This window comes from Mustela putorius, unplaced genomic scaffold, assembly GCF_011764305.1.
Source record: "Mustela putorius furo isolate JIRA1106 unplaced genomic scaffold, ASM1176430v1.1 tig00003859_pilon_pilon_pilon, whole genome shotgun sequence".
Lineage (NCBI taxonomy): Eukaryota > Metazoa > Chordata > Mammalia > Carnivora > Mustelidae > Mustela > Mustela putorius.
This window is the reverse complement of record NW_025422011.1, coordinates 33,541,052-33,785,000: the sequence shown is the minus strand read 5'-3', so window position 1 is coordinate 33,785,000 and position 243,949 is coordinate 33,541,052. Positions and strand designations below refer to the sequence as shown.

The 243,949-nt window shown below is 42.4% G+C and overlaps 1 protein-coding gene and 1 long non-coding RNA gene across 10 annotated transcripts; both read right to left on the bottom strand.

Annotated features, from left to right (window-relative positions):
• Positions 1–26,294: 26,294 nt before the first annotated feature.
• LOC123387751 lies at positions 26,295–27,114 on the bottom strand. Its single transcript, XR_006602244.1, has 2 exons — positions 26,812–27,114; positions 26,295–26,742 (listed from the first exon to the last, which is right to left on the bottom strand). It is a non-coding gene; the product is annotated as an uncharacterized LOC123387751 (long non-coding RNA).
• A 59,986-nt stretch (positions 27,115–87,100) lies between these two features.
• STK33 (serine/threonine kinase 33) lies at positions 87,101–243,410 on the bottom strand. 9 transcript variants are annotated; one of them, XM_045065855.1, is made up of 15 exons: positions 243,281–243,367; positions 237,590–237,613; positions 204,156–204,193; positions 153,603–153,993; positions 152,347–152,460; positions 148,335–148,448; positions 145,990–146,094; positions 141,521–141,659; positions 139,061–139,149; positions 137,112–137,196; positions 130,419–130,494; positions 125,422–125,534; positions 124,898–124,983; positions 104,804–105,010; positions 87,101–87,933 (listed from the first exon to the last, which is right to left on the bottom strand). In XM_045065855.1, the coding sequence occupies exons 4-15, from the start codon at positions 153,825–153,827 to the stop codon at positions 87,721–87,723; spliced, it is 1,566 nt and encodes a 521-aa protein (XP_044921790.1). In that variant the 5' UTR covers positions 153,828–153,993; positions 204,156–204,193; positions 237,590–237,613; positions 243,281–243,367; the 3' UTR covers positions 87,101–87,720. The 9 variants fall into 9 exon arrangements, with proteins under 9 accessions (XP_044921790.1, XP_004751971.1, XP_012911242.1 ...); XM_004751914.3 differs by lacking the exon at positions 237,590–237,613 and having other exon boundaries at positions 243,281–243,410; XM_013055788.2 differs by lacking the exons at positions 237,590–237,613; positions 243,281–243,367 and adding an exon at positions 237,723–237,743.
• Between the last annotated feature and the right edge of the window lie 539 nt (positions 243,411–243,949).

Sequence of the window (243,949 nt, the reverse complement as noted above, 5' to 3'; positions counted from 1 at the left end):
ACCTCAGAGAGGCAAGACATACGTGGTTAAGAGCTTGGGCACTTGAGGTCGAATCCCAACTCTGATCTGTGTGTCTTTGAACAAATTACTTAACTTCTCTGGACTTCAGTTTCCTCATGTGTAGAATGGGGACAATAATGGTATTAGCCTTTTAGTGCTGTCTTGAGAATTAAGTGAGTTACTTTCGATAACATGCTTAGAGAAGTGCCTTACGTTCGTGTCCATTTAACTTCTGGGCCAGGCCCCGCACTGGGTGCTGAGAATCCCAAGAAGAAACTCAGTGACAGTACTTGGGGGAGCTCCCAGTCTGAGGCTGAGTGACTGGAAAGCTGTCAGGAGCTCTGTCGGGTCAGGGGAATGGAAACGTCCTCAGCCTTTGGTGGGCCCTGAGGCAGGCAGCTTCAAATTGTGGCTCAACTCTGCACCCTTGGGCATTACTGACTCCTCTGAGCCCCGGTCTCCTTCCCTGCAAAATGGGCCTCAGGGCTGGGACTCCAACTGAGGGCAGAGTGGTGTCTCAGGCCCGGGGAATGGATACCTGGTCCCAGCTGTCCCTCCTGCCTTAGGGGGATGTTGCTTCTCCAGAGGAAAGAGGCCAGATATGCTCCTCAGCTCTGGGAGGCCACTAGCCCTGCCTGGGAGCAGCCCTTCATCCTCTGTCTCCCTAAAAAGGAGGTCAAGACAGGACCCTGGAGGGAACAAGGGCAGAGGCTCACAGAATAGAACTGGCTGGGACCTTGGGAAGATGGGCTGACTCTAGCAAGCTTGGACTCAGGAGATTTGAGTTCGCATCCTAGTGAGGCTCTTAGTCTCTATCTGCCAAGGGTGAGTCAACAACATGGCCTTGCCATCCTTGGGTGGTGGAAGGCTGGAAGGGACCATGTCCAAGGGCCCATCTCACGGGCAACAGGCCAGGAGGAGCCTCTCTCTCTCTCCAAAGGGGACCTTCACCTTTGGGACCATAAGCTTTTCTTTCACCCTCTCGAGCATCACATCTGGTTCAGAAGCATCCCCTGTCATATCTTCAAATTATGTGCAGAATTCAGTTGGTTCTCACCATGGATGTTCTAATCTAAAACTCCATTGTCCCTTGCCTGGATCATTGCAGTAGTCTCCTGGCCATCTTCCTGCTTGTTTCTCTGTAGACCACTTCCTCCACAGCAGCCAGTAACCTTGAAAAAACAGACAGCAGATCATGCCATTCCTTAATGGCTTCTCATATCACATGATCTGCCCAATGCCTCCTCCCTCCTCTCCTTACCTCTCCAAACTCGTCTCCTTCCTACTCTCTTACTAGATAATTCCATCCCCATCCATGACCCTCCTTGCTGATCCCCAGGTATGCCAAGCATCCTATATGTCCGGCGATTGGGCTTTCCGTTCCCTCTGCCCAGAATGCTCTTCCCAGATCAGTGCATTCATTCCTTGATCTATCACTACATCTGGGTCTCTACCCACCTGCCACCTTGTCCATGAGCCCTCCCCCTGGTTACTATTGTCTTCCCCTGCTATATGTATTGATAGTACTTATTATCCAGATGTTATATAGTAGTACGAGTGTGTGTGTGTGTGTGTGTGTGTGTGTGTGTTTCTCCAATTATGCATAATAGCTGTGGGAGGAACTATGTTTTCTTCACTGATGCATCTCCAGCCCATAGGACAGGTACTCGGTAAACACTTGTTGGCTACTTTGAATATGGACACCAGAGTTCATTGGGGCCAACTCCCAGAGATGTCAGAGAAGGTGAAGGGAGAAAGGCCCTGAGCAGGGCTTACCTGCACTGGTTTTCTTCCTCACAAGATAAGACTGTGTTGATACAAAATCTGGGGAGTGGCAGCAGGCCACTTTCCAGAAGTCTCATAGCAGGACCCATGGGGCTCCCTGTCTGGAGATGCAGTCACTCAGCTATGGTCCCACCTGTTGTGAGGGAAGGAGAAGCATATGTGAGTTCTCAGCTCTTTCTCTGAGCCGCGGGATAAGGGCCAGGTACCAGTTAGACCCCCAGAGAAGCTGGGACTATTTGGGAGGCTGGCGGCAGAGAGGAGCGGGCAGTATCTGGCACCCCCACTGAAGAATAGGTTCTGCAATAGGGCACTAGTCCTGGCTTTGCCCCTAACTCATCCTGTGACCCTAGGTAAGGTTTTTCCCATGCTGGGCCTCAGTCTGTCTGTCTCTAAAATGGGACTCAAGTTGCCTTTGGCTGTGATCTGCCTCACAGATGAGGAAAGAGCCATGCAGAGAGGTTCGATGACTGGTCTGAGATCACAGAACAGCAGTAATAAGCGAACTGGGCCCAGGTCCTTCACTCCCACATTTTTATCCCCCTATGCCCCTGTGCTCAAGTCCTGACTGAGAGAGCTGATCTTTGCTCATATCTAGACTTGTTTCCCCAATTAGGCTTCAAGCCCCTCAGGGCAGAACCACATCTGGTTCCTGCTTCTCCCAGTTCTTCAAGATTGGGCAACCAGCAGGTGCTGAAGGAAGACTTGGTGAATGAGACAAAGTCGAGCTGCTCAAGGCCATGTAGGGAGATGGCAGCAAAGCCAGGATTCCCACCAGGTCCCCTGGCTCCCCCTGGAGCCTCCAGATGCTAGGATTTGAACCATCCACTCACTCATTCATTCATCCATCCATCCAGATGGTATTTGCCAAACAGCTACTATGTGCTGTTACCACTCAGCCATTGGGAATACAGCTGTGACCGGGCCAGAGCAGGTCCTTGCCTTCAGGTGCTTCCATTCTGGCAGAAAGCAGCAAATAGCAAGGAACAAACCCATACACAAGACCATTTCTAATCAGGACGAGACCTGTGACAGAAACCAAGAGGCAGACAGTGATGAGGTTGGAGTCGGTCTTGAGTGGGTGGGGGTGCGCCTTTCGGAGGAGCCGAGATGGGCTGGTCAGGAGGGAAAACCTGCAGGCACAGCAGGCAGAGGGAAAGGCAAGTACAAAGTCCTCCAGGCGGGGAGGGTCTCCGTTAGGCAGGGATCCGTGTTGGCCCTGTTAAGGAGTTTGCACTTCACTGGAAGCGGGGTGGGAAGTCACTGGGGTTTCAGCTGGTGACTGAAAGATGCACGTGGTGTTTCTAAAGGATCCCTCTGCCTCCGGAACTTCTTGCTGTTGCTCAGAGAGGAGCCATGGGGGGGGGGGTCCTATGGTCCCTTGCCCAAGGGGAAGGCAGCTTTGCTTTCAGGCAGGCAAAGGCTGTGGGTGGCGGGCAGCGTTCTGGGTGTCTGGGGAGAGCTACGCATGAGGTTCTGGTCCAGGGGAGCGCAGCCGCGTCCCACCCCGCCCCCTAGGATCCTACCAATCCCCCTCCAACATCCCAGGGGTGTTCCAGAAAACCGTGCCTGCAAGCTGTCTAGGCCCCCCCCTCCTTGATTATATTAATGCCAAAATGTATTAAAGAAGCGTGGTGGAGATGCCATTCTAATTGTTTCGTACACACGCCACTGGGAGGGAACTGATTGGACACAGCTCACAGGCAGTATGTTAATAAGGTATTTTCATATGATGATAGCTTTGCATAATCTTCCCTTCTCCCAGCTTTGCGGGGACCTGTTGTTAACCAAGCCCCAGGAGAGAGGGGGAAAGGCAATTTGACTTCAAGTCCACTCCCCGCCACATTAATTAGTCATGTGGCTGGGGAAAGGTGTGCTCACTCAGTACAAAGTAGACTTTATAATTTATACACCAGCTGTTTCCGTCCATTCTCCTCCCTGCCTGCCTCTAATGAAATCGTGTTACCAGAGAACTGACTGGCGTGAATTGAGCCTTTAATCCCATTGACCCTGGCCTGGCTGGTGGGGCCCAGGGGAGGGGGTGGGGCCTTTCAGCATGAAGCTGTGATGAGAAGACCCTGGCAGGCACGACCCTTCCACCTGCCCCCCCCAACCCCAAGCCCACACAATGGTGCGGCTTGGCATGGGAAGGGGGGTGCTGGGGGTGGGGGCCTGCCTGGCTGAGCAGCCCTCGTGGGGATCCCTGGAGGCTGGGATGGCTCACATTTATTGCTTCATCTTCTGAGATCCAGCGAAGCACAACATTCTCATCTAGGTTGTTCCTTTACTTAGAGAACAGGCCAGGCCAGACTGCACAACCAATGAGCTAACACTTGCTTTTTCTGGCCGTGGGGGTTGCCGGGAAAACAGACGTGATTCCCAGGGAGCAAAATGCTGCCCCAGCCCCCAGGACAGCAAACTGAAACTCTCCTGACCTAGGCCAACTGGGAGACCAGGGCCTCCGTGCTGGAGAGGAGGGGTGGAGGTGGACCAGGGGACAGGTCCTCGTATTGGTTCTCTCGCCTATGGTCCCAGAAAGGCAATGCTCACAAGGATGCTTCTCTTTCCCTCCCTGCAGAAAGAAAAACAAGCAAGACCAGGCATCCAGAGCCACTCAAGCAAATGCCTGCAAAACAGAGCGCATTTGGCGAGCAGGAATAAACACAGCAATTAGCACCATGGCAGCCTCTTAAACAAACACATGGGACCAAGTCATGGGTGGGGGAGGTTCAGATGCATCTGTCAGAGGGGCCAGAGGCTACAAACACAGGCTCAGGTTGAAGGATGCTGAAAACAAGGATGATCGGGCCAAAATGTCGGGGTGGGACAGATCTGAGGGTGGGAACAAAGAGATGGGGTAAGGGCTTGGGGGTGGGATTGGGTGCTGCAGGAACAGTAAATGGGGGTGGGCGGGAGCAGGACATGATGGGTCAGTGGGATGGGGTGTGGAGTGGACAGTGGCTTCCAGGCTGCCACCTTCAGTGTTTTGGGAATCTGATATCTTCAGGTGGATGTGACGGCCTTCTGTCTGGGAAATCACAGTGAGGTGAGAGGCAGTGTCCCCAGATCTCATTTCCCATCCTCCACCTATGTCCAGAGTGAGTCCTGAGTCTCCTGCCCATTGCCTGGCCTTGGCTGTTATCTTCTCCCCCACCTGGAATGGCAGCCTTCTCTTCTTCCCCCCAGTTAAGTCCTATCCTAGTACCTTCAGGACTCAGATGTCACCTCCACATTTTCTGACTCCCTAGGCTGGTCTGTCACAGCCCATGTCTCTATCTCCCCAACCCCTTGATAGCAGGGGCCATCTCTGCATGCCTGGCAACGCCTGGGGCACAGCAAGGTAATCTTGAGTGGGTCTTCTCTTTTCAGTTGTCCTCAGTTTACTCATCTATAAAATGGGTTTGGTGAACTCTTAGAGCCACTCTGGCTACTGGAGAGCCCCAGTTGGATTTTCTCAGGCCAAAACCCCTATGTTCTGTCCTGATAGGGAGCCTTTCAAAGCTGTTTGAACTCTGTATGGGCATCCAACTTGATTTATTAGCTCTGAAATAACCAAAGTACTGCTTTTGCTTATGGCATTAAAAAACAAAAACCTAAGACCAGTCCTCTTTTTAATGGAAGTGTGGGGACCATCAGGGGAACCTATCCACAGAAGGAAAATGAAGTTGTCATTTTTCAACATAATTAAACTTGGTTTTCAGAAATCTCCTGATCTGAAATGTGAATTACGCTAATTACTTCTGGTGGCTGCAACATTGATTTCAGTGTTAAAGTTAATGGACTTAATGGACGTTGCTTTTCCCTCAGACGTGGCTGGGAGCTCTTTGCTGAAGCACCATGAGGGGCTTCCACTGGACCCTGAAGCCCCAGCTAGGTTGGTGCCTCCCTGGCAGGCCCTGGATCTGAGCTTGGGGCTTCGGGGGGACTGTTGTGCATATGGGTAAGGTGACTACTTCCGGTTCCCTCTGGGTCAAGTCCCATTAGGGGACACAGAGAAGGCAAAGGCAGGTAGGCCCTATTCCTAGGGGGCTCATGGCCTGAAGGAAGCCTGCTAAGAATCAGTGGAAGGCCTTAGGCAAGCAAGGCTGAGGTTTGGAGCCCGAGGCTCTGATGGCTCTATGCGGCCCTCAGTGGTGGAGGTACTCAAACATGGCGGCTCCTGGAGCAAAGAGGGGAAGGAGATGGAGACGGGTGGAGGGCTCAGGGAGACTTGCTCCCTGGGAAGGGTGCAGGAGCTGGCTAGAAGATGGACAGGAGTGAGCAGGACAGGGAGGTGAACCTGCAGGCTGAGAGGCACCGTCAGGCTGGGCCAGGCCACAGAGTTCTCCATGGGCAATGGTGGGGATGTCAGGAGACTGGAGAGGCCAAGAGGAGACATTTGGATATAGTTTTATGTCTTAGACCGAAGGTGATGGAGCCTTGGAGTGACAGCACAGCCTGACAGCTGGAGGATACTTTCTCTCTGCGAGAAAGAAAGGCTTCTGAGGGCCCTGGAGGCTGACTGTTTCTGCTGGTTGGCCTGGCTGCCTCCAGAGGGCCTCAAGTTCCCTCCTGAGGAACTGGGAGTTTTAGGTCCTTTCCTGAACGTCTGTCTTCACAGGAGAAACCTTTGAGGGTCTTCCGGAGCAAGGAGTGATAAGGTATAAGACTCAATGACAGAGTCCTGAGCCCCCAACTGCCTTCTTTATGAATGGGTCCTGGCTGGGACAGCTGGAGGTGCCTGGAGGCAGGGCCATGCTCCCTCCAAGATGCAGCGGCTGATGGGACAACCAGCACATGTGGAGCAGTCACACAGGAAGCCACATTGGCCAGAGAGCCCTTTACTGAAGCAGAAATGTGCACAAGTCCCTGCCCTATTGAGGGGCTTGTGGCCGCCAGGAGGCAGACTTGCATCTCTGGTAAGGGATCTGGTTCCTGGGGAGCTGACCCTGGAGGGGCAGGGGGACCGCTGGACTGGAGGATCCGGTAGAACGATATGGGGCCACAGGTGTAGAGCACAAGGGGGCTTGGAGAGGCAGTAAGCAATGGAGCCCGCCTCAGAGTTAGAGTGGGAAGGGCCTTGGCAACCAGCCCTAGGAATCTGGATTGGATCCCATCAGGATAGGGGGATGGGAGACAGGGAGCTCTGGCAGGTGAGGGAGGAGTCTGCTGAGGAGACCCTGCTAGGGGCAGAGGGGAGTAAGCAATGGGACTTCAGGAGCGGGGGTGATGGGAAGACTGCTGCAGGCACCTCCACAGTGATGAGGAGGGCCTGAGTCCCTCAGCTTCTCCACTCTGACCATCACATTTCCCTCCTACATTTCTCTCAAACTCTCCCGGTTCTATCGGTCCCCCTTTCCTCACCCAGACCCCTCAGTCCAGGCCATCAGGATCTCTTTCCAGGGCTACAGCCAAAGCCACTCTCCCAGCCTACTAGCCTGTCCCCACCTCCCACCTCCTCACACCAGCCCACGTGAGCTTTAGGAGACGGAGATCTGACCCATCTGTCGTCTTTTTGAAACTGTGGCAGCTGACAGGCTGACAGCCATGCAGCACTTGCTACAAGCCTCGTACTGTTTTACCTGCTTTACACATTTTAGGTGAAGCAGCTCTTTTTGGCCTTATAGCAATCCTATGAAGTTGATACTGTTATCAATCCCTGGGTAACATTTGAGAAACTGAGGTCTAGGAAAGTGAAGCAATTTGCCTGATGTTACACAGCTAGTAGGTGGCCAAGCCAGATTTGAACCCAGACAGTGTCTGCTTCTGCCCTTGATCCCTTTCAGTCTGTTCTCAAGATGTAGTCAGGAAGACCTCGATCATGTTCAAGTTCTTATGATTCCCTCCAAGGCCCTATGTAGCCTGGTTCTCCTTACTTCTCTGGCCCCCTCTGGTTCCTCCCCCTCACTCTACAGTGCCATCATGGCCATTCCTTGAACATGCCAGACATCAGGGCCTTTGCACTGCCTCTTCCTTCTGCCTAGAACACTCCTCAATATGTTTGCTTGTCTTGTTCCTTCACCTCTTTCGTGTCTTGGCTCCAATATCACCTTCCCGGGGAGGTCCCTGAGCATTCTATTTAAAATTGCAAATCCTCCCCAACACTATTTCTCTTCCCTGTTTTTTAAATTAATTAATTAATTAGTTAAAAGATGTATTTACTTACTTTAGAGAAGGAGAGAGAGAGCAGGGAGGAGGGGAGAGGGAGAGAGAAACTAAGGCAGATGCCACACTGAGCACAGAGCCCAACGCTGGGCTCTATCTCACAACTCTGAGAGCATAAACCAAGCCAAAACCAAGAGCAGGTCGCTTACCTCACTGTGCCACCCAGGTGCCCCCTGCTTTATTTTCCTATGTAACACTTATGGCCTGCTAACCTATTACACCATGTGTTTATTATAGTTATTTATTCTTCTTCTCTTCTACTGGAATGGAAACTTCATGAAGGCAAGGATTTTTGTCTGTTTTATTCCTTGGCATACATCTAGTGCCCAGAATAGGACCTGCCATGTGGTAGATGAAGTAATATTTTGAGTGAATGAAAGTGTGTTCGCACCTCTGGGGCTTGGGGGGACTGTTGTGCATATGGGTAAGGTGACTGTGTGCTGTCTCCAGTGTGCTGTCTCTACGGCCATCTCCAGTGCCCTTCTGCAGGGAAGCTAGTTCTCACAGCTAGAGCCAGTCTCCCCGGAGGGTCACAACCCTGAAAGTCGGTCCTGTGTCACCAACCACACACACTGCCCCATGTGTGAATGATCCTGCATTTGACTCATTACAAGGAGGGATGAGAGTCTCTGCTGGAGGGCAGACTGGTGTCCGACTCAGCACTTTCTATCAGATGCCATGATCCCCTGCCACCCGGCAGATTGGGATGAGGCAAACCACATGGAGCAGAGGTACCCAGGGGAGAGGATTCATCAACCTGGCCTTCCCTGCAGACAGGACCCCGCAGTTCTCTTGGACTTTGGCTCTGGTTTTGGCTCCTCTGGTTTTGGCTCCCATTCTAGGACCTTCAGCTCTTCGCTCCATTTCAAGTCCTCATCTTCAAACTGCTCTGCACCTCTCTTTAATCTGACCCACATCTCCTGCCAATCTAACTCCATCTGAGAGCCCAGAGACTAGGGTCATCATGTTCAGATATAAAGGTTGTACACTGCACAAGTTGAAGAGGGAGCATTCATATTGTGGTCTAGGTAAAAAGCTTGTGCAAGGCAAAATCACACAACCAGCAGACCTGTGGGACCCCCATTCTCAATACCTCCTTGGGGGACATTTTCACGGTGACAGCAGTCATTGGGCCTTCTGGGGGGCCTTGCTCTGTTCTCCCACTGTTAGATTTCACGCACCCTGCTGCCCACAACCTAGCTCAATTTTCTGAAGAGAGAGAAAGACTTCAGAAAGAAGGATCTCCTGGTTCTGAATCTTCCTGTCCCTTCTGTGGGAGAAGCTAAGACTGAAGTAGGGCCTGGGGAATTCCAGCTAGGGGCAGCAGCCCTCATGGACCAGGACTTGAGCCAGCAGAGAACCAATTCCTGGGCCCTGTGAACTTACGGAGACTCAAGAAGATCCTGTGGGCAGGCTACTTTGGGGATCATCTCTGGGCCAGCAAAGACTTCTTGATGTGGTTTGATCAGTCCTCCTTACTATGTCGGGTAGCAACATAGTGCCCCTGGTCATTGCTCACCACCCCCACTTCCCATATCTACCACTAAGTGCCTTGGCTCAGCCCCATCTAGTTGGGCTGCCCGCATTAATCAAGATAATCCATCCATTTCCCCATCTTCCTCTTTGGCACAACACAGACTCAGGCCATAATGGCCCTTATAATCACTTGCATATTTGATTGTTAACCGTGTACCAGACAAGATGGAGACTATCACAATGCCCATTTTATAAAAGAGCAAACTGAGGCTAGAGAAGTTATGTGACTTAATCCAACTCATGGTAAGTAGCAGAATTGGGATTTGAAGCCAGGCTTGTCCTACATTTTCAGCCACTCTGCTTTCCCACCTCTCGTGCCTCAGGATGCTGGACATCTGGTTGAGTATGGAAACAAAGCCCCCAGTGCCCAGGCCGGAGATGGGATGTTGCCCCACACCCAGTCACAGGAGCAGCCTGGGAAAGTGGGACCCACAGGCGGGAGGGTGGTGTAGGGGCTGTTCCCAGGCAGGTCTAAGGGGGTGAGAAACAGAATGTGGCCGTCTGGGCCCCCCTTCTTCTGACAGAAGCGAGGCCCTGGATGGATTTCTCACAGAGCTAAAGTCCAGCCAAATTTGCTTCCTCACAGGTGTTGGGTGGCTCCCCTGTTGGCTGGAAATTCAACTGTGGTTGATTTAAAATCTGACACCTGTGTCCATCATGCCAGCCTCCGCCGTGATTACCATCCCTATAAAGTTCCTAATCCCTGTACTTACGCAGTGTCCTTACTCTCCGACGGGCCGGACCTGTGTGAGCAGGGAGATTGGGTTATTATGTAGAAGACTTATAATAAGAAATATGACTGCAAAAGCCAAGTCAGTTGAAATTGGACTATAATTAAATGCTTAGAAAATTCTATGCTTGGCTCATTTTAAAATCAAGTGCTTCTTTGTAGCAATTTCCTTTCTTTAATTACAATTTCCTGTCTAGTTTGACATTTACAATGCAATCTTGGGGGACATGTTTGTGATTTATTATTCCTGCTCCTATCAGGATATCACTGTGCAGAAATGAGTTTATAAAATAAGAGCTCAAATTATTATGGCCTTTGACCAATAAAGCAGGCTCATAATTTCAGGCCTGAGAGAAGATTACCATTTTTGACAATCCAAGGCAGAAATACTGGAGAGGGGGAGGGCACAGTTTAGGAATTTGCTCCATGTTCAAAAACATTGCATCATCTCCTCGGGGAAGGCCAGCTTGGGAGGCAGAAGAACATATTAATAACCCCTCAAATATATGTATACAGGGTTTCACAGCTTTAAAGGACTTTCGCTGTCATTGATTTGTATCACTCCTAGCAATAGACAGGCAGGTAACGTTATCCCTATCTTATAGATGAGGAAATTGATGCTCAGAGAAGTTAAGTGACTTGCCCAAGGTCACACAGCCTATAAGAGTGCTCTTAGAAACAACACCCAGGTCAGACCTAGTGAGTCCTCTTCCCACAATATAATTGCTGTCCCAGAAGCTGAGACGTGACCTGAGATGCAGAAGATACCCTCAGGGCACCTTCTTAACCTCCCATGGCAGGAGCTCTGAACTAACCTCAGAGGAGCATGTGCCCGTAATCCACATGGCAGTCAAGAGGCCACTTCATGGAAGAGGTGCCATCATTTCTTTCTCTCTTTTTCCTTCCAGCTCAGGGTTTCACCCAGAAATTTGGGGCCTATCATTTGCTTATTGGCCCACATCATGCCTTTTTATCCTGGGGTTGCCAAGTGGGACTCCCAAGCCCAGTATATGAGGGTTTAGCTTCATGTGCACACACGGAAACACAATCACTCAGCTCCATGGGTCCCCAGATGTCTACATGGGCGTTCTTTCAGGCTGCAGAACCACACACATACCCATGCGGACCCCTCCCTTTGGGGGTCCTGTAGTGCCTCCAACTCACTGTGTCCACTAGACTCATCACCGACTAGCCCCACCTCCTGTGCTCACCAGCATCAAGATGGCATTTCCTTCTTCCTGACCACGCACAGAGCTGACTGGCATTCTGGAAGAGAGTGGGATAGGGAATGCTCATTCCCCAGGGACTCTTCAGCCTCAGTGCCCATGCCGTGGCTTTCTGCCTCAGTGTCCCTCCCCGGCTTTGACTGTGGCCATGTAGCCAGGAGCAGGACTGATTGGGGCACATGGTATAGACCCCCGAGGCAGACCGATACAGTCTGTCTGTGGCCAAGGTCATACACTGTAGTTGGTTAAAGTGGGGTTTGTGGAGCTGCCGGCCTGGGTTTGCTCATAAGCAGGGCTTCTAGGCCCAGAGCAGGGGTTTCTGGGGCGCCCCTGCCTGCCTCTCTGTGGATACTCTTCACGAGTGGAAGTCAGGCTTCCGCTTTGTCTCACTTGAAAGGAGCCGTTATGGGAGGTAAATCCCCGTCTCTGGCTTTTGGCCTCAGATTAAGTCTGTCCAGAGACTCATTTGTTGCCGGTGAAAATCCCTTTATTACTTCAAAAAAATTTTAAAGCAGAATGCATTAAGATTTTTGAAGAAAGGGAAAGAATCATATCCCGACACCAGGATGCTGGTTATGAAATTCAAATGGATGGGACAAAGAAATCCTCTTAGAGGGCCTCCCTCACGTCAAAGTAGGAGAGCAGGAGGGGCTCAGGCCCACCCCTCAGAGTCTTGAGTCCTAAGCAAACCTGACCACTGAGCAAAGCGCCACTCTCCTGGAGGCCACTGCACTGGCCTCGCCTGGCTCACCTGCACTCGCTTCCCTCCCCACACACGCATACACATTCACATGTACACACACACACACATATACATGCACACACGCACACATCGGTCCTTTCCTGTTACAATTACTTCTTTGAATCATCATAATGTTGAGGGAGGAACGTGATGACTATTTGATCCCTACTGCTGAAAGAAGAAAATGGAAGCTTGGACAGGGGGGAGTGAAGGGACCTTTCCAAGGTCAACTAGGACCAGATCTTTCAAGGTCAGAACTCTCCCCCTTAGAACTTCCCAGACTTCTGGCATAGGTCTGAAGCTCCTGCCAGGTTCCTGACTCCATGAGAAGGTGATCCTGGCACCCCAGCTCCCGTCTTTTTGGGTCTGGGGGACTTCCCACCATGGGGAAGGAGGTTGGACTATGTGTGACTAAGTTCTTTCCAAGAACGTAGTGAGGGGTGGCCAGGGGAGAGAGTTGGGTGCTGGGGCCCAGGACTACCTCCGTTGAGCACCCACAGGGCCTCCGTGAAGCCTCTGCCCAGCCTCCCCTGGAACCCGTAGACTCCGATTCCACTGACATCCATTGCAACTTCTCCCTGGCGCCTTCACCGATGGGAGGCCCTTCTCTAAGCACTGTTTAAAATATGGCTAACCCTGCCACAAGTGCTGCAAATGTGTGTGCCACAGTTTACCCTCTCTTGGGGGTAATGAAGCAGGTACTGATCCCTCTAGGACACCCGGGATGCAAGTGACACACGGGATGCAAGTGATGCCCATTTTTGTACGTTTCTAACACAAATTAATCAGTTGCCAGCCCAAGCTCGCCAAGGCTGGCGAGACATCCAATGTCCATTATTTGTTATGGGCTCTCTCTTCCCCTCTTTATTTTATAAGAACCTCAGGGATCACACATCCCAGAGACTCGGAGGAGCCCTCAGCCTCAGATATGGCTGCCTTTGCTCCTGACCCTCAACCCATTCCCTCAGCTGGGATCTTCTCCCAAAGCTGTGATCATGCCTGCTCTTCAGCCTTCTATCTACTTCTCCAGGTGGACACAGAAGCTTTGTCTCCAACATCTTTCTGGGGTCTGAGGATATACCCTGTGGACTAGACCACTTGGAGGGCACACCTGAGGTTTGTGAGTTGACTCAGTGGCCTGGGATCTCCTTTGGCCACCCAAGGTCTTGGTTGTCAGCAAACCTGGCACTATGTCCTTCTCACTGGCCATAGGGAAGACTCTTGCAGCAGTCCCTTTACTGTCCTGCTAGAGGCACCCTGCCAGCCTCCCCATTCCCTGCAGGCTGACCCAGCTCTGCGACAACTCAGAAATTGAACATTCAGTGGGAAGATTAGTCCTGATTAAGAAATTTGTGCTAATGCACTGTGCTTAATTGGATTTGGAGAAGGACACAACATGGGCTGCTTGACATTCTGGGGTCCTCGACAAAGTCTTGGGACCTCCCTGGTTCCTCCCTACAAGGCCGGCCATCGCCCCAACCCCATCGCCCCCAGTGCCGCAGCCTTCGGCCTCTCAGCCTAGTAACGGGGAAGTTATCTGCCTAATCAGACTAATTAGCACTGGGGACACAAAGTCATAATCTACAAAGAATGCAAATGCCAGTTTTACAAAATGAAAACGCCATATGTGCAGTAATTAGCAAACCACGGGCACATTTTATAAATCATATTTATTAGTTTGTAAACAAATCAAGCTCTAAATGAAATGAAAGATGCCATTAACTGTGACTGCAGTAGTGGCAATGCTGAGCCAGCCTGGAAATGGGGGCCTGGGGGTGTGGGGTAGAAGCTGACCCAGCAGCCCTGACGCCATCTCCACCTAACGTCGCCGCCACCCCAGCTCAGGAGCTCTGATATGGGAGGCTGGGGTCTGCGCTCTGGCTAGCCAAGGCCCATGGTCCACTTGTCCTCCTGCCGGAACCCCTGGTGGGATGACCACCTGTCCAGCCTCCCATGCTTTCAGGCTGGTTACTCAGAGTAGGGCTCAAACAAACAATTGTTCCCCCCATGAGGGCAAGATGGCATCTGAGTGTCAGCTCAGCACCAGGCTCCTCTTCTTGTAATTTTGGAGCCATGGGCCTCTTTGCCCACTTATCTACTGCTGGGGGTTGAGGAAAAGTAAAGCAAAGGTCTCAATGGAAGGAACTCCCTACATGTACCAAGCCTGCTGCCCTGCTTCTCAGCCTCTGTGATCCATGGAGAAGAGCTTGGGGGAAAGCAGGTTGTCCCAGGTTGGTTCTCTCTTGTGCTGCACTCACATGTTCTGTCAGCCTAGCTGAGGTCCTGCCTTGCACTCTGCTGGGCACTTGGAGAGATGGGATGGAAATACAAAGTAGGTCTAAGCTTTTCAGGTGCTCCGGGCCCTGAGGAGGGCTCCCAATTTGGATTGCAGTAGCCATGACTGTGTTCTGCTCAGCACATGATCTCATTGCCCACCTTTGGAGAAGTGGGTTTTTTCCTTCCTTTTTGTTTTCTGTCCTGTATGGCCACGATGAGGCTCTCAGGACCACCTCCTCCACAAGGTAAACATGTAATACAAAGGGAATGGTCATTGCATTGCACATCCTGGACCCTGTGACACAAGCTGGACCCATTGCTCTCTATCCAGATTTTCTGAATTGAGATGGAGGAGTTGTCAACTTCATAATGAAATAGGTTCACCCATTGATTGCCTAATTTGGCCTCTACAAGGAGCGATGTCTATAAAGAAGCCCAGAAGTTCATCGGCAGTTTTAAAAATAAGATTAACATCTCCTAAGACCAGAAATGGAACAGAAATCTAAAACTGTAAATAGAACCAAAGCCATAAATTTGCTGGGTGCTAGGTCTGGCATCAAGCAATGCAGGTGACAACTCAATCCTTGTAAGTTAAAGGGGACACAAGTGGTCCTTTAGGGGTAGGATGCAGCTCTGTGGTCAGGAATGAAGGCCAGCTGACTGGCCCGCTCTGTGACTATGTTTCAGACCTGCCACTACACCCATGGGAAAGGAACAGCAAACTATTATAAGTGCTGGTTTTGGATAAGAATGGGTAAAAGCGGAGAGGGAGAAAGGAGGAGGAGGAGAAAGGAAAAGAAAGAAATCCCCACTTAAAATGAACCTACAGATCAATATTCCAAGATATATGAAGGGATTTCCTGCCAGAAAAGAAGATCCACAATCTGAACAGAAATTCACTCTAGATCAAATTCATATGACAGAAGTATCTGTCCAAGACCTTCAAGTAAGTACATTTAGAAGTTCAAATAGATAAAGTCCTAATAAAAGAAAACAAAAGTGTATATGTAAAATAAAAACAGGAACAACTGACAAGTGGATATGAAAATGAACCAATTAAAAATCTGGGAAGCAAAAAATTGAGTCATTGAAATTAAATGTTCAATAGATGAAATAAACCCCAGACTGGGCACAGTTAAAGAGAGAGCCAGAGAATTGAGCTGGAAGTTTGAATTGGAGAAATTCAACCAAAATGCATCATAGCATTTGATATATTTTTGTGATATATTTATATATATATATATATATATACACACATATATATGTTTGTGATATATATTTTATATATATGTATATACACATATAATATATGGCAATGGAGAAACAGAAAGTTAGATTGAAGAGCTCTGACATGTGTCTAATAAAAGTTACACAAGAAGAAAATGAAAATAATTGTAGAAAAGCAATATTTAAGAACAACTGTCAAGAATTTTCTAAAATTGAAGAAAGATGTGAGTTTTCAGATTTAAAAATCCACTCATTGCACTGAATTGGAAAAATAAAAATAGATCCACATCCAGATAATCGTAGTGCAACTTCAGAATGTCGAGGGTCAAGAGATCACTTAAAAGCTACCAGAAAGTAGAAACAGATCATGATAAAAATCAAACTAGACCAAAGCAGAAATCTCTTCTGCAACAGTACATGCCAAAGGAAAATGAAATAATATCTTCAAGGTGCTGAGGAAAAATGAAAATCAATCTAGAAATTTATGCCCCGCTAATCTACTACTCAAAAGTGCAGGCAAAATAAAACCCTTCTTTTTAGAGGGGGAGGGACAGAGAGACAAAGAGAGAGAGAGAATCTTAAGCAGGCTCCATGCCCAGTGCAGAGCCCAACATGGGACTTGATCTCACAACCCTGAGATCATGACCTGAGCTAAAATCAAGAATTGGACACTTAGCTGACTGAGCCACCCCAAGTGCCCCAGCAAAAATAAAACTTCTTATGAACATGCAAAGACTAAGCTAATAGTCCCTGTAGCTGCTCACTGAAATAAAGATGTCCCCTTGGTAAGGAGAAAAATGAACACAAAGCAAAAGCAAATGGGATGCAGGAAACCATTGATGAGCACAGGAAACAATAAATCTATAATGGTAAATTCAATTAAGTGTTGACTGTAAAAATTAATAATGTACCCATAACATGTTTATTTTAAAAAGTTTAAACTAAACTTCTAAACAAAGATTGCTAAATGGATAGGGATGCTCAATATGGCCTCACATGAAAAAGATAGAAAAAGAAAAGAAAAAAGGAAAGGAAAGGAAAAAGAAAAGAAAAGAAAGGAAAAAAGTTAGATCTCCAGGATGAGGAGGAATGTATTTATTGCTAGGATGGTAAGCAGGAAGTGATGCTGTAGTGTCCCATGGTGGTGGTCGTAGGGTTTTAATACCCAAGCAAGGACAGGAGATTTAGCCTCTTGCCCATGAAAAGCACAGAGCTGGAACTAAGTCCCTTGTAAATGGCTGGAAGCACTGAAATGCTGCCATCTGTATGAAAATGGAAGTAGAAAAACTGAACTCACAAGCAGAGGAAGCAACAAGAAAGCATATTGTGTGCCTGGGACAGTGGATGAGAGAGGGAAAGAGCCCAGGAGATAAAGAGTTGGGAATGAAACAGAAGCAGGTGTGAGGTCCCCAGGGCATACGACCTCTGGGACATAGGACCCACAAGCTAAGAGAATAAAACCGGTCTGGGGAACCAGCAACAGGAACCACAAAACTGCTTAGAAGGAATATTCTGACAAACTACAGCACAAGAGATTCCAATAGAAACAAAACCCCTGCTAAACACAGAAGTTACCAACTATGTGAGGAAATGAGGCACCATGAGGGAGAAGCAGGACAAATAAGATCATTAGAAGATTCCTGATAGTTCCCAAAGAAGAGAGAAGAAAGAACGGTGGAGGGCATACTAGAAGACAAAATGTCTAAGAATTTTTCATAGCTGAAGAAAGAGATGAGTCCTCAGGGCATCTGGGTGGCTCAGTCTGTTAAGCATCTGCCTTTGGCTCAGGTCATGATCCCAGGGTCCTGAAATGGAGTTGTGTATCAGGCTCCCTGCTCCACAGGAAGTCTGCTTCTGCCCTCTACTTGGGCTCTTTCTAATAACTAAAAATAAAAATAACTTTTTAAAAAGAAAGAGATGAATCCTTAAACTGATTAAACCCCTATGTCCCGAGAAGGACAAATAATGCACATCTATACCTGGGTGCATTATCAGGAAACTGTAAAACATTAATTAAATAAAAGAGAAAAGCAACTAGAGAACTGGAGACAGCAGAATCTCTGGACAAGAACAATGGTTGGATTCATAGCAGATTTCTCAGTGGCCAGATTGATTCCAGAAGACAATGGAATAACATCTTCAAAAGACAAAAAGAAAAATGTTCTTCCATGTAGAGTTCACTCTGAGTCAAGACAAAATCAAACACACCAGAAAAAGTCAGAGAGAGTTTGTACTCACCATCTTCTCTGAACTAACAAAGAGAGATTGTGCCTTAAAAGGAAATTGAGACCCAAAGGTAGAAATGATGAACGAATACATTAGAAAACATGTTTGCTTCACCTCAGACAGCATTGCCTACAAAAAATAAAGACTAAGCTTTGGGGGGAGTTAAAAACAGGGTAGAATTAAAGTCCTTTATAATGATAACAAGAAGATAGGAGCAGGAAGGAGTCTTAGAATGTTTAAAGATCTTTGAATTGGAGGAGGAAAATAAAGATATTAATTACATTTAGGCTTTTTAAAAGAAGTATAACATCTAAACCACTAAAGAGGAGGGGAAAAAAAAGTAAATGAACTCAGTAATTCGAACTGAAAGCTGGAAAGGAAAAGAAACAACAACAATAACAAAAAAAGTAAAATTTTTACAAGATGGTATAAAAAAGGATCAAGTTTACCAGTAATCACAATTCATTTAAATGGATTAAGCCCACTTATTCCGAGATGTTCTGAGATTTTTAAATTCCAGGTGTAAGTTATTTATAAGAGGTATAACAACTAAAACATAACCATGCAGAAAGTTTGATAGTAAAAGGATAGGAGAACATATAAATACTAACTAAAATAAAGGAGCTATAGTAATATTATAACATTATGCTGTAATTCTATATTATATATTAACATAATATATATTATAATAGCAAGAGGAAGAGATTTTAAGGCAAAAATTTGTTTGAGATTTTATTTTAATCTTTAAGCTTTTATTTATTTGAGAGAGAGGGGGAACAAGAGAGCACAAGCAGGAGGAGCAGCAGAAGGAGAGGGAGAAGCAGATCATGACCTGAGCCAAAGACAGATGCTTGACCAAATGAGCCACCCAGGCACCCCAAGACTTTAAAAAGGTGAATATTTGCTAACAAGAGAAACACTTCAATAGGAATCTAGAGTGATGCTAAACCTGTTTTTAATGACATAACTCTTAAAATGACAGAATTATGAGGAAAAAGTTAACAGTATATTAAGCAAAATTGTAAAGTAAAATGTGAGAGAAACCGATAAACCTACAATCATGATGGGAATTTTTTTTAAAAGATTTTATTTATTTATTTGGCAGAGAGAGAGAGAGAGAGAAAGATCACAAGTAGGCAGAGAGGCAGGCAGAGAGAGAGAGGCAAGCAGGCTCCCCGCTGAGCAGAGAGCCCAATTCCGGGCTTGATCCCAGGACCCTGAGATCATGACTTGAGCCAAAGGCAGAGGCTTAATTAACCCACTGAGCCACCTGGGCAGCCCTAGGATGGGAAATTTTAACACTGCTCTTTCAGAAACTGAAGGAACAGACAAAAGATTAGTAAGAACATACATAGTCGAAAACCTGTGATCAAACTGCACAATTAACCCTTGCTTATTGTACATATGTAAAACTCTCTATTCAATAAAGAGGACACTTTATTTTTAAGTATACATGGAACATTAACAAAATAAACTGTATAATAGGCCACAAAGGATGTCTTCACAGATACTAAAAATCTGATATAATTAATGGCACATGTTCTATGACTCCAGTTCAATAAAATCATAAAACAATAAAAAAGTTAAGTCCAAAAAATATCTCGCTCACTTTTTTTAATTGTAGTGAACTATACTATACATACCAAAAAGGATACATATGATACGCAGAATGTAATGAAATACAATAAAGTAAACATCTATGTACCATCGCTCAGATTTACAGTGTATTTCCAGAATCTCAGAAATCTTTGTGCCTCTGTCCATCTACATTCTTTCTGCTCCCCAGAGATAACTGCCATCCTGACTTTAGGAAAATAATTTTCTTGTTTTTTCTTACAATTTTGTTACTTATAGGTACATCCCTAAACAATATTGATTTTTGCCTCTTTATTTTATATTAATGAAATCTATATTCTGCCTGGTATCTACTTGCGTGTCTGCCTTGTATCTAATATACACTGGGCAAAGGGAATATAGAGGTGAATGGATCCGGTCATTGAAATAACCACATGTGTTGGGTGATAGGTCACCATGACCAGTGTGAACTATGGGAGCACAAAGAAGGGATATCATCAGAATCAAACTGGGAAAAGAGACTTCTTAGAGAAGTTGACATTTGAGATTAATCTTATTTTCCAGTATGATAAGAGAGGTGAGACTTGCTGACAGTTTAAACACAAGGTATGAAGCCAATCAGCCATTGTCTTAGTTGAGATTCAAACTAAGCATACACACAAGGTTTAAATTTACATAATTGAAAACCAGGTGAGTATGTTCAGGCATGGCTGCATCCAGGAGCTTAATAGATTTTCAGGTGCAACCTCTCTCTACATCTCTCAGATAGGCTTTCTCTATGTAGTGAATCAGATGGTTCTCAAGAGCCCTAGACTCACTTCCTTTCAGCTTAGGAAAATCATTAGGACGTGGTCTCTTGCATAAGTTCCAGCCAAGATTCCCAGAGAAGACTCTTAATGGACCCTGTTTGGGTGATATTCACATTCCTGCATTAACCACCGAGCCTAAAACGATGGGGTATTATTATCTCAGATCACAGACCTAGGTCACTAACCATCTTCATTCAAACCACAGAGAACTGTTACCTGAGAGGAGAGAAGGATTCTATTCTCAGAATGAGAAGAAATCCAAAGGGAAGAAAAAAAAAATCCACTCCAACCAGGAGTGACTAATTTGCATTTGAGAAACTGCGAGCTGTTGGGTAGGAGTGGAGGGTATGATGAAGGGGGCGGGACCAGAAAGAGGCTTGAGGGGAGCAGGGAGGTGCCAAACATACGGACTACCAAGTTTTATTTTATCCTGAACAGAATGGGGGCTTTACAGTACTTGAAGCAGAGGGTAAAAGGTTCAAAACTCATTCTAGGAGGCTCCCTCTGAGGCCTGAGGGAGGGGGGGACAGCAGAATGAGAATCACTAGAGGATTGATACTACAATTCCGGTGAGGAGCATGAAAGGTGGGGGGCGGGGCAGCTGTGTGGGGCAGGGCGCAGGACGGTCACGTGGGGGGCTGATGAACAAGTGGAGACAACAGAATGGGGTCATAAAGCCTGGGAAGGTAAGGAAGAAAGACGAGTCAAAGTGACAGCCGTGTTTCTCATCTGGGTATCAGGTGTGTGTTGGGGTGCTCATCACCAAGGTGGGGAGCCTGAGATGGATGGGCCTCTTATGCTAGGATGGTTGTTGGTCTGCCCATCTCCTTGGCTTCTGACAAACCTTTATGGGGAGACTAATTGGGAGTTGCTTTGAAATATGGATTTAAGCATGGCCTGTGTTTCCAGGTGTAGGTGTCCTTGGACCCTCCGACAAGTCCCTGACAGTCCCATTGAGAAGGGCTGGGGCTAAGCCGGCGTGTGTGTGTGTTCCTGTCATTTTGTCTGTCTGTGTGAGATGACTCTCCCACCCACTGCACTCACCCTCTGACCTCCCTGTCCCTAGACAGCCAGGTTCCCAAGCCCAGGCTTCCTGCTGGTCGGGACCACAGTGGGTTCCTCCACTCCTGATACCGTGCCTGGTGTTGGTCAGCCCAGCCAAACCTTCTAGAGGAAATCCTGGTGGGGGGACCTGGGGGATAGCGATTGAACCTGTGTCCTAATCCTAGCCAGAGAGAATGCTTCCAGGAAGGACCAGGCCCCAGAGAGTTGTGCTCCCCTTCCCAACCCTCCTCCTTCGGGTGCTGGGCAATGCCTTTTCTCTATTCACACTCACAACATTCTACAAGGCAGACATTAGCAATACCCCCAATCTACAGGCAAGAAAATTGAAGCCGGAGGCCTCTCATTGATAAGTGGGGGATCAAAGTGCAGGTCCGATCAGAATCTTAGGCCTCTGAGCCCTTTCTAGAACTTGTCAGGAGGCAGGCAGCCTAGAGGAGTGTGGCCACAAGGATCTCGGGGGAAGATGCTGAGCTCAGATTTTCCTGGGCTCCAGAGGGTCTAGAGGGAGTAGGCCTGAAGCCCAGCTTTAAGGAGCACACCCGCCCCTCCTCCTTGGGCCTGGGTTCCCCCAGTGGGGGGGGGGGGTGCGGGGGCAGGGGAAGTGGGGCAGTGCTTTCACAGCCCAGCTGATGGTATGGCAAGCAAGAGGCCTCGGTGGGGGGTAGGGGGGCTGGACGAGTGGGTGGCTGGGGGTGGGTTAAGCCTGCTACCTTATGAAGGACATTTTTCAATTGAGCCAGTAACTGGAGGCTCTGGGAGTGTGTTCTGTCTCCGCAGCTCTACAGTCAGAGAATATGAACTGGCTGGGAGAAAGCCAGCGGGGGCTGGCTATTCCCAAACTCTTGGAAGGCACAGCTAGATTTAATAAAAGGGGGAAATGAAACATTTTCATTAGCACCAAATTTTGCATTTAATTTGGACTTTTGCAAAATAAGTGGCTAATTATGCTGTGATTTGAACTTCTCAATAGGTTTTTTTCCCCTAAGAAGGGGCCGACCCCACACGGACTCCATTCTGCAGAGCCTGCCCCGCATCAGAGCCTCTCCCAGTCTTCCCTAGAAGCTGGAGGGCTTCTGAGGCTAGAGTGGGTGGCAGGGTTAGCCACAGAGGGGAGCACAGGCCAGCTGAACAGCCTCCTGCTCCGGCCCCACCCTGGAAGGCTCCAGTGGGGAAGCTGCCATGCTGGAGCCTAGGGGCCCTCAACACTGGCAGAGACTGTGTCTGAGGCAGGAGCCGAGTCTTACCTGAGTCCCAGCTCTGCGTCTGGGAGTTTGCTGAGCTGCAGTGAGTTGACTCTATCTCTTTCCCCATGGTCTGGCTTTTGCCTTTGGTGCCACGCACCCCAGGCCTCTGGTCTTCACTTATAAAAATGACCGTGGTCCGGGAGTCTCAGCCCGCAGGCCACGCACACCATCCCTGCCAGTCTGGAGAGGTCGAGGAAAAGGCAGCTTCTGCCCTGGCCTTGGGACCCTCAGGGGCCTTTGCTATTCCCACCCTGTCTGGAAACAGGATGCCTAGGGCTGAAGCCACTTCCTTGGGCTCTTTTCACCCCTCCCCCTACTTCCCCCACCATCAGGCCTTCAGCTTTTTCCTATTCCCTCTGCGCTTGAGAAGAATCAGGGATTAAAGAAACAGAGCAAGAAATTGCCAAGAACTAGCCTAGCAGACGATCAGATAGCTCAGATAGCGGGCTGGAGAGAAGGAACCCTTCCTCCAAAAAACATCTTGGAACATCCAGCCTGGTAGGAGCCCAGGGCAGATGAGGTAACCCAGTAGGCAGGGTCAGGGTCACTTCCCCACTATCCCTGACAGAGACTCCAGGTCCCCTTCTCTCCCAGAGAGCCAGTCGGAGTCAGGGCCTCATTGCTGGGCCTTCCCTCAGCAGAGCTTATCAACCCTCCCCTCATTGCCCAGGAGAGCAAACCCCATTCTCGCCCCTCTCCAAACCAAACCCAGGTGTCCAAACACCTCCAAGGACTCTCCTTCCTAATGTCCAGGGTACAGGCCCCCATCTTTGCCGCAGCACTCCAGTTCTAGTCCTTCTCTCCAGGGGAGAGTGAGGCAACCCCAAGCCCCTTATGGAAGAACAGCCAGAGGCATGTGGAGACTCACCAAAAGCCACATTATAACTGGGAAGCTGGAAAAACAAGGTAAGAAGCTATGGCTTCCCTCAGACCAACAGCTGTTGCCTATACCTGGGGAAGGGTCTTACTATATTGTCTGTTTCTTAAACCGGACCTTGAGTAGAGCCCAGGGAGGCAGAGAGTGGAGTCCCTGTTCTCTGGAGAACATTCTCTATAGCCCCTATTCTCATGGAGCTCAAAGGCCAGTGAGAATGAGGCAGGTGATTGTCTCTCTATCCACAGATCAACAGACTGACCCTCACACATAGCCCAATGTGCCCCCTTGGCCATCTGGCTGGGCAGTGGTAGAGCTGGGCTCCAAACTAAGGCCCTTATGTGGTGAGTCACGATACTTCAAAAAAAAAGTTTCAAAAACGAAGGCCCTTAAAGGGTGAGCCTATATCTGTTATCACTACAATTTTACATGTACATGCAGCAAAGGGTGTGACTCCGTGATTTTTGTACACATGTGTACACCCATGTAGCCATCATCCAGCTCAAGGTCTAGATGTCCCTTATTCCAGAAGGTTCCTTGGTGCCTCCTCCCAGTCAGTACAGACTCATAAAGGTAATCTCTTTTCTGCAATCTTGGTACTTGTTTGCAGGAGAATGGATTGGTTGGCCCGGTGGGGCTCCCCCAGGGTGCTTATGACTCAGCTCTTACTGGAAAGATGGCATGACCCAGCACCATGCTGACACATAGGAGGAAACCCTGGCAATTAGAGAGAGAGGAAAGTGAATAATGTGGGGACTACAGGTATCAACAGGGACTGTCCCTGTCTGCCTCTTCAATCTGTGTCAGAGCTCAGAGGCTCTGAGCCAAAGTTTTTGGTGGGAGCTGTCAGGGGCCTTCCCTGTGGCAGAACCAGCCCCGGCCCACCCAGCCCCATCAGTGTCTCTCACCCACAGCAGTGAAGACTGCCAGGAAGCAGGGTCCTACCCCAAGAGGCCCTCTGGGGCCTCAGAGCCCACCACACCTGACCCCCCACCCCATCATCCATAGGCCAGGAAGGGACCACACCAGCCGATCTTCCTTAACCCCATCCTGCCTCTTTGTCTCTGAGCCAGGCCAGCCTAGTCAGTGTTACTGTTGCTGGAGTGTCCAAGGAGACATAAAGAAAGTTTAGAGACTTTTAATTTGCCAGCTCAGCCTCTCCCCACTGGCCAGAGGGTTGAGCATTTATGGAGAAGGGCAGCCGCAATAAAGGCTTATTGTTCCTCCTCAGAGCCACAGCTTGGTGACTCCTTTCTTAAGTGAGACAAAGGGAATCCAAGGCCCACAGGCATTCCCCAGGCCTGGGGAGTTGGGTCCACAATTAGCAGGCATCCTCTGAGCTCCCCCAGAGCCAGGCCTTGGGGGAAGGGCCCAGTGCAGCTTCCTTCTGGACTGCACAGATGGGAGAGGACAAGCTGGGGGAACAGTTCACCAAGATACACGCTCCAACAGGAACTCTGGAGAAGAGCACCAGGAAGCAGGACTCCAATGGGGCGGGGCCCAGAAGTCCTGCTCTAGGGGTGCTACAAAGTCAGAAGAAGAGCAGGAGCAGGGCAGGCAGGGGGTGAGCCTCATTTTCAGAGTCCTCTGTGGAAGATGGGGGAGTGTCCCAGGAAAGCCAGAGAGGCTACTTCAGGAGGGACGGAACTCCCAACCATAGGAGGTGTGTAAGCAGGGGCTGGGAGCCTACCTGCCCAGAGGGCACCTAAAATGCAGGCTGAATTCTGGTTGAAGATGTCCTCTTCAGTACCCTAATGCTTAATGGGATCTCCAAGCTGGTTCTTTTGGCCAGACAGGAACAGAGGGAGCAGAGGGACTTGGTAACCCTTTCAGAGATACTCTGCCCTTGAGGCAGCTACCTGGTGCTGTATCCCTGGGAGGTATCCCATCTCCCTGGGGAATAGAGACTGAAAGGAGCCACTGTGTCCCAGAGCCGCTTGCTGGAAGCACCTTGTATCATATCCCATGGCAGCACTGCTCCAGAGCCTAGAAGGGAGGCTGAACAGTTTTTCTCTTCTGTCTGCCCTTACCTACTAGAAGGCCCAAGACCTGTGGGTATCCTGGAAGATATCCTTTCTTGCTGCCTGTTACCCCCTCTGCAGACTCTTCTTGCTTGACTTCCTAGGACACGAATGGCTTTGGAGACATTGTGCAGAGAGTGAGTTGCTAAATAATGGCATTTTAGGCCACAGGCTGCTGGCAGGGGGGTAGGTAGGGCCATTTGTACAATCGTGTAGGTTGTTCACTGCACAAAGATTAATGGAGCAAATGAGAGTTAGAATCCTGACTTTGCTTGCCTTACCAAACCGTAGGCTCTGTATGCCCAGCCCTGCCTGAAGGAAGGGGAACCTTTTCTCATTTTAATACACACAGAGGCACTATAAAGGCCAGCAGAGACCCTGAAAAGGCAGCTACTTGATCCATGAGGACTGTCCTTGCCACCGTTCAGCTCCTTCCTCTTCAGGTCACTCTGACCAAGGGTCACATTTCTGAAGCTTTTGTGACAGTCACAGCCCCCGCTCTAGTACGTACATGGGTCCATCCCCAGCATGTGGGGTCTTTCCTGGGATTGGCAGCGAGAACTGGTGCCTGTTACTTTACTTTTATGTCTGCACACCAGGCTTCAGCCTCAGATACATGGGGAGCTGCTACCTCGTTCCTCCCACCTCCCAGTGCCTCTCCTCCTTGGGTAATTGGATTGGGGAAAGGGAGTGTTATTTACTAGTCGCAGGGACTTGCTCCTCTCAGACCCTTCTACCCTCCCCTTTCTCTGTCTTGCCAAAGAACAAAGATTGGGGATGAAATAAATTTGATAATAACCAATAAGGACCCCCAGAGAAAATAAAGCACCTTTTATTAAACTTCTTCCAAGACCTTTTGTACTGAGCCTCTGCCCGACTGTCCCGGTGCAGCCTTGGCAGGTTTGGCTCTGTTCCAGCCAGCAAGGGGAGCCCTCCGCGTGGCCCCCTGTGGTCACTCCTGCAAGCGCACAGCCATCACTCTGGCCACTTTCCTTCCTGTGGCTGTCTTGACTTGACTTCTCTTCGAAAGGCAGTGAAAACCACAGAAAAGACTCTGGCTGTGTGTTGCCTGTCTTTAAGGTTTTGGTAAGAGTCCTCTTCCTCGGCCAGACCCAGGGCTGGGGCTCCAGTTGGCTGGTTCCTCTGGGTCCCAGCTCCAGAGACTTCTGAGCGGGGCCTCGGGGCCTGCTGCCATTCATCCCTGGAGTCATCTCTCCAGGTTGAGTATGGCACGATTTAATGCTCCCATTCCTCCGTTCCTGCTCTGCATGACAAATTGTTTTAATAAACATAAACCGGGTAATAATAAAGTCATAATAAGCCCGCAACTCACCTTATATCACTGCAGTTAAATCCTCCCATAAGCCGGCGCTGGTTACAATGACAATTACGGCCGGGCCAATCCGCAGGCAGGCCTGCGTGCGGACAGATTTAATATCGTTTGTAAATATGATTAGTGGGCTGTCATGTTATTGCAGGCTGCTATTTACATTTCTCTCCGGGGTTATACACTCCGCCAAATCAACATTAAGTAGTGGGCCTCTCTTTCCTCCTTAAATCATACATTCCCTCTGCCTGCGCCAATCCCGCTTAATGAAGAAAGGGAACCTGACGGCAGGCGCTGGGCAGAGTGGAGCCTCGCCTCGGCATTTTTCGGAAGACAGATGGGCACTGGGAGCCCCGAGAAAGCTCCGCCCGGAAACTCCAGTGGGTGTACGGGCCCTGCCTGCCGCAGCCCCCGCCCCTCCCACCCACAGCCCCTGCCCTCTCCCTGCCTGCTCGCTTATGAAAAATGTTCAAATAATGAATGGTTGTTGTTTACAGAAGTAATTTCATGCTACATTTCCATTATTGCCTGGATTTGTTTAGCTTCGCACACTACCCCATTGCCTACGATGAACTTTTAAGAAAATATTGCTTGCGCTTCCCGCTCTGCCGTTCCGCTTCTAATGGAAGCCGCTTGCATTTGAGACATATTGTGACACTTCATAACTGTGTGCAAATAAGCATTCTTAAACTGCTAAGGTCAATTAATCATTGTTGCAGAGGCTGATCTGCTCCAGGCTCCCTGGAATCCACCCTCCTGGGGAGCGAGGCAGGGTGGGAAAGAGCTAAATAAAGGGGGAAGGGCGCAGGGGACAGGGGAACACCCAAGCACCCGGCTGTGCTTTCCAGATCAACCCAGGGAGACGACACAAGGGCGTTCTGCTCTCATCTTTCAAAATAGTTGAGTGTGGGCCTGGAGAGCAAAATGAGGGATGGCTGGGGCGGGGGCTGCCCAGAAGAAAGGAATGAAATGTGAATACCATATGCCTCGCATGTCTTCTTAAAGAAACCCTAGATAGGATCTCATCTCGAGATGGCCCACATCGTGGTGATATTTGCCAGTGTGATTCAGGGATGCACTCTGAGGCTGTGGTGGCCGCGGGGCTGGGGCTTCGGAGCTGGTCAGTGGGCTGTGCCGGCGCCTCCAGCCTCCAGGGCCTCCATCCAGAGCTTCCCACTGCCTCCAGCCACTTGGAGCTGGTGAGCTTGGAGGCCAGGAAATCAACTTCTGAGCGGAGCACGAGGACTCAATGGCCAAACTTTATGAATTCTTCCTGAAAGATGAAATAGACTAGCTGAGAGTGTGGGACCTCTCTTCAAAGTAAGAGCCGGGATGCGCATTTTGCTCAGAGCTCTTTGTTTCCTCTCCTGAGTCTCTGCTGAATAGGAGCTAGAGAAGGGCCTGGAGGCTGGCCGGGAGGGGCTGTCTCCTTATGCAGAAGCACACTCGCAAGTTCACTCTACACGCCTCCTCCGCCCACTGTAGACTATGCACTTCTGAGCACCAGGGATCAGAGTCTCCTCCCTTCTCGGAGGAGATGAGGCTTGAGGGTGATAAACACACCCCCCTCTTGGTGCATACCCGCAAATCCAGACCCCATATGCTTGCACACCTGTCTGCATTTCCTTCTTCATTAATGACTCCTGCATGAAATAATTTTTCCTCATAATGGCCTATAGTTGCCAAACTTTGTATATAACAGATATTTATTATTTTAATAAAAAGAGAGAAAGATACAGGTTTGTTGTCGTTGTTGTTGTTTTTGTTTTTAATGTCAGGGGAGATCTGAGAACATTTGGGAGAGATTTTCATCCGTAAAGATTAACATAATAAAGTGTTAGGGCTGTGATGGTCATACACCCCACTATCTGAAAAATATAGGTGATGAGTTAGGGTTGGCTGTCATGTGCAGGGCAGGGGTGTAGCTAAAGGTGGCAGGCCTAGGGACAGCCCCCAGTTTCTGAGGCAGTAGAGAACGGACCATGGATCCCAGAGCCATGTGTTCACTAAGCTTGTCAGCCTGTACAGAGATTAGGGCTGGGACCATGGCCAGAGAACCATCTCAGTCCCCAGAAGCACAGAGGAAGCGGGAGACATAATGAAAATGAGTCGCCCAGCACAGAAAGTGGAAAACGATATTGATTTTCCAGTGCTTGGCTGCTCAGGGGAGCTCATCAGGTATAACCTCCCAAGCTCATCCACCGCCCCGGAGGGCACTGTGGCGCCCCCTGCCTGCCTTGCTTCTCTACTCACAGGAGCCAGTTCACCCATCCAGCCTTTGCAAGCCCCACCACGTACCCTGCCCTCTAGCCTAGCCTCGCAGCTCAGTGGGGAAGGGCAGGCATTGAGGGGCACAAGAGGCCGTGTAAGGCACAGCTCATGGCTCTGCTGTTGCCCCAGCTCTGGATCCCTACCCCCAAGTCCCCATGGCTACCCCCAGGCACTACAGGAATCCAGAGCCCCAGAGAGGAAAAGCAAGCACCACTCATGAGAATGAGGCAGTGAAAGGAAGCAGGAACTCCCAGGAGCAGCCCTGAATATGAGGCTAAGGTACCCCACAGAGCCTCACACCCCCAGGACGCAATAGAATACTGCTGTTACAAAAGGGGTCTTGGGGGTCAGCCAGGCCTGGCTCGGCATCCTGGATCCTCCATTGGCCACTATGTCAGTGTAAGCAAATCATTGAGCTTTCTCAAGCCTCAGTAGCCCCGTCTGCAGAATGGGGGGTAATAACCTCCTCAGGGGAGACGAGAACTGTGAGAATACCATCACATAAAGCAGGTAATCCTTTTGCACCTGCTTGGCTACAGTAGAGCTCATAATTGTTAACTCAAAGAACAACAATAACAATGATCAAAACCAAGGACCTAGGGGAGGGCCGGGGCCCACCTCTGTTCTCTCTGCTCTCTGTTTTCACTTCCTGGGTGGTGCCACCATCCCCTCTTTGCCGAGGCAGAAACCCTGAGGTGATTCTAGAGTCCTCTCTTGTACCACATAGCAAATGAGTTGTATAGTTCTGTCCGTTCCACTTTATGAACAACCCTCTATTCACACTGCCTCCTCTACCATCCAGGCACCGTGATTTCTCTCTTGGACCATCATAGTAGCTCCAGACCAGCTCCCGTAAATGCACGCTTGCACGCTCCTACTGCGTTCAACAGCCGGCATCTAGAGCATGTCAGGATGTCCTCACACACTGATGGAACACCTTTAGTCAGCCCTCTTCATTCTGTACTTGCCTGCCCCTCTGGGTCTCGGTCTTCCCCGGGGGACACCGAGCTCCTCCAGTGCACAGCCCTTGGACTCTCACCAGAAAAGGCTCCCTAAATGATTGCTGAGTGAAGGCATGGTGCATACCAGAGGCCCTTCTGCCCTCCCTCACCCCAAGTCTGCTGGTACTTAGAACATTCTGGACCTGCATCTGAGCACAATATGTTAGAGGCATGAAGTGGGGGCCTGTAGCAGGTTGCTGGCGTGATGGGGCAGAGCTGTAGGGGCAGAGGAGTCAGAGGAGGCAGAAGTAGAAGAAACAGGGGGCAGAAGCAAGATAGTGAAGAGCCTGGGACATCTGGTAAGGATGGCAGGCTTTCGGCAGTGGAGAAACCACTGAAGGTTTCAGGCAGTTAGAGGACATGATTTGATTTCTTAGCAAGGTTGCTCTGGAATGAAGGAATGTGAAGTAGATAGGAGAACCAGACAGGAAGAGCAAGTCTCAATCAAGGTCATTCACATAAGCATTGAGAGTGACTGGCCAGGTGATGGTGGTGGAGAAGGGGGACCAGATTCAAGAGGCATTAAAGAGGTAAAAGTAATGGCTTTGGTGAGTGTTGAGTTTGAGGGAAGAGAAAAAGAGAGAAGTGGAGGACCCAGCAGGTTGCCAGGTTTCTGGAGAATTCCCAGACAATTGAGGGATGGGAGTGGCATTCACCAGGATGCTAAATCTGGGAGGAAGGATGGTCTGGGCCAGCAGGGGTGGGTGGGAGGAAAGTGATGAGCTCCATTTTGAACATGGGACACCTGAGGGAAGACAGCTGGAATCTGCTGGCTACGGAGTTCAGGAGAGAGGTCAAGGCTGGAGGCTCCATGTAAAGTTCAACAGTGGAAGAAAGCCAAGCCCCGGCTGGACTAGAAGGACATATGTTCAGCGAGCGAGAGAGGACTGGCTCAAGGCCCTGGGGAGCACCAACATTCAGGAGGCCAGTGGAGGATGGGGAGGGAGGAGGAGCAGCTGGTGAGGTAGGAGGGAAATAGGGGAGGGTAGGATCAGAGAAGACGGGAGGAAAAGACTTTAGGGAAGTTTGGTCAGTCATGTGACCACAGAGACTTAGCAGGAAGGGGAGGAGGTCTGGATGCTTTGGAAGGGGAGTCGGGGGAAAGCAGACTTCAGCAAATTTTTTTATTGGTAACCACTGGGGAGACTTGAGTATATACACGTACCTAGATTTAAACGTATACTCTGCCTCCTTTCCCAAACAATTGAAGGCAGCTAAAGAAAAGGTGATCATATTTAGGGCTGGGGAAGCACATCTAAGGGGGGCCAGGCCTGCTTCTCACAGGGTTCCCAGCAGTGCAGTCCTCCTCAGAGAAAGTCCTGCGCTGAAGATGCCCCCTTTGCAGGGGCCATGCAGGGGTCTCAGCCATGACCTCAGAACAAAATCAAAATTGGATGAGGTCAAGCTGGGATTGCTGGGTGCGCAAGGTGAGGTCGGGATCAGATGAAGACAAGGGGTGGCACTGGAGGCTCAGGGCATGGAGGGATCAAGTGCGTGGAATCCCAGTGGGCACAGGGTGTCGTCAGGTGGGGTCAGGGTGGACAGGGGCTCAGCAGTCACTGTGGTGGTGACTGTGATGGGAGCTGTCCTATCCCTGGCCCCACCCCCACGTGTGTGCACGAGTGCATATTTGGGTGGCATGTATGTGCACAGGTGTGAAACACGAGCATGTATGGACAGGGCACATGTGTGCATATTCTGTATAATGTTATGTTTCCTAAAACCACAGAATGGACTGAGTATTATAACCAGAAACTAGGTACACACCCCTCAAGTCACAGCAAAACATCCATCCCATTGCCTGAGAATTTCTCAAGGACAAAGAACTTTGGGAGCAATGTGGACGAGAGGACCTCTGGTTCTTTGCTGGCCTTGAAGGACTCATTGGTGGGAATAGGGCAGGGGAGTAATTGGTAAAAAATGCTCCCTCCACCTGCATCTGGAATGTTCTTACTCTGCAGCTCTAGTGCTCTGGCAGTGAACCTTACTGACCTTACGGAGTCCACACTATTCTCCGCCCACCTATGTCAGCATTGGAGTGAATGCTACTGTCTTGCCCCTCTCCCCCGGACACGCCCAATCCATTCTACCTCTTCCCTTCCGTTCCCCTCCCTTCTCTTCCCTCCTCTTCCTTCCCCTCCCCTCTCCTTCCCTTCCCTTCTCTCCTTCCTTCTTTAACTCAACAAGTACTTACTAGTTGCTTCCAGGATCTGACTATACAAAGAGGAATCAAACTCAGACAGTGACCTCTGGGGGCTGGTTGTCCCTCCAGGGAGAGAGTCAGATTCATAGAGGATCAGCTAGGTTGTAACTGGATATAATAGGTGCTCAATACATAGATATTGATCAATGAGGGCACAAACACGGTAAGTGCAATAATAGATTATAACTGAATAAGGCACGGGGACAGGAGAGAAAAGAAACCTTTACTCTTGCTGGAGACCAGGAAAGACTTCAAGAGGCTGGTGACAACCAGATGAACTCGTAGGATTTGAATAGGAGCTTACAGGTGGCACCAGGGAAGGACACTGAGCAAATGTCAGAACAGGCAGATGATAGGCAAAAAGGAGCAGCCAGGTGGGTGTGTGATGGGCACAGCTGGGCCCTGGGCACACGGGACAGGAGGTGGCAGACAAGGTCGGGGAGGAAGCTGACTCTTGTCACAGAAGGCAGTAAGCAGTGCTTCCTCCTGAAGGTGAATGGGGGCTCTTCCAACCAGTCAGGGGGGAAATGACCAAGCAGGTCTTGGAGAAGAGAAGGCATTTGGGTGCAGATCTGTGGGACCCAGTTTTTGAACAGAGGGCTGTGGCCTGGATGCAGTGGCCAGTGCTTAGAAGGGCCCCTGGCTGAGGGTGTAATGCTCCATAATTGCTGTCTTAAATTTCTTAGAATCTCATCTTTGCAGTTGTGTTTTGTATGTGAAGGCCAAGAGGACAATGGAGCACGTGCCAAGGGCTTGGAGCACAGTGCTGTTTCCAAACCTCCTGGGATGACTTCTCAGTCTGCTCCTATACCTAGTGCCTCGGGGGTGACCCCCACACACACCAAACCCGGCAGCCCCGGCCAGCTCCCTCCACTCCAGGGACAGAGGGGGCCCTCATTCACATTGGCCCTCATGCAGCAAGGGTCTGGACACAGAGCTGGGCAAGGACAGGTAAGAATCCCACAGCTCCAGGCAAGGTGGCAGCCATCCCCGCCTGCCCTGTTCTGCCAGGCTCAAGAAGAGGCCCACAGTCAACTCCGTGGCGGGGGGGTGGGGGGGATCTCACCCATCCCCCACGGAGGGTCTCATCCTACCCCAAACACACCCTGCCTGAGTTGTCAGGTGGCAAACTGAGTTCCAGTTTGCCCAGGGATGACAGATGAGGCACATGGGGTACAAAACAAGGCAGGCCCTTTCCCGACCATCCCACTGTTTGGTCATCCGTCCTCTTCCTGGCGAGGCCACCATGGGGTGAGCAAAAGACAGATACATCATTGTTGCTTTCCGCCGATTTCAGGGACATTCTATATGGCTCAGTCTCTGTGGATTTGTTTGTCGACAAAGACGACTGCGCCTGTCCGTGGCTTAGGTTGTAATGTGGACCTTCACCAAGGTGCCCCTGGGAATTCAGAGATGGAGGTTTGGCTCAGGCAGCCTGGCCTCCCACCAGTGAGAACTAGGTTTCCTGGCTCCAGAAGGTGGGATAAAAACAAAACAAGCCTTCATTACTCTGTGGTGAGATTCAGGGCGAAAGGACTGCATATGGGCAGTAAGAAAAGGGGGTGGCCCAGTGGCCCTTTGTGTCCCGGCCGAGTGGTCCTCTGGCTCCGCTTCTTTCTCCGCTGGACACAGTGGGGACTCACGTGCTCTTGAGGTAGCTGTGCCCTCATGGGTCATGATAGCACGGCCACCCGCCTTCCTGTAGCCCTTCTCCTCTGAGCCTAAAGGGGGCCCTTCTGTCATACACTCCCAGCCCAGTGACTCGCTTGCCCTGAGATCCAGCCTGCTTCCAGCCAGGCCCCTTGCTTGTTGCGTCCAGTCCCTCATACAGCAACCCAGCCTGGGACAGAAGACACACGGCCCCGAGAGGATGGCGCATTTGTGTCAGCCAAGAGCTGATTTGTTAAATGTTCAGGAATTTTGTAAGTCAGTCGTTAAACCATCAGTAGCTTAAAATCTGCTACGGTGGGAAGTATTTATGTCAAGGAAATTGGCAGACACTACCAATTCGGGCCTGTTTTCTCCTGGAGAGCCAGTTCACCTACACACCTTGACACGGAGCCCTGATTCTCAGCGGACCTTGGACCGCTGGACCGTTTGGACCAGGACCAAGGCGGCCCTGGGAATTCAGAGATGGAGATTTGGCTCTGCGTACCCATTTTGGGAACTCGGGCAAGTTACTCACCCTCCCTGAACTTCACACTCCTCAGCTGTAAAAGGAGGATAGTAATACACCCACTTCACGGACTGTTGTTAGGAGGCAGTAAGCCTCCTTGGAGGATGCTGGGAGAGTGTGTGTCTGTGTGTGTGTGTGTGTGTACATATATGGCTGTGCTTGCACTAGTGGGTGCCTTTGTAGGGCGCAGTAAGAACATGCATGTGTAGGCCCGAGGTGTGTGTTTGTGTGTCTGTCTGTGCGTCTCAGCATGGGGACCATCCATGGGCTCTCTGACAACCAAAATCACCCATGCAGCAAGAGTTTCCCACTGTAGGAGAAATATCCCCTGGAGGTATCGCAAGAGGCTCAGACCTGTGACCGGGCAGGCTCGCCCACCCAGTTGCAGGGGCCTTAGGCCCACCATCAGTCAAGGACTGGGACTTCTGAGCTGATCAAGCCATCGGGCAGCCCACAACCTGTCAGGCGGGTCCGGCAGCCACTTGCCAGCTCACTTCACACGCGTGTGTGTTCTGATTTATTTGGTGCTTTGTTCTTGTTTTAGTACTCACAGAACACAGAAGTGGGTGACTTTGAAAACCCTGAAGTCCGAAACCCTTAGAACAGCAATAGCAATAACAAATTAGCTGAGGTGAGTAAAGCAATCATCTTTAGCTTTCACGGAAAATAATGTTGATACCCAACTGGGAGCAGACCAGCGAGAGGGCGCAGCCGGAGGTGGCAGGTTCCCACAGCAACTCCAACATGAGGAGAAAGGGGGTCTGTACACACAGGCTGTGGCCAGTGTCGTCTTCTCAGGGCTGGGACAGTCCGGGGCTCAGCTGGTCCAGGCACTTGTCGAAGATGTCAGGACTTTTTCTCTCAGTCCACAGAGGTCATCTGGCAGACCTGAGGACGCCCAAAATGAGAGGGCTGACAAATAAGTGACTCGGGGCGTTTCCCTGTGCTGGCCACGCACTCAGTGAGTAGTGTCTGGCCTTTTTTTCTTTTTATTTGGGGGTCGGTCCTTCCTTCCTTCTGTCTTCCTCCTATCCTTTTTTTTTCTAGATAAGGACTGGAGAGGTCTGCATACCCTGTACCCGGCACCCCCCTTGGTTTCTGGTTAGAGCACAGGATGTGAGAATAATGATCCAGAATCTTCCTCCAACCTTCCCTGAAGGACTTTGCTGCCATGTCCCTGAAGGGAGGAAGCCAGGGAAGAAGGCTTCTACCTGCACAAGAAGGGACAGAACTGATAAGGACCTCAGGCCAAGACCCAGTCACTGACTCTGGTTCTAACTGGCCCCTCCTTCTGGGGAACTCTCAGAGGAGTGGTTGGTAAACTTTCTGAGAAAGAGTGGGACCACAGCTGACTGCTGGCCAGACCAGCGCTCTCAGGGGCTGACGTCAGTAGCACCTGGAGGAACTTGTCTCGGACCCCAGTCCCTGACCTCCTCAAGCATAAAGGCCACACTCAGCCGGCTGCACCCACTGTTGGGGACTCCCCAAAGGAGCACCTGGGAACCACATACTAGAGGTTCAGCTTCCTGGTGCCTGGTTGGCTGCCCTCTGGTGGAATTCTAGGGGTTCCCTGGAGATGACTCAGAATGTGGGGGTTGGGGAGTGGCAAATGAAGATATTTAAGCCAAGCTCTGTTGTTATCTGCTTTGCATAATAGGCTTGTTGGTACAAAAGACTTGTTTGAAGAAAGGGTTCAGTTACTTTTTAAGAATTGCAAATCATTGCTTTAGGAGCAGCAATTTCATTGGGTAGGTTGGTGAAGAACCCTTAGGGGATGCCACATGGCTGGTGGGGCAGGGAGTTGACGGTATTTTGTGATTCTTGGGGGTTCTGGTTTGCCCTGAGGGCCGGTAGTGCCTGGTGGGTGGGTCAGAGAAGGCTGAGCCAGGCAGATCCCATAGAGGGGACGAATCACATCCTTTCTGTGTCCCTCTGACTGGTTATGGGTCCAGGGGCCTGCCTGCCTGCCTGTCCTGAGTTTATCTGGGATGCTGTCTTGGTGGTCTCTAAGACTACCTGTAAGAGGCTGAAGGAGAGAAAAGGGGGGGGTTCCTTCAACCCAAAAGGATAGGGAATCTTTTCAGCATGACTTGGGCCGCAGAGATTCTTCTGACAGAACAAAGGAAGGGGGAGCATCCGGAGAGGGTGACATGGCCCCTGGGGTTCCCCAGTTCCCTCCAACTATCCTCTCAGTGCTTTAGAATTTGGAATCTGATAGAAGGGGATCCCTGAGAGAAAGGGAAGAAAAGAGGGCTGCCCAGGAGACTGCGCCTCAGGTTGGTCCCACACCTAGAAATGGTATGCTGAGAGGCTAGGGCTTACGGGAACTAGCCAGGCCCTAGTCCCAAGACTTTCTTCCCCTCCCAGACCTACGTGGTTTACCTGCCCCTCCCCACATGCATACCCTTCTCCTTGGGCCCATTCTTCCAGTTCCCCCTGCTTGGCTGTCCCAGGATGGGCCCATGATCTTCTCCCCCTGTGCCCTTTCCACAGACTCAGCCAGATCACTCCTGGCCTGAGACAAGGGCTTCTTCTTTGTTCCCCCCCTATTCCTGCATAGCTTCTGCGCACCTGCCCAGGTGAGCCTGTGCCCAAAGCCCGGGTCCTCTAGGGGGCGGCAGAGAGAGAGAGAGAGAGATAGAGAGAGTGAGAGAGTCAGTCCAGACTAAACAGCCAAAGAGCCCTGTTCTCCAGGTGCTTCTGTCCCTGAAATGCTTGCTGGGCGCCTCAGGACAATTCATTGCCCTCTCTGGGCCTCGATTCCCACATTTACCTTTTGGGGAGATGACTTCCCGTCAGACATACAGCTGTGGGTGAGCTGCCGTGGAGAATCAGAGAAGGTAAAGTGAGTGTATGAGCTGCCAGGAAGGAGTGTCAGAGGATAAAGGGAGGGGCGGGGATGGGGGGAACACCAGCTGTGTGCTCAGGAACCCCCCTGCCCAGGACAGCAGACCAGGGACTATAGACAGGCCAGGGAAGCATGGTGATTGAGCCAGGTGGTCAGGGACCTAGCTCTAGGCCCTGGGACCTCAGAGCCTAGGGTGGCACCATGTGCCTGGAAGGGCCCTGCATGTCCTCAAGTTGCCTTCCCCTCTGCCGCTCCGGGGTTTTCTCAGCTCTGTCTGAATTTAGGACTAATAGATTTGGGATTTCTCTTGGTAAAGAAAAATATAAGCCCAGCATATGTGGCCGGGAGGTTCCTAGCCCACCCAGACACCCAGGATCCTGTGGCCCCCTTCCCTGGGGAGGGCTGGAGTCTGGGCTTAGGGGACGAGGTAGGCCCTGCCCAGGAGGGTTGGGAAGTCAAGGAGGCTGGAGAGGCCTGGGCCCAGCTCTGGCCTCTGCCAAACTGCACTGGGGAGGCCCAGAGGGGTTTATTTGGATTTTTTAATTATCATTTTTACTTTTTTTCTCCTCATGAAAAAGTTTTAATATACACAGTAAATTAAGCCCGGAAAAAGGGAGGGGGGCACATTTCATCTTTAATCTATTTACTTCTGAATATTTAACATACAATTCTGGCACCAATCACCAAATTTAACTGGAAAATTACTCACTAATCTGTTTGCTTATTTGGAATAATTGGGTCGGCTGCCAGCGCGAGGATTTCCCCCCCTGTTTAATATCTCAGTTAGTAGTCCAATTTCAGCTTGGCGGCATAATTACTCTGACAGAGCTGTAGCCACGGGGCCTGGGAGTGGGGCTGCTTTTAAACCGTAAATTATGAAGGATTAGCATTTATGAATTTTAAATCAGGGCTGGGGTAGGAGACACTAAAGCTGCTTAACGCTGGGGAACAGCAGCTTCCACTCAGCAGCAGAAGCCGTAACCCTTCCGCTCCCAGGATGGACGTGGGAACCCGGGATACAGGGACTGGTGACCCAGGAGGCGTGGAAACACAAAGGCCACAGGGGCAGGGGGAGCTGAGACAGTGCCCGAAGAGAGGGGGGATTATGGGTACTGGGGGGGTGTTAGGGGACCTGGGAGGGAGCAGAGCAAGGGGCTTCTGTCTGGTCTGTGGGGCACAGCCTCCCTCTGATCAGCACAAGTTCAGCTCCCATGGCTCCAGAGGCAGCTGGGAGCACGGACCAGGGAGCTGAGGTCTGTCCCTGCAGCCCTCTGCCTGCCTGCAGGCCAGCGCCCTCACACAGAAGAACTTGAGCAGGCTCAAGAATCCCCATGGGGCCCGAAGCCAGTCCTACCCCACAGCTGTGTGAATCTTAGTGTGCCTTCCTGGGGCGCCCAGGGCTGGTGAGCTGCAAAATGGCCCACAGCAAACCCACCCCCTGCCCCACAACCCGGCCCAGGGTCAGCACTCTGAGTTCTTGCCTTTCTTCCCTCTCTCCCTGCATCCCCACCCCAGTCCCCTCTCCCGTGCTGGGGGTCCATGGACCCAGCTTTGAAACCAGATGGACCTGGGTTGGAAACCCAGGTACGCTCTTTGTGAGCTGTGTGAGCACAGACAAGTTACTTAACCTTGCTGAGTATCTGAGCTAAATGAAGACAGCAATTCCCACCTGGTGGGGCTGACAGAGACATGCATCAGCTACCATGGGTGAAGCGCCAGGCTCGGTGCCTGGCGCACAGTAGGGTGAGCTCCATGCTCTTTGGGATCTCCCCAAACCCGAGTCCCTGCCCTCCATCCACTGCCCATTCCCTGTGCCTCCTCCCTCACCGCACAGGGAAGTCTCAGCCTCTAGCCATTCAGCCTGGCCTTATGGTGGGTGCCAAGGGTGAGTCTTAGGCTTCCGCTGGCTCAGGCAGTATCAGTGGCCACTGGAGCAGCGACTCTGGAGCTGGCTTGGCTGTGTCTGAACTCTCATGCCGTCATTCACTAGCCGGGTGAACTTGAACAAGTTCTTTAGCCTCTCTATGCTTCAGTATTCCAATCTGCAAAATAGGAATAACAGCAATTGTATCTCATCATTGTGCCATTAATAAGATTTAGTGTGTTAATTAACATACCATGTTAAGAATCACACCTACACACAGTGAGCATTAGTGGAGACTGTTATTTTTATTTATCATCTTTATGAGGAAGACCTACCCATGGCATCTACCATAAGGCCACTGCTGCCTGCTCTTGGGAACCAGCAGGTCGGTTTCTCCTGGGCTTGAGGGATCTCCAGGTTACCCCCGAAAATAGAAGGAAAAGACACAGGATGTGAATGGGCAGAAGGCCACCGAGAACCTCACTGAGGACCAGTCTGGACCCCACCACTCTGTTCAGGAGCAAGCAGTCCTAAGGGACAGTCTTCCCGTCCCAGCTGTGGCTGACAGGGCCTTCCTGTGACCGGCAGTTCTGGAAGGGCCTCCTGAGGGGGCAGATCCCTGGGGACCAGGCCAGTTGTGCAGGCAACAGGGACATGAGGGACAGGAGAGAAGGCACAGAGGCGTGTCAGCCCAGAGAACCCCTCTGCGTGGGCCAGCCCTCCTTCCCAAGCTGGCCAAGATCAGTGTCCTCCAGGATCCTTAGACTAAGCTAGACCAGGGGAACAGGTGGCCAGGGAGCGGGGTCACTCCAGGCATCCCAGGATGCAGGATGAGCCCAGATGCCTCACTCTACGCCTCCAGGACTGTGGCTCTGAGTCCACCTTTCCCACGGCCCCCAGCTAGACTCAATAACAGTCTTTGACCGTCATGTACACAGGTGACAAGCTGCCTAATGTGAGTCCTCTGACCCTTCATTTCCCCTCTCTGGACCTCATTTTGCACATCTAAAAGAAGAGCAGGAGGGTCTAGGGGTCTATGATTCAAGTTCATGGCTTGTTATTTCAGCAAAGGGACATAGCCTGTCACCTGTTCTCTGCAGTGGATATCCCACAGGCCACCCACAGGTGTAGGCTGGGCGCAGTTTGACTTCATATGACATCCTGGATGGACTGGCTGCCCGACACCATCCGTGACCTCAGGCTTAATGACAGCCCAAACAATGTTGCAGCCCACCCAGGGCTCCAGAGGCCCTAACGTGGTACTAATGCTCTTTTAAAAAATGGCCTGCATGATTATCTTGCTTTGGCAAATAAATCCTTGAGTCCCCCCCCCCCCGTGCCTTTTACCTCTTTATACCCCACACCATCACTCCCAGCCATCTGGCCTTTAGAGGCCACAATCTGGGGACTGAGAGAAGGGGAAGGGGGCTTCTGCAAGTCCAGGCAGACATCAGGCTTCATTCCCAGCCCCCGAGGCACCCTCCCCCCGCCCCCATCCCCCAACCCCATTCCTGGCCCCGCTGGTCTGCAAGCACGCTGGGATGCTTGATGGATGGAAGTGCCCAGTTTGTCGAGTCCTTGCTGAGCTTTGTGATAACTCATTATATTTCTTTCTTTACAAATTGCCCCATTAGCCCTCCCGAATTGAACAGAATCATAAAGCCGGGAGCATCCCAGCCTGAGCTGAGCTGGGGCCATGAATTACCTGTGGCTGGAAGGCCTGCATTTTGGGGAGGAAGCTGGGCACTGCCGGCTGGAGCAGGCCCTACAGCCTGCAAGGGAAGTGGGTTTGTTTTCTTTAAACTCAAGAGAATAAAAGAGTTCTAACCAAGTCCTGCCGGATTTTAATAGCAAGATCAGCCTCACTCTTCATTGGCTTTCAAGCTGGGGGCTCTGATCCCTGTTTGAGGGGTTAAACTCTAACCCCATTAAGCCATTTATGGAAAGCTGACCACCAGGGAGGGAGGCGGCCCCTCTTCCTGCAGCCTCCCTAAAGCCCACAGCTTCTGAAATTGCTTGTCACTCTCAGTCAGAGGATTCTAAACAAGTAGGCGCTAATCCCCTCTGTTAAGGAGATACTTATTTTGTCTGAAAAACTTCAAAGAGCCCATGACAGACACTCAAAATCAAAATTAGCATTCCAATGAGGATTTAAAAAAAATAATAATTCTTACAGTTCTGCTGAGGAGAGGAGAGGGGAAGGGACTGGCCAGGAGGCTGGGGGAGGAGGGGCAGCGCCTTTCATCTGCCCACCCTGAGGGGCTCTGGGGATCTGCCCCTGCTGGCGGAGACACCGAACCCCCCTCCACAAAGAGACGAAGGCTGGACCCTAGCCGGGCCCTCCAGGGTGGACAGGAAGTAGCAGCTGCCCCTGTGGATTGCACAGAGGAGGAGCCCAAGGCTTGTGGAGGGAGCCCAAGGCTTGTGGCCTTCAGCTCCTGAGCTGCTGCGGGAGACATCCTTTTGGTCCCAGGGACACCTGGGGACTGTCCGCCTGAGGGCCTGCTGGAGTGCACAGAGACTGACATCAGAGGGCAGAATGCGGAACCCCACATCAACATACCTGCCCATGAGGTGGCCGAGGTGGCCGCAGCCACTGCAGGATCCCAGCAGCCTCCCATCTGGAACTCAGCGAGCCTTATCCCACCTCCAGGCCTGACCTCCCGCTCCGCTGGACCATTTCCCCCAGCGCAGCCTTACCCTGGCCTGCCCACCAGTCCAGGAAGCCTCTCTAGTCCTGTCTCATCTGTCATTCAGGCATTTTCATCCCTCAAGGGACCTTCCTGATCCAGATTCCAAATTCCCAGGCCAAGAGGAGCCCTCATCTCCAGACATGGCACTCCTCTCTGCCGTCTCTGTAGCCTCTTCCCGTCTGAAGTCCCTCAGGGCCTCAGACCTCTCCGGGGGCCTCCCTTGGCTTCTGGGCCCCATCCCCCACTTGCTCTCTTGGCTCCAGCTTGGGCTTCCCAGGAAGCCAGGGGGCAGGACCTGTTCCTTCCTACTCCCCTTGGCGGGGCTGCCCCCAGCCTGTTTGGTGTGGCCCCCTGCAGCGAGGACCCTACATGTGAAGGCTGTTGGTGCAGGGCTCACTGAAGCCCCCAGCGGCCCTCAGTGTTCCTCTTTTCCCTAGGACACCCTGCTATTCTGTGCCCCCCTGCCAAGCTCTGGCTCATCTGCTCTGCTCTGGGCTGCTCAGGAACCAGATTCTGTCCACTCACTTGGTCTCTGCCAGTTTGTACACTGCCTCTGTACCCAGTTCTGCATGAGTACCAGCGCCCCGGGGCCAGACCCTGCTCTTGGGATGCTTCCAGCCTCATGGGAGAATAAGCAGCGGGGCTGGGCCGTCAAAGTGAAAAGGTGTGAGCATTTGATGGGAGGCGGTCAGAGAGGTCCATGGGGGGGGGCTCCCTCAGCAGCAAGGTGCCAGTGAACTTCCACAGGAAGTCTCCAGATGATGGGAAGAACAGAGGCTTTCAGTAGAGAGAAGGGTGTGCAAGGGCATGGAGGCCAGCGAAACCTAGGAATGAGAGAGAACCCCAACTCTCAGCTCAGACAACCCAGCACCCCTTCCTGGTCCCTAGCCCAGGTCCCCAGCCCACGATGAAGAGACAGAGGTAGCTTCTTCTCGGCTCTCTGTATCAGGAGGACACAGTGAGAAGTTGGCAGTCTGCCATCTGAAAGTAGGCTCTCCCCAGAACCCAAATATGCTGGCACCGCAATCCTGAACTTCCAACTTCCAGAACTGTGAGAAATGAATTCTGTTGTTTATAAGTCTCTGGTATCCTACGATAGCTGCCCAAACTAAGACAGACTTACTCGGGGTCAAATGTAAACCAGGCTTTGGGATGAAGTCTCCTGACTCCAGCTTCTGGCCCTCCCCCAGCCTTGCTGGACCCTGAGGGGGCCCAGGGCATGGGGGTGGAGGTCTACAGGCTGGAGCTAGAGAATAGCATCACGTGCTGGGTCTGCTGCTGGCCTCCCGTTGATGGCCTTAGGTGGCTCTGGACTGCACTCAGCTTGTGGCCCCTACTGGCCCTGACCTCTCATCTGGTCAGCTGTGCCAGGGGAAGTGCAGATACGGCAGGGCGGCAGATATGTCCAGTACTGGTTCTAGGCCAGGACCTGTTGTGCACAAGGGGAGTCTTTACCCAGAGGAGCTAGGCATCGGGATGCGATGACAACAGCACAGTGGGGCAAGGTCCTGAAGGGGAAAGTAGGTGGCACTGTGGAGGCCAGGGACAGGGTTTCATGAGGAGACTGGAAAGGTGATCCTTGAGCCAGGTCTGGGAAGAGGGGCAGAAAATCGGCCCAGAGACCTCTTTCTGGAGCTGGGACCCACCCAGCTTCTTCAAATCCCAGGACCCCAGCTATCCCTGACCAGTGAACAGCCCAGGTGGAGAAAGCCCTCTAAGGAAGCACGAAGTAGGGAGCCGGCCCTGCCCACAGTCCCACTACACAGGCAAAGCCCGGTCTCAGTGGTGGCTGCTGCTGTGTCCTGCTCAGCAGAACCCCAAGGAGGCTAGCCTCCGCTCTCCCCGCTTTCCTTCATGCATTCCAGACTTCTGTGGGATAAGCTGAGTCTGCCCATGGGCCAAGCTTGGGTGGAAGAGGCAGCCAGAGTCCCACCTCCCAGGAGCCCGGAAGCCTCAGCCTGTGGTAGGAGCAGCCCGCCTCCCGGGCCAAGGCTGAGCTGTAGCCCGGAGGCCTGTGGGGCCTGCACTCTGCAGTCAGGGTTTTCTGCCTCTTGCCCCCACCTGGCCACTAAGCCCGACGCTGGTAATGAGCATCTCTTGCACCACCGTGGCTCAGAGGAGGCCTCCTGGCAGCCCGGCCTTGTTCTCATTGTCCTGCTCCAGCCCAAATGCACCAGGCCCAGGCCTCAATCATGATCAATGGGCCGAGGATGTGCTGACAAGGCACTTTCATCTTTTCTCAAGGCCGGTGTTTGAACTTCTCCGAGCAAGCGGCCTTCCCAAACGGGCCTGTCTTCTAAGAAGGCGGCCAATCTCCTTTCCCTTGCTTCCTAAGCAGGCTGATCCTGAGAGTTATTGAGGCACAAAAAAGGAGACGTTCAAAGGCAAATCTAAATTACCGTCCTCTTCAAACTGGGGAAAAGTCTTATTAAGTCACCTGCGCGTGAATCCCGGCCTATTTCTGTCTGCAGACCTTTCTTCCTTTGTGCCACATAAATGGACACATCTTATTGATTTTCTTTCAACCTGGATCACCTCCATAGCTGTGAATATGGGCCGACAAATCCCATGTCTTCCTCGCCGGTGGGGCCATGGAAGAATGGGGGCGGCAGACAGGCGGGCCCAGCGTGCCTGGGGGCTGCCGCCCCCTCCTCACCACCCACTCTGTGCCTCCCTGCAGGACTCGCCAGAGCTCCTGAGAGCCACCCTTCCCTCGGGGGCACCAGGGGAGGCACCGGGCCTAGGGAGCTGGCACATGGGGTCTAGCCGGCCCTTCCTGGGTAATAGGACAGCTCCAGGGACCTTTGAAAGTGCCCACCTCTGCCCTCAGCCTGTTATCTCATTTTCTGTGCCTCCTGCAGCTCCTCCTCTGTGATTCTCCCACGCCCAAGTCCTTGCCATTCTGGACCCCATTTCCAGCCCTGGCTCAACAGGCCACACATGCTTCTGCCCCTGGGCCTCAGCGGTGCTGTTCTCCCGCCCAGAAATCTCTTTCCGCAGACATCCTCCGTCAAGTCTCCACTCAAATATCAACTTTTCAGTGAAACGTTCTTGGTCATCCCACTTAACATGGCACCCCCCCCCCCCCCATCCACTGCCTAGCCCCCTCCCACCTTTATTTTTCTGCATAGCTGTTAGTGCCACTGATGTATTCTACACCTTACTTGCTTGTGTGGCTGTTTCCCAACGACTAAAATCTGAACTCCACGTCAGCAGGAACGTTTGTGGGACAGGACCCTGAGTGAGGGTGTCTCACCCGTCAGATCCGGCTGGCCAGGACAGTTTCACAGCAGCGCTCTGGGCCCTCAGCTGCCCTCTCCCAGCCCCTCCCAGCGGACGGATCCCCTTGCAGGGACCCCGGGGCTGCCACCCACCTCCCCCAGTAGGTCTCTGGGCTTGGCAAAGGGGTAAAAATTCCTCTACACAATGGTCTGAATCTTTGTGTCTCCCTCCATCCCCCTGACACAAATTCATATATGGAAATCCTAATTCCCAAGGCAAAATGCGGCCTTTGAGGAGTGATTATAAGAGAGGCCCCACAGAGCTCCCTAGCCCCTTCTACCATGGGAGGGCACGGTGAGAATTTAGCAGTCTATAACATGGAAAAGGGCCTTCCCTGACCCCAACCATGCTGACACCCTCCTCCCGGCCTCCCAGCCTCCAGAATGGTGAGAAATAAATTCCTGTACTTTAGAAGCCGCCCTGTCTTTGGTGTTTTGTAGAGGAGCCCTAGTGGGGTACACCAATGGGCAAACCACCCTGGGGGCCCACGGGAGCCCTGTGGCTTGGCTCAGCTCTCCCCATGCATGTCCCCTAGGGACTATCCTTCCATCATCTCCTGACCTCAGTCTTCCCACATGCACCATGGACCCCGAGGACCCCTACAGAGGCCTGATCATCAGAGACCCTAACCCCTTCTGAGGAAAATCTGAAACACCAGCCGGAGGTGCTGGGGTTGTCGGCAGGGCAAGGTTCCACCCCCTGTGAGCTCGTGTCCCTTCTCATCTTCTGGCTGCCCTGGGCCAGGAGGGAAGGTGGAGAGCATGGGATAAGTGTAACCTTGGGGCCAGCCCCAGAAGGGACAGGTAAGAGGGTGGCATTAAGGGAGGTCTCCCAGGTCATTATGTCATTCCTCCCTGGTTCCTGCGCCCTGAGTGAGCCACAGGCCAGGCAGCCAGGCTGTGAGGATCAGAAGGCCACCAAACCCGACCTCAACCCTCAAGGAGGCTTTGCACTGATCCAGCTTCATATTTGAGATGGGTGTGAGGAGGGAGAGCTGGGAATCTCTGACTCAGGGCCCATGCCACTGTGATCTCTTCTCCCAGCTTTAGTGTGCCGAACAGAACCCCGGTCACCAGCTCAGCCCTGAGGCTGGCCCTGTCACTAACACTGATCTTGGCACCATGCCCACCCCAGACCTCCTGCCTCGGCAGGCAGGCCACCCGCAGGATGGCCAGTCTCTTTGCTGAGCTGAGCTGCAGGGAACATGGCGGCCAGCATCCGTTTCCCCCAGACCTCATCTGCGGGCCATGCAGGTGGCAGCTCCACTCACAGTGACCCCTCCCGTCCCCGAGAAACCCATTGTTCTATGGACTTTCCCAGTGAGATCAGTGAGTGACTCCTGCCCTTCCGCTCTGCCTAACGATGACACCAGAGGAGGAGCACCCCCTCCGTCCTCCCTGCTCTTCCCTTGAGTAAAGTGTGGTCCTTCTCTCCCTAGGATGCTCATAGTCACTTCGTGCCCCTGCCCCTAAACCTGGGGTTCTACTGGGCTGAGAGGACCGGTTCCAGCACACAGCTGCCAATGATCTTTCTTTAAAACTCTGGTCCTGTATCTCCCTCTTGGAAAGCTTGCATTGCCCCTGGGCCCAGATGAGGCTACAAAGTTTAAGAAGACGCTCCTTCCCCAAGTTGTGCAGGTGCAGAGTCCTTCTTTAAGAATTACTTTAAAAAAAAAAAAAAAAAAGACTTTTACGCTGTTTCTATAAATCTTGTGCCAGATCCTGTGTAAATCCGGGGCCCAGCTGGGCTTGCCCTAGTCCCCGCCCTGCATCACCCTCAAATCCAGATAAACTCCATATTCCTTCCCTCGGCTCAAGGTACCACCCCAGCCCCAGCCCTCTCCTGTCTTGTATCCTACCCGATCCCCAATGCCTCTGTGCCTCAAACCACAAAGCACGTGGGGTCATTCTCCTCCATGCTCCCCCACTTCTGGGTTTCTGCATCCTCTCCCCTCCTGGGCCTGTCTTCTCTTGGTCTTACAGGCTTCACTTGGCTGTCCCCTTTCCAGGTAAGCCTCTTTTGGCCAGGGTGGGTGAGGGGTCTTCTCTGCTCCCAGGGTCCCCATGGGAGGAGGATGCGGCACTAGCCACATTGCACTATGCCTGTCCATTTCCGGGTCCCTCTCTCTCAATGGGCTGAGTCATCTTTGAGGGCCAGAACAATGTCTGCTTCTTCTGCTTTTCCAGCTCTGGGCCGGGCCCAGAATGAGCTCTCAGGAGGTGTTAGACGGATGATAGAACAACCCACAAGTGCACAGGCTCATCAAAGAAGGGGCTGTTAGCCCCAGCCCCACCCAGCACATCAGCCCCGCTGAGAAACCCCATGCCTCTGCTTGCTGGGGAGAAGCAGACAGACAGATGGAAGCAAGCGAGGCCTAGGAATTCTTTGGGGGAAAGAAGCTCATTTCCAAACGGTAGGCATATAGGCCATGGGAAGACAAAAAAATTTCTCAAAATTAAACCAAAGGAGGGGTTTGGGGAGCGATGGGGCTCCGGGGGATTTATTAATGCACGCCTCCGAGTGATTCTTTCTCCTGCAATCCAGGCACTGGGTTAGCACTGACTTCCAAATTATATTTAATTGGACAATTATTCAAACTGAAAAACCTGCACAGAAAACGAAGGCGGTCCTTAATAAACACCTTGTCTCCTCAGCCCCAAACAGGCAAGTCGTTTACTGACCCAAGAGGCACAATTTTGTCTTTGGTAAATTTATTTTGAAGTAATTGCCGACTCCAGGAGTAACCATTTTTCAAAGGGAAACTTGGCTCTAGCCAGCAGAATAATAAATTGTTCCCTGACCCGTGTGAAGCCTAATCCCATTAGAAGGATGTGCGCTCAGAGGGTGCAGAGTGGAGGGTGGAGCGTGGCGCGCGCGGGGAGGGTTGGCTCTGTGTGCGGGCACCGTCACCCTGCCCAGGCTACCGGGAGCCTCCCGGGATGACTAGGGCATGACCACCCGCACTTACTCTACAGGAGCCCAGGCCAGGCTGGGCCAGGGGCGTGTCACCCAGCCACGCTCACTACCGCCACTGTCAAGGAGAGAAGGCTGAAACCTCCCTCCTGCCAGCTTTCAGTACCGCCCCGCTTGGGCGTGAGCGCAACCCAAGAGCCAGGCCTCTTCTCCCACGTGCCCCACGAGCCCCCCCGCCCCCCCCCCACCACCGCCGCAGGACGGACATCATCTCGGTTCTCCGGGGCCTGCGTGCCATCCCCCCCTCCCCGCCCCCCGCCTGACCGCCCCCTTCCGCCGCCCCACCGGGGCTCGCGCAGAGCGGTGCCTGGGCAAGCAGGACTCCCCTGGCAGAAGGCGCGCGGGCGCCACACCTTGTTGAGCAGCCGAAGGCCTTGGGGAACCGGCTTTAATGAATAGAAGTACGTTTATAAATAGCATATCCATATGCAAATGAACACCTCCAACAGCCTGGAAACTGGCTCGTCTCTGATCACTTCCTTTTAAGCAAACACAGTTTATAAAAACTGGGGTCTTTTTTTCCCCCCCGAGAGAAATGAAGGGACTTCCCTTGATTGATAAAGGGATTCCAACTTGCTTTCCTCCAAGAACAAGGGTCCTCCCTTCCATGTAGAGTACCTCAGTGCCCTCAAATCTATCTTTGGCCTATCTAAGAACTACCAGGGATCTTGGTTTTTATTACCCATGAATTCAAGTGCCTGCAACAGTGCCTGCCGGGAGATGGCGTCCAATATTCTTCATAGCTGTGGGCTGCTGGAGAGCTTGCCCTTGGCAGAAGCCTTCTCAGCTGCTGCTTCCAGCCTTTCTTCAAACCTTGAGCAAAGTAGAGCTTACAGGACATCAGTTGGAAAGACCCTTACGTGTGATCAACTAGCCTCTTCTCTCTTTTTCCAGTTGGGGGGAGACACACTGAGAGACTGTGTGCTCCAACTACAAAGCAGGTCCCAGGCTGAAGCAGAGGTGGAACCTGGGTCTCTCTGGAGTCCACGCCGCCTCCCAACATCAGCCTGGCTGTGGTACACATTCACAAGAGCCCTCGCCATGAGCGGATCATCATAGAGCACCCTCGGCTACGCATCTCTGTTTTACAGTGAAAGAAACTGAGGCTCCCAGATTTTCCAGGTCATACTTCAGGGGAGCTTTCCCTGGGCTCGTAGGCATTAACATGCATGTAGGTCTTAGGGCCAGGCACCCCATCACCGTCTTTGGTCCTCTTGGGAGCCTCAGGGCTTGGGCCGTTGTGTCTAGCAAGGCCATGTTGCCAGAGGACAGTGACCCCATTGAGCAGGGAGGCTGCCTCTCTCGGGTTCTGATTCCTCATTCCCATGCCCCACATAATTGCAATCATTGGCACTTTCTGGGCCCCCCAGGCGGGCCATTCCCACACCACTCCTGGTGCCTGTCTGAAATCTGCTTTGCTCCTGTGCCTGGGCTCCCAGAGCAACTCTCCACATGCCCAGTCACCTCCCCATCTTCTAACTTCCTTCCCGATTTGGTGACTGTGGCCTCATCTCACTTACTGCCTTCACAGGAGAAGAAATAACACCTCGTTGAGCAGTAACAACCTGAGGAGGCTTGTAGCCGGGGAAGCCCAGATACAAGGAGAATGTGTCCAGAGAGGGCCATGGGGAAGCAGTGGGATGTTTGGGGCTTTGGAGAGGGGTTAGGAGGGCGAGTCCTGAAGTCAGAGCTGACTGTAAGAAAACCCTGCCCCTCTTTTAACCAACTGTGTGGGTTCTGAAAGTCATACCACCTTCACAGACTGTGTCCTTGTCTGGAAAATGGAATGATAAATAGAGCCTCAATCATTAAGTGGTAGGATTATGAGATCTAAGACTTTTTGTACACTTGGAGATAACCATTCTCAAACACTTTATTTTCACACACTCATTTGATCTGCACTGCAAGCCTGTGAGATAGATATTATTTCCCCACTTTGCAGATCAGGAAAATGAGACACAGAGAGGTTAAGCTACTTGTCCAAGGCCACATAGCCAGTAGGCATTGTTCCAACAGATATAAGAGAACTGGCATATTGTGAGAACTCAATAAATACTACTATTTCTGATATTAAGACTTGATTTTCCCTGCACCAGTCCGAAAAGAAGAATGAGGCCCACTGAGGGCAATCAAGGGGGCAAGTTTTTTTTTTTTTTTTTTTTTTTTTTTTTCCCAGAGAGAATGATGCAGCAACAAGAGTGGCCTGTAATACTTCTTTTTTTTTAAAGATTTATTTATTTATTTATTTTAGAGAGTGAGTGGGGGGAGGGGCAGAGGGAATGGGAAGCAGGAGACAGACAGAATCTCAAGCAGACCCCATGCTGAGCAAGGAGCCCTAACATGAGCCTAATGCAGGGCTCCATCCCAGGACCCTGAGATCATCACCTGAGCCAAAATCAAGAGTCCGACCCTTAACTGACTGAGCCTCCAGGCGCCCCTGTGTTTGGTAATTTCTGATGAAGACATTAAGGCCCCTCACTATGCAAACATTTGTATCCAAGATTTACAAAAGAGCCTAGAAATATACATGGAAAAGACTTGAATTTATAATTCAAGATACAAATACAATTCAAAATACAATTTGTTTATATGGGCTCTGGGGCTGGACAGAAAACAGGCCCCAGGTGAGAGCTCCTCCAAAGGTGATACTGGACGTGGCAGACAAACCCATTCAGGTCAGAGCCCCCGCAGGAAAGTGGGGTACAGCCCTGCAGCTGGAGGGGCTGGCCAGCCTGGGGGCACATGTTTGCAGGGAGGCAATCATCACAGACAGGGTCACTACATGTGTACCCTGAAGCCACCCAGCTGTGGGACCTCTAATTAGGCATGACCTGGGGGACAAGGCACCCCCCACCGACTTTGAAAGGGAGATCCTGCAGACATGGGCTTCATGTGCCACGTGACGGGCATTAGAGGCAACAGCAAACACCTGGGACAATGAGCTCCGAGGTGCTGGCAGAAGTACCAGTGAAAGCTTGGCCAGGACTCTGGCTCAGTTAGTTGCCCCTCTGAGCACAAATCAAACAAGGTTCTTCAGTAATCACCCAAACACTTGGGAAAGGAGGGTCTACAGAGATCTGAACTGGGACTGGGGTGGTAGAGCTTTCAGTGTTTCCCTAAGGCCTGAGACATACAGGTCACATAAGAACAGACTCGCTGGGGTGCCTGGGTGGCTCAGTGGGTTGAGCTGCTGCCTTCAGCTCGGGTCATGATATCAGGGTCCTGGGATCAAGCCCCGCGTCGGGCTCTCTGCTTGGCGGGGAGCCTGCTTCCCTCTCTCTCTCTCTCTCTGCCTGCCTCTCTGCCTACTTGTGATCTCTGTCTGTCAAATAAATAAATAAAATCTTAAAAAAAAAAAAAAAAAGAACAGACTCGCTAACTTCAGAGGCTCTAACAACACACCAAGCAGACTAGGGTGGAAATGAGCTCCCCATCCTTGTGAGGATGCAAGTAGAGGCTAAACCATTGCCCTCGAGGGATGCTGCAGAAAGTCTCTGGGTCCTATCCTGAGACGGGTGAGATGAGCCTTTCTGATGTAGGCTTCCTTTTTCTCTTTGCTTCCCCCTTTCTTTTCCCTTACCTCCTCAGGCCCAATTTCCATGTAATGCTCTTCTGTTCCAAAGGTTCATTACTCACACATTGTCAGGCACACACAGGCCCATCGAGCACAAAAAGATGCCTGGAAAGATGAGCTAACACATGGGGATGGCATGTGCCACAACTTTGCAGGCACTAACTCACGCATAGCCTTGTGATAGGTTAACTGAGTATTGTTATCCCCATTTGACAGATGGGGAAGCAGAGGCCCAACAAGGCTATTTTGCTCAGCATCACACTGTCAGGAAGTGGTGGTAGCAGGTGGCCTAGCCCCCGGTTCACAAGCTGAGCCCCCCTCTATGCTGCCTCCATCCCCATAGGCCACTACACCGTGGTTTCCTTCATGGCTGGGTTGACACCTACAGACCTGGGTGAGGCCCAGGCCACAAGGGGGGCCATCAAGAATACCCTCCTGGGCACAAGAAGGTTCCTGCTGTCCTGACTGGGTGGCCGCCTCCTGTTGGACACAGGGTCTATGGCCCTCTGTAAAATGGGTCTGGGGCGACTGTGGGTGAGAGAGGAGCATCTAGTAAGATGGGTCCCTGAAGAGGGGAGCAGAAGCCAAAGCCCAGTGGGCTTTCAGCCACCACCCCAGAGGGTGTCGGTGCTGTAGCTGGACACCTGCCCTGTCAGGGCCCTCAGAACCTGTTTCTGCCTCTGCTGTGCTTTGTGTGGGGGAGCACTCAGAGTACACTGAGCTGGGGGTCTCACTGGGACCACTGATGGACTGGAAGTTGTGGAAACAAATGGTTTGCCAGTCTACAACCTGCGAAGGGATGAAAGCCCAGGCCCTTGAGGGAGACCCTCCAGAGCAGCAGCCGAGCCCTGGCATAGGCTCTGGATAAAGGGAGAAAGAAGTAGGAGAGGGGTCAGGCCTGGGCACTGAGGCACCCTCTGGATCCCAGCTAGAAGGCTGCGTTTATCGCTCGCTCCTGGCCCTGTCCCCACCGAGTCCTGGGACCGAGCTTCATAACTGGCCTCTCTGCTCCCCCCTCCTACCTGATTAACCCCCACCCAATGGCCCCATCCTCTCTGCTACCTCAGATTGTTGCCAGAATACAGGGGTGCCCACGCCTTACTCCTGGTAACAGCCTTCTGGTGGCTTGTCAGCACCAGAGGACGGAGTCCACCCCTTCCAACCTTGGGCAGGCCCACTCCCTGTCTGGGCCCCAGTTACCTCGCGCCCCCACCATCCCCAAAGGCACCCCAGGCTGTGCCCTCAGCTTTGGATACCCTTCCATGCTCTTCTCCTCCACAGGAGATTGTATTAACCCTTTAATGCTACAATCCCTGTTCCCTTCTTCCCTGCAGCCCATTCCAGTCCCCTTTCTTCTCTCTTGAGTTCCCAGGAAATACATATGAAAACAGCAGCAAACCCTCGGACAGCACTTACATGTGCCCACACTCTTGCAAGAGTGTTCCACTTTTCCCCCTTATAATGTGTAAGGTAAATACCATATCTGGTCCATTTCACAGGTTAGAAGACTGAGCACCCACAGTTACGTAACGTGCCTGGGATCACATAGCTAGTAAGGACTGGAGCGGTTGTTCAAACCTCCACAATCTGGTTCTAGAGGCTTGACCATTATTTTATTCTCACAGGTTTGGCTTAGTCTTAGGCTTTGTTTCCTTCCAGGCATGGAGAGGAGTGCTCAGGCCTAGGTCCAAGTTACTGCATACCCCTTTGGCTGGGAGTCAAATCCCACAGCTGGCTGAGGCCTGGGGGATGGGGTTCTTTGCTCCTTCTCTCCTAGCACCTGCCTGGTCACATCTCCCACGTGCCTCTGGGATACCTGGTTGGATATGACACCCCCCATCCCCACCCCAATGAGCTCAGGTTCCACAGGAAAAGGGCCCTCGGGCCCTCCTGGAGACTTCCCCCACCTCTCCCTTCCATCACTTTTGGCTTCAGAGATGTATGAGGTTGGAGCCACAGGACTCTCCAGAGTTTCCCTAAGAGGACTTGCAGCGTCCAAGTTAAATCTGTCCTGCTATCATCCAAATTCCAGCCGGTGACAATCCCAACCTTCTAATCTTAACATCACTTAGAAAGTTCTGGCTCATATTAGTCATAAGACCACTGTGTCTGTATTAGCAGGGTTAAAGGCTGGCAACTCTGATGCAAACAGCACATCATATGCCAAGGGCCTGGCACAGGCCCTTCCTTATCCCTTCCTTCCTTCCACAAATATGTTTTGAGCACTTACTGGAGCAAGACAGAATACCAATCCTCATGGAGTTAATAGTCTAGAGGGAGAGATGACCCAGAAATCCCATCCATAGCCTATGGTTTGAGAGCATGGGCAGAGGGAAGCCCAGGGAGTTGGGGACACAGTCCCCGCTGGAAGGGCTCATATGTGTGTGACAGGCAGAGGCAGTCAGGAAAGGCCTGTGGGCCAAGCTGAGAGGCCAGGGGGTGCAGGTTCTACACAAGGGGTGTCACAATGAGAGGGAGCTCCAGCAGAAGAGGGGAGGATGAGACTGGAGTAGGGAGACAAGGTGGACAACTCAGATGGTCAGGAGCAAGGTGGCAGTGAGCTGGCCTAGGAGAGTGGCAGGGGGGAAGGAGATAAATGAGGTTTCAACAGGACTTAGTAGGGTGTGTATGTCTTCCTGGGATGGAGCGACAGCTGTCCTAGGTGCTGGATCTCTGTGCTTTACATCCATTCTCTCCATCCTTACAGGCTCCTCCTGTCCTTATAGGACTTGTCAGCTGCATTTGGGCAGAAAGCAGGTGGCACACTCCAACTGAGCTGTGAGAAGGGCTTAACCAATGGGCTGTTTTCTCCGTGGGGAGCAGGGTTAAGAAAATCCCTAAAGAATGGTGTTGCACCTTAAGCTTGGAATGGTGGGAAGCCACTATGACCCCGGGCCAGAAAGGAAATGGGGAGGGAGAGGAGAGCAGTGACAGGCCACACAGGAGGTGCTGTGCTTCAGGTAAAGGACACAGTGAGCCTCTGGTGACCCTGCAGGGATGGGAGTAGAAGAAGGACAGTGAGGATATGAAGACAGTTCACACAACCAGTCACTGAGGCAAGGGGGTGGGTGGGTCTAATCCACAGTCACCAGAGCGCAGAGGAGGCAGAGTCACGGGTGACACAGGTCTCTGGCAGAGGGGTGCGGCGAAGCTGGTGGTGTGCTCTGAGATGGAGTCTGAGACAAACAAGGTCACGCTGCCAGTGAGGGAAGGCCCGTTTCCACCCCGAGGCTCCCACAGGGTCAGCCCTGGCTCTGTGTCCCAGAGGACATGCCTCATCTTGTCCTTTGTCCATTTCTCAAACAAAGGACTTACCAGCTCTATGAAATGGCCTCCTCATGTTCCTCCATCCCAGTGGTCAACCCTCTTGCTGCCACAACTCTAGGCCAGGCCCATGGCCCCTTGGAGAACCTTCCTCTGCGGGGGCAGCATTGACAGACAGAACTGAATCGGGCAAGTGCAAAACTGCAGGGTGTTCTACATTCAGATGTGCAAAACCACAGCTGTTTAGTTTCTGTTCTTCATCTCATCTTGCTGCTGAGCCCCAATCCCCACAGATGATGAGATGAGCGTGGGACATCCTTTGGCTTCCCAGTGAAAGACAGCTCAGCCTTGTCCAGCTTGAAAGTCTCTCTCAGGCTAACTCAACAACATTTTCATACTCAAGTCTTTCAGAATCAAGCTATCACAACTGTCTCTCTCTTTCCTCTATTTTTCCCTCTACTTCCTTTTTCCCAAGATGGCCACGGCTTTAGAGGCCTGCCAGCGCCCCCCATGGTGGCTGGGGAAAGGCATCAGCCCCTCGTGCTACAGAAGATGGATGTCACAGCTCAAGCAAGGGAGCAAATGCATCTGCCTCTGCCTTTTTGTTCCATTCAGGCCCTCAGTGCATTCGAAGATGCTGGCCTGCTCCGGTAGGATGGCGTTCTTTGTTCAGTCTACCAGGTCAAACACTTATTCTTTGCAAACATCTTCACAGACACACCCAGAAGTAATGTTTTACCTTCCTTCCAGACATCCACCAGCTCAGTCAAGTTGACCCATAAAATTAACCATCAGGTGGGCCTTTGCCAATGCCCAGTGGACCTGGACTATGAAAGGGGCCTGGTCAGGACAACCAGAAACAGGGCTTCACCCCTTAGCTTGTACTGCACGACTCCCTGCATGGCTCTCGCCTTTAGGAAGAAAGGGGTAGGCCCATGTAGGACACCAAGAGCAAGAATGATCTGCTCATAAAATGTTGCGTCAAGTTTGGAGACACAGCCCCAAGATGACAAGTTTTGATATCTATTCAAGGGCAGGATCGCCCTGATCGAGTGGCTGATAAGGGAGCTGGGGGAAGGCATGGGCCTCAGTTGGATGGGGTAGGGGTGGGGTGTTGGGGGTGTCGGCAGGGGAGGGCAAAGACAGGAGTCGCCGACATCTGGGATCTGTCACCGAGCTTTTGTCTAAGTCCCGAGAGGCGGCAGGAGCGGCTTTAAGGTCAAGTGCAGCCAACCAGAGTCCAAAGTTCTCTTTCCTAAGATCTGGAGCCAAGCTCCAGATTGAGCTGGGGACAGAGTTTGCAGCTAAATGGCAGGGATGGGTTGGCGGTCTCGGCTGTGTGCAGGGAGGGAGAGAGAAGAGGAAGTCCAAGAATCACTGTGCCTTGGAGATGGCACGGCGCAGCCCATACTGACCACAGGCTAAGTGACCAGGAGCCTTTAGGCTCAGGGCTTACAGGTCCCTGCCCCCCACACCCTTTGTCTCAAGAAATAGTTGGGACAGAAGGGGGCTCTGGGACAAGGCAGGAGAGACAGAGCACAGAACCCTAGGCTGGAAACAAGAGAAGGAAATCCCTGGGTGTTCCCCACAGGGAGCTGGAGTAGACTCTGGGTTGACATGTCTGGGTCCCCAGATTTGATGATAAGTTAAAAAGTATCTCTCAGATACGGGACCCCAATTGTACCCTCATCCAGGACAAAATACCTTCTCCCTGAAACCAAACTCCAATTCCATTCCCTGATCCGGGCCCCTCTCCTAAACTTGGCCCCTGACCTCAAACCTACCCTGACTGACTCCAAACTGCACTGTCAATCCCCCCTCACCCCTCTCTCATCCTTAAGAGCCACCATGACCCTGCGGCCTTAGCAGTAACTGGGCCACATGAGCACGTGTATCCACAGCCCCAGCTCTGTTCCTTCAGAAGGCCCGAGCTGGCCCCCTGGTGGCTGCTGCCCTCTGCTGGCCTTGCCCTGAGGGCCACAGGGGACCCCTTAGAGCAGCTGGGCTCTGCATGGCTCTGGCCATCCCTGCAGGGTGACAGATGAGCTCCTGCATTATCAGCACTGCAGGAGGGATTCATTGATTTCCCTGCCTGTCACTTTACCATGATTTCCAAGGCACAGTCAGCTGATTCCATCTCACACCACCGTTCCAGTCTATCCCTGTTTCCGAAAGCTTCCTAGGGGCCAGGACCCAGAGGAGATGGCCCATGGGTGTGATTATTTCCAGACTCAGGTAGGCACCATGCTTCAGCACTCACACATTCTGCTGGCCTCCTAGACAGACACCCTGCTGAGCCCTCTCTGCCTTGGGCTCAGCATCCACTTCCGGCTCACCTGAGGCCTGACGCCACCAGGAGTGCCTCCCAGGAGCCTGAAGGAGGCAGCCAAGGCAAATGCCACAACAGCTCCCCGCCAAGCCATGCCCTCCACCCCTCTGGTAGATGACAGAAATCCTAAGATCCCTAGCGGTGCCCAGGCAGGAAGGAGGTAAGCAGGGCCTGTGGCCTCTCTGCCACCCCCGGCCCAATTGCAACTGTCCCGACAGACTGAACACTAGCTGCAGCCCTGCTGTTGCTGCATGAGCCCCTGCGTGGCTGGGCCCTGGGGAGAAGCAGTTTAGGAAGAAGCCTGCAGGCGACAGGGAGGAGGGAGGCTGTGCTTGGAGCCAGGCAGGATTACCCCCAGGGAACAGAAGCCAAGGAAGGCACAGCCCACCCAGAAGGACTGACAGAGCGCTAGGGTCTGAGCCCTGCCAAGAGGAGACGGAGAAGGGTTTCCAAACCTGGGATCTCTGTCTGTGTGGGGTTGTCCAGTGGTGCAGCCCTGAGGTGCGGGGTGGGTCCACAGCCCCAAGAGGCCCCCCTGGACCCCAGGCCCGGGGAGGCCTGGTGTCACAACCGGGCACAAGGAGAGGACAGTAGGCTATTGGTCAGAAGATTTAATCTCAGTGCAAGAACAACTTTCTAACTATCGCATATCCAACTTAAAAGAAAATATCTCTTCTTCTAAAAAGAAGACATCACATCAACCCTCTGATCATTTGTGGGCTGAGAAGTCTGCCTGTAAACCTCCCCAGTAATTAAGTAGAATGACTCCATTTTGCCACATAAGTGTGGTTATTGCTCCTGGGTGGCAGCAATGAATAGAGAAGCAGCTTAAGGAAGCCATCATCAAGGCGTAATGAGTTTTTAAATATTAATTAATATGTTAATAATCACTCTAGGTGGAGGGTGAGATGGTGGCGCCATTGGAAGTGGTTTCTGCCAGGGACCCAGGAGGGCCGGCATCCTACCCTGCCCAGCCTTCTTCCCAGAGGGCATCCTGAGGGAGTAGTAGTGAATGGAAATCAGAGCCCTGCTCTGTCAGTAGCTCAGTAAGGCCTCCTGCCCCAGCGCAGGGCTCTGAGCAACTGGTCAGGAGCCCGGGACAAAGCGAGCTTCAGCGCCAGCAGGCCTGTCACTTTCCAAAATGTACATGTGGCATCAACACCTCAGAGGGCCTGTGGGGCAAGAGGCATGTCCCAGGAGAGGCCATGGGCCCACCTCCCTCCTGGGACATGGAACCAGAAGCGATGAGAGGAGAGGCAACCACTGGACACAGAGCTCATATCCTGCCTGGGTTAGCAAGATGCCAGGAACCAGACTGGGGTCCATGAAGGCCCATGGATGCCTTAGGTTCTGAACAAGCAGGTTGGCAAAACCCTCCCTTGTTTTTAAAGATTTTTTTTTTTTAAAGATTTTATTTACTTATTTGACAGACAGAGATCACAAGTAGGCAGAGAGGCAGACAGAGAGCGAGGGAGAAGCAGGCTCCTGCTGAGCAGAGAGCCCAATGTGGGGCTCGATCCCGGGACCCTGAGATCATGACCTGAGCTGAAGGCAGAGGCTTTAACCCACTGAGCCACCCAGGTGCCACATTTTTAAATATTTTATTTTATTTGAGAAAGAGAGAGAGAGCACAGCAGTGCGGAGGAGCAGAGGCAGAGGGAGAAGCAGACTCCCCACTGAGCAGGGAACCGGATGTGGGACTTGATCCCAGGACCCCGAGATCATGACATGAACTGAAGGCAGATGCTCAACTGAGCCATCCAGGTACCCCCAAAGCCCTGCTTTGGAAGGAGCTGGGAGGACAGTGGTCAGAGGAAGATCTCACAAGGGGAGTTAGAAGGAAGACTGAAGCCCCTCCTTCCCTCCAGTCACTTTGGTATTCTTCTCTTTTTGGTCTGCTTAGCAGGGGCTGGGCTGCCTCCCCTGAGGGGGGACAGTCTGCAGCCCAGGGATGCCGTCTGTTGCCAGCTAGCTCAGCCCATCCATCAATATCTGCTGGAAAGTGCCAGCCCCCAGGAGCCCCTGTATAAGTTAGAACAGGGCGGCAAGTGATTAACCCAAGGCTGTCCTACACTTAGGTCCAAAATACACCCTCCCTTCTATTTCCCCACCTTCAGTTATAACCAGGCTCACTGTACCAGCTAGTTCATCCCAGGGCTGCACGAGGAATGCCACAGACAGTGTATACATCAGCAGCAATAGAAAATTCTCCCGAGGGGCGCCTGGATGGCTCAGTGGGTTAAAGCCTCTGCCTTCGGCTCAGGTCATGGTCCCAGGGTCCTGGGATTGAGCCCCGCATTGGGCTCTCCGCTCAGCAGGGAGCCTGCTTCCCCCTCTCTCTCTGCCTGCCTCTCTGCCAACTGGTGATCTCTCTGTCTGTCAAATAAATAAATATATTTTTTAAAAAATTCCCCCAAATCTGAACCTTTTACCCTTCTCCCATCATTCAGTTCTTACAGAGAAGTTAATGTCCCAAATGAAACCCCTTTCCATCCGCTCATCCTTCTCCAGAATTCTCCCTTCCCTGTTGGTTTTTGGCTGTCTCGGACAGAGGGGCCTTCCTTAGAGGCCTGGGGGGTGCGGCGGTGGGGGAACATCTAGGGTACTTACTTCTTTACCCTTGCAGCCTGGACCCAATTCCCCTGGAGTGGTTTTCAAAGTTTAATGAGCTAATTTGAACTCTCCCATCTGTGCCATTTCCCTTAAAACTCCAAATAAAACAGCCACAGCTCTAAATCCAGGCCATGGGAAGCCCAGTGTGGCCACTTGAGCAATAAGAAATACTTCCCAAGCCCAGTGAAGGCCTGACGTTTCTTTGGGCAGCCCAGGACCACAGCCGGTTGTTGTAGCCCTGGGCGAGGGAGGGAAAGGACAAGGGTAGGGTTTCAACTCCGCCTGTGACCCTGTGTGACCTTAAGCAAGTCCCTTCCCCGCCTTGGGCCTCAGTTTCTCCTTTTTGCAGAATGGGAAAGACCATCCTGCCCTGCTTGCTTCCCCAAAGCTGTGAGGATAAAGGGAGAGGAAGCACTCAGACACTAGCTTGAGATCCAGACGAGAGTGCTCCGCAGCCGGGTCTGCTCCCTTCCCTGCCCTTCCTCCGTGTGGATCAGCTCCAAGGATGAGGAGGCATCGGCATCAGGGAGGAAAGACCCCTTCCAGGCAATTTTCCTACCCCTGCCCCCACTTCCACTCCCCCCTTTGTGCCCCGGCTCCCTTCTCAGTCTGACCCTTCCTTACTTCCCAGATCAAATATCCTAAGGCACAGGCCTCAGGGTGCCTCCGTGTCCACTCTGAACTCCAGCACGGAACATTCCACCCCCCCAACCCCGCTGCCACCCAGACACCACCTCTGGCTCCATCCCACCCAGCTCAGCACAGGTTGCAGGAACATTCCATCCCAGCAATCTGCCCCGGGTGGGTGAAGGAAGTCCAGAGTGCTGTGAACACGGGGCTGCCAACGTCTGTCCAGATGGTTTCAAACTTGATGGGACAAAAGGCTAAGCCGCTTCCTGAGGAGCAGCAGCTAGGCCTGGCGGAAGCAAGGGGAGCATTGCCTAGCGAGCCCCCCACCCTGCATCAGTTAGGCACTGATTAGTGAGGAGGGGGCCTGATGGGTGCTGGCTGGGTGCTGGCTGGGTGCTGCCCCGTGGCCTTGGCCTCGCTTCTCTAATTGGAAGCCATGCCTGGCAGGCCTGGGCGCAGACTTCACGCCGAGAGAGAGGCGAGAGCCAGCCACAGCCTGAATGGTTCTGTTTCTGATCTCTTCTCGAAGGCTTTTCCAGAGCTGCTGTGAGGGATAGTGGGTTTAAGCAGTGGCTCCCACCTGCTAATTGCAGCTTTTGATGCTTGAATGGGGCTATGCAGGCAGGTGTAAAGGTGGAGCACGTTCCCACACAGTCCCTGCCTGCCCTGCCCCCACCAGGTGTTCCTTCAATGCTCTGAGGCACTGAAGAGCAGGGGGGGGGGCGCGCTGGGGAGAAGATTCCTGAAGGTTTCCCACTCCAGCTCCTAACTAGGGATGGGAAGGCCACTGGCACTCAGCATGGGGCGGCGGAGAACAGTGAGGGCTAATATTCTACATCTGACTACTGAATGTGGAAATGGGGCTGGCATGACTGAGGAGCCCAACGTGTAGTTTTTTTTAAAAGATTTATTTCAAAGAGAGAGAGGAGAGAAAGCACACAGGCATGAGCAGGGGGAGGGACAGAGGGAGAAGCAGACTCCCTACTGAGCAGGGATCCTGACATGAGGCTGGATCCTAAGACCCTGAGATCATGACCTGAGCCAAAGGCAGATGCGTAATTGACTGAGCCACCCAGGTGCCCCCCCCAATGTAGTTCATTTAAATAGCCACACGGGGTTAGTGGCTACAGCACAGGACAGCAAGATTTAGACAGAAGCAAGGAAAATGTTACCCAGACTCCCCACACGTCTCTGAGAGGAACCTGAGGAATGACATGACCTTCTCCTGATCCTTTCCTCTCCACTCACCAAAACAGGGTTTTCCCTCCTCCCCAAGTCCATTTTAGGCCTCTGCCCTGGGAGCCCTGAGCCCTGAGCTCCACGGGCCTGGGCTTCCAGGAGTGATCAGGGTCTGAGGTGAAGAGTGTAGCCTTTGGGGCCACACAGACTGGAGTTCAAATCATTCCTGCTCCGCCGCTTACCAACAAGCCACAGCTTTTCTGAACCTCCACTTTTTCATCTGTAAAACCAGGGGAAAGAAATACTACCACTATCCACTGAAGACTTCTCTGAGGCCTGACCGTGAGGTGCTGAGACCAGCCCCTGGCACACAGAAGTGCTCCGGAAGAGGAAGATTTTGTAGCCACCCGTGTCATCACCACTGCCCTCACTAGTTAGCAGGCGGTTAGCAGCTGCTAGGTGCAGAACGAGGCCTGACAACTGTCTTCTAAAAGGGGGCCGCAGACCTTAAAACGCAGTCTGAGTTTCTTGAGTAACAGTAACTGTAAAGGCCACCAGGATAGAAACCAAACACTGCCTTGCCCAAATGAGGTGGGGGAGTGGGGGGGAGGCAGTACCTGTTGCTAACTGGGGAAGTGGGTCCTCTCAGAGTAGGGACTCAGACCTAACAATTTCTGCCAATTGTGTGGGGGTGGGGGTAGACATGCATGACGGCTGTCCTGTCTCACCCCAGTGGAAGCAGAGACAGGAAAATCCACCTCAAATCTCCCATGTCCACTGATGACCATGGGCCTGGCACTCTTCCTGTCCACAGCTGTCCTGGGGAACCTGGGTGGCAGTGGACCTTACGCGGGAAGGGGTTGGAGTGGGGACCCTCCCACCCCCTGGGCTGTATCAAAGTGAATGGCCGGTGTGAGCAGCTTGCTGTGGGGTGGAAGGACAGACACAGGGCCAGGCTTCCCCCAGGCTGGTCATGGAGGGGTTTCCTGAGCATGGTGGGGGCAGAGGGGAGGACGAATTTCAGACCAAGAGGTTTGCAGGAGATCCATGGTGGGGCTGTGGCCCTTGGAGCTGGGGAGGCCAATGAGGTGGGGGAGCACCCAGAAATCACCACCTGCTATGAGGGTCTGGGGCCTGGGGTGACTCAGAAGCTCCCTCTACCCCATCTCTGCTGGCTCCAGGAAAGAGTAACACAGACTATCAGATGCCTGGATGGTGACCCACCATTCTCATGGCTGTCAATGGAGACCCAACGCCCTTGGTGGAGCTGGAGTGCCCAACGAGGGGAGCACTCTGGGGAGAGAGGAGCCGGCTCCTAAACAGCACTCCCACCCCAGTGGAGGAAGCCGTCCCAAATGGGGAGGCACCCACCCAGCACAACAGCATTGGACAAAATACAGCGTGGAGGTCTAGAGTTGGGGTGCCCGGGCAGCTGCTCATCCCTCCCTCCCCAGCTGTCCCTGCCACCCAGCCCTCCTGCGAGCAGGGCTGTCATCAGACTCATTGGCTCCCAAGTTCTGAAATGAACTCTGCTCCAAGTAATTACAGCTCTTCAAGTTTCCCGTCCTCTGTTTAAAGAATTCGTCCTCTCGCCCTCAATGCCCCATCAGCTCCCTAATTAGCAGCGTGCGGCGCGATTACACATTCTCCGCAGCTCGCTGGGTCCGGCCCCCTAATGAGTGTTTGTGGACAGCTGGGAGCCAGGCCCGCCACCGCGGCCCCACCGAGCCAGGAGTCAGGGCCCAGGAGTGCGAGCTGTCAGCTCCGTGATGGGGCTGGAGCTGGTCGCAGCCCCGCGGGCCTCCAGGAGGAAAGGCCTTGAAATATAAATGAAGATGAATATTCATATTTGGTTCAATAAGTGCCAACTATTAATATACATGTCTGTCGGGAAGAGGAGGCAGCGCGGAGCCAATTCTGCTGGGCATAATTGGGCTCCTAATTCACAATTAGCCTTGAGCTCCAGGCCTTTGCACAGCCAGACCTGGGCTGCAGACCATGAGAGGGGTAGGGGACAGCCCCTAGGGAAGCCCCCCCACCCCCACCTCTCAGCGTGCTTCTGCCCTGAGTCCCTTCCCTACCAGGAGGAGGCCAGGGAGAGGAGGGGGCCTGCCATTCCCTCCAGGAACCCCACAGGAATTACAGGGATCCACATCCTTCAGGTGGACCCCAAAATCCCATCTGAACCACCCACACTGCATCCATATGGGGCTTCAGTTCAGAGGGCTCATGTCCAGCATGGAAACAAACTTCATGTCATGAAGTATCTAGAAACACAGGGGATTGAAGCCAGAAAAGCGAAGGGACTCAGCCCAGAGTTACGGCTCTCCACTCTGACGGCTGGCTTCCCGGGGCCCAGCCTATGTGTCCAGAAGGACTCCAGCCCCTGCCCCAGGGGTGTTACTCAGCCTCTCTTCTGAGCCCTCTCTCGCTTCCCCAGACTCTGTCCAGATGTCCTCCATGATGACATGGCTGCCACCAGACCTTCTCCATAGCCTAAAAATCCCAGACTGCCTTCCAGTGGCTACGGAGCCATGCTGAGCATTGCTCTCATCTCAGAGACACGGGAAAGACTTCGTGTTCAGAGCCCTGGAGGGGCTGTTGCCCAGGGGGAGCGGGGAGGCAGGGATGAGCCCTGGCAGTGAGCACATACCCCGGGCAGCTCTGTAGACTCCCTTGGAGCCAGGAGGGGGCCCTGGAGATCACTGGCTCTGTCCTAGGTCTGCCCCAGTCGGGGGCAGGAGCCAAGGTCTGTGTTCGGGCAGAGGGCCTGCCTCTGCCCTCCAGCCAAGGTCCACACCTGTCAGGACTTAGCTGGCTCCAGTGGCGATGGGAAGTGGTCTAAGAGGTGCTGAACAAGGCCTGGAAGATGAAAGGGTATACTGGAGGCTTGTCCAGGTCCACCTCTGCCAGAGCAGTGGCCAGGAACAGGAGGGAGAGGGAGGGGAAGGCAGGAGTTGTGACAAGACCATGTGCCAGGCTCCCCCAGAAGGCCTGGTGTGTTCTGGGCCTAGATCATTGCATCCTATTTTTTTTTTTTTTTTTTTAATGTGCATACATGTGTGCAAGCAGCGTGGGAGAGGGAGAAGAAGGCTCTCTGCTGAGCAGGGAACCCAATATGGGGCTCGATTCCAGGACCCTGAGCCAAAGGCAGACGCTTAACTGACTGGACCAAGCAGACACCCTCACTGCATCCTCTTAACAATGTGTGAGGTTCTCTCCATTTCACAGATGAGAAGGCTAAGGCCCAGAGGGGTTAAATAGAGGGTATAGAGAGGAAGAGGGAGCACAAAAAAACCCACTCCCCAATCTGATATCCCAGGGTGTGCAAAATGGCATTGCCACATGGGACACACAAGAAAGGGGGCGGCTTCCCGTCATAGGCAAATGAGAGGGACTGGAAGAGGGTTTCCACTCTTTTCTTCTTCTTCCCTGCTTCCTCCTTCTTCTTTTTATGAGCAGTTTTGTCCAAAAGCCACTAGATGAGGCCAAGCAAGGTCAGGGTCTGCACCAGCGGCCAGGGGAAGTCACAGTGGCCCAGAGCAGGACTCCCGGGAGGAAGGTGGCCTGCCACGTGGGTCAGAAGGCAGAGAGGGTGAGGCAGGCAGAGTGTGGGTGTGGGAGAGCGGGGTGGCAGGAGGGCCTGCCTGCAATCGGGGGGTTGGGTGGGCGCTGGCCAAATACAGAAACATGCTGAGGCGAATGGGAGCTGGGTTTTGCACTGTGGGGGAAGGGAGGTACAAACTAGGAAAAGGGGTGAACTAGAACAAACCCTGGATTAGGACTGGAGGGATCAGTGTGAACTTGGGAGGTTTTGTTTTTTTTTTTTTTTTAAGATTTTATTTATTTATTTGACAGACAGAGATCACAAGTAGGCAGAGAGGCAGGCAGAGAGAGAGAGAGGAGGAGGAGGAGTCCCGAAGCGGGACTCGATCCCAGGGCCCTGAGATCATGACCTGAGCTGTAGGCAGAGGCTTTAATCCACTGAGCCACCCAGGTGCCCTGAACTTGGGAGTTTTCAATAGACACAGAGACAGAACAGAAACGAAGCAGAGCTTCTTGGAGGAATGGCTGATCCAGGGTGGGAGCAGTTTCGAGGACGGGGCAGGGAAAGTACAGGTGAACCCAGGACACCTGATTGGGCCAAAAAGCAAGGGTGTGCTCAAACCGTGACAGGGATATAGCAACAGGAAAGAGAAACCAGCTTGGAGGGGCTCCCCCTGGCCAAATCTGGGGCAATCTGAACATCAAAATAAATGATGATAGTAGCAGTTTATAACCCATCGAATAAAATAGGAAACCATGAATCCATCCTGACGTAAATGAATAAATTGGAAGCATAATGAGGAATGGGATATTTACATAGTTTCCAAGTACCTTCCCACATGGTTATTAATTATAAAGGGAAAAAAGAGGAAGACACCATTTTCATCAAGGGATCCCAGTGCACATCAGTAATGGAACAAATCAGAACCATGCCCACTGGAGTAGACATGGGGAGAGGGACCCTACATCAATTCTGTCAGGTTTCTGCCCAAAGCGCACAGCCTGAACCGAACTTGGAGAAATATTGCCCAAACCCAGACTGAGGGACAGTCCCCCAAATACTTGGCCTGTCGTCTCAAAGGTGACCAGGTGAGGGGAGGCTGAGGAACTGCTATTAAAGGAGAGGAAATAAATGATGAAGTGAGACACACAATCAGAAAACCTGGATCTCTTTGCTGTAATGAGTGTGATTAGGACAGCTGGTAAACCCAAGTGTGCGCGCAGTACGAAAGGGTGGTTACCCGCCGGTGAAACTTTGCTGGCTACCTGGTGGATATGAAGGAGAGTTCCTTCTTCGCAGGAAATATACTCTAACACATGGAGACGTTTGATGGGGTTAGGAAGGCAACATATTTCCAAATGGTTCAGCGAAAAAGATAGTTATGTGTACCATGCTTGCTGCTTTTCTGTAAAGCTGAAGTTATTTCAAAATAAAACGTAAAAGGTTAGAGGGTGGTCCTGGTCTGGGCTGAGGCCTGAAGCTGGGAAAAACCAGAGCACAGTGGCCCATGTTCCATGGGAAGTGCTGGATGTTCCAGGCCAGGCTTGTACAAGGAAGGTTCGAGAAGGCCATTTACCCAGGTACTGGCTCCGCTGGTAGAAAAGAGAAAGGCCTCTGGGGAGATCAGAGTGCTGCCCACCTCATGTCCCTTCCCCAGCAGCAGGAAGGACGGCCAGGGCATCACAGAGTTCCTTAAGGGAACATGGTCCGTGGTCCCAGGGTCTGGAGGCGGCCGACGGGCATGTGCTTCTCACACCACCCAAGGCTAGAGACTGAGCAGAAGCAGAAACACAGATCCTCGACCCAGAACCACGCACTGTCCCTTCCACCACCCAGGCAAGTTACAGGGTGTGTTAGCCTTTTCCTGCTGCATAACAAAGTACCACAAACTTAGCAACTCAAAACCACACATGCAGACAGCTCACCATCCGGAGGCCAGAATTCAGGCTTGGTATGACAAAGTCTCCACTCAGGCTGAAGTCAGGGTGTCGGCCGTCAACATGCTCGGCTAGAGCTCAGGATCCTCCTCCGAGCTCATTGCTGCTGTTGCCCTGGTGGGATCATTTGTTCCTTGTGCCCATAGACCTGAGGGCCCTGCTTCTTTGCCGGCTCTCAGCCAGAGCTGCTCTTAGCTTCTAGAGGCTCACATTCCTCCTCATGAGGCCTCCTCCATCCCCAAGCCAGCAACGGTGCTACAAATCCCTCTTGTGCTTCTGCCATTTCTGACTTCTACTTCTGCTGCTGATCAGACCAATCGTTCTGCCTTTAAAGGACTCACCCTTTAAAAAGGCCCACCTAGATAATGGCGGCATTTTAAACCCAGCTGACTTGGGATTTTAATTACACCCGCAGAACCCCTTCACAGGGGTGCCTAGAGTAGTGCTCCTTGAATAACCAGGGGTCAGGAATCTTGAGGGGCCCTCTTTAGAATTCTACTTACTGCACATGGCCAAGCGCAACATGTATAGGGGGGAAGATATACACCTCCACAGAGAGAGAGAAGTGAAAAGTAACCAAACCATTACCCCGGCGTTTCTAAAAACCCTTTCTGAAATCCATTCATCTGTGCACCAGATAATGTTCAGCAGTACCTGGGCAGGGCCCAGGAGAAAGAACAACCCTGGGCCTGTTCCCAAGCTGCCCTCCCACTGTCCTTTTCCCACGATGGCTCTGGGCCTGGACTGGGTGTCTGAGCCCCACCCAGGCACCAGAGACCCCCCCGAACCCCTTCCTTTGAATCTCTTTCCTGTTTCACTATGGCTGGTCATCCAGTTGTCACTGCACTATACAGCTAGCCCCTCCTGGGCAGCCACCAGCCCAGTCCTGGCCAGGCTCTACCCTGCCCTCAGATCTCCCAAGACACTCCTCTAGCCCTGGGGCAGAGGCTGAGGTCCAGCCCCTTCTTCCTTGCCCCAGGCCATGTGCCCACTGTCCAGCCTTGGCTCTCTGCCTTGGTCTCCACTCTCTTACCCCTTTCTCTCCAGGCACCCACTCCCACTCCCACCAACCTCTGGGCCTTCCATCACACTGGCCCTCCTCCCCACTGAGCCTCAGGCTCTTCCCCTTTGATGCCTTTGTGCCCATCCTCCTCATGCTTCAAGGCATGCTTTGTCTGCTTGGCTCTTCTGGAAGCCCAACAAGCCTACCCATGGGGTGCTGTCCTCTCTCCGCTTAGGGGCTGGGTAGAACTCCCTCTAGAAGAGTCAGGATAAGATCGGGGAAACCCTAGCTTTCTATAGCACTGTTGTATGAGGGGAGTAGTCCCCAGGAGGGAAGGAGCACCCCAAAATACCAATGTTGCCCCATGTGGCTGTTGGCTACCCAGTCTTACATGAAGGGCATCCCGCAGGGGCAGCAGCCCCCAAGTCCACACAGCCCTGTAGCCCCCAGAGGGTCCCATGCTACCTCTTACACACCCACTCAGGCTACTTTGCCGCCCCCCCCCATGCAATGGGACTCCCTCCCAGAATGCTTCAGTGTCTGGGCTGCCTGTTTCTCCAGGTGGGACATTTTTGTGGAGCACATCTCTGTCTCCTAGGGCCCAGAAGCTGGATTCAGTCTGAACAGAGAGGGTCTGCTGGCTCCCTGGGCTCTGGCCCCAACCATCCTCTGGCTGGCAGAGGCTCAGGAAGGGAGGGCCCGAGCAGGCAGCCGAGGGGCTTTGAGAACAAGGTCACATCTCGGCAACCGAAAGCCAGTCAAGCTCCCTCCATCAAGTTTTTAACTAGAAAAATAGTGTGCCCATTTCTCTGTAATACACCTCTGGGCTTTTTTATTATGACTTCATTTCCCCTTGTAATATTGGAACGTCTCTATAATTGTAAAAGTGTAATAGAATCTAATAGAATTTCATTTGGTGCCTGGAATGCTCCATGCCATGGCCGCTCATTCAGAGTGAAATAATGATGTCTAATGCCCACACACGGCTCCCCGTGACCTTATTCAATCTTGGGGCTGATCGGGAAATATATTGATTCAATTATACACTGATGACAAATGAACTCAAAGAAAGAGGAAAAAAAGGTCAGCATATATTTGAAAATGTAAATCTTAGCAATGTCTTTGGGGTTTGCCCAAAAAAAAAAAAAAAAAAAAGGCCATTTCAAAATGCCATTTGTGGCTAATAGTGTGGAGTTCCAGGCTCCATCAGGGAGACATGTTGGTAGCCAGGAAGGCATTAATGGGGTGTCACTTCTTTAGAGCTGGGATCAGGCCCAAATCTGCCATGAGCAACTCCTGCACCTTATGCCTTCTCCCCACACTGCCTCTTCCCCAGCAGCCAGACTTGTCTTCCTTCCTTCCTTCTTTCCTCCCTCTCTCCCTCCCTCTTCTTTCCTTCCTTCCTAGGAGAGGGTAAGGAGACAGGCGTCAGGGTTAAAGCACTGACCACATTAGATAAAGCGAGGGCAAGGAGGGCTCTGGACCTACCGGAGCTCCAGGGCGAAAGGTGGTGCCCTTGGGTAGAACAGGCACACAGGTGACATGCAAGGTGGGGACTGGTGATGAGCAGCACTCAGAAGCCAGGGAGAGAGGACTAAGGAGTGGCCGGGAGACTAGGAGGGCTGGGTCACAGAAGTGAGATAGGAAAGAGCCCGAGGAAGGAGAAAAAGACCAGTCACATCAAATACTGCCAAATTCTAGAAGACGGAGCCCAGAAAAAACTCCAAGGCACTCATGGAATTTCTCCAATAAAAAAAGAAAATTATTTATTTAGAACTATCTTATACACGGTAAAGTACACAAATATTAAGTGTATAGCTTGATGAAATTTATACATACCTCTAATCACCACCTAAATCCAGATATTTCCAGCACCCCAGTGACCTTCCTCATGACCTCTGCAAGTTAACAGCCCACCCGCCCCTCGGTAATAGCCAGTCCAGCTTCTATCCTTGCAGATTAGTTTTGCCCGTTTTTGCGCTTAGAGACATGGAATTATAAAGTGTGCACTGTGCTACATCTGCCTCTGTCCCCCAGCTTCATGTCTGCAAGGTTCATCCATGCCATTGTGGGTACCAGCAGTGCCCTTGCTTTGCGTGGCAGTGAGTGGCAGTGAGTGAGCTCCTGCGTAGGCTGGAATCGTGCAAAGGGATCTTAATCATCAGTGGGGAAGTTACGATGTTTCTGTGACTTTTAAAATTTTGTAATCAAATCAGAAAAACTCTCTTACTGTTGACTTAAAATGTATAGAGAAACTTAAAAATAATAACACCAGGGGCACCCAGGTGGCTCAGTGGGTGAAGCCTCTGACCCTTGGTTTTGGCTCAGGGCTGTGACACTGAGCCCCACCTTGGGTTCCATGCTTAGCAAGCAGTCTGCTTGAGATTCTCTCCCTCTGGGACGCCTGAGTAGCTCAGTTGGTTAAGCTTTGGCTCAGGTCATGATCCCAGGGTCCTGGGATCAAGTTCCGCATTGGGCTCCTTGCTCGGCAGGGCGCCTGCTTCTCTCACTGCCTCTGCCTGCCTCTCTGCCTGCTTGTGTGTACTCTCTCTCTCTCTCTGACAAATAAATCAAATCTTTGGGGGGAAAAAAAGAGATTCTCCCCCTATGCCCCTTCCCCTGCTCACGCACGCTTTCTTAAATAAATCAATAAAATCTTTTAAATATAGTAATACTAATATTCACTTAGCATGCTGTAATTTAAAACATTAAGAATTCAAGTGCTTCATTTCTCTGTAAAAAACTTACCAAGAGCAGTTGGTATCGTGCTTGTCTCCTGCCTCTGGTCGTGTAACTTACAATATAGAGAGAACCTCTCTTCTGGTCTTTTCTGTGCCTCGGTGAATTGTCCTACTGTTTTCTATGTTTGGACCAGCTTCCAACACTTTCTCCTTTGTGCTACCAATGTTGTGAGATCTCTCTGAAAGTTCCTTTCATGGGAAGTTATTTTGTGAGCATCACTTTCTTGGAGACGTCTTCATCCTTTCTGTTGCAGCTGCATGCCTCATTTATGGCACTGAGTTCACGGTCACAAAGCACCAGTCAGTTCTTCCGTCTGTGGCTCCAGTGATCTTGGATTCACACAGCAATGTCATCATTATTAATTTTTATTTCTTTGTTGCACCTACATATTTGTGGACTATACATCTTTTTTTGCGTATCAATTTTGTAGAATGTCCCACGGGTTTATAACGTGGAGATGAAGACACAACATGACTGTGCCCTTTGCTGTCTGTGCGTGAACTAAAGAGCAGGTGCCTGGTGGCCCATCAGCGACAGACTTTGAAAGAAGTGAGATGACTGGTCTCACGTTGTGATGTGAATCTGCTATTTATGTAGTGACTTGTGGACTGAAAAGCTAGCAGTTTAGTTTGAATTTTATACAATTACGGTTAATATACCATGATAACTAAAATTTGAACTGTGTTGTTGGGAAACTACTATTTAACTCAACCGAGGTGACCAAAATCCATACATATCAGAACCATGTAAAAGAAAGACTGTATGAGGAATATGTTCTTTTTCATTGCTGTGTACTACTCCAGGGTAAGACTATATCACAGTTTATTTACCTCTTCCTATATTGATGGACATTTGGGTGGTTTCTAATTTGCCTCTCTTATGAATAAGGCCATTATGAACATTCTCGTACCTGTCTTCATCAACATATGGATTCATTTTAGCTGGGTAAAAATTTCTTTTTCTTATTTAAAAAAGATTATTTTAGAGAGAATGAGAGAGAGAGCATGAGTGGAAGGGGCAGAGGGAGAGGAAGAGAATCCTCAACCAGATTTCCCACTGAGCACAGAGCGCTACGTAGGGCTTGATCTCATGACCTGAGTCAAAACCAAGAGTCAGATGCTTAACCGACTGTGCCACCCAGGGGCCCCTGGTTAAAGATTTCCTTATTCACCTTCACTAATGATTTCACATGACCCAGACAACCCCCCTCCCACCCTCAAACAGCCACAGCTTTGAAGGAAAGAAACTGAGATGGGAGGAAGAGCCTGTAAGGATCACCACATTTGTCCCTTCTCCTCCTCCATACCCATTTTACAGAAAGATAGACACTAGGCCCAGCGGGCTTTGCTGGAGGTCACGCATAGCCCTGAGAGGGCTACCGTCCAGGCTACAGTCCCTCCCAGCTGTGAGGCTGGAACCAGCCTTATTCTGGGGTTGCTGGTGTTCTCCCTCTCTCTCCGTGGGCAAATACCTCCAGCCTCTCCACATGGGGGGTGAGGTCAAATCAGGCATGTGGGGCCAGAAGGCCGATGACAGGAACCTTCCCTCCTCCTGATACTCCTGAAGCTTTCAGTGAAAGCTCAGCCTGGCCTGGCTGCCCCATTTAATTCTCATAATTAGCTGACAGCTCATTAGCAGCTCATTAGAAACCCTGGAAATGCAGTGACAGTAACAAATTCAGTGCAACCAGGCAGTCTGGGGTGTCCCCTGAGGCCTGACCCAGGCTGGGTTTCCAGGGGGCTACTGGGAATGAGCTCAGACTCTCTGCCCGGCCTGAATCCCGAGTCTGAAACCCAGTCATTGGATCCCATTAAAATGTCCTCTGCCCCAACCTGCCTGCCCCCTGCTGCTTTCCAGATGCACCCCCAGCTGCAGGACCCGTGGCTACCCTCCTCTCCTTCAAGGTCCAGACAGAAGGAGGTAGCCTGGCTCCAAGATAACAAGGGGACCACAAAGCCTCTAGGGGGCCACAGAGAACCCAGGCTCTCCACCCAATCCTGGGCATGGGGCCAGCCTACGATGTCTGACGTCCAGAGTGTCTGCCTGTCTATCTGCTGCGTCCTGGACAGCATGCTCTCCAGTATCCCTCTCTGTCTCTCCAGCTCTGGTCTCAGCTGTTATGTCTGTCCATCTCAGTATACCTGCATTTATCCAACATTTGTCAGGCATCTGCTATTTGCTTATTCTGGACTAAGTCTGATGTAGTTACAAAGCTAGGTCAGTAAAAGGCTCATGCCACAGCAAGGAAGGAACTGAGTAGAGAGACATACTTCCATGAGTAAGGGATGGAATGGAGTGAAACCAAGGAAGCAGCAGAAGAGAGGCCCCAGGACTCAGAGGTGGGACATATTAGGAGAGGCTTCCCGGAGGAGGCAGCATCTTAAAGGAGGAACAGGAGTTTGCTTGTCTGTCTCTTCTTCCCTTGATAGCTCTTGTCATATTCCAGCCCTCCCCTCCGTACAGCTGAGCCCCTTCACCTATGGTCTCGGGCCCACCAAAGGCTCCAGGACAGAGAACAGACACTTGAAACAGGGCCAGCCCCATGGGAGAAAGCTAGGGTCTACAGCCTGCAAGGAGAGACAGAGCAGCCTCTCCCACAGAGAGGATGGAGAGGTAGAGAATAGGAAATGCAGTGGAAGGGGGCAGGAAGGGAGAGGAAAGTCAGATGGGAGGGACTGGAGTCCTGTTCTCCAGACCCCCCAACCTCCAGCAGGCCAGGAAACCTGGGCCAAGTGGCTAATCTCCCCTGGATTTCTAGTCCCCCGGGATTCCTCCTCCTGTGCAAGGGAGGCCTGGCCCCCAGTCCTGGGCTCCCAGCTCCACCTGGGGGTGACCATACGTCTGCCATTGGGATCGATGGGAAGTCATTATCATCGCCACATGTTAATGACACCAATTAATTCCCCATCTGTGGGTCCCTTGCAGCCTTCAGTGTTGAAGGTTAAAGGGAGGGGCACCAGCTCAGGGTGGTTTGTTCCCAGGCTGACAGGCACGGGCCTGTTTGAGTAGCTTCTGTGCACATATGTCCTTGCATTGCCTTGTGTATAAAGAGCATGTTCATCCTTGACTGGTATGTGCCTGGCCTGCCTGGAGGCACTCTGTGTATGTATGTGCTCTGGGTATGCACAAATTTGTGTGTACGAAGTGTAAATCTTGTGTATGTGTGAACAAAGTACTGTGAATCCTAATTATGTGCCTTACAGGTGTACAAAGTGTGCGTATAGATTATGCTTCTATATTCTGTTTGTGCACAGCGTAATGCATACATCTATGTACATTGTGTGTGTATGCAGAGATCATGTGTTTGAGTCTGTAAGAGCTGAGGACACTAAGGATTTGTAGTTCCTGTGTCCCTGTGGATTGCGTGTGGACAGGGAAGTGCACCATTCTTCGTCTACCTGCATCACTACCCAGGTGTGCGCAAAACACCGATACGTGACAGTGTGCTCCCATGTATGCTTTTGTGTGGAGCGTGAGGAGTCCAGATTAGCAGAGCCCTTTCTCTGCTGTGTGGGTGTTGGGAAGAGAGGGACTGGTGTTCTGCCCTTCAGCCCAGGGTTCTAAGAGTAGATCCTGCCCTTGCTGTGGACCTGATGTTGCCGGGCCTTCATCCATGAGTAAGAATTCACTGAGCAATTGGAGAAGTAGAGGCGAGAAGGGGGTTCTGGGCTAAACGTTCCAACTATGTCACACATGTTCATTGGGCTCTTCATAGCAAGCCTATGAAGTGAGCATTATCTTACTTTTATTTCATAGATGAGGAAAATGAGTCCAAGACGTCCAGCAGGCTGCCCAAAGACTCATAGCTTGAAAGTGGTACAATCAGGATTAAGCAGACATGTACACACAGTCACACGCACGTTTGCACAATGATAGACACAAGAGCACAGGTAGATAAGGCAACGGACACATAGTCCTGATCACACAAGCATGCCGAGCACACACTTATGCACATAAATGTGTATACACACACCAGGCTGTCTCCGGGGGCCCCAGCTGTCCAGACTGACCTGCCCCAAAGCTCTAGTTCAGCCCGGGGTTTGTTTGGATGGGGGATTGAAGGGGGCAGGGGTAGGGTGGTGAGTGTGGGAGATAGGAGAACCGGAAGCAGGAAGCTGGGAGTGGTTTCCACCATGTAACCAGAGCCCAGCAATCCCCAAACAGAGGGTAGGATCCTCCCCACCAGCCGCACCCAAGCAAACACAGCAGCTCCGCAGACCCAGCTCAGCCTCATCCTCCCCATCTCTGCCAGGGGTGAAAGCTGCCCACCTTGCCACTGCCCAAGCCTATGAAAAGGACTTTCTGGAAAGTGGGAGAGCCCAAGTCCCTACCCAAGCATTGTGTGTCCCCAGTCCTCCTCAGGGGGTTTAAAGAGAAACCTAAACACTACAGCCTGCCCAGGCACGGTGCTGCCTGTCGCCCAAGGACACTCCCTGAGACCAGGCTGTCCTGGGCCGGAGGCTGGTCTGCCTTGCTCTTGGGCCTCAAAGTTGAGCTGTGTCCTGGCCACCCCTCACCCTCAGAAGGACCCGGATAGGCAGCCTGCGTGGCCTGCCTCTGCCAGAATGTCTGGCTGGCCGCCCCTCCCCTGGGCTCTCTCTCTCTTCTTAATTAACAGAAAGTCATTGTGAATACCAAAGAAGAAATTAGCACCTGCCAGTCATTGCTGGGTGTTTATGGATTTCTCAAGCCCTCTTTAATTAACCCCTCCAGTTCTGAAGTCCTGTGTCCCCCATGGAAGCCTGGCCCCCGGCCTCAGGGGCCCTAGTCCAGCTCTTGCCAATTCCCTCCTGAGCAGAAGCTTCCCATTCATCTTAAGGTCAAACTCCCCCTGGCCCCAGGCAGGCCCCTACCGCCCCAAGATGGCCAGCAGTCAGATCAAGACAGGAAGCATCCATGCCCTTTCACCTTCCATTCTGCAACCCGGGGATTTAGGGACAGGCTTCCTCATAGGGGGCTCATCCCAGCCACCAGACCCCAGGGGCAGGAAGAGGGGCCTGGAGCCTCTGGAGGAGCACAATTCCAGTCCTGAGCTGGAGACACCCAAGCTGGTTCCTGCCTTCTGTTTCTCAGATGAGCTTTGGCCACCTCTCCTTGCCACCAGGCCCAGGGCCGGCACTTTCCCAGGTCTTCGCCCTTCCCATCTTTCCTGTCTTCCTTCATCCCGGGCCTCCCCACCAACACTTCCTACTGTATGCCTCCTGCTAACTAACGCCCACATTTATGTGTGCTCCCCCATCTCAGCTGAGACCTCTGCTGCTTCAAAATCAGTGACCCGCCTGTGGGGCTCCACAGTCCCACCAAGGGGTCTCCAGTTCTCTGGGCTTCTGGTGCTTCTCTGCCTCTCGGCTCCCACCACCTCTCACACTGCCCTGGGGTCCACCAGCATCTCCCACAAAGGGACAATCAGAGCCGGGAGTCCAGCCCTTCCCCAATCCTTGCACTCAGGTGCTTTGCAAGCTGGGAGGAGAGATTGGTAAAGGCAGGGACCTGAAGAGTCAGCCGCAGCTGCCCTAACCAACTATGGCAGATGGTGTGGCTCAAACAACAGATGCTATTTTCTCACAGTTCTGGAGGCTAGGAAGTCCAAAGTCAAGGTCCAACAGTACTGGCTGCCACTAAGGACCCTCTTCCCTGCTTGCAGCCAGCAGCCTACTACATCCCACATCCTCACTCTCTGGTGTCTCTCCTTAGAGGGACACTAATCCCATCATACCAGGACCCCACCCTGATGACCTCATTTAACCTAGAGACCTCCCTCAAGGCCCCCGCCTCCAAATACAATCACAGTAGGGATCAGGCACTTAAATATATGATTTGGGGAGGGCATGTACCATTCAGGCCTGTAACAGAGCTATCGTCACAGAGAGGTCACATTGAAAATGAAGGGCTTTGACCATCTTGACCATTCGGCTGCTCCTCCCTTGTCTCCTCTCCCAGGTGAACACTGTCCCCGAACCCCTCTTTCCCCGACACTTCAACCTGGATACAGGCTCATTGGCCAGCTCTTCTAAACCAAGGACCCATCAAGGGATGCTTTACAAAGCATGTTTTCCCATATAGGAAGAATTTGAACCAATACCATTTTCACTTCATGTAGCATAAACTCAGTTCATTAGCGAGCTTCCAGAACCTTCGGAAGATTCTGACATGGAGCCCTCGTGAGCAGTCTGGCAGAGCTCCCAAACCAACACATGCTTGCAGGGTTGGAAGAACACGGTCCCGAGTGTTAGTCTGGCCATAGACTTCGACCAGTTCAGCCTCATCATTGTCAGCTAAGCCCACCTTGTGTTGTGACATGTATTTGCAACACCAGGGTGTCCAGGGTGGGACTTCCCACCACCCAGCGAAGAGGGGCATTTCTAGTAGTTCAAACGTGGAACGTCTCTACCTGTGCCTGCCATGGAGTTTATCCACCACTCCCTCCCCACATGGCTGTTCACAGAGAGAGACCCTTCCTGGGGATAAAATCCTAGAATGTGTGTTCCTTGAAGAGCTGACCATGCACCATCAAGGCGAGAATGAGAGAACACAGAAGGGTTTTCAAGGACTCATAGAATCTTTTTGAATCTTTTTTACAATGTGTTTAAGCTTATATTCACTGATGGTAAAAACGCAGTTCATACATGTTGCCAACAGCGAGTTGTCTGAAACATATTTGTGAGTTCCTTCACCCTGGGAAGTGGAAGTGGATCACTGAGCCTTGGAGGGAAATTCAGCTTGCTGAACAGAGCCCATTGTCTCGGCACTCGGGCCACTGAGATTTCCAGACTTCCAACAGGACAGATGCCTCCCCTTGCTTCCTTTACTCTTTCCTTCCCGAGTCAGCCACCCATGGAATGTTCCAGAGAGGCCCCAGGGCTCTGGGGGAACTCCAGAGAGTTCCCCAGAGGCCCCAGTGAGGTGGGAGCTGTGGTTCCTGAGTGATACCCAGTCAAGGCAGGACTGTTGGGCACCTGGGGTCCTGGATAGGAAGGGTAGAAAGTAACTATGAGTTTTGTAGGTCTGACCATGTCATGAGAGTAAGCTCAAATCTGTCCCCTGCGGCAGTGAGGCATAGAAGTTGCACATGAGTGTGCTCAAATGTGTATGTTGGAGGGAGGGGTGTTATGTAGAACCTTCAGCCTGAGCCGGGAGAAAGGAAAACACTGGTGGTAGAGCTCCCCTTCCTCCTGTTTTTCCTGGTGATTTCTTCACCAGCTGGGATCTCTGGGAGCTGAGAAGCACCTAGGGAATAACACCTGTTCCCAGCAGGCTTTCATTTTTCATTTCTTTTAAATAAGCGTAATCACATCTTCCGCCGCTGCCCTGGGCTCCTGCCCTCCCGGAAGTTCCCCACAGGAACTTCCAGGAAAGGGTCCTCTGTGGCAGAATCTGAAGCTGTTTCTGCTAGCATCTGAGCTCTCCTTCTGGGTGGTCCTATATCCTGTATAATGGTCCATTCAGCAAAGCTAGGAACCTCACTGTGCCTCTGTGCACCTTGTAGAATTCTCCATTTTCCTTCAACTATGTCACAGCCAAAGCAAAAACAAGCAGCTAGAGACTATGCCCCCATTAACCAAGACTGACCAGTAAATATGCCTGCTGTCTTGGGTTGATGTGGCTCTTCCCATTGCTTACGTGGGGTAACAGTAGACCCCTCCACCTTCACCTTGGTCCTCAACAAATCCCCGTAAAAACTGTCTTATTAAAATACATCTCAATCTCCCTGATCCCCCAGAGGCAGGGAAGGGGGCCCCCACATGATTGATAAAGGGTGTTCCAAGACATCGGGCCAGTTGAGGGTCTCCTGCCAGGCCCTTCGCCCTCATGGTGTCTTAGGGTTAGGCTCTTTCTGCCCCTCGGAAAGAAGAGCAGGCTACTGGGTGAGGGACTACTAGAGCTGTGGGGGGTCAGGTCATGGCACAGCACCTACCTAGCCCCACATGGGATCCAGAAGGTTCATCCCACAGGGAACATCCTGGGCATAGGATCCCGAGAGCCCACTCAGCATCCATCTCCTGGCTTCTGGTCCAGTGGGCACCGAGCAGTCAGAACAACCCTTTCACTGAGCCCTTTCACCTGCTGTACAGTGAGGGGTCAGGCTACATCCCACTCTTTGCACTTCCAAAGATGCCTTTTAAAATTGCTTCTATGGGCTCTGTGTTTTGAAGGATTTCGTCAACCAAAACCTTTAGGTGTGAGTGTGGTCAGAGCCATTCATCGCAGGCTCATAGGCTCTTTCCATTACGTTCCTTGACATTCAAAAATTGCCTGCAAATCCCATACTTGCTTTGGACCTCAGAGAGGAAGCAGACCTATGTGTGTGTGTGTCAGGATTTCCAGAGGTGCTCCGAGACCCGGTAGCAGGGCCAAGAAATGCCTGAGCGATCCCGCAGGGGCCCTTGCAGCTGAGTCCCTCCATGCTTCCTTCAGTGTACGTGACCTTCCTTCCCACACACCCATCTACTCCCACCCCACACCCTGCAGCACAGGCTCCTCAGCACCCCCCAGCCACCCACATCAACCCACAGCACGAAGCTGAGCCCACACAGGGGCCAGGAGAGGGGGCGCCCTGCAGTGAGGGCTACACCAGTACCCGAGGCCTGGTTGCTCTGTCACACTGGGATGGAAACTGGGATTAGGGCCCAGCTCTCATCATTTTGGACACACAGCACCCCAGGAGCTGTACAGAAGCTGGGGAAGCAGAAGCTCTGGAGATGAAGGTGGGAAGCGAGGCCATCAGAAGTGATGCTTTGGTGTCAAGGGTTCTATCTGAGCCTCTGCTGGCAGGCCAAGGGCAGCATGTGAACAAGGACACATGCGAACATGCCTGGGAAGGCCGGAGGGGTCTGGGAAGGGAATCCTCGGACGAGACTCAGATGCCAGTCGGTAATGTCCGGGGAGGGCTCAGGGCCATTTACTTGAGGCAGAGATGTTGCTGTGTCCCCATGGTGGGGGAGGCCAGCAGACATGTGGGTACATAGATACAGAGGATGCCCCATGCCCATCCTGCTTGGAGGGTCCTCAGGGTCATCCCCACAGTAGCAAAGCCTCCCATGCCTTTGCTGGTGAGCAGGCCTGTGACTTGTGTGGTGCCTTCTCCCCTCCCCGTAGCTCAGCAGTGGTTAGAGAGACAGACACTAAAGGAAAATGCGTCTGTCTTCCTGGGTGATCCCAGGACTCGGAGCCCCAGATCCAACCCAGGCCTGTTCTGTGGCTCCCTGCTGGTATCCTGCAGGGCAAGGGCACTTTTGTGGTCACTGAGAGTCGGCCACAAGGCCATCGATAGGGAAGAAATGTGCTTCAGGGCTGCCTCATCATTACAGGCTCTGCTAGTAAACTCAAACCAGACTGTCCACAAACTCTGGCTAACAGGAACCTGATGAGCCCCCGGGATAGGGACCAGTGTCCAGGGGACTAGGGGTGGCAGGCCACACTTGGAGGCCTGGGTTCATTGTGGAAAAACAGCCAGATGCACTAGAACAAAGGCCCAAGAAACATGTCATCTGAGGAGGAGTCCAAGAGCAGCAGAAATGTTTAAACCTGAGAAGGCTCACGGGTCTGTGGGGTCACCTCCAACTCCCGAGGGGCCGCTAGGTGAGAGAAGGAGTTTCAGAGGGACCAGTGAAGAGCAGGTGTCAGTTAACAGGAAGACTTTTCTAGTGAGTCCCCATCCCAGGGAGCGTTTTCTCAGCAGCTGGAGCGGGGAGGTCCTGCTCTCGGGGAGCTGGACTGAAGAACCATGCAGACAGTCCAGGGGCCCTGCCTTGTGTTCAGAAGCCCTAGTGAACAACTCCCTATAACCCTGGCTCTCTCTTCATAGCCCTTCCCCTCCTCGCCAGCCACAGTGACCCACTCTGCCCTTTAAATCTACCTCAAGAAGCCATTTCCACTTCCAAGTCCGAAAGTATCTCAACTGAGGATGATCAACCCCTGACTAGGCCTTCCTCGGTGACTGAAACCACCATCAGTCTGGTTACTGAAGCTGAAACGCCTGCTTGGTCCCCTGCCCAGTTTTCTTCGCGCTCCACGTCTCATCCCTCACTAGAACTGATCAATCTATCTCCAAAGCGTATTTTACCACCACCCATTCCTCCCCATCTTCTCTGCTACCATCTTACTCAATGTCCCTTAACCAATCTCCCTGCTTCTCTTTTTGTTCTCCTTGGAGTCATTTGTTCCACAGGAGACAGGGTGAACCTTTAATCAGATGTCATTCCTCATCTGGAAACCTGTCAGGGGTTCCCTGTTGTGTTTAGAATAAATGGGTTCCTTCCTGTGACCCCCCACCCCCCAACAAGGCCCTGCAGGGCCTGGCCCCAACCCCTCCCCTCTTCCCCCACCATCCTGGCCTTTGGTCAAGGTGCTTGAGTCCACCCAGCTCTGCCTGGGTTCCCTCTGCCTAAAGCTTCCCTTCCTTTAGCCTTCAAGCCTCCTCGGAAAGGCTCCCAAGAAGGCTCCTAACTTGTCATGATCTATTTTGGCATTCTATTTACTTCCTTCCTTGTGCTAATCACAGTACATAATTATTTTACATATTTGCATAGCTCCCGATCATCTGTCCCACACCAAGACTGCAAGCTCCTCAAAGACAAAGACCTTGACTGTCTCTTACCTTCTCGTGTCCAGTGCCTATCATTGTGCCTGGCAATAGCCGAGGGTCAATCAACAAATATTTCTGGAACGGACAACGGAGTCTCTCAATCCAGTTCCATTTAGTGAACATTCTTTGTGAGACTCCTGGTCCTTGCTGCAGAGAGTGGTGCTGGTCACCCTGGAGACATCAGCACTGGCCGGCCTGCTGTCCTCCTCCAGGCAAGCAGAGTGTACCACAGGCAAGACATCCTGCCAAGCTTCCAGATGGGCGGGGTGGGGGGTAATGGGGCTCAGACAAGGTCCTGTGGCTGAAGCATCAAGGTTCCAAGACGAAGTTCCCACTGATGGGGCGAAGGGGGTTAAGCCAACCGAGTAACTCTTCCAGAGGGAAGACCCTCTTGTAAAAAGATCACCCGCGTCAGTGGGCTTTGGGAGGAAGCCTTTCTTCCAAAGTTCCAGGGCAGCGCCCAGGATAGGAACTGCCTCTCTCCTCCTGGGACCAAGTGGAGGACAGCCGACTGAGAGACTGCTGCCGGGGCAGGAGGCGCCAACCTTGGCTGCTGGGCTTCTTTCCAGAGCAGAGGTTTCCCTCATTTTGCACCAGAGCATGGGCCTGAGCCTCTGGAAACAGTCTGTGCTCCCCGAACCAGGTGCTGGCAGCGTGACGAAGGAAACAGAAGCTTAAAGTGGTCAGGATGGCAGAAGCTACAAGTTCACGCGAGAGGCAGGAGGAGCAGTGCGCCTGCGCGGACTTCGGCACCCGTTGCCACTGCGCAACTGCGCCGGCTACCTGGTGACGCCGTGTGAGAAACGGAACCGAGATCGTGAGCCCGAACCGCGCCGCTTTAAGGTGCTGTGGGAGCTACAGCTTCCCGCCCCGGAGAGCATCGGTTTTTCGCGTCTGTGCAGGCAGGGCTGTCCGGACGCCCACGAGGCCTCTTTTCTCTCTTCGGTCTCAAAACACTTCAGAGGTTTCCAAAGACTGTTCCTCACAATGACCAAAGCATTTAGAATTTATTTTTGTCACGCAGAGTCCTTCAGAATGTAGCCCTCTGTGGTATGGTGTGGTTGCACCTTACTCAAATTCACCAAGACGCAAAATAACCCTACTCCATTTCGAAACCTCGACCCCAAACTTGCCAAGACGACTACTCTAGGCTTTTGCGGGGAAGTGTTCATGAGCCGCTGGCTTTTTGCAGCTCCGAGATTGGACTTGACAGCAGCCTCTGCCTAAACTCCCAAGACCTTGAGAGGCATGTACTGCAACGGTGACATACTTGAGCCCATCGGCTGGGTTCAAAACTCTGTTCTGCTACTTCTGAGCTGTGTGACCTTGGACAAGTTTCTTAACCTCTCTGTGCCTTAATGTACTCCTCTGTAGAGACAACAGTACCAAAGTCACAGGTTGCTGTAAGGATTAAAAGAACACATGTAAAATACTTAGAAGAGTGTCTGGCATGTGCTAAGTGCTTTGTGAATGTTGCCGCTAGCTTATATCATTACCTGAAGATGGGCTTTTGTTAAAAGACAAGATCCCATCCACTAATATGGCTCAAAGTCCATCTTCTAAGAGGACTCTGATTTCTAGTATACTCAGTGTAAACCAATGCCTGGACCAGGAAATACTAGTTGCCACCTCCGTGTGAGGCTTTTTTCCTCAGGGTCTGGGGAAGGTGTTCTTTGGTTCATTTTCCACCAGCCTTGCCCCCAGGGTCGGACTGCAGATGCCAACACTCAGACCTTGCACTTGCCCTGGGGAGGGAGAGGACTTCCTGTGGCAATGGGAAAAATCTCTCCTAAAGGACATCGTGGTGTCAGGATCTTGTTGGCAGAGCCTGTTGTGGGTGAGAGGTCAAAGACTGTGTGTCTGACCCCCAAGGGCAGGGAGCTCAGTGCAATGTCTGCATTAGCACCAGGGGAATGAATGAGTTGAAGAGGTTGCAGAACCGTTAGGAGAGGGAAATGCGGGGGTAATGGTCCATGGCCCTGTCCTCTGGGCCAGGATGGAAACTGTTGCATGTTTTGGGGAGGAAGTCCTCTGAGGTCTTCACATTGGGTTCAGTGCATCCACCTAATATGCCTGACGGCTGCTCCACAGACTTGAGGGCAACACAAAGAACCAGCACAGAGGAAATAGTCGAGCTGATTATATGGAGGAAGGAAGCCACAAAAATTCAAGACAGACACTGAATATGACCTTCCTTTGAAGAACAAAGGCCAAGAAAATTGGCTCACCAATGAGAATTAAGTGATAACAATGTAATGCACAGAAATCAAAACCAATTCTAAGCCAGCTCCCTCAGAAAAATACAGGATCCTGGAGAGTAAAACTGAACGAGGGGAGACCTTTGAAGAGTGAACATTTTACTTTAAAATGCTTTGTAAAGTGACTTGAGCTCCGGCAGAGATGAAAGGCGTGGCCCTGGGGGAAGGCTTGTCCTCCAGTTGCATGTGCTTCCTGGCCATGCTGGTTCCCCTGGAAGCATCTGCCCGGGCCTCCAGTTCAGCTGGGAGACAGCGAGGATGGCTGCATCCCAGGCCAGAGGTCCCGTAGTTGTTGCAAGTGCTGCTTCCCTTAGGGTCCGCAAGCCACGATTGGAATTTAAACCTAAATGTGAACCTTAGGGGTGTAGACAATTTCGGATTCAGTGGGGTCATGCAAGATTTATCTTGCTCTGTCTAGGTTTAACCCTAGGAAATCTCCTCTGCCATCCCCTCCCTCGACCCCCAGGGACCACCCAGGTGCACCAGAGATTCAGGAAGAACTCAGCTAGGCTTCTCACTCTGCACTGCTATGCGGTAGAAGCCTGGCAGCCACAGACAGCAAGGCCCCAGGTCAAAGGACAAGGAAAGACAGAACTGGAAAGGAGAGGGTCTAGATCACTCTCGGTCCCAGGGAGAGACCTATGGTACACTCAAATGGGATCTTCCAGAGTTTCACAAAGAGACCATTTGTAAAGGTACTGGGAGAGTTAGGGGACCCACAAAGCAGGACACAGTACCGGGGACAATAACCCCTCCTCCCTGCCAGTAGGATCCCACAGCAAGAGAATACAGTGAATTTCCAGCAGCCCCGCACAGAAGGCCCCAGGGAATCAGCGACTGGCCCAGGGCTCTCCCACCTTCTGATGTCCTGTGGGGGCCTCCCACTGACAGAAGCCCAGGGAGACCACAAATGCAGTCCCTGGAGATGGGGCTCTCAGAGCGGAGAGGGCAGAGCAGGGCAGAGCTGCTCAGAGGGGCAGATGGAAAACAGCCAGCCCAGGGGCATTTCCCAGAGGCCACAGCTTCTTGGTCTCCAGCCAAGTGCAACCATTATAGGACACAACCTCCCCGGCCAATTTCAAAGCTCTGCTTACTGCTGGGAATGCATGTTTGAACAAAGCCTTTATTCTCTCTATTCCAACAGCAGGGCTGGAATTTAAAAAGCTTCATTTTCAAGACTGGCTGCTTTTGATGTGTCTAACCTGGAACTTACAATTTGGAGTCAAATAGAATTATTTAAACAAAGCAGTTCAGTGATAAGCGCAACGTATTTTGGTCTTTTTCTCCTTTCCCCTTGAATAGCATTGTGATTCAAAAAGTAAGGGCTGTCTTGTGGCCACCAGTGCATCCTCGCTGAGCACCCCACCCCCACCCGGTCTTCGTCTCTTTTTGGCTTGGGTCTTCATCGGGGTGTGTCTGGGCCTGGGCTGTGGAGAGCAGGCTCTCCCTCGGCTGGGCCTGGGGCCAGCGCTCTGCAGCCTAGCCCTCCTCTGATGCCTGTTCCCGGTTTGGCAGAACCATGTGGCTGGTGTTCAGTGTTCTTGAGTAATTATACTTTCTTTCTGCTCCTGTCCCCCCACCTGTCTCCCTTGCTCCTCTGATTTAAGCCCTTTTCTGATAGCATCTTTTGTTCTCCCCGGCTGAACTTCTACTCAGCCCCAAGCCTATGGTTATCAATTTTATCTCCTGTCTTGACTTAGCTGCTATTCAAGTTTCAGTGCGATCAGCGTTTGCATGCCTCGGCAAGGATGCCTGCTCTGTCTTGTCCTAGTGTCCCCCTGGGTCATGCAAAGCCCATCCCTCTATGCAATGCCCCAGAGGGCTCATGGTGATGGCTAGCAGTGCCTTGGATTTGGCCTGTTGGTCACCGAAAACCATTCTGTAACAGAAGAAGCTGTTTTTTTTCCACAGCCAGGAGAGCAAATGAAGAGAGTGAGGTCACAAAACCCTAGATTGTAAAGAGGTACAACAGTTGAGGGCGAAAGCTCAAACGTGGCCAGTCCTGGGTGTTCCATACAAATAAATAACAAATCAAAATTATGTTAAAATGTCCATTTGAAAGAGTGAGCTAAGCTTCTATCAAAATGATTCTACATAAATAAGATGAAGGTCTAGACAGATGAGAGCTGACAATGATTTTATGGCAGGAAGGATGGCTGGCCTGGCTTGGTGCTGGGAGAGAAAATATGCAGACACAATAACAAGTTATTAATTGACATCACCTTTCACTTGGTGCTTAGTTCTGGACCTTTGGCCAAGCTTATCGAGCAGAATCACTAACTCAAGACCAAAGAGAAATATGGACATAAATTTGGAGAATATTAAATTTAACATCAAACTTCTCTAGCACATGATACAAAAGACTACACTACAAAAGTAAGAGCATTTTAGATACAGGGAATATTCCATTTTCAGGTTTAGGGGATAAGAAGAATCAAAGCCACTGTCACAGTTGGCTTTTCGGCAAGGAGACCAGCAGGCAGTTCTTACCGCTGCCTTCGGGAGGACTACTACGGAAGGGAAATCTCCACTTAGCTAATGAGGCCGGGCTTCTCAGCAGGTAAGTAGAACATACTCCTCGAAGACTGGCTCACTAAACCCTGAGAGAAGGCATAAAGCTCAGGAGATGCCTTATGGGCTCCTGATAGGACTGGAGGTAATAACCAGTAAGGGTGAAAGACCTGGAAGGAACCATGCCAACTCCAGTTTTAAAATACAGTCTAGACCATTTAAAGCAGGTGCACTGTAGCACTTCCCCCATCCCAGGGAAGCACACAGAGAAGGCTCTGACCAAGCCACTCAGCCAGGGCCAATAACACAGGCAAGTGGGCCTTTGCCCTGTTCACCAGTACAACAGTGTTGTCCACATTAATCCCGAGAAGTACTTCTATTACTCCCCCCACCCCTGCCCCTGAGTAGATTTATATGCAACTAGTGTGAACTCAGCAGGCCTGCTGTGCATCATTTGGGAGGTCTAAAACAATCCCGTGGGGAAAACAATCCCGTGGGGTGAGGTGGGCTGCAACTAAGTTATTACTCACCTCAACTAAGTTATTACTTTATGGAGGGGAAAGTAAATGCAAATTGCTTCCTTAGAATTTGTTTGGAGGGCCCTCTTTACCCAATTTGACCTTGAATGGCTAAGGAAATACTCAGTAACACCCAGGGTAACGATGTATTTTCCCCCATACCCAGCTTCATGACCTCCCCGCAAAGCTATGTGCCTACTTTTGCAGAAGCAGGCCAAACTCTTAATTTGCATAAGGGCTTCAAGGACCTTATTCTATCCACCTCTTGTTAACATACAAACTAACGTGCATGGGTAACATCTGTTTTTTTATTGAGTCAATCAATATATTGGGAATTTAGCAGCAAGTTAATGGCAAGCAGTTACAAAATCTCCTATTTTTCTACATTTAAAATAAGTTATCTTAAATACTCTATAGCAACCTAAAATCACAAGAACACATGTGAATGGCTGAAGCGCTTCTGCTGGTATATGCCTATGGCAAGTTTATTAGTGATTTCCTAACAAAATCTTCTAGTGCCAAGTGCACATAATTATTCAGAACCTCCATTGCCATATTTGGCTCTCATTTTCTCCTACAAATAATTGTGCCTAAATATAAGAATCTGAAGTGAAACTGAGCAGGCATGCCCACCGCCTTGCTTTGAGGGTCTGTGCTCCTCTAAACTACTCTTGAAAACCTCTTGGGTTGATTTCAGCCGCAGCCCCCCATCAAGCCCAGGGCCGGTGGGCCTTTCACATCAGGCTGCCAGGGTCACCTGGCTTCGCATTTCAGCTGGCGCAGACCCATGGTAGGGCTCAGTGGGGCTAAAAGGCTCAAAGCTCAACATAGTCCTGTCTTCTCCACTCCCATCTCCTTGTCTTAGCGCCAGAAAGAGCAGCTCTGTGTTTGTACTACGCATTGGTGAAGAACACTTAGAGTTTCTTTTTGGTTCTGGGCAGGGCATTGGACTTAGCAATGTACTTGGTTGCCCTTGCTTGGCTTGAAGTCATGGGGGATTTCTCTGGTTCTCCCTTGAATCCTGCCGGAAGGTGTCTACTAGATATGGAACTTGTATACTTCGTGTCCAAGTTGTCCACCTTTTCCTTCTTATAGGTCACAGGAAATTTCTTTTCATAAACAGTAGACTGCAAATAAAAGAAAAGGCCCGGGTTACTTTTCAGACAGGAAGCAACAGACACCAGTTCAAAGAAGCAAGGGACAACAAAGTTGCCCAGCATCCGCAAGTTGGAGCTCTCTCCAGAGGGGACACGTAAACTAATCACACTGCAAAGCTGTTACTAAATGTCAGAGTAAGTTCCTTTAGCACCTTCAAGAAAAGAGGCTTGTTTAGTGTTTGGTGTAGCGCAGACTAGAGGCACAATTTCAGATCCTCTGCCACGTAAATTAAAAATAAACATCTGGCAACGTTTGCACAAGGAAGTCAGCCAGGACAGAATCATGCTCACTGCATCTTGACTAGCTTTCTAGGCCAGTTCTGCCATGCCAGTCCCCGGACTCCATGGACTGGCTTCTAATCCCAGTCCCTCCCCTTGGGCAGGTCCATGGAGCTCTCGGAGTCTCCATACCTCACCGGTCAATGGGGAAACTGCATTTGCACATTTACTACGTAGGTTTACTCGGAAATGCATGAAGATAGTGGCCTTCAAAGTGCTTCTTTAAAGGAGAAACCAGGTAGAAGGGATCTCAATAGGCAACTGTGTTTTTGCAGGTCACCTCACCCCCTGCCAGAGGAAATGGTCTTGGATTCTGCTGTCATGAGGGAAGCAGAGTCCATTTTGACTTTAGACCCATTTTAGAAGTGATCACTTCTCCTGAAATGAAGGCGAGCACAGAGTTCTGAGAGAGCAGAGAATGTCTTAGGAGAGAGGGACACAGCAGGGTGGGGGATGAGACATGGGAGAGTAGGTACAGTAGGCCTCACATAACACACAGCAGTCTGGAAAGTGTTCATACGTCTAACACTCTGGTGAATGCAAAGTTATTCTGCATAGGAGTTAATAATCAGGTTAGCAATTTTCAAAGAATGTGAAAAGATTACAGGTAACTCACTACAAATAAACCTAGTTTCTTTGATCACTCAGGCTCTTATGATACTAGTGGCCATGATTTATATACAGTAGTAGGCACTTAATATAGATTTGCCTGATGAACAAGTGACCTCCCAGGGCTCCAGCAGAACTTCAGGTCACTTATGGTTTTGGTAGCTATATTTAGAGAAGGAGAAAATTCACCTGATGTTGTGCTGTATTGCAGACAGACCATCACTCGTGTATGGCTTCATAATAGCGTATGCTTAATTCTTGAGCTTATATTATTTGTACTGGAAAAATTAATTTGTCTACATTTGGAAATGTAAAATAAGTCCTTTTCTCCATAGATTTTTTTTTTCCAACAAAATTTCTAGGTTGCTTTTCTGTGTATCCTTCCATGAAATAGAAAATACTGAAAATGCATTAGCATTCGGCAATCCAGCCTACCCTCTCGCTGAGAACGCCCACGTGCAACAATGGGGTGAGAGTCAACTCCCCCGATGTTCCCACGTCCAGTGGAGAGAAGCTGCTTTGTTGTGTGCAGCACTGATCTCTGAGACAGGACACCTATCTTGGAAATTTCAATTCATGAAAGTTTAATTCACTTGACATACAAATCCTATTAAAAGGTGAATCTCAGTGTAACCTTCTCCCTTTTGACATTTCCACCTTTGGAACTATCATCCAAGTAGTCGAGGAAATGTTTTTCAACATGTCTACTACAACTACTGCTCTCTAGAGTGTAGGAACAGAGACCCTGGCATTTTCTTTTTAATGTGTGCATATTCATATCTGGCTTAACACTTCCATTCTTCTCCATAGTTCCATTCGTTAATGGACTTGGGTTGCTAAATGAGACTAGGAGTTGCATCACCAGGAAGAAATACTCAGAAACAGTCTCTGTGGGTGAGGGTAGTGATGTAGATTAGTTTTTCCGAAATGACTAGAGGCTCTGGTATTTTCTTCTTGGATAAGATATCTTAAGATAATCCTCAGAATTTTCTGGCAAAGGGGAAGGGAAGAGGAAGCTAGACCAAAATGTTTGCTTGCTTTGGTGCAGAAATATTTCTCAATTTCATGCTAGAGCAAGATGAGAAAATGATATTCCTCAGCTACATTTCTTTATTTATTCATATCTAATTTTAGTGATGTATTTTTTTAAATAGGTGGCACACCCCCATGATTTAATATCCACAGTGTTAAAAATCTCCTCCCTGCCCCCCAGTTAACTCAGCTCTGACCCACATCAAAGACCACCAATATTATCAATTTACAGAGTACATTTCCAGAGAGAGGTCATGCATCTTCGAGCAAATATTAAGTGGAACCAAACTGAATCGGTAGGTATTTCTACAGGTCAAAACCAGCCCAATAATGGCAATTTCATATGGTTCAGTCTAATCGGTATATTGACATGCTTCCCCCCCCCCTTTTTTCTTTAACACAAAAGGTAGCCCACTGTAAGCCCTCTTTTACTGTCATGATTTTTTTCAACTAAATGATTATCTTAAGGATCCTTTCATGTCCATGTTCATTCTTCTTTTTGGCTATGCCGTCTTCTCTTGTTTGAAGGGACTACAATTTATTTAGCTGGTCCCTTCACAGTGGGCATTCAGGCTGTTTCCAATCTTTTCCTAGTATAAATAGTGCTGCTGTGAATAATCTTGTACTTGTGTCATTTTGTGGGTGTGTAAGTATGTCTACAAGATGGATAGTTTAGAAGTGAGACTCCTGGGTCAAAATGTATATGGATTTGTAATTTTGAAATCTACTGCCATCTTGCCTTCCACTGCAACTGTACCAACTTAGACTCTTACCAGCAACATATGAGTGTCTGTTTCCTTATTTCTGTCTCAATTTTAATACGTATTAAAAGTAATATAGTCAGCTATAGTTTAATGGAACTCCAAGTTGGCCTGAAACTGGTTGTACTGGAACAAATGTCCGTATTTGTTCCTTTACTCTCTGGTAACATCAGTGCAAATCTACTCACCTTTATGCAAATGTTTATTGCAAATGCTTAGAAGCTTCTGTGTATACTGTGTGTATCCTGTGTTTCGTGTGTGTGTGTGTGGGGGTGTGTGTGTGTGCGCACATTAACATTTCTCTTTGCTAATTTGTAATTGCATTAAGTTTAGGATGTCACTGTTTAGAAATCAGAATTGTAAGAGTTTTCCTGAAGACTCTGAGTCTTCTCTATTAAATATCACCCTAGTGAAACTGTGCTCCGATGTTAATAAAACACATATGTAGGCTGGCCCTCATGGTGTCCGCCGATTGAGCTGTAGCTTTTGTCACCAAAAGCCAAGCCTTTCCATTGGACATTCTTTCCTGCTTTGTCGAAGATGAGTTGACCATAGAGTTGAGGGTCTATTTCTGGGCTCTCTATTCTGTTCCATTGATCTATGTGTCTGTTTTTGTGCCAGTACCATGCTGTCTTGATGATGACAGCTTTGTAATAGAGCTTGAAGTCCGGAATTGTGATGCCACCAACGTTGGCTTTCTTTTTCAATATCCCTTTGGCTATTCGAGGTCTTTTCTGGTTCCATATAAATTTTAGAATTATTTGTTCCATTTCTTTGAAAAAGATGGATGGTACTTTGATAGGAATTGCATTAAATGTGTAGATTGCTTTAGGTAGCATAGACATTTTCACAATATTTATTCTTCCAATCCAGGAGCATGGAACATTTTTCCATTTCTTTGTGTCTTCCTCAATTTCTTTCATGAGTACTTTATAGTTTTCTGAGTATAGATTCTGTGTCTCTTTGGTTAGGTTTATTCCTAGGTATCTTATGGTTTTGGGTGCAATTGTAAATGGGATTGACTCCTTAATTTCCCTTTCTTCTGTCTTGTGTCCAGAATCTATAAAGAACTTAGCAAACTCAACACCCAAAGAACAAATAATACAATCAAGAAATGGGCAGAGGACATGAACAGACATTTCTGCAAAGAAGACATCCAGATGGCCAACAGACACATGAAAAAGTGCTCCATATTACTCGGCATCAGGGAAATACAAATCAAAACCACAATGCGATATCACCTCACACCAGTCAGAATGGCTAAAATCAACAAGTCAGGAAATGACAGATGCTGGCGAGGATGCGGAGAAAGGGGAACCCTCCTACACTGTTGGTGGGAATGCAAGCTGGTGCAACCTCTCTGGAAAACAGCATGGAGGTTCCTCAAAATGTTGAAAATAGAACTGCCCTATGACCCAGCAATTACACTATTGGGTATTTACCCTAAAGATACAAACGTAGTGATCCAAAGGGGCACGTGTACCCGAATGTTTATAGCAGCAATGTCCACAATAGCCAAACTATGGAAAGAACCTAGATGTCCATCAAGAGATGAATGGATCAAGAAGATGTGGTATATATACACAATGGAATACTATGCAGCCATCAAAAGAAATGAAATATTGCCATTTGTGACAACATGGATGGAACTAGAGCGTATCATGCTTAGCGAAATAAGTCAAGCAGAGAAAGACAACTATCATATGATCTCCCTGATATGAGGAAGTGGTGATGCAACATGGGGGCTTAAGTGGGTACGAGAAGAATCAATGAAACAAGATGGGATTGGGAGGGAGACAAACCATAAGTGACTCTTAATCTCACAAAACAAACTGAGGGTTGCTGGGGGGAGGGGGTTTGGGAGAAGGGGGTGGGATTATGGACATTGGGGAGGGTATGTGCTTTGGTGAATGCTGTGAAGTGTGTAAACCTGGTGATTCACAGACCTGTACCCCTGGGGATAAAAATATATGTTTATAAAAAATAAAAAATTATATAAAATGAAAAAAAAAAAAAGCCAAGCCTCTCATCTCCTTGAATGCAAATGGCCAAGGCACATTCCAGCTTCCAGGCTTTTCTCTAGGAATGTAAACAAATCTTAATGTTTCAGGGATTTCCTTCGGAGGTTACAGGTTATCTAAATTTTAGGTTTCTCTTTCTCCACTCTCCTACTTGAGGGGAATCCTCGGGGATCTATGCAGTCACTGATGCAATTTTACAGTTTTCTAAGTAACATGACAGAGAAATGAAAAGTGAAATTGCCAAGGCTATAAGAATTACTAAGATCTTCCAGGTCATAAAAGGCAAATAGAAGGTGAGGATCTCCCGTAAGATTGCACAAAGGGGGAGGAAGATGAGAGGGGAATTTCAATATTCAGTTCTGGGGGAAAAGAGTCCAAATGATCATTATGAGATTGTTGGCCATCATTATCAGTCTAAGAAAGGATCTACAAATCACTATAGATCGTTCTCTTTAGATGCTGGTGTAACATATTGTTGCACAGTGATCAAGAAAACCTGTCTATCAACAGAAAGCACCTTAGAAACAAAGAAAAAATCCTTCTATCCTTATATAAAATCATAAAGAATTCATATCTGAAACACTGCAATCAGCTTGAACAGAGATAAAGGAACCAGAGAAGGTTTACAGACAGGTTACTAATATGATTAATGGATGGAGGTTTCTTTACAAGAAAGCTCTTCAGTCTAGAAATACAAAGAATAGAGGACATACGTAATCACAGTAGAATGCAGAGGGGACAGAGCTCAGCTCTGTGGAGCTAGATGGTGTCTCTGAGCGCTGCAATCAGGATGGTTACACCAGGGGCTGGCGCAAGCAGCATCTCAATTGTTCTTCATCCTTGACAGACTCTTACCACTTGGGACAGTTGAAGAATATTCAGTCCTCTTAGAGGCGGGATGATGGAAAAGATGACCTTACAAGTTCCCTCCAGTTCCATCTCTTAGTAATTCAGCACCCTTGGCCTGATTTCTCCAGCTCATATTATTAATCTTGGAAAGGGGCTCCATGTGTGCAAGGGGAGATATGTAACAAGAAAATTGGGCTAAATATACGTATTTCATTATTCACTGGCATAACTTTAACCTGATGAACTCATCTGGTGATAATGGATGCAAAACCTGTAAGCTCTAGGCATATCCCTGCAAGTTAATACCAGTACATGATTACTAGAAACTGTTACCATTTCTCTGAATTTTGAGTAAAATACATGCTATTTAAGTAAAGTGGTTTATCACCATAGCAACCATTTCTAGAGTCACACATTCAAATTATAGGCCTGCACAAGGTCCAAGTGACAGAACATTCTGATACAAGTTTTCAGCTCCAGTTCTGCTCACAATGGTCACCCACTTTCTCTCACATTCCTGTGGTTTGCAGAAAGGAGAAGGAAGGAAAAGAAAAAACCAAAGGGACAAAGAGTAATAAACTTCCAAATATATAGATTTCTTTTATAAGTCTACCTACATAAATAGCTGGGCCTTGTAGGGAGTTAATGAAAATAAAATCTAACTTGCAAATTAGAGAGATATAAATTTCTCTTTTCTTTTTTAGTTAAAGTACAATTTACATATAGTAGATTATACAAATCTCAAGTGTATAGTTTGATGAGTTTTGATAAACAGACCTGTATAACCAACACCCCAATCAAGAAATAGAACAACTCCCCACAAATTTCCCGGGGGTCACATCCCACTCAACTCCCTCCCATCCTGAGGCTACCAGTGTTCTGATATTTGTCAACATAATTACTTCTCTAAAACTTTGTATAAACAAAACATACAGTGTGTACTCTTGTGTCTGACTTTCTTTGCTTAACATATTAAATTGAAATTTATATTAATATTCTAAAAAAGGAAATTTTTATTGAGATAATTATAGAGTCTCATGGTATTACCACATATGTCTTGAGATTCACCAATCAGTGAATCACCAATTGTAGTTTATTTCTTTTTACTATCAAGTAGTATTCCATTAAATGGATATACCACAATTTGTTTATCCATTCTTCTATTAATGGATATTTGGGCTCTTTCCAGTTTGGGGCTCTTTATATATAAAGCTGTTATCAATATATTCTACAAATCCTTTTTTGAACTCAAATTTGGTATTTCTGGATAAATGGTAAGTAAATGTTTAACTTTATAAGTAACTGCCCAACTATATTCCAAAGAATCTGTACCATTTTGCAATCCACAGGCAATACAGGAAAATTCCACTTGCTCTAATATTTGCTAAAATATGAACTTGTCTTTTTAAATTTTGGCCATTCTAGAAAGGATATAGTGATATATCATTGTAGCTTTTCCTATTATCATTTGCATTTTCCTGATAACTACTGATGTTGCATATTTTTTCATATGTTGAAAAATGTCTATCTGAAATGTCTGTTCAAATCTTATGCATATTTTAAAAGTGGAGTTGCCTTATTATTATTGAGTTGTAAGAACTGTCTCAATATTTTCTAAACAAGTCCTTTGTTAGGTCTATTGAAATTTTTTTCTCCCCTGTCTGTGGCTTGCCTATTCTGTTTCTTAAAATGCCTTAGATAAGAAAATGCATGTACTTTGAAGAACTTTTTAGCATGTTGCCTGGTGTTCTAAGAAATCTTCGACTACTCACTGGTTGGAAGATATTCTCCTAAGTTTTCTCCTATGAGCATTACAGTTTAGCTTTTAGATTTAGGTCTACTACCATTTCAAACTAATTTTTGTATACAGTGTAAGCTCGGGGGATCAAAGTTCCTTTTTCTGCATATAGATATCTTATTAGTTCAGCACTATTAATTAGGGAAAAAACCCTATCTTTCTCCCTTTTGAATGGCTTTGAAATCTCTGTCAAAAATCAACTGACTGGGGAGCCTGGGTGGCTCAGTGGGTTAAAGCCTCTGCCTTCTGCTCAGGTCATGATCCCAGAGTCCTGGGATCGAGCCCCACATCGGGCTCTCTGCTCAGCAGGGATCCTGCTTCTCCCCTCTCACTCTGCCTACTTGTGATCTCTCTCTGTCAAATAAATAAATAAAATCTTAAAAAAAAATCAACTGACTGCCTAAGTGGGGGCCAATTCTAGATTGTATTTTGTTTCCTCAATACAATACCACGTTGTATTAATTACCATAGCTATATTGTAAGTGCTGAAATCACACCATGTAAGTTCTCCAACTTTGTTCTCTTGAGTGATTTTTGGGTATTCTAGATCCTTATGTATTTCCAAACAAATTTTAGAAGCATCTTGTCAATTTCTAACAGAAAAGCAAAGCTCTCGATCTCAATTGGGATTGCTTTAAAGTTATAAGTCAGTTTGGGGAGAACTGACCTCTTAGCAGTATCAAAGCTTCCAGTCCATAAATATGGTATTTCTTTCAAAATATTTCAGTCTTCTTCAATTTCAATGTGTTGTCAGATTTGACATAAACATTTTACATATATTTTGTAAGAGTTAAGACTAAGAATTTTACATTTTGTGATGTTTTATTTTTTTTTAATGATTTTACTTATTTATTTAACAGAGAGAGATCACACAAGTAGGCAGAGAGGCAGGCAGAGAGAGGGGGGAAGCAAGCTCTTGCTGAACAGAGAGCCCGATGCGGGGCTCGATCTCAGGACCCTGAGATCATGACCTGAGCCAAAGGCAGAGGCCTAACCTGCTGAGCCACCCAGGTGCCCCACATTTTGTGTGTCTTAAATGGTATTTTAACATTCTGTTTTCTAATTATTCATTGCTAGTATATGAAAATATATTTTATTTTTGTATATAGATCTTACACACTGAAAGCTGTTTAGTTCACATTTTGTAGATTCCAGGGGATTTTTTTTGTGCACAGTCATGTCATCTGCAAATAGAGATAGCTTTATTCTTCTTTTCCAGCTATATAATTTTCTTTTGTGAGTCTTATTGCCTAGGCTAAGATCTCTAGTACAATATTAAAGAGAAATACAAAGGGGCATCTTTGCCTTTCACCTACCTTCAGTAGGAAAGTGTTCAATATGTCACCATTAGGAATGAAAATAGTTTTGGGGTGTCTGTGTGGTTCAGTTGATTGAGTATCTGAATCTTGATGTTGGCTCAGGTCATGATATCATGGGTCATGAGACTGAGCCCCACATCAGTCTCCTCACTCAGCAGGGAGTCTGCTTGAAAATTCTCTCTGTCCCCACCCCCACTTTCTCTTTCCCTCTCTCTCCCTCAGATAAATGAATAAATCTTTAAAAAAGAAGAATGATATTAGCTTTAGAGATTTTTAAAATAAAAAAATCCCTTAATATTTAAAAGAAGTTACCATATGTTCCTAGTTTACTACTCATGTTTGAGTGTTGAATTTCATCAAATTTTTTTTTCCATATGGTTTTTCTCCTTTACTTATTAATGGGGTGAATTATATTGGTTGATTTTTGTATGTTAATCCAAATAGACATCCCTGGAATATGTGTATACCTGTATACTTGATCAAGAATGTGCTGTCTCTTTTTGTATATTTCTGGATTCAGTTTGCTAATACTGAGTTTGGGATTTTTATATCTATTTATGAGAGAATCTATAAATCTATATCTATTTGACAAAATCTATATCTATTTTTATATCTATTTATGAGAGATATTGGCTAACAATTTTCTTTTCTTATAATATCCCTGTCATATTTTGGTGTTAAAGTTATACTTCCTTTATAGATGAGTTGGGAAATAGTCTCAGGAGTTTGTGTAACAAGCTTTTTCATCTGCAAATACTTAAAGGAATTAGCCAGTGAAGAAATTTGAGACTGAAATTTTCTTTACTGGAAGTTTTTAAATTAGAGATTCAATTTTTGAAGTAAATATAAAATTATTCAGATTTTGTATTTTTATATATCTGCTTTGATGTTTTTTTAAATAAATCTGACCATTTTGTATAAATATTCTAATTTATTGGGACTAAATCATTTACAATATCCTCTTGTGTGAAGGGTGCTTTAACTTGCTATTCTCTTCTTAGCTTTTTGAGATGAAAGCTTAGATTCATTATTATTGCTATTATTTCAAGAAGTCAATATTATTTTACATTTATTCACATATTTACCCTTGCTGTTGCCCTTCATACCTTCCTGTAGTCAGGATTTCCATCTGGGATCACTTTTTTTTTTAACCTGGAGAATTTTCTTTTAGTATTTCTTATAATTAAGACATGCTGGTAACATAGTCTCTCATCTTTTACATACTTGAAAATATTTTTTATTCTATCTTTATTTTTGAAGAAAATTATCACGAGATATAGAATTCCAATTTGGCAGGATTTTTTAGTTTTGTTTCATTTTCTACTTAGCACTTTAACAATGTAACTCCATTGTCTTCTGGCTTCCATTATTTCTGTTATATATCAAATGTTGCTTCTTCAATGGCAATGTGTTCCTCAGCACCACTCTCCAAACCTTGGACACTTACAATCTTCTCTCTCTAGTTTAAAGAATTAGAGGACTGAATTCAGAGCAACCACAGACACGAGAAAGTAATGAGGGAATCCCTTAAAGGAGATAGCCAGAGAAGGTGCACCCTAAATTCTGCCCAGCGAAAGAGAAATGAACTGACCTAAGATTTGAACTGCTGACTAAGAGACAATTTGCAATTTGTACCCAACCAGCTACTTCCCTGACAAAACAGAAACATCAATGCTCTTTGGAGGAACACAGTCAAATCCAGAGTCAGCACAACATAACATTTCCAGTGTCTGAGATACAATCCCAAACTACTCAACAGAAATAATAATTAATAGAGACAGATCCTGAGGTGACCCAAATGTTGGAATTAGCAAACAATTAGCAAACAATTAGCAGTCATCATAACTATTACCAGTAATATAAAGGAAAATATTCTTTTAGGAATACAAGAAATCTCTGAAGAGAACTAGAAATAATAAAACAGGATCAAATGGAAATTTTAGAATACCTAAAATTAAATATTCACCAGGTAGATTTAACAGAGAAATGGAGACTGAATCAAACTGAAGAGAAATGATACCAGATAGAAAACTGGATTCCAGAAAAGAAAAAAGAACATCAGAAATGGTAAATACCTTGGTATACATAACAGACAAAATGTCCTCTTAATTTCTTGGAAATATATATGGCTATTTAAAGCAAAAATTAAAACATTGTTTTGTGCGGTTTGTAATTATATAGCTATAATACATAATACATGTGACAGTTATAGCCTAAATGCAGGATAAGAGATGAATAGACCCAAATTAATATCGGTGGAATAAAAGCAATATTTGTTATAACCCAACCCAATGGGTTGGTTCTCCATAGGGAAAAGATACATAGCATAGCCTAACAGCTATAGTCCCTAAGGGGAGCTGAGCAAAAGCCAGGCTTGGGAGAGGAGGAAAATGATTTGAAAGGATTCACTAATACTTCCCTTCAGCTGTGGAAGCCTGGCTAAGCTTGTGGTGCAAACTAAGCCTACATAGAAGGTTCTAGTGGGAATAGTAGGGACAAAATCCTATGAATCCAAACTAGCAAATGGCATTATAAAAAGCATGGGTCAAAAATAACATGTCAGGATTCATGTTAATCCAATTATTTGTACCTGTATTATTCATCTATTGCTGCAGTTACCTTACAGTGCTTGGGAGGTCTCCCAAGTCACCCCCAGGTTCATGATTCACTAGGAGGATTCAAAGGACTCAGCACATAATTGTACTCACTGCTACAATTTATTACAGACTGGCAGTTAGCAAAGGTAAAAGGCACTTAAGGTGAAGTCCAGCAGAAACCAGGCTCAAGCTTCCAAGGGTCCTTTCTCAAGAGTCACATGGAATGTACTTAATTACCCCAGCAATGAGCTATGACCACACATGTCAAATGTTGCCAACCACAGAAGGTCTTAAGAGATGGAACCCTGGGTTTTTATTGGGAGCTGGTCTTGTTGGCAGTCTCTGCCCAGCACCTACCAAAATCCTGAACCCCCAGAAGAAAAGCAGGTTGCAGCATAAACCATATTGTCTGCGCAGTTTTGGAAGAATGGGCCATTCTTAATCAGAAAATGATAGCAACCAAATTCAAGTTCTCAGAAGCCACTCAAGGGCCAACCTTGTAAGCAGGCCTTTCCAAGGTGACCAGCTTAGGTCTGCTATGTTAATTCCTTTCTGTACAACTACATAACAAATGACTATAAAAGGCTCAGTAGCTGTAGGGGTTGGCTAGACCAGAGTTCAGTTCAAATCTTCATAATTTCAGGAACTGTGGCTCCCCACAGGCATATTCTTCTCAAAGCAGGTAGCAGAAATACAAGAGAGCAAACTAAATCACATGAATGCTACTCATATCTTACCTTTTAACATTCTATCAGCCAAAGTAAGTCATCTAGTTAAAACCAACATTAGTGGGATCAGAAAATGCCCTTTGTTTACTCTAGTAGGGAGAACTGCGATGTCACATGGCAAAGGTTGTGAATGTACAATCACTTACAGAGAGGGGTTAAATAATTGGGAAAAATTATCTTATCTATCACAGTATGCTAGGGACCTCAAAAAAGTCAGAGGGCAAATGAGGTTGAAAGCATTACCTCATCACCTTTGAAAATGATATTTCTTGGTTTGTTCATACCCAAAAGGAGATATACCCAAAGGAGTCTTGAATCTGGCAGGGGAAAAAACGTGCAATTTTTGTAATATTCTATGCAAGTTTGTTAGTAATATAATAATAGAAGCAATAAAGGCTAACATTACAAAGTGCTTACCATGTCAAGAGTGTCACATGCATTATTTCACTTAATCCCTGGTTGATACCATAATTATTCCCATTTTACAGATGAGGAACAGGAGGCCAAGAGGTTTGTACAAGGTCATAAAGTTTATAAGCAGTGAAGCCAGGATTTGAATACATGCAGCCTGGATCTGGAGCGTGTGCTTTTAACCATTATATTTTAAGTGCATGCCAGATTGCAAGGTTTCAATATTGGACTACAAAAGTATGCCAAAGTTGTGGAAGCACCACCAAATTTACACATGATTCACATGGGCTCAGAAAGCTAAGGTTTAATTTGTCAGGAGAAGAAAATTTTTATCCTACTCAACGAAAATACCAAGAAAACCTAACTCTTTCTCATAGAAATGTATCAACATACCACAGTTCAACTGTTTAATTTCAATGTTATTTAAATTCAAACGTTTCTTGTCTTTGAAGAACTGCTACATGAATACATTTCATTGATCAAAATAACTTTTCAAAGTTTCTAAGCAACCTTGAATTTCTACTTTCTATATGAAAGTATGTGCTTCATGTACCATTTCCTGTGACACTGTTAAGGCCATGTTTTCAGTGGAGAAAAATGATCACAAAAGGAAACGATCAGAAAATTTTCCATTTTCACTAAATAAGTACATTCAAGACTGTATTTGATAAATAATTTAACAATGATAAAGTATCTCCTTTATCAAGCAAGAATTCTATAATGTAAATATACATCTGGAATTTTTAGTCCTTCTCTCCATGGTTATGTGGAAGTGCATTTTAATTACCAGACATTTATTTCTCAGTTGTTTTCTGAGCTTAATAAATAATGAAGGTATTGTACTACTTATAAGAAATAACTAAGGACATAATGTTAAAAGGCATGTTCTTGAAATAAGCAATGGTCTGCCAAGCATCTCATTTGAAGATGAGTAAATGCTGTTTTAGGAGTTGAAGTCTTGGGTCTACTTGATAGAACAGATTAAGAACCCACTGTGGAGAATTTAGAGGGTTACTAAGGAAATAAAACACTACTTAGATGTACTCAGCCTATAAGACACAAGATATACACAAGAGAACATTTCTATCCTTAAAGATTCTATCCTTAAAGAACACACCTAAATTAGGCTAAAATTTCATAATAAAAAGAAAAAATAAAAAAGCACACAGCCAAATGCCAACTATTGGAAGACAAGTCTGGAAGAGTGTAGTGTGATATCTTAGTCCAAGCATGAACAGTGAGGAGAGGTAGACTCTATTTTTCCATCATGACCACAGCATTTGGAATTAAGAAAAGGTGTGACAGAGGAAAATGCGCAGTTCAAGTGTTTGATTTATAACAAATCCTCACTTTCTCTGCTAGTCTTCCAAGAGCTCTGCCACTTAGCTAAAAAGCATGATTACCCTGGCTTTAAAAAAAAAAAAAATCAGAGCTCTAAATGGGTTTATGAGATTCTTCAGAAGAGAGAACAATGATACAATGGAAAACAGGAATTGCTGGTAGATTTCCACTTAAGGCCAAATTTAAAAAATTTTAATGGAAAAAGAATTTCCTTAATTTAGTAGGTATAAATAATTTATATTATCACATTAAATCATTTATATAATTTAATTTTTACAAACAAAATTTTCCTCATGGGAAATATTTTAATATTCAAAGAATAATTTTAATAAAATTTAAATTTCACTCTTAAGAATATTCATTACAATATGAATCCTGCGTGGACTCAAGGGTAAATGGCAAGCTCTATTTTCATTTATCACTTAAGAACTTTATACTCCATATTTACTATTGTTAATGAAGATTTGAAAGAAAAGAAGTAATTTCTTAGCACAAGCTCAGCTTCAATATAATTAACAAAGTAACATACTTATAAAAACCCGTGAAAGAACTTAATATGTTAAATGTATAAGAAGTCTTTCTTTTAAGGGGTAACACTTTTTAGAAAAACTACCACACAAGGTAATGTATTTCTTCCAAGACATCACAGCCAAAGCCCAAGTGTGGGAAAGTTCCTTAGAGGACATCCAGGACAAACTCCTACCCATCTTGCAGGAATTCCTGCTATAGCAGTTATGACAAGTAGCTTTCTAGAGTCTGCATGGACACTTGCATGAACTAGTAGATGGGGTTCACTATCCATGGTCCAGCCCATTTTATTGCAAGTGAGCTCTGACTGTAGAAAAATTCTTCCTGCTGGTGAGTAGAAATCAATGTTCTTAAAATTTCAACCTACCTGGTATAAAATTTATACCACTGGTTATAGTTCTAGCACCCATAAGCACCTCAAATTCCAATGCTTCTGTTCCTTAGTTGGAAGTAGTAGCTGAGAATAGCATAGCAATTCGCATCACTCTGTGACTTGCAAGCACTGGGAAGGGAGGGGAGGTGTGTGACAGAGCCATGGAGAAGGTGATGGAAGACAACCAACCAAATATTTGGTTCACAAAGGTATTTTATGTCAGATTCAGTAACAAACAGAAAAAATCCAAGACTACAAAATACAAGATAATGTGGTCGTATGTGGTGTATGTGTAAGTATTTGTGTTTGTCTATACATATGTATATGTAAATGCACATGTGTATATATGTATAATACACACATCTGAGTGTGAGTATATGTACACTTGACCCTTGAACAACAGGGGTTTGAACTGTGTGGGTCCAGTCATACATGGATCTTTTTGGCTAAGCACAGCACAGTACTATAAATGTCTTTTCCTTACGGTTTTCTTAATAACATTTTCTTTTTTCTATTTTCTTTTTTCTTTGTTGTAGGAATACAGAACATAACACACATACAAAATATGTGTTAATCAGCTACTAATGTTACTGGAAAGGTTTCAGTCAACGGTAGGCTATTAGTAGTTAAGTTTGGGGGGGTGTCAAAAGTTATATGAAAATTTTCAACTGTATGGGGGTCAGTGCCCCAACCGCACCATGTTATTCAAGTATCAACTGCATATATGTATACGGTGCATGTGCATATGTGTAAGAAGGTGTGTGTGTGTGCGCGTGAGTGTGCGCATCTGAATATATATGCATAAAATGCCAAGTCTGCTAATAGAAAAATCTTCAAACAGTATTTAATAAGGAATGCGAACATGAGTTTTTAGGGTATTATTTTCAACAATATAAAATACACACGGCTGCCAAGCATTTCAGTAGTTGTTAACAGACCAGAGAAGATGAAGGGAATGCAACATACTCATGTTTATACTATGGTAAAGATATGATTATTTCAAAATATCAGAGTCATTAAATGTTAAACTTATTATCTAGACATTTGCGATTGAGTAGATGAAGAAGTTCTCAACCGGTGAGTAGAAACCAACCAGTAGATCACTCTACCAAGTCTCTTTCTGCAGGTTTCTGATGGCCTTGTTAGCATGGGAGGGACAGGCCAGCGATGCACCCTCCTGGGAGCAGCTCAGAACCAGCCTTCTGAGGCCTGAGCGGAACTCTGCCCACGCTACACCTCAGAATGCCAGAAAGTAACAGCTCCTCACGGGGTCGGGGCTGCCGTGAGGTAAAGATAGTCCCCACCAGAGGGACACTCAATTATTAAAAAAGAACTCAAATACATTCACTAGATTTCAAGATAAGAAAGAGAACAAGGTCACAGAAGCGTTTGCCATAAACACAGAAACAAAAGAAAAAAGGATTTGGGTAAATTGTTGGCATATCTAGTTAGTAGAATACTATCTGGAATTAATAAAAATATTACTAATACTTTATACATAAATATTTATATACATGTTTATATACATAAAATATTTTATACATAAAAATAAATTTATAAAGTATTACTAAATTTTATTCACCAGAAAGAATAAAGCTCTATTTGGATCTAATAAGGCAAAATGATAAACTCATGTGAACAGTTTTAGTTGTCATAAAATTGGAAACAAATAACTGCATAATGTAATAAATCTTTTTCTAGGTAATACATAAATCCATTCCAAATTGTAGAGCCTGGTAAAGCACAAATATTATTAATTTTGACCCATGGGCCAAATATCACACACCATCTGTTTTTGTAAATAAAGTTTTATTGGCACGTGGCCATGCTCATTCATTTGCTGTCTATGCCTATTTTCATCCTATGACATCCGAGTTGAGAAGTTGTGACACAGGGCTGAAAGAAGTTTAGCCACAAGGCTAAAATATCTCCTCTGTTCCTTTATGGAAAAAGTCTGCAGACCCCTGCCCTATATAATCACAGACCTTAAAATAAACACATGGGCTACTGTGCTAAATCATGATAGTCTGAAGGGAAGAGAGAACTTTGCTTTGTTCTATAAGTCCTTCCTCACAAACTAACAACAACAACAAAAGACAGCATTGCAAAAACTGCTCCAGTGTTGTGAGAGTATTTTAAAGTTTGGAGAAATGGAACAATTCTTCTTCCTACTTGTTTTCTTGGTTCCTCCTACCTGTTTCTCCTCCTCTTCATCTGAGGTGCTACTGATATCCTGGGCGTTTCCTCTGGGGCTGCGGCGTTGGTAACCTTTCAGCTTTTCTTGAACGGACCAGTTGTCCTTTTGATCTGTCGTGTCTTCCTCATCACTTTCTGGGTTATTTTTCCACTCCTTCATCATTTCTAACACATTGGTTGGTCTTGCTGAAGAAAGTGTATTGCCCTAACATTAACAATGAATTTTTGGCATTAGAAACAGTTTAGAAAACTGAAAAAATTTTTACATCTTCTAGTAATACATTATACAAACTATAATGCTGAATAAATAGTGAAACTTCTGCTGCCCTTTGGAGCATTCCCTTGCTGACACAGCTCATGCCTCTTGATTGAGATCACATGCAACAAGTTAGGGTTGGGGGAAATATTCAGGTTTGAAGGAACAATGTAACATGCTCGTGCAACGGACACTAGACATGGAAATTCCCTGGAATCCAATTCTTAGAAAACCAACAGGGAAGCAGAAAGAATGAAAAATGTTGCCCCCCGTCTAGTGGGCCCAACACTAAGGGCAAACTTAAAGAATATCAAAATCTCCAGGTAGGAAAGCTAAACTCATTAAGTACTTAAACACTGTGTCCAAGAACATAGGTGTTTGATTTGAAAGCTTTTTAGTGGACTGGAAGATTTAAATATAAAGTGGTCATGATTATAACTGATTCAGCACACCGCTTTAATCTTCAATGTGACCACACCATACCAAAATTGACTGTTTTATATTAATAGTATTTTTCTCAAATATAATATTCCACTTAATGCCAAGAAATACATGAACACAGTCTCAAATGGCTCCTGCTAGAGTTGGTAGGCTTTAAATATTTCTGCTCCTCACTCAGAATACTATAGTAGAGAAAATTTAGACACGTTTGGATCGCATTTAGATTAAAATGGGAAGTTCAGGTGTGGGCTGTGGGCACAGCTATTAAGTGTTATGTTAATCTGGTATGTGGGTGGATTGAAGCATTAAGCATCAGTGACCCAGAACACTATGAAACAGAGCACTTTAAGGGCAGACATGTGAGTACACAATCGAGGGTCTGTAGACTTTAATATATTTGTGGTTAAAGACATAGACACGCACTAAGTATAGAATGGTAATAACTGAGGATCATTATGCAATTAATTCCTCATGGTTTTTCTATTTCATCTTGTTATAAGAAATTCTATATTACCACTTTCATAGCATCCGACTTTTGGTTACATTCAACCCATAGCATCCTTGACCCGTTCGCTCCCAGAACACCCTCACTATGCCTTCTGCTAGCCCATAGCCTACATTTCCTCCAAGGCTCAATTTGAGAGTCAACTCTGTCAAGCATCCCGGAACTTTAAAAAATGTTGTCAACTTAAACTCAGAGGAAGTATAGATGGAGTCTCAGACCATTAAAGAGTTGGAATTGTCTAGAATGGTAGAGTCTTTGATCTTCCTTCTGAGAGTTCTAACCTCTAGGGCTCTGCCAATAGTCCTGCTTGATCCCTAGGATCCATCTGGACTCTATTACAACTTTCTGGTTTCATCCTGACCTTTGACCCTAATTTTCATGTACTCACAATATCTAGGCTCCTGGAATGCAAGTACACAAAACTCTGCCTCCACTTGATTCTTTCACTAGCAGACAGACAATCTGATATTGTCTATGCCTTTATTTTCAGTCCTCCGTTGCCTTTCCCCGATAAACCTTCTATAAGGTAACTCTTTGGATACCGTACTAGTCACTAATGATACTCACCTCACATTCCTTTCTGCTAGGCATGTTGTAGAATTCTGCTTCTCCATGTCTTTTAGGATATGACTACGTGACTTGTTTTGGCCAGTGAAATGTTATTGGAAATAGTATATATAATTTGGGGTGGAAACCGTAGGAGACAACATGCAATTTATCATGTTCCCTATTCCTACCTTAGTAACTATAGGAACATAGAGATGGAGCTTCCCTCAGCCTGGGTCCCTGAGTGAAGACAAAGTAAAATAAAGCCTCCTCCCCTCATCCTAGCTAACCTGCAAAGGGAGGCATCAAGACCACTGAGATTTGGGGGTCATTTGTTACCATAGCATAATTTAGCTCATCCTGGCATAAATAGCAAATTAAACATTCTATTCGGTAAGTCACTTCCAAAAAGCCCATAAAAAGAATGAACCCACTGTACAACCCACGTACCCAACAAAATTATAACTACTACAGAAATGCTATCCCATTAGTACCCTGTGATAGCCCATTTCTTTAGGTGGTCCTTGCTTTGCACAGTCCTGATATGCATGAATTTCAACCATCATGTATTAGTTAAATAATCTCAGTCCCCCAACAACACAGTGCGAATTTCAGTCACTGCAGTATACTAACAATAATTATATAAAGTTCAAACTTCACTGCCAGCTCTTCAAGCCACAGTCACCATATAAATTACAGATGTGCAATGTGATCAGTGACGAATCATGTCACTTCTTTCACAGTCAGTTGGTGACGGGCCACCTGGCATCTGCTACTCACTTCACACACAGGCAGCAAAGTATGCAGTTGTGTTGCCTCCTTGCCTCCCCAGAATCTGTCAGCTAACATGAAAGTGCAGCAAATAAATGAAAGTGGTCGTGCTGGAAGTGAAATCTGAATCAAAGGTCAAGGGAGTAACAGAAGAAGTAGCTGACCTTGGAAACTCTGCTGCTGCCTCTGTTTGAGAACCTAGATATGCAACCAAAGGAAGTTGTTGCAGGCAAACTCATGAACATAAATGAGAGGAAGAGTGGTGTGCAGAAAGGAGAGAGGCACCCTGGAGAAAGTGATGCCCTCAAAGAAGGTGATATTTTAAAAATTTTCAGAGATAATTCATGACATTGAAAGCACAAAGGATAAAATGTTGGAAGGTAGCTAAACTTGGAGAATAGTATTAGAACTCACTAAAGTTTAAAAAAAGATGCTCCTCTCTGTATAAGTTATAGGACAAGGAGAAGAAGGTAAGCACTGTTTAAACTAATTTTGTTAAGTTTTTATTAAAAAAAAAAGACACTTTAGTTCTTAATATTTCTAATGTTTAAAATTACAATGCACTAAGAAAAATCAGTTTTTCTTTTCTTTCATTTTCTAAGTATTATAACCAACAGTTAGTTTTTTCTATTTAACAAAAAATTTTAAAGGGATGGAACAATTGTAATTTCCCCCAATGATTATTAAGATCCTGTTGCTGTTTCAAACAGCATTGTTATTTTTATGGTCCTGTGCTACTATACAAAGGCAAGGATTCCCCATATTATCTTGAATCTGCATCTCTAGCAATCTTTTAAACGCTCGTAATACACATAAGAGCTTGATCCTCTATATGCCCATAGTTAGAGTGCCTTTGTACTCAAAGAAATGACCCTATTTCTCACTCCAAAGAGACAGTAAAGAAGAGAAAGCATTCAGAATAGGACATTATGCCCCCAGAAACACCCAACTACTTGGAAATCTTTAACTCTTTCTGTCCTACATTCATGTGGGATATCAAACAGCACAAATGGTGACCTCAATTCCAGACTTTCCCTGGCATCTAAAGTCTAGTCACTTCTTGCTTGCTAGCAGCTGGAGGAGGAATTGTATCGAACACTTGGACTGACCAATGAATAAGTAGGCCAGGGCTATGTGTCATGATCCTTCTAGGTTCAACAGAAATTCCAAACAAAAATGGGCATAATTCTTAGGGCAGACACTGTAAAGTGTATGTCATTTCACTATCAGGACACTAACCTATGAATTCCCTTTATTGGCTGTAATAAGGGGTCAGATACTGAACTCATCAACTGTGAAGAAGTAAATGGCAAGATGGCAACAGTAACAGGTCAATAATCTGAGGCTTTCAGAAGTAGAACACCAACCTTCTGGTTACTAAATTTCTACTTGGTTAACTAACAGAGATTTGAGACTGTTTTATTTTGAAAAATGGAAAAATGAACACTCATGGAGAAGCACTGGCAAAAAACGAAGATTTGACTTAATAGTAGAACACCAACCTTCTGGTTACTAAATTTCTACTTGGTTAACTAACAGAGATTTGAGACTGTTTTATTTTGAAAAATGGAAAAATGAACACTCATGGAGAAGCACTGGCAAAAAACGAAGATTTGACTTAATACCTTAGTATTAGGTGGAGACCAAAATTGGAGACCTAAACATATGTCCCTATCTAACATACTTTGCCTGTCAAGGACTGTGACTATCATAATTTTATAAACAATAAGTATTTAACGAGTATGAATGAATTATATTTATGAGCTGATGTGAGTAGTATGAAACATAAAGTTGGCAAAGCTAGGGACGCTGGGTGGTTCAGCTGGTTAAGTGTCTGTCAGGTCATGATCCCGGAGTCCTGGAAATGAGTCCCGTCTGGGCTCCCTGCTCAGTGGAGAGCCTGCTTCTCCCCCACCCTCTGCCTTTCCCCATGGCTTGTGCTCTCTCTCTCTTGCTCTCTCTCTTTTGTCAAATAAATAAATAAAATTGTTTTTTTTTTAAATGACAAAGCTAAAAGGAATCATCCTAGGTCTTTAGCTTCCGGCCATCATTTCTACTTTTTGTAAATAGCCAGAACTCTATTTTATAATGTTCCTAAGAATAAGCTTGTGGGTTTTTTGTTTGTTTGTTTTCTTGTTTTTTGTTTTTTTCTTACTTGAATAGAGCTGACACCTGGACATTCTAGATCTTTAGCTTCTGGCCATCATTTCTACTTTTTGTAAATAGCCAGAACTCTTTATTTTATAATGTTCCAAAGAACAAGTTCGTGGTTTTTTAACTTGGGTATAGTTGATACCTAGGAATAAAATTTTTTCAATAGGAAAATGGAATATCACCTTGTAAAATAAATAAATAAATAAATAAATAAATGTATGTCAAACTTCACAAAATTAACAAAACCCAAATCAAAACAATGAGATGCCAATCTTCACTTAACAGATGGACATTTATTTAAATTTGGTAATACTCTGTGTTGGTGAGGGTGTGGGCAAGCAGGTTTTCTCATTTGCTTGCTTTCTGTGGGAAGGTAAATTAGCAATAACCTATCAAAATATATAATACACACCCTCTCTGACCAGTAAGTCCACTGTTAGGAATTTGTCTGATAACACAGCATGCAAATGTATATTTATAAGAACATTGGTTGCACTACTGTAATAGAAACAATCTGAAACGATTTAAATGTTCCATATTCATAGGGGAGTACTTAGAAAATAATAGTATATCCATAATTTGGGATCCAATGCTGCTTTTTTTTTTTTAAGATTTTATTTATTTGACAGACAGAGATCACAAGTAGACAGAGAGGCAGGCAGCGAGAGAGAGAGAGGGAAGCAGGCTCCCTGCTGAGCAGAGAGCCAGATATGGGACTCGATCCCAGGACCCTGGGACCATGACCTGAGCCGAAGGCAGCGGCTTAACCCACTGAGCCACCCAGGTGCCCCAATGCTGCTTTTTAAAAAATAAAAAAACCTTTCCAAGATATTTTAGGTAGAAAAGAATAGCTTGCATAACATGAACCCTATTGTGTAAGGTATATACATCAAAATGCGTAGAATTTTTTTTTGAAAGAATGTGTAGAAACTTAACAAAGGCTATCTTTAGTAAGAGGGAATGAGGGAATGGAGGAAGAAAAGTTATTCTTCCTTTTTTGTTTACCATTAAAATCACTTACCACGCGTAATCTCAGCTATTACCTTTATATGACTAGTAATTAATGTACCTTACAGTAGGAAAAGAAACAATGTAAGTTGCAGATACCCACATGAACTAAAAGCACCCAGTAAAACCACCAAACTGATCCTAAGGGGCCTCAGTGAGTGCTAGGCAGCAGCATATCAAGATAATAATGATCACTGAAGTAAGCCACTGCATGCCACTTCAAAATTTTTCCTAAAAGTCATTTCAGTGATTTTCTTTGAGAAGTGTAGCAACTACACGAGTATACAAGGTTAGTGTTGATATTCCTATTATTCAGGGGGAAGCAGCCTGAGAAGTGTAGTCACTTACCTCGTTCCAGAAGTGTATTTCTAACTGCTTGCCAAGAATTTCTAGCTAGAGGTGTTGTGGAGCCTTCAGTACTATATTGTATATTCAAAAGTTGCTAAGACAGATCTTAAAAGTTCCCAACAAAAGAAAAAAATTATAACCATGTAAGATGATAGATGTTTTAACTAAACTAATTGTGGTAATCATTTCACAACACATACATATGTCAAACCATTATGTTGTACACCTGAAATTTATGCAGTGTTATACATCACTTATATCTCAATAAAGCTGGAAAAATAAAAACAAACTCAATATATCCCAAATGAACATTCTTCAAACTGCGTACACCTGATTGTACATGAAGGCTTTTGAAAGGATGCATGGGCAAGGATGGAGTCTGCAGAGAATCCATTTCAAGACCCTCAATTCCCAATGATCTATTCTTTTTCAAAAGTCATCTCCTTGAGCAAGGATTTGCAGTAATCCTTTCCATGTTCTTTTTCTTAAGTCAGCTTCTTCCAGTTCTTGTTACTGTATATATATTTATTTGTGTGCCACAGGACGCTCATTTATCTAAAATAATGAACTCCTACAAATCAATAAGTAAAAGACATAAAACCAAATAGAAAAATGGAGGGGCACGGGGAAGACCTGAACAGCCATTTCACAAAAGAAGATATCCAGAAGTCCAATAAGCATAAATAAAGATGACCAGCTTCATCTGTCATTCAGGGAATGCAGATTAAAGTCACAATGAGATGCTATTACATACCTACCAGAGTATCGAAATTAAAAATATTGACAGTGCAAGCATTGAAGAAGATGGGGAGCAAAACTAGAATTCACACATCACTGGTGAATGGTACAATCACTCTGGAAAATGGAACAATGGAACTTTCTGGTTGGGGATGGAAATGTTCCATATTTTGTTCTGGCTGGTAGTTATACAAATACATACATATATAAAGATTCATCAGGCTATATATTTAAAATAGGTATATTTTAGAGTGAGTAGATTATAATTAAACAAAACTATGATGATTTAAAGATACATCTCAATAGCCTCAGAGATATTACTACATGCAGTTTAATCACTTTCACTGCTATACAGTATTCCATTGTTAGACCATACCACAATTTACTCATTTTTAAGTCTTTTTCAATGTCTTCCAATAAAATTTCATAACGTTAGCCAAAGAGGTCTTAGGAATCTTATGTTAGATTTATTTCTGGATATCCAATATTCTTAGATACTGCTTTACAAGTCTTCATTTTTATTACATTTTCTATTGTTGGTTGCTTGTGAATAGAAATGTAATTGAACCTTGTATACCATTTTTTCTTCCCAGCTCTGTTGAAATATAATTGACATGTAACAACATGGTGTAAGTTTAAGGTGTACATGTGTTGATTTGATACACTTCTATACTGATATATGCTGACCCGGGAACAATATGGGTTTGAACTGTGCAGGTCCACTCATATGCAGATTTCTTTCAGTAAATACAGTAGGTTACTATAAATGTATTTTCTCTTATGATTTTCTCAATAACATTTTCTTTTCTCTCACTTTATTACAAAAATATAGCACATAGTACATATAACATAAAAATATTTGTTAATTGACTATTCATGTCATCAGCAAGGCTTTAGTCAACAGTCTGGTATTAGTAGTTAAATTTCTGGAGAGTCAACTGCACAGGGGGTCAGCACCCCTAACCTCCATGCTGTTCAAGGGTTAACTATATATCAATAATAAATCCAGCTATCTTACTCAGCTTTCCTATTATTCCAAATAATGTGTCTAATAATTTGTATATTATGATAAATAATGTGTTTTATTTCTGCTTTCCAATTCTCATGTCTTTAACATCTTTTCCTTATCTCAAGTTAACTAAAAACCACAATCTTGGAAAAAAAATATTGAAAGCTGACTTCCTTTAACTACTGCTTTACTTTAAAGGAAGTTCTCATATTTCCTATTTAGAATACTTGCTATAATCTTTTATATCAGGCTAGAGAAGTTTCCCTTTTAAATTGTGAACGTTTGTTGAGTCTTATTGTTTCCTTTGAAATGATCACGTGCTTTTTCTCTTTTAATATGTTAATGTGAAAATTTATATTTATAGACGTTTTTCCATCATTGTGTACTGAACAAAAATCCAACTTGGTCATGATGTATTACCTTTTTATATACACAGATCCAATTTGCTAATATTTTGTTTAAGGTTTTATATCAACATTAATAAGTAAAATGGGTCATTTTCCCTTTTCACAGGTTTTGCTTTTATTGGTCTAGTTTTGTTATACTATAGTATACAGTTATGTTAGACTTTTTGAATAAGTAAAGTTCCCTCTTGTTGGGGTTGGGAGGTGAGTTACAAATTTGAGATGAAAGTCTTATAGGACTTATCTGTAAAATCATTGAATTTTGAGCCTGGTGTTTTCCTTAGGGAAGATTTTATTATTATTTAACATATATATACATATATATGTGCATGTGTGTGTGTGTGTGTGTGTGTGTGTATATATATGTGTGTATATACACACACACATAGTTTTGAATTTTATTCCAGTGGAGTTAACATACAGTGTTATGCTATATTAGTGTCAGGTGTACAATACAGGGATTTAACATTTCCATACATTACCCGGAGCTCATCATGGTAAGTGTACTCTTAATCTTCATCATCTTCCTTATGGAAGATTTTAAACTACTACTTCATTTCTTTAATAATTATAGGACCATTCAAGTTTTCTGTTTATTCTTGAGACAGTTTTATGAAGCTGTAAAACTTTTCTGGAACAAGAAATTTTGTCCATTTGGCCAAGGTTTCAGATTTATTGGTATACAGTTGTTGGTAGGATTCCCTTGGCTTTTAAATTTATCTTTTAAATCATAATACTTTTTCTGTGCTTTACCTGTGATTGAATTCTCTTTTTCATATATAATCTCTTCCTGTTGTCTTTTCTTTTTCTTTCTTGATTACTTTTTTCCAAAGTTTTCTCTATTTCTCGGTCTTTCGGAAGACTCAAATGTTGGTCTTGTTATCTTTTCTCCTCTACCTTTGCTTTCTAGTTTATTTTTACTTAGTTTTTTTCCCCATTACTTTATTTGGGTATATTCTGCCGGACTTTTTCCCTGCAATTTTAAGTTGGATCAGTAGTTTATTAATTTTTAGCCTTCTTTCTTTTCTAATATAAATGTTTTGGGCTACAAACATCGCCAAAACACACTTTACAGCATCCTACAAGTTTTGACATGTTGTATTTTCATTGTCATTCAGTTCTAAGGATTTCATTTTTTTCCTCGTTAGTGTTTATTCTTTAACCCGGGACTTCTCTAGAAGCATGTGATGTGATTTCCAAACACAAGCAGATATTTACTCTCACTGCTATTGACTTCTGACATGACTGCATATTGTTAGAGAATATGTTCTGTGAGGAATTTACTGAAGCTTGCTTGCTTGCTTCATGGACTTGTGTAAGATCAATTTTGATAAATGCTCCACATGCGCTTAAGAAAACTATATGTTCTCTAATTGTTGGGTACAGAATTGTATATGTATTCAATAGGATATGCTTGTTGACTGTGTTGTTAAAAATCTCTGTACCTTTGTTTTTGTTTTCATTAGCTTTACATTATCTGTAATTGAGAAAAGTGCATTAAAGTCTCCCACAATGAAGAATTTGCCAATTTCTCCATGTAATTTTGTCAACTTCTGAAATACTATGTTTTTCAGGTTATTTTATTCATTGCATACATGTTTAAAATTATTATATAATCTGGTTCAGTTGAGTTTTTATCATAATAAAGTGATCTTCTTTATCTCTAGTGATGATTTGTTGTGTTAAGTTGTGTTAAAGTATTATCTGATACTTATCCAGTTAGACAGGCTTTAATTCAGTGACATAGGTTACTGTTTGCCTGGTATGTCCTTTTCCATTCTTCTTCTTCTTCTTTTTTTTCAATATTTCTCTGTCCTTATGCTTCAGATGTGTTTCTTGTAAATAGTACCTAGTTACATTCTACTAAAGATTCAACCTGACAATGTCTTTTAACAGGTCTTTCTAACTCATTTATTTGTAATTATTTTTATATTTGGACTTGTTTCTGTCATTTATGTCTACTACCTCAATTTGCCCCATTCTTTGTTTTTTAATTCTTTCCCACTTTAAAAATCTGATGTCTAGATGCCGGTGAGGATGCGGAGAAAGAGAGACCCTCCTACACTGTTGGTGGGAATGCAAGCTGGTGCAACCACTTGAAAACAGCATGGAGGTTCCTCAAAAAGTTGAAAATAGAGCTACCTTATGACCCAGCAATTGCACTACTGGGTATTTACCCTAAAGATACAAATGTAGTGATCCGAAGGGACACGTGCACCCAAATGTTTATAGCAGCAATGTCCACAATAGCCAAACTATGGCAAGAACCTAGATGTCCATCAACAGATGAATGGATAAAGAAGATGTGGTGTATGTATATGTATACACACACACACACACACACACACACACACACACACACACACAGGAATACTATGCAGCCATCAAAAGAAATGAAATCTGGGGTGCCTGGGTGGCTCACTGGGTTAAAGCCTCTGCCTTCGGCTCAGGTCATGATCACAGGGTCCTGAGATGGAGCCCCGCATCAGGCTCTCTGCTCAGCAGGGAGCCTGCTTCCTCCTCTCTCTCTGCCTGCTTCTCTGCCTACTTGTGACCTCTGTCAGATAAATAAATAAAATCTTAAAAAAAAAAAAGAAATGAAATCTTGCTATTTGTGATGACATGGATGGAACTAGAAGGTATTATGCTTTGTGAAATAAGTCAATCAGAGAAAGACAACTATTATATGATCTTCCTGATATGAGGAAGTGGAGATGCAATCTGGGGGGCTTGGGGGGTAGGAAAAGAATAAATGAAACAAGATGGGATCGGGAGGGAGACAAACCATAAGAGACTCTTACTGTCACAAAACAAACTGTGGGTGACTGGTGGGAGGGGGCTAGGGAGAAGGTGGTGGGGTTATGGGCATTGGGGAGGACATGTGCTATGGTGAGTGCTGTGAAGTGTGTAAACCTGGAAATTTACAGACCTGTACCCCTGAGGCTAATAATACATTATATGTTTATAAAAAAATTTAAAAATTGAAAAAAAAATCTGATGTCTACATCTTCCATTTAACACCCTCTCAGTGGATCAATGTTCTCTCTCCCTTCTCTATGCATTTTGATTCTTGTTATTGTGGAGATAATTTCTCCTCTTATTCTTTGGTTTTGCGATTTTTTAGTTTTGTTTTTTTGACACCAGCAAAATTTATCAAGGTATTTAAAGACTCTAACTGCACATAGCTCTGGTAGCAGCTCTAGATTTGGTTTTCCTATTTAATTATTTCAACCAAGTATTTTACGTGTCAATCCTTCTGAGGTCTTGTATATTTGAAAAAATTTTTTTAAGATTTTATTTATTTATTTGACAGAGAAAGATCACAATTAGGCAGAGAGGCAGGCAGAGAGAGAGAGAGAGAGAGAAGCAGCCTCCCCACTGGGCAGAGAGCCTGATGAGGGACTCGATCCCAGGACCCTGAGATCATGACCTGAGCCGAAGGCAGCAGCTTAACCCACTGAGCCACCCAGGTGCTCAGAAAATATTTTTATAATTCTTTTCATTTGAATGCTAATTTGGATGGATACAGAATTCCAAGTTTAAACTTCTTGGTCTTTGAATATATTTAGAGTATTACCCTATTTATGCTTATAACCAATGTTGCTCCCCAAAAGTAAGATGTCAATGTGATTCTTGTTCTTTTTTATATGTTCTGCTATTTCTTTCTGGGCGATTTTAGAGTTTTTTGCCTTGAATTTCCTTAAATTTCATCATGCCTCTTTTGTCAGTTTTGCTTATCTCTCCTATTTAGTATTCTATCATCTGTTGAAAGCTAAAGTCTTTCTTCTTTAATTCTGATTATTTTATTTCTGTTATTTCTTTAAAGATTTTCTCTTCCCCCTTTTTTACTTTTCTCTCTCAAATTGCTATTATAGGAATTTGGGCACTTTTAATTCCACATATCTTAACTTTATTTTCCTACTTTTAAAAATATTTTCAATTTGTTTATCTTCCTGTTTCCTTCTATAAAGTGCCATAATCTGACCTCCTAGTTTTTTTCATTCACTCTTCAGCTGCACCCATTTCACTTCTTTATCCTATATAGTTGCATTCTGTACAACTATTATACCTAAATTATTCTACTTGATTTTGTTGTATTATTTTATATTCTTGCTCCATATTATTAACATCTTCCCTTATCTCTTTTAGTATGTTCAGTTTGTTGACTTTTAAATTTTAGACTGTCTCTTCGAAACTCTCCTAATGGTGTCTGAAACTTGCCCTGTGATCTCATCTTCCGCAGGGAGTACTGGCTCCTTTGGAGAACAGGGCTTGGTTCTAAGGTCATATCCAGGCCCTCAGTCCAGAAGCTCAAGGAAGAGTAAGGAGTAAGAAACTTAGACACAAAACACCTGTCCGCTCAAAGCTACTCCTCAGTCTACAGTTTCATCCTCATCAACATTCTCCCTGGAGAAACAACCTTTGGATGAGGCACTTCTAAAAATACAATCCGCCAGTCCTAGCATTTGGAGTTCAACAGATAAGGAGTCAATGCTGAAAACCAGTCAATTCTCATCCATTTTTCTTAGCTTCTCACTCAAAACAGGGCTTCAGTGCTGCTTGGATTTTATTTCTTCAGACCCCTTGGGGACACAGGCATTGATGTCCCAAGGCAAAAGAAGATAAGCAAAAGGGAATCTTGGGGTTTTTTTGTCTTCCTATTTTAACATCCTGTCCTGGCTCCAGGCTGTTGCCTTACCCGTCATACACCCCAACTCAAAATGAATCCTCCATTTTCCCAAGGACTTCTCATGCTGTTCTCTGGATCCTGGTGTCCTGAAGTTTTTCTCCAAAGTTATTCTAGATTAATCTTCAGAGAATATGCAGTAATCTGTGCTAATTCAACATCTTAGTGGGAACCAGACCTTCTCTAGCAGGCCTTTCCCTGGGTGGTTTTGACAATTAACTCAGAGATTTAAAGAGCTGAGTGACTGCTATGTTGAAACTCCTTCCAGTCCTATCTACTTATTTACATAGGGTTCTTGGTGTCTATATCTTTAAAAAGCTAAAACAACAGTACAATTGAAGCTGAATGCTGTCTCTTCCTAACAATAAGTAATAGTAAATCATGGATGAATAAATTATTTGGGGTGGGGAAATGCAACTCTGTCCATCACTACAGAGAAGCATTTCCAATATAATGGTATTTGTGATGCTTATTAATTACAGCAAATTATAATTATGATCTCTTGATCAATTAGTACCAATCATAATGATAAGTCATTGTTAAGTAGTTTTTAAACATTTAGAAACCTAAAAATCCAGCAAAGAAAAACAAAGAATTAAATATATATTTGAACCTTTTTTTTTTTTTTCAAAATGAGACAAATGATTGAACTATTAACAAAAACCTTTAAAACAAGAATATATATTGGGATAAAATTCTGTGAAGTGGAATATAAACAGAAATTTGAAGAAAAGAATGAATAATCTATAGTTCCTGTTAAAGAAGAGACTGATCATAAACTTTTATAAATGGGTATGATGAATGTACTATGCATGTAAAAACAATATTAGTTTATTTTTAATTATCAATATTAAGGAAATTCTATCTTTTGCAAGTAATTAAAGTTAAGGTGAAAAATTTTTAGGCTCTACCTAAAAATATCTTAGGAGATTCACCATTTTTTCAATACTTTTTTCAGAGTTACTCAAGCACAAACGTTTGAATATACTGTTCCAAAAAACACCTCACTCTTTTTCTAATCTACAAAACCAGCAATTCTAGACTTTCTTTTTGTCTTTCCCAGTCATCGGAAAAACAGTTTTGGGTCCTTGTACTCTAAACTGTTGGTTCTCTTCCTAACGTCTGATTCTCCCTGACCTTTCTGTACCACTCTCTTTGCCCAAGTTCTTGTCTTCATCATCTCACCCAAGTCCTATTTCAGTGTTCCAACTTCTTTTTTAAAAAAAAAAATTTATTTATTTGAGAGAGAAACAGAGACAGAGAGAGTGTGTGTGTGGGTAGAGTGGGGGGGGGATAAGGGAAGAGGGAGGGAGGGAGAATCTCAAGCAGACTCCCTGCTGAATGTGGAGCCCAATGTGGGGCTTGATCCCACAACCCTGAGATCATGACCTGAGCCAAGATCAACAACAAGATACTCAACCAACAGACCCACCCAGGCACCTCAGTGCTCCAGCTTCTGCTTGCCACCAGGCAAGCTGTACCACACACACACTGTTGCCAGATTATTCTTCCTGAAGTTCTGTCTTGCCAGCAATAGATCTACCAGCCCACTAATTGATGGAGCTGATCTTTGAGGCATCTCAGACACTTGCTGCTTGTCCCCAACCTTCTCCAATGCCCATTCTATTTCCATTGAGACGCTGACTCTCAATTTACTATCTCTCCATCAAGATCCTTCTTCTGCCCTTAAGCCATAACCTGTGTGTAAGGCTCCCTCAAGACCTTCAACTTAAATGTACTCCTAGGGGTTTTCCAGCTTCTTATTCTTGCAGGAAGGACACTCCATTAGAATAGGTGTTCTCTCCTCAGAATCTAGCCCACAGACCTCATCCAAGTCCACCCAAAATCAGGGTCAGAGGGACAAAGGAGAAACTAGAGTAGGTTCAGCTGTGATCAGGGTCCTGCAGCGCCTTCCAGTAGCAACCTACTGTCAAACACGTCAAACACAAAGTCCCCTCCAGATAAGTCAAAGTCTAGAGTAAAACAGTTCTAACCCACCTTTACAGCTTAATTTCCGACTCTTTCCTTAAATGTATTCTATGGTTCTAGAAAAACAGAATTACTACTATACTTCATGTTCTCTGAATATCTTTTTTTTTTTTTTAATTTTTTATTTTTTATAAACATATATTTTTATCCCCAGGGGTACAGGTCTGTGAATCACCAGCTTTACACACTTCTGTAAAGTTCTTCCTATCTAAAATTCCCATCCTTCTTACCACAGCTATAACACTAATTTCTACTTTTACCCACTCTTTAAGAGCCAGGTCACATACTACCCTCACTTTAAATAGTTTTCGTAATCCCCTAAAGGGAATAATAGCTCTCTTCTTGAAAACCTAACTACTACTACTACATGATATTGTACCATGTTATATAACACTATATTGTACATTGTATCATACTGTATATTACAATATTAGATAGTACATTATATATACAATATATAAATATATATTTTATCTTTATAGAACACATGTCATTGTATATTTATACATAACATATACATTTATGTTATATATAAAATATATGTGTATTATATAATATACCGTATTATATTTATATGTGTGATATAAATATATAAATACATAATATTTTATGTAGTACTTATGTTTATATGCACACACACATTATTATATACTCATTCACTGCCTGTGTTTTTATTTTAAACCCTCTACTAAGCTGTGGGCAACCAGTGGGCAGGGGCTGTACCAGACTCATCCCTGTGTCCTCTACAGCATATAGTAGTTAAGTGATAACTATTTACTGAATTATTAACTATCTACCTATCATTGGATATTGAATAAATCTCCAAGGTTCTTGGTTCATGAACTTCTTTGTAACATAATTTTTATAAAAACCTTTATTAAATAAATTTAATTAAATTAAATAGGGTTTTGACATATTCATAAACATGAGATAATTCACAATTTAAGAATAACTAAATATAGTAAAATAAAGAAAAAAGTTTTGACATAGTTAGGTTGGAAACATACAGTTGGAAAAAATGCCCCACATTAGGCATCAGAAAAGTTCCATTTTCTTATGTAGAGTGTATATGTTAAGGCTAATGGTCAAAAGCTAATGACAAAAACCTGGATAATAACTTGTAAATTAATGAAGAAGGGCCTTGTTCACACAGTAGGAAAGACCTTGCTGAGATTAGACCCCCCACCTTGATGACAAGTGCCTTTGCAAAGTGTGACCATAAAAAAAAGTACATTGTACTTTGTGGTAAATTACTTAAGGGGAGAGACTGTTTTATTCATCTTTGAACTCCAATAGGGCCTTGGGATTAAAATCCAAAGGTACTTGTTGATATCAATAAAGACATTTAAATGACGGTTGCCCCATTTAAAATAAGCCATCTTGCAAGACTGATGCACTACAACAATAATCTCCCCCATTTCAAAGTGTGTACTTTGTTCTCTACCATCTATGACAGCAAGTTACAACTTTTTAGCCTGAGATTCAAGTCCTCTCACAACTCTTTTTCCTTTTTTAAAAGTTTGTTTTCCACTTCTTTCCTTCGAGTATTTTCTCTGCCAGTTAGATTGAACTTCCCGATTTTACACTTCCTTGCCTCTGTGTCTCTGGTCTTCTTATGCCATTTATCATTTTCTTCCTTGATTTTATCTTATACATAGCTTGTCTCTCTTACCAGGTTATAAATTCCTTATATCAGAGACCATATCCTATATATTCTTAATGATATTTTGTTACCTAGCACAACGTAGTAGCCCCCCCCCCCCCCACACACAATCTGCCAAAGGAATTACTGAATGTATGAATAAAACCGAAAGACCTCAGATCTGGAAACTACTTTATGACAAGCCATAGGGGAAAAAAATGTTCCTTTAATTTATAGCTGGGTTCTTAAATATAAGTAGGCTTTAAAAATACCTGGGAAACTTGTTGAACATGAAAATTCTTGTTAGTTGTCATAGGGGACTTGAAGGGATACCAAGAAGCAACTGTAATTGCCTTATAAGATGGAATAAACTCCCGAGCCACTGTTGAGAGGAAAGAGGACGGAAAGGAAGAAACAGACCCAAGAGGATCGCAGGCACACTCCTGGCCGTGGGAGTCATCATCAAACCCTTCCTTTGTAGGAAAGTCATTTCTTGGCTGGTTTTCCTTACATCTAATCTTTGACTTTTGAAATCAGGATGACAAATGTGTTTATTTTAAGTTCCATTCACTTAAATGTACCTAGAGAAACAAGGACTCTTTTTCTCAGAACACTTTGCAGATACAGACCATATTTCAAATTGCACAATACACAGGCTGAACTATAAAAACTTTTTATCCAATAAAGCTCTTTGAAAAAAATGTCACTACATGTTAGATATTGCAAAAGATAAGCTCTGGTTATAAAGCAGCCAGGTACTGAGAGAAGTAATGTATTCTTTTTAGATGATTTCAAACAGGGGATATGAATTACAGGAAGACTTCAAGTGGTTAAGTAGAAAAGAATTTTGCCTTTCAGAAGTTTATAAAATGCCAGTATTCTAAACTTCATACACTGAACTCCTTAGGGTAGTCTGATATAGTACACGCTATCTGTCACTTCTCTATCCATTTGGCAAAGACTACATAGAGACAAATGTTACAGAGGCTCAAAAATGGAGACTTCTGGAAAAATGACCAAAGCCAGAAATAAAGTTGTACTAATTAGAAAACAAATAATTAAATGGCCAAGCCCGAATGTTATGTGATGCTGAAAAGAGAGAGATTTCTAAGGCACACCATCTGTTTTACAGTTTTTGATTTTGCTGTACTACAAATCTCCTCAGAATGGTTTTGCAATGATCTAGTTGCTAACTCGTTTGCACAATTACTTCAAGCCAGAAATACTTATTGCACAAAATCATTTCAGAGATCAACACATTCACAGAAGAGGGCAGATATAACCCAGCTTCCAGTGCAGACTGGATTTTTAGCTCTTAAGGAAAAAAACATTATTCAAAAAAATGATTAGAAATTACCAAAGGAATACTAGAGAGTTGAAAAGAGGAGTGATATCACTGTAAGTTTCTGATATGTATCTAAAGTTACTTGGGCCCTCAAGGGTCTAATGGAAACTCTTCATCACTTCTTGACCTCTCTCCGCAGCGTTTACCTGGGAGCTGACTGCTCTCACTTTCTCAAACATTCTTCATCTAACTTTGCTGGCACCACTCTCCCGATTTTCTTCTCTCTGCATCAGCCATCCCTTCTCAGCACCCATAGCTGGCTTCTCCTCTTCTGGTTATCATAGTGTCCAATGGCAGGGTCCTGGGGATTCTTCTCCTTTCTCTCTATATTATCTTCCTAATTTATCTCTTAGCCTAATGACCTTACATGGTGTATATACACTCATGATTCCCAAATTTATATCTCCAGCTCAAACTTCCCCAGTTCCAGGCTCATATATTTGATTATCTATTTACTATCTCCACTTGGATACCACATAGGCATTTCAGACTTTGTGTATCAAGTTGGAACTCTTGATCCACCACCTTTCCCCGGGATAAAATGCTATTTTTCCTGCAGTGTTCCCCATCTCAGTAAATGGCACCAGCATGGTCCCAGCAGCTATTACAGCAAAATCTGGAAGTCATCCTTGATTCCTCCCTTATCCTCATTCCTCATCTAAGCCACCACCAAGTCCCATCAACTACACCTGAAAAATGTATTGCATTTATTTCTCTCTGACTCTGTTGCTACCACCCCATCCAAGCCGCCATCATTTTGCAACAATGTCACTGCAGTGTAAGTCTATCAGGTATCTCCAGTACCTAGCACAGCGTCTAGCAAATAATAGGTGTGCAATAATTTTTTCATAGACGAATACTGCTTAGCAATAATTCCCATGTGTCTTTAGAAATCTCCAATCTCAGTTCCCGGACATTTTCAGAGATACGTACAGACTTATTCACTTATTGAATCATTCACTCATTCAATAGTTATTGAGTATAGATTAATTGGTACTAGGCCCCATAACATATTTGATAGTGTCTTAAAGATGACAGAAGTTTGTATCCTGCTCCTATGAAAAAGTCTGGTGGTGGGCACGCAAGGGGCTGGCACAGCAGCTCTGGGAGCTAAGAGCTCTGCTTCCTTGAATCTAGTTGTTCTGCCATGCTGTTTATGGATTCCACTTTATGGTCTAATATGGCTAGTACCTCCAGCCATCACGTCTGTATTCCATTCACCAGGAAAGAAGATGTGCCTGAGGAATGCCATATGCCCCCCATTTAAGGGCACTTCCTGAAAATTGCTCCTATTTCCACCATCATGATAACTGACAAAAGCTGGGGATAACCAGCAACTAGATAGATAGATAACAGACTAGATAGATAACAATAGATAGATAAAGACTAGATAGATAACAATGTTTCCAGCTACAAGTGAGGATCCTTATCACCAGAGGACAAAAGAGGATAAATATTGAGAGTAAGGAGCAGGTTCTTCCAAAGTTCCTATTATGACCAGGTAATGTTCTGGTACTGGAATACAAAGCTTGGTAAGACATACAAACTAGGGCGCCTGGGTGGCTCAATGGGGTAAAGCCTCTGTCTTCAACTCAGGTCATGATCCCAGGGTCCTGGAATCGAGCCCTGCATCGGGCTCTCTGCTCAGCAGGGAATCTGCTTCCCACCATCACCTGCCTGCCTCTCTGTCTACTTGTGATCTCTGTCTGTCAAATAAATAAATAAAATCTTAAAAAAAAAAAAAAGATCTATGCTGAAGGCAGGTAGTCTGATGGGAGAAACAATATGTAAATGAATAACTACTCAAGATTTCGGGCCAGTCTTAGAAGATCTTGGTTTTTCAAAGTCCCCAAATATTCCTTGCATCCAAAGAGTTGAAAGAGAAGTGGACTGTTGTTCCAGGGATTTATATCACTTATCTATACAGACTGTTCCAATATTATGGTTTTCATCATGGGCATTTCTCAGCTCTCTTCTACCAGACTTGATATCGTCATGGTACAGAGCAAAGTAGAGTTCATTCAAACCTCTATAAACACGTCTAAACAACTCTGGTAATAGTTTTAATACTTTTAAAATGCCCAATTCAGAAATGTATTAAGACTCAATAATTTTTTTTAACTTGTCAGAAGATGAAACTTATTGACTGTTTTAAGACTACAAACTACAAGACCAAATTAAAAAAAAAAAAAAAAAAAAGCAATGGTAGCATGTCAAAAAGAAAAAAAAGAGGTCATCTTGTAACGTACCGTTATCCACTGGTTATCTAGTAGTTCCTTAGCTGTGATTCTGTGAGCAGGATCTACTTTCATAAGCTGTTTCAAAACACTTTTAGCTGCAAATAAGGGAAAATTCTGAAAATCTTAACTACAATTAATACCATACATTTTCTAGTCTATTTGGGATTAGGTCTATATAATGTGAGGGGAAGATTCCAATTATAAAATAAATATCATCAGAATAAATGGCTAATAAATAAAGTTTCAGGCCTAAAGTAAGGTTTTATTGCCTGGATTTGCTTGTAAATGGTCTACAGTAAAAATGGGCTAAATGATCAGCAATTTCCTCTTTAATTTTTATTATGTAATTTGTTTTTGTTGGAAGTTTTGACTGCAACAATCACAGTGAAGAGGTCACCATTTCCACAAGTAAATAGTGTTTATTTTTATGAGTAAATTTGATGACGAAATAGAGATTGAGAGTATTTGAATTATTGGCCAAGTTTCTTCTTACGTACATTTGCTTTAGGAAATAATGACAGATCTATACTTACCACAGTCACTTATGGACTCCCAGACTGGGTCTTCAAAACGTAGTTCTCCCTTTCTTATTAGCTCAAAAAGCTTCTCTTCTGAGCTTGCCAAAAAGGGTGGTTCTCCACATAATCTACAACAAGGGCAATTGTTTTGTTTAGATTTTTTTTAATAATCAAAATGAGGCTACCAAAAATTAAGTTTCCATAGAACTTCGAAGTAGTGGTGCTTCAAATTTAAGTAAAGCGTAGCTAGAGATGGTCATCTCTCTCTGGATGTAGAAATGGGAGCAAAGGAGGTTTTGCAAGATCAGTGATGGGACCTTATATACACTGAGATCTCCAGATCTCCACATTACCCAAAGGTCTTCCAGACAGGGAAAACTTAAATAGCTTAAATAGGACCAAAATACAGGCAGATGTGTAATTTTAAATGCACAAATAATAGTGGAGATACACTTCAATGTGAGCAAAGGTAAGGTGATGCTTAAGGTACATAATTCAAACTGGACTTAAGGGAAAATATACCGAGTTATCAGAGTCCTTTGGGCATTTTCAGAGTCTAATGACTATGTAAGGGCTTTATCCATGGTAAAACACTATGCCAACATTATTAAGAATAATCCTGTGGTCTATATGCTCTGAGTCAAAACCAAAAATCCACTGAAAAGGCCACAACTCTTCAAAAATGGTATACAAAATGAAGAGAGTCTGGATGAGGAAAGTCAGATGATGATACTGATTTGACCCTTTATTCTAGAATGAAAGCTGAGTATACATAATGACCAACATCAGTAAAACCACTGGCAGTATGTATAAAGCAAACATGGGCTTGAGGCACATTCTGTAGCACAGGGACTGTGTGTCTTCAAGATCTTGTAAAAGGAAGCATTGTATTAGTACGCCTGTGGCTCTGTTGGTTAAGCCTCTGGCTCTTGATTTCGGCTCAGGTCATGATCTCAGAGTCATGAGATTGAGCCCTAAGACCAGAGACAGCTCCACACTGCTTGTCCATCTCATCCCCCTTAGGCCCTCCCCACCTCATGCACACATGTACACACTCTCTCTCTAAAATCAATCAATCTTTTATTTTTTTTTAAAGGAAGCATTATACTATATTTCACAATGAGTCTGGTCAGTAAGTAATCCAGTCCAAAACTACAAGAACTTGCTTAAAAGCCAAGTTCAATTCTTCATTGTATATTCTCAACACATGTTAGTCATTATCTTTACTGTCAACCCCGAAAACTAAGTACAAAACTATAGCCAACAGATCTTCCCAATGATGACGAGACAGAAGCTGGACCGGGACTTGTCACAGAGGCAACACTGGATGTCTATTGTTCAACTCTCAGGATTATATTTTTCTAACTTTATGACTTAAAGAATAAAATGGCATAACCTCATTATACTTGCCAAATGCTAGCCCATCATGTACATAAGTCTAATGATCTCTAAGTCTCCAAGCAGTTAGATTTTTACTAATTTTTAAAGTTCTTTTAAAATATTTGCCATGAATATTTTTTAATTAATCTAAATTTGATAAATATTTAACATGATAATGAGGATGAGGATGATGATGATTTCCTAGGGAAAAAGTTGCTTTCATCCTTGTAGTTTATCAACCTAGGCTGGAAAACAGAGCTTTTCATTTGCAATAGCTTCTTGCTAGGAGATCAGTATTTATCAAGTTGTTCTACAATCTCTTATTTTAATACTTTTTATTTCTCCAGTTCATTCTGACCCTCCTGTCTCTGATTTTATTTGCCTCACTAGTGTTTAGTTTTAAAATGCAATAAAAAAAGGCCAGAAAAATGGTCTTATGGACAATTACTATCTATTATAACAAGTACAGGCCAGCAAAAGTCCAGCTCATTGAGTCTGTTAACAACCAGTGATATGCACATTCACCAATTTCTTAGCTGCTCCTGCACTGCCTGACTAGCACGCAGCTATAGCTCAAGGGCTGTGTTTAAAAAAAAGTCCCCCTTTTTTCTGTCCTTTGCAATTTTATTTACACAAAATGTATCTAATGGTTGGTCAATCAGCAGCATATGAAATTTTACAACAGCAATTTTCTGCACATCCAGTAAAAGGGAATCCAAGACATGAAAAATGCCTCTTAAAGCCTTTCTATTATTTTCAGTTGCCTATGTCCCAGGAATCACAACAGCAGAGGATAGTACCCGTGAAGAGTATTCATGTTAATTTCACCTTGAGAAAGTATGTTATCATTGTCCAATTAAGCAGAAATGAATCAGGAGTAACTGATAAACAAGAAAATAACCCCCCTGGAGAAGGTAATATGTTTGTGCCCTTGGTGAAAGAAATTATCTATAAGAACACCAGGCTCAGGCAAATTAATGAATAGGCACTGATTAGCTAAGTAAAAGTCTACTGTAAAGGAAAAAAGATGTCATTACAATGACATGCAGCCATGCTCTGAAGCAGAAAAATTAAAATTATATCTTTAAGAAGGAGAAAAAATTTTAGATGTGTACTACACTCTTTCTTTAACAACAAATTCAAACTAAGCAGGCAGCAAACATCACATGAATTGTGTAATAATAGATTACATATATTCTGTTTGACTTGTCTGGAAATTCTTACAAGTATAAAACACTAATTTAAAATACTGATACTTTTAATTAAAAACTGAGACTCAGAATTTTTATGGTACAATTCTAATTAGCACAAAACAATGATCAAAAACTTTGTGAATACATTTACACTTTATGAAATCTATGCAGTGATGTGTGTTGACCATCTGAGTTACAACTACAATCAGATCTTCCAGTTCTTACTGCCTGTGATTCCATTTCACAGCACTGCGAAAATGTAACTACTCTGATGTCAATATTTAGAAATGATCTGGAAGAGGGAGTGCACAGTGAAATCTCCAGTATGACTATAAAACTAATGTTGCATCAGCATAAAAATGTTCATACTCACCATGAGGCAGAACAATGGCCACTAACTTTTCAGAACGCCTCTTAGACAATTCGTTTTAATTCAATTTTACAAACATATATTGAGCATGTCTTCATGCCTACTATGGTACCAGATATGAGGGAGGCAAAGATGAATAATATAAACTCTCTGTCCTTCATGGACTTTGGAGCAAGGAGAACAAAAACAGAAAAAAATACACACACTCTAATAATTATATCACAATCCCAAAATTTGTATGGAACAAGAAGTGACCCCGAATTGCTAAGGAAATGTTGAAAAAGGAAAACAAAACTGGCGGCATCACATTGCCTGATTTCAAGCTTTACTACAAAGCTGTGATCACTGAGACAGCATGGTGCTGGCACAAAAACAGACACATAGACCAGTGGAACAGAGCAGAGAGCCCAGATATGGACCATCAATGCTATGGTCAAATAATCTTCGACAAACAGGAAATAATATCTGGTGGAAAAAAGACAGTCTTTTCAATAAATGGTGCTGGGAAAATTGGACAGCTATGTATAAAAGAATGAAACTCGACCATTCTCTTACACCATACACAAAGATAAACTCGAAATGGATAAAAGACCTCAACATGAGGCAGGAAATCTATCAAAATCCTAGAGAAGAACATAGGCAGTAACCTCTTCGACATGGGCCATGGCAACTTCTTTAAAGACATGTCTCCAAAGGCAAAGGAAACAAAAGTGAAAATGAACTTTTGGGACTTCATCAAGATCAAAAGTTTCTGCACAGCAAAGGAAACACTCAATAATAATTATATTACAATAATATAATCCAGTTTTTAAAAGTGCTATGAGAACATAGGAAAGTGAACAGTTCTATCAAATTCACACATGTGCCAATTCTCCTGATGAAATATTATTGTTTTTCTTTCAGTGCTATTGTTTCACATGCATTTTTGTCTGTTTCTTTAAACCCTCTGCAGAGTGTGGGAATGTATGTACATAATGAATGCAAGAACTCTGCTGGGGTAGATAGGAATTAGGGAAACAGAAGGCATTAATGTTTGAGCTGGAGGGCCCAGGAGAAAGGTTAGTAGAGAAGTGAAAAAACATTGTAAGCAGAGGGAACTGCATGAGCAAAGACTCAGACATGTGATACAGGGTATGTGACCCATAAAGAATGGCCTAGAGTGCCTAAAGCATACAGCAGGTGCATGGAAACACAGTTAGCCCGAGACTGGAAAGGTATGCTGGAGCTAGGTTGTGAGAGGCTTGCCGCTCGCTGTGCCATGCAGGGAGGCTCTGCCATTCTTCTATAACAAGGGAGAATTATCAGAGGTTGTGAATCAGAAAAACAGTACAATCAGATCTGTGATTTAGAAAGACAATCCTGACAGCGATGGGAAAGATGAATTGGGGACGGAGACTGGAAGCAGGGAGAACAGTCAGACAGACATTATAATATTCTAGAAGATGGATCATAAGGAGAAATGATACAAGTGAAGAGAAATGAAGGAAGACATGAGGACACTGCAAAGAAAAAATGAACAGGACGTGGGGTTTGATGGAATCTTGAGGGTGAGCCCAAAACAGCGATATTTTCGGTAGCAGTAAGAGGACTGGGAACCATAGGATAGTCCCCAGATCCTGGGCGGAGCCCCTGTCCAATTAGTGTTCACTCCTCACATATGCCCGGTGCCCAGGGCAGCCAAGTACCAGGCCCCAGTACCTCTCTCTACCCCATGGGCTATAAGTGACTCTCTCGAGAAAATAGAAAGAAACTTCCTGATCTGGAGCAGAGGATCAGAGGGGTGGGGATGTTAAGCAAGTTTTCACTTGGCTCCGAGAGCACCAGATATTGCAGCATTCAGAGGTCAATGAAAAGCAAATCTGTATGTTATAAGTTTATAGTATTAAAAACTATGTACTGGATTTAGCTGACAACTAATAAGAGAGCTTTTACAATGGCTTCCCAATTGTGTTTTCAGTCACTTTTTAAAAATCTCTATCGTCGAGTCTTCATTTAAAGTCTATGTAATTCTAGTCTGCTGTTAGAGACCATCCATTCATTTTAAACTGCATGTTTAGCGGGCTACTTACAGAAGGTACATTATGACACCTATGCTCCAAATGTCACACTGCTGGCTGTAGTCATGGGCATTGATAACTTCAGGGGCTGCCAAATAAGCAGAAATGAAATAGTATTAATAATACAATAAATGAAGTTTAAACGCTTAAACACAAAGCATGAAAAATGTGCTGATGTGTTGTAATTTATTCCCCCACAGGGAAAAAGAGAACCAACAGCAGATGTTAAATGAATAATGTACGGGACTTAACAATTGATGTCACTGTACCCTCGCTCCTGTCATTAGCTTCTAATGGAAGGATGGCATAAACTGTGTAACTAAATGTACTTCTCCATTCCTCTGAAATTGTTAAGAAATGATTTTGCGAAGATTGTGTAGTTATAGTAGAAGACAACAGTATCTCAGTTCTTTTCCCAAAATAGAACTGAATATATGCCTTAAGTGGATATAATTTAAAGCAAGCCCAATATGTGGAAATCTGGATTCACAGAGAAACTAAGATAAATGGTTAAAATCATTATAGTAAAATAATAATAAGAATAATAATATCACTCCTATGAGGGAATATGAGTTAATTTACACATTTTCTAAATGAGAAAACTAAGACAAAGAGAAAGCTCCTACAACAAAACTGGATCAAAAGCCAACTAGGACCAGGATCCAGGTACTCCTGACTCCCCAACTCTGTGCTCCATACTTTATAATGTGTTCATAATACAGCTCCTTTAAACAATCTCCTCAAAGTAGTTGTGTGGTGGGGGGGGAGCGATTTACTTTAAGGTAGCACGTTTTAATGATTAGATAACTTTATAATGGCTGGCTTTTTAGATGGCTTTTAAAATGTCACATATGATATTTCAGGAATAATCTATTGTGCCTCTATGTCTAGGGAGCAAACATCTTTCTTTAAGGAAAAAGAAAGAATAGAACAGATATAAACATAAAAATGAAATATAGGTGTATATATTTCAATAGAATTATAATGTTTACAAAAGCACTTTTTTGTAAATTATGTTATTTCTGTAAATCACATGAAGAAACTTGTGAGATGGTTATATAGGCATTTGGCTCACTTTGCCAGTGAGGAGACTAAGGTTCAGGTATAGGAAGTGACTTGCCTCAAGTTACACAGCTACCGAGTGCCTCCCACATAAAAGGTGTTTTTATTTTAGAAGAGTTTCATTCTCCTACCATACATACATACAAACACACACACACACACACCTACACACACACCTTTTATAACTACTAAAAGCAAATGGCATTTCACTTCCTCTGCCTCCTGTCAAAGGAACTAAAAAGCAACAAAAAGGAACCAAAAAGTAAAAAGAAGAAACAATGAGTAAAGGCTCAACTATAGATAATTAACAAAACTGAGTTACTCATTTCCAAGTCATTGAAAAATAATTAGCATTTTCCTCTAAGCAACTATTATTCCTTACCTCTACTTAAACTCTTTAAATACGGAATCACTAAAGTTCAGGTGGCTCTGTAGTATTGAGTCTCCGACAAGGGCAAGTCTATGACTTGCATCCACACTGGGTGCCCTCACTGCGGGGGCCGGGAGGGTGGCCTCAGTCTCTCAGAGTCATCTTAATGACCGGGGGGCAGGGTGGGGGGGTGTCTCCGTGTGTGCTGCCATCACAGCTCTCACAGGGAGGCAGAGGCCAGAGTAACGGTGCCAGGGAGCCATTTAGGAAGTCAGCAAAGCTCTACAAACCATCTGTCTTCTCTCTTGTTCTCTCACTTGTTATCAGTGTAGACAGCTAATAAGCAGGCATAAAACTCAGGGTGCTTGGATATATTTTCCCCATGTAACTACAGACCAGATGTCTTTTGCCAACAGGAGGATATGAACAGAATCTAAAGTAGCCTTTTCCCAAATAAGATAAAACAGTTTCAAGACTTAATACATCAAGGAGGGGGGGGAAACAACAACAACAAAACCAGAACTAGGTATACTCCTTGGCAAGAAAAATGAATGAACTACAGATACGACATGGGTTAAGTCTCAAAATCATGACATGGAACAGACAAAGACAGACACAAGAACGTACGCTGTCTGATTCAATTTAAATGAAGTTCTAGACAAGCAGAATTAAGCTTTGGTGATAAAAATCATCTGTGGTTGCTGTGGTCTGTGTGGGAGACTAACAGAGAGAGACACAAAGGAATTTTCTGGGGTGACAGAGATGTTCTGTAGCTTCACTGGGGTGGTGATTCTATAAACATATGCACTGGTCAAAAGTCATCAAACTTTACACTTAAAATTTGTGCATTTTATTATATGGAAATTATATTTCAATAAAGTAAGATTTTTCTAAAGAAATCTCTAAACGGTACAAAAAGATTTGTCAAAGCCTCATCTTGGTGGATGACTTTAATAACTCAGAAATCAACAGAGGCAAACAAAATTAACAACATGGAAAGTTTAAATCACAAAGGTATCCCATTCGATTTTATAAATCATACGCAGAGAAATTTTTGTGCTCAACAAAGGAGGAATATACATATTTTCTAAATATCCAGTGCAACATTTGCAAAAACCAACCATGTGTTCAATCACAAAAAAATTCCTAAAAGTTGAAAACCATTAAGTCACAATTGCCTACGCCAATGAAGAAAACCAGACAGAAAAACCAAAAGGCTAGGAAAACTACCACATATTCACATGAATGTCAAACACATTCTAATCACCTGGAAAATTATAAAAGCTCTTCTAAATAATTCTTAGATTAAAGACTAAAACTAAAATGAGAGACTATTAAGAAATGAATAATAGAAGACTGTCTGGCAAAAAAAAAAAATGGTCAAGAAAATACTCGGAGTGAGCAAAGAAATACTCAGACTGAACATAAATAACCATTTAAAAAAATTAACCATTTAAAAAAATAACCATTTTTTAAAACCATTTAACTTAGGAAGTTAAAAAAATAAACCAAAAGAAAATAGAATAAATCCAGAAAAATGAAAGCAGAAATTTTTAAAAAAGATTTTATTTATTTATTTGAGAGAGAGAGAGAGAAATGACAAATAGGCAGAAAGGCAGGCAGAGAGAGGGTAAAGCAGGCTCCCCCTGAGCAGAAAGCCAGATGTGGGGCTCGGATGCCAGGACCCTGAGATCATGACCTCAGCCGAAGGCAGAGGCTTAACCCACTGAGCCACCCAGGTGCCCCTAAAAACAGAAATTAATGAAAAAGTCAACCAAATAATATTAGACTTGAGCTGGTTCCTTGAAAGCCCAATAAATTGTCCTAACCACTAACAAATTTGATCAAGAAAAAAATGGTTTGTATTATTACAAGAGCTTAAATTGAGCACTGTCAGGTATTGTGCTAAGCACTTTACATATATTTTCTTGTTTAATTCTCACGTCAACCTGATAAGAAAGATCTTATTATTACCATCCTAAGTATATCCTCTCCCCTTCCCTGTTTTATTTTTCTTTCTTAGCACTTCTTTCTAACATCCCAGGTAATAGCAGACGTTTTACTTCTTTATTTTAATGTTTGCACCAACATGACATTTTTATGCTTTGTTCACTGTTGTATTCCCAGAACCCAGACCAGTCCTGACACAACGTAGACCCTCAACAATTTAATAAGTGGATGACATAATCTCCATTATACAGCTGTAGAACTACAAATGAGTTAAATTGTTTGCCCAGGGCTCACCAGACTAAGTAGAAGAGCTGGACTCCTGAGTTAGCCAAGTGATGTCACAGGCCATATTGCTAATCTTACATCACATGACCATCTTAAAAAATATTAGGAGTTATTAGGGGGATAGGCACAGATACATAGGAGAATCAGAAAATTATAATATATGCATATTTATGCCAATAAAACTTAAAATCTCAAAGTAATGTGCAATTTCCTAGAAAAATATAAACTATCAAAATGATTCAAAAAGGTGTGGAAAACTTGAATAACCCAATATAAGTTGAAAATATAATAGAAACTTAACCTACCAAAAGGTATCAGGGCCAAAAAAATTTTTAGGGGAAATTTCATCAAATTAGTAGTTTATTAATGTAACAGATAACTTCTGTTACTTAAGTGATTTGAGCACATGCCATTTTATTTTTTAAATGAGGCTAGCATAACACTGACATCAAAAAAGACAAAGACAGCACAAAAGAAAGAAATCAACACTCAAAACTCTTAAGTAAAGTGGTGACAAATTGAATAAGGCAGTTTATTAACACAAGTGAAGTTTAATATAAAAGTGCAAGGATGGTTCAACATTTTTGAGACCTATTAATGCAATTATTTCACCAATAAATTTAAAGAGAAAAATATATAATCATTTCTTGGGTACAGATTTGAATAGACATTTCATCAGAGAAGATTATCAATGACTAATAACTACATGAAAAGATGCTCAACATCATTGGTCATTAGGAAAATTAAATTACCAAATTAAAAACCACAATGAGATACTACTTTATACCCATTAGAGTGATTATAATTAGAAAGAAAGGTAATTATCAAGAGTCAACAAGGATACAAAGAAACTGGAACCCTCATACAGTGGTTAGTAGAAAGGTCAAATGCTACATTCACTTTGAAAAAACATTTGGCAGTTTCTTAAAAAATCAAACATAAAGATGCAGGTGTCTGGGTGGTTCAGTTGGTTAAGGGTCTGCTTGGACTCAGGTCATTCTCCCAGGGTTCTGGGATGGAGACCTGCATCAGGTTCCCTGCTCAGCGGGGAGCCTGGTTCTCCCTCTGCCTCCTCTGCTCCCCGACTTGTGCTCTCTCTCTAATAAATAAATAAATAATTTTTTTAAAAAAGTTAAACATAGTCTACAACCCAGCAACTTCACTCTTCGGTAGCTACCCAAGGAAAATGTGTCCACATTAAAATTTGTACACAGTGGTTCACAGCAGCATTATTCATAATAGCCACAAACTGGAAACAATCTATACGTCCATCAGCTAGTGGATAAATAAAATGTGCCATCTCCATACAACCCACAACAGTTCAGAAATATAAAGGGCTAGACTACAGATACAACAAGAAGATACTTCAAAAACCTTATGCTAAGTGAAAGAAGTCTGACATAAAAGATAACATATGTATGACTCTGTTTAGATGAAATGTCCAGAAAAAATAAATATAGATTCGTGGTGAGCTGGGGCTGGGATGGGAATAAAATCAAGGTCAAATGGGCACGAGGCAACATTCTGAGGTAGAATTATTCTAAAACTGAATTGTGGTGATGGCTGTACAACTCTGTGAATGTAGGAAAAATCACTGAATAGTACATTTTTACGGCATTTAAATAGTACTTCAGTAAAGCTATTAAAAGTTTCACTCAGAAAAATGGTAAACTGTTGCTTTACAAAATATATTTAATCAGTAGCTTTAGGATGTACCAACGATGGCAATAAAATTGGATAGGAATCGGAAAGAAGCAAAACACACACATGATTTCAGCATGAGTTGACGAACCCAATAATTAAGTTTGGGGTATGGTTACCTAAGAGATACAAGCAACTATAAGAAGAGTCCAACAAAGGAAAACAATAAAAACTACAATCTTTAAAGATAAGAACTGGGAGAAAAAAGCTGAAACAGTGAGATTATTTGATCAGGGCCAGTAAGTCAAATTATGGGCAAAATCAAATTACTTGAGGGTTTTTTTCTGTTTTTTTTTTTTTTTTAATTGTAGTTGACATACAATATTATGTTAGTTTCAGATATAAGACATAGTGATTCTACGCTTATGTACATTATTAAGTGATCACCATGAAAAGTCTAGGTACTATAGAAAGTTATAATAATATTATTGACTATATTCTCTATGCCATACTTTACATCCCCGTGGCTTACTTATTTAATAATTGCAAGATTATACCTCTTAATCCCCTTTACTTATTTTGCCCATCTACCCCTAAACTACCAGTTTGTTCTCTGTATCTACACGTCTGTTTCTGTTTTGTTTTGTTTGTTCATTTGTTTTATTTTTTTAGATTCCTCATTTAAGTGAAGTCATATGGTATTTTCTTCTCTGTCTGATTTATTTAACTTAGCATAATACTCTCTAGGTCCATCTGTGTTGTTGCAAAAGGCAAGATTTCATTCTTTCTTATGGCTGAGTAATAACACTCTTCCATACCACATCTTCTTTATCTATTCCTCTAGTGATGGACACATAAGTTGCTTCCCTGTCATGGCTACTGTAAATAATACTGCAGTGAACATGGAAGTACACATATCTTTCCAAATTAGGTCTTTATTTTCTTCACATACTTAGAAGTGGAATTATTGTATCATATGGCATTCCTATTTTTAACTTTTTGAGGAACCACCACACTGTTTTCCATCATGGTTACACCAATTTACATTCCCACCAACAGTTCACAAGGGGGCCTTTTCTCCTCATTCTTGCCAACGTGTGTTGTTTCTTGTGTTGTTGATTTTAGCCATTCTGACAGGTGTAAGGTGTTACCTTCTTGTGGTTTTGATTTGCATTTCTCTGATGATGAGTGAGGTTGAGCGTCTATTTATGTGTCGGTTGGCCATCTGTGTGTCTTCTTTGGAGAAATGTGTGCTCATGTCATCTGCCCATTTTTTTAATCGAATTGGTTTTTTTGGTATTGAGTTTTAGGAGTTCTTTCAAGTTGCTCAAGTTTTAATCTACAGTAATGGTTCTACCTCCTTATATAGAAAGATCATTTTAAATCAACTAACTTACCCATATAGATAGGAGTCCCACATGTGGTCTGCAGCATGGCTTCACTCCTTCCGTGCTTCTTCACTGCTAAGCCAAAATCAGTCACCTGGAAAAAGAAACTCAGTCACCTGCTTTCCTTGTCCCAGAGTTTACTCGTTCAAAGGTACGAGTTCCAACACACTGTAATTGCACTGTATTTAATTCAGAGATACAAGCAGATGGAGGGGCTTTGCTTGTAGTACCACTGAGGACCTTGCTATCACTTCCCATCCACCCCTCTTTGTGAAGAAGAAACAAAACAGTGACAAAGAGAACCTTGGTTTCTCCCACCTGGAGGAAACACCCGTGATACTGATTGCTCATTCTTTCTAATTCAACTTAGCAGTTCAACATAGGAAGTTATATGTCGAAAGAAAGCATTTAACTTTTTCAGATAAAAAAGTTATTTTTGAAAACCTCTTTCATTGTAAAATACATTCTGGCTGTAGTATGTTTATTACCTATTTTTTCTGACACTCAAGCTATGTTCCAGTTTAAAGCCCTGTTACAAATGCAATCATTATCCTTGTCAGGACTCACAGAAGCTGCCTCTTTCTATAATTATTTATGAGACACTATCTCTGGTAAATACTGTCTTTTCTTTACTATGACTTCCTTTGTGTTTCTAGAGTTTATTAATTAAAACAATTACTACACTATTAAAAACTACAAGAAGCAAATTAGCAGGGAAAAAAGCGGCCATAGAGCTACAAATCCACTAGAGGCCTCCTGCTGCAACTGCATTCTTTCTGCTCAGTTCCAAATCGGGGCCAGTACACATACGGTTATTAAATATTCAGTATGTGCCCTTGGTCTTGTCTCTCAGGTTGGAACAGCCTTGGGCTGAAAGCAGAAAAACAGGCACATTTATTGATCATACAACCAAAGATAGGCTCTTGGTCCACAGACACTGAATGCAAAGTTTCCAGGGACTTCTGGAATAATAAAATGTTCCTATCAATATGTGATACCACTATTTTTCTAAATGGAAAAATATTTCTATATTTCTCCAGGAGTTTTCACAATTATCCCACTTGGAGCATTATAATATATATCCTTCTCCACAGAAAATCTACACAGATCTCAAATATATAAAAGTTTTCACGATTAATTCGGTTCTTTGGAGTGCAATTATTCCTTCATTTACCAAATACTAAGTGAGCACATACTATGTTTTCAGGTACCAATGGTGAATAAAACATGCATAATTCCTGCCCTTCACAGAGTTTAAAATGAAAATATTCAAGAATATTCATTTACTTTCATAAAACAACAATGCTGTTAAACCCACTTATATTACATAGGGATTTAGCTTCTACAACAGAGCGAGTTATTCACAGACAACATTTTATTCCTAAATTAACACATTCATATATTTTGAAAGCAGCCGCTATTAAAGTGCTAAGTAATAAATAATGTATCCTATCATTTATTTGGCATTAAGAAACACTTAATTTGAATAAAATCTTAAAGAATAAACACTTGGCACATTAATTGTGCTTAGGACATAAATATTAATACCCAGGAAAATTTTCAATGAGAAATATAGACTTTAGTGTTAATTTAATATCAAAGGCACAGCCAAGGTGTGGGTTTTTTTTTTCTAAATCTGTAACACATTTACATCAAACTACCAGACATAATTTTGAAATTAATTAGAATTCAGAGCATCTGTTTGCTTGCTATTAACTAATGATTTAGGACTATCCAAATGAATATGTACGTTAAAAAAGATTCAATAGCACCACTTAACTTGTAAAATTATTCTTGTCAGTTACAACCTCTTTTGCAAAATTTTAGTTTTTTTTTTTTTTTAGCACAAGCCACTTATTTTGCTGCTCAAAAGCTTCCAAAATGTATCTAAAAAGAGGAAGTACTTTGCTATCAAACTGTTTACAGGCAAATATTTACCATGATTTTTTATACCTTACCTTTATGTTTAAGTTCATTTCATTGTTATCATCAATAAAGCTGCTTTTAACCATTATGTTTTCCAGTTTTAGATCTCTATGTACTATATCTACCAAGAAAATAAACAACAAATCACATGAATAGTGAATAATGGAAAAAGAGGGGACACGAATAGAACAAATAAATATATATGACAAATTAATGTCCCACTGTTAAAAACTTCACGGAGGGCCAAGCGTAATTCTGTCCTGTTCCATTCCCTTATATTCCAATCCTTTTTCTTCACAAGTTTGTTCTCAAGGAGACATTTTCTTTTGACTCCCTCCTCTCTCCCCAACCCCCTGCTGCCTTGAAGTCTTCTCTTTGTGACCAGTGGCCTGGTGAATGGAGAGGAGGATCCTGCCTGTGCTCAGGCATTCCCAGGCAGAAAGAGACAAAAGTAGTTACAAACCCAGTAAGGTTTCCCATATCCTTAGGTTTTCAAGTAGAGGATTACTTATTTACTTCCATGCATATTCTATTGTCAATCTAAACACTTAACATACTGCAATTTGGCTATGTGTATACATACTATATACTACACTTATTTCAATGTATTTTTCTATAAATGAACTCATACTTTCCTAGTTTTTATATGTTAAAATGAAAAACAAACAGAAACCCTGAGACCCCAAATCTCCAGTTAAACGTGTCAGACATCAGGTAGGATTTTTACGTGCATGCAAATAATCACGCACCAAGCACTTCTGTTGCAAGTAACTAATTCAGTTCATATCCAGAGCCATCTTTTACCTCCATGTAAAGAGTTACATGTATCGCTGCTGGAGAAACACAGCTGAAGAGCGGTGGACTGGCCACCCTCCCCAACCATTTTCAGTTCCCTCACACCGCTCCCAGGATGGGTTTGTGCAATGTGTGCTGCTGACCTCTTCTAACATAAATACAGCACGGCAAGTCTCCCATCTGCCTCCATTGTTCTTCTTTTTCATTGTTTTCTTTGCTATTTTTGCCCACTTCAGAATATTTCTATCAGGTTCCATGAAAAAATCCTGCAGAGATTTTGGTTGGCATTGTACAGAATTTATCGCTTAATTTGGGAGAATTGACATTAGCACCATAGGAAGCCATGGGTTTCCTGTCCCTGCAAAAATCGTTGCCTCTGCCTAGAAGGCCCTCCCTTCTTGTCTGAGCTTGTATTCCTCAGCTCAAATTTTGTTTTCCTCTGTGAATCCTTCCCTGACTTTCCAAATCAAATGAGGCACTGACGATCCTAATGTGCCTTGTGCTTTATGTGGCTCTCCATTAGAGAAATGATTACAGTGAATTACAGTTTGCTTTCTATACTCCAGCTCCCACCAGCCTGAATTCCTTGAGGGCTGGGGCCTTGTCTTTGTATCATTCTAATTCCAGGACCGACCACTTGCAGGAGGGGCTCAGGAAATGTCCATGGAATGGCTGCTGGGTTCTAGCACTAGCCTGCCACCCCTCCCTGTGTCACTTCACTTCTCTGGAACAAACTTTTTCCTCATGTGTAAAATGAGAAGGTATTAAAGTCACACGTAAGACGAACTAACCTTGAAGAAAGAAAGGCGCCTGAAGAAAGAAAGGAGCCTGAGGAAAAGCAGCAATAACACCAAAAAACAGGAAAAGAATTAGACTAATTTCTAGATGTGGCTTTTAAGGTAGTGACACTATTCTGTATGATACCATAACAGCAGATACATGTCACTCTCCATTTGTCGAAACCCACAGAACATACACCACCAACATGAACCCTAACGTGAACTATGGACTTCGGGTGATAACAATGTGTCAGTGTGGGCTTGTGGCTGGTAAGACATGAACCATTCTGGTGAGGATGTTGATAACAGGTGGAGGCTGTGCGTGTATGGGCAACGGTATATGGGATATCTCTGCAATGACTGCTCAGTTTTGTTGCAAATCTAAAACTGCTCTAAAAATTAACTCTATAAAAATTTTTAAAAATTTTATTTAATCAATATATATTTATGTATATGTATTATATACATGCCTGGAATATATAGCTGGCTAGAATATATAGTTTATTTTTACCTTTTATTTAAATTCCAGTCAGTTAACATACATTCTAATATTAATCTCAGGTATATGACATAGTAATTCAACAGCTCCAAACAATGTATTTTAAAATTTCATTTTTATTATTGACCTGTCTACTTCTAATTTGACAAGATTATCTGCTTTTCAAACTGTTAAATAGAGATATTCATCCCTGTCTGTGTAAAATGTAATTGTTATACCTGCCTTGTTTCTAATTAAAATATACTTTTTATGTTTAATTAAAGTTTTAAAAAGAAAAAAATTTAGAAAAATTTTCAAATGAAATCTCCCATTTCAGTAGGGATCATCTCTGTGACTCTGAACCCTGAATACAATCACCCTTAAACAAAAGCGCCACCTGCATTCTTGGCGTCAGTGAACTTGGAAGACCCTCTTCTTACCTTTACTGTGCAGATAGGCTATAGCTGATGCGAGACTTCGAATGATCCACCTTGTCTCATTCTCGGAGAAATGCCCTTTCCTATCCAGAATTTCTTTGAGTTCTCCATCCTCACAAAGCTCCATCACCAGGTACATTTTCTGACATTATAGATTTATAAAGAGAGAGAGAAAGAGCAACTTTTATAGTTGAGGATTTTTAAAAACATTATATATTGCACACATATCATAGAAATATGATCACAACCTAAATCATCAATCTATTCATTCAAAATTATTTACTGTCATGTACATGACACTCAGGATACTAGAGAAACAAGGAGGCATAAGGCATAGTTCTTAACCTCTCGGAGCTCACAGAAGAGTTATAAATACAATACCGCATGGTGAGTGCTAACAGAAGAGGAATAGCCAAAACGGCACGAGGTTCCAGAGGAAAGAAGCCTCTGCTTAAAGAATGCTCCCTGAGGAGGTGATATCAAAGGGTGTCTGGATAAATGAATAGAGATTTATGGGTAAAGGATGTGGGTAAGAAAAGGTTTAACGCATAGTATTTGCAAAGATTCCAAAGATTGACACAGCACAGGCTGTTGAAAGAATCATGAATATCTCCATGTTAACAGCATTAGGAGTTTGGGGGGGCAGAGAAGAGCGGAGTGATGAGGGGTGAGGACCGAAAAGACAGGCTGGTGCCAGGTTGTCTTTACAACAGGCAGAGAAGTTTGGATTTTTTTTCCCATATGCAATAAGGAGCCATTGAAGTCTTTTAAGCTGGTGTCTGGAGTGGGGGGAAAGGTGTGTGCAATGATCAGTTTTGCATTTCTAAATGGACACTCCAACAGTAACGTGCAGCAGGGCTCAGTGAACTTTTTCTCCAAAGGCCAGATTCAGATAGTAAATATTTTTGCCTTCACAGGTCATACAATCTCTTTTGCAACTACTCAGCTCTGTTGTTACAGCATAATAGCAGCCATAACTTTATTTACATACTTTAACAACAAAACTTTTTTTACATACTCTGAAACTTTAGTTTCATATACATTTCACATGTCATCAAATATTACTTTTTCTTGTGGGCCATAAAAATATAGGCAGCAGACCAGATTCAACTTGCACACTACAGTAGGCTGACCTGTTTATGGAGCGTAGGTATGACATACAGAACGGACACAAGAAGGGGAAGAAAAAAAAATACATGAAAAATACTTAAGAGGAAGAAACAGTGGGACTTGGTAACTAATTAGGTTTATGTGGGGAAAACCCATGGATGAAATATCTCTTCCATATTTGCTGTTCCTGTTGAAGTATATTAAAATCACTTTAGGCTTTCCAAAAGTCAAGTCATTTCTTGAGTCAAAAAGATTCACCGTTAACTGAAATATAAGCCTCTTTCATACTTATTTCTTACCTTTCATAGACTACCCTCCATGTCTCCATTGCATCCTCTGCTGCTAAATTTTTGTAAATTTTTTTTAAGATTTGGGGGTCTGATTCTATTCTATAGCCACTACTAATGCAACTTCTGTGTTCAATCAGCAAGCATGCAAACAGGAACAAAAGATTAACACCCTGTCTTCCAATAGTCAAAACTCTGGTACCCTAAACCTCAGGATGCTTTGGAATTTCAAAAGTAACTAAAGAGTTGTGCAAAGTCTAACACATTAATGAGTTTTGAACTATGTCATATTTTTTTCCACTCAGAGCAGTGTAGGAATCATAGGTACATAAAATAGTAAGCGAACTATTTGGAAAGAAAAGTGACTTTAGCAATGCTTATAATATAAATTGGTGTCAATTTTAAATATGTATAAGTTGATAAAAGTTATATCAATAAAAGTTTTTTGAAGTCTTTATAATAACTAGAAATAATTGTGTAGGTCTGGAGAACATTTAGACTCACAAGAAACCAAAACAAATTCTGACTAGATCATAGTACTAATGCCATGGCCTACCCAATCAAGTAACAATTTCCACTCATCTTTCAGGTAGCTTCAGTAGAAGGTCTAGGCATTTTTGTGAGTTGAGGTTTGGAGGAGGCAGGTTTGATCTCGTGAATCAAGAGCCAGCAATGCATTAAAAAAGAAACAAACCAATAAACCAGTCACAGATGATGATTTCCTTTTCCTTCAAACTACTCTAGGTTTGGGCTCCCACTTGTGCCAAGATGGAGTAAGAGAGACTAGACTAACCCTTCCTCCTGAAACAACTTAAGAAATGGACAAAATCTATAAAACAACAATTTTCATACATTAGACCTCAAGCAGCAAAGGGCAATGATTCCTGAAAGAAGGGACACATACAAAGCAAGCACCATGATCATCCCAGCTTATTGTCTGGAGAGAGTTTCTAGGCCATGGGGCAGTGAAAAGGAATACAAAGAGAACCCAGCAGTCTCTGTGAATTGAGAAAGAGACCTGGGAGTCCAGAAAGGCCAAGACAACTTAAGTTCACAGGACAGGGTACCAAAGAGGAGAAAGCTGTACATAGAGAAAGCTCCAAAGATTTGCAGAAGTTGCCCCACAAGTCTTAAACAGAGTACTGCTCAGTTCATGTGTATGAGGGAACTACCAAAGCCGGGAAAGGAACCATGCAAGAGGAACAGAGAGAACAATCATTGGAGCGTATACATGGCCAGAAAGAGCTTGTATTCAAAGCAGCCAGAGTGGAAAATCTCATAATTCACAGGACATCAGGTAGAGTACTCTCAAAGGGTCTTATTTCTTTAGTAAGGAAAAAATAGCCCCAGATCAAAGCCTTCTCTGGTACCATCTTACAAAGCTTAAAGCAAGCTTCAGAAGTATCAGACTGTTTCCAAATAACTATATCCTACAACAAAGCTCAAGAGTAGTTATAAGAATATAAAAGTACCTAGTGTCCAATCAAAACCTAACAGGCATGTAAAAAAGAAGGAAAATATAACCCATAATGGAAAAAAAAAATCAGTCAATCGTCAAAAATAGTCAAATTGACCTAGAAATGACACACATGATAAATTAGTAGGAAAGAACATTAAAAGTTATTACAACTATACTTAAGAAGGAAGAGTAAATACTGAGCATGTTAAGTAAAAACCTGGAAGATATACAAACGAACCAAATCAAATTTCCATTGGAAAAGAGAAACAGCACACAAGATTTTACAGGAAAAGCAATGACTGAATCTGAAGATGTGATGAAAACTCTGTTAAACGAAACAAAGAGAAAAAAATATTGATAAAAGTGAATAGAACATCAGTAAGCTGTGGACAATCTAACATGGGTACTTGGAGTCCCCACAGTGGGGGAAGGCAGGAAAAATATTAGAACAAATAATGGCCAAAGATTTCCTAAATTTGAGAAAAACCATAAACTCATAGATCCAAGAGGCTCCATGAACCCTAAGCACAAGAAACATGAGGAAAACTATAGCTTAAAACTGCTAAATTGCTTAAAACTGATGATAAAGAGCAACACTATTCTAAGAAGTTTAGGGGATTAAAAAAATAACAACCCTAAGACTGAACTGAGTAGGCTTTCGGCACCATTGTTGCATACTGACCCCGTAAGGGATAAACTGGTCTTTCATAGTTATTAAACACTCCTAGTGAATCAAGCATAATACATAACCCAAACTGACTATGTCTGCCTTACAGACTGACAAAGGAAACAAAGAACAATCGCTAACAATGAAAGAGACAGATGCTTTATATCCATTTTTCCCATTTAATCCTTCAACAACTAAATGAGGTTGATACTAATATTAAACCCATTTGTCAGATGAGAAAACTGTAGTACAGAGAGGTTAAGTAATATCATAGTCTCATGGCTAATAAGAGGTAGAGCCAGAATTTGAAAGCACAGGCAATCTGATGCCAGTCCACATGCCTAACCACAGATCATCTGCCTCTAAGCAGAGAAACACCCAAACCCACGGGCCTTAAACTATCCGGAGGCAGAATGGCATATAACCCAGGCTTCACAACAACTGAAAATGAAAATTACAGGCCTTTAAAGAGAAGAAGGAGAACATCTAGGAAAGAAGAACAATTAAACACATTGGTTAATCACATATGATAATATATCTTCTGCACAGTGCCAGATATAGCCATGCCAACTTTATTAGAAAGCTAACCTTGCAAAATGATGACGATATTCCAGAAGACTTTAATGGAGAAACCAAAGACCAAAGCGAAAGGAAAGCCATCTCTAAGGAAGCTCTAATCACTATCTGGTTGTGCATGAAGTTGTTTCAATTCTAAGCATTTGTTTGCAACAAACCACCCAGAAACATCACTAAAGACATCAATCTAATCATCAGACACCTAATTATATAATCAATAATAAAAGCCCTCTAGAATGCCCCCATCAATCTCCAGTGATAGACACATGCCAAGGACATGAGCAACCGTGCCCTACAGGGGATACTTCAGAAGGGAACAATGTTCGTTTGTGATAGTAACAACTTTGAAATGCAGCCCCTGATCAAGCCTCACCTTGGGCGTCTCAAACACTTGTTCCAGATGTATGATGTGTTCGTGTTTCACACTTTTTAGGATGTTCACCTCCCGTTCGAGTAACTTCACAGCAGAGCTTCCAGCCTTTCATAATGAGGACGCATAGATTTCACATATGAATGTCACTACTACATACCTCATATAACAGTTACAGTTATTTTTACATTTTTTCCAACATTTTCTGGAGAAGTTCCTTTTTTCAAAAGATAACATATAACTTATTTCCATGATAAGATTAAATTATGGTCCTTCTTTCCTTTGTCCAATTTTAAGTTATATATAATTTGGCCTCAAGCCACATCTGTTTCTTGGACTGTTTCTATAAATTAACTACAACATGGTCTCTGTCCCCCTGACAGAATTATTCCAATTTTGAATATGCCTTTCGGTATTTCCTTCAAAATCATGTTCCTCCTTTGATGTTAGCATAATAAAACCAAAATCTACTTTCCAGGGACATCATTTGGAGAAGATAAAAACAAAATGTTTTTCTTCTGCTTTGTTATTGTTTTGTTTTGATTGCATTTATATGTACTTGTATATAAAGTCTATATATTTATATATAAAAGAAATAATTGGCAGTGAGATTCTACATGTGGCCCTGCAATATATCACTTCCTGATACCCTCAGCTTCAAAATCACCTGAAAGAGACAGAGAGAAAGAGCGTTTGCCTGCAGGTCAGTCTAACTCTGGCTTTATCTCCTTGCCTGTACCCCTTAACCATACCTGATGGCAAAAGGTGAAGACAGGCACAGTCCAAGGAGCACAAATCAAGGTGCAACTGATTTTCTACAGAGTCATCTAAGAAATTCTGGAAGGGCTTTTTCTACTCTTGGCACCACTACCCCCACCCCAATCATCACTGTTATTGATATCTAAATTAACATCCTTATCTGAACAAAAGCATTGCCCTCATCCACATAAAAATATGCCTGAAAGGGATAACAGAGGTCTTAACCCTCCTCTCCCCTCCCCAGCAAGTTTGGAGAATACAGACTAGTTCCTAAAGGACTGAAAAGGGATGGATCACAGGGCAAACTCCCCTTTTCCAAAGACCTCTCTCTACCCTTCTACCATTACTATCTCAGGAGTGAGTAGGAAACCACCTGCCCACTATGTCCCGCCCAAGGAGGATGCAAGTCACATTTTAAGGTTGTCCTAGAAGGTCAGCAGAAAAAGTAACCGTGAGGTGTGAATTCTTATCTAGACTAGATGTGGAAAGTTACCACAATTTCTCCTAACATCAGTCTCCATTCTGTTCATACCTCCCTCTCCAAATGGCTTGACCTGCATATAATGCAGTCGTATATTGTCCAATTCATATACTTACTGTAAAAATCTGTTTAACTATATTAGTGTTTGTAAATGCTCATCATCAATGTGTGTGTGCAAGGTGATGAATTCCTAAAGTTGCAAGCAGGTACCTGGCTATGTAAACCTAAAACCTGGCCCCTAACCCTACCTGACACCAAAGGGGCAAAGGAAATAACAGCCCCATGATTCTAGATGCTAAAGATTACTAGTAAGGCTCTAGAGGCTCTAGATCTCCCTTGAGATGTTACCTTATTAAGCTTTAGGAAGAAATGGTATGTAATTTACTAGAGTTTGTTTTAAAGAATACATAGGATTTACTATTTCATTTTGTAAATATAATATTTATCATCACAAGTCCAAGAAAAAAACACCATATTTTGTGTTTTGGTTTTTCCAGGCACAGATTTTTTTTTTTTTAGTTAATGAAATGATCAAGATGTAAAGTCTAAGAAGCTAGAATCTCCCTTAAAGTGAAAGCCAGTCATTGTCCACTCCAGGAGAGATCCAGGGAGGAATACAGTGGCTACAACTAAACAGTTTCATAAATGTTTCATAGTTGCTGAAAAATTGGTTCACACTGGAAGAGCAGGTGAGATAAATAATCACATGAGGAAACAGGGAATCAAAGGAGAGGAAAGGATAGGAGAAGAGTGGTTCAGAACCTCATACATCAGGAGACAATGGCGAGACTTAGTCCTGGCTAGGCCATCTCATAGCCCTACAACTACACAGACAGAGAATGGGCCCTTACTTTCAGCCCACCCCGGAAAACTTTGCCCTTATTTGGTTATATTGGTTATGTTAGTTAGTCCTTCATTTGTTTTTCCCAGAGAGCGCTTGGGTTCAAGAAAGGGTCCCTTCCTGAGCCAAGGAAATGGCCGCAGTTCCCCAGGGCAACTGCCACAGCGCTCCCCTCAGGCTCAGCTGTGTCAGTGTGGAGACCTCCTGCCTCCCCCTCCCCCAGCCCTGGCACTGAGCCCTCAGTGCTGTGCTGCTAGTGAGTCTTACCTTTTCTTTGTTCACTTTTTTAATTGCCCACTTAGTGTCTGTTTCCTTGTCTGTGGCTTCAACGACCATTCCAAAGCTCCCTTGTCCCAATATTTTTCCAAAGGTATAGAATTCCTGGATAAAAAAAAAAAAATAAGAGCTCCTTTGTCTCTCTCTGCCATTCATCACGTATTAAAAATGAACACATAATAGTGACAGATATCTACCCAAGGGAAGAGGGTTTCTGCTCCAGGGTAAAATCAAATACGAGATACCTTTGCAATATTAATAAACACATCTTAATTAACCAAAAATAAGTTTTGACAAATTTTGTTAAATGTCCTTTGGAGGAAAATGATAAAAATCCTAATGGAGAAATATGGAAAACCTCAAAAGTATAAAAATGAATCTCTTACAAACTACAATATTAAGGGAAATGTCTTCATAATAAAAAGGAGGAATGGAATATTAATGCATACATATTTGTGTGTTTATGTGTATCAAATACATTCAACAAAGAAATTATCCCTAAATTCAGAGAGCTATACTATAAAATCAACATATATTAACATTGAATACTGCTTTTCTGTTTACCAAGTAACACTTCATCTTCATTATTTCGATCAAAAATTGCTTTTGTTGTTTTATTCTTTTTGTTTTAGAAAGAGCAGTATCTGACAGAAATTTTAATGCAGGTCAGCCCTGTGAAGAAAATAAAAACGATCCACAGTAACATTATCCAGACCAAGAATCCTTCCGCTTATTTTTTAACTTCTGATGGTAACTACACTTATCATGGTGAGCATAGTGAAATGAGCAGAATTGTCGAATCACTAAATTGTCAATCTGCAACTAATATAACATTGTATTCAACTACATTTCAGCTTTTTTAAAAAAAGCATAGTGTTGGACATATTGAACACTCAATAAAAGTTAATATTATTTAAAAAGAAGAAGAAGGAGGAGGAGGAGGAGAAGAATGCACTGTTTTTGCCAACACCAGCATCCTGGTTCACACTGTAAAATAACAAACAAGTAATTCATTTATACTTCCATTTCTTGTGAATTTGGTTGGGCGGTAGGTGGGGGGCAGGTAGTCAGTCTCCTTGATCCAAATCAGTATCAGGGCATTAATAAGAGAAGAGTCTGGACACATCATGCCTGGGGATTAGGACAGGACAGAAGAGCTGAAGGAATGCCACTAGGTGAAGCTTCTGCTGGGTCAGCAGCCAAAGTCTTTACTGGAGATGCATGCAGCTCTTTCTCTGCAACCACTTTCACCTTTACCACACAATAAATACATAACCTGCTCATCTTCATATCTTCTGCTGCTTACATTACCGTCTTATTTTCATAAGAAAATGCCCCCAAAACTACTCACCTGCTTCATGAAGGGGTTCCCTGACTGCACTGTGGTGGCTGTTCCATTATTTTGGCTAACCTCACAGCACGTATGCACTGGTCCTCAAGCACTACTATCACTCTCTTACAAACACTTCAGTTCATGTTTTTCTCCCAAGATGGTCTAGAAGCTTCTTAAAAAGCTGTTCCTTTTGATTCCTTTAAAAAGCTTACCCTGAAATTTTGTAGTAAAATATTCATGCTTAGCACATAGGGGGGAAAGTGGAAGGAAGGAAGAAAGGAAAGGAAAGGAGGGAAAATGTTCGGCTCCAACATATTAGACTTGCCTTAGATAGTTCCTTGTGATACATATTTTGTACAAAAAAGGGATAAAACACACTTCCTGTTTTCTCAGAATTTGTAATCTGCTCAAAAGACAAAGTTATCACTTAAGTCATAAAGTCTTAAGTTCAAAAAAAAAAAAAAAATAAAAACAACATTGGGGCCAGAGACCAGAGCTAAAATGCTGGGAGAATAGGGGAAAACATTACAAAAGAGGCAGTTTGTGAGACCGGCATGTGAGGAAACAAAGGCAAATAACTGAGAACTTTTTTCTTATAACCCAAGCAAAGCAAGGAAGGCATTCCAGAGGAACAAGAGTGCAAATTTGGAATGAATGAGTGAATTAGTAAATGAATGAATTAATCAATACATCCAGTCAGCATGCCAAGCAGTCAGGAACCCTCTACCTATATACAGCTGTAAGAGAAGGGATGGACTAGTGATGTGAAGTTGAACCCTGGAGGAAGAGCTTTAGATTTATGGTCTTGAGTGTTGTGAATGGCGATTCCTAGACTCACACAGGGTACATCCTGACCAAGGGATGGTCCCCAAAGCACTACTTTCAGTGATTTATAATTACTTTGGCTCATTGTTCCTACTGCTACTTACTAGTGAGAATCAAAGTCAGAAAACTAAGATGACTAAAATAAGATAAAACACTTTTTTAAAATCATATTTATATCCAAATCCCAACTACATATTATGAAAACTAAGTAAAATCCCACCTTAAATGACCATTTATCCATTTTGTTTTCCACAGAACAAAAAGATCTAAACTCTATAATCATCTCCCCAACTTTTTTGACCTGTAAAATCTAAACTCCCATTTCCTCTTAAATGCACAGAACCACAACTTGGGACACAGGCATTTAATACCATTTAAATAGGATTTTTTTTATTTTTTAATTTTTTTGTTGTTTTTTTAATTTATTTTTTATTTTCAGCATAACAGTATTCATTTAAATAGGATTTTTTAAATGAGGAATAGATATAGAAATAGCCCAAATGCCAACTAGTTTTATAACTAGTTTTTCTTTTTCATAACTAGTTTTTCTTTTTCTTCAATTGCTCTGACGTCATTACATCATGGTGAAAATAAGGAGAAAATGACTTCTTATTTGTAATAATCTTAAGGGGATGCCATAAAAATGGTAATGTAGATCTATTTTCATTGATATAGAAGTCCATGATACAGTGTAGAGTGTGAAAACATGTATGATATGGTCCCATTATGAAAATGTGTGAGTGTAAGGGTACTGACACTGGTATTTGGAAAGATGCTCATCTAAATATTAAGAGTAGTTATCTCTGGGTAGTAGAATTTGGGGTGACTATAACTTCCTCTTTTATACTCTTCTGGAGTGTTTAAAAACTTTACAATGAGCCTGTCCATTTCATGGGAGGAGGAAAACTTCGATTATACCAGTTACGTTTATTTCTTTAAAATCTGTATATATTTAAAATATTTCATAATTTAAAACAGGAAAAAACTGAAAAGACAAAATGAGAATAACATTTATACAAGCACAGGAAAAATAAAGGTAATAAATGTTAAAATTGGTTCTGTTTGGCTCATGATTTTTATTTTTTTCACTTTTCTATCTATATTTTCCTACCATTTTGCAATGAGTGCATTTTGTTTTTACAAAAGCTCTTTTGGCTAAATTTAAAACTCAGCAAGTTTGTGGATTAAAAAAAATCCAGGCCTTTTAAATGGAAAATCAAACTTTTCAAGTCAGAATTACTCAGGAAGTTTCTCTGATCCCTTCAAGTAAATTGTCAAATATCTCTTGAAACAAAATTTTAAAGTTATTTAACATTAATGCAATTTTCTTCTTGTAGTTATTCTTATTGTGGTTCTTTTAATCTGATGTTAAAGGAACACATTTTAATTTCTAAAAGGATAATAACATTCAATCCATAATTAGAGTCCTTGGAACAGTCATATTGGTATCCATCCAATCACAGACTAGAAAAAATGGAGGGGTCCATGAGGGAATTTCTGGCCTCACTACCAGTCATCAAAGAATGAATAGCCAAACCATCTCAAGTCATCTGTCTTGAAGAGCTCTACCCAAAGACTCCAAGATTGTTCTCAGCAATAGGCAAGACCTAAAGACCAAAATGTTCTCATTTTGCTAATAAAAATGCCCTCTGCTTTAATTAAAGTCTATTTGGTCCTCTATATAAAAAAAAATCGTCTGCATTTTCTTTTGTAAAGACTTTGACATACTTGAAACTTGTAAATTTTCTCTTCTCTTCCTTTCCTTAGAGACTAATTTTTAAATCATTTTTGCCATGAACCATTGACTTAGACATTCCTAGCAGTTTCACTTTGCTTTCTTTGTACCTGAATAGCAGCTCCATTTTCCATCCTTATGTGAGGAACCTTTCCTTCTGTAATGTTGCCCCGACTCCACTGTTGTTGAGATGGTTTTCTCTCCACATTTGAGGTTTTTGAGGGCTTACACCAAAAGGAATAAAATAATTAAGATATAATACAAGTGTAGTACAAATACAATGTGCTCATATCTTAACAAAATAAAAATCCTAATTTCAATAATCTGACAAATCTTTAATGTGTGCCATGGTATTTATTATCTTTTCCAAATTCTAAGCCCTGTATGATTCATAGGCTCATTATGCTAAAAGGGACCACAAGAAGCCAGTCATTTAATCTAATCCCCTGAATCCAGGCAAGTCTACATAATAACCTGCATCACAAATCTAACAGAACTTACCTAATGACTCTTTAAAATCACAAGAGAAGCATCTTCAGAGTTTTCTCAATCACCCTTGTTTCAAAACATAATAGTCATCCCCAGTAGATTATATATAAAAAATTATTGGCCATTCACAAAATATCATTTCAATGAAAACAATCTAGTAACAAGACACTCAGAGATGCCTATATGGCAATAACTATACCATAATACAAATTAAAAATGATAATTTAAGGTGAATTTTTGAAAAATGTGCAACTCTGAGGACTGGGAACCCAATTTTTCTTAAACTTACTGCTCTCTGTCTCCAAAGTTGTTTTGTATCAACTACAATCTTCCACCCTTGCCTCTTCTCTATAAAGGTGGAAGATACCCAAACCAGTCCAACCAGGTAGTCATAGATTATAATTAATGCAAATTGGTTTTGCAAAGTATATTGGGAATCCCATCCAATATCCCAAAGCATACTGGGATATCCCATCCAGATAACAAGGAATTGTCTTAAATAATAATCACCCCATATTTAACTACAACCATAAATCCCATTCTGCATAAGTTGAAGAAAATGCCCCCAAATTCAGATTTAATCCAACTTGAAAACCAATTCATTTCTGCAAAAACCATTAAAAAATAAAGAAGCTGGAATAACATTCCAAATTATTCATTATTCTGGCAAATAACTAATTTGGTAGTAGATGGAAATACCATAAAAGAAATTATTAACCAATTTTGCTCACCTCTTATGTAAGAAAGAATGTTCCTTTAATAGTTAAGAAAGCAGTGAATTAGTGGACAAGGGCCCAAGGGATACAGATGAATCTGAGGATGGGATTAGGAAATGAGAGGCCAATTTATGTTGGGATAGAGAATCTTCAATATTTACCATATCTTTCCCAGAGGAACTATCTGTGCTGGCTTGGTTTTCTTTTTTCCTCTCCGGGGAAACCATAAACTCTGAGCTGCCAATGCTTGATCCTTGGGACATTTCCACCACAGACATCGGAGAAAGCCTTGATTTACAGGGACATACCAAAAGTGAACCTTTCTTAGAAGTAGATGAACAGTTGGAGCATTTTGTGGATTTTTTATCAGAGCCACTATTGGCCATTTGCTTAACTCTGCAACAAAAGCAACTTGAAAAAAAGAAGTTTCCACTCTTTGAGGAAAAGAACCAGACCAAATGGGATGAGGTAAGCTGATGGTGAAAACTGTAACTTCCAGTTGGTGAGGTCCTCAGGGTAATGATGCACTACACCTACATTCACACATGAGACCTGTAGAAAGAAAAGAAATATAATTTAGAAAGTTCTTTCTTATTCTGTCACACTCCTATAAATCAGAGAAAAACTAGGAGCTAGCCCCAAAAGCATCCTGCCTAGAGATGAAAAGTTAACATTTTCAGCAAAATTAGGACATATTTCTAAAAACCAATGATGGTCATCTTTCAAAACTTAATTCTTTAACTCCAGACATTTTATTTACTTAACAATTGAAAGAATCATTTTTGTCCAGAACCATAAAATTGCTGAAAAGCATGGTCTAAGGAAATCAATTTGGTAGGCTGACATCAATTTAATTTTTTTTTAGTTCTAAGAAGATAGTATGAGTATTTTGTATAGATCCATGGTAATTTCAACAAAACTTCTAATTATAAAGATATATAGGTGGAGAATGTTTGTGTACTGGTACGTACTCAGTCACAGTATAAGGTATTGTTTGTTGAAATATAATTAACATACAGTACTATATTACCTTTAGATATACAGTGTAATGATTCAACATTTATATTCTTTACAAAATTATCACCATGGAAACTCTAGTTTATCTGTCACCCTTTATTACAATATTATTGACTATATTTCCTGTGCTGTATTTTTTACATTCTTGTGATTTGTAACGAAGTTTGTTTTAACCCCTTCAGCTGTTTTATCCATCCACTACACCTTCCTTCTTTTTTTTTAATTATTAAAGAAGATGTAGTCCGTATACACTGTGGAGCATTCAGAAAGGATGAATACCCAACTTTTGTAGCAACATGGACAGGACTGGAAGAGATTATGCTGAGTGAAATAAGTCAAGCAGAGAGAGTCAATTATCATATGGTTTCACTTATTTGTGGAGCATAAGAAATAACATGGAGGACATGGGGAGATGGAGAGGAAAAAGGAGTTGAGGGAAATTGGAAGGGGAGGTGAACCACGAGAGACTATGGACTCTGAAAAACAACCTGAGGGTTTTGAAGGGACGGGGCAGGGGGGGAGGTTGGGGGAACCATGTGGTGGGTATTAGGGAGGGCACGGATTGCATGGAGCACTGGTTGTGGTGCAAAAACAATGAATACTGTTACATTGAAAAGAAATAAAAATTTTTTTAAAAAAATATTTTTATTAAAAAATATTTTTATTAACATATAATGCATTATTTGCCCCAGGGGTACAGGTCTGTGAATCTTCAGGCTTACACATATCATACTCACCATATCACATACCCTCCCCAATGTCCATAACCCAACTACCCTATCCCTATCCCCCCCACCCCCCCAACAACCCTGTTTGTTTTGTGAGATTAAGATTCTCTAATGGTTTTTCTCTGTCCCGATCCAATCTTGTTTCATTTTTTCCTTCCCTATCCCCCATGACCTCCTACCCTGCCTCACAAATTCCTCATATCAGAAAGATCACATGAGAATTATCTCTCTGATTGACTTATTTTGCTCAGCATAATGCCCTCTAGTTACATCCACGTCATTGCAAATAGCAAGATTTCATTTCTCTTGATAGCTGCATAGTATTCCTATATATATATATAGCAATACTATGCAGTATAGTATACTATAGTGTATATAGTATATAGTATATATATACAGTATATATATATCTCTCTGATTGACTTATTTCGCTCAGCATAATGCCCTCTAGTTACATCCACGTCATTGCAAATAGCAAGATTTCATTTCTCTTGATAGCTGCATAGTATTCCTATATATATATATAGGAATACTATGCAGTATAGTATACTATAGTGTATATAGTATATAGTATATATATACAGTATATATATATACTATGTGTACTATGCAGTATAGTATACTGTATACAGTATACACTACAGTATACACTATATTATATACAGTATCAGTATACACTATAGTATACTATACTGCATATATATGTATATGTATATGAGCTGAGGTCAAAGAGGTTGCTGCCTGCGTTCTCCTCAAGGATTTTGATGGATTTGAGGTCCTTCATCCATTTTGAGTCTATTTTTGTGTGTAGTGTAAGGAAATAGTCGTTTCATTTTTCTGCATGTGGCTGTCCAATTTTCCCAACACCATTTGTTGAAGAAACTGTCTTTTTTCCATTGGACATTCTTTCCTGCTTTGTTGAAGATTAGTTGACCATAAATTTGAGGGTCTATTTCTGGGCTCTCTAATCTGTTCCATTGATCTATGGGTCTGTTTTTGTGTCAGTACCATACTGTCTTGATGATGACAGCTTTGTAATAAAGCTTGAAGTTTGGAATTGTGATGCCACCAACTTTGGCATTCTTTTTCAACATTCTCTGGCTATCCAGGGTCTTTTCTGGTTCCATATAAATTTTAGGATTATTTGTTCCATTTCTTTGAAAAAAATGGATGGGATTTTGATAGGGATTGCATTAAATGGGTAGATTGCTTTAGGTAGCATAGACATTTTTTTTTCACAATGTTTGTTCTTCCAATCCATGAACATGGAACGTTTTTCCATTTCTTTGTCTTCCTCAGTTTCTTTCATGAGTACTTTACAGTTTACTGAGTATATATTATTTGCCTCTTTGGTTAGATTTATTCCTAGGTATCTTATGGTTTGGGGTGCAATTGTAAATGGGATCAACACCTTAATTTCTCTTTCTTTTGTCTTGCTGTTTGTATATAGAAATGCAACTGATTTCTGAGCATTGATTTTAAATCCTGACACTTTACTGAATTCCTGTATGAGCTCTAACAGTTTTGGAGTGGAGTCTTTAGGGTTTTCCACATAAAGTATTATATCATCTTCAAATAGTGATAGTTTGACTTCTTCTTTGCTGATTCGGATGCCTTTTATTTCTTTCTGTTGTCTAGTTGCTGCGGCTGGGACTTCTAGTACTATGTTGAATAGCAGTGGTAATAGTGGACATCCCTCTCATATTCCTGACCTTAAGGGGGAAAGCTCTCAGTTTTTCCCCATTGAGAAATGATATTCGCTGTGGTTTTTTCATAGATGGCTTTGATGGTATTGAGGTATCGGCCCTCTATCCCTACACTGTGAAGAGTTTTGATCAAGAAAGGATGCTGTACTTTGTCAAATGCTTTTTCAGCATCTATTGAGAGTATCGTATGGTTCTTGTTCTTTCTTTTATTAATGTATTGTAGCACGTTGATTGATTTGCAGATGTTGAACCATCCTTGCAGCCCAGGAATAAATCCCACTTTGTCATGGTGAATAATCCTTTTAATGTACTGTTGGATCCTATTGGCTAGTATTGTGGTGAGAATTTTTGCATCCACATTCATCAAGGATATTGGTCTGTAATTCTGCTTTTTGTCTGGTTTTGGGATCAAGATGATGCTGGCCTCATAAAATGAGTTTGGAAGTTTTCCTTCCATTTCTATTTTTTGGAACAGTTTCAGGAGAATAGGTATTAATTCTTCTTTAAATGTTTGGTAGAATTCCCCTGGGAAGGCATCTGGCCCTGGGCTCTTGTTTGTTGGGAGATGTTTGATGACAGCTTCAATCTCCTTATTGGTTATGGGTCTGTTCAGGTCTTCTGTTTCTTCCTGGTTCAGTTGTGGTAATTTATATATCTCTAGGAATGCATCCATTTCTTCCAGATTGTCAAATTTGCTGGTGTATAGTTGCTCACAATGTGTTCTTATAATTGTATTTCTTTAGTGTTGATTGTGATCTCTCCTCTTTCATTCATGATTTTATTCATTTGGGTCCTTTCTCTTTTCTTTTTGATAAGTCTGGCCAGGGGTTTATCAATCTTATTAATTCTTTCAAAGAACCAGCTCCTAGTTTTCTTGATTTGTTCTATCATTCTTTTCATTTCTATTTCATTGATTTCTGCTCTGATCTTTATGATTTCTCTTCTCTTGCTGGGGTTAGGCTTTCTTTGCTGTTCTTTCTCCAGCTCCTTTATGTGTAAGGTTAGCTTGTGTACTTGGACTTTTTTTTGTTTCTTGAGAAGGCTTGTATCACTATATAGTTTCCTCTCAGGACCTCCTCTGCTGTGTCCTAAAAATTTTGAACAGTTGTGTTTTCATTTTCATTTGTTTCCATGAATTTTTTTCAATTCTCCTTTAATTTCCTGGTTGACCCATTCATTCTTTAGTAGGATGCTCTTTAGCTTCCATGTATTTGAGTTCTTTCCAACTTTCCTCTTGTGATTGAGTTCTAGCTTCAGAGCACTGTGGTCTGAAAATATGCAAGGAATGATTTCAATCTTTTGGTACTGGTTGACACCTCATTTGTGGCCCAGGGTGTGATCTGTTCTGGAGAATGTTCCATGCGCATTAGAGAAGAATGTATATTCTGCTGCTTTGGGATGGAATGTTCTGAATATATCTGTGATGTCCGTCTGGTCCAGTATGTCATTTAAGGCCTTTATTTCCTTGTTGATCTTTTGCTTAAATGATCTGTCCTTTCAGTGAGGGGGGGGTGTTAAAGTCTCCCTACTATTTTTGTATTATTGTCAATGTGTTTCTTTGATTTTGTTATTAATTTGTTTATATAATTGGCTGCTCTCATGTTAGGGGTATAGATTTTTAAAATTGTTAGATCTTGTTGGACAGACCCTTTAAGTATGCTATAGTGTCCTTCCTCATCTCTTATTATAGTCTTTGGCTTAAAGTCTAATTTATCTGATAGAAGGATTGCGACCCCCAACTTTCTTTTGATGTCCATTAGCATGGCAAATTGTTTTTCACTCCCTCACCTTAAATCTGGAGGTGTCTTTGGATCTAAAATGAGTTTCTTGTAGACACTATATTGATGGTTCCTATTTTTTTAATCCATTCTGATATGCTGTGTCTTTTGATTGGGGCATTTAGTCCATTTACATTCAGGGTAAATATTGAAAGATATGAATTTAGTGCCATTGTATCACCTGTAAGGCGACTGTTACTGTATATTGTCTCTGTTCCTTTCTGGTCTATTTCTTTTAGGCTCTCTCTTTGCTTAGGGGACCCCTTTCAATATTTCCTGTAGGGCTGGTTTGGTATTTACCAATTCCTTTAATTTTTGTTTGTCATAGAAGCTTGTTTTCTTTCTTTCTTTCTTTTTAATTTCAAACTTTTAAAATATTTTTTAATTTATTTTTAAAATTTCTTTTCAGTGTTCCAGAATTCATTGTTTGTCCTAGAAGCTTTTATCTCTTCTTTCATTTTCAATGCTAGCTGGATATAGTATTCTTGGCTGCGTATCTTTCTCATTTAATGCTCTGAATATAACCTGCCAGTCCTTTCTGGCCTGCCAGGTCTCTGTGGATAAGTCTGCTGTCAATCTAATATGTCTACCATTTTATGTTACAGACCTCTTGTCCCAAGCTGTTTTCAGGATTTTCTCTTTGTCACTAAGACTTGTAAGCTTTACTATTAGAAGACGGGGTGTGGACCTAATTTTATTGATTTTGAGGGGGGTTCTCTGTGTCTCCTGGATGTTGGTGCTTGTTCCCTTTGCCATATTAGGGAAATTCTCTATTATAATTTGCTCCAATATACCTTCTTCCCTTCTCTCTCTTTCTTCTTCCTGTGGGATCCTAATTTTTCTAATACTTGTTTCATCTTATGGTATCACTTATCTCTTGAATTCCCCCCTCGTGGTCCAGTAGTTGTTTGTCTCTCTTTTGCTCAGCTTCTTTATTGTCTGTCATTTGGTCTTCTATATCACTAATTCTTTCTTCTGCCTCATTTATTCTAGCAGTAATTACGCTCTATTTTTTATCGCGCCTCATTAATAGCTTTTTTAATTTCAATTTGGTTAGATTTTAGTTCTTTTATTTCTCCAGAAAGGTATTTTATTTCTCCAGAAAGGGATTCTCTAGTATCTTCCATGTCTTTTTCAAGCCCAGCTAGCACCTTGATAATCGTCATTCTGAACTCTAGTTCTGACATATTACCAATGTCCATATTGATTAGGTTCCTAGCCATTGGTATTGCCTCTTGTTCTTTTTTGTGTGTGTGGTGAGTTTTTCCACCTTGTCATTTTATCCAGATAAGAATATATGAGTGAGAGAGTAAAATACTAAAAGGGTGACAAAGATCCCAGAAAAGTATATGCTAACCAAATCAGAAGAGACCCCAAAACTGGGGGGAGAAGAAAGGAGGGGAAATTTTAAATAAATATAATATATATTATATTAATATTAAATAATAAATAATATTAATTAAATAATATTTTATATATGTATATTAGGATGGTGAATAGAACAGAGCCACCCACTTGATTTTGGGTGTATTCTGGTCTCTTAGAAGAAACTACCTCCCAAAATTTTAAAGAAAAAAAAACTTATATATACAAAAATAAGGGTAAACACGATGAAGGGATGAAATATGACTGTAAAGATGGAAAATAAAAGAAGATTCATCCCAAAAGTGGTTGATTTTCTCTTCCTAGAATTGCTGCTCTTCTCTTCTGTCTCCTATTGAGTTTGTATGTGTTCAGAATGGTTTGATACCTATCTAGCTGAACTCCTGGGGCCTAATGCTATTTCAGTTTCTTACTCCTCAGCCATCTTGCTTCCTCCTCCTACCCCTTCCTTCTTAATGTGGGTTGTGTGGCAAAAAATAAAAAATAAATAAATAATGGGCTTAAAAATACTGGTATAAAACATTTATTACTAGGGTTTCATATTTTAAGCCTCAGCTTATTATTACAGCAAATTCATATTAATGCCTTTCAAAAAGGAGTAGATAATTTGATTTTATAAAACTACTTATTTGTGAAAGTTCAAAGGCAATATTAGAAGTGTATTCAATTTTATACTCAAATAGCAAAAAAGGGAACTCTTGGGTGCTATTTTTCCATGAGTGTAGAAAAAGGTATGCCCAACATTTTGCCTAAGGAGAGTTATTGGCAGCTATCTGGTGGCAAGTTGGAGAGATGTGAGCTGAGAAAGGAGAGAGAAATGTGTTCTGCAGTACATATAAGAGAATACCTTGAGAAACTTCCAGAAGTAACTGGGAGTACATTATGATGGTTTTTACCATACCATTTTGTATATTACATGAAAGTATATTTTGTACTCCCAGATTAATAAAGCTAGAGATATATGGAATATACCTTTGCTCTTTGAACTGGAATAAACTTGACCAGAAGAGGAAGTTATATATCTTTATATCCTTTGAGAAATGTCTTTCTAGTTTTAGTTGTCTAATAAGACTGGTTTTCTAGGGGCACCTGGGTGGCTCAGTGGGTTAAGCCTCTGCCTTCGGCTCAGGTCATGATCTCAGGATCCTGGGATTGAGCCCCATGTTGGGCTATCTGCTCTGTGGGGAGCCTGTTTCCTCCCCTCTCTCTGTCTGCTTCTCTGCCTACTTGTGATCTCTCTCTCTCTGTCAAATAAATAAATAAAATCTTAAAAAAAAAAAAGACTAGTTTTCTAATCAGAAGTGAGGTCTACCTCTTGTCAATTCTTACCTATTGTAACTTTCATATTTTTCCCTTATTGGATCTTTTGATATATTGCATTGTTTAAGAAGGTTTCCTGATATTAAGGCATTCTTACACTTACAGTATGAACCCTATGTAATCACAATGGATGAGTCTTCAAATGTTAAAAAACAGGTACATTTATATTTTGAGCTTTCAGTTGTATTCATAAATTAAACTAGTCTATAATTATCCTTTCAGCCATCTTTGTTAACTTTGGATACAAGGTTCTGGATGGTTTCATCAAATAAGTTGGGTATCTTCCATCTCACAATGTTTGGTAACAATTTGCATAGTTTAGAAACTACAAGAAAATCTCCAGGCACATAGGATTTTATGAAAAATATTGCTAGTAGTTTATCCAATATTTATTCTTCCCATAATTCTTTACTAAGAGGATCCTGATTTTGACCAGGACTACAATGTACTCATCAAAATCCTCCATTTCCCCACCTTTTATGTAGTTTAGAGATGGCCATGTGACTTATGACCATGAACCTTATAGAGTGCAAGCAAAGCCGTATTTTTAAAAAAATCATATTCTTAATCCTTTATTAAAAAATAAAAAAGGGATAAAAATATATATGAGCAGTCAAATCAAAAACAGAAAAACATGATTAAAGAATAAAATTTTAAGATGAACGGAACAAAGAACTGTACTTTAGTTGACTTTTGCCTGTAGGACCCCAAATACACAGACTCCTCACTACCACTCAGATTTCATATTTTATATCACCTTCCTTGCTCTAGATATGCTAGCATTCTCACTGTTCCTCGAATATGTCAGCCCTATTCCATTCCTATGGCTTTAGCCGTTTGTTTCCTTTGTCCAAGATGCCTTTCCCACAGACATATACACAGACGCTCCCTCTCTTCAAGGTGGTTTCTGCTCACTTGAGCAAACCTTTCTAACCACCTCATCAGAAACTGCAGGCCCATTCACTCTGTCCTCTTACCTCCCTTCATTTGTATTCATAGCACATATCATTTCATTCAAGAAGTTCTGTATCAAAGTTCCTTCCCACTTTTAGGGACCAGATAATTCTCATATAAACTATTTTGGAGTAATAAAACACCATCCAGTTCATTTCACTCAGCAAGAATAACCAAAACCTGACTAGGGCAGTTTCTCAAAAAAGGAAAAGACCTTACAACCCAATCTTACTTGTGAATAGATACAAAAATCCTAAATGCTATACATATATTTACCGCAGGTAATGTGTACAGCATATTTTAAGAATTTAGATAGAAAAAATGGGCAAGTCATCCCAATAAGTATGACCTCTTATCAAAGTTGTGTGAAAAAAATTTTCCTGCTGTGATCAAAACTCACAATGGCAAACACTGGAAAAGGTATATAAAAAGTACCCTCCAGACAGGTGGAGGGAAAAAAGAATGCAACCGAGGCCACTAAAACACACACACACACACACACACACACACACACACTCTTACAAATGTCAGACCTTGTTTTTTCAAGGATAGGTAGCAAGACAAAGAAAACTCAGAATGTACCTATATACACTTTGCAAAATGATTTAACTTCAGGCTTTAGAAGAAAATGCTTTGCATTTCAAGTTAAATAAAAAGCCTGTAACCATCAATGACTCAGAGCAGTCGAGTAGATCTGCAAATAACAGCTTTTCTGTGCAGGAAAAATTGTGTTTTCTCTCCGCAGGTGTAGAAAAATCCCAGGTAAGATGTGTAAGGCATTATTTTATGCATGCATTAAGAATACTGACTTTATAGAACTTTTTATAAGAAACTAAAAGAAGGGTTCATAATGTGAAGGTGTATTTAAAGTGTAGCTAAGTCCCTTCAACATAAGCAGTACTCCTAAAACATGCTAACCATATCCTTCAAGTTTTACTCTATTTCTATCTACAAACTTTCAACAGAATTGGTACATATTAAATTTCCCATTTTCAAGATGGCTTTTTTTTGTGGATCTAAAAACAATTATTTTTTTTTAGCTTTGCTCAGAAAGCATTTCCTTACATTTTTCCATCAATTTCTCAAAATAAATCATATTTTCATCATATCACTGACACTAAGTGATGTAGACTTCTAAGGACTTTCTTGCTCCAGTTTCTAATTTATCTGTTGCCCTACATGTTTTTAGGAGCTATACTCAGAAGGCACAGGAGTTCCTATTATTCACTGAGTTTCTTTTCTACTCTCCAACCTCCCAACCACCGCATCTGCCAAAGTAATGTTCTACTTTCTCGCCACAGCGATTCTAAAACAATGAGCTGAATAGCCACATGCAAAATTTCTTGACAAGAATTAGATTTCAAATTTAATTTCTTTTTGGCTGGCTGGATTCTAATCATTTTAGCTTAAAAACCAAAAGAGAACAAATGTTTACTCACATTTATTTCTTTCTCATTTATGAATTGATCTGAAAGATTTGTTACTAAAATAAATCTACTATCTAACAGGCCAAATGATGTCATTCATATTTTAGAGGCATAAAATTAATCAAGTGTTGCAAACCTATCCTTATGTAAACTCAAAGATGAATAACTCTTTTCCTATGGAATCATGGAATTGTGTTTAAACAGGACCTGAGGTATGAAAAGATGTATTAGAAAACCAAAGAAGCTTCTGACGTAGTAGTGTTTCTTTGTGTCTCCAAGGACTGGACAACGTGGGTTTTAGACTAATAATGTAAACAAATAAAGTAAGTTCAAATTATGTCAGTATTTACCTGAAGTGTGAGCTTTCTTTTGACTAGAGGTTTTCATTTTATTTTCAGAACTAAGACAAGTCAATGGAACAACTCTGATACAGAAAATCTCTGAGCTTTTATTTAAGCATAAAAAGGTCTCTTACATTTTGGCCCTAGAAGATACACTCACAGCAATTTCCTCAAGAAAATGAACACAAGAATGGTTTTATGAGATATAACTAGCTACAATTTTCTTCCCCAAAAGCAATTTTTAGTTTTCTTTACTAAGACTGTGTCTACAAGGAACCTAAACAGTCAGTCAATTCAGTCAAAAATGTGTTCTATTCAAGTGAAGAAAAAAAAAAACCTGGATTGTCTGACATTATGCAGACCAAGCTGAATGACTGTATATTCACTTTCAACTACTTGTTTTCCCAACACGCTTCCAGAGCCTAAAGAGGGGCAAAATGCGCTTCCTACATTGTAGGGCTATATTTTAAAGGAGACCAGCCCTTGCTTACTATTTCCATTAAGGGCATGATTAGGGAAATCAGTCTATGTTGTCTTAGGAGAGGATTTACGGTGTGTTCAGAATTTACATCATTACAAAGATGTTTAAAAATGTTTAATAGCTGATACGTGCTATTGTGTTTTCTCCCCCCTATTTTAATTTGCATACTATACCTCACTGATTGAGCTGTCATCTGGAAGGACGGACTTCAGTGTGGTCCTGCTGACAGTGTAAGACACGAACAGAGATGTCACTAAGAAAGTTTGGCTTCAAGAGCCTGAAGGAAACTAAGAAACCTCGCCCTGATTTTTTCCCGGTTGTCATCCAGTATCTTTTTTGCCATACATTATAAGCGACCTCAAGTCAGGTACTTTCTGCCAGCACAGGCCCATCCTTGCACAAAATGAAAATTTCTGGGTGTTCATTTTGTGGGAAAGAGCCAGAGACACAAATCACTTGGGCAGAAAAATAGGCAGGTGTATAAGAAGAGTCATCAAAGTAAAGAGACGGGTCCCATGAAAGAAGAGTGTCTTAAAAAGACTGTGAGGGCTCTCTTCATAAGTACAGGGGGGGATTGATGAGGCATAAGGAATTAGGCTTCTCTGTGTGATTCAAAAAGGGAGTGCCAATCCAAGATAAAAGGGCTTCGTAACATGTAGAACTGTCAAAGATAAAAGGAAAGACGATCTCTCAGTCACTAGACATGTCCAAGAAGAGGCTAGACAGTCGGTTGGCAGGAAACCACAGGTCTCAAAACATAGACTAGCATGTCTTCTGGCTCCTTCTAGCCATAAAAGTCTATAAAGATGAATCACTCCTAATGATCAGCTGAGGTGAAGCAGACATTTAGCGGAACCAAGTGCCAGTGGACCTCACCTCCACTGGGGAGGCTCAATATTATAATGGGGATCTGTTTTCCTACCACAGACCAGGCCACACTAGTTCTAGCCCCCAAGTTCACCTTAGCCAACCTGAATTTCACCTGTAACAGAGCAGCATCGTTAGAATTTACCATGGGCTCAGGGCCATCATGAAAAAGAAGGGGATGAGCTGGAAGGCTGGATGTGCTAAGGAGTAGTGGCCCTGGCTAGGAAAGGAAAAGCTACATAAAATATAGAAGGAAAGGTACCATAAGAAAAAGGAAAAAGACTTCCTTCCCATGCATGAAATTGGAGAATGAAACTAAAGAGTTAGCAAATGGGGAGCACCTGGGTGGCTCAGTGGGTTAAGCCTCTGCCTTCGGCTCAGGTCATGATTCAGGGTCCTGGGATCGAGCCCCAAGTCGGGCTTTCTGCTTGGCAGGGAGCCTGCTTCCCCCTCTCTCTCTGCTTGTCTCTCTGCCTACTTGTGATTTCTGTCTGTCAAATAAATAAATTAAATCTTTAAAAAAAAAAAAAAGAGTTAGCAAACGGGCCCACGTCCAGTTAAAGCAGTTGCGATTTAATGCTGCCAATAGATTCTAGAAGAGAAGTAGAACCGCACTGAGCAGTGTGGTATGAACACTCAGCTGTGCTCCACCCAGGATGCTTAAGAGAATAGTCTTCTTGTACTCAGGAATGTGTTTTCCCAGCTCTTCTGAGGTATAGTTGACAAATAAAATTGGAAGATGTTTCAAGTATGCAACATGATAATTTGATATACCTATACATATGCAAGGGTTCTCCCATCAAGTAAATGAACACATCCATCACCTCACATATCGGATACAAACTTTCACTGAGAAGATGAATAAGGTCTGAGAATCTAATGTATAATGCGTGATTATAGTTGATAACATTGTATTATATAACTGAAATTTCCTAAGAGAATAGAGCTTTTAAAAAAAAGCAAATATGTATTTGACAATCTTAATCCAATTAGCAATGGATCAATAAGATGAAGAAATCAATGATAAATGTGAAAAATTTCCTAGCTTCATTTATTAAGCACTGATTAATAATTTTGCATTAATAAAATATGTTAACACAAACAAAATTGTGTGGTGAGAATGCCTTTCCTGTGTGTCAAATATTGCCAGAAGTACTAAAAAAGAGGAAATGTCCAAAGCCAGAAACTTTCCCTGAAGCTATTTAGTTAGCTAAGAAAATGTGTGATATAATGCTCCAACCCAGATGTTGCATACCATATTAGAAAAGGCATTCTGACCCTCAAGATCATGTTCCAATACCGGAAGCACAATTTAGACATATCCGGGAAGTTTCCCTCCTGTGGCCAGATCTCTGAAAACTCAGCAACTCCAAACAGCCTTACAACAAAACACCAAGAGCAGGTTCCATGATCCCTATTTTAAAGTTTCTGCAGAAGTCATATTAATTTAGTAACAGAAAACAACAACAAAGGCTACTTCTCTTAACCGTGAGCCCCTCTGGGCAGGAACTGCATTCTCTTCACCTTGTCATCTTGTGTCCAGTAGAAGGGCTCCATTAAATAAGGATTATTGATTGAAGGTCATTTACTAATTGAGGGAAACAATGTCTTAGAGCTTACAAATAAAATATTGCAAATAGTGCAAGAGAACATAGTGGCCTGTCATGTAAACAAAATCAGAAAATCTTTGTGGAAGTCTCCTGGTCAAAAAATGTACTACATCCAAACCCTCACTCTACCCTGAAGCTCTCTTTCTGGAGCAAAACATTGAAACCCCCACAGTAGTCCTGACCCCAATCCTCTAAATTTCTACCTGCTTCTGAATGTTTCCCTATCAGATAAGAAGTTATAATTGTACTCCCATATTTATGCTCTACTCAAGACTATGGTTTTCAGGGATCTGAAAAGATATAAACCCATTGTATTTTTTTGAGGGATGGACCATACTGTCAAACTCAAAAAGTTTTCACTAGAGTTCCCAACAACTATAGGCCTTGGTCATAATAAACCTTATTACTAACATCCTTATATTCAACAAAAGATCACTATTTTTGGCAGATGGTATAATTAGCAATAATGGAGTTCATTCTTTCCTTCAAAATAAAACATGTATATCACAGTCAAACAAACAAACAAATCATATGAAATATATTAGTTAACCGTCTCAGGATCCATAGCCACATGACCTCAAGTAAGGATATTTATTTTCTGGAAGAATCTGTTTTCTTCACTCTTCGTGAGGCACACAAACCCCAGACTCATAGCCAGACAAAAGCATTTAGAATATGGTATCTCAGAAATCAATGTGTCATGGCTGTTAATTTCAGCAAGCTAGGAAAGAATGGGGAAATAAGACCAAAAATGTGCTTAATTGCTAGGGTTCTGTAAGTCGGGCCAAAAAGAGTATTTGAAAGGCAATAAGCAAAAAGCACCAGCGGTCCAAGTAGGAGAACAGGCCAACTGAGAATCTCATCATCTAATAGTTTATGTATGTATCCAGCAAACATTTTTTGAATACTTATTACATACCAAAGGATTGTATTGGATATTGGGAATAAAGACATGGGCCTAACAATGATTATGATAAAGATGACAAATAGGTATGTACAAAGTACAAATGTGATACAAAAGGGGGGTGATCAAGGAAGTAACATAGTCTAATGGGAAACAAAAAATCTTTAGAATGAGAAGAGAACAGAATTCAAACTCTACTTTCCATCACTTAACTAGCTCAGTTCCTCCACATGTAAAGTGGAGTCTTAAATGACTTTTGCGAGGACTAAGTAGATAGCACTTGTAAAGTGTCTAGTACTTTGCCTGGTAGATATACTACATTATTGCTTTAAAAATCATTATTACTGACTTGCTGAGGGAAAAGTCACAGAAGGTTTCATGGGACAGGTAATACTCAAACTAAGTCTTAAAGAATGAATTGGAGTCCACCTGGTATACAAGCCAAGGAAGAGCTTTCCAGAGAGAGACACCAGCATATGCAAGGGCCCAGAGTCTACAGAACCAGAAGAGTATTTCCAAAGGTGATTTCCAAGAACAATGGGAGTGAGAAAGCCCCAACAGGGTTAAGACAAGAAGAGAGAAAAAGCACTTCCCAAAAAGATCAGGGTTAAACAAGAGTGTCTTTGCTGAAGAATAGTGGCTCTACCAGGCACAAAAGACATTATAGAGGGCACGGATTGCATGGAGCACTGGGTGTGGTGAAAAAAATAATGAATACTGTTTTTCTGAAAATAAATAAATTAATTTAATTTAAAAAAAAAAGTGGGGTAGAGTGGGACGGAAGGTTCTCGTTCTGAGAGAGCTTCCAAAATGAAAGGGCTCCTATAATTGAATCAGCTGAGGTGGGCCCTTCCAACCCTGACAGTAATCAGCCATAGATCTGGAGTGATTAGAGAGTGGCCACCAAAACACCAACACTAACTCCTCCAGCAAGCATATGAAACTCAGCTGTGGAGGGGACACAGGGTATCAGTGTATCCTGAAAATATAAACTATAAAGCTCAAAAGTAGGAAGACCAGGCTCCAGCCAGTGTAATCAATCAATATCTACTGACATAGGAACAAATTAGAATTTAGTGACAAATTCACTAGAGTCAATGTTGCAATGTAAATTATATAGTTCTAATTAGTTTCAAAGTAACAAAAAATACAAAAGAAACATTCCCACTATAAATCCTACGTAAAATATTAAGTTATTTATTTTATATATACACACACACACATACACCCCTACTCCAAATTTAGCACTATTACAAACAAAGCTATATCAGACCCAAAAAATAGGATACCAGTATTCTACCATATGGGGTATAAGGACCCCAAATTTCTAAACAATTTATGAACACTAAAATCTTACAAGTCTCAGAATGACTCCATTTTACATGTACAGAAAATTACAGATGAAATGTGTTTGCCTTTGGTAATGAAAAAGAACCCAAGCTTCACTACTGTTAGACCAAGGCTCAAATTCCCCACCCATGACTTACTTAACCTATCTGGTCTCAGCTTCCTCATATGCAAAGTATATATACATAGATGATGTTTATATACTTACATGGCAAAATTGTTATGAGGATGGGATATAATGTATGTAAAGTACTGATACATTGTAAGCACTAAATAAATGGAAGTTGTTGTTATTATTATTATTATTATTATTATTATTATGAAACTCTGTCAAAACCCAATGGATGGAAGCATCAGAAAATTATTTTATCACTCAGTAACAATCTCTCAGTCTAATGCTCCAATATTGTTCTTTGCGAGCTCCAATATACAAATTGTCATCAAATTAGCTCAGAGCTGGCTTATAAAACAATTACAAGGGCTTCCTCAAGATGTATGCAGCTGAGTTTTGAGGAAATGTCTTGCCCATACAGTTACACGTTAAATTCTGAATTCTACAGGCACTCAAATATCCCCTTTATAAGAATTTTATTTTTTAAATAGGTAATGCTGACTAGCAAGCAGAATGTTTTAGACTAGCAAAGGCCAAATATTCTCTCAAAATATTACTAGTTTACGTATTACCTTAACAACTGATCAAAAAGGAATAATATGCAAATGGTTAGGTTTTCAGAGAAAGGAGGTGTCTATATCCACAGATGTATTTACTTGGTGAGTTTTCAAAACCTTGCAATGGAACTGTAAAAACAATGTGATTAAAATCGATAGAGCACATCATTTGCTGATACTGTTGCCCAAGAAAAGGCAATAAGCCTTAGGCATGTTATTACTAGATTACACAATTTCACTGGCAGGTTCAAGATTTTAAAAAGCAACTGAGAACAGAGAGGATTTCTTTTTTGTGGGAGAAGAAATTTTTCTCTTCAATTAAAAAGAAATTTTTTATGAAGAAGATTTAAAATGTCCTCTATAACATATAAAAATAATATTAATATTAAAATTTCCTTGATTTCCTAAAATAAAAATAAAGCTACTTTTGTTTAACAATACTATATCCAACCACATATCAACTTAACAAATACTAGAGATAATTTAGGAAATAGTGACTGTAAGATTATTATTTTTGCAAACTCCATATAAAAGAATATGAAAGTCCAAAAAATGAGCTTCCAAACCTCTTCTGCAAAAAGGAGCAATGATTCTCTTTTCATGTCTTAGTGATGAAATGATAAACTTTTAAATAGATCTTCAAATTCAAAGAATGCTATTTTTATGGTATGCTTTTTAATCAAATAGCAAACTTAGTCATGTAGACATAAATTCATTTGATAAAAAGTGACCAAATAAAACTGAACCTAAAATCAGCAAGTCCTTTTACCCTAGCAAGATCTACTACACTACAAACAGAAAATCTGCAAGTTTTGAATTGCTTTGTAGTGCAAATTCCATAGTAGAAACATCCTTATGTAGCTAAGGAAAGGTGATAGAATCAAACATGTAGTTTTAAGCTTAGGATAGAAAAAAATGTTGACTAGAAGAAGTGATATATTTTAATCATGAATCCCAGTAGGAAATGAGAAGTTAGGCTCATAGAAAGAAATAAATTGACCCAGGCACTAGGCCTACACTTACTAGCTTTTACCAAGTAAACAGTAAAGTCTATTCAAGGGAGTTTAGGTCTTTAGACCTACATCAGATGTAGATTATTTGAAAAAAAAAAAAAAAACTACAAAACACCATACATTTTCTTGCCACTAATGTACATACATACTTACATAAGTACATAATAACTTTATGTCCTAAATAGATAACTATTGAAATAGATAGCTTAATTAATGGAATAATATAAAATTTTCCTCTGTTCTTTCCTCTCCTTTAACCTCTGCATTCAACTATGACAAGTCCATTCTGCTTCCAAAACAATTCTCAAATCCATCCAATTTTCTTCATTCTAAATGTTCACACCAATGTCACCTCTTACCTGGATTAATGCAAGAGCTTGCTAACTGGTCATCCTGATTCCAAGTCAGACCTCTCAACCAAAGCATTCTTCTCACTATAGCCAGGGTGTTCTTTCTAACATCCAAATCTGATCACGTTTCCTTCCAATAAAAATTACTTCCATGGTTCCCAACAGCACAGAGTCCTTAACATGACAAACAGGAGCCTAAGTGATGTGGCTCTAGTGTACTTCTTCATTTCCAACCTATTTCTAACTTAAAGTTTTCCAACCTACAAAACTTCTTTCATTTCCTACAATCCTATGCCTTCTTTACATCTTCCTTCATGCACTCTCAGCCAGGAACACTCTTTCCCATTCTTCCCTTCATCATTATAATTACTACTTTTCCTGCAGATCTCAACTTAGACATCACCTCCTCTCAAATTTTCTTGATATCTTGAATTAAGTTCAGTTGAGTGTTTCCCACTCACTTCAGTTCTCTATACTCATTCGCTCTATCTCACTCTGAATTGTACTTGGTTATTTGTCTGTATCCCTCACTACACCCAAGTTCCCTTAATGCAGCAATAGTATCTATATTCCTAGCTATTGTTTAGCTGGCAAGAGAAAGACAAAACGAAATGTGCTTTTTATAAAGCATATTATTCCTGCAGTATAGAAAATGTATGAAGGGCAAGACAAGACTAGAGATGGAAACACAAGAAAGTCTTATAATAGTTCAGGCAAAGATATAAATGTGGCCTTAATTAGGAAAGCAGCATCAGGGATGGGGAAAATAGCCAGATTCTGGAGATATTTAGGAAATGGAGTAATAGAACTTGGTAAATGATTAGTTATGACCATAGTGAGAGAAAGAGAAAAGTTGGGGTGCCTGGGTAGCTCAGCCAGTTAGGTGTTCAACTCTTGATTTCAGCTCAGGTCATGATCTCAGGGTGATGAGGTTGAGCTCTGTGTTGGCCTCCACCCTCAACAGGGAGTCTGCTTGAGATTTTCTCTCTCTCTCTCTCTGCACCTTCTCCCACTGGTACGCTCTCTCTCTCTCTCTCTCAAATAAATAAGATAGACGCAAGAGAGGGAACACAAGCAGGGGGAGTGGGAGAGAGAGAAGCAAGCTCCCCACTGAGCAGGAAGCCAGATGTGGGGCTCAATCCCATGACCCTGGAATTGTGACCTGAGTTGAAAGCAAACACTTAATGACTGAGCCACCAAAGTGCCCCTAAATAAATAAATCTTTAAAAGGGGGGAAAAAAGAGAGAAAGAGAGAAAGAAAAGTCAAGAACACCTTGAATACTGAGGTGGATGATCCAATTAGTAAGATAGCAAGAAGTAAGGAGAGGAGGAAGAATAGATTTAGAATAAGATAATCTGCTTGGTTTGGGATATGCTAAGTTAATTTTGCCTTCCAGGACTCTGAAAGAGATAAGCCTAAGAAGTAGTAGATATGTAAGTCAAGACATAAAGAGAAATCTAGTTAGAAACTTGGATTTAAGACTTACATCTTAGAAGAGGCAACTGAAATTATGGGTGTAGGTGAGATCACCCGAGAAGGATGCATGGAATGAAAACATAGGAGAGCCAAGGACAGAAAACAGAGGGAAGAGGGCTGCGAAGATGGAAGAGTAGGAGGACCCAAAGCTCACCTCATACCTCAGATACAGCTAGGTAACACACACATCAGTGTAAATAACCCAGAAAATGACCCAAAGACTGGCAGAATGAACTCAACAACTAAAGGTAGAGGAAAGGTCATATTTTTCTCCCATTGGGAGTTGGAGGAGAGAGCTAAATATAGGACTATGGCTTCCCAGAGGAGGGAGAGAGCCATGAGGGTGAAAAAGGGAGAGAAAAAGACTCTCACAACTGGGAGCTCAGAAGGAGAAAATGAATCTCAAATCATCTGGCTTTGACAGCAACAGTGGTCAAATTTCATGAGTTATTACAAGCAGGAAGATTTAAACCCGGAATTTTAAAAATGAGCAAGCTTCATTCTGGAAGAGCCAGGAGGTGACAGGAAGTTGAGCCTCCATCCATAAAAAGACAGAATGACAAACATGACAAAAATGTCAAACAAAGGCTATGGAGATACAGCATAGAAGCTACAGTTTGAAAATTGCCTGAGGCATACAGGAGAGAGCATTATTTACTCATCTCAGAACATGTCTGGGAAGGGCAGTTTTTGCAGAGAGACCCCTCTAGGAACAAAGAAGCTGGCAGGTGTCATCTCTCTCCCCTACCCCCCAGGTATCCACACAGGCATCTGTAGGAACTAGTGTGGCACAGAATTTACTGCCTAACCTGCTTACACCAAGATTTGCCCTTTCCAGTCACTTTTGCCTCAGTCCTGGTGCTGTAGGTCCCCTCCCTGAGAAGGCTAGAACAAAACTTGCCAATACCACATCTCCCAACCTGCACACTTTAGAGGTTTCAGTCCAGGTGAAGACTGTGGTCCCACAGAAGATTAAGGCAAACCTTGTTAAAACTTCACACCCATCCCCCAGCTGGGGATCAATCACTGCCCATAACAGGCAAACTGAACTACTAGAGATGATTGGGCTGAAGGTAAGTGGCCAGGATACAACAGCAGGGTGCAGAGAACAAACAAAGGAGACACACTTGAAGTGCCAGGTTCTGGTGAATAAGGAACACTGGATTGCAGAGCCCTACAGAACCTCTTCTTCATAAGCCCATTACTTTCAAGAACAGGAGAGGTACCTGATTCTCCTAATACACAGAAATAGACACAGGGAGTTAGACAACATGAGGAAACAGAGGAATATTTTCCAAATGAAAGAGAAGGACCTAACCACAGAAAAGACCTAAGCAAAATAGATATAAATAATATGCCTCATAGAGAATTTACAGTAATAATCATACTCATTGGACTTGAAAAAAGAGCAGAAGGCATCAGTGAGACCTTTAACAAAGAGATGAAAAAAAAAGAAGCAATCAGAAATGAAGAACACAATAAATGAAATTAAAAATACACTAGAGGGGAAAAAATATATACACTAGATGGAATAAAAAGCAGGCTAAAGAAAGCAGAAGAATGAATTAGTGACCTGGATGACAGAGTAATGGAAAGTAATCAAGCTGAGCAGATAAGAGGGGGGAAAAAATCATGCAAAATGAAAATAGACTTAGGAAATGTAGTGATTCCATCAAAGCTAGTAACAGTGCCTTATAGGGATCCCAGAAGAAGAGAGAGAAAAGGGGGCAGAAAATTCATGTGAAGACATAATCGCTGAAAACTTCCCAAAAGGAAGGAAAAAGATACCTAGATTCAGAAAGTACAGAGAAATCCCCCTCCAAAATCAACCCAGGGAGGCCCACACCAAGACATAGTAATTAAAAATGGCAAAAAATAATGATAAAGAATTTTTAAAGCATCAAGAAAAAAGAAGACAGTTTTATACAAGGGAAACCCCATAAGGCTATCAGAAGGTTTTTCAGCAGAAATGTTGCAAATCAGAGAAAGCAGCATGATATACTCAAAGTGCTGAAAGGAAAAAAACCTGCAGCCAAGAATAGTCTATCCAACAAGGTTAATTCTTCAGATTAGAAGGAGAGATGAAGAGTTTCTCAGATAAACAAAAGCTAAAGGAGTTCATGAGCACTAAATAAACAAGAAATGTTAAGGGTAACTTTCTGAGTGGAAAGGAAAGGCCATAAGTAAGAGTAAGAAAAGTAGGAAGCACAAAAGCAATAAAAATAAGTATATCTGTAAAAATCAGTCAACTAAATAAAAAAATAAAAGGATGTAAAGTATGATACCATATACCTAAAATATAGGGGAAAGAGTAGTAAAAACAGGTTGAAACCCAAGCAACCATCAACTTAATGGAGACTTCTATATGCAGAGGGTGTTATATTACAAACCTAATGGTAACCATAAATTTAAAAAAAAATAGACATGTAAAAAATAAAGAGAAAGGAACCAAATATATCATTAAAGAAAGCCAACAAACCATGAGAGAAGAAGGGATCAGAGAAGAACTATAAAACAACCACAAAAAAGTAACAAAATGGCTAAAATGCATACTTATCAATAATTACTTTGAATGTAAATGCACTTAACCTTCTAATCAAAAGACATAGGGTGACAAAATGGATTAAAAAAAAAAAATGGTCTTACTGGGGCACCTGGGTAGCTCAGTCAGTTAAGTGACAGCTCTTGATTTTGGCTCAGGTCACAATCTCAGTGTCATGAAATTGAGCCCCATGTTAGGCTCCATGCTCAGTGAGGAGTCTGCTTGTCCCTCTCCCTCTGCTTCTTTTCTTGCTCTAACTCTCTCAAATAAATAAGAAAAGCACAATCTTTATTTAAAAAAAAAATCCAAGACTTATCTGTATGCTATCTACAAAAGACTCATTTCAGACCTAAAGACACATGCAGAATGAAAGTGTGGGAATGGAGAAATATTTATCATGCAAATAGCTGTCAAAAGAAAGTCAGGGTAGAAATAACTTACATCAAACAAAATAGGCTTTAAAACAATGACTGTAACAAGAGACAAAGAAGGAGCACCCAAATATATAAACCAGTTAATAACAAACATGAAGGAACTAATCAATAGTAATACAATAATAGTAAGGGACTTTCACATCCCACCTATATCAACAAACAGATCATCAAGGAAACAGTGGCTCTGAATGACACACTGGACCAGATGGGTTTAAAAGATATATTCAGAACATTCTATCCTAAAACAGCAGAATGCACATTCTTTTCAAGTGTGCATGGAAACATCTTCAGAATAGATCACAAGTTAAGCCACAAAACAAGTCTCAAGTCATACCAAAACAAGTAGTCGGAGAGGCAGGCAACCGCTGAGCAGAGAGCCCCATGCGGGACTCGATCCCAGGACCCTGAGATCATGACCTGAGCCGAAGGCAGCGGCTTAACCCACTGAGCCACCCAGGCGCCCCCCATGTATCTTTTCTGATCACAATGCTATGAAACTTCTTAGAAATCAACCATAAGAAAAAATCTGGAAAGAGTATGAATACACAGAGGTTAAGTAACATACTACAAAACAATCAATAGGCCAACCCAGAAAATAAAGAAGAAATAAAAAATTACATGGAGACAAATGAAAATCAAAACACAACGGTTCAATATCATTGGGATGCAGCAAAATCAGTTGTTAGAGGGAGGTTTATAGCAACACAGACCTACCTCAAGAAGCAAGAAAAATCTCAAATAAACAAACTGAACTTGCATCTAAAAGAGCTAGAAAAAGAACCAAAAAACCCCAAACCAGAAGAAGGAAGAAAATACTAAAGATTAGAGCAGAAATAAATTATATAGAGACTAAAAAACAACAACAACAATAACAACAACAAACAATAGAACAGATCAACGAAAGCAGGAGTTGGTTCTTTTGAAAGATCAACAACCTATAGCCAGACTCTTTAAAAAGAGGTATTGGTAGTGGAGAGCAAACAAAATCAGAAATGAAAGAGGAGAAATAACAACTGACACCACAGAAATACAAAAGATGATAAGAGAATATTATGAAAACATATGCCAACAAATGAGATAAACCTAGAAGAAATGGATATACTCTTAGAACACATAACCTACTAAAACTTGAGCAGGAAGAAATAGAAAATTTGAACAGATTGATCACCAGTAATGAAACTGAATCAGGAATCAAAAAGAACCCAACCAACAAGTCTAGGACCAGATAGTCTCACAGGTGATTCTACCTATTCTTAAACTTTTCCAAAAAATAGAACAGGAAGGAAAACTTCCAAATTCATTCTGTAAGGGCAGCATTACCTTGATAACAAAAGGAAATAAAGACACCACTAAAAAAAGAAAACTACAGACCCATATCTCTGATAAACATAGATGTAAAAACCTTCAATACAGTATTAGCAAACTGAATCCAATAATATATTTTAAAAAATCATTTACTACTATCAAGTGGGACTTATTCCCAGGATGCCACGGTGGTTCAGTGATCGCAAATCTGTCAATGTAATACATCACAACAAAAAGAGAAAGAATAAAAACCATGTGATCATTTCAATAGTTACACAAAAGCATCTGACAAAGTACAACATCCATTCATGACAAAAACCCTCAACAAAGTAGGTTTAGAGGGAACATACTTCAACATTATAAAGGCCTTATAGGAAAAACCTACAGCTGACATCATACTCAATGAAGAAAAACTGAGAGCTTTTCCCCCAACATCAGGAACAAGGCAAGGGTATCCACTGTCATAACTTTTATTCAATGTAGTACTGGAAGTCCTAGCCACTGCAATCAGACAACAAAAAGAAATAAAGGACATCCAAAATGGTAAGGAAGAAATAAAACTTTCACTGTTTGCAGAGGACATGATACTCCATATAGAAAAACCTAAATACTACTTAAAAAAACCTACTAGATCTGATAAATAAATTCAGTAAGGTCACAGGATACAAAATCAATATACAGAAATCCACATTTCTATACACTAATAATGAAGCAGTAGAAAGAGAAATTGAGAAAACAATCCCATTTACAATTGGACTTCAAATAATAAAATACTAATCAAAAATGTTGAAAAATCTGTACTCTGAAAACTATAAAATTGATGAAAGAAATTATTAAAGATGATACAAACAAATGGAAAGACATTCCATGCTCATGAATTAGAAGAACAAGTATTGTCAAAATGTTTATACTACCCAAAGCAATCTACAGATTTAATGCAATCCCTAACAAAATACCAACAGCCTTTTTCACAGAACTAGAAAAAAAATCCTAAAATTTGTATGGAACCACAATCCTGAAAATGAAAAGCAAAACTAAAGGTATCAAAATTCCAGACTTCAAGATATATTGCAAAGCTTTAATAGTCAAAACAGTATGGTACTGGCACAAAATAGACACAAGATCAATGGAAGAGAATAGAAAGCCCAGAAATAAACCCAAGACTATGTGGTCAATTAATCTTCCACAAGGAAGGAATAAAATGCAATGGGAAAAAGACAGTCTGACAATCTTTCAACTAAGGGTGCTGGGGAAAATGGACAGCTACATACAAAAGAATGAAACCAGACCACTTTCATACACCACACACAAAACCAAAATCAAGATGGAGTAAGGACTTAAATGTGAGGCCTGAAATTCTAAAAATCCTAGAAGAGAACAGAGACAGTAATTTCTCTGACATCGGCCATAATAACACCTTTCTAGATATCTCTCCTGAAGTAAAGGAAACAAAAGCAAAAATAAACTATTGGACTATATCAAGATAAAAAGTTCCTACACAGCAAAGAAAGCAATCAACAAAATTAAAGACAACCTACTGACATTGCAAATGACATATCCAATAAAGAGTTATTATACAAAGTATATAAAGAACTTCTAAAACTCAACACCCAAAAATCAAAGAAACCAATTTAAGAATGGGCAGAAGACATGAATAGACATTTTCCCAAAGACATACAGATGCCCAACAGACCCATGAAAAGATGCTCAATATCACTTATCATCAGAGAAATGCAAATTGAAACTATAATGAAATAACATCTCATACCAGTCAGAAAGGCTAAAATCATTAAAACAAGAAAAAACAAGTGTTGGCAAGGATGTGGAGAAAGGGAAACCCTTCTACGCTATTGGTGCGAATGCAAACTGGTACATCCACTCTGGAGTTTCCTCAAAAAGTTAAAAATGGAACTACCCTATAATCCAATGAACTACTAGGTATTTACCCAAAGAATACAAAAATACTAATTCAAAGGGACATGCACCCTGATGTTTATACCAGCATTACCAACAATAGCCAAATTAAGGAAAGAGCTTAAGTGTCCAACAATTGATAAATGGGTAAAGAGGATGTGATGTATATATACACAATGGAATATTATGCAACCATAAAAGAGAATGAAATCTCATCATTTGCAACAACATGGATGGAGCTGAGAGTATTATGCTAAGCAAAGAAAAGTCAGAGAAAGACAAATACCATATGATTTCACTCATATGTGGAATTTAAGAAACAAAATAGGGGTGCCCTGATGACTCAGTCAGTACAGCATGCAACCCTTGATCTCAGGGTTGTGATTTCAAGCCCTACAAAGATTACTTAAAAATAAATAAATAAATAAATAAAATCTAAGAAACAAAATAAATGGGGGAAAGACAGAGAGAGAGGCAAACCAAGACAGACTCTTGACTACAGAGAAAAAACCGATGGTTACCAGAATAGAGATGGGTGGGGAGATAGGTTAAATAGGTGATGGAGATTAAGAAGTGCACTTATGATTAACATCAGGTAATGTATGGAAGTACTGAATCACTATACTGTATACATGAAACTAATATTACACTATATGTTAACTAACCAGAATTTAAATAAAAACTTAAAAAGAAGATGTGGCATATACATAGAATGGAATATAATTTAACCATAAAAAAGAATGAAAGCTTGCTATTTGGAACAACATGGATGGATCTGGAGAGTATAATGCTAAGCAGAAAAGCTAGTCAGAGAAAGACAAATACATGATATCACTCAAATGTGGAATTTAAGAAACAAAAACGAACGAAGGGGAAAAAAAGGAAGGCAAATCAAAAAACCAATACACTTAACTATAGAGAATAAAGAGATGGTTACTAGAGGGGATATAGGTGGGGAATGGGTGAAATAGTTGAAGAGGAATAAGAGTAGACTTTGCTTGATGAGCACTGAAAAATACATGGAATTGTTGATTCACGAATTTGTACACCTGAAACTAATTAGCACTGCATACTAACTACACTGGAATTAAAGTTTAAAAAAGAGCCAAGGACAGAATTTTTAGGAACATCAACTTCTAAAGGCTAACCAGAGGAAGAGAGTCTACTGAACAATGGAAAGGAGTGTCCATAGGGGCAGCAAAAAGGGTGTTTAATGAAGGAAAGACTGGTCAAAAAAGCTAAATGGACCTCAATGTGCAAAAGGAATCCATCAAAATCCTTGAGGAGAACACAGGCAGCAACCTCTTCGACCTCAGCCGCAGCAACATCTTCCTAGGAACATCGCCAAAGGCAAGGGAAGCAAGGGCAAAAATGAACTATTGGGATTTCATCAAGATCAAAAGCTTTTGCACAGCAAAGGAAACAGTTAACAAAATCAAAAGACAACTGACAGAATGGGAGAAGATATTTGCAAACGACATATCAGATAAAGGACTAGTGTCCAAAATCTATAAAGAACTTAGCAAACTCAACACCCAAAGAACAAATAATCCAATCAAGAAATGGGCAGAGGACATGAACAGACATTTCTGTAAAGAAGACATCCAGATGGCCAACAGACACATGAAAAAGTGCTCCATATCACTCGGCATCAGGGAAATACAAATCAAAACCACAATGAGATATCACCTCACACCAGTCAGAATGGCTAAAATCAACAAGTCAGGAAATGACAGATGCTGGCGAGGATGTGGAGAAAGGGGAACCCTCCTACACTCTTGGTGGGAATGCAAGCTGGTGCAACCACTCTGGAAAACAGCCTGGAGGTTCCTCAAAATGTTGAAAATAGAACTGCCCTATGACCCAGCAATTGCACTACTGGGTATTTACCCTAAAGATACAAACGTAGTGATCCAAAGGGGCACGTGCACCCGAATGTTTATAGCAGCAATGTCCACAATAGCCAAACTATGGAAAGAACCTAGATGTCCATCAACAGATGAATGGATCAAGAAGAGGTGGTATATATACACAATGGAATACTATGCAGCCATCAAAAGAAATGAAATCTTGCCATTTGCGACAACATGGATGGAACTAGAGCATATCATGCTTAGTGAAATAAGTCAAGCAGAGAAAGACAACTATCATATGATCTCCCTGATATGAGGAAGTGGTGATGCAACATGGGGGCTTAAGTGGGTAGAAGAAGAATCAATGAAACAAGGTGGAATTGGGAGGGAGACAAACCATAAATGACTCTTAATCTCACAAAACAAACTGAGGGTTGCTGGGGGGAAGGGGGTTGGGAGAAGGGGGTGGGATTATGGACATTGGGGAGGGTGTATGCTTTGGTGAGTGCTGTGAAGTATGTAAACCTGGTGATTCGCAGACCTGTACCCCTGGGGATAAAAATATATGTTTATAAAAAATAAAAAATTTAAAAAAAAATTTTCAAGAGAGATGAGGGCTGGAAAATTATATTTAAAATGTAAGTTATGGGGTATTGTTGGTGAAAATGGCAGATTAGGAACTCCCAAATTTGTTCTTGCATAAAAGCAATGAAAAAACTGACCAAAATTACTAGAATAAACTTTTTCAGAGATATGGAAATTAACCAAAGGCTTATAGCAACACAGGAAGCATTTATTTTTAAATAAGTAAATAGTTGTACTCAAACAAGAACAGGACGCTTTGTCACATTTTAACTTCCCTTAGACCCATCTCCCACTCTTTTTTTAAATTTATATTTTTAATTTCTTTTCAGTGTTCTAGAATTCATTGTTTATGCACCACAGCCAGTGTTCCATGCAATATGTGCCCTCCATAATACCCACCACCAGGCTCACCCGACCTCCCATCCCCCAACCCCTCCAAAACCCTCACACTTTATTTGCAATAGCCTTCCCAAAAAATAGCCCATATTTCAGATACAGCCTTGTAGTTGCTGAGAAGAGCAGTAGAGTAGAGTGTAGTGAGATGGAACTAGAGCTCTTTCAAATGTTCATTCCCAAAGAATTCTCATTACTTGACATTTCTGATGATTCTCCACTTATAAGTTAGTCTGTACATGACCTGAATCAGGGCTTACTTTGTACAAAGTGTCTTCTTTCATCGGACATTTGTTGAAAACAATTACAATCAAGTTAGTAACTTCACAGCTACCTGAAGCAGAGGTTAATTCTTGCAGCAATAATAGCCAAAAAGCTAACCAAAAAGCTTTAAAAGAAAAAGCTGGAAATAAGATGTCCATAGGTGCTTTGGAAACTTCCAACATATTCTTGGGAATCTAGGACACCACACATACACAGAGGGGTATACCATATACAGGTAAAATCTGAGAAGCCCCTAAGCCTCATCACTGGCTGATCTTGAGGCCAGAATGTTGGACAAAAACTTTATATAAACTATTTTAAATATGTTCAAAGAGCTGAAGGAACCCATACATGAGGATATACTACCAGAAATTATAAAAAAGATGCATAAACTATTTATTTAAATACAAATTCTGGAGTTAAAAAGCACAATAATTAAAATGAATACTACATTAGAGATGCTCAATAGCAGATATGAGCAGGCAGAAGAAAGAAATAATGAAATGAAGATAGGTTAACTGAGATTATCTCATCTGAGGAACAAAATAAGTAAAAAGAATGAAGAAAATTAACATAGCCTTACATAACTGTGAAGACACCATCGAATGTACCAATATATGCATAATGGGAGTCTCAGAAAAAACGAGAAACAGAAAGAGGCAAAAAGAATATTTGAAAAGATAATGGCCAAAAACTTGCAAATATAACAAAAAACATTAATCTCCACATCCAATAAGCTCAAAAACTCTATGTAAGATAACTTCAAAGATTCACATCTGGACACATATTAATCAAACTGTCAAAAGAAAAAGAATCTCAAAAGCAGTAACAGAGAGCAGTGATTAATCACAAGGAATGTTCAATATGATTAACAGCTGAATTCTCATCAGAAACTATGGAATCAAAAGGAAGTGAGATGACACATTCAAAGTTCTAAAAGAAAAAATATCCTGTCAACTAAAGTTTCTAAATCCAGCAAAAGCTGTCCTTCAAAAATGAAGTGACTAGCCTGAGGTCAGGATTACACAGATATCAAATCCAATCAGGGCGCCTGGGTGGCTCAGTTGGTTGGACGACTGCCTTCGGCTCAGGTCATGATCCTGGAGTCCCAGGATCGAGTCCCACATCAGGCTCCCAGCTCCATGGGAAGTCTGCTTCTCCCTCTGACCTTCTCCTCACTCATGTTCTCTCTCACTGTCTCTCTTTCAAATAAATAAATAAAATCTTAAAAAAAAAAAACTCTCTCTCTTTCTCTCTCTCTCTCACACACACACACACACACACACATGCCCCTACTACTACTATGACTACTACTAATTACTAATTACTAACTACCTACTACTTGTAGTAGTAGTACTACTACTAGTACAATGGATCAATATTCCTTATGATATGCAAATAAATGCAAATACCCTCAATGAAATATTAGCAGCATGTACCAGCAAAACAATGAATCTAGCGGCATATAAAAAGGCTTATACAATATGACAAAGGGAAACTTATACTAGGAATACAAAGTTGTCTCAACATTTAATATCAATGTAATACACTATATTATATGTATATGTATATATTATATGTATACAATGTAATACACTATATTATGTGTATATGTATGTATATGTATATATGTATACACTATATTAATAGAATATTAAATCTATTTTAGTTATAATAATTATATACAATATGCTATATAATAATATAAATATTAATTAATAGAATATTAATATAGTGTATATATACTATAGTATTAATATAGTATATACATATATTATATGTATAATATATATAAAATTAATAGAATATAGGAAAAAATAAACACGTAATCATTTTAACACCCACAGAAAAAAAGTATTTGACAAAATCCAACATCCTCTCATGATAAAAGCACTCAATAAACTAGCAAAAGAAAGGAACTGCCTCAAAATAACAAAGGGCATCTACAAAATACCTGAAGTTAACATCATACTCAATGGTAAAAGACTGAAAGCTATCTCCCTAAGATCAGGAACAGGACAACATACCTACTTTTGCCACTTTAATTTAACATTGTACTGAAAGCTCCAGCCTGGATTCCAGCATTAAATTTGAAAATAAAATAAAAAGCATTCAAATTAGAAAGGAAGAAATAAAAAATTATTTCTATTTGCAAATGACATGATCCTGGAAACAGACAATCCTAAAGGAATACACACACAAACACGAGCTAAAAAACAAGTTTAGAAAGGTTGCAGGATACAAGATTAATGTAAAAAAATCAGGTATATTTATATACATTAGTAATGAACAATCTGAAAATGAAATAAGAAAATAATTCAATCCAATAGAATCAATAAACAAGAGTGACAAAATAAGTACAAGACTTATACACTGAAATCTATAAAAACTGTTAAAAGAAATTAAACAAATGAAAAGACACTTTGTCTTCAGGTGTCAGAAGACCCATTAATGTTAACATAGCAGTATTCCCCAAATTGATCTACAATTCAATATCAAAATTCCATCATTCTTTTTTTGCAGAAATTGGTAATCATAACATTCATATGTAAATTCAAGGGATCCAGAATAGCCAAACAACTTTAAAAATAAAGAACAAAAACTGGAGGATTTGAACTTCCAAAATTTCAAAGCTTACTTTGAAACTACACTTATAAAAATAGTGTGTTACTGGCCTAGGATAAACACACAGATCAGCAGAATGGAATTGAAAGTCCAGAAATAAACCTATACATCTGTAGCTGAGTCATTTTTGAAAAAGGTACTAAAATAATTCAATGGGGAAGAACAGTCTTCTCAACAAATGGTACTAGGACAGCTAAATATTTGTGTGCAAAACAATGAATGAGAACACCTACCTCACACTATATATAAAATTAATTCAAAAAAGATCAAAGACCTAAATGCAAGAACTAAAACTCTTATAATAAAATAAAATAAAGCTCTTAGAAGAAAACACAGAGATAATAAATTTCTGTGACCTTGGATTAGGCAACAGTTTCTTAGATATGATACCTAAAGCACAAGCAACCAAAATAAAAATAGATCATTGGATTTCATCAAAATTAAAAACACTCGTGATTCAAAAGACATTATCTAGAAAGTAGAAAAATAACCCACACAATTGGAGGAAATATTTGCAAATCATATAGCTAATGAGAATCTAGTATCCAGAATATATGAAGAACTCATAAAATTTGAAAATAAAAAAACAACCTAGTTAGAAAGTGAACAGAGGCACCTGGTGGTTCAGTCAGTTAAGTGTCTGACTTTTTTTTTTTTTTAATTTATTTTCGGCATAACAGTATTCATTATTTTTTCACCACACCCAGTGTTCCATGCAATCCGTGCCCTCTATAATACCCACCACCTGGTACCCCAACCTCCCACCCACCCGTCAATTCAAACCCCTCAGATTGTTTTTCAGAGTCCATAGTCTCTCATGATTCACCTCCTCCTCCAACTTCCCCCAACTCCCTTCTCCTCTCTAACTCCCCATGTCCTCCATGCTATTTGTTATACTCCACAAATAAGTGAAACCATATGATAATTGACTCTCTCTGCTTGACTTATTTCACTCAGCATAATCTCTTCCAGTCCCGTCCATGTTGCTACAAAAGTTGGGCATTCATTCTTTCTGATGGAAGCATAACACTCCATAGTGTATATGGACCACATCTTCCTTATCCATTCGTCCGTTGAAGGGCATCTTGGTTCTTTCCACAGTTTGGCGACCATGGCCATTGCTGCTATAAACATTGGGGTACAGATGGCCCTTCTTTTCACTACATCTGTATCTTTGGGGTAAATACCCAGGAGTGCAATGGCAGGGTCATAGGGAAGTTCTATTTTTAATTTCTTGAGGAATCTCCACACTGTTCCCCAAAGTGGCCGCACCAACTTGCATTCCCACCAAAAGTGTAAGAGGGTTCCTCTTTCTCCACATCCTCTCCAACACATGTTGTTTCCTATCTTGTTAATTTTGGCCATTCCAACTGGTGTAAGGTGATATCTCAATGTGGTTTTAATTTGATTTCAGTTCAGGTCATGATCTCGGGGTCCTGGGATGGAGCCCCACATTCAGCTCCATGCTCAGCACAGTCTGCTTGTCCCTCTCCCTCAGATCCTCCCCCCCTCAAACTCCCCCCTGACTTTCTCTCTATATATAAGAAATAAATAAAAATCTTTTTTAAAAAAGAGAACAAAGGATTTGCATAGAAATTTCCCCAAAGAAGATATACAAATGCCAATAAGCAAATAACATATGCACAATTCCTTTAGTCATTATAGTAATGTAAATCAAAACCATAATGAGATACCACATCACACTCGCTGTAATAAAAATAACAAGTGTTGGAGAGGTTGTGGGGTAATTGGAACTTGAAACCCCCACATATTGTTGGTGGGAATATAAAATAGTGTAACTGCTTTGGAAAACAATTTGGCAGTTCCTCAAAAAGTCAAACATAAAGTTACCAGACGACCCAGCATTGTCTAGGTATAGACCCAAGAAAATTGAAAACATATATTCACACAAAAACTTATACATGAATGAACATGGAAGCATTAGTCACAGTAGCCAAAAAGTTGGAAACAATCCAAATGTTCATCAACTGATAAATAGATAAACAAAATGTGACATATAATTGGAATACTGTTCGGCCACTGATATATGTACAATGTGAATTAACCTTGAAAAGATCATGCTAAGTGAAAGAAAACAGATTGAAGGCCACATATTCTATGATTCTATTGATAAAAATTGTCCCGAATAGGCAAATCCATAAATACAGAAAGTAAATTTGTATATAACTGAGCCTGGAAGGAAGGGGAGGAAAGGAAGTCACTACTAATTTACAAGGTTTCTTTTGTGGGGAGGAAAATGTTCTTAAATTAGAAGGTAGTGATGGCTGTACAACCATGGAGGTATACACTTCAAAGTAGTAACTTCCATATTACACAAATCATATCTAAATTTCTAAAAATTAAGTTGTCCCTGAAAATTTGCCAACTAAGTAAATTGGAAGGGGCAGACTAAGTAAATTGGAAGGGGCAGAATACAGCTTTGTCTTAAATGGCAAAGCATCTGGCTGCCTATCCCAAACTCAGTCCACAAAGCATCAAAACATTAATTGAAAAGAGACAACTAGGAGCACCTGGGTGGCTCAGCTAGTTAAGCATCTGACTCTTGATTTTGGCTCAGTTCATGATCTTGGCGTTGTGAGATCCAACCCAATTGGCTCCACACTGGACATGGAGCCTGCTTAAAATTCTCTATCTCCCTTTCCCTCTGCCAATACCCCTTGGAAGGAAGGAAGGAAGGAAGGAAGGAAGGAAGGAAGGAAGGAAGAAAAGAGACAACTATACTGAAAAAAATTTTCCTCTAAGAACCACAAAGCCATTGTGGAAAGAACAACCCAGTTGGCTAGCAGAGACACCAATACCCAAAGCCAGGCTACACAGCAAAGAAAATGAATAGACAGCTTATGTGCACATAGTATTTCTCGCTAATAAAACCATAAAACTATATAAAAAAAGAACTTGTTATAATGGGTTTCCATTTTACTATTTTACTACTATTTCCCCAGTCTGGGTGGAAGACAAGCTGCTAAAATATTTGATACACCAACAACAGCAAAGCCAAGACATAAATTTGAAAGTTATCTGGTTTGTTGCTTAGATACTATTTTTTTTTTTTTTTGCTGTCTTCCTCTGGGATGAACAATTGATCCCGTGGAATCCCCAGTGCCTAGTGACTAAATTCATTTATTGTCCAAGGTAACTGCTTCTGCCTCTGTTCAGATTTCCAAGGTACCGAGGGCTTTTCAGTCCCCAGTTTTGCCCTATCATATAATTTCCCCACTTCCCAACACTATATGGCATTGGTAGGAATTATCAAAACTTGGTCAAAGTCTATTCCAGATGCTTTGGAGAGGTAAAAGAAGTAGTATTCTATCACCTATGCATGCTTCCTCTGTGCTGAATAGCTAAATTACTACTTACTTCATTGATCTTGCCATATCCAGATAGTGGAAGCACCAACAAGTGTCTAAAGACTTTGAGATCCATATATGAATAGGTTTCTTAGAATTTTGCCTTCTGTGTATATGTACTATGTACTATATTTTGATTATATACAGAAAATAATTTTGTTGTAACAGGATATTCCATATAATAGAAAAAAAGTTACCATAGCAAAATTGTAGGAACATTACTGAAATCATTTTACTCTCATCACAACGGCAGTTACAAGTATTTATTCAGTCACTTATTTAATAATATTGGTCAAGATCCCACTATGTGTAAGGAATTATGGGCCCTATGAAAGAAACAAGTAGTAAGGTCCATAACCCCTTATACAAAAGGAAATAATTAGCATCAAATCAAATAATTTTAGTTCAAGGCAGAAAAACAAAGGTATAAAGTACAAGATAAAAAGAGCAAACTTTTCCAACTTACATAAGAAAAAACGCTATTAATCCCAATTTTTAGTTTACCAAAGTTTAGATCATGTTTTTTTTATATAGATCATGTTTAATTTAAAAATTAGTTGATATACCTTTAAAATTGGAAAAGAAAATGTCTCAGCAGTTTACTTAAAGATAAAATATTATAAAACATAGGAAAGCATGTTAGCCCAAGGAAGCAGGAAAAAAAATCCACTTGACTCCATAAAAGGCAGAAGTCACTACAGAGGAGTTGGGAAATGTGGAGAATGGATTTTTCCCTAAATAGGAGCTTAAATGAAAGGTCATCAAGATCCCAAACAAATCTACATGGCACTTACACAACATATTAAAATATTAAATGGTAAAATCCAATCTACCTCAAGTATACTTCTCATTTAAAGGATAAGGGTTGAGTTATTAAATCTTTATCTTTTTGAAATATATAGAAAGAGATATTTTTAATGAAAACCTTCCATGTAACTTTAATTGATTTCCATTTTGTAACTTTGTATGTGTAGCAATATTTCTTTCCAAAGTTTTCAATGAAATCAACATGCTAAATAAAACATTTAGATTATGAAAACACACCCAAATTAATCAGGAGTAGAATTAAAATAAACATATTATTTATTAAACATTTTCCAGTAGGTTTTGAGGCTGGTGGGAGTGGGGGATGAAAAGGTGTGCCAAGTCCTGCCTGTTTCTTAGGTTCTAAGAAAACCTTTGCATCTATGCAGTGAAGAATGGGGGAGCATCACTCAGTATCTTGAAAGGAAATGAGAACGAAGGTACAATATCAGAGCTAAATAATGAATAAGAACCTAATCACAGTCTGAAACAAATATTACTAAACTTTTGGGGGAAAAAAAACAGCTTAGGTTTGTGAAGTCAAGCACAGGGAGACAGCAGAAGCAAAAGCATTTAAGGAACTCATATGGGGAGTTAGGAAGTAAAAGCATTCTGAAGCATTAAGCAAACTTACTGCTAAGGGAAAAAAAGAAGTTCCTGCTGGGGACAATAGTTGGAATTGTGTTTTCTTGTAGTAGAGCAATAGGTCCTTATTACAGATGTTGGAAAAACGGAAAATCTTCCCTGTACCCCAGAAACAAGAAAAATTTAACTACTTAGAAATTTTGAAACACTTTCCAAAATGCTTGGATAAAAAGAAAATCAAAATTGAAATTACAAACTCACCAGAAAAATATGAGGAGGAAAATATTTCCTACCAAACTTATGGGACACAGGTGAAAGCTGTACTCAGAAAAAAAATTTACAGTTTTTAATGTACTTCCTATGAAAGAAGAAAAATGAAAAAGGAAATTAACCTCATACTCACCTTTAGCAATTAGGAAAAGAACAATTAAATAAGCAGAAAGTAGGAACAAAGAAATGAATAAAGGAAAACTTCTATTAATGAAACAAATATTTTTAAAGATTTTTAAAATTTATTTATTTGACAGGCAGAGATCACAAGTAGGCAGAGAGGCAGGCAGAGAGAGAGGAAGAGAAGCAGGCCCCCCACTGAGCAGAGAGCCCAATGCGGGCCTGGATCCCAGGACCCTGGGACCATGACCTGAGCCGAAGGCAGAGGCTTTAACCCACTGAGCCACCCAGGCACCCGAAACAGAAATATCTTAAATGGTAGTATAATAATTCTACAAACTGATTCTTTGGCGTGATTAATAAAATTTTTAAAAACCCTTCAACTCTAATTAAAGAAAATTGAGGCAAAATATATATGATTTAGAGTATGAAAGAAATCACAAGCACAGATAAGAAGGACAAGACAATCATTAATACTGGAATTCTAGGGTAACTTTCCCGTGTACAATTGCCATGTAACAACCTCCCCCTCAAACTTAGTGGCTTAAAACAGCAGGTATTGTGCTCACAGACTGTATCAGTCCAGAAGTGAGAAAGGGCTCATCTGGGGGTACATCCTTCATGTCACTTCACTGAGATGCCAGCAGAGTTGCAGTCAACCAAGGGTTCAGTTTAGACTGTCTGTCCACTATGGCTCCCTCCACTGTACTAGCTGAGAGCTGGGAGCTTACAGAGTGGAGCTGGAGTCATCAGACTTCTTACATGGCCGTAGACTCCCCACTACCCCCCGCGCCCCCAGAGGTGAGTACCTCTGAGACCTAGGTAAAAGCTGTGTGGCCTTTTCTGAACCAGGCCTGTAAGGTACATGGCATCACTTCAGCCAAAACTGTTGGTTGAAGTGGTCATAAGACTGCCTAGATACAAGGGGAGTGAACAGAAGTCCATATCTTAATAGGAATGTTAAGTTTCACAGAAATGTTTTAAAATCACCACCAGCAACAAATTTGAAGTCTAAGAGGAAACAGACCATTGGCTAGCAAAATGTGAATTACCAAAAATGACCCAAGAAGTGGAAAGCTTGAATAGATCGAATTCCATAGAAGAGACAAGAAAAGTGGTTAAAGATCTCAATGCATGAGGTGGTTTCTTGGCTGACTTCCACGAAGCTTTTCAAGAAGAGATGTGCCATATTATTTAAACTAGGGGCTATCAAACATTAGTGGGCACCAGAATCACCTTGCTAGCCAGTAAATATGCGGATTCCTGGGCCCCATCGCCAGAGATTCCCATCCAATGGGTCTAGGGTGCAGAACGAGCATCTGCATTTCTAACGAGCATATAGATGACCTTGATACCTCTTGTCCACAGAGTCCACTTCGAGTAGCAGTGATTTAAACCAGAGGCTAGCAAGCTCTGGCTTGTGGGCCAGATGTGGTCTGCCACCCATTCCTGTAAGTAAAGTTTTACCGGAATACAGCCATATCAATTCATTTCCATACTGCTTAAGCCTTCTTGGGCACTACAGTGGCACAACAGAGACCATCTGACCCACAAAGCCTAACATACTTACTGTTCTGGCCCTTTGCCCCCCAAACTGGCTAACCTTTGTCTTCGGCAATTTGGTATCCTCTGTTAATTCTGATGGTTAGGGTGCAAAACTGAAACACATAGCTTTCTTTCGTCTCACTATTTGCACTTAGTTAACAACAGCCTGGATCAGTAAGTTAAAAGGGATGGAAGACTGTCCAAGTTCAGCAAGACAAGATGTTTGATCTATCAAGGGCCCTGAAAGAAGTAACCTGAGGCATGCGTGGTGTCTATTTGCCTACCCTGATTGTCAAACACACAAGGTTTATGAATCTTTCCAAACAACTGCTGGAAAACTGCCACAAAATATGGATATAATGCACACATTTTTAACTACACCATTAACAATGTATCAGATTTCATTCCAACTACTGTGGAAGTTATTGTAATAGTATGCAAACATTTCACATTCATAAACAAGTGAAGAAAGTAAAATCATTTTGTGATTTTATCAGAGTGTAATACAGACCAATTTTGTCATGTTTGTGCACAAGATTTCTGAGATTGATGTCCGCTCCTGAAAGAATACTAATAATGTTTCAAATGCTACGAGCCTATATTTTATCAGTTGAAAATGCCCCCATTATTAAGACATCTTTCAAAGATCCTAACTCTCAACCCAGGGGGCGATTTTTGCACTTTAACACCATATTCCCATGATGTTAGTTCCAAAGTAGTGACCCAGGACATATTAACAACAGAAACATTTTAAGATTTGCATGTTTGCATTATTATTTAAAAGGGAAAAATGCATTTGTGGTACTAGGCAAAAGAAAATATATACATTTGTTGTTATAGTCAGAAGAAAAATTGCAGATGAAAATTTCCAGTGTGGGCAGGAAACAGTTAAATGCCAAATCCCAGTGAGGCAGGAAGTAAGGAGGAAGACCACCACGAAGTCCAAGAATGGTGGCACAAAGAGAATGAACCACAGAAGAATGAGGCAAGGTCCGCTGGGCACACCCAGACATGGAGATTTTCTCACATTAACAAAGCTTGGCACATAGAAAGAACTCAACAAATATTTGTGGAAGGAAGGACAGAAAGCAGGAAAGATGAAAGGGAGAGAAGGCAGAAGTTCACAAAACAAAGCCACGGCTCCATTCTCGCTACCAGATGGTAGCTATAAAGAACAGTTGTGAAAGGTGACCGGTAATAAGTAAGTTTCTCCACCAGAAACAAAGACGGCCAGAAGTCAGTGTGCAATTGCTAGGGGACTGATATGTGAAGTTCCTAGCAAAGGAACAGCTCTGCAAAGGACACAATGGCTCCTGACATGTCAGATACCAGCATGTGTCCTCGTGCCCTGACTCTAAATACTACAGAGACAACTCTATGCCCAGGAAGAATAAGGCTCCTCTGAAACTTTATTTTTAATTTTTTTTAAATTTTTTTCAGTGTTCCAGAATTCATTGTTTATGCACCACACCCAGTGCTCCATGCAATACGTGCCCTCCTTAATACCCACCACCTGGCTCATCCAGCCCCTCACCCACCTCCCCTCCAAAACCCTCAGTTTGATTCTCAGAGTCCACAGTCTCTCATGCTTCATCTCCCCCTCCAATTTCCCCCAACTCACTTCTCCTCTCCATCTCTCAATGTCCTCCGTGTTATTCCTTATGCTCCATAAGTAAGTGAAACCATATGATAATTGACTCTCCCTGCTTGACTTATTTCACTCAGCATAATCCCCTCCAGTCCCGTCCATGTTGATACAAAAGTTGGGTATTCATCCTTTCTGATGGAGGCATAATATTCCATTGTATATATGGACCATAGCTTCTTTATCCATTCATCCACTGAAGGGCATCTTGGTTCCTTCCAGTTTGGCGGCTGTGGCCATTGCTGCTATGAACATTGGGGTGCAGATGGCCCTTCTTTTCACTACATCTGTATCTTTGTGGTAAATACCCAGTAGTGCAATTTCAGGGTCATAAGGGAGCTCTACTTTTTTTTATGAATTTTTTTATTTATTGGACAGACAGAGATCACAAGTAGGCAGAGAGGCAGGCAGAGAGAGAAAGGGAAGCAGGCTCCCTGCTGAGCAGAGAGCCTGAAGCAGGGCTCGATCCCAGGACCCTGGGATCATGACCTGAGCGGAAGGCAGAGCTTAACCCACTGAACCATCCAGGGGCCTCGGTAGCTCTATTTTTAATTTCTTAAGGAATCTCCACACTGTTTTCCAAAGTGGCTGCACCAACTTGCACTCCTCTGAAACTTTTAACCTTGATACACAAGAGGAAGTTTTGCTGTTCACATTATTTCTCTGGTCTACAAGCCTATGTTAATAATATTTAGAAAGAGGAAGGGAGGAAGAGGAGCGTATCTGCTGTGCAGTTGATATTTGTCTGGGCATGCTGGGGAAAATCTACCAGGAAAGCAAGATAATTCCAAATTTTATCTAGAATAGAAGCTTCTAGAACTAAGGAGTCCATGTTTATGCCTAAAGACTGTGAGTCTCCTGAAAATGTATGCAAAAATGTGTGTATGTCCATTTTTCTGAGAGGAGGTACCAATACTTTCATCAGAACGCCAAGATGGTCCACAATCTGCCATCATGCCCTCAAATATTAAGCACCACAAGTACAGGGATTTTGAATTTTAAGTCATTTGTGGGGCACAACATTCTAAAATTAAGTAGAATAGAAAAATATGAGAGTCTAACACTTGTCATAAAGTGTTAATATAAATTATTTCTTCAAATGTATGTGTGTCTGTGTGTGTGCAGCAAGTTTATTCATCCTGAGGTCAGGGTTAAAAATGTTTGAAAGCCACTGCTCTAAGGCATGAGAAATGGCTCTATACAATTTTGTAACATATTAAATCATCATCCATTGAAAACAATTAGGTGATCTGTGGTTCCAGTGGGCATTCTACTGTTTGGAGTGACACCTGATCCACCAAAATGAAATTGCTATTATTAAAGAACTGCAATCTGCAATCCTCAGTAGTAAAAGTATGTCTTTGTAAGGTCCTATTGATCTTTAGATCAACAACTATGAAGAAGTCGCCTCTGAAAGGACACTGTACACTGGGTGTCTCAGAGAAAATGTAAAATACTGAATAAAACATTAAGGAAGAGAAGAGGACAAATATTTCCTGGGAGGATAGAATTCTCTAAGCACCTTAGAAAGATATTCAGGAAGGAAAGCGTGTAGAAACTCACCCCTAAACCTGGTACAGCAATGAGGTTTAGAAAAAATATTATTTCTTTTACACAAACCAGACAGAAAAATATGGTAAATTTGCCACGACCGCCTGGGTGTGAGGGTGTCACTTTAGTCCCAGTTACCAGTGTCTGGTACTGTTCACTACCTCTTCGGGGCCTCAATACAAGAAACGTAAATGGTCCAGACACCGAATTTGGATTATTATCTAAAATGTTACTAAAACACTTTACAGATTTGAGTTGTCCCAATCAATGCAAAAATTTCAAAAGGTAACCCTACGTTCTACACAGCCAGACCACTATTCCTCCCCAACCCACAAAAGACCAGAAGTTACCCTCTCAGGCAGGTACCTTCTCTGGCTTGGGATGCAAGTATATCTGAGATCAAAAGTGAAGCACCATACTGAGTTTCTGCAGTCATCATCCCCTGCTTCCGTTCCAGAGTGCCGGGAGCCGGGCTTATAGAGAGCACACAGGAGACCAGAGCTGTCTCACTGGAGAAGCTGCCACACACACACACACACACACACACACACACACACCAGATGCACAGATACTGACATATAAGGATTTCTTTCCTGCAGTCCCCAGAAAAAAAGACTTAGATCCTCACCAGGTCGCCTTGACTAGCTGACATACAGCCTGTCATACAATCTTGATACCTCATTCTTAAATGAGAAAACACAGGCAAGTACAGCTAGACATTTTATGCAAGACACGAAAGTGAAAGAAAACAAAAACAAATGAGGGAAAAGGAACTCAAAGAAAACAGAGGGAAGGCCAGGAGCAGAATTTTGCCATATTGTAACATTCCCCAAAGTTAAAAGATATCATATCCATAAAATAAAAAGCTACAACAAAAGAACATTCAGAAACCAAAGGGAGTTCTTAAAATCCTTTAAAAAAAAAATTAAAAGAGTTAGAAGGTAAATTTGAGAAATGTCTTAGAAAATAGACCCCAATGACAAAAAGATGGAAAATGAGAGTGAATGGATGAGAAAAATTAAATGATATGTCCAGGAGGTCATGAATAATGAGTTCAAGTGAAAAAAGATAAAGAAATTGAAAGAGAAGAAATGATCAAAGAAATAATACAAATAAACTTCTCAGGAGTAAAGAACATGAATTTCCAAATTGGAAGAGTCCACAGAGTTCACAGCAAAATTAGTGAAAAATGATCCACATCAGTAATCATAAAATTTCAGAACACAAAGATTACAGAAAAGAAAGGTTGGTAAGGAACTGCACAATGGGGTGGGTGGGGAGGGAGTCAGGGTGACAACACCTGAGCTCACTGATAAGTATCAGCCTCACCAAAAACCTCACCAAAAGCGGGACAACCAGACCCGTGTCTGATGATGTGGTGTGATGCTCATTATGTGATACAATAGGAAATATACAGCACCGCCTGTCAAGTATTATTATTTAACTGTTGAACTAGAATTTAATTAAGCCTAAGTCGAAATACAAGTGATTTTTTTTCAACTGTTATATTTTTCAGGACCTTAAAATTTCATTTGGTTTTCTTTATGTCCTCTATTCTATCTGAGATGTTCTATTAAGGGAAATATTAAGGGTGAATCATGTCATTTTAGCAATCTTAAGTATAATTTTATAGATTTCTCTGTTGCTACTAACTAAAGAAAAAAGCCAATAGCAGGAATTTTTCTGGAAAAATGAATTGCTTAGGGACATAGGCAATTTCCCATGAATTTTGCTGAGTGACCAGACAAGATGTGTCCTGCACTAGTGTCTGATGTTCAACAAAGGCCGAATGAATGAATGAATGAATGAATGAACGAATGAACAAATGAACACACGTGTATATGCACGTCCTACAAGCTTTGAACAAGGAGCAGAATGTCTACTACTTTCAAAAGTGCTAAAGAGGGGAAGGCCCTAGGGTTACAATCCCCTAAGAAAAGAATCCCTAAAAGTCTGGGGCCAGGAAATGTTTCAGGTGATGATTATGGGACAATGAACCACTGCTGTCTGGCCAGTTCACCACTCTGACTGGAGGACAGTACGTGAAAACTAAAAGGAATGTTTCTCAATATACTGATGATATAAACTGGAATGAGTAAGTTGAAGAGCCGTCCAGAATCTGTTCTCCCTTTGGTGTTCAGCCCATCCAAGAAATGTCAGATCTAGCCAGAAGGATTTTATGACTGAATGATTTGCAAAATTTATAGAAAAGACTTCTTTTATTTTTGAGAGACACCGAGAGTGAGTGAGAAAGAGAGAGAGCAGGTGCACAAGCGGCAGGAAGTGGGGAGGGGGCAGAGGAAGAGGGAGAGAGAGAACCCTAAGCAGGCTCCACGCTCAGGGCTCAACTCAGAGCTCAATCTCACAATCCTGAGATCAAGATCTGAGCTGAAACCAAGAGTTGTATGCTTAACTGACCAAGCCACCCAGGTGCCCTTAGAAAAGACATTCATATATCGATATCAAGGCCAATCTTGTTGGGGGAAGGGGTGGTGTTTGAGAGCCATCTTGGAACACTGCCCTGCAACTTTAAAGTTGTTCTCTCAGCAGGACTGATCTCTCTTGCCCTGGTCTGATGAGGCCGTGAGTAATCATTTGGGAGATAGTGTATCTGAATAAGGTAAAGGAGTAAGACGGAGACTAAACATGGACCCGGAGACTTGATGAACCAAACTTTCGGCAAAAAACAGGCTATACTACTGGGTATTTACCCTGAAGATACAAACGTAGTGATCCAAAAGGGGCACGTGCACCCGAATGTTTATAGCAGCAATGTCCACAATAGCCAAACTATGGAAAGAACCTAGATGTCCATCAACAGATGAATGGATCAAGAAGATGTGGTATATATACACAATGGAATACTATGCAGCCATCAAAAGAAATGAAATCTTGCCATTTGCAACGACATGGATGGAACTAGAGGGTATTATGCTTCGCGATATAAGTCAATCAGAGAAAGACAACTATCATATGATCTCCCTGATATGAGGAAGTGGAGATGCAATGTGGGGGGCTTGGGGGTAGGAAAAGAATAAGTGAACCAAGATGAGATCAGGAGGGAGACAAACCATAAGAGACTCTTACTGTCACAAAACAAACTGAGGGTTGCAGAGGAGGGGTAGGGAGAGGGTGGTGGGGTTGTGGACATTGGGGAGGGTATGTGCTATGGTGAGTGCTGTGAAGTGTGTAAACGGGGCAATTCACAGACCTGTACCCCTGGGGCTAATAATACATTATATGTTTATAAAAAAATTTTTAAAAAAGAAAGATATGTAAAGTACAGAGGAAAAAGAAAAACAGGCTATACATCCTACAAACAGGCAAGAATCTTTTCACCTTTAGCCTTAAGTAATGGAGCGCCCATAAAACATCAATACCAATAAAGATAAACTGCTCTAATTTTGGAGTGCAACAGGACAGCAAGAGATTTGGAGAATCTACCTGCAAATGCTTCTTTATGTTAAAGAAAGTCCCCTAGTAACTCATGGAATAATCACTTGACATTAACATAATCATGTAATTTACTTGGCACTTAACTAACAAGAATATGTGTAAAAAGAACTCAGGGAGGTTATCATATCCCCTTAATAGCTAACTCATAACTAAAATAATACACAAACAGAGACTAAAATAAATTTTAAGCTTCTATAGATTAAAAAAGAATATTTGATGTATCATCCTTCAGTGAGCCACAAGAAAAGATTATATGATCAATTTAGGTTCTAAACAACATTTTACAATGGAAAATAGATGAAGCAATTAAGAGCCCCTAAAGAATTCAGTTTTATACCTTAAGATAGGAATTGGATTAAATTATATCAATTACTTGAGAAATGTGTACATTTTTCAATGAGTGTATTATTTTAAAACTGACCTAATTTACTAATGAAAGAACAAGAGGCTTTTCATCTCTCCTTTTCCATAGAGGTTTTTGTGGGTTTTTTTTTTTTTTAAATAGTTCTCGGTTTCTTGACTCTGTGGTATAATACAGTTTTACATTTTCTGCTTTATCTGCTGAAGCAAGATAACTCGGTAGCTATTGTCCAAGTAGATTTTCATTTCACCCAGACCATAGTTTTATACAAAGTAAATTTCCTAACTTCAGAGAACTTAACTATTCCTAATGAGAAACTCTTTAGGCAATGTCAAGAAAAAAAACCCATGAAAGAAATTCTGCTCAAGTACAGTATGAACAATTCCTTACTAAATAGCTTTTATTCCCCCACCAACTTCAGTGCATTAAGCACATTCCATGCATATCCTTCTATCATTGTATATTTTAGAATAAAAAATATATATAATTCTACAGGCCTAAATCACTTGCTATTTTACTTTTCATTTGTTTCAAATGTTTCACAACTTAAGTCTGTGATATTACAAGCCCCTCCAGAAGACTTAAATAGTATTAAAATGCCGCTTTCAATTTAAAGGGCAAAATATCTGGAAAATTAAGGTCACAATGTTATACAGCCTAATGGAGTATGGATTTCTACTTGAAGTACCCCAACCAGAAACTTCAACAATCTTAAATCTGTCTCTCCTGGATATAATAAGTTTTAAAGCTTTGAATGAATTTTCAGAATATGTTTCACATCTCTCATAACTTCAGAAAAGGATGCAGCAGAGAAGAGTCTCTATAATAATGGAATTTTTATGCAGTACCAATAAGTTACAGAGCCTTTAAAACAAAAGATGAATAGGATCATACTTAGAGGAGGAAAAATAACGGGCATTAGAAGCTTTCTTTGTCAAAATTTTTTCTTAGGCTCCAACATATTTTTCAAAAGATCAAGAAAGAGGTAGATTCTTTGATCCAGGATGTTACAAATGCTATAGAACCATGATTAAATCACTTGTTAATTTTCAAACGTAAGGTTTTTCAGCAGTTCTATAGCTAATATGGCTAGTTCCATATTCCATTATAGCACCTAAGCCATTTTTTTTCAGGTAGGGCACTACCTGGAAAGTATTGAAAGATCAAATCACATGGAACATGTACAATATTTGAAACAGGGAAAAAATGCAAAATGCATTTCAAAAAATTTGCTTTTACAGTGTTCATCTAAAACAATGATTCTCAACCAGAGATGATTTTTGTCCCCTGGAGGATATCTGGCAATGTCTGGGGTCATATTTAATTGTCACAACTGGGATCGCACTAGTGGCATCTGAGGATAGAAGCCAGAGATGTCGCTGAACATCTACAATGCATAGGACGACCCCTCAAAAAGAATTGTTCAGTCCAAACTATCAGTAGTGCCAGGGCTGAAAAACTCCAAAACAATATCAAGCACATAATTCAATGAAATCAAACTTCTGAATGCATGAAAGAACCTTAATAAACAAAATGATTTCATTTCCACCTTTTAGAGCTTCTTATTACCTCCTTCAATTTGATGCTGCTGAATACAGACTCTATATCTGTTCTCAAGGTCTTCTTCTAGTCATTTATTGGATCCCGACATGCTGTCGCATATGACCAAATGAAAATTACATAAAGGATCTTGTCCTATGACATGGATCCAAGGAATCAAAGAGAGGAACACTACATTGACAATTGAACCATCACTCAAATTAGCAGATGAAAACATTTTCAAATGCCTTCAGTGATTAATGGCTCAAAACCACATAGTTTTTAACTATGGGAATTACAGCACTACTACTTTTCTCGGCCACATTTGTTGATAAAACAAGGTATTTCAAATTTATAAGACTAGGAAAATAAAACACACAGTCTTTAGAAATACTCATCATGTAAACAATGTAACTAGAAAAATTTAATAGTCTCCTGTCACATGATCTTTCTAAATAGTAATCCACAATTATCATGTCAAAATAATCTTAAGGGAATTTTGAAAAATCTAGGGTCCCCAGCTTAATCCAATATGAAAACTGCCTCCAGAGCAGAAGTTAGATTTTTTTAACCCAGATTTATATGTGGTCATAATTACTATGTAGTCAGAGATTGATCTTCATTAACAAATAGCTACTGTGATGATTGTTTCTGAAGAATTCTGAATGAAGGACACATTTCATTTTTTCCTTATAACTTTTTAATATTTTTGTTTTTTTATAATTTTATATGAAAAGTAAAGAATATATTTAAGGAAAAAACCCTCTGATAATTCATATACACTCATTAACTGGTACAGAATCATATTCTATCCCAAGGCTAAATTTTAAGAACAACAGAGCTAATCGTAAAGATGTGGAATTTCTAAATGATTTCTCATTTTAAAAACTACCACTTATAAAAGGAGGAAGAAATGAATTTAACTGAGACTTGTAAAGAAATGCTTCTAGCCAAAACAATAAAGTTAATTACAAATACTAAATCAATTATAAATATTTACACATACTTTGTTTTAACTGTCCTTGGAGATACACATTTCTATAAGAAATATATCACCACTTGTATATTTAAAATATCACTTGAGATAATGTTATTTCAGTTAAAAAAAAAACCCTCAGAATTATATCAACTAAAGTCATGACATGGGTCTTACAGTCATATGTTGAAGAGCTATCTAAAAGCTGTTCAAATGTTTATTCAAATAGAAGTGAAGGGCACAACTTCTCGAAGGGAAATAGGTTTTAATAAAAAGTTATAAATAGGAAGTTGTTTACCAAAAGTATAGGTCCAAATGAACCAATGAATAACGAAATTCTATATGGAACTATTCCAAACTCATTTAAAGTCACATTCACTTGGAAAACCCAAAACAATCAAAATAAATACATTACCTAGACATGCTTTCAAATCTATTTCTCCCCGCTGGGTATCAACAACCAGAGAGGGTGCTGATTTGTTCTTTTCATTCTTTTTTACGGCTAAATGAGCATGCAAACCTTCAAAAGGGAGGCAAAAATGGAAATGACAGCACCACTTATGAATCTAAAATAATCTCTGTGAATCAATGTCACTGAAATGGGCAAAAAGACATATAGACATCCCAAACAACTCACACCCCTTTGTAAGAAAATCTGAATTTAGGAAGACTAACATTACAAAAGATTCTTATATATATTTATATTTCAGTCCCTGGATACATCTGTTTAGAAATCATTAACTACTTTTGAAGAGCAATCAAGCAACCAAAAATTAACTTACAAATTCCTTCCAAAATTTTTCTTTGGAGGCTACATTTGCAAGGGATTGTGTCAGGCACAGCAAGAGAAGCAAAGACTTACCCATCACAGACTTTGGCCTCAAGAAGCTTATAAGTAGCTGGGAAGATAAGACATGCCTAGAAATAACTTCAAAACAAAGTAAGAAGGGAGAAGTGCCTCAAGAGCAGTAAAAATAAAATGTCATAAGAAGTGAGAAGAGAAAGAAGTGACATACAGCTTGAGGGATCGGAGAAAGATGCTGAGATTTGATGGGAACATTTGCGATGGGCCTGGAAATATGCATGACCAGCTTGGAAGAAGGTAGACACATTGCAAGGAAAGAGAAGTTAACACAAGTGAAGGCAGACATATACTCATCTAGAAGTTCTGTTGGTTAACACAGAGTACTGCCCGAAGAGGAATAACTAAAGATGAAGGAGGACATTGAAACTAGGACCAATTTGGAATAGCTTGACCATAAGGCTGAGAAGTCTGGACTTTATTGAGTAATTGGGGAGCTGGTAAAGATTTCTGAGCAGGAAAAAGCATCATCAAAGTTGTGCTTTAGAAAGATCAATCTAGCAGTAATTGAAGTAACTGAACATCAATCAAATGCAGATGATATAGCACAGTGAATATAATGTAAGCCTGCAGGAATTCAGGAATTCATTTATAAAAATGTAATTTATATGCATCTTTTCAGTAACACAGCTCTATAAACTGTCTTGCTCATAGACTAGTACCTAATTATATAAGCATCTAAAAAGGTCATAAGTACTATAAAATGATATCACAAAACCTCTTGCCTCTGCCTGGAAATCCTTCCACCCCCTTTCCCTTCCGGTAAACTCCTTATCCTGTAGGTCTCGGTTTAAATGTCACTTCCTCAGAAAGGCCTTTTTTTAATCACTTATCCAAATTAGGTCTCCCTGTGCTTTTTTCTTCATTGCACTTAACACAATTTATAATTACATATTTTGGTCAGTAATTGATGAATGTCTATCTTCCCCACTAGATTAGAGAGGAAGGACAGTACTGTTTTTACTCATCATCATATTATCCAGATATAAAACAGTACAACACATAGTAGGCACTTAACAAGTATGTATTCTCTGAAGAATGAGTGAAGAAGAGGAGGAGATTTTTTTTTTAATTTTTTTTATTTTTTATAAACATATATGTTTATCCCCAGGGGTACAGGTCTGTGAATCGCCAGGTTTACACACTTCACAGCACTCACCATAGCACATACCCTCCCCAATGTCCATAACCCCACCCCCTCTCTCCCAAGCCCCCTCCCCCCAGCAACTCTCAGATTGTTTTGTGAGATTAAGAGTCACTTATGGTTGGTCTCCCTCCCAATCCCATCTTGTTTCATTGATTCTTCTCGTACCCACTTAAGCCCCCATGTTGCATCACCACTTAGAGGAGGAGATTTTAAGGTCATGGCTGTAATGTCCCTCTGCTAAACTGGCAAAGATACTTTCTTTCAAAGAGAAAATTAAAAGAATTCTTAAATGTCAATTAAGGAAGGCCACATTCCCATCTTCCAAAGTTAGAGTAAAAGTCTATACTTCAGGGGTGCCTGGGTGGCTCAGTTGGTTAAGCATCTGCCTTCAGCTCAGACCATGATCCCAGAATCCTGGGATTGAACCCCATATCAGGCTCCCTGCTCAGTGGGGAACCTGCCTCTCCCTCTCCTCCCCACTCATGCTCCCTCTTGCTATCTCTGTCTCTGTCTCTGTCTCTCTCTCTCAAATAAATAAATAAATAAATAATCTTTTTTTAAGTCTGTACTTTTTTAACATAAAGTAAATCTTAAACCAAGTATTCAAGCCAAAATATACATTCCTACTCTTCATATTTTACAGAAATAATTCACAAGGCAACTACTGAGCAAAATACAACAGGGAACAGAATCTGAGTACAGGGTAAGCATTCTAAGTCAGATGTTAAGAAGGTGACTATACACTTGTGACTCCTTGGATCTATGCATATCATGTTAGAACCTCAAAAAGAACTTCAACTTGCAACATGAAAGATTTTATGTAAACCTAAATCATCACTGTAGTAGACAAAACCCTCAAAGAAAGATGGCTAACTTCTTCCCAAATATTTCATTTCCAAATAATAAATATATGGCTTTCAATCCCATGCTACCTGACCTTTGTATTTCACACCACAAACTTGGTATGGTATTTTCTTCATATAACAATAAATGTATGGAAAGTCAGCAGTATAATGAAACTTAAGTTATAGAGATCTAGAGAAGTCCAGAGGAGTTCAACATGTAGTATTTGAGGTCTTTTTCCAAGATGAAATTCTTTGCAAAAATTTTAATGTTGAAAAATCACTCAATTCATTAGTATATGTGAACTATAAAGGCCTAACCAATTGTCAGTAAAGAACTAGAGAAGTCGGCTTACCCCTGGAAATGCTGGGCTAACTTGGTGCAATGGAGTACCTGCAACAAAAGGAAAAAGGAGATTCCCATCATCCATCGGGGGTGTTTGTTCAAGAAATTTTGCAAATCAGATGTGTTATATAAACTTAAAATGAAAAGGAAAAAGGATCAGCATAGATTTGCTCAAAGAGGTCGTTATTTTTGCTATAAGGAGACATCTATGTCCCTAAAAATCACTAGACTAGAAAAATCACACACTAGAAAACACGGGACTTATGAGGGAAATGCAGTTCGGGACACAATACTCAAAAACTTTGTGATACACACACAAAAGATAGAAACCTAAGAAAAATGGTAGCCCAGCTTTATATATGTTAAATGGTTAAGAAATACATAAGTATATTACCTTATTTTTTTAATTAAATTTATTTATTTTCAGCATAACAGTATTCATTTTTTCACCACACCCAGTGCTCCTTGCAATCCGTGCCCTCTATAATACCCACCACCTGGTACTCCAACCTCCCACCCCCCCCCCCCCGCCACTTCAAACCCCTCAGATTGTTTTTCAGAGTCCATAGTCTCTCATGATTCACCTCCCCTTCCAATTTCCCCCAACTCCCTTCTGGTCTCTAACTCCCCATGTTCTCCATGCTATTTGTTATGCTCCACAAATAAGTGAAACCATATGATAATGGACTCTCTCTGCTTGACTTATTTCACTCAGCATAATCTCTTCCAGTCCTGTCCATGTTGCTACAAAAGTTGGGCATTCATTCTTTCTGATGGAGGCATAATACTCCATAGTGTATATGGACCACATCTTCCTTATCCATTCGTCCGTAGAAGGGTATCTTGGTTCTTTCCACAGTTTGGCAACCGTGGCCATTGCTGCTATAAACATTGGGGTACAGATGGCCCTTCTTTTCACTACATCTGTATCTTTGGGGTAAATACCCAGGAGTGCAATTGCAGGGTCTTAGGGAAGTTCTATTTTTAATTTCTTGAGGAATCTCCACACTGTTCTCCGAAGAGGCTGCACCAACTTGCATTCCCACCAACAGTGGAAGAGGGTTCCCCTTTCTCCACATCCCCTCCAACACATGTTGTTTCCTGTCTTGTTAATTTTGGCCATTCTAACAGGTGTAAGGTGATATCTCAATGTGGTTTTCATTTGAATCTCCCTGAGGGCTACCTTATTTTGAAAAAGACCTGAAGTTTGCTTGTGAATGTGAGTGTTGGGAAGGCCGGAGTTCATGAGCTAAATTGCTAAGCCGCAGAGCCAAGGCTCTCGGAAATCAGAGCGAATCAGAGCGAATCAGAGGGAAGGGGTGTGGCAGCATCCGCTGGTGTGTGTGGCTCATAGCGCCCCGAGTGAGGTAGCTGGGAGACATCCCAGGCGTGTGGAGGTGCCGTTTTGTACACTCCTGCACGGCTCAGTTCAACTAGATGCAGTATTCTGTGGTTCACCTGGTATTTCTTGCTGACAAAATTGTGCATAAGCAAATACAAAGCTCATTTATGCTCAAAATGTTTCCTAATATATCAGCTACTCTGCAGCAAATTCAGGTTTTCAAAACAAGCGTTCAGTTCAGAGCAGAACTATGGCTTTCACTCATATGTGGAATTTAAGGAACAAAACAAAGGAGCACAGGGGAAGGGAGGAAAAAATAAAGTAAGATGAAATCAGAGAGGGAGACAAATCATAAGAGACTCTTAATTCTAGAAACAAACTTAGGGTTGCTGGAGGGGAGGAGAGGGTAGTATACTGGAGGGAAGTGTAGGGAGAAGGAGTAAGCGGGTGATGGGCATTAAGGAAGGCACGTGATGTAATGAGCACTGGGTTTACATGCAACTGATGAATCAATGAACTCTACATCTGAAGCCAACATTACGTTATATGTTAATTGAATGAATATAAATAAAAATTTTAAAAATATCAGAACTATGTGGATATTTAGGATCAAACAGCCAATGCCAATGGGATAGTGAAATCATTTCCTGTTGTTCAAATGTCTTGAGCTCAATGGAATCACAAGATTTTGAGAAATCACAGGGTCTCTAATAGAAAAAAGTCACAATTTCTAAATAGATTTGTATGAATTATATGGCCATCCTCCAGGAAATGCTGGGATCTGCTTGGTTCCATGAAAGTACAATCTTTTTCATAAAATCATTGCCTTTACAGCAATAAGTATGTAGTGACATAAAAGTTAAGCATCACTGATAGAGGATTTGATCAAACCTAGTTTTTGCTCAGGAATACTGCATCTCCTTTTCCTATCACCATCAGTATCATCATGAGCACACCTGCTCACATTTTCTCTCCCCCATCAGCAGCCATTACTTATGATAACTGAAACCAAAGGCAACAAACTGGCATAGCTGAATTCACAAAGCTTAACAAAAGCACTGCTTTTGTCCTTGATGCTAGTTTCTGGGTTGGTATTGCCACAATGGTCGTGTAGTGAAAACAGTGTTTGCAAACAGATCTTTCATCTGGTTTTAATTAGGAAAACACAACCTCTAGGAGAAATGTCTGAATCTCTCTTTATAGCATTTATCAGGCATCATCTGTTCCCCAGGACCGCAAGCATCAGGAAAAGTCCATTCAGTGCTTCATGCAAAGTTAGGACTTATAATCTCTGTTGAATAGTTGACCTTACTTGATTTGTTTTGCTATTTATCCCACATAACTTTATTCCCAAAATATTAAATTCAATTTTCAAAACCAACATAGTCACCAGTCACCATCAATGGAAGATTACTTTTTTGTTGTTTTATAGTTACTATAAAATTAAAAGATGACTCCTGCAATAAAATTTGGAAGAGTCCAAAAGGTGTGAAATGAAAACAGAAGTTCATAACATCTCCATTTTCCACCTCAGAGACAACTACTTTTAATGGTTCTTATGTAACATTCTAGAATTCTTCTATGCATTTATATGAATAAATTATGTATTATTTTTAGTAAATAAAATAATATTATATCTAGTCTCATATAACTTACTTTTTTGTCTAAATACTATAGCTTGGCCTCTTTCCCATTATCAGTACATAAATTTTTATATCTTTTGTTTTAATGGCTATATAATATTCCAAGGTACATAAGAACCTTAAGTTACTTTAAAAACTCTTATCAGTAGTCAAGTAAATTGTTTCCAAATCCCTTCTCCTTTAAGCAATGCTATAAAACAATACCCTTTTACATATATTGTTGTACTCTCAATATATTTGTAAAATATATTCTTAAAAGTAGTATTGCAGAGATAAAAGGTATGAACATTTCTAATTTTGACAATGCCAACTTGCCCCCCAAAAAAGGTCCAATAATGCCTATTTTGCCATACCCTATCATTAAATATTTTCAAACTTTCTCATCTGTATCAATTTGATAAGTGAAAAATGGCATCACCTTTTAAATTTCTACCTCTTTAATTATAAGTGAGACTATTTTTTCAAATTTTTATCATTGCTATCTTTCTGTAAAATATTCACTTAGATTATCTGTTTTTACACTGGGTTCTTTATATTTCTCATTAGCTTACCTATCTGTGACCCCCGAATGTTAATAATATCAACCCTTCTTCTGTCAAATAGATGGCAGTTATTCTCCCCTACTTGAGTATTTGTTCATTGATTCTTATCATGGTGGTTTTGCCATGCAAAAGCTTCTACTTTTTCCGAGGTCAAGTTATTAATCTTTTCCTTTATGGTCTCCGGGCTTAGAGTTATGCTTAGAAAGACCCCCACATCCCAATTTCATAAAACTATCTGCCCATATTTTTTCCTTAAAATAATAATAATAATAATAATAATAATAATAATATATAAGAGTCAATTTTATTGATTGCTCACTCCAGGCTGGGCACTGGTTGGAGCACTTCACATACATTACTGCATTTAATCCTCGCCACAATCTCGGTAGGTTGGTAGTGTCATTATCTCCATGACACAGATGAAGATTCTGTGACTACAGATGAGGTTTAAACTTATCTAAAGTTACACAGCTTGTATGTGGCAGTGCCAAGATTCACCTCAGACCAGCAAATTCATCAACGTTAGGCTGGATCTACTGACTCTCTCTCCACTAAGAAAAATGAGTTCAGGGGAGCCTGGGTGACTCAGTGGGTTAAAGCCTCTGCCTTCAGTTCGGGTCGTGGTCCCAAGGTCCTGGGATCGAGCCCCGCATTGGGCTCTCTTCCTCCTCTCTCTCTGCCTGTCTCTCTGCCTACTTGTGATCTTTGTCTGTCAAATAAATAAATAAAATCTTTAAAAAAAGAAAGAAAGAAAGAAAGAAAAATGAGTTCACCCATTTATATATAACTTCACCTCTTCTATCTTCCTCCACCTTATACTTGTTATAAATCCTCTCTCGCTACTAATTGTATAGTCCTTACATTTTCTTCTGTTTTCATAAAATGCAGTTATTTATATTTGACTTAGTTCAGTATTTTGAGTGGATTCCACATGTCCCGCCAATCCTTTCAAAGAGTATCTGCTTCTCCATTCCTAAGTTCTTTTCCCTTATTTGTCACATAAATAACTAATTTGACTCACGAGGCAGTTTTTTAGGAACCAGTTATTCAAGAACCAGTTATTCAAGGTTCTTGAATACTTGAGAATATTGTTTAAATATAAACTATAAACATAAACCATAGCTTGACCAGGTATTGGGTCTTCCCACACATACCCCACCAAAGCTCTAGAAACACTTATCCATTGCCTCCTAGCTTTGACTATTCACCATATTTGAGGCCACTCTGATTTTCCACCTTTTGAGTGACTCACTTTTTCTGCCCAGATGCCTATAAGATTCTTAAACTTGAAGCACACTAACTTTACTATCTTGTGCTTACTTGCTGTTGATCATCCTGTTTCAGTTTTTCCTAGAAAGCACATGTGCCTTTTTGATTCTACCTACTACGAATTTCCTTAATTTCTAAAGGTTTTTTTTTTATTATTATTACCTATCTAAATTTTTTTCGGTCCATCGGTTCTGCTCTCTTTATCAGGCACACCTATAATGCATATGTTGGATCTTCTCTGCCTGTCTTTATATCTAAATTATATTTTACAAAACTCTTAGTTGCAAGCATATGGTAGAAGCCTAATGTGAACTAGCTCAAAGAAAAGCAATGTATTAGAAGGATACTGGAGTACCTCATCTATCTTTAAGAAATGCATAAAAAGCATCAGGACCTTATTGATAACACTTGAATGTCACTATCACCATGCCTTTTTGTCTCAACCAGGATGGTTTGTCTCCTGTCTTTTTTTCTGCTTCTACATGTTGACTTGCTCTTACTATCATAGACAGACCAGCTTCCGTCATGAGGCAGGGAATGTGGCTGCAACAGCTCCAAAGCCTCATAGCCCATGATTCTCATCTCTAGAAGGGAATTTCCTTCTTTTCTTTAATTCCAATTTTTAAAAACTCTATGTTCCCTTCATATTATTTGAGTGAACAGATATGCATTTTTCTGGAATTTCTGTTTCCCAAAATAATTTTTTCCCCTGAAATAATTCTCTCTTTTTTTAAAAGATCTTATTTATTTATTTGACAGAGACAGAGACAGAGAGAGAGAGAGAGAGACATCACAAGCAGGCAGAGAGGCAGGCAGAGAGAGGGGGGAAGCAGGTTCCCCGCTGAGCAGAGAGCCAGGTGTGGGGCTTGATCCCAGGACCCCGGGATCATGACCTGAGCTAAAGGCAGAGGCTTTAACCCACTGAGCCACCCAGGCACCCCATCCCCTGAAATAATTCTTAACATGAAATGCACTTTTTCTGTATAATTAGAGTAAAGCAATTTGGCCAACTTTGGTTTGCTAATTTATTTCTTGATTCATTTGATTCTGGTCAACTTCTGCAAAGCTTACTTCTTCCTTTCTCCCCTCTCATTTCAATACAGGTTAGAAGCCAAATATTAAAAAAAAAAAAATACTGTTCTCTTATCCTTATTTTCCCACTATTCTGAGATATGGAACTAGCTCCCTTTGGGATTTTCCAATTTTTCACATGGCCTGCTCCAACTCCTAAACCTCATAGAAGGGACACTCAAAGCCTTCCACTTCCTTTTAGTGAAATTCACACTCTTTTTATAGACCAGAGAAGTGTGTATCAGTTTTTAGCATCCTCCTAGATTTGATCCATATTTCACTATACTTCTTAGATACCAGTCCATGCCTAGAACTTAGCCATTTCCTAGTTATGCAGAATTTTTCTTTGTGTTTAATTATGCTTGTTGAGTTTTTAATTATTTCCATGATGGGGAGTATGGTTAATATGCCTTTACTTTTTAAATATCTCCTGAATCTTTAGAAGTCATTATTACTATTAAAATCTACTTTGAAAAACTTACAATACATTCACTCATCAAATATGCATGGAATGTTAACTATGTGCAAAGCACTTTGAAAGGCATGGAGGATATATCAGTGAAGAAGACAGAAAGAGTTGGTACCTTCTAGGAACCTACATTATAGTGAGGAAGCCAGGTTTTAAACAAATAATCACAAGGATAATAGATCAATAAGTGAGTAAAGGGGTGGTTGCTAAAGCAGAGATTAAATAGAGTGCCCACAAGGTATGGATTAAATTATTTTAGCTAGAAATCATGCTTCTCAGTATGGGGAGAGGCAAAAGGGTCCTTGAGTCCAATTTTATTTTGTAAAGTGTCTCTTGGGTTTGCCTCCCTTAGTGACAGACTGCACGATGAGTAAGTACCCTATATCTGGATGTAATAGAATTTTTCTTTAGCTGTAGAACCTAAAAATAACTACCTTTCTTCTTGGAATGCAAAGCCCATAGGCCTTCTGAGAGTATTCCTTGAGATTCAAAGTTAAGGAAACCTGTTGGGGTAAACATGACATGGCCATGACTGAAGTCTTCTGGCAGAAAGGGAAGCAAATGTCACTGAAAGAGTATTTGCTAAGCAGGAGCTGTCTTAGTTGGTGACTCAAGCTCAACTCAACCCAAGCGCTCATGAAGGAAGAGTGACGAATGGCTCTAGCCTAGCCTATAACCGCCATAACACAAGATTATGTGTTGGGGAATGATGACTTCGTGTATGAGTGTCAAATACTGACACATCCTGTAATTTGGGCAGGTCATCACAATGTCAGAGATGATTTCCCCTTTGGGGCTATGCAGGATCAGTCTTCAACAGCAAATCTTTATACAGCTGTATTGTACTTTCCAGATTTCCAGTCCCTCTCTACCTGGCACCCGAAACTAACACTCATTTGGAAACTTCAGGTTCTCAGACAATATATAAAGTGAAGGGAGAGTCCTCATCAGGGAGAAACTGAACTTTTTGACAATAAAAACATGTAGAAAAAATGAAATTAAGTTATATTAAAAGAGATATGACTACATTGGGATTTCTCTTGAAGAATGACACTTGAGCAGAGATCTAAAGGACCATGAGCAGTTAACTAGGGGAAGCAAAGAATGTGTTCCAAAAGGAGGATCCAGGCAGGAACATGGCAGACCTGAGGAAACCAAAGGAGACCAGGACGGCTAGACTCTGAAGAAGGGCTATGCTGTTGTCAGTCAAAGATGATGAGGGAGGCCGGGGCCCATCTCGTAAAGAGGCTGGTAGTCTACATTAAAGATTTCGGCCTTTATCCTAAGAGCAATGTAAAAGTAATATGTAAGCTCTATGACACGATCTGATCTGTCTTTGTAAAATATGACTTTATTTGCAGGATATAGGAGAATCAAGGGCAGAAACCAGTAGGAGAGCGGGTTGGGAAGCTATTTGAGGAAGAATGGTTGGGCACAAGCAGGTTTGTAGATTAGGTTGGTAGGGAAATTCCCATCAAATGTCTTCTTTCTCTATGAAATAGCACATGGGAGAGAGAACTCACTTTGGACATCTATGGATTGAAAATAGAGAAGTAAATTCAATCCCAAAAGCCTCTTGGAAGAAAGTAGGCACTTTGGCCTTAGAGAATTGCACTACAGACTTAGAAGGGAATTCTGGCACTTGTGGATCCAGTGTCACATGGTACTGCTAGGTTAAGAATTCTATATTATTTTGTCAAAATAAATCAAAGTTTCAACCAAGAGATTAAAAGCTATATAAAGAGATCCAGCTTTTGCTTGCCCTTGTACAGTATGTGGATGTACTCTTCCTAAGAATCACCTTCAAGCAACTTCAGATGAAAAAAGTGAGAGAACTTGGGGAATACTTTTTGCAGTTGACCATCGATAGACCCTGGCTAGACCACAAAAAAGAGGGCCTTATTAAAAGCATTCTTAGCTGATGGCCCTTTCACCATTAACCAGTCACTTAGGTCAAAAAACAAAAGATAAACGCTATTCCCCAGGTCTGGTGCCACCATCAACATGGAGGAAATGATGAAAGCCCCAGATTATAGGGGAAATTCAGCAACGGGTGCCTTTGGGAGAAGAAAGCTGACATTCTGTCCTCAGCCCTTCAAAAACATATCCCAAGCAGAAAGAGATCCAGGATCAAAGCTATCTTTAAAGGACCAAAAGATCTCAGAAGCACTGCTGCCTGCAGGTGTAAAAATAAAGTGACAAAAGTATACTGACAGACCAAATTAGTGATCCCTAAACTTCCTTTTAGTTTGGCCCACTACTCTTCCTATTAAGACTCTAGAAAGTCCTTGAGAGGGCACCTCCAGTAGTGCCATTTATGAAAAACCAAGCCAACAGAGAGAACACCTAGTAAGATAATTAGTGGATTTTAGGAGAGGAAAAAAAAACAACAAAGTAGTGAGAAGTACAAGGCATAGATTCACCACCACCTAATCACTGCTACATGGAGAATATAGGTCTTTACTGTGAATATAGGCAGAGGTGAAGAAACTTCACATTTTTAACAAAAATATCCCTACTCCCACCTCCCTGGAAGTTATAACCCTCTACTTTTGCTGTAATTGGGGTTTACCTATGGGGTTAATTTCCCATTGGATGTAAGCCTATGACTATTCCTACCCTGCAGGCAGCATAAAACTGAGGCAGAAAAGAAATGCCTTCTGCATCAGGAAGCACAGCTTCCCAGCAGGAGTCACAAAGCCCTGAGTTCAACTCTCAGTCCAGCCAAGCACAAGCTATACTACCCCGGGCAAGTTACTGAAACTCTTTGTGCCTCAGTCATCTTGTCTGTAAAAGGGGATTCGAATCTGCCTTATAAGATCAAAGGGAAATGGATAATATATACGAAGTGTCCTAACACAGTACCTGGCATGTGTTAAATACACAGCATGGGAAAGGGACTGTTAGGAATCACCAGTTCTTCCCTTCATGCTCAGTGGCCTCAGGTCTTAGGTGTGACTTGTCTCCCTGGAAACCCAATATCCTATCTGCTTCTCTCTCTCTCTCTCTCTCTCTGTCTACGCGGAAGACTCTCTTGTTCCTCTCTCTTCCAGCGGTCCCCTGAATTTAACGTCTTTGGTATCCAGACCTACAAACTCTGCTGACCCACCTAGCTGTATAACTTTCCTCCCTGGCCTGGCCTCTTCTGTGTGTCACCATTCATTTCCCATATGACACATCTGAAGTCCAGTCAGATTGTTTCTGTCCATTTGAAGGCTGCCTAAAAGACTTTATTTAACCTATAGGAGTCAGAACCATTTTTTTACCCAGAACTAACATTCCTGGTTAAACTACTCTCTTCTCAGGACTGTGCTGGACTCTGCAAATAACTACCCAGATTCCTCCAAAATATGACTCTCCTCTTTTCCAACCACAGAGGTTGCCTGAAAATGTTGCTTCTAAATGAAGCCTCCTGGTTTCTGCATTGTAATTCAATACCTTGTTATTTCTAAAACAGGAAAGCTGAGAAATAAAAGTCTCTGGGCATACTTAAAAAAAATCCTCAGACCCATATTGTGTTAAAATTACCAGAGAGTATCTATTAGTGAACACTAAGTAATTTCACTATTTCATTACTCTCAGAATATATTCTACGTCCTTGAAGGAATTAAATGGGAATGGGAGAGTAGCAACCCAAAATTGGTTTAATATTTAATGTGTGGTTAGTTTAGAGGCAATAAAGAAAGGTCAAGGTCATTAGCCTTTTCTATACCAGTTATCATTTCCGAGGATATCTTTTTTTTTTTTTTTTTTTTTTTTTTTTTTGGTCCCAGGATGTCTTGATTAAATTTGGCAAATACAATCTATTTAGCCGATATTGGGTCCTTTAATAGTCATATATCCCTTTATTACTATAAAGATGACTCTTTGATTATGTTTCTAATTCAAAAATTATTCTGCTACCCAAGTGTCTTTCACAGCATACTTCTTTAACTTAGTATACTTGCAATTTTGCACTTCCAAGACCAGGAAGCAGACAATACTGACATTGCCAGGTGCTAGACTGACCTCTAGTGGAAATTAAAGAAATTACCAAACAAGCTTTTTAGAGGGTCTCTAGTAACAAAGTTGGAGCTGTCAAACTCAGGACATTGTTAATAATATTAAAGAAACACTGATAATACAAATTTACTTGGGGTTTCTTAACCAATTCAAGTTAAAAAGAAAAGAATAGGATTAAGAGCAGAGAATCTGATTCATAGCTCACTTCAGTCACTTCCTGCCTGACAATGTTTTTCTCAGTTTCCATCTGTAAAATGGAAAAGATTATATTACCCTATCTCGCAGAGCTGACGTGAGGATCAAATAAGTCAATACATGGAAAGTATCTAGAACACTGCGTGGTACCTAGTTCAGTGACATAAAATGATTGCTTATTATGATTTGTAGCTGGAACAACGTAAGGTTGAAGGCATAGCCTAATTTCAGGGGATATGAAGAAAACAAAGAGTCCTGGCAGGAGTGCATTTCAGAATAAGGCTATAACAAACCAATATACGACCAGTTCAGCTAGTCCTCCCAATTTCAGAAACACAAGGGCTATGCTTGTATATATCAGAATGGGGTGGGGAATCAGATGCAAAGGAACTCTAGCAGATGATCATTTTGTGGGAAGGATGGAAAGTCTTCTTGTGGTCCCAATATGGGCATGATAAGTACATCACACACTATCTTTTAAAACAAAAACCAAGCTCACCGGGATCTTTCAGGCTTTGAACTCCTCTTGACTCAATGTCTGTAGCACATACAATTAGCACTTAGCTGCCCTCTAAATCATCATCAGCCTCAGATTCTCTGAACCACATATGTGGCGCTTTTCTCCAGCTGACTAATTCTTTTATTGTGCTTCTATTACAGAATTCTGAACTTCTAAAAAAACAATATTCCACTGCTTCCAGAGTAATATATCTAATTAACGACTAAAAGATGCCTCCATACAAAGTTAATAAAATAATTTCCACTTCTTGCTCCAAGGAAAGCCCAAATCAGCAATTATTTTCAGCTGACAGAAATGCCCATAAAACTGAAAAATGATCTATAATTCCAAGGTACTTCTTTACCGCAAATAATTGCCATCCAGAGCAAAATGGCTTGTTTTCTCATAAAACAATATGATCACTCTAATAAAATGAATATAGTTCTTAGTTCTTTCCATCACTGTCCTGAGGTGCCCTAATTCATTTGCTAATTCAAATATTTTATTCTGTGAACACACCAAATTGAAATTAAAAGTTGCAATTGCATTATTCAATACAAACATGAACCCATTAAAATGACATAAAAGTTCCTATAAGATCTTATTCATAACATCTACATGTATTTACAACAAGAGACTAAAAGGACCAATTTACTTAACTGGAGTCATAAATTGTGGGTAATGTTTTATATATGCAAAACCACAACTCAGAAATAATTGTAAAAATGAATACTGCAATTTGGTTAGGTAAATTCTAGGAAAAAAAATCATTTAAAGTAACCAAGAAATGTAACATTATTAAAGCAAATATTTCAAGATAGCAGCAAAAATAAAAAGTAGCCTCTTTGAAGTTTTTGAAAACTCAAGCTCATTTGGAAATATAAAAGCAAGAATGCCACTTCATTATAGTATTGATATTTCATTCATTACAGTGCCATAAAAACTGTGTCCCTGAATATTTCCCTAATACCTGTCAAGAAACTGTAACAGCAGAAGGAAGATCAATTCTGATACTACAGAGGAAAAAGCTTAATTCTCTTATACGTCCTTCGTTGACAGATTTAATCAATGATGTGCTATGTTACTTTCCTGTTTTTCTCCTACTAAATCAACACTTATATTCTCAATGTTGTAACAATAAGAATTCAGTACTACCAAAGACACTAAAAGGGACAAGGCAACAAATATACCCAAAGACCTAAAGAAAAGCATTTATTAGTGTATATATAATAATATAATATATGATAGTATACATATTACAGCAATTTTTTAGAAATTAAAATATGGAAGTTCAAGTAGAATGAAGCCCAGTCATCCTAAGAAGTATTTTCTAGAGAAGGCCCACAAAACAACTTCTAAGAACTATCAGAAAGCATGCACTTTTACCAAGGTCTGTCCAGTGATTCTCAACTTTGCTGCATATTTTATAGAAATTGGCAAACTGATTCCAGAGAGTATTCATAAAGGCAAAGGTTTCAGAAAAGACAAAATAATCTCAAAAAAGAAAAAAGTTGGAGGAGTCACACTACCTGGTTTCAAGACTCAATAAAAAGGTGCAATAATCAAGACAGTGTGGTACTGGGGCAAGGAGCAAATCAATAGAACAGAACAGAGGTCAACTGATTGCCAACAAAGGTAGCAAAGTAATTCAATGAATTATAAAAGTCTTTTCAACAACTACTGTGCAAACAACTGCCCTAACTAAACTTAAAAGCAAGACTGAAAAGGCCTCGAAGGCCTTCAAGCAACTTAACTGCATGCCAGAACAAAATCCAACACTATGTGAAGAAAGTCAATTTAATCCATCAACCAACAACATGAAAGTCATAATGACTGACATCCAGTTAAAAGCTGGCAGGCATATGGCTCCCAAATGACAGAGAAGATAGATCCAGCAGTCAAGAATGTTAAAACAACTATTATACGTATGCCCTACATTTTTAGAAGGAGAGAGGAATACATGAACATGATTAGAAGAGAAATGGAAGAATTTTTTTAACAATCCAAATGGAATCTCCACAGATGAAAATTACAATTCCTGAAATGAAAAGTAGAGTAGATACATATTAGCATATTAGACACTTCCAAAGGAAAGATCAGTTCATTTGAAGGCAAAGCAATAAGAACTAGCCAAAATGAAGCACAGAGAAGGAAGTGGGGGAAAGTGAGTAAAAATAAACAGGGCTACAGTGACCTATAGGACAATATCAAACAAGGTATCAAAAGGAGAAGAGAAAAAATAAAGAAATAATGGCTGGAATTTTTATAAACATGATGACAACTATAAGCCCACAGCTCCAAGAATTTCAACAAACTCCAAACTGCATGCCAGTCTTTTTTTTTTTTTCCAAAACAAAATAGGTAAGAAGGAAAAACTGATAGGTTAACCTCCTCAAAATTAAAAATTTTCTCCTGTGAAAGACCTCATTAGGTGTTAAAAAGGCAAAACACAGACTGGGAGAAAATATTTGAAAATCACACATCTGATGACAAATTATAGCTCGAAAAGTAAAGAACTCTCAAACATTAAAAAATCCAGTTAGAAAATGGGCAAAACACATGAGCAGACATTCCACCAAAGATACACAAATGACGAATAAGCACATGAAAAGATAATCAGCATCACCGGTCACTAGGGAAATGTGAATTAAAATCACAATGATAGATCACCATCATAATGGCTAAAATTTAAAAAAAAAAAAATCAGTGACACTACCAAATAATTGTGAGGATGTGAGAAATGAGACTACTCATGGGGGACTGGTTGGCTCGGGAGGAAGAACATGGGACTCTTGATCTCAGTGTTGTGAGTTCTAGCCCCATGTTGGGTATAGAGAATTAGTGTTGGCGGAAATGCAAAATGATATAGTCACTCCGGTAAATAGCTTGACAGCTTCTTTTAAACGAAAAATAAATAAATAAGTGAAAACTAAAAAATGGTCTTACCATATAACCGAGAAATTGTATTCTGGGCATTTATTCCCCCAAAATGATAATCTATGATCACACAGAAATCTGTAGATGAATGTTCACAGCAGCTTTGTTAGTACCAGTCAAAAACTGGACTTTTGAACAAACAGTCAGGGATCAACAGAGAGGGGGAGGGTTGGGTGTGGCCATCAAGAAGTAGCACAGGGAGCAATGGTACAATTGAGCATTTTGATGGTTACAAGTAGTGAAGAAACTACAGGAGAAACTACACATGCGATTTTTAAAAATCCACAAACCAGACACACACACACACACACACACACACACACATACATAAATGTATAGAATAAGCCCTGTGGGTTGTACCAATGTTAATTTTCTGGTATTGCCATTAGACTATAGTTACTAAAGATGTTAATTTTAGGGGAGGATGGGTAAAATGTAGATGGAACCTCCCGAACATTTCTTTGCAACTTCTTGTAAACTTCTTGCTACAGGGGAGGGAGATATCACAGGGACTAGCTTAGTCTAAGGAGTTAGCCAATCAGTAGCAAACCCACACTGGTAGGTGGTATAAAAAATGCTTATAGGGTGGTGTGCAGAGGGCAGGGAGCAGAGAATCCAGGCAGCTGAGACAGAAAGAAGAGAGAGCTCTAAGAGGAAGAGTAACGGAAGGTAAAACCAAACCGCAATTACTTCCTAATCCTGTTCATGACTGTCTCTCACCATCAGCATTTAACTGATGTCTGGGAAACTCATGGTAGTGATCATAATTTGCATGGACAATGTAAGACCAGTCTATGTTCCAAGGTGACCTCTCTCATTCAGAGCAAGAAGTACAACAACAGTCAAGAGAATACGTTCCCAGGCCGCTCAGATTTCATTTCCTTTCAGCACTTTCCAAACTATTTGATGTTCACAAAACCACCTAATGTAATAAGAGGAAATAAATAAACCTGAAATCCATTTTCCGATTATAGATAAAATTCTTATGATACATTACTATCTGATTAGATGTATGCCATAAATTGTGTTATTTCAGCTGCTTGATGTGTGAATAAAACAGATATACTAACTTTCTCCCACTGAATAATCATTGCTGGCATTATTATTAAACATCTTTTACGTGCCAGGAAGTGATCTAAGTACTTTTAGGACACTGTCTCACTTAATTCTTATAACAACTCCATAAAATAGGTCTTATTAATGTCCTTATCTAACAGATTATGAAACCAAGATACAGAGAGGTTAGCTAATTTGCAGAAGGCCACACAGCTAATAAATGATAGAGACAGGCTTCAAACCCAGGAAATCTACTATCAGATCAAACTCTTAGGAGTAATTCTATGAAAGCAGGCAAGTGATCGATGTTCTAGGCTTCTGTCAACTCACAGACGACTACTGGATGCCTTCAAACAGACCTGACTAGGGAATGCCTCCTGGGGATTTAATATTCCCAAACAAGTCATTGACTGACTAAATTATAGTAAAATGATTCAAACCCTTCAGCACTATACATCGAAATTCAGGCATAGTCAGGGCACCATTAGAAATTAAAATGTATCATCAAAGTAAACAAAAAAAATGGTTATGTTTTCAGATCTATGAAATGCCCGTCATGCAATAACAACATTTTATGTAGAGGCACTGGAAACATAAAATGAAAAGTACAAATACTGTCCCTACTCTCATGGAGCTTAAAAGGGTAAAGGGGGAGAGGGAGAGAAACCAATCATAAAATATCCATGTGCTCTCATGAAAATAGAGGGCAATGAGATTGAGAATAACGTGGAAACTGCTGTAGTTTGAATCTTCAAAATAGTCTCTCTGAAAAGGTGATATTTAAGTGGAAGGCTGAATTACAAGCATTTTTGAATATGTCAACTATACAGATTTATACTCAGTATTTTAGTATATGAAAACTGTAATTTATGCCCAGGGAAAATAATTCGCCTAGTGAATTAAGGAATATTGCTTTGCCTTTCTTTCAAAGAAAACCTTAGAACACCTAATAATGTAGGCTCAAATATTAAGAATCCTTTGCCCTTTTCCTTGTAGTTGTTCTTATTTTCAGATACTATGCATTATGGAGGGGGAAAGGAAGATGCATGTATATAACATTCTTGAAGTGGTAACACTATACAGACATGGAGATGAGACCAGTGGTACCCAGGGGTTAGGTGAGGGGAGAGGGAAGTGGTTGTGGCATGAGGGATCCTACACACACACACACACACATATGTAAAAATTGGTGAAATCTGCATAAGGTATGCAGATTATATTTATATCAATTCCTGGTTGTGATACTGGACTGCAGTTTCATAAAATGCTACCACTGGGGGAAACTGGGTGAAGAGTCCAACAGGATCTCTCTCTATTATTTCTTATGACTGCATGTGACTCTGCAATTATCTCAAAATAAAAAGTTATTTTAAAAATGTAGGGTGAACACCAGATGTTTATTTAGGAAGCTTTAGAATATTGCAAAGAAAGAGCTTTCAACAAATTTCATGCACTAATCCATTGGTTTAATTTAAGAACTAGTCCTCATCAAAGAGTAAAATAGACTTTGAGGCTTATAAGCCAAAAAATTAGAAAATGTGCATTTTTCATAGAAAAGGCATCTGTAATCTCAAACTGTGACCTAACTGTAAATGTACTTCAACATTCACCATTTTCTAACCAGGACATAGGAAATAAATGTATAGTATTAAAAGGAAGCAAGTCACATATACTAAGTAAATATAAGCAATAAGAATTTCAGTTTTTCTGTATTTTGTAATAAAACAATGTTAACAATACGGTTTTTGGGGGGAAAAATACATCTTTGAAACCAGAAACCAAAGATGTTAAATTAATTTTAAAATAGAAATGTTTCGTGGTGCCTGGGTGCCTCAATGGGTTAAGCCGCTGCCTTAGGCTCAGGTCGTGATCCCAGGGTCCTGGGATCGAGTCCCTCATCGGGCTCTCTGCTCAGCGGGGAGCCTGCTTCCCTCTCTCTCTGCCTGCCTCTCTGTCTACTTGTAATCTCTCTCTGTCAAATAAACAAATAAAATCTTAAAAAATAAATAAAATAGAAATGTTTCCTGATCTTCAGAATGTATAAGCTATCACTCTACGTTCTTTTAAAGAATAAAAAAAATGGGGCGCCTGGGTGGCTCAGTGGTTTAAGCCGCTGCCTTCGGCTCCGGTCATGGTCTCAGGGTCCTGGAATCGGGTCCCGCATCGGGCTCTCTGCTCAGCAGGGAGCCTGCTTCCCTCTCTCTCTCTCTGCCTCCCTCTCCATCTACTTGTGATTTCTCTCTGTCAAATAAATAAATAAAATATTTTTTAAAAAAAGAATAAAAAAAATATTGGGGGAAAGAACAGAAATTAAATTAGCCTAGAATCTCCTGTTTTTAAAAGAATTTTACCATATCATTTTGACAAATTTATGAGAAACGACCAAAGCAGAATGTACAGGTATGATTTTAAATGATCAACTATTTTTAAACATCACTATGATTCCCTTCCCCTTCCTTGATTAATGATCAATGGCCATGAACAAAGAATGGACTGCCCCAGCATTATCTGAAACTACTTAATCAGAGACTTAGAGAGGTATGAGCCCTTGGGCAAAATGATACGCAGATCCTTCTCCGGCAGGGCTACCGTCCATTCAGTGTCCCGTGCAAGCTATTGTATCTCCGTTCCTCGAGAATCATGACACCTGCCAACTAGTACATAAGGGTGTGGAAGATTTCATGTAAGATGCTGTATCTAAGCTCCCACCACCCCATCAATTCCAGCAGTTCTTGCTCAAGGAAAACTCCCCAGGGTACCAAAGTAAACCCCAAATTCTTACTGCTTTCCATTTTACCTCCAAACCCATGGGTGAACATTATCAGAACTCTGATGAACACCATCGCATACTTCACTAGAACATTTAAAAGTGAATTCCTGGGGCGCCTGGGCGGCTCAGTGGGTTAAAGCCTCTGCCTTCAGCTCAGGTCATGATCCCAGGGTCCTGGGATCGAGCCCCACATCAGGCTCTCTGCTCAGCGGGGAGCCTGCTTCCTCTTCTCCCTCTGCCTGCTTCTCTGCCTACGTGTGATCTCTGTCCGTCAAATAAATAAATAAAATCTTTAAAAAAATAATAATAATAAAAAAAAGTGAATGCCTGACTCAGAGACATGGTAACTTTGTAAAAATAGTTTGTTTCATGGTGCTTTTATAAATGGATTAATTTGTGGTAGCAAACTACCTGCACACATAAGCAGTCCATAAAAACATCACAACCCATAGAAGAATGAAATAATAATGAGCTACATGTAGGATCGCATCCTAAAAATGTGTTTATTTCTATTTTGTTCCTTCCTTCTCCAGTGGAGAGAAAGCGGAACAAAGTGAGAAGTGAAGAGGCAGACAAACGAGGTGGGACCAAAAATGGACAGAGCCACTCTGGGCCCGGCCGAACCAGAAAGATGCACAGGTAATCTCAAAGTCAGTATCAGCAAACTGGGAAAATCTACGGGAAACAAGAGCTCTTGGACACTGAAGTCAAGGGTTATGCACATGAAAACAAGTCAAGCAACATGGGTCATAAATTGCTGAAAAGCCTACATATCAGTTAGCCAACCTTGGTGTAATCAGACTTTGAGGGAGGGCCTCAAGCCGGCAATGGCAGGAACTCAGATGGGTCAGAACAGAGGTTGTGAGATGGATGGATCCATTTTGAGGAAAGTGCAGGACAGGAGCTTCAAAACTCCAGTTCGGAGTTAACGGGGATTAGTACTTAGTAGCTAATATGATACAATGACTGAAATATGGTAGTATCACTCTTTGACATGTAATGAATATATTCCAAATGTAATACAAATAAACTAAGAAGCTATCTATATTTTTGGGTAAGAGATTTCACATTTTTATTAACTAAAGTGACTTTGGTCTACATTCTAGAGTCCAAGAACTATAGATTCTACAGCTAATAACTATGAAACAGAAAGTAGCCAGAAAGAAAAACCAACAAAGATCCTCGAAGAATGCATAATTAATAAATTAGAATGTTAGGACAGCAAATCTAACTCAGCAGTGACCCAAATTTCAAAAGCCTACATGGCTTTTCACAAACTTCATTTATTATTTACTATTTATGTAATGTGCTTTAAGCAGAATAATCTTAAATATGTTTCTTGATTCTGCCATGTCACCCTCCCTAAGTTTGTTTATCTAGACATATAAATGAATTATTTTTTTCTATACTCTTCATGTTCACCTCAGAATATCTAGAACCACTCCTGGAAATAGTAATTGCCCACTCAATAACTCAGGAAAATATAAAGTACCATGCAATTTATTAATGTTTATCTCCATTTCATCTTATAGTCTAACGATGCAGAAGCTCTGAAGATATAAGTGTTTAAACCACTTCATTCCACTCCATCTTAGAGCTCTGCGGTTCTTTCTGTACAATTTTAATTTGGTTTTCTTCACTTTACATATAGATCTTAAAAATTCACTTTGCCCATTTCCTGGATATACTCAATGGCAACAGAACCATTACAGCCATTTTTATATAGCAACATTCTTAAACAAGAATCGTACGGTAATCCCACTCATGGTCAAATGCATCAGCGCATCTCCAGGGAAGTTCTTCCGTGCAGTAATGAACCATTTTTCTTTAGGAATGAATTTTCCCTCTGTTGAGTAAATGTCTGCTCATATGCAAGCATCTCTCACCCCGAGTCAGTCAACTATGCCATAACCTTCTTTTTGCTCATTTTTGAAGTCTACAAGCCCTTACATATATATGATTACAGAAAAGCATTTATGTAGTTATTGATTATCACACACCTGTATGTTTGGAATAACAAACACCTTCCACCTTAGTAAGGAAATATAACTCTTCCTATAGTGAACTTGACCATACTCCGAGCAACCCCCTAGGCTCTTGTTTAGCATGTGCAATGGACTCACTCGCACGTGCCCAAAGTGACTCCAGTTCGAAGTTCTTTATTAGAAATTGTTTGTAATAGTGAAATATTGGCCAAGACTCAAATGTTCTTCAATAGGGGATTAGTGGCATATGCATACAGTGGAATACTATAAGCAATTTAAAAATGAAGAACCTTTTTTTAACTGAAATAATCTCCTAGATATTGTTAGGCAAAAAGAAAAAAAAATTAAGGAGCAGGCCTGTAGTATACTACTGCTTGTGTAAAATGGGTGAAATTTTATTTGTATGTAATGTACTTCATGGGTATTATATATGCATATTTTTATATATTTAATTTACAGTTACACATACATACAGAACATCTCTGAAAGGACTCTCATTTTAGGGAAACGAATATCAGGAGAACTGGGTCAAAAAGAAAACTTTTTCACTGTATACTCTTCTATTTTTAAATTATACCATGTATGAGTATAATCTAGTCAAAAAATAATTGAACTTTAAACCAAAAGAATATATACTGTGATAGTTACATGCAGAGGCTCTGTGGATAGGAAGAGCTGGGCTTGCGTCTAAGCTCTGCCATTTACCGGTGTGTGACCTTAGGCAAGTTCTCTAACCCCAGTTTGCTCATCTATAAAATGGGAGCACTGATAGTTAACCGTGAGAATTCAATCAAGTATATAAATCACTGAGCACAGCTCCTGGAAATTATTATTAAGTAATACTCTCTTTCAAATAGTACTGTGGACCAAAGTTATAGTTATTACCAATCTCTTTTTCTCTTTCTTATTTTCAGTGGGCAAATTTTGATAGCTCCTCTTTCAAAAAAATATGACATTCAATCATTTTGGTTCACTTTATAGTCACCAGAGATAGGCCCAAACCCCAAAGAATCAGCTCAAGTTTGAATTTCATGAGGAAGACAATCAGGAGCCATTGCACATTTGCCACTATCTATAGCCTTATGTACATAATCTCTACAAAATACCAAGTGCCACTAATTCATGTTTATACTCTTACTTTAACATTTATAAAGTATGTTCAAACACTTGAGTTCAATTCCTGAAATTAGAATCTCAGGAACAGAAGGTCCATTCAAGGACATTCTAATTTTCAACAACTATGAGGACCAGCAGAGCAGACATGTTTATTCTTTTTTTTTTTTTAAAGATTTTATTTATTTATTTGACAGAGAGAGAGATCATAGTAGGCAGAGAGGCAAGCAGAGATAGAGGGGGAAACAGGCTCCCTGCTGAGCAGAGAGCCTGATGCGGGACTCGATCCAAGGACCCTGAGATCATGATGTGAGCCGAAGGCAGAGGTTTAACCCACTGAGCCACTCAGGCACCCCAGACATGTTTATTCTTCTGTAGATGAACATTTTATATTGATGGGCAACCTGAAGGGCAACCTGTTAATATGAATTTAAATGATTTTAAAATAATCAAATAAATAAATGAAATGAAAGCCAAAGAGGAGCCTAGAATTCAGATCTTCTCATTTCACCCACATTCTTGCCAGGAAGTGTCCACTGTTACCAGGAGGTCATCAAGTATACTGTGCTTCCCTCACCCAGAAGGCTCCTACCTATTGAACCCAAGACCTGGTTCACAGAAGCAGTTCCAGATCTGGTAGCCATAGCTCCCTCGCTCTCTCGCTCTCTCTGAACCCCAGCTACTGTAAGAGCAAGCAACCAGACACGTACAACTGTCCCCTGAGCATATGACCTGAGCAAGGATGACCCATAAGCACCTCAAATCCAACCTGTTTATAATAACAGCAATAATCACCTCGCCTTCCTCCTCTTCCACCCTCCACCCATGCCTGGACTTGCTCTTCTGCTTCTGCAGCTTCCTGTTTCTGTGAGTGGTCCCAAGGTCACCCAAGAAGCCAAACCACAATCTAAGAGTCATTCTACTCTCCTCCTTCTCTCTAAATCCAAAAATCTTGTTTCTACCTCCAACTTTCTTTGGAATTAATCTGCTTCTCTTCAGAATAGATACAGAATAGCAGTGAGTTGGAGAGGAGGGTTTCATGTCTTGTCCCCCAAAATTTCAGGAATGGGGAACAGTGATTAAGAGAACTGACCCTGGCCCCAAACTGGCAGCGTTCAAATCCAAGCTTAGCCATTAGCTCTCTGACGTTAGGCATATTACTTCATATTACATCTCACTTTTATCATCTGTCTAAATGATATAAAACTAATAGCTATCTCATAGGATTGCTGTAAAGTAGAAATCAATTAATAATGTAAAGTGCTTAAAATAATGTCTGGTACACTTTATAATATGTGCTACTATTTTTAACAGTAACATCATTTTTAAAATGTCATAAAATATCTGTTCTAAAACAGTTTAAAATCCAGAAGTTTTTCCAAACAAGCAAAGGGAAAAAAATAAGAGAGGCAAGCCAAGAAACAGACTCTTAAATACACAGAACAAACAAGAATGGTTACTAGAATGGAGTGGGGGCGCGGGAGAAACAGGTGATGGAGATGGAGGTGGGTACTTGTGACGATCAGTGGGAGATCCTGTGGAAGTGCTAAGTCACTATATTGTACACCTGAAACTAATATAACACAGTATGGTAACGAACTGGAATTTAAATAAAAACTTGAAAAGATACATTTAAGAAATCCAGAAGTTTTTCATCAAGACAGAAAATCAAAGCACAGTCCGATGTCCAATTAAGCTGAGCCTCCATCTCCCTTAAAGTCTTGGTCATGTAATGCCTGTGCCATTTCGCCCCTGCCACTCCAGTATCTCCTACTTGAATTACTATCTGAGCCTCCAATTCACTGACCTCTTCATCTCGAGCTCTCTCCAGTATATTCACCAAACGGCAACCAAAATGATTTATCTAAAACACATATCGAGTTAGGCCATCTCCCTACTCAAACCCCGTCTATCACTCCCCCCTACCTTGAATTAAAGTCAGTTCCTTAATGTGGTTCAGCAAAGCCAGCATGGTAGGTCTGATATGGTCTCTAGCCTCATTCTTCTCCACTCCCTCTCCCCCCACCTTGTGCTCTAGACGCCTGGCAGCGTTCTTGCAACCCCTCTAGCTCTCAGGTGCATCCAGACTCTCACACGTCATTTCCTCTGCTCGAAACACTGTGCCCTATCACTCTACCTTTCACCCGGATGGTTTCTACCCATCCTTAAGTCTTTTTTTTTTTTTTTAAGATTGTATTTATTTATTTGACAGACAGAGATCACAAGTAGGCAGAGAGGCAGGCAGAGAGAGAGAGGAGGAAGCAGGCTCCCTGCTGAGCAGAGAGGCCGATGTGGGGCTTGATCCCAGGATTCTGGGATCATGACCTGAGCTGAAGGCAGAGGCTTTAACCCACTGAGCCACCCAGGCGCCCCTCTACCCATCCTTAAGTCTTAATGTAGTTGCCACTTCATTCAAGAAACACATCTCCAGGCCCCTAAGTCTGGATTAGGTGCCTTTTGTATGAATCAGCCCCATGTACTTCATAGCACCTTTCCAGCTGCCCACATACCTGCCTACATTCCCCCATCAGGCTGTCAATGCTATGAAGGAACAGACCCCATCTCTTCTCTTACCCCAGTGCTCACCCCAATGTCTGCCACAGAGTAGGGTTTTATCAAATATCTGTTAAATAAATTACTTAATGTCACCAGTAGGTCTTCATAAGATTTCAGAATATTTTACAAACATTAAGTGTAAGTATTTTTTAAAACCAAAGTAAACTAAGTAATTAATAATAAGTATAGAAGTTAAAAGTCTTAAGAAGATACTCAATATGGCACAGAATGTAATCATGATGACTGTCCAGTAACCTGGTCAGGATCCTTAAGAAATCACAAAACGGGCTTCTCTGAGTAAAAGGTAGAAAAAGTTTCCAGTAATACAGAAGTAAATCATGAGCAGTAATATTTATCCCTCTAAGCTTCTGGAAACAAAAGAAAAATCTATTGTAGGAGATGTTTTAAGGACATAAAATAAAATACATGCTTCAATCTTCTGGCCAACTGTAAGGTCCACCACACTGAGCTGAAAAATGTCTCAAATCATGCCTAAAATTAATGCAGATTAAACAACACTGATTACACCAAAAAACTAATAAATATTCAATCATATTCCTACCTTACCAGTCAATGTTCATTTCTCTTATTCTCCCCGCCGCATACACAAAGCTTAAGCCTCTCTGTCCTCCATACCCTGCAGCACTGTATCCTTGGTTCTCATGCTGTACTATTTTGGCCACACTCCATCATATTACTCACCCACGTCTCCACCACCAGACCGCTCTTGAAGACAGTGGTCCTATCATTAATTCACCACTGTAGTCTGCAGGCTCTCCCAGTGCACTTAGTAGGTATCCGGTGTTTGGGAAAGAGAGAGAAAGAAGGAGGAAGGGAAAGAAAGGGAAAGAGCAATCTACTCACACAAGTAAGCCCAAAGGTAGCGGCGGAAGTGGAGGAGAAGCCCCACAGTCGTAAGGAAAAGAGGGCTGAAGGAGGCGAAATTGTTGAGCATTAGCATTCAGACAATTTGGCGCACTTTTTAAAGTTATTAATGGGGATTTTTAATAAGAGCAGCAATGACTCCATCTCATCCCACTGGCACACTACAAATAAGTTTATGAAGTAAGGACCTCAATAGAGAGTTTTCTTTTCTTTTCTTTTCTTTTTAAGATTTTATTTATTTGAGACAGAGAGAGAGGACAAGCAGGCGGAGGGGCAGAGGAAGAAGGAAATACAGGCTCCCGGCCAGGCAGGGAGCCTGAGGCAGGGCTCCATCCCAGGACCCTGAGATCAGGACCCAAGCCGTTCTTAATACATCCTGTGGAGAAGCAGCGATAAAAGAGGGGGGCAGGCCAAAAAGGGAAGGAGAAAAGAATAAAGCTGCTCGACGCCCCAGCTTCGTTTCTAAAGGTCACAGTGATTCGAATACTTCGAAAATGGTTGTCCGTGGCCAATATTATCAATAATATTTTGAGAAAGACGCATGAGGATATTTTTTGCTATTAATTGCTATTAAGGAGAGAAAAAAAAGAAGTTGGCTATTTTCAACAGAAATTCATTATATTTTCACTTAGCAATGTGACTCTAAAATGTTCAAACATAAAGGGATAAATTCATTTGCTCACTATTTATAACAAATACCCAAATAATTGAAAAATCATGATTTTGACATTAAATATCACTATTTTCATTGCGCAGCATTCAGGCTGAAGTTAGGAGAAGAACATACCCTCTAGAAGATTTAGATTAGCAGAGTCAGAAGATCTGTTCATTCTCTAAAACTGCTGAGTCTTTACCTTGTTCGCCAGTGAACTGAAGGGCATGTCCCCATATTCTCTAAAACCAATGGCCTGGGATGCATAGGAGTTCACAGAAGAGAGAGGTATTTGTACATAATCATATGCTCTGGGCTCTTTAAATGAAAAGTATTAAAGAATTCTAAAAGTCCTATAAAATGTAAATCTTTCTCAGTGGGGAAATTCTCCCATTATGGTAACTTCCTTTTTCACAATACCACATCAAAAGCTTTAATAGCACCCACACTGAGCTTAAGTTCACGCAGAAAACAGACTTCTCTAATGTCTTACCACTTCAGAAGAAAGTCAGAGTCTGAAAGAAAACCATCTGTCCCTGGAGAATCAGCCCATTTCAAAGAGAAGATTTGTATCTTCTCTTAGTTTATTAATTTATTGGCATGATAACTTGCATCACTTTAAGGGCATTTCATCTACAATAAGCAAACTGTTTGAAAGCTAAATGCACTAAATCTTCTTTCATGGAACCCGTAAGTGTTTTTTGAACTCTTGGTGGTTTGCACTTAATGCTTTATTTTAAAATCAGATTTAATCATTTCATAAAACCAGTAGTTCTTAAGGAAAATGGATTTCATTTTACCTCTTTATCTATTACCCCAGGTCAGAATTGTAATGAATTGTGATGCCCTTTGAAACCACTAATACTGCACTCAACAATCCAATTAATAAGTGAGTCTAAAAACACAATTTTCCAAAATGACTATAGTATTCTCACTTCCTATTCTTAACTTTCTAGGACACTAATTAAATGTCTATACATTTTATGTATAGATCTTTCTCAAATAATTTCACAATAAAACCACCAATTTTTAATTCCTACTCCCACAAAGGCTCTTCACTGGCTCTATTTTGAAAATTTAACAGAGCCATTTTCTTTAAAATCAATTTGATAAATAAATGTCAAAATAAAAAAAAGTCTTCTTAGGAGATTCAGAGGTCTTTAAAACACATGATATTTTATAAGAACAGAGGACAAAACCATGAAAGTATAATAACCCTCCATTATATAAAACAGATATATATGTGTAAGTATATATGTGCACATAGTATATATCCAATTTGTGAATTATCTACAAAAAGATTTCATGTCAGGCAGTTTTCATCCACCACATCATAGCCTTCTGGGTTATGGTTATGGTGTAACTCACTAAAGCAAAACCTAGAATGGAGAAGTAGCCACATTATAGTATCAGGAGTGGGGAGGCAACCACAGAAACCAGGAATTGGAAAGAACACCAAAAGACATCAAGTACATAGGATTTTTTTTCCATGGGAGAGCTGATGTGTACTGACATAGACACTATTAAAAGTTTTCCAACAATAGGGAACCCATCTTTTACTTTCCCCAAAAGCTCATTTCACTGGACACCCATGATGGAACATTTCTCTTCATATTAAGCCAAAATGGTTTCCCTCTACATATTCCTACAAGTCATGCCTGGTCTGTCCTTCCTGTAGAAATGCCTTCTCTCTCTTTAAAGGATCTCAGTCTTCTAGATATGAAGAAAAAGAGTATGTGCCCCCTTGACCATGTTTCCTAGAGGCAAACCATCTTTTCCATATCTCCAATATCCTCAGCCATCCTTCGTATCATGTAAAGACACTTCACCATCCCAGACCCTTCACCTTCCTATGGGTGAAAAATGGCATCTAGAACTAAAAACCATACTCAACAAATTATTATTAACATTTACTCACTAGGAAACACACTTTGGGAAGAATCAACCCCAAGAACCCTCTAATTTCTCGGGAGCAAGTCTTGACATATACTATAGAAATGGCTAGAACAGAAAATATAAATCAAAGCCCTCCAAAGATAGTGATGAGAAAAGTAGGGGGAGGGTAGTGAAAAAATACTGTTATCAAGCTTTTTGTTCTGAAAGAACTTAACTATCCTATATACAAGTCCACAATCTAAATTACCTGATACACTGGTAATGTTAATGTAATATGGCCAATGCTTTCTAAATTCGCAATAAGCATAGGTATACAGAGAGTAGTCATAGCCTTTAAAATAAATTACTTTTAATCTCATCTAAAGAATCAAATGAAATCAAAACACTAGATGTAATTAAGACCGTCTAGTTTCCCTGGAGATTATACCAATCAGACGTGTTAAGCGTTCTAGGAATGAAACATTTGATACAATTAAGAAAATCCTATTGAAAAAAATTAGTCTGTAAAACAGAGATAATACGGGACTAAGGACTGGCTTATTAATAACTCATTCAATTCTGGGTATAATAAATACAGCTATTACAACTTCAATTCACTAGTGGCAGAGCTCGAAATGCTAAAATGCTGCCACTCAATCTGCCTGAAGAATCCAGATCTAATCGACAGAGGCACTGCCTGCTACATTTATTAAATCGCAGAATTATTTTAGGTTTAAAAGAATTTAGATTAAAAAACAACAACAACAACAACAAAGCTAGTAAGAGGTAGGACCAGAATTCCAGACCAAAATCTGATACCTTGTCCACTATACTTAAACACAGCCCTTCAGATATTTGAAGATAGCCGTCATCCCCTTCCTGCTGCCTGCCCACCCCTACCCAATCTTCACAAGGCCAGTTTCCTCAACGATTTACACTGTAGGGAGGCCCTACATAAGTGACCTCTGGAAATGCAGACATGTTCTCTCATGTCAGAAAAGCCAGCTGAGACTGTGTCTTGAGGGGATAAGTGACTGGACATGAGGAGGATGGCTGCCACTAACAAGGCTGAGATTCCTGAGCTTTGGGGCCACTCCTCAATCCCTCAGTTACTCGGGATAAAGCAAAAGCAAGAGAGGCCCAAGAGCCACAGCCCTGGAGCAGAGTCAGCTGGTGAGTGACTACGGGAGACAAGCAGGAGGGAAGCTGCAGCTCTGGCAACATCAGAAGTGCCATCTGACCAGACCTCCAGTTCAGGGGTCTTCCCCATGTAGCTGGCCCTCCTCAGACACCCCTCTGACTACCAGGTCTCAGTCAATGGGGTGGGTCTCTCCCGTTACTGAGTCCTGGGGCAAACAGGAGATCGACTCTTCCAGAGAAAGCAAACTGACACAGAGGGAGCTCCCCATGAGCTATAACCCCAAAGTCGATAGGCTCATAACCCACGCCGATATCAAAGTGGTCTGATGCTATAGGAAGAGAATCACCAAGGCAAAAGCCTAAAAGAGCAGATGCTTGGGGAAAAGGCCAAAGACAAAAGACAAAGAAAATATATTTTTAAGGTAGGCTTAGAATAAGAACAAAGCCAGGATAGATGTTAATTCTTAATTACCAATTGTTCTTCAGTTTTCTCCATCAAAACGGACTTCAAATCTCAGCCCTGCTTAACGGGCTCTTTGTAAGCTGGGCCCTACTATCCTATATAGTTCCTGTCTCTGATTATTTCCCTGGGTGTCAGCTGCCTTAAAGAATCCTCTCTCCCACGTCCAGGCCATTGGGCCTGCTATCTTCCTGCCTCAGACTCTTTTCCCCTTTGGCTCAGCCTTCCCTGACCACCGACTCCCACCCCCAGGCCGACTGGGGTGTGCTCTCCTCCCACTCCCACAGCCCCTGTCCATGTGCCTCTAACAGCAACTCCCATAGGACATGATCATTTCTTGGTATACTTCCCTTCACGAGAGACCATGAGCTCTCAAAAAAGACAGCATCTCTGCATTCCAAGAATCTACGGTGATGTCTGACTCATCATTTCCTAAATGGTGAATCAAATGAAAGAAGTAAGGATGAGTGAAGCATCAAGCTTGTGTCCTGTATGTCTGTCAACTCTCCTCCACTGACTTCTGACAGACACAGAGAGAACACTATCTGAAATACAGTAAGTGATCAACACTCACTGAATAAACCAAACACAAACAAACACAAAAGGAACTCTGACAGATTCAACAAAGTGTTATAGTCATAAATATGAAGGTCCAACCCTAAGATCCTATGGAGTTTTTTAAAAACTGTATTTGTACAGATTTATACGAATTTCCCAGAATATTTAGAAAAGGGAGAAGGAAGACTATCATTTACTTAGGGCTATAAATTTGTTAGGTACTTTACATATGATATTTTATTTGTTTTTCATAATTATCCTGAGAAACTGGGATTATAAACCCCATTTTATAGATAAAGAAACCCAAGTTCAAGACGTAGAACCAAAACTTGATCTCAGGTGAGCCTGACCCCAATCCTAAGCTTTTTCACAATACCACTTGAATCTCTGGGGGGAACACAAAGCTATCTTCTTTATCCTTCTATTACAAGGAAAAGGAGCTCAGAAATCAGACAAGGCTCAATTAGGTCCTAATTCCAGAGAAAGGAGCCGTGGCAAGGGAGGCACAGAGAAGTGAAAAACTCTTCCCTTGAGGATCACCCCATTTTCTTTGCGGAAAGGTTCACATAGTTTTTCTGTTCCTCCCATGGGGTTGGAAGGGAAATTCTAAAGAAGAGAGGAAGCAACTTCTCCTTGACTCTTCTCCCTTCCCCAGAAGGTCAGATGGGACTCAGGTTATGATTCAGAGAAAAGATGGCAAGGAGGCAGCCACATAGGTCCACTTAATTCACTTAGAGCCCTTAAGGTAGATTAGAGAGGGAAGCAGGCCTGAAGCTTCCAACTCCAACAAGCCAATTCACCAAGTTACAAGCCTACAAATGTCGAACTAAAGTCCTTGTTCCTAGCTAGGAATACAGATGTTCCTTTTCCTCAAATGTCCAATGTGTAGAATGGTGGCATCTAATTGAGATAAGGAGTCATCCAAATGGCTTCCCAAAACATGACTCACAAGTTGACTTGTCAGGTGTACAACAGTGTTGGGACAACTGGACATTCGCACACAAAAGAATGGATCTGGATACCTACCTCACACATATACAAAAATTAATTCAAAATGGATGAAAGGCATTGGTGGTATAGTGATGAACATAGCTGCCTTCCAAAATGGACGAAAAACCTAAATGTAAGAGCTAAAACTACAAAACTCTTAAAAGAAAGCATACAGGTAAATCTTTGTTACCTAAAAAGCTAAGCAATAGCTTTTTAGATATGACATCAAAAGTCAAGCAACCAAACTAAAAATAGATATACTGGACTTCATAAAATTAAAAACTTTGTGCCTCAAAGGCCACTACCGAGAAAGTAAAGAGACAATCTACATGTGATATTTATAAAACATTTGTCTGATAAGGGGCTAGTATCCAGAACATATAAAAACTCTTAGGACTCAACAATCTAAATAAAAAATAAGCAAAGGATTTAAATAAATATTTCTCCACAAATGATACATAAATGGCAACAAACACATAGAAAGATGTTCAATGTCATTGGTCATGAGGAAAATGCAAATCAAAACATAATGAGGTATTTCTCCATACCTCCTGAGTGACTATAGTCAAAAAGACAGACAAACAAGCACTGGTGATGATATGGAGACCTGAGAACCCTTATACATTGTGGGTGGGAATGCAAAATGGTGCAACCACTTCGGGAAACACCTTGGTCCTCTTCAAAAAGTTAAACATAGAGTTACGGTATGATGCGCAATTTCACTTCCAGGTATATACTAAGGAGAAATGAAAACTATGTTCATACAAAAACTCACAGCAACTTTACTCATGATAGCCAAAAAAGGAAACAACCTAAATGGCCATCTACTGATGAATGTATAAATAAAATGTAGTATATCTATACGATGGAATTGTACTCAGTCATAAAAAAGGAATGAAAGCGTGACTAGGTGGCTCAGGAGTTTAAGTGTTCTACTTGTAATATTGGCTCAGGTCATGATCTCAGGGTCATGGCATCCGCTCTACGTCATGCTCTACATGGAGCATGGAGGCTGCTTGGGATGCTCTCTCTCCCTCTGCCCCTCCCTCCACACACTCGTGTGCTCTCTCTCATTTAAAAAAAAAAAAAAAAAAAGGAATGAGGTACTGACTCGTACTACAACGGAAATGATTCTGAAAACCACTGTGTTAAGTGAAAGAAGCCGAATGCAAAAGGCCTCATATTGTATGATTTCACATATGCAACAGGCAAACCATAAAGAGAGAAAATAGGTTAGGGTTTCCCAGGTGCTAGGGGAGAGGAGAACGGGGGGTGACCGCTAATAGATGTGGGATTTCTCTTTTAAGGTGATGAAACATTCTGGAATCAGACAGTGGTGATGGCTGCAAACCAAGTGATTGTACACACTTAAAACAGGTGAATTTTATAACATGTTTATTATATCTCAATAAAAAAGTCACAACTATAAAAATGAGCTAAGTGTACACATTATAACATATGTACTGTCAAAGAGATATGACCGAAAAGCAATTAAGTTAACCTGAAAATCACTGCTGCACGTTGGTGTTTACTTTCATAGTAACAAATATGAAAAACATTGAATTTTATTGCCGTAAACTGAACACCAACATAAAGAAGGTTGGGAGGAAAAATTAATTTGATTTCCATGAAAAACATCCAACGATAAATATTTGCTCTCTTCCAGTATCTCAGTTGGTTGCAAGCTGAGCTCCCTAAAGCAGATAGAAGAGCCACTATGTTAGATCTGCCAACAGCAAACAGGCTTGAAAGAATTCAGGTCTAAGATCCTGAGCCTGGGATGCACTGCCTTTGGTAAGTGGTAAACAGATTCTCTCCCCGTGAGCTATTGCTGCAGATGAACATTCCTCAGTGGTAACGACAACGTAACAGAGAAGCGCCTTCAATTATAAAAGCATCTCTACCTCAGAGACTGGATGAACACTTTCTCTAAGGCTTTTCTTAGATTCCTTAAATGAATATGTGTGAGTCCAAATGACCCATTTTTCCAAATAAGCACAGCTCATGTTAGGAATATTGAATCACAAGCAAGCTTTGTACACACACTATGTAAAAGTAAAAATACAATATAATATTCTAGAACTGTGCCTGGAATGTCACGCACACCCAATACATATGTGAATGAATGTTTATAATAGTAATGTTCAGCAAATAGTTTAGATCAAAAACTAAGGCAAATGGTAACAGTATTTCTAAATTAACTTATCTTCATCAACAGAAAGTTGTTTCTTTTTGCTTTATCTTAGTCATGTAATACCACATTCCCACTGATACTCAAACTGACATCTCAAAGGCTATTAACAAAGATAATTAGTCCACTGTAAGTAGAAAAGGTATTCTGATTGATTATAAAAGTCACTGCTCCTCAACTATAAACTTTCCTGAAATAAAGGAACTTCAGGTGGGAAAAACTGCAGGAGTTTGTGAGATGATGAGTTTCTCTTATTTTATGATTTATTTTAGTTAATAAACTAAGGAAAGATATATCAGTGGGTTTAACAATAAGTTGTCTATTCCTCACATTCTGGAACCCTAAGACACAGCTGAGCAAAACACAATTGCCTCACTAATCCATATCGAAGCTCAACAGAAAGGAAAATTCTTTCTGAAATACATCTTAAAACATACTAATTTACCAGCATCAAGAAGGTCAGCAATTAATTTTACATTACATTTTATTTTTTCTACAGCCTCTTCTAAAAACAGAGAAATTATTTCATTGATCAGTATCTACAACTGTGAGAACCTGAAATACTATATAGGATCATATACAGAGCAAAAGAAAGTTCAGAGCTCACATTTTGTCTTTTCAGGACACTTCTAAAAGTATCTAAGGATATGATCCTACAGGTTCACCCTGTGTGACCAACCCCGTCAGAAAAAGTCTTCCTTGGCTCGCCTGGAGCAGTGTAGTCTCTTTCTCAAGGACACATTAAGATGGCATGAGTATCTCCCTTTGTATCAGCATCTTTCATGTTTGGGTTGGAAATCACACTACTCAACTCACTTACTTCCATCAACTCTTCCTTGATAGGCTGATATCACAAACTAACATTTTTTAAGACAATACAGATAGTTCCTTGGTCTCTGCATGGAAAGGGATTTCTAAGCATACAAGCAATAAAACGAAAAGGAAAAGATGAATAGGTTAGCAACATAAAATTGTTTTAGTTTCCAAAATAAAAAAACGCCATCAGTTAAATGAAATGGCGATGATGGAGGGACATGCCCCCATAGGACAAGCAAGGGTTAATATCCTTACTCTATCAAGAGTCCACACAAATCGGTGTCTGGCCAAGACAGTACCCCCAGCCTTCCCCTCCTCAGCCTCACAAGAAATTGCGTGGTCCTTACGAAAAGGAGGTCACAGCTTCTCCCTGCAGGCTTTCAGAATCACTCTGCCTCCTTCTTCTGCCTTAGCCATTTGCCTCTTACCTCCTGCCCTTTTTCTTCCAAGTCCTGTTAGAATGAAGAAGAGTCAGATAAACACACAGTCGGCCTGGTTCTCATTTCAGAATTTCCCTGGGGACCTAGCCTCTGAGACACGGCTTTCCACATTGCTCTGTACCTTGTAGGCAAGTAACAACTCGCCCCCGGCTCCAGGGATACTTATCCAACGAATTCCAGCCAAAGCCCAGCATACTGATTCCTGCCTGGGCCAGGGGGAGGGTGGGGGTGTGTGTGTTGGAGGAACAGAAGTGAAACAAACAACCGATTTAAAAAACCTGAGACGCCCAGATAAAAGCCATCATAGAGTTTATGCAGGTCATTCACAGAAAAGAAATATCTGAGAGGCAACAACAACATTTTTTTAATGCTTAAAAACATCAATAATGAAAGATAGGAGTTAAAACAAGAAGGAGCTGTCTTTTTCTGTGTAATTAGCAAAGATTTTTAAAAATAATAATGCTAATGCAAGTGTCACAAATCTGATGGCAGAGTGACAAACTTTCTAAAGGTGGACATATGTTCCAAAAGCAGCCACAGGGATCTTGCACTTGGACCCTAATTGTATTTTTAGGAACTGATCTTCATTCATCAAAAATCTCATCAAATGGTTTAAATATAAAGACTTTTTCTTTTCATTTTTGTACTAGAAATATAAATATCCAACAATAATTGTCATAAGTAAATAAATTATGGTTCATGCACAACGTGGCTTATGATGAAACCAATAAAAATGATATAATAAGAGTTGACTCTTTGGGGTGCCGGGGTAGCTCAGTCAGTTAAGTGTCTGCCTTCGGCTCAGGTCATGATCCCAGTATCCAGGATCGAACCCCACATCAGGCTCCCTGCTCACCAGAGAGCCTGCTTCTCCCTCTCCCTCTGCCTGCCGCTATGCCTACTTGTGCTCTCTATCTCTCTGTCAAATAAATAAATAAAATCCTTTTTAAAATTTAAAAAAAAAATAGTTGACCCTGCTATATATCATTGACTAACGACCATTCACTGTTCTAAGCAGTTAACAAGTACAGTTGACCTTTGGACAGCACAGGTGTGAACTGCATGGGTCCACTTACATGTGGATTTTTTCCAATAAATACGGTAGAGTACTGTAAATGTATTTTCTCTCCTTATGATTCTATTGCTAACATTTTCTTTTCCCCAGATTGCTTTCTTGTAAGAATACACTATGTCATACATCAATGAATCAATTGCTTATGTTACTGTCAGACTCCTGGTCAACTGTAGGCTATTAGTAGTTAAGTTTAGGGGAGTCAAAAGCTGTATATGGATTTTCTACTGTGTGGGGGATCAGTACCCCTAAACCCCACATTGTTCAAGCGTCAACCTCTATTAACACAGTTACTTCATAACAACATAAATGGAATTTATGAGGTAGTAGGTGCTATGACCCTCTCCATGTCACAGTTGAGGAATCTGAAGCACAGGGAGGGTAAGTGATTGCCCCAAGCTTACGCTGGGACAGACTCACATTTCCATATCCGAAATCTTAAAATCCAGAAAGTGTTCACATCAATTTGTCCCAAACTCCTTTGTTGGCAAAACTTGACATGAAGCGATGCAAAACTCTGTAGAGCCTTTATTCCACTTAGAGTGACATCATCTCACTAAAGAAAAATCAATGTGTTGATTTCGTGGTGCTGCCCCAGACTACTGCTCAGAAGGGATACAGTATATATGCCATGTTATCTTTCTATAATCAGAAACACTCTGAACTTTAAAAGAAAACTAGTCCCATGGGTTTCAGATAAGGGAATGTGGGGGAGCAGAAATTCAAATCTAAGCATCCATCTGCCTAGTTCTGCAGTCTGGGCCCCTAACCACTACGTGCTATTTCGAGAAACTAATGACATGGGAAATGTCTATAATTCAAGCATTCAAGTATTTATTAACTACATACCATGTACCAGTCACACAGACAAAATTGCAATTGTGACAAGCACAAGGGAAGAGAACTGGTGTCAGAAGAGACTAAACGCTAAGGGGATCTGGCCAGAGTGGTCAGAGGCAGTTTTCCTGTTTTGATCTAAGAAGTGAAGGATGAGCAGGAATTAACTAGACTAGAGAGAAGAGGGAAGAGCATTCCTGGCAGGGAGAAGAATACATGCAAATGCCCTTGGTTGGAGGGAAGATGATGACAAAAGACTGAAAAAGAGCCAATGTAATTCGAACCCAGAGAACCAGGGGCTGGAAAAGAGGAAGGTACTACAGGGACTTATAGGGAGGCTAACTAACAATTTGCCCCAGAACGGTGAGTCACAGCCCCCATGTAAATAGCAACACTGTCCTTCACTCTCAAAAGTATCTTGGTCTGGACATTGAAGTATCCAGTCACACAATTTGTAGGCCACATTAAGGAGCTGGATCTTTATCCTAAGAGCAATGAGAAGTCATGATGGATTTTAAGCAGGGAGCAATGGGGGAGAAGAGAGACAGCATAATCAAATTTTAATTTTTAAAAGATGACTCTGGCTGCAGTGCATATTAACAGGATAGGAGGAATATCTTCGGGCCGGTTAGGAGGCTACTACAGGAAACCTGGCAAGAGATAACTATAGCTTGGTCTAGGGCGACAGTTGTAGGGATAGAAATAAGTGGATAGATTTAAGATAGTTTTGAAGAAAAAATAGGCTTTGATGATGATTTAGAGATGGAAGGAGAGGGAATGGCAGGTGTGAAGTATGAGTCCAAGATTTCTGGCTTGCAAACTAGATGGAGGATAGTGTGATTCACTGAGATAGAAACACTAGAGATCAGGATGCCTGGGTGGTTCAGCCGGTTAAGCATCTGCCTTCGGCTCGGGTCATGATGCCAGGGTCGTGGGATGGAGCCCCACAACGGGCTCCCCGCTCAAAGAGGGGCCTGCTTCTCCCTCTCCCTTGGCCTGCTGCTCCCTCTACCTGTGCTGTCAAGTAAATAAATAAAATATTTTTAAAAAGAAACAAACAAACACTAGAAATCTTTCATCCATTTTGGGTCTATTTTTGTGTATGGTGTAAGAATGTGGTCTAGTTTCATTCTTCTGCATGTGGCTATCAATTTTCCCAATACTATTTGTTTAAAAGACTGTCTTTTTTCCACTGGACATTCTTTCCTCCTTTGTCGAAGATTAGTTGACCATTAGGTTCAGGGTCCATTTCTGGGCTCTCTATTCTGTTCCATTGGTCTATGTGTCTGTTTTTTGTGCCAATACCATACTGTCTTGATGATTACAGCCGTGTAATAGAGCTTGAAGTCCAGAATTGTGATGCCACCAGCTTTAGTTTTCTTTTCAACTTTCCTTTGGCTATTCAGTCTTTTCTGGTTCCATACGAGTTTTAGGATTATTTGTTGAAGGGTCAGTATCTAAAATCTATAAAGAACTTATCAAACTCAACACCCAAAGAATAATCCAGTCAGGAAATTGGCAAAAGACATGAACAGACATTTCTTGAAAGAAGACATACAAATTGCCAACAGCCACATGAAAAAAATGCTCAGCATCACTCAGCATCAGGGAAAAACAAATCAAAATCACAATGAGATGTGTCAGAATGGCTAAAATTAACAAGTCAGGAAATGACAGGTGTTGATGAGGATGCAGAGAAAGGGGAACCCTCCTGCAATGCTGGTGGGAATGCAAGCTGGTGCAGCCACTCTGGAAAACAGTATGGAGGTTCCTCAAAAAAGTTAAAACTAGAACTACCCTATGATCCAGCAATTGCACTACTGGGTATTTACCCAAAAGATACAAATGCAGTGATCTATAGGGGCACTTGCACTCCAATGTTTATAGAAGCGATGTCCACAGTAGCCAGACTATGGAAAGAGCCCAGGTGTCCACCCACAGATGAATGAATAAGAAAGATGTGGTATATATCACAATGGAATAGTATTTAGCTATCAAAAAAATGAAATTTTGCCATTTGCAATGATGTGGATAGAAATATAAGCTATTACGCTACACAAAATAAGTCAATCGGAGAAAGACAATTATCACATGATTTCACACATAGGTGAAATTTAACAAACAAAACAGAGGAGCATAGAAGAATGGAGGAAAAAATAAAACAAGATGAAATCAGAGAGGGAAACAAACCACAAGAGATTCTTAACCACAGGAAATAAACTGAGGGTTGCTGGAGGAGAGGGGAGGTGGGGGATGGGGTCACTGGGTGATGGGCATTAAGGAGGGCACCTGATGTCATGAGCACAGGGTATTATATAAGATTGATGAATCACTGAAATCTACCTCTGAAATTAATAATACATGCACTGTATATTAGGTCCATTATTAAACGAAACGAGACTGAGACAAGTGAAAGTTAATTAAAGCTTTATTCTATGCTAAGCATTAGAAGTAAACAAGGTTGAAGTTATGCAAAGCTTTAAACTATGCCAAGCATTAGAAATCAGACTGACCAGGCCCGCTCCGAGGAGAGCGACCCTTCCCAGCCTTACAGACTAATTTTTTTAGAGCAAAAACCTGGCCACATATAGGTAGCCAATGAGATTGTAACATTGTATAGTCATAACTGAATTACAATTTACCCTATAGTAGCTGTTTGATCTAACCTATTACTCTGGTCAGAATTGGTGCTCAAGGTTGGCGCCCAGACGGCAGGGTTTACATTCTTTGGTGGTTAGGGAAAAGTATGTGTGTGTTTTACTGACTGGATGTCTCCACCTGGTCCGACTCGTCCTTGTATTCTGGGCTCTGCTATCAGGAACTGACCGATCTGGTCTTGTATTCTGGGCTCTCTTATTAGGAACTGGCTGACCATATTTTCCTGGCTTCCCAAACTTGCTTCTAAGTAAGTTTCTGGGGGAGGGGGGGACAGTGCCGGTTTAAGTTTTACTGCACAAACAATAAAATGGCTTTTAACCAAGATGGAGTCACTCTGGCTAAATAGGCCCTTACACTGTATGTTAATTAATTGAATGTAAATAAATTTTTTTAAAAAGGACCAACTTTTTTTTGTAACCTCATTGCCAACTGTAACCTCAGTGCCAAGCATGTAATAGACCCTAAATAAACGTTGTTAAATGAAAGAACAAACCAAAAACCTCTAGAGCTTTTCAGGGGCTAAAAATTTAAAGGTGAAACAGCTGCTTACTGGTTGTAACTTGGAGCCACGGGCCTGGAGGAGTGCATAAAGCAAGGGAGAAGTTTAGGCTCAAAACCCGTTGGTGTTTCTTTCCATTCACAGAGACCTCCCCTGATGTACGACCACCCTGGTTTCCGGTTGGATATTGGAGCTGTTTGGTGGTCAAACAAAAAAGAAGGTCTGTCTTAGCTAGTGCTGTGGGACGAGGATGAAACCACTCATAGCATGCAAATATCCCTACGACTCTCCACTCTCAAGTGCTTTACATTCACGGTTCACAAAGCAGTTTGACACACAGGCTCCATCAAGCCCACAACTTCGTCAGAAATGACCGTCTGCATTGCCGGATGAGGAAAGAGAGAAGAGCGCTGAAGTTACCTGTCCACCTAGACATTAAGGGGCTGCTCTTAGGCCATACTAGCTCCTCGGATTGCATCCACTCTGTGCAAGGGACCAGACCAAGTGCTGTAAGTAGTACCATATAGTGAGGCCCTACTAGGAGCCAGGAGCTAGGACGTTAAAATAGAGAGACACTTGTAAGGACGTGTTCCTTTTCCCAAATCACACTTACCCTACAGTCAGTTCACTTTAAACTTCCAAAAAGGGGCAGGTCCCAGGATGGGTGAGGTGAGAAGGTGGAGCTGAACGGGGCCGACTGGGACCACCCCAAACCTCGGACCCCGGACCCCGGGAGAAATGGGGTCCCAACGGCTGGGCCCGGGGAGACACTGGGAGGGGAGGCGGGCCCGCCCGCAGCGGGAGGCCCTGCGGCCGGTTTGCCGGCGCGTTGCCACGGCAACAGCCGGGACCGAGCGGCGCGGCGACGCAGGGGGCCACTCACCCGGCCCGGCCGGCGGGCAGGCAGGCGGCAGAGCTGCGCCCACACTCGGCGCTAGGGCGCGCGGGGGTGGGGGGGGGCAGTGGGGAGCCGGAGGGCCGGGGCGGGGGTTGGTCGCCGAGCGCGGAATTCCGCCCATGGAGAAACTTTGCTGCGGGCGGGGCGGCGGCCGGGGGAGTGGACCACGGCCGCGCGGGGACAGAGAGCGGCGGCTGCGGCGAAGCCCCTCCGCACGGCAGCCGGGCTGGGCGGTGGTGGGGAGGCGCCTGCGAGCCCTGGGAGCGGTCCTCTGAGGGACCGGCCAGGGAACCCTGGCTCGGGGACAGAGAAGCGGCCACATGTCACACGAAATGACAGCTTGCTAACAGGGCCATCCCAGTACCGAGATGAGGCCCAGCGGCT

What these genes read in the sequence shown, in the direction of transcription:
- STK33 (XM_004751914.3), bottom strand. Translation starts at nt 153,827, where the DNA reads ATGGCCAATAGTGGCTCTGATAAAAAATCCACAAAATGCTCCAACTGT. An exon ending in AGCCTATCTGCACAGTAAAG is followed by an intron (nt 139,150 to 141,520) that starts GTAAGAAGAGGG and finishes TTTTCTTGGTAG; the next exon opens with ATATAGTACATAGAGATCTA. An exon ending in GGAGTCCATAAGTGACTGTG is followed by an intron (nt 124,984 to 125,421) that starts GTAAGTATAGAT and finishes CCTTATTTGCAG; the next exon opens with CTAAAAGTGTTTTGAAACAG.